We start from the raw sequence: 288358 nt of genomic DNA, 5'->3' as shown, positions 1-288358 counted from the left end.
AATGATGAAGTCAGATGAGGAGATGAATATGGAATTCAATAAAGAAATAGAATGCCTTGAAGAAAACCCAAACTAAAATAAAGCAGAAAATGAAAAACATAGTAAGTCATAGAGAAAGTTCTTTGGAATGGATCAAGTGAAAGATAGAATATAAGGCCTTGAAGACACAGTTGACCAATTGGGTCAATTAGTGAAAACCATTGATAAGTTCAAGAAATGTGAAAAATACATGAAATGAAGGACACCATGAAAAGACCAAATATTTGAATAATGGGCATAGAAGAACTTCAAGTCAATGGCATATAAAATATTTTTAATTAAATTATAGAAGAAAATTTTCCAGTCTAGGGAAAGAGATGCTCATCTAGGTGCAAGAGGATACAGAGCACCCCAAATAGACCAGGAAATAAATCCCCTTGTCCTGTTTTAGTCAAAATATTAAGTATATAAAACAAAGAAAGTAGGGGAAAAAATCTAGCCACATGTACAAGCAGACCCATCAGAATAACAGCTGAATTTGCAATGGAAACTCTGAAAGCAGAAAAGCGTGGAATGATGTATTTCAAATACTGAAAGACCATAACTGTCAAAACTACTATCCCCATCAAAATTATCTCTTGTAATAGAAGGAGAAAGGGCAACTTTCCTTAATAAAAGAAGACTAAAGGAGGGCTAGAGAAATGGCTTAATCACTAAGGTGCTTGCCTGTGATGCCTAAGGACCCAAGTTCAATTCCCCACTACCTACATGAGCCAGATGCACAAGGTGATACATACATCTGGTATTTGTTTGCAGTGGATGGAGGTCTCTCTCTCTCTCTATCTATCTATATATCTGCTCTCTGGTCTCTATCTCTTTCTTCCTCTATCTGCTTCTTTCTCTCTCTGTCTCCTTCTCTCTCAAATAAATAAATAAAATATTTTTAAAAGAAAGCTAAAGGAATTTATGAGCACTAAGTCAGCCATCCAGAGGGTTCTAGATGGAATATGCTGCATCCAACAGAAGGATAAATATGTTCATGAGGCCACAGGAGTCAAAACAATAATCAATACTAGAACACTTGTCAAGTAAATGCAGACCAAGAAAATACAAAACTTCACAATTTCTATTAAGAAAAAAAACAATGAAGGTGGGCATGGTGGAACACGACTTTAATCCCAGTACTTGGAAGGCAGAGGTAGGGGGATCACCCTGAGTTTGAGACCATCCTAAGACTACATAATGAATTCCAGGTCAGCCTACAGTGAAACCCTACCTTGAAAAACAAAAGAACAAACAAACAAAAGAATCAATACAAGAGCTGACACACCTGTAGCCAAATTAACCAAAAGAAAGAGAAAGCCCTTAACCAACAAGATTAAAGATGAAAAAGGAGACATTCAACCAACATCAATGTAGTTTAACATCTCTTTCCTTAAATTGAAAATTTGTCTTCTATAGTTTCATTAAAAATTAAAAATATAAATATTTTTATATTTATTTATATTTAAGAGAGAGACAGAGAGAACAGGTGCACCAGCGCCCCTGGCCACTACAAACCAACTGTAGATGTCTGTGTCACCCTCTGCATCTGGCTTACATGGGTACTGGGGAATCAACTCTGAGTCCTTAGGCTTTGCAGGCAAGTGCCTTAACCACTAAGCAATCTCTCCAGCTTTAAAGGTATTTTCTAAAATATTTATTTCTTTATTTACTTGCAAGGAGAGAGGAAGGGAGGGAGGGAGAGAATGGGCATGCCAGAGCCTCTAGATGCTGCAAATAAACTCCAGATAAATATGCCATTAAAACATACTTCAAAAAACTATAATGCACCAAACTGGAAAATCTAAAAGAAGCAGATAACTTTTTCAGTACCTATAACCTACCAAAGTTAAACCAAGATGAAATAAATAATTTAAACAGACCTATAATAAGCAATGAATTTGAAATAGTAATTTGAAAAAAAATCTCCCAACCAGAAAAGACTCAGGTCTAGCTGGATTCACTGAAGAATCCTAACAGACCTTGAAAGAAGAACTGAAACCAATGGTTCTCAAATTAGTTCACACAATACAAAAGGAGGAAATGCTCCCTAACTCCTTCTACAATGCTATCATTACACTAACAGCAAAAACAGAGACACCATACAACAAAACTGTGCACTATATCCCTGATGAACATAGACGCAAAACTTCTCAACAGAAAACTTAGAAATGGAATCCAAGTATATGTCAAAAAGATGATCCACCTCACTCAAGTAGGCTTCACTCCAGAGATGCAGGGATGCTCCCACCTATGTAAATCAGCAAATGTAATAGATCAGATAAATACTCAAGGACAGCAATCACATTATCATCTCAATAGATGCAGAAAAGGCCTTTGACAAAATCCAGCATTATTTTATGATTAAAAAACCCTGGCAAGAGTATGGATGGAAGGAACGTTTCTCAACATAGCAAATGCTATATATAAGAAGCCTGTAGCCAACATCAAACTAAATGGAGAAAAACTCAAAGCATTATTCCCACTAAGATTCTACTCTCTCCACTGCTATTTAATACTGTATTTAAAGTTTTAGCTAGAGAGATAAGAAAAAGAAAAAAAGAGATAGAAGTTGGAAAGGAAAAAAGTCAAAATATTACTTATGTGCAGATGATATGATTCTATATATGAGACCCTATAAACTACACCAGAAAACTCCTAGAGATTATAAACACTTTCAGAAAACTAGTAGGATTAAAAAAAAAATTACACAGGGGTGGAGAGATGTCTTGGTGGTTAAGGTGTTTGCTTGCAAAGCGTAAAGGCTCAGGTTTGATTTCCCAGCACCCAAGTAAAGCCAGCTGCACAGAGTGGCACATGCATCTGTAGTTTGTTTGCAGTGGCAACAGGCCCTAATGCACCCCTTCCCTCTCTCTTTTCAAATAAATAAAAAGTATGTTTCTAAAGTGAACATAAAAAATTAGTAGCCTTTTAAAATACAATGACAAAGAAATCAGGGAAATGGTCCCTCTCAAAATAGTCACAGAATTAAATAACTTGGAATATTCCTAATCAAGGAAGTGAAAAACCTCTACAATAAAAACTTTAAAAACACCAATGAAAGAAATTGAGGAAAACACCAGAAGTTGGAGAGCTCTCATATGATCATGAATTGGAAGAATTAGTATCATGAAAATGGCCATCCTAACCAAAAGCAACATACACAATCAATATAATCCTGATCAAAATTTCAATACCATTTTTCAAATATAAAAAAATATTTTTAATATTCTCAAAACAGAGGTAGTCATGAGCCCTAGGCGTGTAATATCTGCTGATGTCTGGATAAGTGTATATACTATGCTTATCAAACTGCCCAATAAGTACTTCTCTCTTAATATTCATACCCTTATATTAATGCTACTCTCACTTTGGGTAGAGAATCTTCTCTTTTCAGATGGCAGTGACCTTGGGACAACTCAGAAGGTATCATGGTGCTGGAAAGAAGTGACTAGAGTACTGAGTAACATCTCGATCACACCTTCAAAGGCTCAGGGTCTAATGCGGAAGAGGTGGCAGAAAGAATGTAAGAGCCAAAGGAAGGGTAGGACTCCTTACAATGTGCTCCCTCCAGACAAAAAATGGCTTTGATATCCATGACCTCATAGTGCCTGACACTACCTACACAAGACTATCATAAAAGGAGGGAGGGATCATGGCATGGGAAAAGAGGAGACACTTATTGAGATGGGGAGGGGATGTGATGGAGAATGGAATTTCAAAGGGGAAAGGGGGGGAGGAAGGGTATTACCATGGGATATTTTTTATAATCATGGAAAACGTTTAAAAAATTGAGAAAAAATAAAATTAAATTAAATTTAAAACATCAATAAATAAAAAATGTTAAAGAAAAAAATTTTAATATTCATATGGAAGCACAAAAGACCCCAGAAAGTCATAACTATCATCAGCCAAAAGAATGTTGCTGGAGGTATCACCACACCTGAATTCAAGTTGTACTATAGAGCCATAGTAATGAAAATAGCATGGTACTGGCACAAAAACAAACATTTAGATCAGTGGAATGGAATAGAAGTTCCAGGTATAAGCCCATGTAACTATAGCCACCTGATTTTTGACAGAGAGACTAAAAACCACACATTACAGGCAAAAAAAAAAAAAAAAAAAAAAACAGATTTTTTTTGTTTGTTTGTTTGTTTGAGGTAGGGTCTCACTCTAGCCCAGGCTGACCTAAAATTCACTATGTATTTTCAGGGTGGCTTTGAACTCATGGCAATCCTCCTACCTCTGCCTCCCAAGTGCTGGGATTAAAGGTGTGTACCACCATGCCAGACAAACCCAGCAGTTTTAAATGGTGCTGAGAAAACTGGACAAGCACATGTAGAGGAATTCATATAAACCCTTATCTCTTACCATGTACAAAAATCAACTCCAAATAGATCAAGTACCTCAATGTAAGACCTGACACTCTGAAATGGCTAGAAAAATGGCTAGAGGAAAACGTAGAGGTTCACTCCTTTAATCGCAGCACTCAGGAGGCAGAGATAGGAGAATTTCTGAGTTTGAGGCCATCTTGAGGTTACAAAGTGAATTCCAGGTCAGCCTGGGCTAGAGTGAGACCTTACCTTGAAAACCAAAAAAAGAAAAAGAAAAAACAAGTAGAGAAAAAATAAGAAAGAACTTTCTAAATAAGACTTCAGTTGCCCAGGAAATAAGGTGATTAATCAACAAGTGGAATATCATTAAACTAAAAGGTTATTACTCAGAGAAGGAAACCCTCAACTATGACAGGAGGCCGCCTACAGAATGGAAGAAATTTTTCTCCAGCTAATGTCTAACAGAGGGTTATTATTTAGAATATACAAATAACACAAAAATCTAAACAATAAAAAATTAAACAACCTAATCCAAAAAATATGGTCTATGAAATGCAACAGAGAAGTCTTAAAATGAGAGATAAAAATGGCCAAGAAATATTTTTAAATAATGTTGAACATTTTAAACTACCAGGGAAATGTAAATTAAAGCTACTTTTTGATAATATCTTACCCCTTACCACAATGGGTATAATTTTTTTAAAAAGTCAACAAATGCTGCTGAGGTTGTGGGGAAAGAGGAACCCTTTTTCACTGTTGGTAGGAGTGTAAACTGCTACAGCTATTATGGAAATCAGTGTAGAGGTTTCTCAGAAAACTAAAAATACACTTACCATATGACCCAGCTATACCACTCCTGGGCCAGTACCCTAAGGACTCTGTACTTCACTATAAAGATACTTGCTCATCCATGTTTATTGCTGCTCTGTTTGTAAAAGCTGGGAAATGGAATCAACCCAGATGGCCATCTACTTATGAATGGATAATGAAGATGTGATACAAATACAAGATTAAGAGGAAAATAAAATTTGCAGGAAAATGGAAGAAACTGGAAAGGATCATACTGAGTGAGGTAACTCAGTCTCAGAAAGACAAATGCCACATGTTCACTCTATATATGGATCCTAACTTTGAATTGTTAGCTTTGGATATAAGCTGATATAAGAGTCAAAGGGTCCATGAGGAGGGTGTGTTGTGATTAGCTTCATGTTACGGGGGTGCACTTACAAACAGACATAGTTTATGGTAGGAATGAAATTTATTTCAGGCTTACAGATCCTGGGCAAGTTCCATAATGGTGTAAGAGACTGCCCACGCCCTTTTCACAGATCCAAGCACAGAGAAACCACCACCAGCCAGCACTTACCAAAAGCAAGCACAAAACTAGCAGCAAGACATCATGGAACCACTCAGACTGCTCTGCATACCTTCAGGCTGGAATCAGATCAGCCCCCAAACACACCTTAGGGCTGGACCCCAGGATCTGCCTCCAGCGACACCTCTTCTAGCCAGGCAGCTAGAAATCCAAAGTTTAATAAAACACCTGGGTCTACTGGGGGACATAAATTCAAACTGCCGCAATATGTAAGTAGAGTGGGGAGTACTGTGGGTGTAAAGGCTAAAGTGGGAGCAGAGCAGGGCCAGGAGGAGACGAGAGGTTGAAGGGAAGATTAACCAAAACTAAAGACATTATGAAAAAAGCTATAGCGTAACCACTTCTTTGTTAGCTAATTAAGCAATATAATTAAGATGCACACACACACGGGGTGGGGGGGAGAGAGAAAGGGAGAAGAGAGAGACTGTGCTTGGGCCAGTATTCCCTGGGGAGTGTCAGGCACTGCCAGGCACAAGCTGGAGCCTTCAAGAGGGGGGCCTGAGCTGCCAGGCATGGCTAACGACCCCCGGGCTACAGGAAGCCACTTCCTTTCCAAGCCAGGCACACCTAACCTTAGGCTTTGCCCATAGCTCTGTGACCTTTGGCCAGTTGCCTAGGAAACTCTAGGACCCTCCCCCTGCCCTCAGATGCTTATAAAACCATTGAGCTTCACCTATCTCCCAAAAGTCTTTTGCTTTCACTCACTCACCCACCCTGGTGGCCTGGGCACCTTCGGGAGGACCGTGGCCAGCCCCAAAGCAAGAACCCAGGAACCCACAGGGGATGTGGACAATGCTGTTCTCTGAAGCCAAGTTTGTTGCAGGAAAACCCCAGTACCAGTGGTGAGATACCTTCCAGTGAGTTGTGGTCAGGGAGTTCCCTGAGGTCCCCAAAATAATATGGGCTATTGCTAAGGCTCTTGGTTGACTACAGAAACTGGATGACAAGACCCTATTGCTGAAGACACCGCATGCAGCATTTGCAGGACACTAAAGAATGCATCTGGAACTGAGATGGAGGCCTCCTCCTTGCTGGAGAGCTGTCATGGTGCTGGAAAGTGCTGTGCAGGATGCAGGGGAAGAAAGTCATCAGTGGTCTTACTTAATGACCATGCTTACTACACAACTCCCCAGCTAGGAAGGATGTACCTACTAGTGCAACAGTGCCATGGCTGTTATGGGGTAACTAAGTGCTCCTTTGATTGACTCTGAGATGTCTTCCAAAAGAGGGACTCCACGCCTGGTACTGAAAACCTAATCACAAGCCAAAGGCTGAAAAGGACACACACCCTAGTGGGGAATCTACTACTTGTTTGGCTAAATGGGCATGTTATACTCACCAAGTTGCTCCCTGCATTGTATATAATGTTTATGCCCGAAGATTAGTACTGCTTTCAACATTGGCCAGAAAAGCTTTCTTTTTCAGAAGGTACTGCAGAGCAGTCTCAAAACTTATCCATGTGCTGAGAATAAGTGGCTGTTAAGCATTCAGTTCTAAATGAAGCATCACCACCACATCCCCCAGGACTCAGGGAGCATTGCAGAAGAGAGGTAAAAAGCCGATAGAAGCCATATGGTGGGGAGTTGTCCTCTGGATCACCATCCATGGACATGAAGTGACCACTGCATTCATGACCTCAGAGCAGCTGTCGGCTATCATTACCTGCACAAGGCTTTCACAATATTGAGCCCATCAACAACACGGACGATGGAGACGTCAAAGTACAAAGTACAAGTGAAACTAGTTGATTAAAGGATGGGTTCAGTGGTATGGGGATTGGGGAGAGGGACAGAAGAATGTAATGGGAGGGGATTATGATCAAACCATAGCACATCCAAGTGTGAAAACTCACAATAAGAAGGTTCAAAAAATGATATAAAACCTTTCAACTTTGCTCCAAAGTTCTCCCAAGCTCTGTGTAGCTTATATGGGCAACAATGTTCTGACTGGCATCACAGTTTAAGATTGAGCAAAACATACAATAAATGCTTTTGTGTGTCTGGGCTTTTAAATTCTGAGAGTTGTATATTTTTGTGTGTTCTGGTAATTTATTTTTTCCCATGATTTTACTAGCATACATTATCTATAATACTGGGTTTTATTATGGCAGTTTCATATATTATGTAATATATTTAGATAGCATTCACCACTGCCACTCTCTCTTGTCCCCTTCCCACTCTTACTGACACCTCTTCCTCTTTCCAACTTCCCCCTCATCTCTTGTGTCTTTTAAAAATTGCTTTTAGCACTCCACTGTATGACAGTACCCATCTGTTTCTCTGAGAAAGATGATTATGTTTTGTTTGGTCAAATCTGTTTTGATGTTGCCTTTATTCTTAGGGTGACTCTTGGAACAGAACAGTGTCTAACTTTCCATCTTGATCTGGTTCTGTTGCTATCACTCATTCCCTGAGACCGGGTGATTCACATGGAAAACTCACGCTTCTGGAGTCTGAAAAGTCCCAGTGCCCAGCACCAGCACCAGCACCATCTGCCCGGCTTGGTGAGGGCTTTGTGCCACTTCATCTCATGGTAGGATGCAGAAAGGCCAGTGGGGAAGTGTGAAGGAGAGACAGGGCCGTACTGCTGCAGTGGCTAACCCATCCCATGAGCCAGTCTTCCAATCTTCATTCCTCGGGGCTCTACACCTTCCAGCATGGCTGCATTGAGGAACGAAGGTTCCAGCATGGGGACTGTTGGGGACACACTCAAACCCAAGCAGCAACCAGAACCCAGAAGCTCTTGTGGGCTTTCAATGAAAAGCCCAATCCCTTCAAACCAGACTGGACTCAAAGTCCTTGCTCCGAGGCTTTAGCAGAGACAGCCTGCTGTGCTCCCTGCGTCCTGGGCATCCCTTCTGCACATCCCCTAGAAGACTCCACACACACCCTGCACGCAGGACTCAGCCCTAAGTCAAGGACTTGAGGGATTTCTGGTGGGTTTCAGGACTTGTCCCCTCTGTGACTACTCTGTTAAGCCGCAACTCAGTCTTCTAACACCTTGTGCCAACAAAACTGCAGGATTCTCCTAGGTTCTGGCTCCTTGGCCCTGAGAGGGACTGGGTGCAAAAGAAAAGACAGATAAGCTTTGATACCCCCTCATCCTTACACCCCTCCACACTGCAGCACCCAGTTCAAAGCTGGCTCTACCTGGCTTTGGTTGTAGTACTGTTGGCAGTTTCTCCTGTCCTCAGACACTTGTTTTTGTTTGTTTGTTTTATATATATCCACAGTTTACAGTGATGGAAAGGTAGCCACATCACCATTACTGGAAATGGAATTTTCTAGAAGGTTAATATTTACTGTAGAAAAGAAATATTATATTTTTTAAATGCCAGTAACACTTTACAAAACTATTAATAAAATTACTAAAAACAAAAATAACATAGATGCACAACCCAAATCCTCCTTATGGAAGGGCTTGGTATCCAGCTGTGGAAGTGCCATCAGCACCTGGTCACCAACTGCCTAGTCTTCAGGGCTTGCCTCAGATATAGTCATCCACGGTCATACCATGGTTGTACAGTCCAGAGCCTTTCACCAAATAGGTCAGGGAGGGAAGACTCAGGGGGCAAACACAGCCCTTAGACTGACCTTTGGGCTCCGAATTCCTTGGCAGAGGACTGCATGGATTGTGTGACAGAGGAGGGAGATGGTGTTCCCTTTCCCTCACCCTCAGGGCTCCTGGCCGAGACGATGAAGGTCTGGCAACATTTCCAAGTCCAGCACTTTATCCTTGTCTCATAAAGGGCATTCTGAGAACATGTTAGAGTGGCTAAAAGTCTGAGGACTGTCCAAGGTCTTCATGGTGCGACAAGATTAGCCCTTGGAATAAATCACAGAGAGGTTGTGGAAAGCAAAAGTCAGCCTGTGATGGTTTTGTCCATGGGCCAGCTCAGCTTGAAGGAATCCCCAGTGTGGGTCAAGGTATGAGCAGCCCAGAAGGCCTAGCGGGGTCCAAGCAGTGGCCTGGGTAGATGCGAGAAGAGGGCGAATGAAGGACTGCTCCTGGGAGGCAGAGTAACCAGAAAGGTGGCTACACTGGCTTAGAAGGAGGTACCCAAAGGCCAGCACTTCTCACTCTGCAGGGAGCATCAGAACACTGCAGGGAGGAGAGTGGCAAGCTCGGGAAGCTCAGTAGCCTTAGCGGGGACACAGCAAGGTGTGGAGCCCCTCAGGCTTGAAGACAACACCCTATCGACAGGAACAATTACGCAACACCTTATCGACCTCAGTAGGTCTTTGATGGACCCAGCAATTTCTGTGTGAGTCTCCCGGGTGATGCAAAGGGGGTGGAACGATGGACCACACATGGAGAAATGAAGGTGAACGAGAATGTAGATGCCGTGCATTCTGCAGTAAGGGGTGCATCTTGTGCCCAGGTATCTTACTGTCTTATTTCAAACACTGGATCATGCATCTTTAGGTAGAAATTGGAGCATGATTAAGATACTACAGGAAACACATAGACAAGAAGACTGTGTGTTATACATTTAGTCATAGGCCATAAAGATATAGACAAGCACAGCTTCCACTTGGGGGTAGTTCCCAGAAGCAAGGAAGATAGCCCTAGGAAGCCTGATGGGCTTGAAGGCACAGGGACAGCATGGGGAGGGATGAAATAATGGCTGCCTGCCGATATGAGAATTCTCTATTTGGTAAATCAATAATTACAAACACACCAGGGAAATTAAGCAGAGAAAATTATACCACTTCAGTGTTGCTGCTTGGATCATACATGCCTACAAATAGCAAGTTAGGGATTCCCCCAGTGCTTATAAACAAGCCATATGCATTGCACACTTGCAAAAGGATGTGGACATGCAGAGTGTGATCCTCATCAGCTGTGAAATACATGTAAGCTGAGTGTAAATCAAGACAATGGAAAGAGTAGTGTCTATGTGTGTGTGTGTGTGTGTGTGTGTGTGTGTGTGCCATGTATGTGTGCAAGGCTGTGTGTATGTATGGTTATTAGGAGTTTCCCAGTGAAATCACTATCTCTATCCAGGAAAACATACTGAAATGAAAAAAGAAAAGTTGCAGTGAGCTGTTTTAGAGATCAAAACACCAAGTAGGAGGGTCAGCTCATAGGTGTGTCCAGCTCCCATCCCCCGTCCTCCTTGTGTCCCCTCCCTCCCTCGGGCTCACTCGGCACTCCGTTACTCGTCTGCTGCCCACACACGGCCCTCAGACCCCTCACCTGCACTCGGGCCTTCGCAGTCGCTGTAGAGGTTGTAAGCTCCCCCGGGCTAGCATATTTCATGTGTCTGAAAATACTTGATTTATTACATCTTTGCCAAAATTTATGTATTTTAACCCATCCATATCTTAGCATTAAGGCCCTAATTCTATAAAAAATAAAAGGGGACAGTCTTGGATAGTAGATCAGTTCATTTTCTATTGCTATAATAAAATATATGACACTGGGTACTTCATGAAAAAAATAGAGAAGAAATTTACTTAGCCTACAGTTTAGAGGCTGAAAACTTACTTTTGGGTATCCCCAGGTGTTTGGTTACTAAAGAGGTCTTAGTGGGAATAAGTGTAGAAGAAAGAGATCACATTGCAAGACAGGAAGCCACAGAGCAGAGAGGCCAAATGTACTCTTTTATATAGCCATTAGCTGGGAGGGCAGAGTCCCAAGAAAACTACTTACTTTTTTGACAATGGTGTCCTGAACGATCAAGTTATCTTCCATTAGATCTAGCCTCTTAAATATTCAGTCGCCACTCACGCTGTCATCTTGGAGACTACACATCCCTCACATGGACCTTTGGGGGGTCTTGTACCCGAACCAAAGCAGAGAGGTTAGTGTTGTCCTCGAACATCATGGTGGTGAGAGGACACCACAGTGAATAGTGACGTTTCCCTTTTTGCATGTTCGCATGTGGGCACATGTGTGTGGGTGTGCATACACATGTGTGTGCAGGACACAAGTTGACATTGGCTGTCTTCCTGGATTGTGCTCCACTTCATTTACTGAAGCAGGATCTCTCCCATGAGCCCAGAGCTCACTGATTAAGCTGAGCTAGCTAGCCAGCTTGCCTCACTCTGGGATTCCACGTAAGCCACCAAGCCTGCCTGGCATTTACATGGGTTCTGGGGAACCAAACTCAGTTCCTCAAGCTTGTTCAGCAAGCACTTTACCTCCAGAGTCATCTCCCCAGCACTGCTCCTTCAGTTTTCACTGAGTCATGGCCTTGCTGTTTGGCCTAAGCGGACCTTCAACTCATGATCCACCTGCCTCAGCCTTCACAGTGTGGGAATTAGAGGTGTGAGCTGCCTCACTCACTGACTCCTCTTCTTTGAATGTCAAACACTGCTTCTGCCCCTGTTATGCCTACCTCAAGGCAGACCAGTCTCTCATTCTACCCTTTCCACACTCTGGATATGTCTCCGTGGGGCCTAAGGGCTGTCGCTGTGAGTATGAAGCTTTGACAAGCATTTATCTATGAGTTGCACCTTTGTGTGCACTGTATGCTAACTCTGACATACTTCTGGTTCTGAGAGTGGGACAACATCCATGGCATCTTCCAGAGAATGGGGAGCGTGGAAGGGTTAGGAAAGAAAGATGGGTCACAGGTCATCATGGTCAGCTCATTAGTGATTGTATGAAGAGCTTATTCAACCTCAAGCTTCCTCCTCTCTTCATTGGGTCATTGGTGGGCTTCAAACCACCAGGTAGCAAAGCAAGATAGGATTGGGCCACTCAAATAAATGAACAGATTTCTAATCTAAACAAGACAACATCCATGCTGAGTGGCTAAGATGTCTCTGGAATAACCATGAAAGGAAGAACACAACCTTGGCCAAACTTCCTCAATGATGTGATTGTGTAAAAATCATTGAGAAGCCAGCTAAGTAGTGAAGGACACCCCCAGAGAACAGAGCTTAAAGAACAGTGATCTGGGGCTAGGGAGATGGCTTATCAGTAAAGGCACTTACCTGCAAATCCTAAGGACCCAGGTTCGATTCCCCAACACTCATGTAAGCCAGATGTAACAAGGAGGCATATGCATCTGGAGTTCATTTGCAGTGGCCGGAAGTCCTGGCATGCCAGCTCTCATTCTTTAATTTTGCTGCCTAAAGGAGTTAAGAGATATGTTTCTCCTTAAACCTAACCTAAGGCCCTCTCCCTAGAAAAGAGTTCCTCTTTCCTAGAATTAAGATTTCTGGGGCTGGAGAGATGGCTTAGCAGATAAGCGCTTGCCTGTGAAACCTAAGGACCCCAGTTCGAGGCTCTATTCCCCAGGACCCACGTTAGCCAGATGCACAAGGGGGCGCATGCGTCTGGAGTTCGTTTGCAGTGGCTGGAGGCCCTGGTGCACCCATTCTTTCTCTCTCTCTCTCTGCCTGTTTCTCTCTCTCTCTGTCACTCTCAAATAAATAAATAAAATATAAAAAAATTTTTAAAAAAGATTTCTGAAAGGGTTAAGCCTAAACCTGGCATTAGCTCTGGTTAGCTCAGCACCACTTAGAACCTAGAAAAGGCTCCAGTTTGGGCCTCTAGGTGGTTTGGCTTTATTCTGCTCCCGACTTTTCATGGGCAGGAGCTCTCTGTACTCTCTCCACTTTCCTTCTCTTAATCTAATAAAATCTGTCTAAACTTTAACCTCTGGTCTGCGGATTCCAATTCTTTGAGTTCATAAGACAAGAATCTGGAGACATCCCAAAAGTTTCATATAGTATCAGTGTGTCGGTGTATCATATTGATGCATTGGGAAGGAACCCCAACCCCTGTATCAAAGATTTCGTGTGGTCTTCACTCCTGTCCAGATAGTGCTCTGACTCTCCAGATCTGTGCCAGCCAGTTCTTTAAAGACTTACTTGGGGCAGGGGTGCTCAGTGAATAAAGCACTAGCCACTCAAACGTGAGGACTAGAGTTAGAATCCTTGGCACCCTGTAAATGCTGGAAGAGTGTGGCAGCCACAGGCACCAGTAATCCCAGGACTTAGAAGTGCTCACGAAAACCTCTAGGGCAAGTCAACTACTAGAACCTCTCTCAAAAAAAATCACATTTTTTTAAAAAAGGCTCCCAGTTTAAAAGTGTTGTGATTTCAATACCCCCATCAAATCTGTGACAAGAATTATGAGGACAAATAAGATAGCTCATGCACCCCCGCTTAGACTCTCTCTCTCTCTCTCTCTCTCTCTCTCTATATATATATATATATATATATATACATACATATGACTTCATTTTAGAGACAACAAGACAGAGAGAGACACAGAGAGAGAGAGAATATGAGAGAGAGTGAATTGGTATGCCAGGGCCTTAGCCACTGCAATCAAACTCCAACACCTGTGCTACTTAGTGGGCATGTGAAACCTTACACTTGCCTCACATTTATACATCTGGCTTACATGGATCTGGAGAGTTGAACATGGGTCATTTGGCTTTGCAGGCAAGCACTTTAACCACTAAGCCATCTCTCCAGCCCTTGATTTTATGATTTAATTGAGGATATAAGAGTATTGAACATGAATACATATGGGCAGGAATTACAGGTTGGTGTGTAATTGCATGCTGCCTTGCTTGGAACATAGTAAAGGACTTGAAGAGTTAGAGGGAATGAGAGGAACAGAAAAGAAAGCTGGTACTGCTAGTTCAAGATGGCATGACAAGGTGTGTTAAAATTTTATCAACAAAAGTAGAAGGAGGAGTTTTGGTTACAGGCAAGATGGAATAAGTACTTTCTACCTTATTTTCCTCCCGTTATTCATAACTGAAAACTATAAATGAAATGCATGAAGCAAGTACTGGAAAATTCAAAAGTTGACAAAACAGGGATCCCAGGACTCAAGAAAACCCTCAGGAATAATTCCCAAGGGAGATTGAGCTTCCTGTATATCCTGGTCTGGCTCTTGTGCCAGCCTACGATCCAGAATCACCAATGGGCATAAACAAAAACTAACAGAAGCAAAGTGTCAAGGAAAACGTACTACCTCTAGCCAAAGGCTAGAAACAGCGCAGCTTTACAGGATGCGACCCCAAGCACTCTCCAGTCCTACTCAAGGCACCAAGGAAGAAGCCTCACCCTTCGCCGCCTACCTGGGTCCACGGAGACTCACCACGTTGGGAAGAAGCAAGCAGTGGCAGCATTCCTCCACCTTATATACGTGTGGTGGAGTCGGTGGAAGGAGGCTCCGTGGGCCATCCCACCTTCTTTCCCTTGAGCGAATACCAGCAAACACCTGGCACATGCACGCATGCAGGCAGGCGCGCGCGCACACACACACACACACAATGCACCAGACTTAGAAGAGGACACAGTCCTACCCATTTGCCCCTCTCCTCTCCCACTGGCACACAGCTAGTGCAGCATTGCTAAACACCATGGTCCTGCCCTAGGTGAACAGCAAAAAAGGCCTGAGATGGTGGGACAGGAAGTTACAGAGACATGGGGGTAGGATTTCCCGTGTGTGTGTGTGTGTGTGTGTGTGTGTGTGTGTGTGTGTGTGCAGTCTCTCACTGAACCTAGAGCTGTTGTTCTCAGTCAGTCAGCTGACCAGCCAACCCCAGTGATTTTCCTGTCTCCATTTCTCACTGACTGAGGTGTGCACAGTCACACCAAGGTGTTTGGTTGGCTGCTGGGATTTGAACTCAGGGTGATGAGGTCCTCTCAGGGCCTCATACTTGCATGGCAAGGCTTTTACCCACTGCTATCTCCACAGCCTTCACAACGATTTTGAGTACAAAGAATGTTCAGTATTGTTCTACATTCAACAAAAGTCCTGCAGAAAGGTGCGTTTCCCCAGTACTCACGTAAGCCCGATGCACAAGGTGGCGCAGTTGTGTGGAGTTTGTTTGCAGTGGCTAGAGGCTCTGGTGTGCCTGTTCTCTCTCTTTTTCTCTACCTCTCTCATAAATAAGTAAATAAATTTTTAAAACATAAAATAAACTTTTTAAAAAAGATAAATGAAATTGTAAATAGTACATACTCGGGCTATAATGGAGATGAGCTAGAAATGCAGGACAGAAAGATAATAAGAAAATCTACAAAGTCTGAAATTAAATGACATATTCTAAGTAGTCCACGGCTCAGAGAGAAAATTTCAATATAAACAGAGCAGAGTGAAACACATGAAAAAATAAAAACAGTAAGAGATAACATGAGATGCAGGTGAAACAGACCCTGAAAGTAAATTTCACTAAAAATGAAGAAAGTTATCAAATTAGCCATCAAGAATCCAGGAAAAAGAAGAGGAAAATAAACCCCAACCTAATAAAAGGGAAGGAAATATTTAAAAGCATAAATAAATAAAATTGATGTAATAGAAAACATAAGCCCAAAAGCTAATTCTTTAAAAATACCAACAGAATTGATACACCTCCAGCAAGAATGGCAAAGAAAGCTGGGCGTGGTGGTGCATGCCTTTAATCCCAGCACTCAGGAGGCAGAGGTAGGAGGATCGCTGTGAGTTTGAGGCCACTCTGAGATTACATAGTGAATTCCATCCAGGTCAGCCTGGACTAGAGTGAGACCCTACCTTGAAAAAACAAAACAAAGCAAAACAAAAAAAAAAGGCAGAGCAAGACACAAAAATGAGTAGTGTAAGGAATGATAAGGCTCTAACTCCAGAGTCCACAGGACAGTAAAACAGCAATAAGGGTGAGATGGTTCAGTGGGTACAGCACTTTATGAACCCTGATGACCAGGGTTCGGGTCCTCAGAATTCACATAAAAGCCAAATGCGGTAGTGAGCATCTGTAATTGCGGGCCTCCCGTGGTGAGATGGGAGGGAAGACAGGAGCATTCCAGAAGCTTGTAGCTATCCATCTTTGCATTTGTAGCAGTGAACATGAAAGCGTATCTCAAACAAGGTGAAGACTGACACTCAGGTTTGTCCTCTGACCTACATACCCGCATTCAGCACATAAATACCCACAAGAGGATTTAAAATGAAAGAAGGGTGTGATTAGGGAATGTTATGAACATCAGTGTTTCACTGAGCTCTTCCTACCTCTTTGAACAGCAAGACTTCCCCATATGAACGGTGAAGTGACCGTCAGCATGTCAAGAGCCGTCATACATTTGTGGATGGGACCCAAAGTGTCACCCTGAACCTTCCCTGCCTGGAGCTCTCAGAAGCCTGATATTAGCAGCATGGCTGTTAGGTATGTTGCTCAGATCAGGCACCCTGGAGAGTGGACAGGAGGACTTTTAGTAATGGTTCCACCCGGTGGCATACATAGCCAGACTGTCACTTTCTTTTTCTTAATTAACTAACTCTGGTCTATTACTAAGATGTTCATTTTGAAATCCAGGCATGTCATCTCTAAGTATGTATTTATGTGTTTGTTTACCAGTTCTTATGCATCATGTTCTCAGCTCCCATTTATCGTGTTAGAAATCAAATCGAGAGGACGAAAGCAAGGTGCTGTTTATTTATTTTTGAAAACTGCCCTATCAGCTTGAGCATCGCCAAGCTCAACATCCTTTCATCTTGGCCAGAATCCAGTTGTGGTTCCACATCAAGGGATGAGAGCTAACTTCTCTGTACAGAGGACATGCATGTCTGTGCAGCTGAGTTTCCTAGCACCTGTGGAAGACATTTCCAAATCCTCTCCATTGATCAACAAACAGCAAATGGGATGTGAAAACCAGGAGATGATGGGGCTCAGAGTTTAGATCACAGTGCGATTCACATAGCTGCTGTCCTGGGGCACCTTGTGTGTGGAGACACACCTCTTTCTGCCTACATCACAGCAAGAGCTAACGAGCGTGGGGAATAATTAGCAGATGACACACCACCCCTAAGGCGTGACAGCACAGCAACAAAGCCCAAGAGAATTTCGAAATGTCAGTGGCTTCATAAGCCTCACGCGATACGCAGGCAGTGCCAAAATCCATCCACAGGGCTGGTGCCTAGGTGTATGCCAGCTTTGTGATGCCTGTGCCAGCTGGGTGAGAGCACCAGCTTAGTGAGTGTAGATACATATCTCTCTCCAGGAAGAGCCACACTGCAACCAGAGAAGAGTTAATTAGGGGTAGATAGAAAAATCCACAGGCAACTACAGAACCCTTCTCCTCCTCTGTCCCGCCTCTCCACTAATGAGGCAACCCTTGCCCACAGCCAGGTCATGTGGACACTTCATAGCCTTGCGATCCCAGGTGGATTCATGAGGACCCAGGGGCCCACTTCTCAGAGCTGTTCATTGGTGACAATTCCAAGACCATGATCCCATGGCCATCGGTAGGAAGTGGAAACATACTCAAAACAAAGGGCTGGGGACACCACACAATAGATAAAGCAAGTGTGAGTATCTAAGTTCAGATCCCAGACCCCACATAAAAGCCAGATGCTGTGGCAGGTGCCTGTATTCCCAACACACATGCCTCATCCGAGGTGGGTGAAGACTGCCACCCAAAGCTGTACTGGGACCTGCATACATGCAGCATGGCACCTGTCCTGTGTGTCAGCGTTCATACACACACACACACACACACACACACACACACACACACACACACATACACACACACCCAGTTATCCTTCCATTTCCATGGCTTTCATATTTATGGTATCATCCCATTGTGGGCTGAAAATATTATAAAAATGGTATCTGTAACTAAATGTATGCAGGTTATTTTTTCTTGTTATTATTCCCTAAATAATAAAGCATAGCCATTGTTGGTAGTGCATGTGCATTGAGCTAGATTTTCCAAGTGATGTAGAGGAGACTTACAGTGTGTGAGGAGATGGGTACGGATTCCATGGAGATACTATGTTATACTGTGTTATTTTATAGAAGGGACTTGAGCATCTGTGGAATTGGGCAGCCATGGAGGAGGGAGGCTGGCTTCTGGAAGCACTCCTCTGCAGATATCAGAACTACCGTATATAACTAACCCCTCACATCCAGAAGTTCCCAGAGTGTTGCCCATGGTGAGGCTGAAGTGTGCTGCACTGTTGAGAAGAAAACTTGGGGCGTCCTTGAGAGTGATAGAGCCATTCTCAGCACTTGAGTGAGCAAAAACTCAGTAATTAGGGTGTCAGCCAGTCACCACACAAAACTTCCACTGAATACTGAATTAATGGTCTCCAGGCTCTTGTCCTATGAATTCCAAGAATGACATTCACACACAATACAGCATTAAGTTTAGAAAGTTTATTATAGAGATTATAGAATTTAAGAGAAGCAAAGAATGCAGAGAGCTCCTGCCCAAAGGAAGCAGGACTGGAGTTTCTGGAAATGAGAAAGCCCACTCAGAGACTCAGACTGAAGCCTTTCATGAGACTGGATAGAGGTTGAGCTGGTTTGTCTAATGCCAGATTTCAAGGTAAGGGGACAGGTTTTCTGGAAAAGGGGCAATCTTTCTAGGAACTTAATCTTCCAGAAAAGAGAATTATAACTTCTAATAAAGGATAACTCCTTTTGGGATGAAGAGATCTAGGGAAGGCCTCCGGTTTAAGGAAAAAGAGAATGAGAGAAGAAACTCCTTTAGGTAGAATTAGATAAGGAAAGGCTGGACCCTCTGGCGTTTCTGGCCACTAGCAAAGTGGAGGTTGTAAGGATGCTTTTAGAGGGAAGGACATAAGGATGACCCTAGATTTTTCCCCTAAAGACTCAAGGATATTGCTTGATTTCCCATTCAAGATGAGAGGATCTTTGTGCCTAAACTGCTTCACCATCAGAACCCGGTTGATATAGCCCACGTGTGTTTTGTCATCTATAAAGCACCTGAGAGAAGCATTTTGCAATGAGCACTAGTTAAATCATTCCAATGTGTGTCAGAGTAATGGTTTAGTAGTTAAGTCACTTGCCTAAAAAGCCTAAGGACCCAAGTTTGATTCCCCAAGACCCACATAAGCCAGATGCACAAGGTAGCGCATGCGTCTGGAGTTCATTTGTAGTGTCTAGAAGCCCTGGTGCGCCCATTTCCCCACCCCTCCCCAATCTCTCTCTCCTTGTTCTTCTCTAATCAGTACATTTTTAAAAAAAAATTAAAAATATATTTAAAAAATTGTTCCAAAATTATATTAACAGTTTCTTATGTCGATATTCTATCAAGAAAAGCTGTGGTACTCACAAGTATTATAGCTTTCTATAGTTTTCTGCCATGCCAGCAGCCCATTGCCATTGGCTCTGCAGGAAATAAAGCCCTTGGGCAGTGGGGATATGAGAGAGAACAATTGGGAAGAAGGGAGGTAAGTGTCCAGGAGCACAGGAAACACCACAGCTTTGCAAGGTTGCTGTGCTGCCAGTAGTCCAAAGAGGGCATGGACCACAGCCATGGCCACTTCCACACTAATAACACCTGACTGATGATCTGAGTTTCACAGAGAGCCTTATCCAGATGAAACACTTTTTGTTGATGTTCCAAAAAGCAGGAAGTGCCCCATCAGTCCTTCCAGAAGGAGCAGCTGCCTTTATCATTTCACTGCTGTGAACTCTATTCATATGCACTAGGTGAGGACGGTTTGGCTCCTGTAAGACAAGGCAGGTCTCTCTGTCAACAAACAGAAAGTGGTGTACAACTCTGCCAGAGGTTTTTGTAGTCTTCATTAATGCCTGTGAGCCAAAGCCCCACTTCAGCTGTGAGAGTATGAGCAAAACAGCTTTGCAGGCAACTGTTGTGTGCCTACTGGGATCGGAAAGCAGAAAACAAAGTCTTGGGTACATACTGTGGAATCAGTACAAAACAAATGACCTGATTTCTTATGCCAGCTTGTGGAATAAAACCTGCATAATATCACAGGACAGCTCTACCCTGGTACTTTGTGGTGAAGACTTGGCCAAAAAGCAAAGCATAGCAGAGTGGGTCAGAGAAAGGCACACTGTGAAAAAATTCGCCATACATCTGTTCACCACATTTGAGTTTTTATCCCATAGCACCTCCCTTCAAATTAGCCTTGGAATGCTCAAGACCCCAAAGCTGTTTCTCTGTCTGGGCCACAAAATTCAAATCTACTGATTTCATGCCAATGTTGTGTTCTCTGAGTGGCTCAGAGAAGCAATTGTTCAACCCCAATTTGAACCGTAGAACTTGATGTGGAGCAGCCTTGGAAGCAACCCCATCTGGAAATGATTTATATGCGGCAGACAGAACAAAATTCAACCAGAATTGTGCTGCTAACTACAGTATCAATCACTATTTTTGTCAAAGAGGTTTTTGTTTTGTTTTTGTTTTTTGTATTTTTGTAGGTAGGGTCTCACTCTAGTCCAGGCTGACCTGGAATTCATGATGAAGTCTCAGGGTGGCCTCGATCTCACGGTGATCCTCTTACCTCTGCCTCCTGAGTGCTGGGATTAAAGGCGTGCGCCACCACGCCCGGCTTTGTCAGAGAGCTTTCATGTGTTACAAACAAAGTGACAGGATGATGCTCAAATGTTCTAGCATTACAAACTCCTCAGGGAAATGCTCTCATGCCTCAGTTGGATGGACTACAAGCTACCTCATGTCCCAACTTCTTCACACAGGTGTAAGGCTTCCCTGAGAACGATGATTGTGTATCACATACTGCACATGATATAAAATATAGTGCAATGTTATTATTTAGAGATGTGAATTGTGTGTATTAGCATGTCATGTTGTGTGTTATCTGTTACAGAACTGGGCACACTTTATTTTACAGGGAGAGATAGTAAACAATTTACGCTTGTAAGCCGTACAGCCTAAGTTGAAGCTACTCACTTCTGTAGCAATAGAAAAACAACAGACAAGATATCGATGAGTAGCGGCGGCTGTGTTGCAATAAAGCTTTATTTACAACAAGGGGGGGTGTAAAAAGTTGTCATTATTAGCCAATCCTTGAGTTGTTACACGCTGAGTATCACACTTTGATTAATGCCACATAGATATTATGAATTCTGACCATGTAATGAACACTAGAAGTGTTTCAAAGGTGCGTCTCAGATCAATCTTAGGCTTATTCTATGTGCAGCAGACACTTCCAAGAGGCACTTGACAGGGCACAGATAAAAGCAGCAGTGCCAGCATGCCTCCCAGAATGCTCTCACCTTAACACTGAACTTAAGGCTAGGAATAGTGGCGCACGCCTTTAATCCCAGCACTCAGGAGACAGAAGTAGGAGGATTGTCGTGAGTTCAAGGGCACCTTGAGACAACATAGTGAATTCCAGGCCAGCCTGGGCTAGAGTGAGACCTCACCTCAAAAAATAATAATAAATAATAAATATATATATCAAAACCTAACGGGCATTCTGTCCTGGGACCTCAGGACAGCCTCACTGTGACCTGAGACGGGCTTCGGTGGCAGGAGCCCCTGTTTCAGCTCAAGCTCCAAGCACGCTTCCAGCAGAACTTGTGAGCATGTTGTCACCTTCTCTGTTTGGCGTAGCAATTTCAGTCGTCCCACTGAAGGAGGATGGGAGAAAGCTAGCTTCTTTGGGGCAGTTTCAGTTAGAGATTGAGGCGCTGAGAGAACCAGGAGATGCACCCCACGTGGCCCCTGCTCTGGCACAGGAGTGAAACTCTTGGCCGAAATGAAACTCGCTTCTGATCTACAGCGCCCCCTGCTGTGCGCAGTCCAGCATGTCTCCTAGATAGATGGCTCCAACGGGCTGCTGCATGTAGGGTGGCTGAGGTGGGCTGGCCCAGGTGGACTGGCTCTTGGATCTGCCCTCCAAAGCTACAAACCAACCGAGTCTTCCCCTTGCCTATAAAGGACGCTGTCTTCTTCCTGTCGCTAGCTCCACTCTGCTCTGCCTGCCTTCTTTCTGTAGGCCACAGGGACACATGCGAGTCTGGCTTCCCCCGTGGGTTGAGAGGGGGAGATCGTAAGACTGCTTCTCGGCCTGGAGGAACTCTTCTGCTTGCCTCTGATTCTGCTTTGTAGTTTGGGGCAACTTCTCACTTTGATTACATGCACGCTTTTCTTCTGGCCTCCTAACCTACCAAAGGCATAGTTCCCTTAAAGTCCAGGTCTACCATGTGGGTACTTTCACCAACTTACCACATGGGCACTTTCATTAAGTCTAGGCCTGGTACCTGTGTAATTTCTTCAAACTCTTGGCAACTATGAGTGTAAATTTCTTCATTACTCATTTCTCCTCTGAATTTCTTGGTCTCTGCTTTGATATTTTCCCTTGAGCCTCACCATTCGCCCTCTAACTCCCCTCCACAGGAAAGCACATGGCAGATGCCACGTGTGTCCCTTCTAAGTCTCCCAACACTAAAGTCTAAATGCTGTCTTCCACACGCTTGCAGTCCTACCTCAGTCTTTCCTTGAAAGCCTCAGTTTAGACTCCTCCATGTGCCTGTGGCTCTGCTGCAGTTTTTCCCCCAAAGCCTCAATGTCTCTTAGATGAACCTTGTAAAGTATGCCGGGCTTCCACATGAGCGCGTGCTTCCTGCTTCCCTCATGTTTATGACTGCTCTAGCCTTCCTTCATAGGTCCCAATCTTCCCAAAATAAACCCCACAATTTGTGGTTGCTCCCTAAATAAACTTAATAGTAAATAATTTATCCTTCTTGAGCCCATCTTTATCAAAATTTTGTTTAAAATAGGACCCAAACTTGGAGTTCATAAATTTGGGGGACCCCTCCTGAACTCCAAATTCTCGCATCACCACCACCTCCTTGTGTAATCTCCTTGACATAAGAGAGGAATATTCCTACTGCTACATCTTTTCCATCACAGTTTTGATGGATCAACTTGCAGCAGGCTTCCTTGACCTTGAACTTATTTATTTATTTATCTATTTGTTTGTTTGCACATATGTCTGTGTGCACATGCTCATGCCTATCAGGGTCTCTCGCTGCTGCAAATGAGTGCTTTTCTGGCTTTATGTGGGTGGCTGAAGAACTTAACTCAAGCCAGCAGGCTTTGCAAGCAAGCACCTTTACTCTCTGAGCCATCTTCCTAGCTCCTTGAGTTTCATTTTCCATCATGGTGGATCTCCTATGTGGTTACAGAATCCTTATTTAATAGATAAATTTCCTACTAAGGTTATTCTTTTTTAGTATATTTTTATTTATTTATTTAAGAGAGACAGGCAGAGAGAGAAAGAGACAGATAGATAGATAGAGAATGGGTGCAACAAGGCCTCCAGCCACTACAAACAAACTCCAGATGCATGCGCCACATTGTGCATCTGGCTTACGTGGGTCCTGGAAAATCGATCCTCAAACAGGGGTCCTTAGGCTTCACAGGCAAGCGTTTAACCACTAAGCCACCTCTCCAGACATTTTCTTCTTTTTTATAATAAATATTTATTTATGTATTTATTTAAGAGAGAGAAGATGGGTACACCAGGGCTTCTAGCTGCTGCAAATGAACTCCAGACCTATGTGCAATCTGGCATTGTACATCTGCCTGATGAGAGTGCTGAAGAATAAAACTTGAGTCTTGAGGCTAGAAAGATGACTTAGCAGTTAAGCCTTTGTAGCCTAAGAACCCCAGTTCAAGGCTCGATTCCCCAGGACCCATGTAAGCCAGATGTACAAGGTGGTGTATGCATCTAGAGTTTGTTTACAGTGGCTGGAGGCCCTGGTGCACTCTCTCTCTCTCTCTCTCTCTCTCTCTCTCTCTCTCTCTCTTTCTCTCTCTCTCTCTTACTCTTGCTAATAAATAAATAAAAATTTAAAAAAGTAAAACCTTGAGTCATTAGGTTTCTCAGGCAAGTACCTTAACAGCTAAGCCATCTCTCCACCTCTAAGTTTACTCTTAGATGAACCTTGACCCTCACATCCCCACGTGAAGACGTGTGTGTGTGTGTGTGTGTGTGTGTGTGTGTACATATATGATTGTATGTAAGGCAGTGAAATGTCACCATAGCTATGTTCATTACTTTGTGGTTAAGGAGGGAGAAATGAAGAAAGAGCACAAAAAGTGAAAAAGAGAAAGGATGCTGGAAACACTTTTGAAGCTGAACGAAGTTGAATTGGGTTTGTAGCTACATTGATAGATAGATTGCCTAATATTCATGTAACCCTGAGTGTGATCAGTATGGCATTAACCAGGCATGGGGGTACATGCCTGTGATCTTAGTACTTGAGAGATAGAGCAGAAGGATTGGTAGTTCAACACCATCCTCTGCTACACGGGAAGATAGAGGACAGCCTGGGATACATGAGACCCTGTCTCAGACAAAAAAGGAAAGGAAGGAAGGGAGACATCAAGGTCTCTGGATGCTCTTCAAGGGCCTGACCTGACTTTCACTAGGTCCCACCTCTTAACAGCACCATCACCTCCTACAGCATCACAAGCTAAGGACCAATCCTTTAACACATGGTTCTTCAGGAAACAATTATCCAAAACATGCTACCTCAGAGATAAATGTCTCACTTTTCTGAATCTTGAAGGGAACCCACTAAAAATCTAGGGTCAGGTGAAATGTAAAAGCAGCACATGAACTGCTGTGTGCACATGTGCACACACACACACACACACACACACACACACACACCCTCGGAGGTAGAACCAGGCTGGGTGTCAGAATGGTAAAACATCATCTTGACAGTTGTAAAGTACTGGAAGGATTTAATTACCCTGGTGTGTATCTGTTGGAAGTGTTCCCAGAGATTCACGCACTCCATCAGCACTCTACAGCCAAATTCATCAACAGATTGTTATCAAGACACAAATCTGCTTGCAAAGATATTTTTGTGAAGTTTAATTCCACAAAGAGAAACATTGCTGCTTGTTAATGTAAAAGAAAGACATAAAATACTCAGAAATCATGTGCTTGGCAGTTCCCAGAACCATTGAAAAAGATTAAGAATTTGCACAACACAGGAATTCTGGAATTTAGGGACCAGGGTCTGTGGAGAATGAGTACATTTCAGATGCTTTCTGCTGCTTGCCACACACTAGAAGCTGATGCCATAGACTCGGGTCATCCTTGCTGGCTGTACCATGCTGCTGTAGGAAGCAGTCCTTCTAAGTGCCAGGATTTCACAAAGCATTTTTTTGTTTTATTTTGGGGGGTCTTGGAGGTAAGTAGGGTCTCACTCTAGACCAGGCTGACCTGGAACTCACTTTGTAGTTCCAGGCTAGCTTTGAACTCACAGTTATCCTCCTACCTTTGCCTCCCATGTGCTGGGAATAAAGGTGTGTGTCACCACGCCTGGCACTTACAAAAAGTAGAGACAATAAAGTAGAGGAAAGATTCAGGCAGCCATTGGGTCCTGGGGACATTTTGGGGCCACGAGTATCCTCTGGCTATTTCCTTCTTTTGCTGTCCACATCTCAGGAAGTGATAAAGGCCACTACTGCGGAGGAGAGCAGCTGAGAAGGCAGCTCTCATGAGTGCTCCTTCTAATCCATGCATGCCCTTCAGACATCAAGGACATAGTCACCATGCAGTCACTGGCCACGTCCTTCTTCCTGACCATTTGATCACAAGCTACATAAAAGACAGTCTGTCACTTTGGAAGTATCAGTAAAGTCCCCACATGGTGGTGTCATAACAATCCCAAAGCAGCCAGGCATGGTGGCTCTGGCCTGTAGTCACAGCATTCACGAGGCTGAGGTAGGTGGATTGCCATGAGTTCAATGTCAGCCTGTTCTACATAGTACATCTAGGACAGCCTGAATCTCAGGCTGAGAGAGAACCTTTCTCTCCCTTGGCCCTCCAAAACACACACACACACACACACACACACACACACACACCAAGAAGACAAAGAAAGATGGGTCTGAGCTTAGGTACAGATCCAGCTGTGGCCTGATTTTCTTAATACTTTCTCCTCTTTAGTTCCAGGCTTACCTCTTGTGTTTCTTCAATGCAGCTTTTTCTTTTTAAAATTATTTTAATAGGAGATTGTATGTGTGTATATATGTGTTTATATGCACGTTCATGTGCGTGAGTGCAGGTGTGCATACACTGTAGTGTACATGTGGTGATCAGAGAATAATTTTAGGTGTCAGTCCTGACCTTCCATCTTGTTTTGAGGCAGGCTTTCTCATTGTTTGCCACTATGCTTACCAGGTTAGCTAGCCCATAAGCTTCCAGAGATTCCTGTCCCCACCTTCCTTCCCCATAAGTGCTCTGGGGTTACAGACACTCATACCATTGTGTCTGGTTTTACATAAGTTCTGAAGATTCCAAACTGGGGCACTCAGGCTGGCACAGCAAATACTTTGTCTAATGAGCTCTATCCTCAGCCTCCATTTAGAGATTTCTACCTAACCAAGGCCAGAGAGAGAAACAGGTTGAGGGGGAAGGAGAGAACTGGATGTTATACAGGGCATTATGTATGCACTCCAAATTTCAATATATGCAGTAGAAGCTTAAAAGTGCATCCACATTCAAGGTTCACTTAAACTACTCTCTATATTTTTACTTACACATATAAAGTTTTACTTCACTGTTTTTAAATATGCACACTATTCTAATTAATGTCTCTACTCTATTTTGTATCCAAATATGTATTTTATATTGAATTAATGAGATTAAATGGTCCCAACTTTGGTCCTTCAGAAATGATGCTGTAAGCCAGGAATGGTGGCACACACCTTTAATCCCAGAAATTAGGAGGCTGGGGTAGGAGGATTGCTATGGATTCAAGATGATGCTGGGGTTACAGAATGAGTTCTAGGTCAGCCTGGGCTACAGTGGGACCCAGCCTCAAGAAAGAAGAAAAAAAAGGAAGGAAGCTGTAAACTCACTCATCTGTGTACATTGGTCCTTGCTCCGATAATTTTGTTAGGTAAATTGCTAGAATCTAGATTATTGGATCCAAATATAACAATATTTCCAATTTTATGAATATTATCTATTGTTATTCAAATAGTGACATTACATATGACCCTCCTGAAATGCTTATTTCCATATGCTGTCTGTATGCCAGGTTTTAAATCATTGCCATGAGGTGTTCTATGACTTTTCAACAGCTTTACTTGTATTTCATTGATTATTGCTAACAATCAACTTTCTATATAGTGTTTCCCAGTTTGTTTTTTTTTTCCTCTTTGTTTAGTTCCTTTAACTTTTTAAAAAATCATTTTATTTATTTATTTGAGGGTGAGTGAAAGAGAGAAAGAGGCAGATAGAGAGAAAAAGAGAGTGGGTACTCCAGGGCCTCTAGCCACTGCAGATGAACTCCAGATGCATGAGTCCCCTAATGCATCTGGCTTACGTGGGTGCTGGGGACTCAAACTGGGTCCTTAGGCTTTGCAGGCAAATGCCTTAACTGCTAAGCTATTTCCTTAGTACCCCTCCTTTTTTTTTTTTTTACTATTTTCTTCTGTTCCCTGATACTTGGAACACTTTGTGTACTATTTACTATTGTGTTCCAAATCTAGTCTGCAAATTGATCATGGATGGTGTTGTTTACCCTGTGGGATGCCTTGTCAAACAAAAACATCGTGTCCCAACTATCATTTTGTTCCTTTTCTTTGGGCTTCTAAAATCAGTATTGTGCTCTGAAAGACTCCTCCCACTTACGAGAAAAAAATCTACACTTTCTACCACTGAAAAGTAGTATTTTAGTCTTCATTACCTCTGGAACTAAAGTCTGTGACTTGCCATGAAAGTTTAAATTGTTTTGTCTTGGGCTGACAATTTTCTAATTTAAATAATATATATATTTCTACACTGATGTGCAAAGCCCTATTATTAAATATCTAGTTTACACATTTAATTCCTGAAATTTGAACTGTATTCTTTTCCCATTGATCATTGGTCTCTACTTTCACTGCCCCGTTGTAATTATTGTAATCATATATTATTTTGAATCTTTTAAAAAGTATGATTAGGGATTATGGAGATGATTCTGTGGTTAAGAACACTTGTCACTCAAGCATGAGGGCCTCTCAGGATTGAGACTGCCAAGCTGGGCTCCTCAGAACCCATGTAAAAAGCTGGGCATAGCCGCGCGTGCTCGCAAGCCAAGGCCGTGGGGAAGCCGTGCAGACGGGTGAGTCACTGCAGCTTACGCCAGAAGCCCTGGGCTGAGGCTGAGCTCGTGTGTGAAGGAAATATGTGGGCGAGCGATGAGAGAAGGACACCAGTGCTCCTCTCTGTGTGCACGGGACGGGCACCCACACACTCTACATATCACAACCACATATCACACAGCACACACGTGCATGCAAAAAAAAAAAAAAAAAGGGTATCAGAGATCACAAAATGTTACATAGATCATATAGAGGTCCCTTCCATCTCCCCAGGGTCTTCCAATGGTTGGTTTTGTGCTATACACGAAAATAAGAGATTTGACATCATACCTTGTGTGTACAGTTCTGGGTCACTTTATAATGTGCAAACTTTTATAAACACCATTACAATTCAGAAATAACAGTATTCCATCACCGCAAAGCCACTCACATCATCCTGACTGTCACACCAACCCCCACCTTCTCCCCATCATCCTTCAGCCTTGGCAGCCAGGAATCTCTTTTGCATCTCTGCAATTTGGTTATTTCAAGATTGCTACATAGATGACATCACACAGCATGTGTCCTTTTGGCATTGACTATTTTTGCTCAGCATTATGCTCCAGCACTGGTATCAATAATTCCTGTTTTTATTCCATGTGTGACATGTCACACTTGGCTTAGGCATTCATCCCTTGAGGAACACTGGGACTGTTTCCACTTCCGGGCTGTGAGAGATGGAGCTGCTGTGGACAGTTATTCATAGGTGTCTGCGCAGTGATGCGACTTACCTGACCTAATATAACCCGAGCAAGCGCTGCGCTGCGTGTCAAGTGCCTGTTTGCTTGGCAGTGCTGGGAACCCAACCAGGGCTCTTAGGTGCATTTTAGGTGAGCACTCTACCACTGAGCTGTACCCTGGGCCCTGTGCAGTACGTTTTTTGAGAAACTGCCAAAGGACTTTCCAGAGTGGCTGGATCATTTTACTGTCTCTCCCACAGAGGATAAAGATTCACTTTTTCTCCTCTTGCACCAGCATTTAGGGTTATCAGTAGTTTTTAGTTTGGCTGGTCTGATGGATGCATAGTGACCGCCAACATTTGCTTTTCCTTAATGCATGCTAACCTAGTATACATTGCTTCAAGCTTCATATGCCATCTATATATCCTCTTTGTGCCTTTTGACCATTTTCTAACTTGTTTTCCTAGTGTGTGTGAGTGTATGTGTGTGTTAGATTTGAGTGTGGTGTGAGCTTATGTGAGGTCAGATGAACATGCCCCATGTACATGCATGCAGAGGCCAGAGGAAGACATTGGATGTCCTCCTCTATTTCTCCTCCACCTGTTTCCCTGAGACAGTCTTTCACTGAAGCTGGTGCTTGCTGCAAGTCCCAGTGATCTCCCTGTCACCAGCCCACCCAGTGCTGGAGTTATATGCAAGCACATTGTTTTTTTTTTGTTGTTGTTGTTTGTTTGTTTTGTTTTGTTTTGTTTTTAGAATGAGTACTGGGAGCCTGGTGTGGTGGTGCACACCTTTAATCCCAGCACTCAGGAGGCAGAGGTAGGAGGATCGAGGCCATGAGGCCGAGGTCACGCTGAGACTACATAGTGCATTCCAGGTCAGTCTGAGCTAGAGTGAGACCCTGCCTGAAAAAAAACCCAAATGTTTATTGAGGATCAAACCCACATGCTGAGTCATCTCTCCTGTCCCTAACTTGTGTTCTTTTTAAAAATATTTTTATTTAGCCAGGCATGATGGCACATGCCTTTAATCCCAGCACTTGGGAGGCAGAGGTAGGGGGGTCACTGAAAGCTCAAGGTCACCCTGAAACTACATAATGAATTCCAGATCAGCCTGAACCAAAGTGAGACCCTACCTTGAAAAACCAAAAAAAGTATATAACATATATATAGATTTGCAAACATAGAAAGAGAAACAGAGAGAAAGAATGGGCATGCAAGGGCCTCCAACTGCTGCAAAAGAGCACTAGATGTGTGTGCTACCTTGTGCATCTTCCTTTACATGAGTACTGGGGAAACTGAATGCCAGGTGGTTAGGCTTTGCAGGCAAGTGCCTTAACCACTAAGCCATCTATCTCTCTAGCCTTAACTTTTCTTCTTATTGTTGACTTTTGAGAGCAATTTATCATTCTAGTAATAAGTTCTTGGGCAAATATATGGTTTGCAAACACTTAATCCCAGTCACAGGTCATCCTTTCAGGTTCCATGGGAGAGTCTTTTGGGGAAAAAAAAAGGTTTTATTTTTTATTTTTTAACACACTAATCATTCTTGATGAAGTCTAATTTACTACTTTTTCCCTTTTATGTAACAATTTTGATTTTTTTAAGGAGAGAGATGTTGATGTTTTATCAAGTACTCAATACCAAGGACTTCCTTCTGGGTTCTCTTTAGATATAAGCTTGATGGTTCATCTTAAAATATGTGACCCAGGGATAAGGAGATGGCTAAGCGAGTAAAATGCTTCTTGCAAGTATAAGAATTTAGTTCAATCCTTAGAACTCATGTTCAAAAAGCTATGTCTCACAGCATGCTTTTAATCCCCGTGCTGGGGAGGTGGAGGTGGAGACAAAGGGATCCCTGGGGTTCACTGTCATGCAGTCTCTCTTGGCCAATTCTAGGCCAATGAGAGACTTTGTCTCAAAAAAGTACATTGTGTATGAGGAAAACCACCTGACATTTTTCTGTGGCCTCCCCACATGCACATATGTGCTTGTTAACGTCCCACACATGGACCTGCATGCTATATACACACATATACACATATATACATGCAAAATAAAATAATAAACATTCTGAGTATCTTTTTGCATAAAGTCTCTAGTTTAATTTGAAAAGAAGCCTATCCTCCTTCCATCACATTACTTTTGTGGAGCTGGAGAGATTGCTTAACTTGCTTGTCTTGGGATGGATGTGTTCCCTGGCAACTCTGCCCAGTGGGAGAGATGGAATTGGAAAATCTGAAGACTGTCAGTCTCTGGTTATATTGATCTTGAATTGTAGAAGTTTGATGCTTGTTTGATGGTGGTTGAGTTTGCATTGTCTTCGTCTCTTGCTATGCATTATACCAGTTGAAAATGTTTACTGTGTGCCTTTATATGTTGGAAACATTTAACTTGTTTGATTTTACAAGACTTACTATCTTAAATTGGTCAAGACTTTGGGGACCTTTGAAATTGAACTGAGCACAATTTATAATGTGTGATGGTTATAAATCTGTCGGGGGACAGGGGTGGAATGTGGTAGCTTGAATAGATGGCCCCCAATATATTCACACTCTTTTATTAGGTTTTAGTTTGCATCTGCAGCCACCTGGCTGGAGGTGGTGTCACTGGGTGGATCTTAAGGTGTGGTGGTGGGTTTCAGATTCCAATCTAAAGATATGCAAAGTCTGCCTAGCTGGAGTTCCTGAAGTGTGCTGCGCTGTGTGGCTTTTGCTTATGGCTTCTCTCTCTGCTTGGCCCTTCTTCTGCCATTATGGAACTTCCCCTGGATCTGTAAGCTTCAATAAATATCCCTTCCTCCATAACTGTGTCTATTCTGGAAGTTTATCTCCGCAAACTTGAAACTGTCTGCTACAAGCATACATGCCACATCGATGCTTTCTTAGTTTTTAACTCACTATTCTTAGCAATGCAATAAATGGTTCATTATTTTAATTTTTTGTAAACTATTTATTTATTTATTTGAGAGAGATAAAGAGGGAGAGAGAGAAATAGGGAGAGAGAGAGAGAGAGAGAAAATAGGCACACTAGGGCCTCCAGCTGCTGCAAAGAAATTCCAGATGCATGTGCCACCTTGTGCATTTGGCTTACATGGGACCTGGGGAATCGAACCTGGGCCTTTGGCTTTGTAGGCAAGTGCCTTAACCACTAATACACAGTCCATGGTTCAGTATTTTAAAGTTTCAGTTTCCACATCTTCATTTCTGGAATATAGAAACAAAAACGGCTTTTGTATTTATCTTACATCCTACAGCCTTGCCGAACTCACTGATTCATTTAGTTGCTTGTTTCTGTATCTTCCTTGGTACTTTCCAAATGGTCCCTCATGTCAACTGCAAAATGGAGCAGTTTTATTTCATTCTTAGTGGTCTCCTTTTCTTTTTCCTTAGAATATCCGAAACTTCCAATACCATATTGAATATAGCAGAGAGAGTGGGCAACCTTGACTTGTTCCCAATAATAGAACTGAAGTATTAGACTTTTAGCATTACATATGATTTCAGATATAGGGTTTTCCCCCACATTACTTATTAAATAAAGGAAATTCCTTTTACTCTTAGAGTTTTATAAGAATTATTTTTTTAATTGTAAATGAGTGTTGAATTTCTCAAAACATTCTTCAGTTGATATAATCATGTGGTTTTTCTTCTTTAGCCTACAAATACAGTGGATCATATTAATTGATTTTTTAAATTTTATTTATTTATTTATTTGAGAGCTACAGAGAGAGGAAGAGAGAGGGACAGAATGGGTGTGCCAGGGCCTCCAGCCACTGCAAATGTACTCCAAATGCATGCACTACCTTGTACATGTAGCTTATATGGGTCCTGGGGAACTGAGCCTTGAACCAGGGTCCTTAGGCTTCACCGGCAAGCGCTTAACCACTAGGCCATCTCTCCAGCCCTTAATTGATTTTAATATTGAACCCACCTTGAATACCTGGGATACTATATGTAATTCTTATATACTGATTTTCTGCTCATGAATGTATTGTTAAAAGATTTGCAGGTTGGACTGATGTATTAGCAGTTAAGGTGTTTGCCTGTGAAGCCTAAGGACCCATGTTTGACTCTCCAAATCCCATGTTAGCCAGATGCACAAGGGTGAGGCAAACGCAAGGTCACATATGCCCACTAGGTGGTGCAAGCATCTGGAGTTTGATTTCAGAGGCTGAGGCCCTGGCTTGCCAATTCTCTCTGTCTCTCTAAAGAAAAAAGTGTTTGCATCTTCATAAGATCTTTTTTCTTTCTTTTTATTATTCTACCCATGTCTGGTTTGAGTGCTGTACAGAATGACAGGAAAATATTCATTTTCTATTTTCTGGAAGATTATGTGTATATACATTTGTTCACAGCAGTCCTTATCTATCCTTCTAATGTCTGTAGTCTATGGTGAACTCCTGGTCTATTTTTTATATCAATAATTTACATTTTCCCTCTTTTTATCCTTTGTAGTCATGGAAGAAAATTATGAATTTTATTGACCTTTCAAAAGAACTGGTCTTATTATCTTATTTTTGGCATGTGTAATGATGTATATGTGTGTGTATGTGTGTGTGGCACTACCAGACACAAGAAAAGGACATCCCTAACCCAAAGGGGAAAAGTCACCCCAGCAGGAGTGGGGGCACCTTCCTAGTCTGGTGATGGTGGAAATGGAGGCTGCTCACTCAGCCACCAAAGAGTGGAAGGGCAGAGAGCCATAGCATTTTCTGTTGTGGTTAGTATGAACATAAGAGTGTCTGAAAGTCATGTTGCTTGCTAGGCTTCTGTGTTCCTGGGCTTTTGTCTGAGGAAGGAGGCTTTTAGGGTTTTTGTTCATTTGTTCCCTTGCTTGTTGTTTGAGACAAGGTTTCATGTGTCCTTGGCTAAATTGTATAAAAATGCTTATTTATATATTTCTAGGGTGATTAATTGTACATTTTGGAAGAACAGGGGAATGAGTATTGATGTCTCTATAACATGCTTTGCTTTGGGTAAGGAAAACAATCTCTCCTTCATAAAACTATATTGGCTATTTTGTTTTGTGTTTTCTGGAGAATGTTTGGAATGATATTGCGGGTTGCTCTCTAACTTCATGCTGAGGATACAGTTAATGTAGGGTAATGCCAGTCATTTAGGATATTTAGGAACTATGTTTCAAGTACATACAAGGCAGAGAAATGAAACATCGTAGGGGAGCACATCAATCCTAGAAACTATGTGAACATTTCAAGATTAGAAGCCTTGCAGTGTGCCCCCGATGGGCTAGTCATAATTGGATAGGGAGCTGGGGAGATGGCTGAGTGGGTAAGAGCACTTGCCCTATAAGCATGAGGATCTGGGTTTAATCCTCAGCACCCACATAAAATCTGGGCATGAAGGTAAGGAGAAGAGTAACAGGATTGCTGGGGCTTGCTGATTAACCAGTCAAACCCATATATATACTGTGTGTTTGTGTGTGTGTGTGTGTGTGTGTGTGTGTGTGTGTGTGTGTGTGTGTGTGAGAGAGAGAGAGAGAGAGAGAGAGAGACAGAGAGAGAGAGAGAGAGAGGCTTTCTTTTTCTGCCATACCACTTACTCCATGATGGTAAATCCAGTCTTTCCCAGTTTTCTACCATGTTGGTCAGGCTCTGAATGCCTGCAAATATCAAGCATGCTAATTGGGACATTTGGTGTAATCTTGTCATCCAACTGCTTTGACTAGAAAGTCTTGAAGCCTATCATTGCATGGGGAATGCCTGCTGATAATAAATTTTCAACCTTGACTCTAGCTGGCTTTCCTTTGAAAGGCTGCATCACAGCCTGGGGCATGTCTTAGTGGATAAAGCACACAAGTGTGAGTTTGAATCCCTGGGACCCATGTAAAAGTCAGGTGCTGGACCACTAGCTTGTGGAATCTCAGTGCACCCATGGCAAGAAGGGAAGTAGAGACAGGAGAATTTTCTGGAAGCTTCTGGGCCACTTAGTTTGGCAAACACAGCAGTAAATGACAAGACCTGCCCCAAACAAGGTGGCAGGCAAAGATCACCACCTGAAGTTGTCCTCTGATTTCCACATGCTCACCATGGCCCACATGCATCCACACTCACACAAATGGATAACACACACACACACACACACACACACACACACACACATACACACGTTATACCAAGTTTTCTAGGAGTGAACTAGAGCTTCTTGATGGTAGGACATATCAGTGTTTATTTTCTCTCAGTGACACAAATATAGCAACTCACTCACAGGGAATTACACTGCTTCTCATGTCCTCCCAGGAGGAAGGTTTTCTGTTCAGTTGCTTTTTCTGCAAGAATGTGACAGCGGCAAGAAGGAGGTGGTGGCGTTCCGACAAGCCATCATGACTGTGACTGCAGAAAGAATATTTTTAGACAGATGTCAGAATGGAGCGTTTCTGGTCTGGAGACTCCTTTTTAAGAAAATATGACATAAGCAGCAGCAATATTGGGAAAGGAAGAAGTGTTTAAGGCTTTTAAGTTCACTAAAGGCACTGAAGGCTTTTCAAAAAAAACCAAAAAAACCACCACCACCTCGTCACGAGTACTGCAGTGGTATTATCTGAGCCATACCTTCCTCCCCTCACCCACACATTCCATTTCAGACCCAGTGAGGTCATGCAGAGATCCTGTGCCCAGCTGCGAAGCCATACTTGGCCAAAGACATGGTTATGTCACATGCACCTGTAACATGGCCTGGCATCCAGGCCATTCCTTTCCGCTTAGTGAGAAAATGCAAATATGCCTGAAGAAACAGAAAAGAAGCTGATGGGGTTGGGAAAGGAGGCTTTGCAGTTCAATTACATAGATGCAGTGACAATAGGCTGCTCTCTAGAAGTACACTGTGTGCACAGCACTTATTTATTGATAAATGGATTTAATTAAATTTGACTTAGTAGAGCTCCCAAAGTTTCAAGATAAAAATTTATTTGCTCCCTTGTTTCAAAATTCTTTTGAAGCACATTTTGGCAAAGGCATTTCTTACTTGAGCATAACTCTAGGCTGTATTGCATCCCCCACCTACAATCCTAACCCTGTCCCATTCATTTGTTACATTTGTAACTTCCATTACCTCAGAAGGTGGCTATTAGCAGGTTGAGGCTCTGCTTAGGTAGTTATGTTAAAATGAGGTCCTTTAGGCTGGAGAGATGGAGTAGTGGTTAAGGCACTTGCCTGCAAAGCCAGGACTGAAATTCATTTCCCCAGGACCTTTGTAAGCCAGGTGTACAAGGTGGTGCATGTGTCTGGACTGCAACAATAAAGTGGTCCTGATGAGTTGGATTGCTGCTAGACACCTGACTGTGTGGCTTTGGCCTTTGGGAGCTGATTTTTAAGAGGAATGTAGAAGGTTTTGAAACCTTGACTTAGGAGATGCCTTGCAGTGTTGTAAATACAGATTGATGGGCTATTCTGGTCAGAGTTGAAAGATATGAATACAATAAGAATTATGGTCTGTGAGGTTTGGCTTATGAGGGTGAGAAAGAGCTTTACTTGGACTGGGCTAGCAGTTTGTGTGAGGATTGCCCTTATGCCCATGTCCTGAGAAGTTGTGCAGGGTTGCTAAGCATAAAAATGAACTGGTGTGAGCAGAGGAATATGGCACAGGGAAAGAAATCCTTGGGTGAACTGATGCCCATTCAGCTGCAACTGAGAAATTACAACGTTTGAGATTGGGCCAGCTGACCTGCACTGGAGCAACATGAAGAATGTAGACTCTTTTGAAGGGGCCTGAGTGCTCAAGGAGTGTCCTTTTCTTCAAAGTCTGCTTTATTTCCCCCTAGATTAACAAATTGGCATCCTACTGGTATTGTGGAGTATGAGAAATGTAGGAAAGGGAGGGTCACTGAGTTTGCAACACAGTCTTGTGTTTTGGAAACGGTCATGGGCAGTGCGAAGCAGGATTGCCTGCATGGAGACCCGATGGAGCCATGAGGATGAACCATGGATTGCAGAGGGACCCAGAGGAGATGCCAGGATGATGAAATAGTTGCTAAGGAGAGCTGCCGGAACTGGATGAAGTTTTCCAGGACTGTGAGTAGCTTAGCTGGAGGGGTGGAATTGGAACTCCAGAGACTTGTCAGTGATTAGAAATATCAGACTTGGAGACTTTTAATAGACTAGAGTTGTTGGACTTGGAGATACAGAGTTTGATGTTTGCCCTGTTTAAATCCTGTTTTGGTTGAATATTTCTTTGCTATGCCCAATGCCATCTTTTGCAGTGTGAATGTTTATTCTGTGCCATTATGGGCTTTTTTTTTTTTTTTTGGTATTATGGCTCAGTTAAAAGATCTTGGATTATGGGAATGTTTGAATATCATTGGGATTGATTAAAAAAACTATGGGGACTCTTAAAGTTGGATGAATGCATTGTATTTTATATCATGTATAGTTATCAGTTTATGGAGGCCAGGGGTGGAATGTGGTGGTTTGAATCAGGTGTCCCCCATAAACTTAGGTGTTCTGAATGATAGGTCCTCAGCTGATGATGATTTGGACATTAAAGCTTCCTGAAGGCAGTGTATTGTTGAGGGTGGGATTATTGGTGTTATAACCCGCTTCCTCTTGCCAGTGTTTGGCACACTCTCCTGTTGCTGTTGCCCATCTGATGTTGGCCAGAAGGTGATGTCCACCCTCTGTTCATGCCATCATTTTCCCCTGCCATCATGGAGCTTCCTCTTGAGTCTGTAAGCCAAAATAAATCTTTTTTTTCCTACAAAAATAAATAAATAAAAGAGAGACTGATTGAGAGGGGGAGGGTATATGATGGAGAGTGGATTTCTGAAGGGAAAGTGAGGGGAAGAGAGTTTCATGGTTTATTGTCTGCAATTATGGAAGTTGTTAATAATAATAGTAATAGTAATAATAATAATAATAATAATAATAATAATAATAATAATAAAAGAAAAAGCCCCGGGGTACCAACCCAACCATCATCTGGATCATAGAGGTACCAGGACAAGGAAAGAATACATGCCTGAGATTTTAGCCACCCAGTTGGCGTGATCTTATGTCATAGTTTATCACACTGATACAGTTGCAAAACTACTTTTTAATAAATTTAAGTTGTAGGCAAAGAGCAAAATAGAAGACACGTCATTTGGGCCACCTCAGCTAAGGTGGCATCTTCCCGGGACGTTTCATGCAGACCACGTGCTCTGTAAAGTGCCTGACTCTGCCTGGAGCACTTGTGGCAATGCCACCCCCCTGCTTGGAAGATGTTGATGCTCTTCCGTGGGTTCCTTCATGGCGAGCTTGGTTTAAATATAGACTTCTGGCCTACCTCTGGTTGTTCCTAGCTTCCCAGACTTGATTTTAAAATATTTTCCTTATTTGTTTGCAAGCAGAGAGATACAGAGAAAGAGAGAGAGAATAAGTATAGGTGCCTCAGAGACTCTAGCCACAGCAGATAAACTCCAGACACATGCTCCACCATGTGCATCTGGCTTACATGGCTACCAGAGAATCGAGCCTGGGTCCTTATGCTTCACAGGCAAGTGTTTTAACTGCTAAGCTGTCTCCTCGGCCCCCAAGACTTTTTCTATTAGTAACTTTTACTTTGGGCATGCTTGATTGGCTGTTGCCCTGCTGGGCTGTAAACTCTAATAAATCAAGTCCTGTGTTTGGAGGCTGTCTGAGTCATTAGCAAATTTGTGCTTGTAAAAGATGTGATGCAGGCTGGGAGGATGGCTCAGTGAATAAAGCACTTGCCACACAAGTATCAGTACATGAGTTTGAATCTCCAAAACTTACACAAAGATAGACATTTATGGTAGACCTCGGAAATCCCAACACACCTACAATGAGAAAGGACATGGAGACAGGGGACTCTCCCAGAAGCTTAGCCTGGAAAATGCAGCTATGAGCATCAAGACTTGCCTCAAACAAGGGGAAGGTGACAACCAATGACATGATAGTCCTGTGCCCATCACACATGTACCATGGTACACATGCACCTACATTCACACATGAGCACACATATGTACACCTGGATCATATACACAAATATTTGATGAACAATAAAAGTCTCTGTGTCTCTATATGCTTCTAGAAATGCAAAGAATAACAGGTTGTGAACATTTCTATCTTTGTACTGTCCTAATCTTATTTTAATGCATAGTTAATTTCCTCCCATATTCTAATAGCCCATAGAGTGGGACCAAAATGGAAGAAAAAGGGGTCCATGCTTCCTTCAATATTATCTCATGTTTTAATCCATCAGCATCAGTTAAGTTATTTCTGAAAATGCACTGAACACTGTTAAGTCTTTGCCTTCAAAATACTGAAGGAGTCGATGTGTACCTCCACCATGTGTTACTGAGACAAAACATCTTGATCATATCCATGAGAAAGGAGTACCCAGTAGACTCTGGACAAGCCGTGAGCAGATGTCCATCAGGCAGAATCTATCCTGGGTAAGTCATTTAGCTAAAAAGGGTGTGACAGTATTAACAATACCAAGTAGACTATCCAGTAGTAAGTGATAAATGATCTGTGGTGTCATATGAGAGTAATTACACGTCTTAAGACAGCACAGAATCCTTAGACACTTGACAAAGATTTCATGGTCGGAAGCCATTAATTTCATACCTAATAAGTCAATCATAAAGTTCTGCCTCAATTCATGTTTTCTCAACAAGTAGATGACAACTTGTAACTTTGTTACCACTAAAATTAATGTAATTCAATTTGTAATGTTTGTCTCATTTAATATTTTATGACCTCTGTTTGCTTCTGACAAGCATACAGATTTAATGAAATAGACTGTCTCCTGATAAATTTCTAAATACACTAGAACTGAAAAATTAAGGTCATGTAAGGGTAAAAAGGGGAGTGTCAGCCACTAGCCTCCTGGAAGTTCAAATTTACTAGGTTAGATGATTAGAAAAGGCAGTCTACTTTCTTCTTAGTTCTGGAGGAAGCATCTACTTTGACCTTTCCCCTGCCGGCACCCTTGCCATGGAGCCCTACAGAAACCAATTTAAAAAACCTTCTTATGTTGGGCTGGAGAAATGGCTCAGCAGTTGAGGTGCTTCCCTGCAAAACCTAAGGACACAATTTCAATTCCCCAGGACCCACGTAAAGCCAGATACACTAAGTTGCACATGTATCTGGAGTTCATTTGCAGTGGCAGGGAGCCCTAGTGCACCCAAGCTCACTCTCTGTGTGTTTGCCTGTCTCTCTTCCAAATAAATAAATTCAATTAAAAAAATCTTATGACATCCAATATCATACATCTTGAATTTTGGTGTATCATTTTTAATTGGATGCCATTTCTGTTAGTCAGGTTTCTTGCTGGAACAAAATATCAAAGATGAAACAACTCTAAAGAATAAAAGTTTACGCCGGGAGTGGTGGTGCACACCTTTAATCCCAGCACTCAGGAGGCAGAAGTAGGAGGATCACCGTGAGTTCAAGGCCACCCTGAGACTACATAGTGAATTCCAGGTCAGCTTGGGCTATGGTGAGACCCTACTTTGAAAAAAAAGAAAAGAAATAAATAAAGAAAAAGAAAAGAATAAAATTTTAATAGCTGGGTGTGGTGACACATGCCTTTAATCCCAGCACTCGGGAGGCAGAGGTAGGAAGATTGCTGTTGAGTTCAAGGCCACCCTGAGAATCCAGAGTGAATTCCAGATCAGCCTGTGAGACCCTACCTCAAAAAACAACAACAACAAAATGTTTATTTTGGTGCCCATCCCTAGTGTTTCCGTTCTTGGGGGGGTCAGGTACTTTGGGGCCTACAGTGATGCAGACCAGCCTGGTGGGCCGTGTGTGGTAGAGCGGAGCTACTCCCCTTGCGGTGGCCACAGAGAACAGACCCAACCCAACCATGCTCTACTTTCTCAAGTTTTGAATACCTCCTGACAGTATCATCAAGCCATGACTTCATTGATGAATCCTCATGATCCAAACACCTTTCAAAGATCCCACTGCTGCACTGGAGATCAAGCCTTCAAATCAGGAGCACTGGGAAGACATTTCATATCCAGAGCACGACCCTACTTCACCTAATGTTTTCTAGTGGTGGCTTTTTTAGGATAATGGATGTTATTGACAACAATGGGACACATGGAACACCTTCTCTCACCAACACACACACACACACACACACACACACTCACACTCAGCCAGCATACACTTGCCCTCCTCCAAACACCTGTACACACCCCTGCCAGTATCCACCACTATACTTCCCAGCCCCAACAGGGGAGATCCCAACCATTGGAAGGGCCACCCATGCCCTGGGTCCCTTAGATCACCACATCCAAAACGAGGTGCGAGCACACCTCCATTGCTTTACTTTTCTTTCTTGTGAATAATGGAAATGAAATAAGCATTAACAACAAAGATTCCAAGGAGAGGGCTCTCTGTCCCCTTAGGGCTGAGTAGTGGGGAGGGCAGGGGAACTGGTGGAAGCAGGGATTCACCCAAGAGCTGTTGGAGTCCTCATCTCTCCTTTGAAGTTTTACACTTCGGCCCACTGCTCCTCTGTGTGAGAGGTGTCACAGACCTCCAGCGCAAGGATGGCCAAGTCAGTCCTGTGAAGCCTTAGCACTCCATCAAAGCGAGTCCCCTTCCTTTATACTCTCACCCACCAACAGCAGATGTGTGACCAGCCTTTCAGTTTTTCCTATTTCCCTTCCATTGGTCAAGAGGATTCTAAAATGCTATTAGAAATTAAGCATGTGCAAGCACCTGTCTTCATACTAGTTAATTCATATGAAGACTGGGCCATCTTGCGACCACCCATCTGTATTTATTTACCGAGAGTAAATGCAAACATGCCGAAGAGGAAAACCAGTGGCACGGCCTCTAGCGCCACCTGCAGCCCACATTTGTACTTGCAGGGGCTTGGAGAAGCAGGAAACACCAACCTTGGGTCCTGCTAAGCTGCCAAAACTGCAGTCCCTTTGAAGAGAAAAAAGATCAGTGTAAATATTTATAAATAAATATTTATTATATATATAAATTGTAAATATTTATTATATATAAAAAGTTTCTTAAGAATTTATATATAAAACTTACAGTAGGGCTGGGAGAAGGCTTAGCAGTTAAGGCACTTGCCTGCAAAGCCAAAGGAACTAGGTTGGACTCTCCAGAACCCACCTAAGCCAGATACACAAGGTGGCGCATGCGTCTGGAGTTCATTTGCAGTGGCTAGAGGCACTGATGTATCCATCCTTTCTCTCTCTCTCCTTCTTTCTCTCTCAAATAAGTAAATAAATTTTTTTTAAGTTTAAAGCACAGTAAAATATAGATATTTATATATACATATATGTATATGTACATATGTGCATATCTACTTAGTATGTGCTTAAATGTGTTATGTATATATTTATATCTATATATATATATGAAGGGCTTGCTGCCTATTATGTTTGATGCTGGGCAGGCCCTAACGAACTATGGATTCCTCACTTTTCAGGAGATGGATACCACTTACCTAGGAAAGCTTGCTTTAATCACTTAAGGAAGATAATATTCACAGACAGCTCGCAACAGAGCCTCACATCAGTGTAAAAAATAAATACAAAACCTAATCAACCTGTCACTAGTCAGCAAGCTGAGGCTTCTCGACCTGGATAGAAATGGTGAGTAGACAAGAGCTTTTCAGACCCTGGTCTGTGGCAATTTTGTTTTCCCTTTGTGCCCAACCACAGTAAGTGATAGCGGCAGGCAGGTGAAGCAAAAAAAAAAAAAAAAAAGGCAAAGCAAGGGGCGCCCTGGGGTGTGACAGTTCCTGTGCAGACCTCAGGAATTAGGACCCTTCGCCCTTGGCAGTGGCCAGTGGCCCTGAAGACTTCATGGTGCTCTGAAACACTTCTGGTGACCAGGGAAACAGGTTCTCCTGGCTCCTCAGAGCCTTGCCCTTTCTCGCGGTCTTTCTACTTTTTTTTTCTGTTGTCTTCAGCCCTGGTCACCCTCAGTATGGTCCTCTGCTCTTTAGGTTGTCTGTGGCCACTACCAGCACTCAGGGAACCTTCCACCACTGGGACAGCACACAGCAAGTGGCCAGGCACCTGAGTGCTGCTCAGGGATGGCTCGGGCAGGCAGGCGTTCCCTCTCCCTGCACGTAGGATCCCAGCAGGTTTACGGGATAGCGAGTGGGCTCAGGGGACAATCCACTGAAGATTCAGGCCTGTCCATATTACTGAGGTCTCCACGGGTGGCCGTGTCTTCAGCAGTCACACACCAGTTCCAGGCTCTGGGCTGGCAAGCCCGTCAGCGGCTGGGACATCTGCAATAGTCTTGCCATGGGTGATGCAGGTGACACCTGGGCTGTTGTGTCCCCATCTACTGGATTTTCAGCTGTTAAGGGTAGGCCCGAGGCAGACACGAGACCAGCTGTCCACCTGGTCTACCCCAGCCTGACTCTGTCCTAGTCACTGGCCCACCTTCGTCTCTGCTGCGGCTGTCGTCTTTGTGTGACCAGCTCAGCCATCACTACCAAAAGTAGGCAAAGAAAGATCACGCAAGGAAAGTGGTTAGTGGATCTGATGTTGCTTAAATCAGGTTTATGGAGTGGCAATTTACATGTAATAAGACTTCTCAAATGGGTTCGGATTGATGAGTATTATAGAAATATGCTCAGCGATGTAAACACCATGGCAACAGATCATTTCCACCTCAGAAGATCCCCTTGTGCCCTGCCCCCCATAAAGTCACACCCTCCCCACCCCCCATCCCTACTCATAGCAACTTCTCTGTCCTGGGAAACCTTAGTGTTCTCTTCCAGACTTTCATATATATTCAGTGTGTATACACATGAGAATCCACATGTATGTGTGTGCACGTGTGTTCTGGTGGGTATGCATGCACGTGTGTGTGTGTATGCATATATCCCACAACACACTGCAGTGCTATAAGCTGCTTTGGTTCTTTCTACTTGATGGGCTTGTGCTCACCAACGTTCCCAGGGCAGAGGTCAGCTCTAAAGCCAGTCCAGGTATGAGCATGCAGAGACCACCCCTCAGGAGACCCTTGCCAGTGAAGCCTGCCCACTTGTCCCTGGGAAACCTTGCATATACGCTTCACAGGGTGGCGTTCCTGGCTGCAGTAGGAAAAGAAGGAACTGTTTGGGAAATGACATGGTGTCCATATCTTAAATATTGTGAACAGTGTCACAATCCCTGGGGCTCCAGGTAAGGAGGAAGACACAGGATGTTAATGGCTATACTTTTCTCAGTGTCTTAGAGGACACCCTCCCCCAATCAATTCCAAATTATTATTCCATTGTTGTTTTACTGTTAATATTAATATGACAATATAATCCCAGTGTTGGGAAGGCAGAGCCAGGAGCATCTCTAGGACTTGCCGGCTACATAAGCAAACTGAATTGATGAGCTCTGGGTTTAGCGCAGGACTGTGTCTCACACAATGAGGGGGGTTGGGGAGATGGCTTAGAAGTCAAAGGCACTTGCTTGCAAACAGTAAGGTAGAGAGCAATTGAAGAATACCCCTAAGTCCACTTCTAGCCTCCACATGAATATATGCACACATGTACATGTGCCCTTGCACACACGTGTGCCACCACAACATGATAAACACATATACCACAACACAGACACACACACACAAACACACACACACACACACACACAAAATCAACCATGCTTCCTTCAGTAAAGTTCTGGGCATCCAAGATGAACATGAGTTATGTAACCACTTTTTCCTCCCAGCTGAAAGATTCCTTGATGGAGGAGGGATGGAGGCTCATAGAACTCAGAGAGGAAACAAAACTTCTCTCTCTAGGAAATCTGAAACGTACAAGTTCCCCTCTACACACTCACAAAAACTAACCAATAATTGCTTGTAAAAGAGACTCCAGCAGCAGCCTTCAAGTTGTATAGGACACCTCGAGGACGGAGCTTTCCTGAGTTGTCACCCATGCTGGGGTGGGCTTTCTGGTGATGCGGCGGCCTTTGGGTCAAGCTCACATGCGCAGAATCCTCACTTTGGTCTATTGGTCTATTGTTGATGCTCCATCTGGCTGAATAGATACCTGTCAGCAGTGGAAGGGCCACCCCCCACACACCAGCCTCTGTCCTTGTCACCTGGAAAGCTTCTCAGAATCACATGGCAGGTTGCAACATTCTCCTGGTGGGCTCAGTTTCTCCGCTCAGAGACCCCCAGAATGAAGAGTCTGGCTGGTCCATGTGGGCTGCACCAGCCCGGGCTTGGCTCTGCCTGGAGAACACCACCATGCCTGCACAGCCGAGCCTCAAGCCTGTGAGCAAAACCAGCTCGTTTCCCCACCGTGCACACTGGAACCACTGGCCACCATTCTCTCCCCCACACTGAGACCTCCCCAGCAAGCTGGAGCTTCTGTTTGCAGGGATGTGTTTGTACACAGTGAATGCCTTTGTTGTCTGTTGTTCTCTTCACAAGTGAGCTCTCTGCATTACCACAATCTGCATGTTTGTGTTAACAGTTAAAGGAGGTGAAAAAACCCTCATTAGGCTAAAGAAGGAACTTTAAAGACAGCTTTCTTAATAGTTCTTAGTATTGGGATTTTATCCAGATGCATTTGATGACTAGAAGTAAAGATTTTCCCCAACTGGATTATTTAAACCACCCACTGGGGCCAAGGAATGCCACTGTAGCAGACATTGTCTCCAGGACAACATGTGATGCCCTTCCTAATATGTGCCCACCACTCCCCTGCTACATCCCTGTGCAAGCCTAATGCCAGGCTCCTGCAGGTTGAAAGTGTCCCGTAGTCATCAAAATATCAGATCGAGGACTGAGGGTAGGACTCACCTGGTGACGTGCTTGCCTGGCATGCACAAAGCCCTGAGTTTGAACCCCAGCACCACATAACCTGGACGTGGTGGTGCTCACCTGTAAACCAGGTACTCCAGAGGTACAGGCAGGAGACTCAAGAATTTCAAAGTCATCCTCAGTTATATAGGGTGTTGGAAGATATCCTTGGATACATTAGAGCCTTTATCAAAAATAAATAAATAAGGGCTGGAGAGATGGTTTAGCAGTTAAGCTGCTTACCTGCAAAGCCACAGGACCCAGGTTCAATTCCCCAAGACCCACATAAACCAGATGCACAAGGTGATGCTGTATCTAGAATTCGTTTGCAATGGCTGGATGTCCTGACCCAGCATGTTCATTCTTTTTCTCTCTGTCTCCCTCTCGCTGCCTCTTTATCTCTCTCAAATAAACACAAATAGTAAAATATTTATAAATAAATAGGCTGTGAGTGTGGCTCAGTGGTAGAGTGCTTGTCTAGCATGCATGAGGCCCGGAGTTAAATCCCCAGTACTGGAAAGAAAGAAAGAAAGAAAGAAAGAAAGAAAGAAAGAAAGAAAGAAAGAAAGAAAGAAAGAAAGAAAGAAAGAAAGAAAGAAAGAAAGAAGAGGGAGGGAGGGAGGGAGGGAGGGGGGAGGGAGGGAGGGAGGGAGGGAGGGAGGGAGGGAGGGAGGGAGGGAGGGAGGGAGGGAGGAGGGAAGGGATAGTGGAAGGGAAGGAAGGAAGAAAAAAGGAAGGGATGGAACAAGCTATAAAATACACCTCGTCATGTTCCTTGGGGTGAGGTGGGGAGTGTCCTGTTGTGACTTCTGAGCATGAGCAGGTCTGCAGGCTGGGGCTTGCAATGGGAATAGAGCACGTTTCCCATGGTTCAATTCAAGGGCTGCTCTGAATAACTGCATTAGCTGCAGTACATTAAAAACAGAGTTTTCCCAACAAGCACTCTGGCTTTTCTGCACATATCAGGAAGGGATTGGGTTTTGTATATATGAAGTGGTTTTAGAAATTTCCCCAAGGAATAATCAAGTTAATGAATTTATTAGAAAAGAATTGAACACGCGTAAGGAATATGCATGTTTATAGGACCTGCGCAGTCAGTTGAGCTGTTATCAGATCACTTTCCCCTGTAAAGTAAATGTGGTCAATTGTATTTTGGAGGAAAGAAATGTAATGTTTATGTTATCCTAATGAAATCCATGTGGAAAATGGTTTTATGTAACTAGAAATTTCCCCTTATTGGAAAATAATTAAAACTCAAACATTTACCTGAAAGTACAAAGGGAAACAGGCCGACAAGCATGGTCTGCTCTCTTTCCTGAGGCCCTGGCCTTGCAGGTGGGGTTCTGAAGCTTGAGTCCGCCCCCCCCCCCGCCCCCGCCGTCGATCTACCTGTGTCAGGAGCCTGTGAGACACTGATGATGGCAGATGCTCACATGTGGAGACCGAGTGAAGTTAAATTAATGTGGGCATTTGTTTTAAAAGTGGTTAGAACCTGTTCAGGCCTATTCAGCCCAGGATGCAGCAGCTGCGACCTTCTCCACATGCAGGGTTTCTTGTTCTTCTTTTAAATATTTTATTTGCTTGAGAGAGAGAGAGAGAGAGAATGGGCATTCCAGGGCCACCAGCCACTGCAAACAAACTCAGATGCATGTGCTCCCTTATGCATCTGGCTTACATGGGTCCTGGAGAGTTGAACAGAGATCCTTTGGCTTTTCAGGCAAATGCCTTAACCACTAAGCCATCTCCCCAGCCCCTTGTTGTTTTTCTCTTAAAACGTGATGAGAAATGTAGGCCAGTAGGATTTTCACCAACACCTTGCCTCCACCTCATCTGGACTGGCATGAGAAGCAGTCAGGTGCCGATGGGGAGGATTCAGGCATAATGGGGCAGGGGCAGAGGCAGGTGATGGACAGCCTGGTAGAGATGAGGAGGAACCATGTGTAGATGGGGAGGAGCTGGGTGAAGATGGAGAGGGAACCAGGTACAAGTGGGGAGGAGACAGGTGTAGGGAAGAACCAGGTGCAGGTGGGGAGGATCTGGGTGCAGGTGAGGAAAGGCTGGCATCAGGCTGGTGAAATCATGAGCGAGCACTGCTGGGCACATGTAGGGGTAAGTCTGGGATCAAGAGAGCCAGAGCTGGTAGAAGAGGGGGAAGAGGACAAGACCTAGGCCCTAGGAAGAAGGATCAAGGTTTAGGCCCAGTGGGCCGTGTGGTCTCAGAAGACAAGCACGGCGCTACATCTCTCCAAGGTTCTACGAGGGTTAGTCTTCTCGGCGCCTCTCATGCAACCAGCCTGTTCTTTCTTTCCTTTACCAATCACCATACACTTTGCAGATTTACTGAAAATCAGTAGACGTGTGTTAAAATATGTAGGTTTTACGTAATTTAACTATAGCTTAGTAAATCTGTTAAGAAGTGGTGGCTCAGTCAGTAGATCACAATGAGCTCCAAGATTTCCACCTGATACCATAAGAAACTTCCGTGGGGCCAGAATGTCCTATTCCTTGTTAAAGCAGCTGTTCTGGGTCACAGAAACCTAGATCCGTAATGGCTGTTCCCACTCTGAAATATGACCATAAGTTATTTCAGTGCTCTGGCTGAGGTCCCCTCAAAAGGATCCATTGCCTCTGCACAGAGCCGAGTACCTGGCTGTTCCCATCCTGAAATATGACCACAAGTTACTTCAGAGATCTGGCTGAGGTCCCCCTTGCATTATTTATGGGACACACTTTGTGTAGCCAGTTCAGCATGGAAATCAGGAAGCAAAGGATGGGAATGCTAATAGATGCTCTAAGCAATTTGCATGTTTCTCTCTTCTGTAGTCTAATTTGAATTATTTTGCATATTTGAAATGAGTGATGTCTTTTCTTTAAAAATCCTATGGTTCTACATTCCTAGTAGATTAGACTGGCTTTTCTTCAGAGGTAGCTTTCCTATGGCTTTCTAGTGCAGTTCCTGCCATGGTCAGATCAAAACATAAAATGCAGCAGGGGGAGGCACTGGGGCAGAGGGGGAGAAGACGATTTTCAAAGCCCTCGGAAAGCTAAGATGCTGAGGCAGTAGGGTGGAGGGTTCAAGACCAGCCCAGACGGCATAGTAATGTAAGCACAACCTGACTCAAAGAAAAGCAAAAATAAAGCAACCAATCTTAGGAAACAAAAGCCAAAGGCACAGTCAAACACATCTACGTCTGTGGAGAGGAGGCAAGGAAAGCACTATGGAGTGCCGTTGGAGTGGCGTGCACACCTGCATGCGATGTAGAGAATGAGAGCGGGCGGGCACGTGTGCCCGGCTTCCCCTGCACCCCATTACTTATACAGACACATTTTCCCTTCCACATGTCCAGCTTCCATCTTGACCAGTGAGCTCTCCCTCATGAGGGTGCCCAGTTTATCCGTGTGGACAGCTACAGTAAAAGGATGATTTGGCTGATCCTGGGGGCAGAAATGTTTGTTTCTGCTGACCTTTCCCCTGGGCTCTTGCAAATGTCCCTAGGGCCTTCCAATGTCCAAGGCCTGATTTATATCTGTTTCTCTCCCTTTGGGTAATATTTCTCAGCAAAATCTCAGACTAGGAGAGATAGAACAAGAAGCTGAAATGCTAATTAGGCCTGTCTTACTGGTAACATGCATGAGAGGTGAGCCAAATGTCCCCACGTCCCTTTGTGGGCAGGTGCTTCAGGTGGGGACTTCTCCAAGCACACTCCACACTCACACATGCCGAGACTGCCTGTGGACTGACAGCCCACACCCATCTGCAGCAAGGCCATCAGTGTCCCCACAGCCACACTGGTAGGCTTGCCAGGAGGCAGGTACACAGAACACTGCTATGACAGCCATGGAGGGAAGCCACATGAGTGAGAGATGGATTAAACCAAGAGTGAGCCACCCCTACCCTGGACCATGGGGGACCCAGAGTTCCATCCACAGGGAAGACTCATTGGTCAGTGGGAAGAGCAAGACAGAAAACAGTTACTGGAAAAGTTACCACAAAAAAACAGGAATACATAAGAATGTATCAGTGTATTTCCTTATACCTTAAGAAACTCTAGGGAAGATCCCCAGGAAAAAAATGTCAGTTACTTCAAGTGTGGATGGAAGTCTTCAGGGATGAGAGACACGTTCTAGAATGTCTTTGGATGCCAGCCAAGACCTAGGTAAATGAAGTTAAGCTAAAGAGGAAATATAGTGCCTTGCAGAACCTATTGTCCTAAGTTTTGCCAGGTAACAGTAAGGATTGTGTCTCTTCATAGGCAGTAGAAGTTAGGCCTGAATGCAGAGCTTCTCTCCATAAGCACAGTATTGCTCAGCTTCTGGAGCCACTTGTGGGGACCCGCTCACTAACATGGGGTGTTTACTGTCTCAGTCGCTGTGGGGAATGACGAAGTGAGGATGTGGGATGAGGATAGGGTGGGCCTCAGAAAGTTCATGTGGTCTGGGTGTGGCTGGGAGTTCAGAGATACCTCTAGAAGTAAAGTGGCTTTGACACAACCTCCACTTTAAATGATCACCTCAAAACAGATCTCCTGGCACGTGTGTGTGGTGTGTGCATTAATGTAAGCATGTTTGTGTGGGCACACATGCATGTGTGTGCAAGTACCTGTGGAGGACAGAGGACAACCTTGGTCATTATCCTCAGATATTCTAACCACCATTTTTTTTTTTAAATTTATTTATTTGAGAGCGACAGACACAGAGAGAAAGACAGATAGAGGGAGAGAGAGAGAATGGGCGCGCCAGGGCTTCCAGCCTCTGTAAACGAACTCCAGACGCGTGCGCCCCCTTGTGCATCTGGCTAACGTGGGACCTGGGGAACTGAGCCTCGAACCGGGGTCCTTAGGCTTCACAGGCAAGTGCTTAACCGCTAAGCCATCTCTCCAGCCCTCTAACCACCTTTTTGAGGTAGGGTGTCTCATTGGCTTTTTTTTCACATAGGTTCTGATGATCAACTTGGGTCCTCAGGCTTGCAGGCAAGCACTTTACTGATGGAGCCATCTCCCCAGCTCATTGCTTATTTTTTAAAAATATTTTTACTTATTTGAGACAGAGAAACAGACAGACTGATAGAGTGAAAATGAGCATGCCAGGGCACTCTGCCACTGCACACAAACGACAGGCACGCATGACTCTGCGCATCTGCACTGGGACACTGCACACAAACGACAGGCAAGCGTGACTCTGCGTCTGCACTGGGACACTGCACACAAACGACAGGCATGCGTGACTCTGCGTCTGCACTGGGGACACTGCACACAAACGACAGGCAAGCGTGACTCTGCGTCTGCACTGGGGACGCTGCACACAAACGACAGACACGCGTGACTGTGCGTCTGCACTGGGACACTGCACACACACGACAGACATGCATGACTCTGCGCGTCTGCACTGGGGATGCTGCACACACACGACAGACATGCATGACTCTGCGTGTCTGCACTGGGGACGCTGCACACACGCGACAGACATGCATGACTCTGCGCGTCTGCACTGGGGATGCTGCACACACACGACAGACATGCATGACTCTGCGCGTCTGCACTGGGGACGCTGCACACAAACGACAGACACGCGTGACTCTGCGCGTCTGCACTGGGGAGGCTGCACACAAACGACAGGCACGCGTGACTCTGCGCGTCTGCACTGGGGAGGCTGCACACAAATGACAGGCACGCGTGACTCTGCGCGTCTGCACTGGGAGCTGAACCAGGGCCATCGGGCTTTGCAAGCACCTTTTGCAACCGCGCCATCTTTCCTGCCCCACTGCTCGTGTGCTAAGATGGGGTCTTGCTACCTTACCCAGGCTGGTGGGCACTTGAGAAGTGCCTGGACCTATATGATCCTCTTGTCTCAGGGGCTTAAGCAGCTGGGACTACATGATGCCTGCCACCATTCCTGGTTTCAAAAAAGACTTTAAATGTTCCTGTAAGAAACACTCGCATGGAACTAACGCTCTTTAAGGTCTGTTTCAAACACAGTTGTAAAACCACCCAAAGCTACCAACACTGAGGCATGTGGTGAGCTACGTCCAAAGTGCGCAAGCAGGTTGAAGCAGTGTGCCCTGAGGAATGGGGGGCCAGTTAGTGGGACATGCCAAACAGCACAGAAATTTACCTAGTATCTGACACTGTTTCAAGATCTACCATGTAACAAAAAGTACAAAGGGACTTGATATCCTTGCTTTTAAAGCTGGATCGGTGGCTATGGATATTGTTACTTGCTTTTCTTTTTAGTTTATGTGTCTGTACATGTATGACATGTGTGTATACAGGCATGCATGTTCAATGACATACATGTGGAAGTCAGGGGACAACTTCAAGGAGTTTGTCCTTTCCTTCCACCTTTCTCTGAGACAGGTCTCTCATGTTAGAGCTGTGTGGGTGCCAGACTACTGGCCCTTGAGCTGCAGGATTCTCCTGGCTCCACCTCCCTTCATTGTAGGTGTGTTGGAATTACAGAACTGCGCCATTTTGTGTCCAGCTTTACATGGGAGCTGGGGAGGATCAAACAAGCCAATAGGCTTGCAAGCAAGCACATTTAACTACTGAGTCATCTCCCTAGCCCCTATCTTTTGCTTTCCACATTATTTTATTTTATTTTATGTTATTTTTGCTGGGGGGAGGTTTCAAGGTCAGGCCTCACTCTAGCCCAGGCTGACCTGGAATTCACTATGTAATGTCAGGCTGGCCTCACACTCATGATGATCCTCCTTCCTCTGCCTCCCAAGTGCTGGGAGTAAAGGCATGAGCCACCGTGCCAGGCTAACATTCTTTTAAAAAAAGTTTGCTTTGCTATATGTGTTCATTCACTCTTTGGGTATAGTAACATGCAGCTTTATCATGCTTTAAAAACTGTAATGTAGTTTGTTATCGCTTGTGACATGCAAAGGGTATTAAAATTGTAATGTAGTTTATTACCGCATGTGACATGCAAAGGGTATTAAAATTGTAATGTAGTTTATTAGTGTGTGTGACATGCAAAGTGTATTAAAAGGCATTTTGGAAGGTTCAGTTAAAACTCAGGTCCATGTAAGATACCGCACAGCTGTAAAAGCGTTCTTCCTTTCCTTGTGGTACAAATAAGGACAGACCTATGACTAGCAACATCCACATGAATCAGGAGATATCTCTACAGTTAACAGTCCTGAACATTCTGACTAAGCCACTGTCATTTAACCACAGGAGCTGTCACAGCTGGGTCCTCTTCCTAAAGATGTACCACAGGTTTACAATTAGCATGAGAGCAAAAAATACATATTCAATTCCATCCAACCTCCCTCCTCCCAAACATAATCTGAGCTCTGCCAAAAATAGCCTCCAAAGTTTTATTCGGAATTTCTGCAGCTGGAACTCTGCAGAGCTGTTGGCGACACCATGTTAATGTCTGGGAACCAGCCACAGTAGTCAGAAATGATGGTGGCACTTCCGTGACTCAACCTGTGGAGACGTGGCCAACAGCCATTTCCCGTCCCCAGCGTAGGTCTCCCACAGAACACGTCAACCACCACGTGTGCCAGATCAGATATAAACTTAAGCTTCTCTTTCAGGAGAAGTCACTGCCCTCAACCTCCACTTCCTTAACTGTGCATTCCCAGCTTCTAGGCCACACCAGCTGTGGGAGGTTTGTAGTCCCTCATTCTTTGTCCAAATACAACACTTCCTTCCATGAAGAGAGCATCCACTCCGAGCTTAGGGCACACACAGGACACGGGATCAGGACATGGCACCTCAGCATCTGGGGAGAAGGGCCTCTCAGTTTCCTCCAGGTTTAGTGAGAGACCCTGTTTCAAAAACTAAGGTGGAGAGCGACTAAGGAAGACACTCCACATTGACCTCTGTGTGTGAGTGTGCAAACCACACACATACACACGTAGAAGAAGAATTAGCACATTGAACCCCACTGGTCTGATATGTACAACTAACACAGGCTAATTGAGAACGAGTTAGGACTGGTCATGGTGGCATTTACCTTTAATCCTAGCTCTTGGGAGGCTGAGGTAGGAGGACTGCTATGAGTTTGAAGCCAGTCTGGGCTACAGATTGAGTGTCAGGTCAGCCTGGGCTAGAGTGAGACCCTGCTTCAAAAAACAATACTGAAAAAGAACAACAACAACAAAAAACCCAGAACTAGGAGAGAGGATAGTGACAGTTGGTCTAGCGTGTATGAGGTTCTGGAGGAAGCAGAAATGGTGGGATTGATTTTAAAAAGCGATGGTACTCATTTCCGTCATTTCCCTGTACTCTCACTGCTTCCATATTTTCAAATGTCCTCCAAATGCCCTAAGAGAAGCAGCTCAGATCTCTTGAGAGCTCCTTCATGTGGCAAGCGTCTGTCACAACCAACACCCTCCCATCCTGCAGGAGCACAGAGCAAACGTTCTGTTGTATTTTATTGGGCACACCAGGTGTGGGACTTACAAAGGGAACTGACAACATGTGCAGGATGCAGGCAGCCTGCCTTGGCCTTCATGGAACAAGAGCTCTGAAATGAACGGACCTTACTCACATGAACACAACTGAGCCAATCACAGCCACAATTCGATGGCATCCCAACGGGATAATGTAAACAGTTAAATTACTAAGTCATCATTCAGGATCAAAATACTTCCATGAAAATGGCATACAAAAAACATATAAATTATATCTAAAGTCTGTACATGATTTTAAAAAGACATTAACAATACTGTTTTATGTACAATATTGCTTCCTCTTGGACATTGTAAGTCCAGGGCACACTTCCCTTAAATTCAGAAAAGTGGGCAAAATACACATGCAACATAATTAAAATCACTTCAAAAAAATACAGAATTGTGTCATTTCTGTAAAGGCATATTTTGCTTTAATACAAGGAACAGTTTCAGAAGCGCCCTTCATTCTTTTGTCCCCTTGGTGGCCGCGCCCTGTATGAGATGAGAGAAGCAATGGGAAAGAAGGGGCTCCCTCCATCTTGCAGGCCCCTCCCTGGCATCTCAACCTCAATGGGCCTCCTTGCTGCCTTTTGTGGCCCTGTTTCCCCACATTTCTAAGTATTCAATTCACATAAAGTGAAGATACCACTTGTTTTTGTTTGTTTTTGCACAGCATACTCAACTCACTGCCCCACCTACCACTGGGATAAATGCTGGTACCACTGAGGTCACTTTGTCCTGGTTTTGAGGAGGTCATACTGTCAGGCCCTTCCCAAGTTAGACCACTGCTTTCAATGGTCTCCAGCGAAACTAGGGGCCTCAGTGGCATCTCTGAGTGCAGAAAATATGCAAGACACATGCAGGTTTTCTCAGTGTCTGTGGTTACCAGGTCTGCAAACCAGCTCACCAGTCCCTCGGCACTTGTGATTGCTACTGTTTGTTACTTCTGAAGTGTCTGAAGCCCCTCTGGGGTCACAGCAGGGACTTCTCTCCTGGATCCCCAGGCCAAGGAGACCCCTTAGGCTTCCAGCTGGACGTGGGCCTCATCCATCTGCAAGGTGTCATTGTCTCCCAGAAGTTCAGTCTCCGGGACTGAGCCCTCCTCCTCCTCCTCTGCTTCCTGCACGGGGCTCTGAGCCATGTCTTCTGGGATGTTCTGTGCATCCTCAGTGCCCTCCGAGAGCAGGGCTGCCCTGTCCGTCACAGAAGTGTTAGAGGGCGCTGTGGTAACATAGCCTGTGCTGGTGGAGCCACTGCCGCTGTGGTGTGAGCTAGGCTTGGGGACCATCTGAGGGGGTACCTGCTGTGGGGCCATCTGCATGGGGATCTGGACAGGGTAAAAATTGGGCAGGTATGCCCCGTAGGCTGGCACTGGCTGGTAGCCATTGACAGGGATGTAAAGTGGGGCTGGGGGAACCAGGGGTCTGATCTGGCCCTTCATGGGAATGAACTGGGGCTGGGGGAATGGCTGAGCCTTCTGTTTGGGAGCCATGTAGCGGGCATTGCTCACGTTGCTCACAGGGCTGGTGCTCAGGGAGCTGGTCTGTGTGGTGTTGCTGGCTCCTGAGGTCTGTGCTGAGCTGTTGTAGTTAGACAAGTTGCCCCAGGCCCGGAGGCGACTGTGGATGTCCTTGAAGCGGGGCCTCCGGCTGGGGAACTCGTTCCAGCACTCAATCATGAGGGCGTAGACCCAGGCAGGGCAGTCATCTGGGCAGGGCAACACCTGCCGACTGCGGATCATCTCCACCACATCCTGGTTGGAGTAGCCACAGTAGGGCTGCAGGCCGTAACTGAAGACTTCCCACAGGACCACACCGTAGGACCAGATGTCCGAGTCGATGGAGAACTTGCCATACATGATTGCCTCGGGAGACATCCAGCGGATGGGCAGCATGGAATTGCCCATCAGCTTGTAGTAGTCGGCAGAGTACACCTCGCGGAAGAGGCCCAGGTCTGAGATTCTCACGTTCAGCTTGTCATACACCAGCACGTTGCGTGTGGCCAGGTCTTTGTGGACCACGTGGTGGCTGGACAGATACTCCATTCCTGCGGCGATCTGTGCCACGACGTGCACGAAGTCAGGGGCTTCCAGGGCCGACTTCACCGTGCGCTCGTCGTCGGTGCTGCCCACGTCGGAGTGCGGCGAGCGCATCACCAGGAACTCATGGAGGTCACCGTGCGAGCAGTAGCTGAAGATCATGCTGAGGGGTTGGTCCTTGGTCACAACTCCCAGCAGGCAGACAATGTTAGGGTGCTGCAGCCGGGCCCGCAGCATGGCCTCCTGCCGGAACTCCTCCCGCAGAGGCCCCTCTGCCTTGTCCTTCAGCGTCTTGATGGCCACTGCCTGGGTCTGCTCTCCTGGCGCTGGCCCAAACAGATGGCCTTTGTAGACTTTTCCAAACCGGTCCTCTCCCAGTTCTTCCATGAACCTCACTGTGGACAAGCTGATCTCTTTGAGTTTAGCCTGCCAAGGAGAACACGAGGAAACCTGTGAGCGCAGTACAGAGCAAAGTGGCTGGGGGGGGGTCCCCAGTGTCTGAACCATCGCTGTCCTGCTTGCCTAAGGTCTGGTGTGCTCCACAAGCTGCAGCTCAGCCGTAATTAGGACTATGATGCTATGAGGCTGCCTCCATCCCAAACCTCCCGGAGTCCCAAGCCAGCCCCCTTAGGTCCTTCGCAAATGTGGCCAGACCCCTGATGCAGGCCTTCACATGCAGCCACACGTGTGTATCTGTACCTCCTCTTGCTCATGGACACATCCCACGGCCAGTGCACAAGGTCCACCACTCAGAATCACCCTTGAAGTCCCTGTTTGGTTTGCTCATTTCTAGAGCATAGCCCAGCGTTCTGTGGAGCCTCCCTCCTTGGGCTGGTCCTGGAGAGGGTCCCTCTGCACTAGACTCCCAGGTCAATGCATTTTGGCAGAAGCAACACCTAGTGACAGGGATTCTGCCTCTCTCTAAGCCTGTTCACTCCTTCTGGGAGTTTCTTCAGAGAGTTTCTCTGTTTCTTCAGAGGCCCCTGAGCCTTCACTCCAGCACTGGGGACATGCGTCTTTGACAGTCACACTGGACTCATGGCAAGCAATCAGGACCTGCTACCTGAATGAGGCAGCTTTGTCCCTGACACTTTAATGAGCTCCTTCAAGCTGTCTGAGAACACTGCTTCCCAAAGATGCACAAAGCTCGGTGACCTGCAGCACACTTTCTCATCTACTCTATGTCAGTATTCCCATGAGCCTCCCTGGCATCTAAGGACACTCAGAGTCAGAACAGTCTTTCAGAGGGGCCTGTCCCCCCTGTTCTGAATAAAGGACTGGCATCCTATCCTTTCCTGAAAAAATAAAAACAGAAGCAAAGATCGAGGAAATAACTGTCACTTAGTAAAGTGCTTTTCTTACAAGCATGAGGACTTGATTTCAGTCTTTAGTACCCATAAAACAACAACCAAAAGCTGGGCATGGTGGTGCATGTTTGCATTCCCAGTGCTGAAAAGGCAGACAGACTGAGTCCCTGGGGCTCACTGGTCAGTCACTCTAGTCAACTTGGTGAATTCCACGCCAGTGAGAGACCTCAAAAACAAAAACAACACACACACACACAAAAAATGGAAGGTACCAGAGGAACAACATTCAAGGCTGTCCTCTGGCAGACACACGTACACATGCACACAAACACACAAATCAAAATGAACCCAACTGTGAGGAAGGTCATGAGCCCTAGGGCTGTATTGCCTGCTGGTGAGCATGCTAAACTTCCCAGTAAGCACTTCTCTTAATGTTCATACCCATACATTAATGCTACTCTCACTTTTGGTTAGAAAAGCTTCTCTTTTCAGATGGCAGTGACCTTGGGATGACTCAGAAGGCACCATGGTGCTGGGAAGTGACAGGGGAGTGCTCTACACTGAAACATCTCTATTCCACCTTCCAAGGCTCAGGGTACATTGCAGAAGAGGTGATGGATAGAAAGTAAAAGCCAAAGGAAGGGTAGGGCTCCTTTTAATGCAATCTTCCAGACACAAAATGGCCTGGATATCCATGACCTCACAGTGCCTGACACTACCTACACAAGAGGAGGAAAAGATGATGACATCAAAATAAAAGAGACTGATTGAAAGGAGGAGAGGATATGATGGAGAGTGGATTTGTAAAGGAAAAAGAGGGGGAAGGGAGGGAACTATCATGGTTTATTTTCTGTAATTATAGAACTTGTCAAAAAAAAAAAAAAATGAACCTGACTGAAATCACAGCAGATAACAAGTCCTACATGATCAAAAATACTACGTTAAGCCTGAAATGTGTTCACTGAAGTCTGAACTCTCCGGTCACCCTGAAGGGGAAAGTGGGGCCCCTGAGCAGCAAGGACATCATCTCACTTGGTCTGAGAGGCCCTGGTGCAGGTGGAAAGAGAGATTGGTGGACTCAGGTGGTAAACTGCAAGGACGCTCATGTCCTGCTGTATTTTAGAGGCTCAAGAGCAAAAGCAAGGGCTGAGCAGCAATGACCCAGAACCTGGGGTCAGGGGACCCCATCCCTGCAGCTGGCGGGCATGGCAGCCCCGTAGAACCTGTTTGTGCTGGCTGATGAGGGGCATCTCCATGTCCTGGCTGGGTGAGGCCATCAGCTGCCGGCGCTGCGGAGCGGAGGCCGCGGCCTTCTGCTTGTTGCGGCACACGCACACCAGGAGGAAGAGGCAGGCCACCACCAGCGGGATTGCGATGCTCGGGACCAGGATGTACAGAATCCCCATCTTGCTGCTGTCTCGGGGACCTGCGGACAACGGGGCTCTCATGGTTTTCCAGAAAACATCCCTTGTTCAACTCTGAGCTCTCTGCCCAGCCCACTTCCCATCTCTTGGAGAATAATCTGCAAATTCCACAAAGACAAAATCGCATAGCAAGTCTAAGAGCAAAATGCAATACATCAAGAAAATATGCACCCTGCTGCAGATCAGAGGGACAACGCAGCTCACCGGCCACAAGACCAGCTCCTGTCGCAGCACAAGACACAAGTTCGTGGACGTCTTCTCACCAGCCACCACACCCCACGGGATCCTGGAGCATAGCTGCTCAGCCATTGCACTCTTACTCAGGTCCCCTCAGTTACTGAGGGATGAAATGTGAAGAATATACTGCACGCCATGCTTTTAGTGAGGAGCCAGGTAGCCTTCCTCATTCAACCTTTTTATTTTTTTTTCACATGTTTTTTGTATGTGTATGTGTTTGGTCTGTGTTTGTGTGTGAACGTGTGTGCTGATGTGTGTGCTCAGAAGACGTCAGGGGTCCTCTATCACTCTTCCACCTTACTTCCCTGATCCAGAGTCTCTCTCTCTCTGAACACCATGCTCCCCATTTTTCAGGCACACTGGCTGACCAGCAATTCTCTTGCCTCTGCCTCCCTCTCCTCAGTGCTGGGTTTACAGGCATTTGTGACCATGCCCAGCTTTTTACATGGGCGCTAGAGACCAAACTGAGCCATTGCTACAGCCTCTCCTTTTTCCACATCTAAGATACTATCTTTTAGGATAGCCATTATAAATGCATTTGACTTGGCAGAAATCAGGTGGCCCATGCGTTTGTTCCATATAATATATAAGGACAACAAATTCTATTTGGACCAACAGCCCAAGGCCTTTCTCTTGCTCTTTCCTTCATCTTCCTCCCCACCTCCCACTGAGAAGCAGGAGCTCTGTTCCGCTCTATAGTACTTATGGGAAGTCTCTGAGGGCCACACAAGGACCCAGGCTGGAGGACAATCATAAGCTGGTGGTGGATGGGAGCCACTGAGCATTGAGCAGGGTAAGGCAAAGTGCTGGTTGCCTATGACTATTTAGTGCCTCACCCCCACAAATACACAAACTGGGCCCTTCAAAGCTACTGTACTTTAAGATGAAAAAGTTAGAAGCCTGATCCTTTACTGTATGTGTGTAAGGCAAGTGCTCTACAAGGCCACTGTTCCATGCATAGAAACCATGGGGTTTTCTGTGTTTTCTTGGACCCTATAAAATACTTATACTAGACCCTATGACTCTATGACAAGGGGGGCATTATTTGGAAGCAAACAAGCCATTTCTGATCAATGCAGATTATACCCAAAAATGAATTTAGTACCACCTTGGGAAAAAATACACAATGTCCCAAATTTAGTCCTGTCCTATCCTAGCCTCCCAAAGAAAAGATACAATAAACTAAACCATGGACAAAATTCTCCTGTGTCCTGACCAGAAACTTCCTGAGAGTGAGTACAAGAACAGAAGTTGCAAAGGAACTTATATGTCTGTGTACATACATGTTCATGTGTGTATGTGTACGTGTGTGAGTGTAGTGGGCAGAAGATGAAGTTGGTGCCTTCCTCAATAGTTCTTTACCTTATTTATTTTTTGGAATTGGGTCTTTCACTGAGCCTGGCTACACTAGGTAGCCAGCAGCTTCCGGGGATCTCCCTGCCTCCACTTCTCCAGTGTTGGGATTACAGGCACTCACTGCTGTGCCTAGCATTGATCAGAGGTGTTGGGGATTAGAACTCTGGTCCTCACACTTGCTTGGCAAGTACTTTACTAATTGAGTGGTTTCCTTAGCCTCTTATCATTATCTTTAAAAACTTAACAATGCAGTGCACATTTGTTGGGAAAAATACAGTATTACAGGAATGTGGGGGTATTTGTAATGGCCCGCTGCACTGAAGGCTGGAACACTGCTAATGGGCTGGTACTCAACGTTTTCTGTGGATCTTATGTTGATGTGCATGAAATAAGTGGCATTTATTTTGTTATACAGAAACTACTTTCATATGGCTATTTGCAATACAATGTTAAAGGGATTTCCTTGTAAACAGTGTCACATAATCTGTGTTTTCCTTATGCTGGTTTTGGAAAAGAGAAAGGTATTTTCATATCAGAAGAGACAGGTCTGAGAGGGTCCTTTAAGTTGCATACTGTTCCCTGGCATGGCCATGCTTCCATCCCATAGAACAGTCCTGTTGATACATGAATAGCCGCTGTAGTATTTAGCTCTCACAAGAGATTCTGCAAGACATATTCCTGCATTTCTGCCCCATAAACTATTTCTGTATCATGGGATACAGAAATGCCAGCTTATATATTTTTAATGTTTCAATTGTTTTTAATTAAGAAAATTAATGACTACCTATTAATGCATACTGTCTTAACACTCAAGTGGATCTGGGGAAATGACTGTAAAAATCTGGCTTGGAGTCAGGCATGGTGGTGCACATCTTTAATCCCAGCATTCAGGAGGCAGAGGTAGGAGAATCACCGTGAGTTCAAGGCCACCTTGAGACTACAGTGAATTCAAGCCCAGCCTGGGTTAGAGAGAGCCCCTACACTGAAAAACCAAAAACAGAAACAAAAACAACAACAACAAAAATAGAAAACCTGGCTTTGGGCCTTTACAAAATGTCATCCACAAAAAAACAAATGACTATGTGTATATTTTCGCTCATTTTGTTTCATTTACCAAACGTCAAACAAAATAATTAAAAAAGTGAGCCTAACCCAACTCTTGTCCTACAAGTTTCTTATTCCCCAGCTGGAAGCTGTGGACGCCTTTCATTGCAGGAAAAGCTTTGAAGATAGACTTCATTGCTCTGGGTGGCCAGACTCTGCTTTAATGCCGCACATTTTTGTTCTTGAAGTTCAGTCCTGCAGTGGAAACACATTCCTGGAGAGGTGTACATGAGCTACCCAGCAAAGATGATGCTAAATTTGGAGTCACCCAGTGACACTTCAAGAGGGTGACAAATTTCCTGTCATCTACTGGCTTGTTGCTTCGGAGTCCCTGCAGAGACTCTGTACCCCACAAAATGAACGAGACTGAAACTCAGAAACAGTGACCCCTTTCCCATTCAGGAAGTAACAGCCACTGGAGGCAGAGTCAAAATGAGAAACAGCAAAATGTGCAGAGGCCTGGTGGGGAGAAGCATTTTTAGACAACAGTGTGTAGGCATGTTAATGCAGGAGCCAAGAAGCCAAACTGCTCAGCCCTAGACAATACACAGGACGGTGTGCAGGGAATGCTCTGGAATGCAAAAAGCATCACCACTGGGTGGTGAAACTCAGGGTGACTTACACAGTATCATTCAGACTTGTCTTATTTTAAGCCATCCCATAAAGACCTGACACTACTTTCACCATCAGCGCCTATTTTACTTAAAAACAATTATCATGATGGTGAGATGAGACACAATACTCAACACACATGCACTCAACAGTCAACGTTAAAAAAAAGAGAGAGAATACATACTACATGGGGGTACGTCACACAGTTCCATGCGTACGTTTTTATTCTGCGTAAAGCACCATGGGCCTTCCATCTGGCCTCCAGGGTTCCGGCAGTAGGCATGGCCCCCTGCCAACTCAGGGAAGTCTGCGCTGGAGAGGTGGTGGCTGTGGGGATGCTGCAAGGCCCACGGCTGGCACTGGTGGCCCGATTTGGTGGTGCTGGCCATGCCCCGGTAATCTGAGCCCGAGCCGTTGTAGCACTGGTGATCTGAGAGAAGCAGAGAGTTAAGGACCAGAACATCTGGCGACACAGCTCACCCAAGGTACACATCCCATCCTCCTTCAAGGATTTCAGAAAAGAACAACCAAACCACCCTGACTACACGCACCCAAACTGGAATTTCCAAAAGACCGAAGGGTTTCATGTATCCCTGGAGAGAAGGAGTCTGAGAAAGGCCTCAGTAAGTCCCCAGTCCACAGACGACATGGAGGGTGTAAGGAGGACCAATATGCAGAAGGAAACCTGTCACAAGTTGTTCCAGTTCTGGAACAGCCTTTGGGACACACAAAGTACTGACAGCCCCTGCCCAGGCCTGAACAAAACTGTCAACATTAGCCTCATGATCACTTGCTCTAAAGACAAAATACAAATACACAAGTAGCTAGGGAAAATGCCAGGTTCTTCTTGCCACCACAGACAGTACCTTCACCAACCAATGGCAGTGCAGCCACATGTGAGAATGCATACCATTCCACCTCCATGGAAGAGCTGGGAGCCTTTGATGAGCCTTTATTCAACGTTAACAGGGTGCCTGCTATATGCACTACCTTAAGATGTGTCTCATTTTTAACTCTGTCATCCTCACAACTCCACCAGATTAGAACCATCTCTGTCCTTGTGGAACAGGAGAAGGTGGGAGTGAGGACCGTGAGGTTGCCAGCATCTGGATTCATGCACTTAACCCAGAGACCAGGCCTTGGCTGCCCAGTCAAGGAGCCTGCCCACTCCTAGAAACCCCAAACAAGAGACAGAAGACAGACTTGAAGCTCAAAGAAAAGAGGCCTTGCCCTGGATCTCACCCACATGCAGGGAACCAGTCAATGTTGTGAGCAAACAGTTTTCCTCACTGATAATGGCAGAATTGTCCTGGACCTTCTATTCTTACTGGCTTCTGTGGCCCCTGTGGGGCTCACGGTGTGGGGCTGGCTACACTCACGCTGGGCTGCTGCCAGGGAAGGGTGGGGCGGGGAGCATGCCTCTACTCTTCACAGGCCCAGCCAGGTCTCAGACTCAGAAAAAGAAACCATTTATCACCTTGGAGGTCCCAGGAGGCAGAGGAGTTAGGTAGGAAGGCAGAGGCTCTCCTTTTCTAGGGTGTACACTTAGGGGATTTCTGAGCTAAAACCCCATGTCATCTGTGTGTCTCAAAGTTGTGCATAACTAGGAATCCTTGGGGTTCAGCAGTCTAGGGCAAGGACTTAAGGTACTTGAGGCCCATCCAGTAATCCATTATGCTGACCCGGTCTCCTCAATGCTCCTAAAGCCTTTTGGCAGCAGGAACCAAGATCACTCACACATTAGAGATGTGGGGTCCCAGCTCAAGGAAGTAGAGGGACTGAGCTTAGACCCAGGCATGGAGAGGGTCCTGCTGGGGCATGAGCCATGGACTGTCTGGGCTGTGGGCTCTAGCTGCTAAAGGGGTCCTGCTTAGCAACAGGAGGCCTTAATAAACACAGTGGTGCATTTCAAAGGGCCCAGCTCTGTCCTGAGCCTGCCCAAGGTCCAGATGCTCTGGGACACTTACAGCGGCCCAGCCTTTCAGCTGGGATGCCAATGCGCATGCAGTTGGCTGCATCAGGACTCTCGGGCATGGGTAGAGCCTCACACTTGGGCAGCTGCAGACGCATGAGGATGAGCGGGTTGGAGCGCGCGATGGTATACTCCTGGCGGCACAGGTCACTCTCCAGCACCTCACACTCGTCGCGGCACAGCTCCCGAGGTTTCGGTGCTCGGGAACGTGCGTCACACAGAGGGAAGACGAAGTGGCAGAAGGACGGGATTGCAAACTGGGAGCACTGGTCAGAAAGGTGTGTCGAGGTGCCGATCATGGTGAAAGCCGCTGTGGAGGAAAGATCCCTGTGAGCGGCACCTGGGCTTCCCACCTCCACTTACCCCAGCTCCTGGATCCAAAGTACTCCATCCTCTACCTCACCTCCCACCTCCTTCATCCCTTCCCTGCCCTTCTCAAGACATCATGTCCTCAACAGCTAGCCTGGGTCCCCAGACCATCCCTCCCCTACCTGACACCTGCCCTCCACTCCCTGCCTTGGGAATCTGAACTCCCATCAGGCTTGCCTCCACCCTTGGCAACCCATCATCTGGTCCCAGCCCTCAACTCTGGGCCTCCAATGTCTACCGCAGATGCTCACCTTAGACACCCTGCCCCATGCTCACACAGAAGCCCTGCTCCATGCGCTGTGTCCCAACTCTGAACATGCCATCCAGTAACCCAAATCCCCACTCTAACCTCTCTCACTTTGATGGCCACTTACTGCCACACCCCAACCTCAGTTCCTGCAATGGTCTGCCCTACAGCCCTGATCCCCCACCCCTCGCTCCCGTAGCTACCCGGAGCCCTGGACAGCACGCCCCTCACCCCAGATCTGGAGACTCGCTTCCAACTCTGTGACTGACAACTCCAGAATGCAATTCCTAAGGATCTGGCGTAAGAGTTGGGGGTCTGCAGGACCGGGAATGCATACAGGCTGGAACAGGAGGCTCCAGAAGATGGCACAGGGCAAGAGGCAAGACCAAGTGCCTCATCTTCTGAGTGCCCCATGTTGGCCCTGGGAGGCCCAGGCCAGGGAGCTTACACAGCACAAGAAAGACATATATGTAGAAGGAAGCTAGGAGCTCAGTAAACACCCTCACAGAATGGTAAAATGGATATGCATGGTGGAAGGCTTGGAAAGCCAGGTGGGAACAGGGAAAAGGCCTGGGAGAGCTGAAGAAAACAGTCCTCTTTGCCTACATACCCTGCCGAGACTGTCTTCCATCACCAGGAGAAAACCAGGGGCTGACCTGCACGCCCCTGCGCTCTCTCTTGGCTTTACCACAGGTTGGTTGCAGTACCACTTAAAGCCAACAGGTGGCGGTGCTTCCAGCCATTTATTCCCAGGAATCCTGACCAGGGCCCAGCAGCAGCTGGTGAGAGAACCTGGTTCCAGCCCTCATCTATTGTGTGAAAAGTCCTCTCCTGTGTCCTTTCTAAGCCTATTTCTTATCTGTAAAGTGATTTGTTGAGACCATTGGGAAATGAAAAGTCCACAGAGCACCTAACATGGACCAGCTGAGCGGTCCCAGACGCTGGTTAGCATGGTCTGGTAACAAATCTGGGAGCTGTGTGCCCTGCCCTACCTATGTGCCAGCACCAGACAAGCCGCGGCATATGCTAGATTGGGTGGAAGATCTGAGGTGTGAGCTCCCCCACCCCGTTACAGAATGGGCACTTCCTCCCGGGCAGTCAGTTCATGTCACAGGGCTCCTCCTCCCCACCATGTATCGCATGGAGGCTGATTCCTGAACACCAAGGAGCTCCCACAACCCATGTCCTATCTTCATCCATACTCTGGGTGCCACCCTGCCCCAGTCTCTCTGCCACACTAAGGCATCACACTGATGTTCACACAAGGCAAGCTCATTTCGTGAGGGCAGAGCTGTGACAAAGAGCTTGCCTACCATACCCAAGGACCTGAAAGATCCCAGCACAGGAAAACAAAAAAAACAAAAAAAACAAAAAAAAAACTATGCTCTTCAAAAAGCCACAGCTCTCAATACTCCTCATTCTAGGGCCGGGGGCATGGCTTGGTTGGTAAAGAGCTTACCATGCAAGTGTGAGGACCAGAGTTTGGATCCCCAGAATCCATACAGACGCCAGGCAAGTGGAGCAGCTCTCTTGTAGACTAGACCAACTGGTGAATTCTGGGTTCCAGTTAAGAGACCCTTTCTCAATAAATAAGGTAGAGAACATGACCTAAACTGGCCTGCACACACATGTGATCATGCATACACACAGGCACACCACTCGCACATACATATGCACAAAAGAGAATCCTCGTTCTACATTCTTCCTTCCTTCTCATCTCCCTGCTTCCCTCCCTGAAAAGGTCTTGTTAGGCATCCCAGGCTGGGCTCAAATTTGTGAACCTCTTTCCTCAGCCTCCTGACTGCTGGGATCACAGGCCTGCATGCCATGCCTTGCTCTATGCCTTCCTTTCAAAACTGCTATAAAACCAATCCTGGATATCTGAGCTTTCTGAAAGTTTACACAACTCCTGGAATCACTATGGGCCAATCGTATGTCTAGACTCAGTGTGTGGAAGTCTCCATACAAAATCCATTGTGTTTCATATATATGTCATATGTGGTCTGAAATTAATTTTATGTTATATGTCCAATAATTTTGTATGGAAAACAGCTTGTACATGCTTAATGACTGAGGTCACATGTGAAACTTTCTGCTTTGGTGATACCATGCAAGTGCTTCAAGTTTCCAGTTTCAGGGGCCAGGGGACATGGCTTAGTGGGTAAACTGCTTACTATACAAGCATGATATGGGAGTAAAGATCCTCAGAATCCACACAGAATCCAGACACAGTGGTACATGCCTGTTATCCCATCCCTGGGGCTCACTACAACACTAGTCTAGGCCAGTTAGTGATATCTAAATTCAGCAAGAGACTCTGTCTCAAAAAACAAGAGGGAGGGCTGGAGAGATGGCTCAGCAGTTGAGGTCATTGCCTGCAGAGCTAAAGGACCAGGATTCAATTTCCCGGAACCAATGTCAGCCAGATGCATAAAATACACACACCAGATATGTCTGGAGTTCACTTGCAGTGGCTGGAGGCCCTCGTGTGTCCATTTTCTCTCTCTTAAATAAATAAATAAATAAATAATAAATTAAAAAATAAGATGGAGAGTAACTGCTCAGTATCAGAGATAAACCCTTGGCCTCCACATGCAAGCACACAGACATGCACGTACATCTGCACATGTGTGTGCCCACATGCATATATATATATATATATAGTGTGTGTGTGTGTGTGTGTGTGTAGAGAGAGAGAGAGAGAGAGAGAGTGTCATATATGCACCATACATGTCCTCATGCCAAAAAAAAAAGTTTTCAGTTTTAGGCTATTTGGATTTTGAATTTGCAGATTAGATTAGCTCAACCTATGTAAAGAATCACAAAATATACTTTTTCCCGATCCAAATGGTCTGACTTTTGCTAACCTTGAGATATTTTTCTGCTGAGAGGTGCCAATGCTTTCAGAACTGCCTGTGCTAGCCCAGGAAGGCCACTTCAGGTCTCTGTGTCATTACCTCCCTTCCACTTCTCACCAGCCCCCCAGCCCCATCTTCAGGGGACTCTGCCAACGCAAGCCAGACAGTCCCTTTGGAGACCATGACTTGGGCCATCCCTTTAGAGGTCATGTCACTGGCTCCAGCGTGCCTTAGCACCAGATCTCATCACCCAACTTACAGCCAAGGTCAACAGCTCCCATGGACAGACTCCAATTAAACTCACCATGCCCACAAGGTTCCTTCTGGAGTCTAGAAAATATTGTGCTTGTTGGGAGTGAGGATCAAGACAAGCAGAGAGGGGCTGGAGAGATCACTCAGTGGGTAAACTGGTTGCCAAGCAGGCATGAAGACCTGCGATCAGATCCACAACACCCATCTAAATGCCAGGCGGGTGTGGTAACAAAAATCTGGAATCCTAGTGCTGGGGCGGTGAAGACAGATCCCTAGGGAAAGCAGGCTAGCTAGTGTCGTTGAATTGGTGTGCTCTGGGTTCAGTGAGAGACACTGCTTCAGAAGAGTAAGGTGGTAAGTGATTGAGGAATACATCTTATGTTAACCTCTGGCTTACACACACACACATACACAACTTGGCACACACGTGTGCATCCACACACATACACATGTGTGCACCACACACATGCACGCACACACACACACACACACACACACACACAAAAAAAAAAAAAAACAGGAGAAGGGAGGGGAATTTTCAGGATTTATCTAATTCTTTTTCTTACTTCCTCGTGATTCCTCTATGGAGGTTCCAACCATGGGCCCAAGTTGGAATGCCGAATGCTGACAGACCGCTGGAAAGTCCATTTTCTGACTGACTTGCCCTGTTTCTCAGACTCTGGACCAGGTATTCAAACCCCTGGCTTTGTTCACTGGAAACGGAGGACTGAATGGTCAGCATTCACTCATTACAGGTTCCCTCTACTGATCATTACTAAGGCCTCTTTCAAACAGCTTATGTCAGGCCTGTGTACCATCCGTCCAAACACAGCACAGAGGATACTAGAATCTAGGAATGTGTAGAATGTGACTAACCCAGGACAAGAGGCCTAGCATTGAGGGCAGTGCTTTGGACTCACCCTGCCTGCTGCGTGGCCGAGTTGAGCATGTGTACACAGCTCAAGCAACTTGCACTCACTGAATTGTGTGGGTTGCACAGGGCCTATCCTCCAAAGATTCAAGTGCTGGGCTTGTTCCCACTGTGATGATGATGAACAAGGGGTAATCTTTGGGGGTGACCACAGGGGGCGGTTGTTAGGTCCTGCTCTCAGAATGGGTGAAAATAGTTTTCATGGGACCTGGTTAATTCTCACATGCTATAGAGGAACAGGTCTGGGCCTTCCCATCTCCTCCAGCTTCCCATTGTGTAAAGTGATCTCTAATCCTGGCAAGATGTCACCCACTGTGGTGCAGCAAAGGAGACACTCACCAAGCCAGTGCCATGTGGTTTGGACTTTGAGCCTCAGAAGCTATGAGACAAATAACTTTCTTTTCTTAATAAAGTATCCAGTTTTGGGGATTTCACTATAGTAATGGAAAAACAGAACAACATACTCTGCAGGAAAATTATGTCAGCAAGTGTCACTGCTTCATTGCTATCGGAGATGGAGATGGAAGTGGTGTCTATGTGGCTGACAAGACATGAGAGCAGCAGCCATCTGCACCAACAGCGCCTGCATGAGTGCTTGTCACCCCGGGAGAAAGCTCTGTGCGCCTACCTGTGATGCGGTTCTCAATCTCCCCCTGCATCTGGAGTGAGTCCACGTAAATGGTCCGGTTCCCAATAAAGCGGGCACAGGCGATCCCGCGGTAGGGCTGGCAGAATCCGTCCTCCTGGTAGTCATCCCTGCAACATGCAAACTCTGTGAGTGCCCTGCCCAGAAAACATCCATGAGGGTTTCTTTTTAATCCAGCATCTTACAGCCCAATGATTCAAAGCCTATTCATCTATTTATTTATTTATTTATTTATTCTAGTAGCTGGGCATGAGGCTGCACGCCTTTAATCCTAGCACTTGGGAGGCAGAGATTGGGGACTACAGAGTGAGTTCCAGGTCAGCCAGGGCTACAGTGAGACCCTGCCTAAAAGAAAGCAATTGAAACAATGTCTTGCTCAGACTAGGCCTCAAATTTGCTACACTGCCAAGGATGACCTTGTATTTCTGATCCTCCTGCCTCTACCTCCCAAGTGCTAGGGTTACTGGTGTGTATCACCACACCTGTTTTCATGCAGTGCTGAGATCCAACCCAGGTCTTCATGCATGCTAGGCAAGTACTTTCCATATTGAGCTATATTCCTAGTCCTAATCTATTGATTTTTACTTGCTTTGTTTCTTGCTATTTAGTCCAGGCTGTCTTTGAACTCACAGTAATACTAGTGTCTGAACCTCTTGAGTGTTGGGATTACAAGCATGCATCACCACACCCAGCTACCCAATTTGTTACTCGGTATTTATCCAAATGAGTTCAAAACTATAACCATACAAAACCCTGCACACGGATGCTTACAGTCGCTTTAGTCTTAATTATCAACACTTGGAAGAAACCAGTGAATTTAGGGGAGAACAGATAAGAAGACTGGTACCTCTGGACAATAGAATATTCTCAGTGCTAGCAAGAACTGAGCTACCAATTCACAACAGGGAAAAAAAGAAATGTAAAAGTATGTCGCTAGTGAGAGGAACCAGTGTGGAAGGGCTCCCACTCTGTGACACCTGGAAACGTATGGAGACAGTAAGCGCACGAAGGGCCGACGCTGAGCAGACGCGGGGAGGGGGAGCGGAGGCCGAATCTGAGCAGCGCAGAAGGCTCCGAGGGCGAGGAATGTGCCGTGGATGGTGCTGTCGTGCTGAGTACACCAGCCTAAACCCACCGAAAGTGCAACTTGAGAATGAACCCTGCGGCAGACTGCCGGATTCAGTTCATGATGGACGGTCTGTCAATACGAGCTCATCAATGGTCACACAATAATGGAGGCCATGAGGAAGGCGAATGAAGACAGGAGGGAACTTGTCCAATTCAGGCTTTCTGCAAACCCAAAACTGCTCTATGAAATCACTTTCATAGAACCTGCTCTCGAGCCGGGCGTGGTGGCGCACGCCTTTAATCCCAGCACTCCAGAAGCAGACGTAGGAGTATCACCATGAGTTCGAGGCCACCCTGAGACTACACAGTGAATTCCAGGTCAGCCTGAGCTAGAGTGAGACCTTACCTCAAAAAACCTGGTCTCTTGGGCTAGGGATGTAGTTCAGTTGGTAGAGAGCTTGCCTAGCATGCAAGAGGCTCTGAGTTTGATGATCAGCACTATTTAAATTGGAAATGGTGGCACACCTGTTATAATCCCAGCACTCAGGAGCTCAAGACCAGCCTGGGGTATGTAAGAATGTTTCAGACAACATCTTCAACAAAATCTGGCATTTGAGGGCATGAAACACTAAATAAAAAGACATGCGAGGCTGGAGAGATGCATTAGCGGTTAAGGTGCTTGTTTATGAAGCCTAAGGACTCATGCTCGACTCTCCAAGTCCCACATATGCCAGACACACAATGACACAAGCGCACAAGGTTGCACATGCACACGAGGGGGCACCTGCGTCTGGAGCTCAATTGCAGTGGCTGGAGGCCCTGGCATGCAATTCTTTCCTCTCTCTCTCATAAAAAAAAAAAAAGATACCGCCAAGGAGGGGAGACACAAAGTAGCTAGCACAGGGCGGAAACATGCAATGAGATAGGAGTTAGAGGCTGAGGGGAAACTGAGAAAGTAACTGTCACGTACATAGAAAGTGCTTTTCCTGAGGGCTGAGCCACAGTCTCTCCTAAGGGCCCATGCTGAATGAAACACCATGTCAAGAAAGGAATAAGACCCTATTGCTGAAGAGACCATATGCTGCCAACACACAGCATGGAGAGACCTGGCTGAAACCTGGAAGAAAGCCAATCCCCAGACAGTAAGCCCATCTACTGCTGGTTAAAATGCTGCATGGGCTACTGGGGGAAAGTGGCCAACATCTGTCTGAGCAACTCGAGGTCTAAGCTTCTCAGAAGCAAACAACCTGACGTGATGCTCACACAAGTGCAATAGTGGCACACAGCCATGGTGGGTAAGATTGATTGGCTAAGAGATCTGCTCAGTACAAAGGAACCCATATCTAGAATTGGGAACCAGACCAGAATCCTATGGAGACAAAGATTATGTTCTCTAGTGTCAAGCTCTCACTAGTCTTTGGCTAAAAGAGGTGTTACATACATCAAATTTTCCCTAAGTTAATAATATTTATCCCATTTAAACTATGCTGACTTGACTCTCCACTGGAGACTCTGTTCTTTTTCAGAAGGTAGCAACAGCCGAGGAGATAAACAACCCCTCACACTTCAGCCAAGCCACAGGTGAATCCACAGAGGAATTGGGGAGATGAGCAGGAGTGCTGCATCCATGCTGAACCTCATAATCAGCACCAGGGTGAAGGAGACAGACCCTGAGGATTCGCAATACCTACCAAAGCAGAGATCCAGAAGCTCCTAAGAGCTCATCACTGAAGTAGATTTAAAACTCACCCACCATGGCTCAGGAAATTTTGCGGAAGAGAAGGCAGAAAGATTGTAAGAGCCACTGGTTGAGACATCATGCCCAGAGGCATTCCCTCTCCCCAAATAACTGACTCACTGCTGCCCCTACAATGCATAATCCACAACCCATAGGGAATACCTGCAACCCCACTGAAGACAGTCCCCAGAAGAATGTGGGCAGGGATGAGGGAAAGAGGGTACCAACACATGATGTATTCATGTGGAATACATTGTTGTTAATAATAATAATAAATATATAAATATATATATATAATATTTAAAAATCAAAGAAAAAAGAAAGAGAGAGAAAGGAAGGAAGGAGGGAAGGAAGGAAGGAAGGAAGGAAGGAGGGAAGGAAGGAAGGGAGGGAGGAGGGAGGGAGGGAGGGAGGGAGGGAGGGAGGGAGGGAGGGAGGGAGGGAGGGAGAGACTAGAGCCAGGGTATTTGACCAGAGGCCCACAGACTATGTGCTGCTGTAGATAGCTATGAATGTGGCCCAACACAAAACTGTAATGCCAAAAACATTATGAGAATTTTGTGAACTTTTTTTTGCACCTAGATTGTGTGGTTGAGTGTGAATTCTGTCAGGGACAATATGTCCCAGAGAAGCCAAGAGGTTTTATGGCCCTACCAGAACTGTACAGAGTATCACTTTTAAAATAGTCTGAATCTTGAGGGCTGAATTTAACAAAAAGCATGTAAGACACCCACACCTGAAATGTCAAAACACTGTGCATAGAAATAAAACCTGAATAGATGGAAACATTCACGGATTAGAATGCCCCATGGTCTTCAGGTAGCACTTTTAATTTTCATTTACCTGAGGAAACATGGGTGTGTAATCAGAAACAGCGTCGTTGCTGAGGGGAACAGTGACACCATGCACCTCCATAAGTGACATCCTGAGAAGGTCACAAAAGGTCGAGGGGCTGCTCCGTATCAGAGACTAAGCCAACATGGGCTCCTCTGCAAGGGTTGGGGAATTTAAATCCCACTAAGGAAACAAAGTAACTGGAATATGAATGACAGTATATCCTGAATTTATAGGTGTTATGTAAGACAATGTCTTTGATCTTAGGCAATACACACCACACTGGAGGACTAACGTACATCGTGTGTGTGTGTGTGTACACGTGTGTGTGTATGTGTCACATATGTGCATTGGAGGCCAGAGAAAAACCTTAGGTATTGCTCAGGACTACCTACTTTTTGTCATGGCAGTCTCTTACTGGCTTGGAACATGCCTAATTAGGTTAAGTTGGCCAATGAGCCTGAGGAATCATCCTATCTCCACCTTCCCAGCACTGGGATTACAAGCGCTTGCTACAATACCTAGCCTTTATTACAAGTGTACAGGGGATCCAACTCAGATCCTCCTGCTTGAGAGACAAGCACTTTACCCACTGAGTCACCTAACCTGATCAGAAGCACATCCTTTCTCCACTATGGAATCTGAGGATAGTTATATGTTCTATCATAACAAGGTGGCACTGAGGGGAAAACTGAGCTTGGTGTCCCTCCTCCTTCAAGCTCACCAGGTTCAAGTGAGGCTGGTGAGACCTGTATTGGTCTCTGACCTTAACATCAAATGCTAGATCAGCCTTTTACTGAGCCTGTATACTGACAGTAAAGAGGCTTGGTTTCTTCCAACGTCCTTTTAAAGTACAGACATGTCTCTGGCAATTTCAGTTATTTTTATTTTTCTGTAATTAGGATAAAATTTGAACTAAGCTTAAGACCATTAAAATAGCAACAGAAGAGCTAGAGGTAGAAAATTGTGGAGCTCTCGAAAGACCTGGTGCTCTGCACAGGGAGAAGGCTGAGTTGGTTAGCCTTGGCGGTGCAGAGTCCAAGGATAGAAGCATGCCATTTGAGAACAGGGTGGCAGCCCTGGAACTTCTTGGTGTTTGTGAAGTTAGAAAACAAGAGGGTTTAGGACATGGCCTCACCACACGGTGATTCCAAAAGACCAAGAATTAGTGTGACTTTGCATCGCTCAAAAGAATATCACATGTTCTTGAAGCAACACACTTGCATGTACACACTTGTAAGATCCAAGTTTGGCCAAGGACAGCAGAGAAAAGCCAGAGCTCTGCTGCCTTGGGGATGTAAGGACCTATCAAAAGCGAATGTAAGTCACTTTAAATTTAAAAGAGCAAGAACCAAACCCAACCCACATATGCAATGTTAAATACACAGACTTGAATTAATCTCCTGAGCATTGCCCAGAGGAATAGTAAGACAGAGAAGCAACCCACCCTTGAGCCTACACCACCCTTTCTGAAAGTTTTCTTCTATATACACACCCTTCTCACCACCAAGTGAACACAGATGGAAGGAAAAACAATGCTTTCATGGTGGTAAATCCCTTAGCCTCCCAGGACATCCATCTGTCTCCCCATTACACACAGGCAGAAGCTGCCAAGTACCTGCATGTGCGAACCTGTGAGGGTAGCGGGCAGGGAGAGAGTGTATCCACCCAGCATGCTCCTGGGTGAGAACCAACAGCAGCACCTGACACTGTCACACTGCACAGGGATGAACCAGGCTCCCTAACCAGTCATGGTCACAACCCTCTGTCTACACATACAGGACACACCACGTGACCAAAGACAGCTGGGAACCACTGCATTAGTGAAAGTAACCAGCCATTCTAGTAACACTGAGAACTTCAGATTGTTTCACATCTTAGTCTCACCATTTTCCCTCAATGGCTTTGTTTTGGTCAACTTCCTGAGACCAACACATCTATATGAAGGGGGAGGTCAATCTATCTAAGCAATCATAATCAGCAGGAAAAGACAAAGTCAGGGCCAAAGAAAGAGAACTCCCAGTGGCCCTCAGTCTACAAGGTATGGGATCAAAGGCTGTCCTCTGTGACAAACTCAGCTGCGCGAATGGCGGTTAGTGGAGGCCGGGAGTGGGCAGTAGGAGGGGGTGTGAATCAAAGCACACAGACTTCCATGATGCAGGAGTAAGTGAAGAGATCTACTATACAGCATGGTGAAGATAGTTAGTCATGTTTTATAAAATTGAGAACTGGGCTGGAGAGATGGTTTAGTGGTTAAGCACTCGCCTATGAACTCTGTCACTCTTAAATAAATAAAAAAAAATTGAGAACTGCTTAGAGTGGATTCCCATGTTATCACCACAAAAGGTAATTATGTAAGATTATTTATGTGCTAATTAGCCTGATTAGGTCATTCTGCAATGTACAACTATACCAAGACATTCTGTTGTACACCATGAACATATTAGTTTTGGTGTGGGGATTGATTGTAGGGACTTTTCCATGCTAAGATAAGCTTTGCCACTGAGCTTACCATGTACTTACTTGCAGTAGTGGGGATTAAACCTATGGACTTGCACGTGTTAGGCCAATAATCCAGCACTGAGCTAGATCTCCAGCCTTATTTTTAGCTTTTATTTTGAGGCGACTTCTCTAGCTAGCCTCTCACAAGCTGGCATTACAGGCCTGAACCAACAGACAGCTTTACAGTTCTTATTTGTAAATTAAAACATAATTAACTACTTATAAAGGTCATCTGCCAGTACCAAGTGAGACTAATCCGCCAGGACATTAAAAGAATAATTCAATCTGGCTGGTATGTTTCGGTCTAAAGCAGTGAAGCTAGTTATTCAATAAGAGGAACTCTGTTATAAAACAAAATATTGCCATGCAAAAAGAGAAAAAGTCATGGTTACCTTTGTTTCTGAAAAGGTGATTGCAAACATGCAGGCTTCTTACTATTAGTGACAATAAAATATGCAAGCTATAAATACAAGAACAAAAACATATGGTAGTGGAAGTCCCAGGCAGACAAGAAAATAGGGCTGGGAAAAAGGCTTAGTGGTTAAAGGTCCTGGTGCTTGCTTGCAAAGCCTGCCAGCCTAGGGTACAATTACCAAGCAGCAGCTTACATGAGCCAGACACAAACAGTGGCAAAAGCATCTGGTGTTCATTTGTAGCACGTGTGTGTGTGTGTGTGTGTGTGTGTGTGTGTGTGCACGCACACACACACACACACACACACGCACACATGCACACACGTACTTTTTTAAAAAAACCTATTTACAAAGACAAGAAAAGGAAATAAAAGCTAAGACCTAGACAAAATAAGACATGCCATTTCCAAAACTTTCTCCCACAGTGGGAAGAGGAGCCCAAGAACAGATACAGAAAAACTTAATGAAATGAAAAAGACAATGAAGTTTGCTGGATACAAAATCAATATCTGAAATTCAAGCCTTTCTGGACCACTATCAATATAACCTTGAAAGCACAATTTGTGGATAAAATGTGGAAATAATGATTATATCACAGTAAGCAGCATTAACGAGCCACATGAGAAGATACATAAAACATATATCAGATCTTGATGGAAAAATAACGTGCTTTATTGATAGGGGTATGGAAGATGTAAATAATTATCATATCCAGCTGTTTCACAGTTAATGTACTTCTATTTAAGTACAATAAGAATGCAGACGTACAGTCCAGTGGATGAGTGAGAGGCAAGTAAAAAAGATTAGAGAGCTGTCTTGGTAACAGTAAGGCAGGTGCATTTGTCAGCTCAGGCTGCCTAAGCAATCCCATGTCTTGATATTTCTCCATAAATTTATATTCTCATAGTTATGGATGCTGAAGTTTAAAAGAGAGGACCAGCTAACGTGTTTCCTGATAGGGACTTACTACTAGCCACTTTCTTGTTGAGTTTTCACCTGATGAGGGGAGAGAGAAGAAGAGAGAGCGGATCCTGGATGTCACGTCCACTGTTAATTTGATCAAATAAGGGACCAAAGCTTATGACCCCCTTTAGCCCAAACAACTTCCTTAAAGGCTCAATCTCCAAATACTGGGTTAGAGTTTCAACATTCACATTTGGAGCTGATACAATGTAGCAGTGGGGGAGTGGATCTTTTTCTATCAATGGCCACATGTAAAGCTAAACTATTAGAATACAGGACTATGAGTCCAGGACCAGAAGCTACTGGAATAAGACAGAAGAAGAAGAGGTAAAACCATGTGTTTACAGTTTTACACATGACAGAGGTGATAGTAAATTTAATGACTACAGAAGAGGTCATTCATTAGATGATGCCCAGGCATTAGGCCATGTATGCAAAAAAAAAAAAGAAAGAAAGAAAAAGAAAAATGTATAGTAGAATCCTAGCCTATCTCTGCAATGTGAAAATACAGTTCTAGGTGGAGTAAAAACTACAGAGCATACTAGAAAGCATTCTAAAATATTAGCAGAGCAATAAAAAAGACAAATATCCTAACAGAAAAAATGGAAAAACAATACATTTTGGTTATTTATGATACTTATTTTCTACAAAGTCACAACAAATGTTGAATTACTGGAAATGAAACTCTTGCTTGCTTTTGACTAGGTAAACACGGTTGCTGCAAGCCTGTGGTCTCAACTTCCTTAACCAGTCAGTAGCTACCCTGCACTTCTGTTTAAAATCAGAGTATGTTCACAGCCAACAACACCCTAACTCCTGCCTGAAGGAGGCTTATCTACACAATGTTTTTTCTTTGGTACTTCATCACCCATATCTTTAAAGTCACACACACACACAAAAGCACAACTGTGAAAGATATGACACTAACTAGTCTGAAAAATGAGGCTCATGAGCTGGGACAACAGCTTTGTCAGTGAAGTCCTTGCTTTGCAAGCATGAGGACCTGAGTTGGTTTTTCCAGAACCCACATAAAAATGAGCTAAGTATGGCAGCATGTTTGTAGCACACTAACACTGGGAAGGTTGAGGCAGGAGAATCCTGGGGCTCGCTGACTGGCCAGTTCAGCCTACTTGACAAGATCTAAACCAACATACACCCTGCTTCAAAAACTGTGGATGGTAGCTGGATGTGGTATCATATGCCTTTAATCCCAGCAGTTGGGAGGCAGAGGTTGGAGGATCACTGTGAGGTCAAGGACAGGCTGGGACTACAAAGTGAAATCTAGGTCAGCTACAGTGAGTGAGGCCCTACCTCAAAATTACTAAAAAAAATAAAAATAAAAAAAAAAGTACATTGTACCTAAGGAGCAACAACTGAACAAATGGGGTTGTTCACACTTCCCTGCACACCCACCTCCCCCCACACACATACATTTGAATTTAGGAGCTAAAATAAGAAGACTTAATGCCTTGCTCAACCATTCAGCCTCAGGCGGGAAAGTGTGTGTTGGGTGACCTGAATTTCTACTACTCTGTACATGTCCATGAACATTTCTTATCTAAAATGCATGGGACTAGAAATTTTTCAAGTTTCATAGATTTTCAGATTTGGAGATATTTGCATAGATGTTACAGGTTGAGCATCCCTAATCTGAAAATCTGAATTTAAAACATTTCATATTTTGGGTTTCAGGATTATGAATGTTCACTGTGTATTTGGACATTTGAAAATGGCTAATAAGAGTTGATCTTTCAGGCTTGAGAAATGTCTTAGTGGTTAAAGTACTTGCCTGCAAAGCCTAAGGGCCTAGATTCGATTCCCCAGAACACACTTAAGCCAGATGCACAAGATGGCACATGTATCTGGAGTTCATTTGCAGTGGCAAGAGGCCCTGGAACAACACCCCTATTATTTCCCTTCTTTCTTTCTTCTCTCTTTCTTTCTCTCTCTCTCTCTCTCTCTCTCTCTTTTTCCCCTCCCTCTCTCCCCCTACCTCCCTCTCTCCCCCTACCTCCCTCTCTCTTTCTTTCTCTCCTTGCAAATAAATAAAATAGCTTTAAAAAAAGAAACCTACTTTATTGTTAGCTAATTAAAAGATATACTTCTCTCTTTTTAAGATAGTTAGTTTGGGCATAAGTACCCTGCAAGGCTGGAGAAAGCTTTACTCTAAAACTATACACTGTTGCTGGTAAATCCCAGTGACAAAACTGAATCACCACCCATAGTATGCTATTGGTTAGTGAGGCTCCATGAAGTCCCCAAATAATGCAGGCCATTGCCAAACCACTTACTTATCCTCTAGAAGTAGATGGTAAGGATATCATAGGCTGTGTTTCCGGACATTGAGAAATCAAGCTGGAATTGAGATAGAAGCCATCTTCCTGCTCACTAGCTACCAAACTGCTATGTGAGCTGTTAGGGGATAAAAGTCACCAATAGCTTTAAAAAGCAAGTGGATGCTGCAAGCTACAAAATAAACCAGCCAGGCAAGACGGACTCACTGGTGCAGCAGTGGCATATAGGTTATGGGGGCAATCAACTGGTTTCTGGATTGGATATGAGGCCTGCTCAGTGAAAGGGAATTCATTCCTGGTAGTAACAATCAAGTCAGAAACCTATGGTTTGGGAGACTATAGACCCTAGAGGGAAGCTCCCACTGTGGTTTAGATAAAAAGAGAGGTTATACCCTTCAAAACTCTTTTAAATGTCTATGTTTACCCCCTTTGAGCCATGCTACTCTTACTTGATTAGAGAACCTACTTTTCACAGATGGTGAGGAATACTGGGGAGACCCAGGACCCATCAGAATGACAAGAAGAGAAAGCCGAGGGCCCATCATGAGAAAGGCCATCTCTACTACTTCTTCCAGGGCCCAGAAAACATTACAGAAGAAGTGATGAATTAAAAATGAGTGCTCAGGCTGGAGAGATGGCTTAGTGGTTAAGCACTTGCTTGTGAAGCCTAAGGGCCCCAGTTTGAGGCTCGATTCCCCAGGACCCGTGTTAGCCAGATGCACAAGGGGGAGCACGTATTTGGAGTTTGTTTGCAGAGGCTGGAAGCCCTGGTGCACCCATTCTCTCTCTCTCCCTCTTTCTCTCTGTCGCTCTCAAATAAATAAAAATAAATAAACAAACAAAAAGAATGAAAAAGCTTCCTGTACCCTCTTAAAAAAAAAATGAGTGCTGGTCCCACCGCTGGCCTGAGAACCTCCTCCAGAAAGATGGCAGTAGACACTGAGGAGATTCAACACTCATCAACATAAAAAATGAGGCCCTCTTAGACCTCACCATTCAAGGAGACTTATAACAAGCCCTCCAAGGCTCAGGCAACACTGGTGAGGAGAGGGAAGAAATAATGTAAGAGCTACAGGATGGCAAAGTGTACTGTAAGGTATTGTCCTCTGCACAGGAACTGAATGGGGCATTAATGACCCCACAGTGACTATGGATACTCACTCTAAAGACAGCCCTCAATGGAATGGGGCAGAGGAGAGGGGACATACACCTATAACTTGATAGGAATGTGACAAATTTGCAAATGAGGAAGGCAACCAATGTTGATCTCTGTCCTCCACATGTGTATGCACATGCATATACATGTGCAAGAGCTGGCACACGCACAAATACACATGCGTCCACACACGTATCAACTTGCGTGTACTCACACATGTGAAAAGGGAAACAGAAATAACAGCTATTAGGCTGTACTTAGTGGTAGGAGTATTACACCCACACTGTGGTATTTTGGTGTGAGTGTAAAACCATCCGCAGCACACTGTGAAGTTAGATGAACCAATGCGGGGGATGGAAGGAGAAAAGGGCACAAAAGAGGAGCAATGAGCCCAGCAGAGTAAAACGAATGTTCACTGTGAAATTCCTATATTTTCTTGTTCGAAATCCTTTATGATAAAATTGTAAGGAAAATGGAATATAGTGTGAAGAAAAGTGGTTCTACTATTCAGGATGACATGCAATTTGAAAGGTATAAATTGCTCATTTATGGAACCTTCCATTTCATAATTTCAGACTGTAGTTGACCAAACATGATCTTACAAAGTAAGACTGTAGATTCTCATCAATTTACCTATAACCTTACTATAACTGCAATCTAAACACCATCAGAATGGTTCAAGTAAATTAGGGCTTTTTTTTTTAACAACTCCCAACATGAAAATCCAGAATTCTTCATAAGCAGGAAAAATTCTAATTTCCATATGACCAAGAAATAAGATAAATCATTATTAAAAATCTTTAAGAACAACTTATGGGGAAAATGGGCCAAGAACAAGTAAGAAGAGGACTCAGTGACTAGAGACATGTGTCACTCGGTCAGCTTCTCTGCAGCAAAGAATCAGGGAGCAACGCAGGGAGACACCACCAGAATGTCATCCAGGGGCAAAATTGAGCACACTCGGGAATCCACGTGAGGGAGATAAGGAGCGCATACTCGCTGATATCCATGAGCCTCCACACGTGACACTGATCACAGCACACTCCAACACTGTTAGCAGCTCAGCATCACCCAGGACCACAGGGAACTGGGAACCAGCGACTGACAGCAGTGGACACTACACAGAGTCCTACTACCCCGAGACTGGAAAGGAAAGCAGCACACACTCTCCAACATGGCCATGTGGAAACCGGCGAGGATCCCCAGTCACCACTCAGCACAAGCACACAGCAGAAGGATACTTCTCCACGTAGACAAAGCCAGGTCATCTATAGCTCAAGGGCCTCCCAATGTAGCCTGGGCTGAAGCAGAATGGCATTGAGTTGAGGATTCCCAAGTCCAAAGCCAGTACCCATCACTAATGATCCCCAGGCTCCTCCTCTCTAAGACGGGCATGAGACTTTAGCTGCTGAGGGTGTCTGGAGCCTCAGGGGGCACATGCACATAAACTATAAGTGTGGGAGCTTCAGAGGTGGCTCAGAGGCAGAGCCTGCATCCAGCATGTGCAAGACCTGGGGTTCACTCTCCAACACTGGAAGAAAAAGTTCTAAACTGCAGGTCCAGCGATGCGGGATTGCAGGGTGATGGTCAGATCCTCGTCTGCAAACATGCCGTGAAGCAGGAGCCCTCCTGCTGCCCCAACAATCTGCTTTCTATGTTTGGATAACCCTTCCTGTTGCCCTATAAGCTCAGGGTTTCTGAAAGAAATTATCCTTTGTTCTTATGACATTACTTTTTATATTAAACCTGAAAATGAACATTTTCCCACTTACATATAAAGCACATGGTCATCTATGATCCCAGCAAATTCAGCAAGCACATGAGTCTGCAGGATTTAAAACTGTACTGTAGCCGGGCATGGTAGGTAGCACACGCCTTTAATCCCAGCACTTGGGAGGCAGAGGTAGGAGGATGGTCATGAGTTCGAGGCCACCCTGAAACTACATAGTGAATTCCAGGTCAGCCTGAGCTAGAGTGAGACCCTACTTCGAAAAACCAAAACAAATAAATAAAACTGTATTGTTCGAGCTGAGGAAATGGCTCAGGCAGTAAATCTTTGCAACCACAACAGCCCGAGAGGGCCTTAAATCACTGGAGTTCAAATCCCCAGCATCCATACAAACAGCTAGGTATGACCACACATGCCTATAACACCAGTCCTGCGGGGAGCTGAGACTGGAGAATTTCTGGGAGTCAGGAAAACCACAGCTCTGGCTAAGTTCAGAGAGACTCTGTCTCAAGGAAGGATGCTAATGAGCAGTAGAGGGGGACACCCGACATTTTCCTTAGGCCTCCACATATGTGCTCGTGGGAAGGAGATCTATGTATATGTAAGTGTGTTACACACAAACACACATTGTGTTTTTATATAAGAGAAACCTGAGGAATGCCAGAAAGTTGTTTGAGGAAAAGAGATACTTACTGAAAGTTATGGTTTGGGCTATGTGTTGGACCTATAGAGATAAAACAAAGACAAGTCATTAATACTCCATGATTTGCTATATTAATAAATGGATGGTTAAGCACATGGGGAGCCCAGCAGACTCACCTGTAGTCAGCAGTCCTTGAGCCTTGGACCTTGGATTTTGTTTCTGATCATGAGGACATACTCGTGACCCCGGGACCTCCCCGCCCCCAAATGAGCACTTTCTATGTATGAGGATGCTTCTGGTAGCTTTCCTATCTCTTCTCATCTCTGTCTAAAGTTTCTACACAAAATCTGTTTTACTAACTACAGCTAGCGTAGTATGAAAGGAATGACAGACCTGAGGCGTTCCTTGTAGGCAGCTTCCCAAAACTTTCACCATTTATGCCTTCACACCACGAGACAAGCACAGTTCTGCCTTGTCATGGAACTCTGTCCTCCTGCCCTCACTGGGCCAGGTGTGCATGGGATGGGTGGGTGCACTCAGTATAAAATGATGGCACAAAACCATGGCAGAGGGCCCGGCAAGAGAGCCCAGGCCAGCACAGCAGAGCTACAGGCCATGATAGGCTCTGGTGCCCTCCTGTCTTCACTGGGGCCACCCTCTGTGTGGACCTGACACAGCCTTTCTGCGTGTGTCCCAGTTCATCTTGCATGCCCAGGATTCTTGTTCTGTGCCCTAAATTTGCAAAGCACTCTGTGTCTATTTTCCTTTTTTACTAATAAATGGGGAGAGGTCATGTGGAGATTTTATCTGCAACAGGAAGGTCTCAGGGGATGGTTTTGTTGGCAGCTCCCTTGCTGACGTGGGCGTGCTGTTTGAGACATTAAAGGTGGCAGGCTGTTACCATCGAGCCTCTACTTCCCTACTCACCAAGCCGCACGTATAGGACTCCCGTGGCAGTAATAGTCTTCACCCCATTGGTGGCCACACACTGGTAGTAGCCGGTGTCTGTGGTGTCCAGGTCCTGGATTCTCAGTCGGGAGCCATATTCTGTTTTCCGGATGATTATCCGCCTCGGCTCCTGCACAACTGGGGCATCGTTTTTTAGCCACCGCACGTTGGGGGGTGGGTTTCCTGCCACCCTGCAGTGGAGAATTGCTGTCTGGCCTTGGACAATGGTGATATTGTTGACAGGCTCCAGAAAAGTCAGAAAGTAACCTGCCAAGGGGAGGGAGTCAGAAAGAGCAAACATCAGTGAGAGCTGGAAGGAAGGGCCCCGGGGCGCATGCATGAACCAGACACTATCCATGTTCACTCACAAACAGTCCATATCAGTTGTTGGTGGTAAGTATAACACTTTCAAGATTTAGGAGCTTCTAGTCACATTTTTCTCAGCATATTAATACATAACTGCTTTACTTGCTTGTTTTCATGTGTGCATAATGTGTGTGTTCTTGTGTGTAAGCACAGGTGTGTGCGTGCTGCGGTGTGTGTGGGGGTCACAGGATCACCTCAGGTGCTGCTCCCTGACTTCCCCTTGTTTGAGGCAGTATCTTGTTCTTGCTGTAGACACACTGGGATTACAAATACCCATCACATTATCTGGCATTTACACGGGTTCTGGGGATCTTAACTCACACTTGCAGGTCAAATCGTTTCTCCATTGAGCCATCTCCCCCTGCCCCTGTTTTAGTTTTTGTTGTTGGTCTTGGTTCTTTTGTTTTGCTGGGGTTTGGTTTGTAGAGACAGTGTTCTATTTTGTAAGTTCAGGCTGACCTTCAATTCACAAGAGTCCTCCTAGCTCCCAGGTGCTGAGATTACAGGCATGAGTCACTAACCCTGGCAAGTATTTTTGTCTTAAAACACCTGATTGAGGACATGTGCTGTCTCAGTCACATTAATCTCCTGGCCCACAACCATGGAGTCCATGCCTGAATGAAGCTTCTATGACACACGTCTCCTCTGTGGAAGGCACACAGCCTTCCTGCACCTTTGCACACTGGGCAGCCCTTTCCACACTACATCTGGGTGTCCTTTAGGTTTTGCTAGTTTTTTTTTTTTTTTTTTTTTGAGATGGGGTCTCATGTAGCCTGGTTGGCTCCAAACTCATTATGTAGGCCAGGGTGGCCTTAAACGTCTCATCTTCCTGTCTCCCTCCATCTCCTGGTGCTGAGGTTATAGGTGTGTGCCATCACAACTGGTAGAAGGCACCTTTTTTGGCAGGGGAGGGGTGCGGTTCAAGGTAGGGCCTCACTCTAGCCCAGGCTGACTTGAAATTCACTGTGGAGTCTCAGGGTGGAACTCACAGTGATCCTCCTACCTCTGCCTCCTGAGTGCTGAGATTAAAGGCATGGGCCACCATGCCCAGCTGGTTTAGGGCACTTTTAAGGAGAAAAATCTCCAACAAAAACCACAAAACTGCAAAATCACATGATACTAAATAGGCTAAGTGAAGGGTGCTCACTCAGAGTGTGAGAGCAGAGACCAGGAAGCAGAGTGCACCCTGTTCAATATGGTTTTGGAACCGCAGTACAATTCTGAAAATGTGAATGTTAACTTAGGGTGAACTTGTGAATGCGCAGTTAACAAAAATGATGTTCAACTGTACTGTTCTCCAAACACTAAGACTAACCCACAGGGGTCATACCTGATTCCATACCTGATTCCCACAAAGCCACAATAAGTAAAATGTTTAGGACTAGACATGTGGCAGAGCAGACAACCTAAATGAGGTCATCACTATCCTGTAAATGAAACAGAAGCAATGATGCTGAGGGTGGCAGAGGCTGAGCCCTGCAGCATGCAAGTCAGGAACATGCAGGAGCAATTCCTCAGGAGGAGCGAGAAATGCTGCTCTGGGTATGGAGGCTCCAGCCAAATCAAAGCAGGGTCCTGGGCTAGCAACAGAAAGCCAGAGGGAGCAAGAGAAAGAAAACAGGGCACAGGTGGGAGGTGTGAATATGCATGGACATGCAAGATCACATGAGTGTCTGTGTATGCATACATTTCTGTGATTTCTGTGCATGCATACATGCACGGACACTCACATGTGTCTGTATGCACATGGGTTTATACATATCTGTACACGTGCACACATACCTGAATGTGTGATTAGCACTGGCCAGAGTACTTTCTCTCATAGCACGTAAGGAAAACTGGCACTAGGCAGGTGATCACGAGGAGATGAATATATGTCAGACAAGGTTAACGGAACACAGCCATGTGCAAATGACTTTAAAATAGTCATCCAAGTTCCACCCCCTTTCTATTGGTCTGCTGCTACATCCACATCACACTGGTGAAATCCTGATGAGTCAAATACACACTGACATCAACACTACCAAGTTTTTGGGAGGGTTTTTTTTTCCTCAATGTCATAGTTATTTTTCTCTTCTAGATTTAATTTTGAATCATCTCAATGGATTCATTTTGAGCAATGGGCTTTGATGGAGAAATGCCCAAGTGTGGAGGCATGTGTACAGTGCCGCACTCTGGGCAGCTCTGAAGGCCCTGCAGTTCAGATGTGTGCTGCAGACCAAATTTACCAAGAAGAGATTTGCCAGGCTCTTCACACAGATCTTTAGGTAGGTCCCAGTCTATAATTTCCATTATTATTGTGAATTGGTGTTATTTTAATTTTTGTTTAAATGGCTTATGGCTCATATGAAAACTACATGATAGCATATGTATGGTTGAAATGTGCTCATCCCAAATTACAATTGTTTCTTGGGTAACAGGCAAAGGTTGTGAATACTCTCAGTCTTAGTGCTGTGGTTTGAATGTGGCAGGTCCTAACAGGCTCATGGGATTAACCACTTGGTCCCCAGCTGGTGCTGTTTAGGAAGGTTGTCAACTCTTGGGAGGTGGAGCCTTGCTCGAGGAAATGGATTCCTGGGGTTGTGCCTTGAGGTTTTAAAGGCAGGCTGCACTGCCTGTCGCCCTCTGCTTCTTGGCTCTGGCTCAGTCCTATGCTTCTGCCAGCATGCTTTCCCTGCCTTGTTGGAATGTATCCCATTAAATTATAAGAAAAAATAAACCCTTTTCTTCCTTAAGTTTCTTCTGGTCAAGTATTTGGTCACATCAACAAATATAGCAACTGACACACTTAGTCTTAAACTACCTGTTATTTTCAACCTTAGCTGGGTATAGAAATCTAAATTAGCTGGGGTTTTATTGTCTTCTGGCTTGTCTGGAAACTTGAAAATTCTGTCAGTTATTGTTGTTCTTTGGCAGGTAATCCAAACATCTGCCTGTAGGCAACTTTGAATACCACTCTTGTGTCTTTGTCATTCTAAAGCCTCTTTAGGTCTTTTAATTCTGAACAGCCACGCTTTCTGTTATTGCAGTAAAATTATCTGTCAATATCATAAAATTCTGCTTCTCTCTCCCAAATTCTACTTCTCTCCCCAAGATCTTCTAAGTACATGCTGCTCGGCTTCAAATGATTACCCTATGTTGTTATTTACGTTTTATTATTTATTTTTAATCTTTAACCTGTTTTGTAACCTGCCTATCCAGTTTCTCAATTCCTGGGAAATACTTTTTGTTTTTATTTTTAGGAAGTATGTTTGGTTTTGTCTCAAATTCACTATATTTCTCTTTCTGGTTTTTAATCATTCCTTTTTCTTCTGTCTTCCGCATCATTGCTTATTGGTTTAACAACCAACTTTTTCTCTGAGTAAGCCAGTCAGTTTTCATTGCAGGGTTAAGGTTAGGGTGTTTTTTTGTTGTTTTTGTTTTTGTTTTGTTTTGTTTTGCTTTGCTTTGTTGGTAGGGAATTCCTTGATGCCTGAATTTCTCAAAAAGACAGTAAATTTTATTTTAACTTTCTGACTCCAGACTTCCTGTAACATCCTAGCCATATACATCTGATTTTTAGAGATGTGGGCTCAAGCTTGCTATCTGGTGGGGAAACTTTCTTGGATACTCCCCATCCTTAGCAACATCAAGGGAGGTTCTCTTTGCACCTCCTTGAACTGGGAATGAAAATGGTCCTCAACTTCTTCTCTGGCATGGAAGCCGTTAGCTTTGTATGGGAGGCTTGTCCACAATGCCTCAGTTCTATGGATCCTATTAGCTCACTTCTGGCTCACTGTCAAAACCCAAGGCCTAAATGTAAGTTGTCAGAACTCTAGATGAAATCAGGAGAGTATAACAGATTCTGCAGCAGGCCATAGACACAATATTTTTTTCTTTGTATTTTTTTGACAGAGAGAGAGAGAGAATAGGCATGCCAGGGCCTCTAGCCATTGCAAATAAACTCCAGATGCATGCACCACCATGTGCATCTGGCTTACATTGGTACTGAGGAATTGAACCTGGATCCTTAGGCTTTGCAGGAAAATACCTTAACTACTAAGCCATCTCTCCAGCTCTTACTGTCTTAAAAATAAATAAGAACTTGATTTTTAAACTAACCTATGACTTCTCCTTACGCCTACTATACAGCTGAAGAGATGGCTCAATTGGTAAAGTGTTTATCACAGAAGCATGAGGACCTGAGTTTGGATCCCAGCACTAATGTAAGAGCTGGCTCTTGTGCTGTGCACCTGTCGTCCCAGTGCTGCAGCAATGGAGACAGAACACTTCCTTGTCTAGCTGGACAGTAAGCTAGGTTCATTGCAAAATCCTGACTCAAAAATAAGGTGGAGAATGATGGAGGAAGCCACCCAATGTTGACCTCTGGCCTTCAAATGCATGTCTGCACACACACATGCATACCACACACATATACATGTAAAAAAGAAACTTACTATATCCAATTTCAAGTGTGTAAGTAGCTTTTCACCACTTGTTTATTTCATCTCACTCAGCACTTTCTCATTCTTGCATGCTCTCTACGTGTGGCACCTGTGTCCCACAGCTATTCCCACATCACAGACATGTATTGGATGTTTAAACTGCTTAATGCCCAGGGTGCCTATGTCTTATAGGAATCCACTACTGTGTACCTGTCTGCACTATGGCCACATGGTCACCCCACTCTTCACTGTTGGTCTGCCTGTGTCCAACTGCATGACAGCTTCAGAATGTAACCCTCTACCACATTTCAACTTTTCTTAAGGACCCAGAACCATCAGGCTGTTCTCCATGGCAAAAGCGCAACTTTGAGTGAGCTTGTACATGGCTGTTCCTTACTATAATATTTTCTTGTTCTGAATCCTGGGCATTATTTCATCTCTCTTGCATGTTATCTTTTCCTAGTATTTTCACCAAGCATGCGTACAGCATCCACCTGAGAGGGCTGCCACTTAGCTTGGCCCACTGTTCACGTCATCACCAACTCTCCCGAGACCAGAAAAGAGAAGTAGGAAACAAATTTCCTGGCGCTTGTGCACTTTCTTCCTTGGAGTTTAATTTACAGCCAGCAGTTTAACCTCTCTTGGCTTAATTTCCCCTATGTGCAAAGTGCAAGGCTTGAACTAATCATTTCCCAAATTCTACTTCAGGTCACAAAAATTCCATCAAATCTCTCCAGACAACTGATCAGGTTATAATGAGCCACGGAGGACTGACAAAAATCTCACTAATGTAGACTTTGCCACACTCAACGACACAAAGTTAGGCTCAGAACTATTCCCTTTTCATTCATCTAAATGAGTTCCCATTCTGAAAAGTAATGTAACTTAAACAGCTGGTGATACAAGGCCCTTCTCCCCAGTGGCCTGGCCACTCTGTGCCCTGCTTGAGTACAAGCATGAAAAGACCCCAGAGGCAAAGGTGACAAGATCGCATCACCAGGCAACAGCACCCATCTGTGCAATCATGGATCAATGATTAATCACTTTTATAACCCTACCAATTGCCCAAATATCCACCCATGTGGCCAAACTGCCTAGGTGCTGATTTACCAGGCCTAGCTAGACAGTGTAGGCAAGAGATAAAGAGAGCCTTATGTGCTGGGGGTCATGAGGTCACAGGGCTTTGATTGGTGGGAAACAAAACAGACAAATTTCCTGGAAGGGCAAGTGAAAAGGAGACCCTGAGAGCTGCAGAAAGGATATAAAGCTGCCATCGCTAGTAGAAAATATTTACAGGTCATAAACTGGCCAGAGGCAGAAGGGGCCTCTGCTCAGGCTCTCCCTGCTGAGCTGTCCAGTGGTCCACACAGACCCTACTGTAGTAAATGGAAGGGGGCTGAGACACTGAGAAAATGGGCAAGCAAAAGGCAAAAGGACACGAAAAATGAAGAGTAGCCCAGAAAGCCAATTTCACTTTTGTGGAGCAACCTGTGGTCCCCAACCCCTAACATTTTTATGTCAATCCTGACTCCAGAAATAGATCCACTGAAAGTAATACCAAGTTGTGGTGAGCCATCCTTGATTAAAGTGGGACCTAAAGAAATGACCAGAGTCTTTCTAAGCAGAGGGAGCTTTGGATACAGATATACCTGGACAATGGCTATATGAAGAAGGGAGCAGAGGCTAAATGGCTATATTATGCTTACCAAACTGCTCTCTAAATACTTATAGTCATGTCCATATATTAATGCTACTCTCACTTTTGGTTATAGAAGCTTCTCTTTGCAGATAGCAGTGACCACTCTGGAGACTCAAAACTCACCAAAGTGCTGAGAAGGAAGGACAGGAGAGTGTTTAGTACTAAGTAAGCCATCTCTATCACAACCTCCAAGGCTCAGGCTCCATTATAGAGGAGGCGGCACAAAGAAACTATTGCAAAGCACTTCTCACCTTCCTTTGGCTCACACAGTCTTCCAGACACAAAGTGGTCAAGGTATTCGTGACCTCATAGTGGCTGACACCTACACCATAGGAAGGGGGAAGTGATGACATCAAAACAGAAGAGAGACTAGTTGGAAATGAGAAGGGGTTCAGTGGCCAGGGCACCCTATTATAAGAAGATAGCCAGTCCATGACAGCGTCATGGAATAATCGTCATTGTGCCCATTTTGGATGCTGAGAAACTGGAGCTTGGAAGGATTTGGCAACCAGCCAGGGAAGGCTCAGTAGGTATAAGGGCCCACATTCCCATTGTACAGCCAAATCCCAAGTACAAGTTCTTTAATACACATATATGCCTCTGCTTGCAATCAGGATCTGTTTTCTTTTTCCACCTGACTAGTGTTGGAGACCTTTGCTCTATGCAAACCTGAGAAGCTATCATGAACAGACACACACACACCACACACCAACTGTTCCTGAAGGAACCAAGCATAAGCCCTATGTATTTGCTCATTAGTCCACACAACCTACAAGAGTCTGAAAATTGACAGTAAACAGATAGCAACAGGCATCATCTCCTCAACAACACAGCTTATCTCAAGCAGCGGACAGTCTGGTAAGCACAAGGCAGAAGGAACTGGTTTCCCTCCTGTTTTTTTAGAATCCACCTGAGATCACATATAATTGCAACATGTCCTCAAATGAGGAACATTAAGTTGCAACTCCCCTTCTGGTCTCAGTGTGGAAGACACAGTGCCCTGTGACTCTGGCTGAGCTGAACACAGGGGGGCACCAAACAGGCAAGACTAGCTCCACTCCACCCCAGTGTGTAGGACTTATGCACTCCCCACAAGCATTCCAATGTACTGATGCACACAGCACAAGCTGCATGACACTTAAAGTACCGTCTTCAAACAAGGAGCAAATGGTGTGTAGGATTTTGTAAGTAACAACAAATTTAGTGCATCTGAGCATGCATACTGCATGCCTCATGTAACAGAGAATGCAAATTCCTGCGAAACATTTATTTATGTGTTAACTTAGTCTAAAGTCTTGATGGTGCTTGTCATCTGGAAACTTACAGTCAGCCTTTCATCTGTAAGCTACAACACCCTTAATGGTCATTTTCTCTGCTCTGCCCTATTCCCATCTCTCCTGTCTTTCCTAATCCTTCCCCCTATGCTAACAACCAACTTCAGTTTTCCTTCAGTTGCCAAACCCTGTTTCAGATACAAAATCTGGGCATGCTCAAGTCCCTTATTTAAAAGACACCATATTTGCATATAACAAGTACTGACTGTATGTGTCATGTGATAAATATTAGCACAGCGACTCTGAACAAAATGCTTTCTGCAATCCATCTCTGGATGCCCTAGAAAAAGCCCAGACAAACTTCCAGACTCTGACTAATAGTCTTGCAGGCCCTTAAAAGGCCCTGAAGCATACATGGTTTTTAACCCAATCACTTGTAGGTCAACACCAACCCGAAGGGCAGGCTGCAGTCAAGCCCCAGTGACAAGAAGAATTCACTGGGAAGCACTCTCTTTGAAGCCTGAGCAGTTGCTGAAATACCAAAACTGAGTCCAAGAATTCCAGCCCAGGGCTCTACATTTGTCTTACAAAATGCTGATGGCTTGCTACTGGAAAGGATAAAACTCACTGAAGGATAAAACTCACCTCCTCACAGAAGCAAAAACTCCTTCCATAGGTGACTCTTGGTTTATTTATGATCTTTCCATTTAAATAACAGTCTCCCACCTACCACATGCTTTCCTGGACCCACAAAGGAAGTCTATCCTCTATCTGGGAGAGGAGAGCAAACCCTACCCCTAAACACAGGACTGCAACCCATTTTCCCAAGAAAGCATCACAGCCTCACACAACTGTGCCAGGGAATTTACACCACTACTGTGGTTGTGGCCCTACCTCCCTCCTAACTTCCAACCCTCTTCCTTCCCCCAAGTTATCCTTCCCCACAGGCAAGAAACAGTCACCAGATGGGCACCTCAATTGCTCACAAATGGAACATCCCTGGGCCAGAGCATTCAACAGCTGTTAACCAGGCAAGCTAAATTTCCATTGACCACAGCAAATCAACAGTCCCCTCTTCTGGAAACACCAGAAGGACAGCCACCTATCCACTTTACCTTTCAGAGTGGGAACAGGGCCATCTGGTTCATCGAGATGTCCCAAAGGGTCACGTGGATCTGGGTCCTCCACTTCACCTAGAAAGAAGAACACATACATATATGACACACCTTTCCACTCAAGGACAAAGACAGAAGTGTGCAAGCGAACATGCCCAGTGTCCAGAAAATACAAAGAAATAAGATTATAGCAATTTCTAATAGCAGACTTGGTGCTATTATGAATGGTTTTCAATCTTATCCCAAGAACACTCTTAGCATGTACATGTACCAGTCAGACAAACAGTACTTGTGAGTCAAGCCCTGAGGATCACCCAGGAAGCAGGGGGGGGGGGGGACAGGAAAAAGGGAAGAAAAGGGCTGGATGTACAAATGAAGGACGTGAGCCCAGAGTGGAAGGGCCGCTCTCCAGACAACTGGAGATTTTTTTTACTCTTTTCTCTTTTCTCTTTTTTCTCCTTTCCTTTCCTTTCCTTTCCTTTCCTTTCCTTTCCTTTCCTTTCCTTTCCTTTCCTTTCCTTTCCTTTCCTTTCCTTTCCTTTCCTTTCCTTTCCTTTCCTTTCCGAGATAAGGTCTCATGTAGCCCAAGGCTGGCCTTGTATTTGCTAAGTAGTAAAGGCTGGTAGTGAGTCCCAAACTAAAAGTAAACAGAAGACCACCCGAATAAAAATTAAGAAGGAGAGTCTGTATTAAGCCAGCCAGCATCTGTCCCCTCACAGAAGGACAGCAGCACCGCCCTGCTTTTACAGAGAGTTTTTAAAGGCAAAAACCACATTCCTTTACCATAATGTGAAAAACCCCTAGCCACCCACTCCACACATAATTGTCTTTAGCAAGAGAAAGCAGGCTAGCCTGATTACAAAAGCAGAATTTTTGCAGTTAGCACCAGGTATAAAGAAGATACCAAATATCAGGACACCTTGACATCAGGGTGAGAGCAAACACCAAATGCCAATAAGGGACCTATCCTCATTCTTGTGATTAATGCTCTGTGCTAATCTTTAATCTCTTATGGCTCCTTGAGAATGTCCAGATGGCTGGGGGCCTAAGATGGCTTCCCTTAGGTCTGTTCACCAGAGGCTGTTTCATTCCCCACTGGTTTTAGTAACTGAATCAAATCTTAGACTCATCAGTTACCATAGCCTCATACTGGGTCCCGAGAACTATTAATTTTACTGAGGAAATTCTCTGTTATATAAACTTGATTAGCGCATTTAAAATGCAGGGGCCTACAATCAATCCTAAAAGCAACAGAATTATGGGTCTGAAGATGGCAGGAATTGGAGTGGTGAACCAAGGTGACCAAAAAACCAAATTTTTCATAGAAACAAATGAGCAGCTGGCTTACAGAAGCAGGACATGACAGTTAGTTTGTGCAGTCTATATGATTCAAAACAATTTTTCAAAACATACCTATGAATCAACATTCACATGAATTATGTAGTTGGATTGTCCTAACCATGAGCTCTGTTTTACTCTATTTTAGTCTAAACTATCCTTCCCTCTTATCATCCCTCTGGGTTCCCCCATACAGTTCTCTCTTTGGGATTCCTTCAGCTGCTGACAGAGATAAGCTCAGCTCCTCAGCGGTTAACTCTTACAGTGACTTAGCGCATCAGTCCAGCTTTCAGCTTTTCCACATGTCCCTCCTCTTCCCAGTCATAATCCTTATGTTCTGACATGTAACTTTCCCAACCAGGCACAGTGTACATCATGTCCATCTTTTTTTCTTTCTTTCTGGTATTTCACACTGAATTCCCTAAGCCTCTGCTGTGCGTAGACTAGTCAGCTCTGGAGTGACTACATCAGGGCTGTAGTCTCCTTGTCAGGGGCAGGTATCCTCTGGACCTTAACTTGGAGGGGACCCTCTGTGTCCCTGGTGACCTGTTAGCTGCTACAACTGGCTGAGGACACTGTCCTCTGGACTCAGGTGTGAGGAATTTATACCCCTTGGTTGATGGGTATGGGCCCAATTCCCTGAGGTTACGTGGGTCCCCTTGTGTTACAAATTTTCAGAGAGCACCAGCAATGGCAGGAGAATCTGGCTTGCTTCAGTAAATCTGAGCAGACATACACATTCGAACAAACAGCACCACCCATATCAGCAAGTGCAAACACTTAGAACTCTAAGTTGCTTTTACATGTCAGGATGGGGGTCTGAGATCTGTTCTTAGTGATACTTCTCCTTTAGTAAGACTTATCAAGGAGAGATTGGCCCACTACAAATCAATAACTATCAGGTAAATATAACCAGTGAGGACAATTTTTGTTTGTTTGTTTGTTTTTTCATTTAAAGGCAGCAGTGGCTGACTAACCAGGGACAGGCAGAGACAGAAGTCATGAGTTAATGTTACAGTTTAGTATTGTAGGCCAGCCTCAGACAGAGGAACCTATTAGTCTGAATCTTTGTTTATACTGTAGTTATTATTTTCTTACTGGGTGATTAAGATCATGCAGGCTGCCAAAATTGACTGTATTTTGGAAGTCAATAATGGCTCTGTTGGAGAGACTTTTCAGGGCCTGCGAGGAGTTCTATGACTCTCAGCATTTTCATCTGCTAGGATAAGTCAAGGTCGTACTGACCAAGTGGCCCTCCCTCTTTTAGAAAGCCTGGAATACTGATTTCCCTTCAATGTGACTCTCCTGTTACAGATGCACTGACTTGGAATTCATCTCAGGGTCTCTGTATCCACCATGATCAAGAAGACAGGTAAGTGACCAGAAACAGGCAGTTTACAAATGTCCCATTATCTCCTGTAGCCTTCTGACCTAACTGTAATGTTTCCAATTGACTTTGGCTTCTACATATTGTTATTAATCACTCAGAGAGACTGTACATATCTGACCAGCAAAACAGATCTGGTCAGAGAATGATACAATAGCTTAAAATCATTCTAATTAGTATTTAAGTTTAATTGTCAGGTGACAGTGTAAGCTGTATCTGGAACAGAAAACATGCACATTCTATCTTTTAAGTATCTGTCAGTTTTAAATACAGGCAGAACATTTTAGTAGCCCTGAAAACAATATTTTACCAATTATGTTATTAATAATTTTAGGCCAATTGATTTAAACTAGAAATTACATGTCAGGAAAAAGACAAGACAGTATTAAAACCTGGCATCTGTGTTTGAAAACAACTTTGGCTAGTCTGTATACCTATGCAGATACCAATTAACCCATAAACTATAAGCAGAACAGCAAATTTTAAGATTAGTTTTCTAGAGCAGGAAACATGAGTTAAGTATCAATATATCTATAAGTAATGAACTTGAGATACTAGAAAGGAGACAATTACTTAAGTAAAACCTTGACTGATTATACATAGTTTAAGAATAAAGTCAAACCTGGTCATTGTTAAGATTAACTGGCCTGATTTTAACATACATTAGAGACATTTTGACAGACACAGCATAATTTCTTAAACATGTATCTTTAACCATTGAACAATTTTAGCTTAACATAAAGAAATTTTAGCTTAACATAACAATAGCTTAACATAAAGAAATATTTATGACTGTTAGAATATAAATGCTTAGACAAACTGTATTAACATTGTTTGCACACAGTGGATCTCCCTAAGACATGGGGTGCTTCCTCAGCTTTCTTAGGAACAAAGTCACAATGACTGTTGCAGACAGCTTCAGGGTCTCTGAGATGAACTTCCAGACCAGGCACAGTTATGGAGGAAGGGATTTATTGAAGCTTACGTATCCAGGGGATGTTCCATAATGGCAGAAGAAGCTGGCCTGCCTTCACAGGTCCAGGCAGAGAGAGAATCACAAGCCAAAAAGCCAAAAGCCAAAAGCCAAAAGCCCCAAAGCACAACACACTCCAGGAACTCCAGCTAGGCACACTTTGCATATCTTTACATTGGAATCTTAAACCCACCACCACACCATAAGATCTGCCCAGTGGTACTGCCTCCAGCCAGGTGGCTGCAAATGCAAACTACAAGCTAAACAAAATACTGAATATATTGGGGCCATCGATTCAAACTACCACAGTGACTAAGTCACTTTTTATAAGAATTAGCTTATAACCTCAGTGGTCACTCCCAGCAAAACCAGCATGAACAAGACAGGAATCATCTTAAAATTACAGGGTTTTGGCTAGGTGGTGGTACATGCCTTTAATGCCAGCACTTGGGAAGCAGAGGTAGGATCACTCTGAATTGGAGGCCAGCCTGGGACTACAGAGTTCGTTTCAGGTCAGCCTGGGCTACAGTGAGATCCCCTACCTCAAGGAAAGTAAATAAATAAAAATTATCCCAGTCTTTTTTTAATGAGAAAAAAACACATTAAGAAAAACTTTAGATAATTAAGGATTTTCAGTGACCTGACTGGCCAAAAATAATGTTAAGCAAATGAAATGTAAGATCTATAAGTTTTCATTTACTTTTATATTCTATTACTACTGCTTGGTTGAGCTTAATAGTTTTGCTTATTGATGGCCAAACATCATGGACTTTGGATAAACTAAATAAAAATATTCTGATATCTGGAAAATTCTGATATTAACAAAAAGTGGAGTTCACATATTTAAGACACATGTGGCTACAGAGAGTAAACTATGAAAAAAGAACTGCTAACAGAATTCAGAATAAACAAGAAATATTTATTATGTAGAACTATAATTTCTAAAGCTCATCAGAATTGTGATACCTTTATATGATATTTTCTTATATTCTTTTTTCTTTATCGGGAGATTTAGCACTTTTCAAAGCTAAGTATGATGTCCACCCAATCTATAAGTCAGTTTCGGAAATTAATTCAGCTATATCTAACATACCCAAAGAATAGAGAAACTGGACTAAACTGCCATGATCTAATGAAAGAGGAGACTAGTCTCATGGAAGAGAGAGGGAATGGGCATGCCAGGGCCACATGCCACCTCAAACAATCTCCAAATGCATGCTCCATTATGTGCTCTAGCTTTATATGGGTACTGGGGAATTGAACCAGGCCATCTGGCTTTGCAAACAAGCAACTTTAACCGCTTAGCTAGAAAGAAATATTTTCAATCTCCTCCAAATCAATTTTATAGAACCATAGTGAATCCAAACATACACAAAATTTCATGACACAATCTATAAGTACTCAAACTTTAACCAACTCTATAATTCTGCCTGTGGTACTTTGGTAAACTTTCTCAGTAATAACGTAAGTTAAATGTAAAGTATTAAGACTGATTGTTGGAGGAATTGAGGAATTACATCTTAAATCACAACTTTGTTCAGAATTTTCTTTTACTGCTCACCATGAAGTAAATAGTTTGCAAGTGTATGACAGATAAATGCTGTTCAGTGTCTCCAAATGTGGTCTATTTGCCTTATAAACTAGGAAAACAGAGTAAATAATTCTTCTCTCAGAGTTTTTGAGGCAGTTTTAGATATAATAACCTTATGAGAGAATTAAATACTAATCAGCCAATTTCCACCTTAAGATTTAGTAAAAAGGTTGACAAACAGAGGAACATAGCTAACTTGGTTGTGTACTCTAAAGTCAGTCTTTCACAACCATTATTATGGCCAGAGTCACATCAATGAGTTTAAATTTATGAACTGACTACCATAGCAACCTGCTACTAGCCAGGGCCATACTTTGTTAGTGTGATGTAAGCCTTAGGCTAATAGTCATTTTATATCTCAAGATGTCTGTAATCTGAACAAGTACTTTAAGACTTAGCTAATCAGCTTTGTCTTTAACCTGTTTAGGCTTACTCATACCTTCATCCACATACTTTACTTACTTTTTATATACTTTTATATACTTTTATGTTACAATCTATGTAGCCATTTTGTAACAATCTTTTTCATCGAACATTTACCAACACTTAAGGTTTTCTCTCCACTTTATCTTCCTTAGTCAATTTGTCTCCTAATTACCAAAATAACCTTCATTGTCCTTATTACAAGACTTTTGATATGGCCATTTGAGTGTTTTTTCCCCCTCAAAAGGTTTTTTGAAATACCTTTAGACATAAATCTTGAGGCCTTTTTCTGATAGTAGTTCCATAGGAGCACAGAAAGATAAAGTAAACTTAAAAACAGTTACAAATTTCTTATAAGAAGTTGCCATCTGTTCACAGCAACTTGGACTCCCCCATCCCTCCTCCACCCCCCCCCACCGACTCTGCAAGGCAGAGACCATAAGAAAGAAGCGCCATTGGGGATTCTCCTGGGGCAGCATAAACCCCGGAGAGCCCTGTGTCCTGCTCCCTGTCCAACAATGGGACTTGTGTTAGGCTCCCCTCTTACTCCCAGGGCCACCTGGCCATCTGCCGATTAAGCCCTTCGGGGGAAAGCACTAAATGACACACTGCAGGTGCATCTGCCTGGGACTGGTCCAGCACTTAACTGTTCCTGTTCTATTTTTGCCCATGGGGAACACAGCAGGACAGCATACAACCCCCTCTTTATCTTCCTAAATTCCAGGGAGAGTCATGGTTACAAGGCAGCTTTCGGGATACTGCCATTTTACAACTTTTCAAGAATAGGAGAATCCTGCATTTTTCCCTGTCTACGATCTTAATTACTTTCAGTGTTCCATTACTTTCAGTGTTCCTTCTGGGGGACACTCAACAATAAGAATTGGCAATACCCTCCAGTACAGTGGGCTTGATGGAGAATATCGCCACAATGAAATGGCACTGCTCAGAACAGAAATCACTCTGCAGTCTCAGGGATGTGAGCCATATACATACTCATACACACACATTTATTTCAAGTGCACTTTTCATATAGACTCCAGACAACCATCTCCCCCTCACACATTCATTCATATTCATTCATTCAGATGCTTTAAATTCCTATTCTATTTACAACTCCAGAGACCAAAACCAAACCTCAAAATTACTTCAAGTATAATTTCAGACCTCACATTGAGTATTTTTCCAAACCCAAATTTTGACTAGTCTCAATTCTAATTTTAAATTTCCACTTTCCCCCATGGTGGTCAGGGTGTCCAGGTTGCCCAAGGACAAGCTGTTCAACAGTTGGGAGGTCAACTTCCCTCTGATGGCTGTCCCACATCAAAAGATGGCCAGCATAATTCATAGAAATTCCTCAGAGAAAAGGCATCTCACATGGCACCTAAGTCAGATGCCCATTGTTGGAAGAAGTAAAAGTTCGTAAAGACACGTTGCAATGGGCTAGATGTTCTAGATGTGGAGATTGTCTGTCTCATGGTGGAGTTTTCAGATTCTGCAGCTGGTTTCCTACGAGGGTCCAGAAATGTTAAGTACAAAAGGACAAAACAAACACTAAACAGAGAGACAGAAGATACGTGACCACACAAAACGGAAACAGACAGACCAGGGGTTGGGGTGATGTCTTGACACCACCCGGGATTTGTGAGGTAGTGCTGCATCCAGCATTCCACTGAATCCCTCTTCCCTCTGGAGGTTTTCAGACGAAATGATTCTCGGCTTATGGTGATGATGTCCTCTGACTGCCACTCCTTCCCGCCGGGGCCTGGAGAATGTCCCTGGGGCTTAGGAATGTCTATCAGTGGCCTCCCCCTAGGGGCTCCAACCCGCAGTAAGAGTATAGTCCCAAGAAATCAAGCCTCTGTGAGACCAGATTTGGGTATCAGTTTAGCGAGAAGAATGGAATATCCTGCTGGGACCTCCAAATGTAGCAAGTCCCAGACCAAAAATGAACAGATGACCACCTGAATAAAAACTAAAAAGTAGAGTCTTTACTAAGTCAGCTGGCATCTGTCCCCTCACAGCAAGGAGGAGAGCAGTCCCATCCTATTTTAAAGTGAGTTTTTAGAGGCAAAATCCACATTCCTTTACCATGATCTGAAATCCCATCCCCAGCCACTCCCACTACACACAACTGTCTTTAGCAAGAGCAAGCAAGCTAGCATGATTACAAAAGCAGAATTTTTGCATTCAGCACCAGGTATGAAGCAGATACTAAATATCAGGACACCTTGACCTTGCGGAAAGAGAACAGACATCAGATGCCTTACTGGGACCCATCCTCATTTTCGTGATTAATGCTCTGTGCTAATCTTTATTCTCCTATGGCTCCTTGTGAATGTCAAGATGGCTGAGCGGCCTAAGTTGGCTTCCCTTAGGTCTTTTCATCAGAAGTTGTTGCAGACTTGCTCTGAACTTTTTGGTTTTATTTCAAGATAGTATCTCTAGCCCAGGCTGACCTGGAATTCACTATGTAGTCTCACAGTGGCCTCAAACTCACAGCAATCCTTCTACCTCTGCCTCCCAAGTGCTGGGATTAAGGGTGTGTGCACCATGCCTGGTTGGCTCTGAACTTTTGCCTCCACCTGCTAAGTTATGCACCACCACATCAGACTCTATGAATTGGAGAGTTTCTTAAGCAACTCATTCTGTTCCAGACCCACTGAGAGTAGCCCAGCATGGATAGGTCCCACAGCTTTAATGACACAATTGTACTCATCTCTACAATGACAAGTAAATCCTTCCTTAACTCATTCCACACTGACCCAGAAAGTGTGTGGGCAGGAGTAACCACCCAACATACCTGAACATGAAGGGCAAACATGGATTGGATCTTTCTTGATGGAATACTTATCTTCAAATATGTAGAGTGAGGTGTTCACATTTCCCTAGGCTGAGACATAGGATAGGTGTAACACTGAGCCAAGGAGACCATAGAAGGTGTCACCCATTCTCCATTTCCCAGCCAGCCCCATATTCAGCCGTGTTTCCTTCCATCTTAACCTAGGACCTAGGCCTCAACAAGGTCCTGCTAGCTGGGGATGGACAGGGTTAGAAATGGTAAAGCCAGGCTTGGTGGCATACACCTTTAATCCTAGCACTCGGGAGGCTAACGTAGGAGGATCACTGTGAGTTCAAGGCTTTTTTGGGACTACAAAGTGAGTTCCAGGTCAGCCTGGGCTAGCATGAGATCCTACCTGGAAAAAAAAACAAAAATGGTAACACTCAGGTAACTTGCATCTGCTACATGGATCTGAGTTTAGGACATCAAAGCCACCCCCAGAGTGAGCCACATGCTAGTCTAAAAAGGGAGAAGAGGGCTGGGGAGAGAACTCAGTGGGTAAAGTGCTTGCTTTAAATGCATGAGGAAAGCCCTGGATTTGATCTCTAGCACCCACATAAATAAGCAGTACATTGTGGCAAATGATTGTAATACCCATGCAGGGAAGGTGAAGACAGCAGGACCCCCATAACTCACTTGTCAGCTCCAGGTTTAGCTCAAGAGCCTGTTTCAAAAAAGGTGGATGGTGTTTCTGAGGGTGATACTCAAGTCTGTCTTCTGGCCTCTACAAGCACACATTCACATGTGTCCATACACAAAAATATTCAAATGTGCAAACCATACACACACATGCAAATACATGAATGAGTGAAAATTAAAAGGGAAGAAATTTTTGACATATGCTACAACATAGGTAACTCTCAATGACCCTGGGATAAGTGAAACAGGCAAGAAAGATACAAGAGGTCAAATACAATATACGTACATTTATTTGAGGGTCCCTGTAGTCATTGAACATGGACATAAGATATAGGGGCTGGTGCAGGGCTAGGGGAGAGGAATGGGGAATTGGTTCATAATGGGGTCAGAATTTTAGTTAAAGAAGAAGAAAGCATTTGGGATATGGATAGTGGTGATAGTCACAACAAAAGTTCACAGGTTATATGGTGTTACATACCTAACAATATAGTGGGTGACTCCATTTGGCTAATAAATGAGAGCCCAAAATTAGACTGACACTTTAGACACCTCCTGTGGAGAGTCTCTGCTGGAAAAGAAAGGCCTAACTATGAAGGGAGGTGATTTGCAGACAGAGCCAGACAAGCACGATTCTCCAGCCTGTCTGGTGAGGTAAACACTGGCTGTTCACCCCAGACAGCATCAGCGTCTCCGAAGCTGGATATCTCATCTCTCCATTTGGACACTGGCCCCTATGCCACAGGACTATGAGGGGCTGGCTCATCCTGTGCACAGCACCAGAGTCTCTAAACTGGCCATCTCATCTCTTCATGTGGCCCCTGTAGCACAGGGCTGTGAGGTCTACATTGGCCTTCTATGTCCTTGACCACATCTCTTCCCCCACAACGAGTCAGACTTGTGTCTGAACCAGGAAATTTTTTCTTCTTCCATCACTCCAGGACTAAACTCACCCATGCCATCTTTCATAAAATATTACGAATAAGTCCCTAAATCATACACATCATCTAGGGCACCCACACCATTCGCCAAGGGCCAATAGTTAGACAGTATAATCCTACAACAGCTGGTGGCCAGCAGGTGCTGCATTAGGGAGGAAAAGCCAGTGGTTCAGCTATTAAAACCACAATGCAGGTATCTGGAGAGATGGCTCAGGGTTACACAAGCAGGAGGGCCTGAGTTCGGATCCCCAGTACCCACATATGAGCCAGGTGTGGTGGTATGTGCTTGTAATCCTGGGACTGGGCATTACTGGGCAGGAGAGACAGGAGAATACCTGGGGCTTTTTGCGTAGCTAGGCTACCTGAATAGGTGATCTCATGGTTCGATGTAAGATCCTGTCTCAAAAAATAAGGTGGACATGAGTTCAAGGCCACCCTGAGACTACATAGTGAATTCCAGGTCAGCCTGAGGTAGAGTGAAACACTACTTCAAATAATAATAATAATAATAATAATAATAAATAAAAAATAAGGTGGAGAGTGATTGAGGAGGGTACCTCATGTTAACCTCTGGCCTCCACACTTGAATACATGCACTCATACCACATACACATACCCATGCCAAAAAAATAAAAAAAGGATACAAGCTGAAGCTATTCAAGGCAGCGAACGAATTTCTAATAAAGAATCAAAGCCTTCAGTTTGGATTTGAAGCTCTAAAATGGCCCATTACATAAGCTGTCACTCAGCACTGTTTAAATGTAGAAAGACCACACGACATCAAACACACTTGCACTGTGTACACACACTGTGAAGAGGCATAACATTATTAACTGCACAGAAATTGACAAATGGTGTGAAACAGTCAAATAAATATACACCACAAAGAAAAATAAGCTCCAGCACCCCATTTCCATTGGGAGAAAAATGTAATGTTCCTCCCAGTCAACTTTCACTGGGAGGCAGATGGTGCCTGCAGACGAGAAACGGGGGCTGCGCCTCTTCTGGTCCCTGCACACGTGTGCCAGGTCATGCTGACGCGCCGTGCCTGGAATCCCCATGCAGTTTGCCTCTTAGCAGACAGACTTTATTTGATTTTTTTTTTCTTTCAGCTACATGTGCTACGCTAAGTTTAAAAAAACAAAAGGAAAAAAGCTGGGCATAGTGGCACATGCCTTTAGTCCCAGCACTCGGAAGGCAGAGGTAGGAGGATCGCCATGAGTTTGAGGCCACCCTGAGACTACATTGTTAATTCTAGGTCAGCCTGAGTTAGAGTGAGACCCTACCTCGAAAAACAAAAACAAACAAACAAACAAAAGCAAACACAAAAACAAAACAAAACAAAAAAACGAGGGACTGAGGAGATAGCTCAGGTGGCAAGGTGCTTACCTTGAAAGCATAAAGAGCCGAGTTCAACTCCCAGAAGCCACATAAAATAAGCCAGACGCTGCAGCTGGGGAGTGCTGGCGAGGTGGACACAGACAAATTTCTAGGACTTAGTAGCAAGCCAATCTAGCCTACTTGGTGAGTTTGCAGCCAGTAAGAGATCCCGTCCCCAGAAAAGTGAGACAATGCCTGAGGAACAATGCCTGAGGTTGATCTCTAGCCTCCACATGTGTGCACGTGCGTACACACACACACACACAGACAACCGCAACCCCAACCCCAATCACATACATACACATAAAAGATAAAAGATTGGGGGCATCTGAGAAGCCAAGTGTGTGATCCATGTATTTGAACAAATGGAGAAAGCAATCCATTAGGCTCATACCAGAACACACTAGCTTTGGGACTCAGATGTGAGGCCTGGAGGCTAGGTGCTTTCCTCTGTAAGTCAGACATAGCTAGTACTGCACAATATCCAGGCACCAAGGGCCTTCCACCTCTGTGATTATTCACTGAGAAATGAAGACATCATTTGGCATTGAAATTTGAAAGCCACATCAAGGTTAGGCCAAGCAGAGTGGTTTTTCTTACTCGGGAATACTGTGGCCTCCGGAAGAGGATAAGCAAAAGGGGACAGGGAAGTACGTGAGGCTGGAGGATGGGGACCCGTGAGAACAGGGCCCAGAGAGTCTCTCCTGGCCCCAGAAAGAGGTAAGAGTAACATAAAGAAAACAAAGAATATATAAAAACCAACACCAATAAAAACCACTCCCCACGTAGACACATAGAAACACACATACTCACACACTCATATGCAAAAACAGAGCTACTGGTTATCTGGTATTGTTGCTAATTTAAGCATATCCTTCTGTTTCATTTTAAATGTCTACAATGAATAAGCACCATGTTTGTTCAACTGAGATATAAATTACATGCCATAAAATATACAGTATTTTACACTGCAAAGTGTATACTTTTATAGTGTTCAGTATATTCTTAAGTTGTGCCACCATTGTCACTATCAAATTCCAGGGCATTTTATCACCCCCCCCCAAAAAAGAATTGTTCACATTATCAGTCATCCCCTAGCTCACCTCCTGCAGACTCCTGGTAATACTTACACCCTCCACACACACACACACACACACACACACACACACACACACACACACACACACACTGACCTATTCTGGCCACATTACACAAAAGCTATCACAGACTCCATGACATAAACTTCACACATAGATCTACATGTAAAAGGAAACAACGACTGAGTAGAGGCTTGCTGCCCTCCATGGTTAAGACAAAGGACACACCGGCTTCAGTCAGGGGATCTCAAAATTCTGACCACACCAGCTCCGTGAGAGGACTGGGACACAGGGGAGAGACTCAAGGTGGGTCCGGGATGGAAAGGGTGCTGCACCACAGCGCTGAGTGACAGGCTTACGGACACAAAAATGAGTCAGCTGGGGAGCTAATAGGCCCGTGTAGTGTACAGACCCAAGTGTAGAGGGACCTGAGGAAACAGGCTGTGACAAGGATGGTGAAGGAAGGATTTTTTGTCACAACAACACAGGGGACTGTCTAGTAGATGTAGTTTCAGCAACAAAGGACACGTGAGGCTTCACTGACCACATAACAGGCAGTCTCTACTACTGGCCAGATGCCTTCTTAACACCATAACTTTCTGAGCATCAACTGTTGACGCAGTTTAGCTGGCAGTTTGTCATGGTCCTTGTGGCCAAACACAGGACATCTGCCACCCCTTTCGGTCCTGCTTTCCGCAGTCTTGTATAGCGATTTCCTCTGAGGAAGGCTTGCCGAGACAAAACTCACACATCTCAGGAAAGTCTTACAATTTACAAGATTCACAAGACCTCTCCCTAGGAAGTCATACAACAATAATCAACTGAGGCACAGAAATGTTTCACGGGACATTGCCCAAACAAGCAGTTCATAAGTTTTAAACTGTACAAAGCGGTGAGTTGTCTTGTGCCACCCTACAAGGACACCCCTTTGTCCACGAACGCCCCCTCCTGTCAGCCAGTTAAGATGGGCTTGTGTTCAAGGAGCCCCGAAGAAGCAGCATGATGCCACATCCCGGCTTCCTCATCTGCCTCTCTCCGCTCACCTCACACACTGTTTCCTCCCTCATCTCCATCAGAAGAATATGACAGTATGAGAGAGAGAAAAGATACTATTCACACAGCTTCTATCACAGTACAGTAAAAGCTGTCCATTTCATTATTAGTTGTTATTAATTTATAATTGTGACATGTCAATTGAGCTTCATCATAGCTATGTGTGCACAGCAGCAAACAGTATATAAAGATCCCCGAGTTCTTGGAACATAGCCTCCGGAGGTAAGAAGAGCAGTAGCCTTCTGCCATGGTCTAGGAAGGCAATCTGAGAACAGACTCCCCTTAAACTCCTCAGCGCTTTCTCCTCTGAAAAGGAGTACACTATTCTTGATAAGTTGTATGCTTTTCACCTTAGTGAATGAATCTAAAATGACCCTCATAGGTTCATATTCTGGGCACTTGTCTCCAGGCTCATAGTGTTGTCTTAGGAGTCAGAGGAAACTTTGGGGGTGTCAACGGTACATCACTAGGGGTGGCCCTGGTTCTGGTCCTGCTCTCTCGACTTTTTGGTCCTCTACAATGCAAACTGCCATAACTCTGCCGTGCCTGCCCCAACATCATGGACTGCAATCCTCTGATGCCATAAGCCAAAAGAACTTCTTCCTCTCTTAAGTTGTGTCTTGCACTATTTTGGCCACAGTGATGTGAAGGTAACTAATACAGACAGGTATACTGCAAACAATAACAAGACTGGCAGCTGTAGGATCCACAGTCTTCCCATGTTTTCTCCACTGAACACATGTAGCAACTTTCACTGAAAAACATAAAGTTTCACATACTAAGGCTGCTGAGGAACTCAATAATTTGGGAGCCGTGGTACAATGCTGGTGATTTATAAATGCCTTACAAGATTTCGATTTAATGTCTAAAGAAAGGAAAACATTTAATATGAAAATATTCTGTGTGGCTGGTTATAATGAAGGACTGATTGGACATACAATTTTACCCATGTCAAAAGTATATATCACAACCCAGAAGCAAAGACAAATGTAGCATTGTAAATGAGCTCCTAGGATAAGAAAAAGGATACTGAATCAAAGGGACAAAAATATGAGACTTGCAACACACAAAATCAACCACCCAGGCGAGAAGTACACACCTGTGCAATAGCAGCACTCAGCCTGCATGTGTAAACAACTGTAGGATTGGCCATGAGAACCCCTCCGTGGGTGAAAACTCATACCTGGCACTAGGAACCAAGATAGAGGCCCACGGACAGGAAACTCAGAATCCAGAGAGAACCTCCACGGCTCTTTGGCTAAGAAAAGTGGGTATACGCATCAAAAAGTCTCTCAAATATCTATGCTTGTCCCCTTTAAACCAAGCTGCCCTCACTTTTGGTCACAGAATCTCTTTTACTTTACAGATAGCAGAGAATACTGGGGAGATCCATAATCCATCAATATGACAAGTGAGGACAGCAAGATGGGTCCCCAGTACCACACCCAGGGGCTCCGGAAGCACTGCCGAGAAGCACTGAGAGCAGCAGTAGAACTGCTCCCACTGCTAGAATGACAACCAACTCCAGGGATATGGCTACAGACACCGTGGGCCCCAAAACTCATCAGAGCAGAACTCCAAAGGCTGTGGAGAACTCAGCACAGCTTCTCTGCCAAGGTTCAGGGAAAACAGTGGAAAAACTGCAGAAAGACTGTAAGAGCCACAGGGTGGGCAGGGTTAGCCAGAAGCACAGCTCCCACAACAGAGACTGGCAGAGGCCCTCAGGTGCTCCACAGTGAGTACAAAAAAACCCACTGAGGCGGGCTCTCAGTGGAATGTGGGCAGAGGAGAGGGGATATGCATAAAACATTTTATAAAAAGTAAAATTTGGGCTGGAGGGATGGCTTAGCAGTTAAGGTGTTTGCCTGCAAAGCCAAATACCCAGGTTCGATTCCCCAGGACCCACTTTAGCCAGATACACAAGGGGCACACACATCTGGAGTTTGTTTGCAGTGGCTGGAGGCCCTTGGTATACCCATTCTCCTCTCTCTCTCTCTCTCTCTCTCTGCCAAATAAATAAAAAAATTTAAAAGGAGACTTTTTTAAAAAAGTAAAATTTAATTACAAAAAGTACTCATGAATAAATCTAATAAAATATATACAAATCTTCACGCAGAAAACTACTATATTTTGGTGAAAGTAACCACAAGGATCTAAATAAAGAGAATGACAACCCTCACCACAAAAAAAAAAAAGAAAAAAAATTGTCCGATGGGTTTTGGTCAATGCATCAGCCAGACATTGTGACTCAATGAGTCACGTCAGCGGTTTGGAGGCTGGGCAGGAGAACTGGTGGGAGTTCCCGGCCTGAGCTGCATAGTAAGACTCTATCTATCTCAAAATAAACAAAAAGAATAACACACCAATATGGTGTGGCCAACTACTACCCTAATGTACAATACCAACAAATGGGTAACCAGGAGAGAGAAGGTACATGGGAACTCCATGTGGCAACTTCATAACTGAATCACAAATTTCATCGTTGTTCTACCCTTGCCCAAAGCTCACAGGTTCACAAAGAGCTGCATGAAGCCTCCCAACTCTGAGCACATTTCATTCTCAATGACTCGATGGCCAGAAATGGCTCCAAGCACAGACCAAATAAAGTTTCTTTGGCTTGAATGCGTAACTCACACTATACACTAGCACATACTTAAAAAGAAAACGCTCTGGGGAGCATTGGAGGCTTTAGCTGAAGACTACTCTCATTGTCACCGGCCTGGTGGCATCAGGTCTTAGGAACTTGTGTCATACACTGGAAACCATGTACTCCAGATTAGACCAATTAGTGTCTGAAGGACCAAAGTGAGTGGGTTTATTGTCACACTGGCTAGCAGTGCTGCTCAAATATGTGCTCAGAATAAATGAGCAATGCCCACACCAAGCAGAGCTCGGCACACCTTCCTTCAATGTGGCCTCTCCTGGGGCAGTAGGACCCACAGCCTCCCTTCTAAGAGAGCATCACATCTGTGCAGCAGCAAGGAGGGGTGTCCAGATTCCCAGGCTCTTTTCTTTAATAGCACAGTAACCTCTAATTAGCAGTGGAGACACCATTAAGCAAGAGTTCACTAATGAACGGCGCCCTTGGACCCAAGTCCATGCTGCTATTCTGGGTAGGATTTCTGTTTCTTTTTTTGTAGTATGTTTTGTTCCAACGTTTCATCAGCGAATCTCTTCACCTGGTGGTGTGAATCAGCACACTCCGATTTAATTAAATGTGGTCTTCAGAGGAACATCCACAGGACTTCAAAGCAGACTCCTGCTAATTAGTGAAGGATTTTATTTTCCCCAGCTTGGCATTCTTGGATCTGATCCTCATGAAAGTGTAATTTTCAGGATGTGAGAAAGAAACTGGTATAAAGGAGACCAGAGTGCAGGAGGATCCCGCCTCACACCAGCAGCTCTGGCAGAACAAGCACAGATTTCGCCACAAACTACGCTGTGAAACAATCTCGGGCAGCTCACCTACCTGCCCACCAGTGACGGGAAATACCAGTCATGTGTTTCAACACAAGTGACCTCCACAGAAAGCCACACCAATGCACGACAACATATCCACAATGCTGAAAATACAGCAGTTAAGGGGGGAAGGGGGAGAATAAGAACTAAAATGGAGCAATGCATAAAGTCCTAAGAAAGGTAGGTCCATGAGTTAGGGAACGATGTCCCCAGGAATGCCTCTTAAAATGTGATACTGGTGCTGGAAATGGAGCAGCGGTTGTTATAGTGCTTGCTTGCAAACCCTGATGGCCCAGGTCCCATTCCCCAGTAACCATGTAAAGCCAGATGCCCAAAGTGGTGCATGCATCTGGAGAATGTTTATAGTGGCAGGAGGTCCTAGTGCGCCCATACTCACTCACTTTCTCTGCCTCTTTCTCTCGACCTCAAATAAATAAATTAAAAATCTTAAAATGTGATGCCATGTGCTTTCCCTGCTAGCTGGAAGCCCACCCAGCACCAGAGGTAAGCTGCCAATACCTAACTGGTAGTAGTCTTAAGAGTTTATAATTTTTATTTTCATTATGTCTAACTTTGAGTAAATATTAACCTCTGGTTCTATATTCCAAAGGCTAGTTTAACTGTACTTTGGAAATATAAAAATAAAACTGAGGAACATGAAGGTGGAATAACCAGTATTTTTTGCCAGTTCAACCTTGGCTTGGATTCCACTTGTACAGCCAACAGGCTAAACCCTCAATGAGACCACGCATCAGCTCACCTCCCTCTAATACTGCTTTCCTAAAGCTTTTCCTACCTTGTGCCTCTGACAGCCCCAGAGCACCCAACAAAAGCCTACTGTCAGGGGCCAAGGGAGTATTTGGCTCAAGAGGAAGAGGCCCATAGGGCTGCTGAATCGGGGTCTTTCATGAACTTTCTCTCTTTCCCAACTTCTACAGCCCCTGGCAGCTCACAGAGGACTGCTGGGCCACGTCTCACTGCGGCAGCAGGCTGCGGGCTTGCTTTCTCTCGTAGGCTGCTTGTTTCTGCACTAAAACCAGTATAAAAAGAGCAAACAAATGCCAAGAAAATACACCAAGTTTAACGTCACTTCTCATCTGGTTTCACAAAAGACTTAAACACCAGTCATTCTCATTACCTGCCCACGTTGAATCTCTGGAAGGTTTTAAGTAAAGATGAAGAAAAATGTTTTTTCAAGTAACTAAATAGGAAATAATAAAATCACAGTGTTCCATGGCAAGGAAGGACGGTTCCTTCAGTTGCTTATAGTCCTAAGGCTCAGGTGACAAAGGACAAGGGTCTGCTGAGGGCACCTGTACGCCACCAGGAATCTGACCTGCCTTGCAACAGAGAGATTTCTTCTCCCCAGAGGTTATCAGGTTCAAAAGTATTTGGCATGCCTTTATTGCAGCATTTGGGAGGCAAAGGTAGGAGGACTGACATGAGTTTGAGGCCAGCCTGGGACTACAGAATGAGTTCCCAATTACCCTGGACTACAGGGAAACCCTGCCTTGGAATAAAGCAACAGTCTTTTGCAGTAAGTACCTTAGCATCCCAGAAACAGTTACTGAGCAAATGTCTGATGTCATCCAAGGTGCAAATGTGATTTTGTGCATGCATGTTCATGTGTATAAGTGTGGGAGTTGGCTCTCATCTTATTTGAAGCAAGGTCTTATGTTTACCACTATGTTCCCCAGGGTAACGAGCTAGTGAGCTTACAGTGCACTCTCCCGTCTCTGCCTCCCTTCTTGCTTGCTGGGATCACAGGTGTTAGCACTACAGCATGCAGCTTTATGTGGACAGTGGGATCCAAGCTCACGCTCTAATGCTTGCAAGGCAAGTGCTTTGGCTGCTAAATCATCATCCCAACTGCACCAGTGATTTATTTATTTTATTTTATTATTTATTTATTTGAGGGAGGAAAAGAGGGAGAGAGGGAGAGAGAATGGGCATGCCTGAGCCTCCAGCTGTTACAAATGAATTCTAGATGCATGTGCACCATGTGCATCTGGCTGACGTGGGTACTGGGGAATCAAATCTGGATCCTTAGGCTTCACAGGCAAGTACCATTAACTGCTAAGCCATCTCTCCAGCCCACAACAGTGATTTTTTTTTAATGTTTTTTATTTATTTGAGAGCGACAGACACAGAGAGAAAGACAGATAGAGGGAGAGAGAGGGAATGGGCGCGCCGGGGCTTCCAGCCACTGCAAACAAACTCCAGACCGTGCGCCCCCTTGTGCATCTGGCTAACGTGGGACCTGGGGAACCGAGCCTCGAACCGGGGTCCTTAGGCTTCACAGGCAAGCGCTTAACCGCTAAGCCATCTCTCCAGCCCCACAACAGTGATTTTTAAAGTGACTTCTGCATTAGTTTCCTAAGGAGCCATAACAAGTACTAAGCCTTGGTGACTCATTTTAAATGCTCCTTTGTTCCTTCTGTCTACTCCCTCTCTAGCAGAATCTCACAATGTAGCTCAAGTTGGCCTCGAGCTAGTAAACCTCCATTCTCTGCCTCCCAAATGCACCAAAGGCATGCACCACCGGCCTGGCTGTGCTTGATGATATAAAGCATGAGGGCTGGAGAGATGGCTTAGCGGTTAAGCGCTTGCCTGTGAAGCCTAAGGACCCCGGTTCGAGGCTCGGTTCCCCAGGTCCCACGTTAGCCAGATGCACAAGGGGGCGCACGTGTCTGGAATTCGTTTGCAGAGGCTGGAAGCCCTGGCGTGCCCATTCTCTCTCTCTCTCCCTCTGTCTTTCTCTCTGTGTCTGTCGCTCTCAAATAAATAAATAAAATTTAAAAAAAAAAAAAAAGCATGAAATCTTTATTTCTCACAATTCTAAGGGGTCTAAGTCTTAAGGTGTGGGCAGGGTTGCTTCTGCTAAGCCTGTACAGGAGAATGTTTCATCCACTCTCCTTTGCTTAGATACTTCTTGCAGTCTTTCCTCTATATTTCTCCCCACAGTTCTTAAAGTGTAGCCAACATTTCTCCTTCTTAAAGACACTGGGCACAGGGGATTAGGGCTCATCCTAATGACCTCACTGTGAAAGACTTCATCTCCAAATAAGGTCATGTTCAGAAACCTGAGGGTTTGGTTATTTTAACCTACCTGTTTTGGGTGGACACAATTCAGCCTGTAACAAGTATTGCAGCTTACCTTTATAGGATTACCGGAGCTGGGTTCTGGGCCCAGAAAGGGTAAGATGAGACCTAACCCAAAAGTACAGTCAAGGACATCTGTTCAAGCTACAAGGGAGATGCAGTTGAAACCAGGAACAAGGCACCTCGCGGGAAAAACTGGCTCCAACACAGCCACTTAGGGTTTTCTCATGCAAATAAGGGGTTCTGACTTGTAACGTGCCCAGCCCTTACTGCTCAGGGTCTGAGCTCAGCAGGGGTGCTGCTCCGCTTGAACTCTGGGGGTCTACAGATTCTCTCAGTTGACAGCCTGGCATCCTCATGAGAAGGGCTACTGGGTTTTGCAGGGTTTCAAAACTCTAGGCTGAGGGTGAGCCCTGGTTTTCCACTAATCAGAGTTTGGATTTCCGTGAGAAATCAAAACAGGTACAATTCCAGCAAGACCCCATCTTATTTATTTATTTATTTATTTTAATTTTTGAAGTAGGGTCTCACTCTAGCTCAGGCTGACCTGGAATTCACTATGTAGTCTCAGGATGGCCTCAAACTCAACAGCGATCCTCCTACCTCTACCTCCCAAATGCTGGGATTAAAGGAGTGCACCACCACACCCAGTCCAAATATCTTTTAAAAATATTTTTATCTCTTTGTGTGTGGGGGAGACAGAGACAAAGGGACTATAGGTGTGCCAGGGCCTCCTCCTACTGCAAATAAATTCCAAATGCATGTACCACTTTGTGCATCTGGTTTTATGTGGATACTAGGGAATCAGACCCAGGCCATCGGGCTTTGCAAGCAAGTGCCTTTAAGTACCGAACTATCTCTCCAGCCCCTCAACTATCTTCGAAAGTCTTCCTAATACTAATGTCATCTTGAAAGTGACTTACATGACAGACAAGCTCAGGTAAAACAGAGAATAATACCCTGAAAAGAAAAAACAGGTCGGCGGAGATACAGGAGTACATGGGGCTAACCATCCCACTCCTGGGGAACACCCAACTCCTGCTTGTGACTCTATCTTCCTATGCCAATGTCTGACTTACAGGAAGATGTCCCCACCTGGGGCCTGAGCCTTTCATAGCCACGGGGTGGGAAATGGCTGTTGCACAAGCTCCAAGCCCCCTCCCTCCTGGGTTTTCCAGCAGCAGCTGCTCCACCTCCTCTTGCCTCAGTTTTGTGCCCAAATTAATTCCTCCATTCCTCTCTGTTTGGCTGACGCTCCTTTGTCATAATATTTATAAGACTGCCACTCCACTCTGATGAACAGCACGTAAGGCCTATGGGCATACTTGTGGGGCCCAGTCTTACACAGCTTGCCTGGCCATTTTTGGTAATGGCCACACTGAACACTCACTCACACAGTTAATGCTTTCCCATTTATACATATCACACACTTTCTTCACTGGTCTGCCTCAATTTCCCTAACCAACTCCTCCTTTTTTCCAGTCCTCTACAAGGGAAATTTTCCTTTTCCAGCCCTAACTCCTAGGTGATCCACTTCAAATGACATCAAGATTCTCACAACTTCCCAGCTATCATTCCAGAGCAGACTGCTTCCCAAAAGGCAGATGCTCCCTTCTGTACTTGCATGCCAGAGAGATAAGACACACTTGGCATGTTCTCACATGAACTCCTCCACAAACCTGTGCCCAGCAAGTCTACCAGCTTTCTAGACTTACTCTATCCAACTCCTAGCTAAGACCACAGACACTGTAGTATCTTTGACTTCTACCTCAAATCTTACAACAAATGCATCATGAAACATTCTTTCTCCATCTTCCAATTCCTTCCAGAATATGTCCCATGTCCCTTCTGATACTAAGTTCCAGCTACTCCTAACTCTGTGAGATTTACTGAAACTGCCTTGGAAAAGACCTCCAGGCCAACCCTGCACCCTATCCATTCTACTGTCCCCCCAAAAGGCAAAGCATCAAACACCATGTGTGGAAACTGAAGGAGCCAGATACATAGCACAGGAGGAGGTCACTCGTGAAGGGGGTCTGAGGGCGTACTGCCCTGGGGTCATGTGGTGGGAACATGAGGGAAGCCTTCTCCCTTTCTGTGATGCTGGTATGGTTGCTGATCAGGTGAGCATACACACTACGCTAAGAGGTATCACACTACAAGATGGGAGCTATAGTGTACCCAGATAGCACTTATACACAAAGTGTGCCACAGTTTTTAAAAAGCTTACTCACAATGCTACTTTCCTAAGCAAGGCCTTCCCTGGCTGCATTCATAAAGCCCAGCACTTCCATCCTCACGTGTGCATACTGCCCTGTAAACTCATAAGCTGCCTCCCTATTTCATTCTTTGACCCTTGTAGGAAACTATTCATTTACCAGTTCACTTTCCTGACGTTCCTTTGAGGCAACTGGAGCTTCTGCCTGCACACTGTCCAGAACCCCGAGCATCTTCAGATGCTCCATGGAAAGATACTGAGTGAATAAACGTTCACGTGTTCCATGTCTTCCACATCTTCTCACCTACACAACAGTAGAACCCACAGCGCATGGCCTTTCATACACACGCACACACTCTGATCACTGCTGGCCTGGCCTCCGCCCCTCATCCATCACTCTCTCAGCTCCAGCTTGGCCCTGCCCCTCTGGGCTTGACAGTCACTTTCTCTTTTTTTCTTTTCTCATGTGTGTGTGTGTGTGTGTGCGCGCGCACGCGCGCGCGCTCGTGTGCGCATGTATATGTGTGTGCGTGCGTCCATCCGTCATGTGTAGTGTGATGTACGCATGTGTGTATGTCAAAGAACAAGCCTGTGTACAGGCCAGAGAAAAACCATCAGGTCAGCAAACCCCAGAGATCCTCTGACCTTCTCTTTCCCAGAACTGGGGTTACAGGCATGTGTGGCCATGCCCAGAAGTTTACATAAGTGCTGGGAATTAAACTCAGGGAAAACTAGGCTCTCTCAGGCTCTGATGCTTACACAGCAGGAGTTTTACCTCTTGAGCCATCTCCCTGGCTCTAGTCACTCCTTCCTCGTCCTGAGAAGAGGCTCTGCAGGCAGACAGTAGGACACTAAGGCATCCACTGGGCTCAAGTCTTAGCACAAAGAAAGACCTCCCCTGTCACCTTCACATGGCTCAGCCACTTGCAGCCTTCTTCACTGAATTCTGTCCTGGGCACCCGATATTGCCTCATGTGGGGAGGTTGTCTGTGTGGTGTTGGAATGTGCACTCTCTGTCTTGCATCAGATGAACCTAAGCTCTCAGAGGTCAGGGTTTTCTCACTGCATAGCACCCATACCTGGAACTGAGACTAGCAGATCCCAAGCACTGGAGAAACAGCTAATGGAAGCAAGTGCTGGAGGGCATGGGTACCGTAGTGGTTAGAATGCAATGTCCACACAACCCCCGGTATTGGTATTTTTGATAAGCTTCCTATTTAGTGTCCAGCAGGCGGATCCCTCCTGGAGAAGGTGTGTCACTGGGGGCAGATCTTATCAAGTCTTAATTTAAGTTCAGAGCCAATTTGAGCTCTGGTTGTGTTCTCTCTCTGCTGTGGCTGTATGATGAAATGAGCCAGCTTTCTCTGCTTTGATGAAGGTTCCCTGGAATCTGTAAGCCTGAAATAAATCCTTTCCTCCCATAAGCTGCTTTCAATCAGGTGTTTATCCCAGCAACGAAACAGTAACTACAACAAGTACCATCACATCATATTTTACAAGTCTTTGAGAATGTGCCCACAGTTTTCACCAGTACTCACCCATATACCAAGTGTGGGTTGGCATTCACAGCACAAGTACCAATTCACTTGCACCATGTGGCCTTCTCATCCCAGAGGTGTACAACGGTGTCACGACCATGCAGCCCTTCCTCCTTAACTTTAAGCACTAGTGCTTGCTTGCACTGCCTCTGACATAAAGTTCTCTCTAGTTCCCCAGCAGCCAAAAGCCCACAACCTCTCTGATAATGTCCAAGAACATCCACACCTCCCACTGAATACACCTCAAAATGACTAAGAAGAAATCTTTACAGTTTTATAAACTCTACCACATACTCTCAGTCACGGAAAGTGCGCACAACTGACACACGGTGAGGAAGTGCCTCCAGCGCCTCCGCTGAAGGCTGGATGCAGTGGCAGCATGCTGGAAAATCACTTCCAGAAAGGTACAGTCAGGCTGGAAGATCTTCAACAACAAAAATACCAGAGAGACAACTAAAATAAATAATTTCACTCCTGTATTAGCCATCTTCCTTGTTGCTGTGGCAACATGCCTGATACAAAGGGCTTATTTCAGTTTACAGTTTAAGAGGAGGGTTCAGTCCAACATGGCTTAGGAGCTAGAGGAAGCTGGCCATATTCAATCCACAGTGAGGAGGCAGAGCGCGATGAACGCTGCTGCTCAGCTCACTTCCTCTTTATTCGGTCTCAGATCCCCCAATCCATGGAATGGTGTCATTTGCAGTGAATGGAGGGCCTTCCCACCTCAGCTAGCCTAATACAAAAACTCCTTCACAGACATGCCCAGAGATATATCACCCAAGTGATTCTATATCCTGTCAAGTTGACAATTGAGATAAACCACAATACCTGTCAGAACTGATTGGGACCACAGAATAAGCAGAATGTCACTCATCCAAGAGAATCTTTTACATTTCAAGAAGATGGCAAGTATGTGCAATTAGACCTTGGTCAGTCCTATCCTCTACTAGCTGAGCATTCAGTTGGCCAAAGGCCACCAGACACACATGGCCACAGGAACTAAGGCTCTTAGAGCTCTGTTAAAAGTACCCCTACAAAAATAAACAGAGAGACATCTGGATTAAATGATGTCATAGAACAAATGGACCTAACAGATCTCTAAAGAACATTCCATCCAAATGCTACAGAATACACATTCATTTTAGCAGCACATGGAACATTCTCTAAAATAGACTGTATAGTAGGACACAAAGCAAATCTTAACAAATACAGAAAAACTGGCATAATTTCTTGTGTTTTATCTGACCACAATGGAATTAAACTACAAATCAATAGCAAGAAAAACTATAGGCATACACAAAATCATGGAAACTAAATAATACACTACTGAATTATGAATGGGTCATTGAAGAAATCAAAAGGGAAATGAAAAAATTCATAGACTCAAATGATAACGATAACACAACACCTAAACATGTAGGACACATTAAAGGCAGTCCTAAGAGGGAAATTTATAGTCTAAGTTATATTAATAAATCAGAAAGGTTGTAAGTAAACAACCTTCAGGCCTTGGAAAAAGACAGGAAGATATAATAAAGATTAGTGCAGAAATTAAGGAAATACAAACAAAAAAAAATAAAAAGAATCAAGGAAACAAAGAATTGGTTCTTTGAAAGGTATTTATATATGTAAGTAGATAAATAGATTACTGGGGGTGGAATGGCCTAAGTGAGATCAGGGGAAGAGACTGAGTAAACGAAGAGTGGGGGAGGGTTAATCAAAATTCAAAATGTTATGAATAAGCAAGATGGAAACCTACGTTTTTGGAAAATGGTGCACATATAGATTGTTACTAGAAAGCCATAGATTGTTACTAGGAAAGCCATAAATTGTTCCTGGCAAATTTTCAGGGCCAGGGATGGGATACCTTCCAGTGAATTGTTGGTCAGGGAAGTCCCTGATGCTCCCAAACATTACAGGTCATTGCCAAAGCTCTTGGTTTCCTACCAGAAGTAGATAGTAAGACCCTACTGCTGAAGACTCTATATACTTGGGTTGCAAGGACCCTGAGATATCAAGTTGGAGTTGAGCTGAAAACCTCCTCCATGTAGACCAGCTGACATAAAGCTGGAAAAAGCTATGCTCCATGCAGCCCTGCGGGAGAGAGAAATCATCAGCTATGATAAATAACAGTGGACACTGCAAGCCCTTAAGTTTGGCCAGCCAGGTCAAATGAGTCAATGATTGCAATAGTGGCATGTCTGTTATGGAGGAAAACTGCCTTCTAATTAGACTGGAGGCCGGCTCCACAGGAGGAAATACATGCCCGATACTGAAAACCTACTCAAAAGCCTATGGCAGGGGAGGTCATGAGCCCTAGGAGTATAACACCTGCCATTGCCGAACTAAATACATATATTAAGATCACCAAACTGCCCTTTAGTAAGCACATTTATTAACATTCCTACTCATATATTAATGCTACTCTCACTTTTGTTTAGAAAGAAGCTTTTATTTTCAGGTGGTGGTGACCTCTGGAATGACTCAAAAGGCATCATAATGTTGTAAAGAAGTTACAGGGGAGTGCTCAGCACTGAGACATCTCTATCACACCTTCCAAAGCTCAGGGTCCATTGAGGAGGAAGAGGAAAGAATGTAGGAGCTAAAGCAAGGGTAGGGCTGCTTACAATGCACTCTTCCACACACAAATGCCCAGACCATGATCTCAATGCCTGATACAACCTACATAAGACGCTCCTAAGAGGAAAAGATGTTGACATCAAAATAAAAGTCTGATTGGGAAGGGGAGGGCATATGATGGAAAGTGGATTCGTGAAGGGGAAGATGGGGAGGGGAGGAAATTTTCATGGTTTATTATCTATAATTATGGAAATTATCAAGAAAAATTTTTAAAAAATTAAGAATATCCCTACAGCACAGTTAATATTTTCTTTAGACTACAGCATTCGGGGAAATTTCTCGATCTAACCCCAAGCTCAAGGGCTGATAAATTCAGGAATTCCAAAGCTTTGGCATCCATGTGGATGGAGAGGCGGTGATTGTGCAGAAAACTATTTGGATGTCTGGGAAAGATGAAAGCACCTCCTCACCTATGGGTGATCTGCAAGAACAGAAAAGGAGAGCTGCGACTTTCTGGTAAACTGCTGGAGCTTCACCCAGATCCCCTTAGGGGAAAGACATGTGAGGAAATCGAATCAGTGATTGGCTAACCAGATAATTACATTGGCTCCAATGTGGCCCCAAGGAATCCAGGCTTAAATTTTTTAAAAAAAAATTAAACCCAGTGGTCATACATTACAGTAAATCCAGAAACCACAGAACTAGGAAGGAAAGTTGTAAAACAAATTGGAAGTAACAAGAAAAACACCACCAACAAACAAAATGAAAAAAAAAAAAAAAAGAAAAAAGGAAAAACACAGCACCAACAACAAACTTTAAAGGGCACAGGGACTTCCTACTACTATGTCCTATTACTTATTCCTATTGTTGCTGTTACTCCTAAAAATGCCTCCAAGATATTGAAGGAACAGGAAAGTATACTATGTCATAAGAAACAAAGGAAGGAGAGGAAGTGAGTTACCAGAAAATCTCCCTGAGTAAAACCAAGGTTCTGGACCTAACAAAGACATTAAATAAACTGTTATAGTAGGTTCTGCATGAAGAAAAGGGTATCTAAGAAATTACAATAACTTTATTTTCTAAGATAAAGAATATAAATAAAGTGAGAGAAAGAATCAAAAGGAAATTTTGAGTTGAAAAGATAATGTCCAAAATTCACCAGACAGGCTCAACAACAGATTTGAGTGAATAGGAGAAAGAGTCGGTGAAGAAGAAAACAGGTTAGTGAAGATTACTCGGCGTGAAAAGAAGTGTGCAGCCCGTAAAACATGTAAGGTACTATCAGAAACACCCACACACAGGTCCCGAGGTCAGTAAGAGGAGAAAGAGGGGGGATCATGCATGGTGGAAAGGAATACTCCTATAATCTCAGCACTTGAGAGTCTGAGGCAAGAGGATGGACATGAGTTTAAGGTTAGCTTGGGCCAAAACATAAACATCAGGACAGCCAGGGCTATGTAGTAAAACCCTACTTTAAAAACAACAAGAACAAAAAGTTTCTAAATTTGGTATGTATTGATTTTATACATTTAAGAAACTCAAAGAATTCCATGAACAAACTCTAAGATGTCATAACTAAAGTGATCATAAACAAACTATTTAAAGACCAAGAAAAAAACAAAACAAAACCACTTGGGAGCAGTAAGAGAAGTGACTTATCTTGCACAAGGGACCCGCATAAGACTAATAGGTGGGGGGAGGTGGGCTGGAGAGATGGCTTAGTGGTCAAGGCTCTTGCCTGCAAAGCCAAAGAACCCAGGTTGGACTCCCTAGGAACATATAAGTCAGATGCACAAGGTGACACACACGTCTGGAGTTTGCAGGGCTAAAGCCTCTGGCAAATCCATTCTCTCTCTACATATATACATTTATATAGACATATGTGTGTGTGTGTGTGTGTGTGTGTGTGTACAAATATATATACACATATATATGCTTCTTTCTCTCTCAGATAACTAAATAAAATAAAATACATTTTAAAAAGATTAATAGTTGACTTTTGTTTAATCCCAGAACTCACAAAGAGGAAATACTTGAAATGTTGAAAGACAAGGATTATCAACCTAGAATTCCATATCAAGCTAAATTCTTTATAAAATGAGGAAGTTAAGACATTTCCTGATACAAAAAAGTTAGTAGGATCTGTCATTAGCAAACTGCCCTACAAAAAAAAAAAAGGCAGAAAAGACTCATTTATGATGAAAGGATATTGCGTAAGTATTCTTACATAAAGGGGGGAAAACAGCATCATTAATAATAATTATGTGGGCTGCAGAGATGGTTTAGCAGTTAAGGCACTTGCCTGTGGAGCCTAAAGACCCATGTTCAAACCTCCAGATCCCACATAAGCCAGACACACAAAGGTGAGGCAAGTGCAAGGTCGCACCTGCCCACTAGGTGGCACAACCATCTGGAGTTCAATTATAGTGGCTAAGGTCCTGGTGTGCCAATTCCCTCTCTCTCTTTCTCCCCCTCCTCCTTCCCTCCCTCCCCCCCCCCCTCTCAAGAAAATTTAAGGGCAGGAAGGATGGCTTAGCAGTTACAGTGTTTGCCTGCAAAGCCAAAGGACCCATGTTCAATTTTCCAGAACCCATGTTAGCCAGATGCACAAGGTGGCACATGAGTCTGGAGTTCATCTGCAATAACTGGAGGCTCTGGCAATCTCTTGCTCACTCGCTTGCTCTCTCTCTCAAATAAATAAATATTTAAAAAGAAAAGAAAATTTAAAAAATATAACTATGTATAAAGGGTTGTCCACTACCATGTAAAGTAAAGGGAAGCCAATGAGTGAAGCTCAGTGCTGTGACCCTATGGTTTTAACTGGCATCATTTTGGCCTAGGGCCACAATTTGGGACATTATTCAGGCAAACTTCAGGTGTTATCAAGTTGTTGTGCGTGTACAGGATTAAATGCTGGGAAGCCAGTGATACAGGCCTGTAGTACATGTTATATTTGCCTCACTACATCCCTGAGTTTATTTTCCTGCTTGTCTGTAGCAGGGGCATGGACAAATTATACAGAAGCATTAAGTTTTTAAGTGACACACTGACTTTGAAGACATATAAGTTATACAAGTAAGAAAAACTGAAAAAAAAAATAACTATGTTGGCACTATGAAAAACAATACAAAAATCTTCTTTTAGTTTTGTTTTGTTTTTCAAGGTAGGGTCCCACTTTAGCCCAGGTTGACCAGGAATTCACTATGTAATCTCAGGGTGGCCTCCAATTCATGGTGATCCTACTACCTCTGCCTCCTGAGTGCTAGGATTAAAGGTGTGCGCCACTGCAACCAGCTCCAAAACTCTCTTTCATAACTCTATTTTTGACATTTACTTTTAGATCTGGAATGATGGCTTAGTGGTTAAGGCACTTTCCTACAAAGCCAAAAGACCCAGGTTCAATTCCCAGGACCTATGTAAGCCAAGCCAGATGCACAAGGTGGTGCATGCATCTGGAGTTCATTTGCAGTGGCTGGAGGTCCTGGTGTACCCGTTCGCCCTTTCTGTCTCTCAAATCAATAAAAAGTTAAAATTTAGCTTTCACTGGCACACAGAGATTCAGTTATCATTCATCTTGGTTTTTACAACTTGTTTTTGTTGATTACTGCCCTTCTCTTGTCCTCCCCTCCATCTTCCCCTGACTTCCCAATTTGTCTTCTTCTCATAACCCTTTTATTTGCCTTTTTTAAAAGACTATTACCTTATAGTTTATACAATTGTTGCCGAATCCTACCACATAAAGATGTAATATGTAGGCCATGAAGGGCTCCAAGGAAGGAATGAAGACATGTGAGAGCAAATTTTTGGAATAGTAGTAAAATTAACTAAATATCAATTCACAATAGATTAGCCAAATTTAAAATTAAGGTGCAAAAATAACTACACGTACACAAATAGCATGAGACCTTTTAAAGTATGACTAGGAACTTTATGAAACAGGTTGGGACTCCACAGTGAGGCAGCTTGTGCCCCTGCCTCTTCCCAGCTCGTGGTCTCCGAAAAAAATACATTTTATTGCTGTATATATGTGTACACACACACAGCAAAGTAGTAGGAGTAAAAGCAAAAGTAAAATCTACTAAACTAAACTAAATGCAAGTAATTAAAATATTTTTAAAAAGGATTCACAGAATAGATTTTCAAGAACAATACCCAACACACAAAAGACACAAATCAAAACAATCACCATGAGAATGGTAAGGGTGGCTACACAACATCACACCAAAAAAAAACTCCAAGTCAAAAATAGTTACTAGAACGAACAACTATTCTACAATAAGAGGGCCAACACATCAATCCATTATAAAAGTCTATGAACTTAACCACAGAGCCCCACCACACGTGAACAAAAGCTTACAAAACTAAAAGGAAAACTTATCATTAGAACAGCAGTACCTGTTGACCTGAATGTTAATATCCCACTTTCCCTAACATAAGGCAGTGTTCTGCACGGGACAAACAGCAATTGACTCCGCACATAGTGCTAAGGGAGTACTGAGTCCTCAGAGCCAGTATTCTTCTGCAGCCCATATGCAACACGCTTTAGGATGCTGTAAAAAAGTCACAATAAATATTAATGTACTAAAAACCATAAAGTTCCCTAACCACAGGAAGAAAAATCCACAACAAAAGAAAAATTGGAAATTCACCAACATGAAGAAATAAATCATCTCCACATAGCCAGAGAGAGTCACAGAAAAATAGCAGGAGAAATTAGTAAATACCTGGGGTGAACGGAAATGAAGCAGACAGCAGACAAGGGGAGAGTCAAAGCCACGCTTGGAGACTAACAAGATTTGTCAACATTTGGAAAGAAGATCTCAAACTGATAGCCAAACTTTGTATCTTAAGGAAGGAGGAAATGAAGAAGATACAGGATAGCAGACAGAAATAATGAAGATTAGAAAAGAGAGTAATAACATGAAGAATAAAGAAATACACAAAACCAAAAGTTCGTTCTCATACAAAATTGACAAATCTTTATGCAGACTAAGAATGAAAAAGAGAAAGGTTCAGATGGTTCAGTGGATAACACACCTGTCATGCAAGTGTGAGGCCCTGAATTCAATGACCAGAACCCACATAACAAAAGTGTGCCTCTAATCCCAGTGCTGGGAGGTTGAAACAAGAAGATCCCCCTAGGGCATGCTGGCCAGTCAGTCTAGCCTACTAGCCTACTTGAGTGAGTTTCAGGCCAGTGGGAGAGTGTCTCAGAGAAGGCCTACAATAACACCTGTGGTTGTCCTCTGGCCTCCATATGCACACCCACACCTGTACACATACACACACATACCCCACAGTAAAACAAAATAATTCATCGTGGCCTCTGTCAAGTCATAACTCCTTAGCAGCTGGGGAAGGTTTAAGAGATGAGATTAAATTTGAAAGAAGGGTCTTGAAGTAGCAGCAAGGGTGGTCATACCTTTGGCCCAGACTCTGCCCTCCTTTGCCATTATGTGATATGCGTGGTACCCTTCATCATATACATCCAAGCAACGGTGGGGAGGGTCACATGGAAGGTTATGTAACATGCTAAGTTCTAGCTCCCCCAGAAGTTCAGTCCTGGAAGTCCACTGGGCAACCAGGTGGCCAGCGTGTTTACATACGTTTAGACCTGCCCAGATCTGAACTGACATCCATTTATTTTGTGTGTGTGTGTGTGTGTGTGTGTGTGTGTGTGTGTGTGTGTTTGGTTTTGGCTTTTTGAGGTAGGTTCTTGCCCTAGCCCAGCTGACCTGGAATGTGGTCTCAGGATGGCCTCGAACTCATGGCAATCATCCTACATCTGCCTCCCGAGTGCTGGGATTAAAGGTGTGCGCCACCACGCCTGGCATGACGTCCACTTTCTGATGTATTAGACACTAGTTTTTTTGGGCATTTTAAAATATGAAGTAGGTAACTCAAAATGTCTATTGCACAAAAGGAGATGCAATGTTCCCAGAGCTGCTGTCCCTCGGTGTGCAGTGAGTCCTCTGGAGGGTAGTCTGTGTCCAGGTTCCTGAGCCGCTTCCATCCACCATCTCTAGGCACTGGGAATTGTTGGATGATACCTGATACCTGCATCAAGAATCATCAGATGGTGTCTGGTTTCTGCAACAGGAAGAGCAAGGCCTTTTCAGTTACAACATACACACTTGTATTTTATGGTGGAGGTGTTTTAGCATTGAGGTTGAAGATATTACAAGAATTTAAACCACTGTTAGTGGTTATCACAGAAATGCATGCAGTTGCCAAGTATAGATGCTTTCATCTGAACAAATGTCTGTCACTTCTAAATTTCTCCAGTTAAGGGAAAAAAAAATTCACTTAACTGAGTTAACAATCATATCACCAGACACTCCTTATTTCTAAAAAAGAAGGGGACCTTTTCAATGCATTGTTTTACCAAATTGGGGCTCATAAACCCATAAATCATGTCATTTCCAAGCTTTTCTGTGAGGTTGTTTTATTTTCACAGCCAGAAGCCCTAAACTAATCCATCATGCCTCTTTCCACCACCCCACCCCCCCCCATCACTGGCTCTGCAGGTGAGATCAAACTCACTGGGTAAGGCACTTTTGCCTTTACAACCAAATGGCACCCAGAAATTTGTTATTATCTCAAAAACACATGTGGACATCTGCACAAGGGGGACATCCCAAGAAAGACAGGCAAACCCCAACCCTGCAGTTTTGGATTTGCAGGCAAAGGAGCCCGGAGGACTTATGCTGAGCCAGGATTCACCCAGCAGGAAGCCCCAGCCAAACCCACCATTCCAAGGACTTGGCCAACAGCATCTTGTGACTGAACATAGTTTTTTAAAATGTAACTTTAGTTCTCCCTGTAATTTTTAGAACAAATTTCAACTTTTCTACATTTTCTGTGGCCCCTAGAACTATTTTCAGAAGAGACTGTCTCTAATAAGCAATCTTTTTAAGACTCTGGGTTTAAGACTGTAGTATAAATTAAAAGGAGGTTGACACCAGGGCACATGCGTCTCCCCATTCCCCACTCAGTGGCTGTCACCCATGGCAACAGAGAATAGATACCGCCTCTGTGGTGGTTTGATTCAGATGTCCCCCATAAACTTACGTGTTCTGAGCACTAGGTCCCCAGTTGGTGCCAACTTGGGAACTGGAACCTCCTGAAGATGCTGGGGAAGGGTTAAGGGTGTTACAGCCAGCTTCCTCTTTCCAGTGTTTGACACACTCTGCTGCTACTGTTGTCCACCTGATGTTGGCCAGGAGGCGATATCCACTCTCTGCATATGCCATCCTTTTACCCTGCCATCACGGAGTTTCCCATTGAGTCTGTAAGCCAAAATAAACCCTTTCCTCCCACAAGCTGCTCTTAGTCGGGAGTTTTCGGGCAGCAATGTGAAGCTAACAGCAACAACCTCTCAGTCCCCTGGAACCGAACTCTACTTCCTTGGCGCTGTCCTCTGACACTCTGCACCTGAGGGCCGCAGCATCAGGACAGCAGAAGCAAAACCTTCGCATGGAAAGATAATAATGAGGCCTTTCCAGACACACAAGCTGAGTGGACAGTTGCTTCTCCCTGTTGTTTCTCATCTCTCTATGCATGTCTGTCTCTAATACTAACATCCTCTCTCTCTGTGTTTCTCTCTCTCTCTCTCATCCCTCCCTCCCTCCCTCTTCTCTTCCCCTCTCTTTCTCTCTCTTCTTGCATTCTGCATGCTTGTTTCTTTATCTTGCTCCCTGTTCATTTGTAATATGGAGGAAGTTACATTAGAAACCTTTCTGTTTCTTGCTTCAATTCTCTTTCTGTCCTGGAAAGGGCTTTTCCTCTCTCTGGGGATTCTCCCTGGGATTCTGCCCCCAGAGACATGTGTTACTGCCCAGAGATGTCTTGGCATGTAGAGGGGCGGGGAGCCAGGAATGCTGCTTACCATCTACCACACAGAGAACAAAGACTGGGATGGTCTTCTTTTAGTCTAGCCTTCCTAAGCTAGAGTGGAGATGCCATCTAGATACAACCTCCTTTAGCCAGCAATTGTGACTATTCCCCCCCCCACACACACACACACAGAGGCCAAGCCTGTGTCCTGGTGTGTAGGGAAAACCAGCCTTTGTCCTCAGTCAAAATCCTGTCCTGCCACCTGCCCCCACCCAGTGCCTTCATGAACTTTGAAATAAGTTTTTTGGTTTTTTATTAAGGGCTTCTTAGCGGTTCAGACTCAGGATAGCTGCAATAAAAACCCTCTTGAACTAGGCATCACATTCCTTAGAAGTCCATACAGATTTATTGTCTTCCATCTGTCTTTTCTAATTTTTCCTCCTCTTACCAACTCATTTGCAAGATAGTCTAGACTCTAGCAAAGCTGCTCCCCAGCTTGAATTCCTTCCCGGCAGGGGCCAGGACTCTACCCTCAGGGTATCACAGGCACCCTACACCTTGAAGGAAGCCCAGAGGGACTGGGCACATGACCTGAGCTACAACAGGGGGACCGCCTCTAAGAAGGGATGAGGTATTATGGTAAGACAAATGATTAGAACCTATCATCCTCTGGAAAGCTCTCTGGATCTTTCCTTCCTCCTTCTTCTCTCCCTCCCTTTATCTCTCCCTTCACTATTCTTTCCCCTCTCTCCCTCCCTCCCTGTGCAGAGGAAGGAACCCAAAGCCAGGCTAGGCCAAGTGCTCTAACCACTGAGCTACACCCCAGCCTTGTATTTGCTTTTACTTTGCTTGAGTTTGGGACTTTTTTTTCTTTGTTTGAGACAAGGTCTCACTATGTATTACAGTGGGTATAAAACTCACTATGTAATAACCCAGACTGGTTTGGAACTTGTGGTGATCCTCCTGCCTCAGTCTTGTGGATACTGGAACTACAGGCATGCACCATTACACCAGGCCTTTGAGCCTGTTTCTTCATGATGCACCTTCCGTTTCATGATGGCATCAAGGCAATCTGAACGTGGTAGAAACTGCACTTCTAACTTTGAATTCAGATCTTTTTCTGCAAGACAACATGAAGTCCTGTCCTCTGCTATGCTGGCTATAGCAACAAACCCTGGCTCCCCATAGCTCCGCAGTCACAGGGAGAACAGCTGACGTTCCAGTGTGCAGTGCGGCAAGGCCAGCATGTGCTATAGGCTAGCTTTTCTTGATGCTTGGTGTTTTTCTTCTTTTTTATTTTTTTTTTGTCTGTTTGTTTTTTGGTTTTGTTTTTCGAGGTAGGGTTTCATTCTATTTTTAACCTATGGTATTTTCACTTTCCAACAGGCTTACCATGCCCTAACCCCTCCATAGGTTGAGGAACATCTGATTCATAAAGCCCCTGCAGCCAGCCCTTCCCAGTAGACGTGGAAGCAGTGGTCCCTGGCTGGAGAGGTGCTCCAACAGGAGATGATGCCAAGAAGCAATGAATCAGCTTGGTCTATACACCAGAGGGGGTGGTTTCTCTGTGGTGTCCCCTTTGAGAAGCACTGAGCTCGAGAGTAACAAAGACGCAAACACAGGGCTGGGAGATGGTTTGGTGAGTTTAGTGCTTGACGCACAAAACATGAAGACTTGAGTTTGGGCCTCAGCATCCCCCCCAAAAGCCACATGTGGCGGAACATGCCTGTAAATCTCTCTGCTGAGGAGGTAGAAACAGGTGATCCCTGAGGTCACTGGCTAGCCAGTGGTGCCAAATCTGGGTTCAAGGAGAGATCCTCTCTCAGAAAACCAGGCAATGGCTGGCAGGACGGCTCAGTGAACGAATTGCTTGCTGCACAAGCATGAGGACCACAGTTCAGATCGGCAGCACCCCGATAAGTGTCAGGTGGGAATGGTGACCCACCAGTAACCCCAGCACTCAGGATTCAGACAGAGCATCCTTAAGCAAGCTGGCTGGCTAGACTACCTGAGTCCACCAGCTCTGGGCTCAAGTGAGAGACTTGCCTATGCAAATAAGATGGAGAGTGATCAAGGAAGACAGCTGCTTTAGCCTCCACACCCACCACAAACATGTGCAAATATCCTACACACACACACACACACACACACACACACATACACGCTGCTAGAATAAATGCAGAAGAGAAGGACCACTGGGTAGAAATAGGTCCTCGGTCTGGAAGGTATCAGAGGCACAGGTACGTGGGAGCAGGGGCACATGGCCCTCTTCTGGCTGCTTTAACAGTTCCCACACCACAGTAAAGTTCACAGCTGTGTTTCCAAAGAGACTTGGTATTTTTGCAAACAAGAGCTCCTCCAAATGCACTGGCTGGAAGACAGCAAGGAGCCCTTAACAGTCTATAGCCCTATTTAAAATATTTACTAGAGCAGATGCCAAGTCTGGCACCATGTGAAAGTGAACCGGAGAGGAGGCCTGGAACATTTACTTTCATCAGAGGGTGAGATCATGCAGAGATGAGGGCGTCCAGCCGGGGCTGCCGACAGTGGGCCTTCCCGCAACCCTCGACGGTGCCCACACAACTGCCTCTGAAGGTTACTCTCTCCCCTTGCCCAGGTTCCTGTCCTGGCCACTGTCCTAGCTTGAAGTTTTCATCAGACATAATTTTTATTTGCATGTAAAAAAAACTCTAAGCCTGGAAGACCTCACTGGTTGTTTTTTGTTGTTGTTGTTTGGTTGGTTGGTTGAGTTTAGGGTCTTGCTCTAGCTCAGGCTGACCTGAAATTCAGGGTGGCCTCAAGCACATAGCCATCCTCCTACATCAGCCTCCAGAGTTCTGAGATTAAAGGCATGTACCACCAAGCATGCCTTTTATATTTTGTTCCTTTGTTTTGGTTCTTTCAAGTTTGAGTCTAACTCTAGCCAAGGCTGACCTGGAACTCACTTTGTAGTCCCAGGCTGACTTTGAACTCACAGCAATCCTCCTACTTTGCCTCCTGAGTGCTGGGATTAAAGGCGTGTGCCACAACGCCCAGATATATCTCTTTTTTGTTGTTGTTTTTGTTCTGCAGTGCCATGAATAGCATCAAGCAGTGCTCTATCACTGCTACATGCCCTGCAAGCGTTTAATTGGCCACTTCTCCATAAACTCCCTGCCCAGGCCCAGATCCATGTCCTGTATGTTTCTGAAGTCTGTTCCTCTTTCTCCAGCCTGGTATATAAACCTTTGGCTGGAATTGCTTCGGTTCTCCTTTTTCTTGTAAAGGTTCCTGTGCCTGTGTAAAGCAGAGGCCCTAAATAAAGCATGCCTGCCTGTTCCCTCTGCACTTGCCTGAGGCCCTTTTGATTCTGAGACCCTGACAGAGAGACAGAGGAGAACCAGTGCCCCACATCATGTGCTTCAGTCTAAGACAAGTTTACTAACACAGGCAAGTCCCACACAAGGAGACAGAGCTGGCACGGGATTTGTGTGCAGTGTGACTCTCCTGGAACATGCCACCTGAGTGGATGCTTTGAGCAGGAGCCTGCCAAATGTAGGGCTGGCAAAGTAGGGTAACCAGTTAGCTGGAAGTCTCCTGTTTTCCACTTTTATATTTACCTTGGGCCCTAAGGAGCTCTAACTCCAATTCCTCAAAAGGGGGAGAGAACCCCAGAGAGTCTCGAGGGTGGTTTATCAAGTGGCCAAGGAGATGGCTCAGTGGATAAAGTGCTTTAAAGTACAAACACCTTAGTTCTGATCCCAGAACCCATGGTGGGCACCTGCAATCCCAGCACACCTGCACAAGACAGGAGTCACAGACGGAAATCCCCAGGAACTGGCAGGCAAAACAATAGAAGTGAACAACGAGCGAACTGTCTTGAATAAGGTGGAAGACAAGGACTGACATCTGCAGTTGCCCTCTGGCCTACATTCTGCCACATTTATACACATGAGCACGTGCACCAAAAAAGTAATGTGAGGCGGGGTGACAGAGGGACAATGTGCAAGGGACTGCATTCTCTCCTCTGTGGACACCGATACAGGGTGCCTGACAAGGCACTGCACCCCCCTCCTGAGGTGAGAAAGTGGTGTCCCCTCAGGAGAGCAGGATTTGGCTCTAAAGAACAGACGGGCACAGGGGAAGTCCAAGAAGTTTGCCAAAGGCCCCACGAGGGGCCAAAGGGAGCTGAGTATAGAAAGCTGCAGGAGGATGGTTTCTACAAAGAGAAAGAGCAGCATGCTACAGAGGTCTGTGCACACTCCCCGGGGCAATCTTATCTATTGTCAGCATTGCTGATGTCAGGGAAATAAGAGAGGCCTTGGAGCTGTTTGCACACAATTCAGAACGACAAGTGCTCTTGATTATGGATCAAAAGCTACCTCCACCAGTCCTCTGGAAGGAGGCTGATTTCTCTGGGTCACCGAAGCTGCAGCTTGTAAACTTTGACTAAGGTCAAAGATGGCAGTTATTGTGTGTCTCTAGCCTGTGAACCCACCTTCAACCAAAGATTTCCTGACATTAAGATAATGACTGGGGTGGGAGAGATGGCTCAGTGAGTAAAGTGCTTGCCTCCGAGTAGACACCCAGAACCCATATAAGAAAAGCCAGATGTACCGACAGACTTCTGTAATCCCAGCACCAGGGAGGTGGAGACAGGTGGATCCCTGGGGCTCCCTGCTAGCTAGTCTAGCCTAATTGGTGGGCTCCAGACCAATGAGAGGGCCTATCTAAACAGAGGTGGCTAGTGTTTGTGGTAGTCTGAACGGATGGCCCCTAATATAGTCAGGATTTTAATAAAAATTTGTAATATAGATCTGCAGCCCACTGGAAGAGGTGTCACTGGGTGGAACTTAGGGTATAGCCCTAAGGTGTGGTGGTGGACTTGGACTTCCAGTCTAAAGACAGGCAAAGTGCCTGTGTTCCTACTAGAGTTTCTGCAGTGCACTTGCTTGCTCTTTGTTGTGGCTTGGGACTTTCTTTCTTATCTTCCTTCCTTCCTTCCTTCCTTCCTTCCTTCCTTCCTTCCTTCCTTCCTTCCTTTCTTCCTGTCTTTCTCTCCCTCCCTCTCTCTACTTGGTCCTGTGAAAGAAGACCAACTTTTTTTTGCCATTAAGGAACTTCCCTTCTGTCTGCAATAAATCCCTTCCTCCATAACTGTGTCTGGTCTGGAAGTTTATCTCAGTGACCTGAAGCTGCCTGCTACAGTGTCCCTGAGGTTATATCTGAGGTTGTCTTATGGTCTCCACGTGCACCTGCACACTTGTGTGCATGCACTTCCTGACGCACATACCCATAGCTGGTTCCCCCAACCACACAGTGAGAAGAAACCACTTGGCCAAGTCACAGGTCGAGTGGCCCCTCTGGGGGCTGCTGGGGACACATTTGTCCAGACACAGTGGTGAACGTGTTACCAGCTCCACAGAAGACAGGAACCGATGCCTCGGACTTGAAATGCATATATCCCCAGGACCCAACAACTCCACTTCTGGGAAATCTATCCTAAACCTAGGTCACTGCTATTTTAATACAAAAGATCTACATAGGAAAGGAAAATTATCTCTGTGTTGGCAGCCATCACAGCAAATACTGCATGTGCTGGAATTCTTGCTTCTCAGATTCAATCAGGCCCTTGGTGAGGGGCCCCTTTCCCTTTCCATGTTTCCATAATCTTCCTGTCCTGTCTCAGCCCCGTGGTCCCTCTGTGAACCACACAAATGAGCATTTGTGATGACAATGTGCAACTCTGCACAGGAGAACACCAGATCTATTCTTTCCAGGGGGCAAGATTATTTGACTGTGTTGAGTTTTGCTTCATGGTAGACTAGAATCCTCGTGTCCACACGCTTCCACAACATAGCATGTTTTCTGGGGTGTTCTCTTCTCAGGTGAAAACACTTGAGGTTTGTTTTGTAACATATTTGACCCCACAATCACCGGACACACTCACTCAGATAACAGGACAACTCCCTGGGGCTCAGTCTACTCAGCTGAAGACGGGAACAACACTTTGGGTGGGGCCCATGTGAAAAGGATTCTCTGGTTCTCCAATCAGTCAACTTCTCTTAAAATATTCATAAATGGCCGGGCATGGTGGCACATGCCTTTAGTCCTAGCACTTGGGAGGCAGACGTAAGAGGATCTCCATGGGTTTGAGGCCACCCTGAGAATACAGAGTGAATTCCAGGTCAGCCTGGGCTACAGTGAGACCCTACCTCGAAAAGCCAAAAAATCATAAACTAATGTGTATATTGTAGGTTAAAACAAAAGGTGTCAAGCACTAAACTGATAGCCATTTCTCAATGTAAATAAAGTACTTCTGCAATGCACAACACTTCCTAAATCACATTCAAGGGCTTCTCTTCCACTGCTAGCAACCATCAAGAAGCTCCTTTGCTGGAAGTTCATATCCACAGTGAACTGGCTAAGAATTTTACACCGTTATCTTTTTTATTCCTTCCACTGAGCTTAAGGAATACCCACTGGTATACCCACCCTGCAAACAGTAAACAGAGGCACAGCAGAAGGAAGCAACTGAACCAAGCCCACCCAGACCCAGCCCCAAATCCAGACAGCAGCCATAGGATTCAGCAGGTTCATATGACTGGAAGCTGGTGCAGACGTGCCAGGCAGGGCTGCAGGCTTCAGTGCCTTGGGACTGCACAAAGACATGACTGGTTTCCATTTCTGGCTGCTGCTGTTCACATGGTTCAAAACTGCTAACAGAAGAAACACCCAGGAAATGCACATCAGGCTACAGTCATATTTTAGAAATAATTCTCCACAGAAACCGCTGAGATTTCCAATTTTCATGGCTATCTTCTTGTTTTTCATCCGTGGCACACAGCTAACTGCCTGGTTACAGAAGGGGCTTTTTATTCCTTATTCTTTTAGCTGTATAGAATGTTGTAGCGTGTGTGCACATGCATCTTGCATGTGTGTTGTGTATGCAGATATGTGCATCCACACATCATGGAACAGGCATGGAGGCCAAGGGAGAACATTAAGTTCCTCTCTTCTATAGCTCGTTCACTTTATTTCCTTGAGATGTGGCCTCTCACTAAGCCTAGAGCTCGTGCCATTTTTTTTGGTTAGACTGGATAATCAGAAAGCCTCAGGGATCCTGGATGCATTTGACTACATTTCTTACTTCTGCTATGCCTCAGTTTCCTTTCTGTCTAGATTATAGGCATGTGCAAACCATGTCTAGCTTTTCACTTGGCTGCTAAGGATTAAACTCAGGTCCTTGTGCTTAGCCTCGGGAGCAGCTTTTTAAAAAGCCAAAAGCAAAGACAACTATTGCAGCTACCTTCTTGTTGCCTGGACAAACCCCCAACCAAAAGTAGCTTATGGGAGGTAAGGGTTTATTTCAGGCTTATAGTTTCTAGGAAATGTTTCATTATGGTGGAGGAAGCCAGTCACTTCACCATACATCCATGGCAAAGAGAACAGGAGATTAGCTAGCAAGCAAAAGCTGACTCTGAACACACATAGTAAGTCTGGACTCAAGGTATGTCCCTAGTGACACACCTCCTCCAACAGGGCTCTGCCTACTAAAGACTTAAGCTTTATCAGAAATAACTGAGGCTATGGGGAGATTTACATTTAAAACCACCACATTCTGCTCTTTGCCCCATAGACTTATGATCATCTCACAATGCAAAATGCACTCAGTCCAACTTCAAAAATCCTCATTTTTACCAACTTTAACACTGTTCAAAAGTCCAAAGTCTCATCTGAGATTCCAGACAGTCTCTTAAATTGTGAGCCCCATAAAATTAAAACACAATGCATACTTATAACCTATAAAGGCACAGGGTAAACATTCCCCTTGCAAAAAGAAGGCATAATAAGGACAGACTGACCAATGCAAGATCAAAAACTAGCATGTAAATATAAAGTATCTACAGTTACAAGTTCATCTATGACCAGTGATAAAGTCTCTGGGGTTCCAATTCTGCACCTCTAGCTGGGCTGCTCACAGCCTAAGAAAAACTCTATCCCAAGCTAGCCGATCTCCTTGGCAAGTGTCCCATAGTCCTGGCATCTCTATATTCCTTGGGTCTCCACTGCAACTCAAGGTTCATCTTCAGAGTTTCATACAGTGGCCTTCTGAATCTCAACACAGGGATTTCAGCCCTGCTTCAAACTGTTGCATCTCAATTGCTCCTGTGTCACAACCTTCTTTACTTCATTTTTCATGCTTCCAAAACCAGCGCCAGGTGGGCAGCACAGTCAAATTTGTAAATCTAGGGAGAATAAAGCTTGACTTTGAAAAGGACACGTCTTCACTAGTCTTCCTTCAAGCCACCTCCTTTAAAAAATTTGCATTCTTACCAGCTTGAGCCTTCCATGGGTTAGGTTTCACCCTTGGGACATCTCTTCCATTGTCTCAATGCAAAACAGTTGGCACACCTTTAATGGTGGCAATTTTCTTAACAATTGCCAACTTAAGTAGCTTCAAACCAGTCTCAGTGTCCGGAACGTTAAACTTACTGGCATTTCTTCCTGTGGCACATTTTACATTTTTCATATCTTTATGTTTTATACTTCCTGCCAAGCATACTAGTCCTTTACTTACATATTCAACTTTGTTCAAATTTTCAATTCATGGGCAGAACAAGCCAGCCTTTCATTCATTTTCCCTTAGAAACTTCACAAGCCAAGTCTTCACAGTCTACAACTCTCTCTGCATTTAGCATTTTCAGACTCTCACTAGAATAGCCCATCAAGCTCTGCTGACTACATTTCAGGCCTTCTCCAGTCCAAAATACCAAATCCTTCCACATTCCTCCCTCAAACAAGTTCCCAAAGAAACATGGTCAGATTCATCCCAGCAATGACCCCACTTATAGCACCAATTTTTCTATTATAATTCTCTTCTCATTGCTGGGACAAACATCCAACCAGAACCAGCTTATAGGACAAAAGGGTAATTTCAGGCTTACAGTTTCCAGAGGAAGTTTCATATTGTCAGAAGAAGCTGACTCCATTCATCATAGACACACAGCAGAGAAAACCAAGTACAAGCAGACTCGGAACATACAAAGAGCTGGGGTCAACCCCATGGTCTGTCCCTGGTGACACTTCCTTTATCAGGGCTCCACCTCTCCAACACTCTGCAAGGTAGGAAACTCAATCATAAACACCTGAGGCTATGAGGACATTACATTCAAATCACCACATATATTGACAAATAAGAGGAGTGTCAGGGCTGGAGAGATGGTTTAGTGGTTAAGCGCTTGCCTGTAAAGCCTAAGGACCCCGGTTCAAGGCTCGATTCCCCAGGACCCACGTTAGCCAGATGCACAAGGGGGCACACGCATCTGGAGTTTGTTTGCAGTGGCTGGAAGCTCTGGCGCGCCCATTCTCTGTCTCTCTCTACCTGCCTCTTTCTCTCTCTGTCACTCTCAAATAAATAAATAAAAATAAACAAAAAAAATTTTTTAAAGAGGAGTGTCAAAGAAATCAAACAGTAAATGAGGAAACAGCCTTTGCCCTAAGGAGCACAGCTGAGTTGTTGGGTCTATGAGGAGAGGCAGATGGAGAATTCTATTACTCATTGACATGGAGTCCATCCCACAGGATAGAATATGCTACTGTCTGAGGGAGAAAGGGCATGGACAACAGCTGTCCTCCTCACATAGACTCAACAACACCCAAACCAAAATAAATAAATAAGTAAATTCACAGCTAGCACAGTGAAGAGAAGCTGGGAGGACACACTTCAAGGGTTTAGAAGATGCAGTTGTACCTCAGTATCCACAGGAGGTGACTTCTAGCCTGCACACCACTACCCAGAGGAGCCACACACATCATGCCCTGTACTATAAAATTGGCTCTAGCTTATTCCTAATATCAAATGCAATGTAATGCTATGGAAATAGATATCATCCTGTAGCATACAGAGAACAATGACAAGAAAATACGTACAGGTGTATGTTTTCTCCCAGTAATGTTTCTGTTATGTTAATGTGTTTATGTGTGTGAGTGAGGGAGTATATGTGCCACAGCATCCATGTGGAGGACGACTTCAGGGACTGTTCCTCACGTCCAACTCATTTGAAGCAGGGTGTCTTGCTCACTGCTAAATTGACCAGGCCAGTAATCCTGGGAATTCTGCTGTCTCTGCCTCCCTTCTTGCCATAGGGTCTCTGTGATTACAGGTGCCAGTGCTACAGCATCCAGCTTAATGTGGGTGCTGGAGAGCAGAACTCAGCTACTTACACTTAAATAGCCTGCACTTCATCCCTTCTTTCCAGCCTTGCTCCAAATATTTTTGGCCCATGGTTGGTTGAATCAACCAGTGGATAAGGAAAGCTAACTGTACTAAATAAGATGCCTAGCACTGGGTCTTTGGATATGCACAGTTTCTTGAGACAGCTAAAGGCCTACCTGCAGGACGGGATGGTGCAATGAGTCACTTGAATATGCCCAGGTTATAATGGAAAAGCAGGGCTGCCCACCAATCAGAGCATGGCATTGACGATGCCAACATCAATAATAACATACAAACAGAACTCCTTGGCCATCACAGGGGATTTTCCTGTGCTGTGCTTGGGCTACTGCAGACCTGTTAACTAAGTCAGGCTCTTGGGAAGTATTGACGTGGACTCGAAACCTGCCAGTCCCCCAGGACCAGGAGGTCCAATGAGTCGCCAGAGCAAAGACTTCAGGCCTTCCAAGGGCTACATGTCCCTACAAACTGCCCTGTGCTTAGAGCAGTCCCATGGAACATGATGAAATGGATTCACAGCAGTGGCTCCTGTCCAGGAGCTTAGGGTGTGCCTTGTCAAAGAGCAGAGGATGCTCCGGCTGCTAGTCCAGGGACCACATGTGAGGCACAACTGCAGAACACTGTGCCCAGAAACATCTAGCATCTGACACTCAAAGACAGCATCAGGAGCTTTAGAGAATTCACATGAACATAAAAGAATTCGTAGGCTTAACCCATGTCCTCCCTTAGACATCTCTGATACTAGAGTGGGCATATGTCCTAAAGGGAAGCCAGATTGCCTCATCTCTAACAATCCCCAGTGCCTCTTGCCACCATTATAGAGGCCTCTCATCCCACTTCCCCAGGCTCCCTGCTAACATCTCCCAAAATAAAACCACACAGATAATTTGCTCAATGACGAAGTTACTAAGGCCTATCATTTTACTTACGAACAAGTCAATAATTTAGAGTCCTTCTAGGCTGCTCTCACACAAAGTGACTACAACCCAATATGGAGAAGCCCACCAAGAACAATGTATCACCCACATACAGGACTTTTGCTCTCCTCTGTTATTTTTCCTTCTTCATGTGTAGAGGGGCTCCACAACCCTGGACTCTAGTAATGGGGATCAGAACCACCCTTGAAGCTGAGCATGGTGATACATATAATCATGTTTCTTGGGAGGCAGAAGGATCATGAATTTGAAGCCAGTTGGGACAACACAGTGAGACTCTGATTCAAACAACACACTTCTGCTGATATGAACTACCTAGTTATGCCTTCAATTACTATGCCTGTGTTCAATCTGTACCTTTTTCCTAGGTGTTAATCGCTAAACAATACAACATTAAACTATTTACATTGCATATATATTGTATTAAATATTGTCAGTGATTCAGAAATGACTGAAAGTCAATGGGAAGGTATACATATATTTTACATAAATTCTGAGCCATTTTTTATAAGGGATTTGGGCATCAGTGGGGTTTTGGTGTCCTTGGGGTGTCCTGACAGCCATCTCTGGTGGACAAAAAGGGGATAACGGTGACCACATTCTTTTTTACAGCCACCTATGTGTTCAAACAATTTTGCTTCTGCACTCCCCTTGATAAGCCATTGACTTCTGTCCTTGCTTCCCCTGGAGAGCAGGTGGGGAGGGGCTGTCAGCATAAGGAGGCAGCAGCCTGTATGGCAGCTGCATGCAGGGTAGATATACTGGGCCCGAAGCAACTGTTCCTCAGGGTGGCCAACCAGCACTTAGCCGTGATTCATTTGTTCCAACTTACAGACATGTTACAACATCTCCCTATGGGTTTACAAAAACAGGTGGACATCAGGAGGGAACAAAGGTCCTTACTGACCCATGTGCAAAGAGGCAGAGCTCTCAGCCTCAGGCCCAAGTGAGAGTTCCAGCTCCACTACAGGCCTGGAGGGGTTTGTGTCAACCCTTACTAGAACATCTTTCCCAAGATATCACAAGGAACTATGGGGCAGTACTCATTCCCAGCCACAGGCAGTGGACAAGAGGCAGGAAGGACAGTTCTTGACCTCAACCTCGTAGACATATAGTCTGTAGCACTCAGGTAAACTTGATTGTGTGAATTCCACAAGGAGAAACATGATGTCCGGTAACAGAGGCCAACAAAGCTGTGCTTCTTCCCCACCCAAAAGACAGTCACCAGTAAGACAGCCGAGTCCTACCCTTTCACAATGTTACATGGGGATCTCTCGCCATGCTCCCTCCAATCCCCTCCATGTGGGTCCAGCTAGCACCCGTCATTCAGAACTAAGACACTTCCCGCCAGCCTGAGGTTGGGGTGGCAACAGAATGCAGAGCAGGGTTCAGTTTCCTAAAGCTCAGCAGGCTTTTGGCACCATTTCTAGGAAGAGTTTCCACAGCTAAGCTATTTGTTTCATGGTGAAAGCCAGGCCTGGCCTACAGCAATCCTGAGAGAGAATTTACAAGGCAAAACATAAGAGGTCGTCAGCAAACGCCTTCTGAGAAGCGAGTTTCAAGCCCGAAGCACCAGCGGGATTGACAGGTGTGGTTTTACCTTCTACTCTCGTGGATGTTTTCCTGGGCATTAGCTCCTGTGATACACAATCATTTTGTTCCACGTGCAGGGGCCCAAACACACCATTAAGCTGTTCCCTCCAGCTCTGCGTTTCTGACAGCTGCAAGCAGGAACCTGTATGGACCTCCCAAACCCTAGTGGGTGCACGAGGCCCAGGGTGTGGTGCATCAGCTCAGATGGCATGTAGATTCAACCTGGAGCAGTGGAATCACACAGAGCACCTGTCACATGGCTCCAGTCAGAAGTACACACTCCGAAATAAAGGCAGCACCAGGATGGCTCAACACAGCATGGGGAGCTGTGTCATCAGATGTGGCCATGGCAGAAATTACCACACTGACCAGAGTCCCATCTCCGAGATATGCAGGGAGGTCCAGCAGTTCCCGTGCTATCATTAGCCAGGCTATCTCCCAATATCCCCCCCCCCCCCCATGATGTGGCCCTGAGGACGATTACCATGGAAATGACTTCATTGGAGAAGGAAATCCAAGAAGGATACATGGCTTGTTCAAACTCCTCAGAGCTGGCAGAAATGGATATAGGTCAAAACCTAAACCCCCATTCCTGCCAAGTGGTACAAGGAAGAGGGAAGTCACCATCCTGTCCACAACCCTCTGAGAAGTGCTAGGGATGGGGACAGCAAGAGGCAAACAAAAGAGGCTCAACTTTATTTCCTACCAGTGTCCTGAATCTACCTTTCCACATGGTCTGCCTGCTTTCTTGGATTGGTATCTATAGTGGGCTGACTAATGCCATCAAATTGATATGCTAAAGTCCCAACTCCCAGAACCTCAGAATGGGACTGTATTTGTGACAGGACTTTAAAAAGGTAGTTAATACTTAAATATATAAAGTTTAAAATAGGTCTACTTGATGCCAAGGTTTTAACTAGTAAAAATAAATCATCAAATAGCTCATTAATGTTAATTTGTTCATGGTTTAAGGGATATAAAAACTAGCTTTAAGATACTCAGCCAAATTAACTATGTTCCTCTATTTGTCAATTGGGGAAACTAAGCCTTTAGGTAAAGGTTCACTTATTAGTGTTCAATTTCCCAAAATAAAGTTCTCATACCTAAAAACATTGTGACTGTGAAGATAGCTCTTATTTTGTTTATGCTAATGTTATCAAATGGTCATCATTAGGTTCAATCATTTAAGTTAAAGTGATTGAATTTCAGTCATTGTAACTTTTATCCTCCTGTAGCAGAGGCCACTAAACTAGAAGAGAGATATAAAGGGAATAGAAAGGGAGAGGGGTACTTAATAGGATGGTATTGTATATATGTAAGTAGAAGAATAGATTAATGGGGGTGAAAAGGGCTAAGTGAGGTCAAAGAAGAGATTGAGTAAAGGCAAGGTGGAGGGAGGACTAATCAATTCTAAGAGAGTATAAATAAGTCATATGGAAACCTACTTTTTTGGACAATAGAACATACAGGAGCCATAGATTGTTACTAGAAAATTTTCAGTGACAGGAATGAGATACCTTCCAGTGAGTTGTTGGCAGGGAGGTCCCTCATGCCCCCCAAACATTACAGGTCATTGCCGAGGCCCTTAGTTTCCCACCAGGAATAGATGATAAGACCCTATTGCTGAAGACTCCACATACTTAGGCTGCAAGGACACTGAGAAATCCTGCTGGAGCTGAGCTAAAAACCTCCTCCATGTAGACCAGCTGACAGAACACTGAAAAAGCCATGCTGCATGCAGTTCAATGGGAGAAACAGAAATCACCAGTGAAGATACTCAACAGTGGACATTGCAAGCCTTATATTTGGCCAGCCACACCAAATGAGCCAATGGTACAATAGTGGCACATCTGTTATGGGGGAACCAACAGCCCTATAATTGGTCTGGAGGCCAGCTCCATGGGAGGGAATACATCCCTGATATTGAACACTTACAACAGAGGTAGTCATGAGCCATAGGAGTGTAACGTCTGCTGCTGTCTGGCTAAATGTATATACTGTGCTCACCAAACTGCCAAGTAAGCAGTTCTCTTAATGTTCACACCCATATATTAATGCTACTCTCACTTTTGGTTAGAGAACCTTCTCTTTTCAGATAGCAGTGATCTTGGGATGACTCAGAAAGCACCATGGTGCTGAGAAGAAGTGACAAAGGAGTGCTCAGCATTGAAATATCTCAACCATACATTCCAAGGCTCAAGGTCCATTATGGAAGAGGCAGAGGAAAGAATGTAAGAGCCAAAGGAAGGGTAGGACTCCTTACAATGTGCTCCTCCAGACACAAAATGGCCTGGATATCCATGACCTCATAGTGCCTGACACTACCTACACAAGACCATCATAATAGGAGGAAAAGATCATGACATCAGGCCTGTCTTCCTGCACTCTATCAATACACTTTTGGGGTCCCACAGATAGTCCCCCCTCCTGGAGAGACTCTAACTACAATTATTTTATGACCTCATTCAACCGGAAGTAGTTTAAGACTGACCGGTCATCATCGTCTTTCCTATAAGAGCAGTTAGAGTGTCTTCTCAAGAGACGGGGGGATGAGAGGGAGTCAGGTAGCTTTGTTAGGCAGTTAGGGTGACTGGGCCCCTGAAAGTAAAAAACAAGAATGTCTTTGGGCTTCTACCTACAGTCTGCTCCTTATTAGAGATCAGAGAAGAATCTGGCTTCTCCTTATCTCTTTCCTAAAGGAGTTCCCTAGATCTGTTTTTCCACACCTAAGCCCTTCCCTGGGAGGGAGAACTTCTTTCCTAGAATTCAAATCTAATCCTGATCTTGTGCTTGATCAAGCTTAAACCCTAGAACTTGGCATCATGGCTAGCCTTTTCCTAAGCCTGCCTCTGGCCCAGCCCAGTCAGCTGTCTTTGGCTGACCTGAGCCAGAAGGTGAAACCCGCCACAATAATGTTATAAATAAATGAGAAGGGACAAGCCTCTTTCTTGGCGGTCTTTCAAAACTCCAGGATCTATTGAGTCTTCCCTCCTCTTAGCCAACTGGGCCAAGAAGAGGGAGAACTCCCTTGACCCCTTCCTGCCCTCCACATGGCAGGAAATCTCTGCACTTTCTTGTCTTTTCTCTCTAAATCTCTTTTCACGTTGCTTCCAGACCTGCCAGCTGAGCTCTCAGACCACGTGGGTGCATCAAGTGTCCTTCCCTTGGGTTTGTACTTCCCTAAATAAATATAATAATTTAATAATTTTTAGATGTAGTTAAGGCTGAGGAGATAACAACTAGTAAAGTACTTACCTTGCAAGCATGAAAACTCAAGTTTGGTACTCAAAACATATGTACCAAAAGCCTGACATGGAGATGCACACTTGTAATCCCAGTGCTAGGGAGGCAGAGACTGGAGGATTCCTGAGCTCACTCCCCTCACTAGCCGGTCCAACCTAAACCTGCAAGTTAAGTGTCAATGGAAGAACGACACCCGAGGTTGCACTCTGGCCTCCACATGCAAGTGTACATACATGAACATGTGCACACGTACACACACATACACACACACACACACACACAAAGTAGGTAAGGTCAAATTGGTCATTTAGGTTGACTCTAACCCTGCAGGCCTAGAATCATGAGAAAAGGCCCCAGGGCAATGCAATCTGAAAGCCACAGGTAGAAGGACTGTGAAGGATCCAACCTACAAGATGATGACTCCATCTCCCATCTGGAGACCACGGAGCTCCACTGCTGAGGCAGCACTTGCTCACAGGAGGGTGGAGACGCAGCTCGACCAGCTGCGCAGCTATCCAGGGTCCTTGGAGTCCATTTCGGCAGCCACCGCTCACTATTATCACATAGCACCCTGGTGCCCTTCACACGGCAGTGGAGATTGTAAGGATTTGTCATTTGCTCTTTGGCACTACTCAGGACCTAAAGGACAATAACTAACACAGAAGAAGAGTACTGGCCTGGTACCCTAATTCTTAACACAGAGTGCTGGCCTGGTACCCTACTTCCTAACACAGAGGAAGAGCTCCAGCCTGGTATCCTACTTCCTAAACAAAGTAGGACCTGCAGCCTGGTACCCTGCTTCCTAACACAGAGTAGGTAAGTAGGTAGGACCTCCAGCCTGGTACCCTACTTCCAATTGCTCTGGAGCCAGTGCAGCTGTGTTACACAGGCCTCTGGTAGCAGGTACAACGATCATGATGTGACTCTCGTCCCAAGGAGTCACCCAAATCTTCTAGTGCAGGAACATGAGTGTTGCATTTACTCAGCAAGTCCTAAGAGCCAAGGATATCCAGTGCCCATTGCAGCAGACAACTTCTTGGGTGTCCTTTAATATACACACCCCCCCCTTCATTGCATTTACCTGGGCACTGTTCCCTGCCCTAGTCACATAAGGCTCTGGCAGTAGACAACTAGGGTGTCTCCTAAACTTGGAACCCACTGGAATCATCTTAGGAACCCAGTCCTGAATCAGCTTCACCTATTTGGGTTACTTTGCCTATTCTTTCCCTGGAAAACCACAATAAACACATCCTCCCAGCTTCCTGTCTTGCTCCCTTTTCATCCAATCTGGTGCTTCCGCCAAACAACCCTGCACAACACCTTTCTGCCTACAGTGTCTATGAACATGGAAAAACCTCTTCTTTCATGGCAGCAGCATCATGCCTGCTTAAAACAAACCCCAGTCAGGCACGGTGGTCCATGCTCTAATTCCAGCATTGAGCAACAGAAGCAGGAAGATGGGTAGTTCAATGACAGCTTGGGCAACTTAATCAGACCGTGTATCAAAATAAAACTAAATAAAAGCTGGGGTAGAACACTTGACTACAATTAAAAGCTCTTGGTTTAACCTCTAGTACTGGAAACACATAATCAAAACAATAACAAAAATTTCAAAAGCAAAAAAAAAAATCCAAGACATATTTTAAAACTGGGTTCCACTGGCTGGAGGATTCACCAGGTGGTTCAAACCCTCTGCCTCCCGCTTATATTGCTTTGCCTGCTGCTGTTCAGATCAGAAAACATAATTCCTTCAGCTCTGTGTATGTGTGCTGAGTCACCTAGAAGTGAAAACATAGAAGAAAATGAACAGACTAAGCAAATAGCTGTCTGCCATCACCCAGTCTTCTTATTGCCCACAGAGGTAATTACTAAACAAAAATATCCTTAAGCCCCTGGGCCATGCAGGAAACCTGGGGAGTCCAGAACTCAAGAGACAATCTTGGATTCCAAGAGGGTGTGAAAACCTACACTGGCTGTGATTTCCAAACATAAGGCAGGATCAACAGCTCTGGAGGCGGGCACACTTGTGTGGCCTATCCCACCACACGTGTGGCCTAGCTGGCATAGTGGGGCCTCAAACAGCTCTTGGATTAGAGTTGTTGTTGGTCAAGAGAAACTCAGTAACTCTTTTTGTCTGTGGCTCTCCACCTTGCTCTTTTCTCCTTGTAAAGAAAAATGCTTCCTTTACAAGTCTTCAGATAGTTCCCACCTGGCAAAAATAAAAATAAAAGTAAAAAAGTAAGGAGAGAGCCTTCATGCTGCCCCTGCACCAGCAAAAGCCAGCTAGCAGCTCCGCTGACATCCACAGCTCAGCTTCCTGCACTCGGACAGCAGAGGCACCTAGGACCCCATTCCTGCAGCTTGTCTATAGGTCTTTCCTCTCCAGCTGCTGACCTCCCACTGAATTCACCTGACAGACCTGTGTGGCTCCCAGTGACTTCTCAGTGACAGAAGAGCAGCTAGCCAACTGAAGTCCACAATACAGTTAAACCACATTGTCCAAATTGGGCTCTCCTGGGCACCCATACATTTACTCTCAGCAAACAAAAACTGAAAAGCAAAAACATTTTTATGGCAGGTGTTTCCCCCTCAAGATTAATTCAGAGTGCAAGAAATAGAACAAACATAGCCTCCTGGCATGATGACAAAATATACATCAATGAAGCACTGGCTTTTAAAGTTTACATCACTCACACCCTTTGGACTACAAGGCCCTACAAATTCCAGCTGTTGATGTTGTCCCATAACCTAAACTTTCCCTCCACAAAACTCTTGCTTGTCTAAATGTATCTATGCTCTTGGTCATGGAGGGCTCCTTATGTACACCGGTTGTTTAAACAGTGACATGATCGTTTGGGGCTGTCATGTCTGGGATGGGAAGGGCTTGCTGTATGCAGAGCACCACTCAGAACCCGCAGGGGGGAAAGGAGCCTAACAAGTCAGAGGAAAAGCCACAACTCAAGAAAGGGTCTTTGTGAACTGGAAACAGGCTCACACTGTGGAGCTTGCATTCTGGATCTATGAGGACCCATACAACAGTGGGATGTCAAAGGAAACCAAGCTCTGCAGCGCAGTTGCCTCTGCTCCTGAGCCCGGAGTAACCTTGTAGAAGATTTCATCAGCACCGCTCAGTATGCAGCCAGAACCCACTCTAAAAGCATGCCAGGGACTTTCTAACTCCCTCTTGTCCATATGATCTACAGAGCCACAGAGTTCTGTGGAAAGGGCATTTATGGCCCAGAAAAGTAGGGTTTCCCCAAGCAAGAGCAGAGAAGCCTACATGTACCAAAAAGAAACAAGGCCATGCAGGAAACTTACACAGTGACAGAAAAGACAACCTGAATTTCAGAGTATTTTCTCTCCATAAGGGGAAATTTCAAAATAAGATATTTTATCAAGAAGAAAAATATTGGAAGGGGGAATAAAAAGAAAAGAAAAACTGGTTTGGTTCTAATTTTGGAAGGCATCTTGTATCTGTATAAGGGAACAGCTGAGTTCTGTCACCTCCCGGGAGAGAGCTCTGGCCTCCATCTTTACCCTGTGTCCACACTCATGAGACTAGTGGAAGCCCTGAGTGCACCCTAAGCTTCAGGGAAGACCAGAGCAGAACAATAGTGTCTTCACACCATGATGGCTACTGCCCAGAAACAAAACTCCACTATAATATAGTATACACTGGGAAGAATCTTCAATTCCCAGGAGTTGACAGACTCCCAAGTATAAGAAGGACCACCTTGTGCTCCTGAGTATGAGTGTAAGAAAAAATGGCAAGCTTTTTCCCTTGCAAGAATTTGATGATGATCTAACAACAACAGAACATTGGAAAAATGAATGTGGTGAGGCTGCGAGCTGATGCCGTCAGGCCTGGCTGTCCTGGTATTCAACCAACTGTAGCTTCAAGTCGGGGAGGGCGTTAAAGTGCTGCTGGTGAGTACGTGAGGTCGGGTCTATGATAGTGATTGCAGCTGTACTAAATGTGTACAGCACATGTATTTTTTTATTATTCCCTAAGCAATACAGTCTAACTACTTAGTTAGATTCTGAGTATGAAGCTGAATTCTTGGTTTAAAGCTGCCGTCTTATGTACTTTAAGTTTGGAAAGGATTTTCTATACCTGGTGAATTGCAATTTAACTTGATATGTAAACAGACTGCAACCTACTATCTTAAGTCCCAACCAACCACAAGCAGCCAACTAGGCCATACTCAAGTAAGACAGACAGGAGCTCTAACCAATTGACTATCTCTCCACCTCCCTTCCCTTTTTTTCCTGCATGTCATTTCCTCTTCCCTGCCTAAAAATATAGCCTGCCCATGTAGTGGGTGGGACATATGCACACAGCTTTGGTCTGGGCTGTTGTTGGACTCTAGAATGGAAATAAAGCCTATTTGGATCTGCAAATAGAGATGGAAAGATGGCTTGCTGTACAAGTGTGATGACATGAGTTTGGACCTCCAGATCCCATGTAAAAGCTGGACACAAAAGCAAACATCTATAATTCCAGTGGTTCTACAGGGAGATGGGAAACGGAGACAGGAGGAAGCCCTGGAAGGTAGGGCCAGCTAGCATCATGAATTCAGTGGGGAACAAGACCCAGAATCAAATAAAATAGGGACAAAGTGGGGGTGGAGATATGGCTTAGCGGTTAAGGCACTTGCCTGCCAAGTGTAAAGAACCCATGTTCAAATCTCCAGGTCCCATGTAGCTTGATGCACAGTGATGCAAGCACACAACGTTGCACATGCACCACAAGGGGACTTATGCATCTGGAATTCACTTACAGTGGCTGAAGGCCCTGGTGTCTCTATTAATTCTCTCTCTGCCTTCCTCTCTCCCCCTCTCTCTCTCTCCCCCCCCCTCTCTCTCTCTCTCTATCAAAAGAAAGAGACAGAAAGAGAGAGGAAGGAAGGAAGGGAGGGAGGGAGGGAGGGAGGGAGGGAGGGAGGGAGGGAGGGAGGGAGGGAGGAAAAAGAAAGGGAGAGAGAGGAAGGAAGGAAGGAGAGGGAGGGAGAGAGATAGAGAGAAAGAGAAAGAAAGAAAAAGAAAAGAAAGAAGAGAGGGAGGGAAGGAAGGAAGGAAGGAAGGAAGGAAGGAAGGAAGGAAGGAAGGAAGGAAGGAAGGAAGGAAGGAGAAAAGAGAGGGAGGGAGGGAGGGAGGGAGGGAGAGAGAGAGAGAGAAAGAGAGAAAGAGAGAAAGAAAGAAAGAAAGAAAGAAAGAAAGAAAGAAAGAAAGAAAGAAAGAAAGAAAGAAGAGAAGAGAAGAGAAGAGAAGAGAAGAGAAGAGAAGAGAAGAGAAGAGAAGAGAAGAAGGAAGGAAGGAAGGAAGGAAGGAAGGAAGGAAGGAAGGAAGGAAGGAAAGAAGGAAGGACGGAGGGAGGGAGGGAGGAAGGGAGACAGCCAAGGCTGTCTTCTGGTCTCTATATATGGGCTGTGGTGCATTTGTACATAGACATTATGCATATACACACATAGAATTAAAAAAAAAAAATCCACGTAGTGAGGCTGGGGTTAGCTCAGTGGTGCAGCACTTGCCTAGCATGCACAAGGCCTGAATTGGGACCCCCCGCAAACTCTGAAAAACAAAGGGCAAAAGTAGATTTGTTATAATTTTTTCTTTTGGTATAAATAATGTAGAGATGGTTTAAAGTAATGTGATAGTTTATACTGATTGTCAACTTGCCAGGGCCTAGAATCACCTTTGAGAGATTATCTAGATTAGATTACTTAAGGATAGAAGACCCACCTTAACGGTGGGCAGCACCCATTCTACAGGCTAGAGTCCAGCACTGCACAGAAAGAGCTGGCCGCCCGAGCACTCGTCAGTCCGTGCTTCCTCACCGCGGACTGAGCGTAACCAGCGGCCTCACGCTGCTGCTTCTATACCTTCTCTGCCATGCTGGACTGTGAACACCTTTGGTCGCTGAGAGAGACAATGCATATAGAATAGCTATAACAGAAGAATATGAGTTATACAATTTAAAGCCAAAAAAAGAAAAAGAAAAAAAAACAGAACCAAGTTGAAACTCAGGCTCTGCTTGCCTTCACTAGGTTACCTAAGCTCTCCAGGGAATGAAGCCCTTTTCTCATCAATGCCCTTCCTGACACTACAAGAGCTCACAACATGCCTCTTGAGCTGGCTCAGAAAACAGGACATAGGACAATGATAATGGTATTAGAGGCAGGACCAGAAAACACGGCAATTTAATTCTTCTACAGAATTATAGAGGTCTACTTTACACAGTGGATTTAAGAAAAACTCATGATTTTATAGTTGTTTCAAGAAAGAATTCCAGTAATATCCTCTACTCTTTCTATAATAGACGATCTGCATTCCATTTTTAAGTGATGTATGATATACATAAAATGATGTTTCTCCAATTAGCAGTTAGTACAGAGCCAAACAGTTTCCTCACAGTAGCAAAGAAACCGCAATTTAAACCACACTTTAATGACAATTAAAACACATGGGTCAAACACACACACACACACACACACACACACACACACACACGAGTCAAAAAAGTGCTGAAGAGAGAACATTAAATATTTGCAGGTAAAATGGGTGCAGCCAGACGGGGCATGAACTTGAACTTGAACTCCTATTGCTTTTGAAAGGCTCACAGACAATTATAGGATTTTCACTAATCCTCAGATAAATAGTGTAAACGCTGCTCTTACCTCAGAAATCACCTGCTGGATGTCAAGAGTATTCTCAATGAAGAATTAGCAGCACTCATCAATCAGCTTTGAGAAACAGACAGGCTGTCAGACAAGTTGCCAATGAACCAAAACTGTGTGATGACATGGAGAAGATTCCAGAAGGACCACTTAATAGCACCGAATAGCACCGAAACCTCTTCACTCATTGCATTATCTGATCACTTGGCAACAGGCAGATGGGGATGCCCTAAGAACCAAGAACTGCACAGAAGATACCTAGCACACACATGGAAAGAGAGCCCCTGGGGCCTGCCTGAGCCCTATCCTTCGGACCACAATAAGTATGCTTGTGGTCACTGTTCCCAAAGTCTGCCCACCCCCACCTCAGCACCCTCTTCAGTGACACCTTCCGTGTGGATACTCCTCACAGACACCAAGGACTCCCTTGTTCCCACCTTCTTGTTCCTCATGGCATCTGCAAGCCAGTTCTCTCCACACACAGGTCCCAAATCCAATCTTTTCTCTCCTTTGTGCCCCCATCCTAAGAGACCACCACTATCCTTGCTGATTCACTTCTGACCTCCACCTCCACACACAACCTCACGACATAGGTGAGATGGATTATGTTGCTCCCTTTCTGAAATCCCCTCAAATCACCACCCAACCACTCCAGCCAAAGCACTTTATTCCCACCACTGCCAAGGGGCCATCTCCAAATGTGGGGAGGCCTTATTCCTCTCAGATAGCTGCCCTGACCCACCCGATGGTCTCGGGCTTCCTGGGGATGTATACGAGTATTTCGTGACCTACATAGTTTCATCTCAAAGTCAGCCCCCCTGCATAAGCCACATCGTCAGACAGACCTTCAGGGTCACCTTCCTTAGGTCCCACACATACCACCATGCCCCAACAATCCCTTCCTGTCATTGTCTAAAAGGCATCTTGCAATCATGTGTGTGTGTGTGTGTGTGTGTGTGATTCCTGTGTGTATACATGTGTGTATGTATGGGCACACATGTGTGCTATGCAGATGTATGAATGTGCCTGTGGAGGCCAGAAGTATATTTCTCAGTCATTTTCCACATTAGCTTTTAGTACAAGGTCTCTCGCTGAAACTGGAATCCCCCCTCCGCTAGACCAGCCAGCCAGCAAGCCCAGGATCCTCCCGCTTCTGCCTCCCCGGTGCTGCCGTCACAGGTGCATGCTGTCAGTCCAGGCTGACTTTCAAATGGGTGCATGCGTCTTTGTGCCTATGTGGCAGGTGCTTGATCCACGGGAGTTGTTGCTTCTTAATTGTCCTCTCAACTAACTGATCCCCTCATTTCCAAGGAAATGGCACAGCAGTCTCCTGAGGCTTGGACGTACTTTATCCTCTCCAAACTCATACTGAGACCTGGTCTCCAGGGCTGAGATGTGGGGAGCCTTTAAGAGGCAATTAAGTCATTAATACAGATTAATGTCTTTCTCCCGGGGAGGGGATTAGCCATCTTCAGAGGGGGCTCTTATAAAGCTAGTCTACCCCTGAGGTGTTTCTCTTCTGTACATACTCACTCTCACCTTTCTGTGGGAAGTTGATAGCCCAAGGCCATCACCAGAAGCCAGGCAGATAGCGGCACTATGCTCTTGGGCTCCCACAACCTCATACTTTTCTTTACAAATAAGTAGTCCTTGGTGTGTCGTGACAGCAATAAGAAACAGGCCATGACACTAACCTCTAGGAATATAGAAATAAGCAGAAGAGCATGGGTGTAGAGAGTGGAGCAAGAGCCATCAAGGGCCATTTAATTTTGGTTTTGAGCAAAACTTCATAAAACAGGATCAGGGGAAAATTACATTCACAAATTATACAACCTTGAGTTCACATTATCCAAAAATTTCCTAAAGAAGTGACAAAGCCTTTGAAAGGGCACATCTTCTACCACTAATGCTGTCAACTTTCCCCGAAGACACTGAGTGTTTTGTAAGGAAAAGTGAGAACTTGCAGGAAGGCACTGGGAATGGGGCTCCGGCAGAACGCTTGTCCAGAAGGAAGAAAGCCCTGGGCTCTGTCACCAGCACTGAACACACCAGGAGAGCCGGTGCGTCCTGTGATCCAAGCACTGCCGAGGTAGAGGCAGGACAATCAGCAGTTCAAGGTCATCTTTAGCTATACACTAAGTTCACGGCCAGACTGGGCTATATGAGATCCTGTCTCAAAAAAATATAATCCAGGCTGGGGAGATGGCTTAGCGGTTAAGGCACTTGCCTGCAAATCCTAAAAACAATGCTGGAATCTCCAGATCCCGCGTAGACAGACATACGACAATGCAAACACGCCATGTCACACATGCACACAAGGGGCTACACGCGTCTAGAGTTTGCTTGCAACAGCTGAAGGCCCTGGTGTGCCTATTCTCTCTCTCTTTCTCTGCCTGTTTCTTTCTCAAAAAATAATAAAAATAAATATTAAAAAGGTAAATAAGTAAAATCCTAGGAAGAAGGCCAGTGGGCTGGGGTTCTAGCTGCCTCTTGGCACTCCCTCCCCGCCCCCACCATGGGGCTCTGAAACAGACATCTGCCATTACAAACATGCCACACTATACCAGGGGCTTGGAGTTGAGAAGGTGCTTAAGCTCATCTTCAATTACAGCGGTGCGGGGAGACTGGATCACACCGTGAAGGGCACGCCAACCTGGAGAACAGTGACAGCCCTCCACCACACAGAGTGGGTGATTTTCTGTGAGAAAACTGACCCTAATGGGGCTGTACCAGCACCATAGGCTGATACAGATGAGCCAAGCAAATCAGGACAAGCACAACCTCAGATGGCCTGGAGCTTGATATCCCATATCCCCATCTGGCCCTTCAAGTGGCCCCATGTGGTTACACTTTCTAGGCAGTGGTGCCTAGTGTGTCCTAACAAAGTAACCCGCACCGGCACAGCTCACACCGTGGTCTACCAGTTATAAGAGGGTCCCAGCTGGCTCAGCAGTCCCAAGGTTAATACGCTGAGATGAGGCCCCATCTGGTACCAATGGCAACAGAAACAAAGTCAAGGTTAAAGTTAAAAATCGTGATTACGATTTACTTAGGGAGTAAAAGCAAAAACAAAATCCAAAAACCAAAACAAAATTTAAAAAAAACAACAACAACAGCAACAATGGCCCAACTAGCTGTTAAGGAGAAGGGAGGGGCCATGAGTAACTCCAGGTTATGTTTATAGCTATTCCAGACAGACGATCTTAAAATTGTCAGGTGGGGGAGGAGACACACCACACTCCAGCCGAGATGCAGTTGATGAAGCATTTCCTTTTCTCCTACACCAGAGCAGTGATCATGTGTTCCTTTGCTTTTCTAAACTCATGTTTGTTTTTGTAGTTTTGGCCAAGTTAAATCAATCCCGCTTGTGGCAGTGTTCAAGAATCACTGACTCTGAAACAGCCTCAGCCTTTGACTTCTTTCCAAGAACGTGGAGCAACGTTTGCATAGATTCCACATGCCTGGCAAGCAAATCCTGTAATTACTCAAATCTGTGTCACAGAACTGCACATTAGTGACTTCCAAGATGACAGATAACTATTATTTGATATACATGGCTAAATTGCTTGCTTTCATTCAAGTGGGGTAGAAGCAATAAGTTTCGCTTGCAAGACCACAGCCTGTGCATCCATTATCTCTTACATCTTTAACTGGAATAGAATGCCACCTCCACCCAAGCCATTGTCCTCGCCTCCACACACGACCACAAGGGGCACCAACAAGGCTCTCCTACGAAGCCCCTGTTATCTCCAGAACCCAGGTGCTGGCTGAAACCCTTAGGGTCCAAGGACAAAAATTATGAGTGCATGGTTCCTAACAGAGCCTTCTGGAGTGGGAAGACAATACTTGCGTTACAAAGGAGCTCCCAAGGTCCTCTGTGAAAGGAATGGGCACTACTCAGTGCAGTAGGCTCAGGGAAGCACCCAGAAGGAAACAGGAAGACTCTGGGTAGCTCAAGGGCTCAGGCACTGGACCTCTTTGGCCTCTAAACACCTGCCCCCAGGGATACTGCCGTGGCCTCCTTGCTGTAGACCAGCAAGCCACTGTCACTGCGGTGACCCCTTGCCAAGAACACAGAGCCCTAGCCAGGGTCCACTGCTGAGCAGCTCGAAAACCAGGGTACCCATGGCCTCAAGAATCCTTCCTCCTCCTCCTTTCTGCTCTCCTCTGGGGTTATGCCAGTGCCCCTAACTCTGAAGAGTAAACCCCAACCCATGCAACTGGACTGGAGATGTAGGACTTGCCCAGCATGCAGAAGGACCTAGGATTGGTTCTCAATCCACAAAACCAACAATCAAATTACAAGGAATGCTTACTGTTTCCCTTCCCTCCTTGATTGGATCCTAGGGGGAAAGGCATTAGGGAAGTACCCGGGGCTGGACCTATTAGCTGTGACCCTAAGAAGATAGTGGGCCTAAGGGAGCACCAGCAGTATGGGGGTTATGATATGTGACCTCTGAGGAGGAAAAAACTTCTACCAAATAAGACCCAAACAATGGTTGTTTCTACTTTTGCACTGACCTATGGACCTAGCTTTTGTAGAACTGTCCCCGCATGAGATGCTATGTCTCAGACCCCTCTCAGGGTTTCCCAGGCACGGCAGAAGTACGTGAGAGTGGACCTGTGAATATGTGTGTGGATGTGTGTGTCTTTCTGGATGTCCGTACATGTGTCTGTCTCCACACCTGGGTCTGTGTGCCTCTGTGCGTCTGCATACGTGTGTGCACATTGTGTGTGCGAGGGCAGGAAGGGTAGGTAAGGTCACTGACCTCTGCAATTGTTTTCACTTACAAATTTACCTAAACGTTGCATTATTCTTTGCAAATCCATATTTGTTTTGGTATTACAATGTACTCTTCACCAAGTCTGGGGTTAAAAACATTCCAGTGTGTGGGAAGATAGACATGGTTTTCCTGTGGCTCTGCACCACATCTTCACCAGGAGGCAAAGCCCCACCAGAATGGGTGGGACACAGCAAGCATTCCCAGTTGAAAACAGTTAAAGAGGGAGGAGGAGGACTGTGCGGTGCACAGAGGAGGGGAGGCAACAAGATTCCGAAGGCCAGGAGCAGCCCGACTCCGGCAGCCCAGTGTGGGAGAGTTGCCAGCAGCAGGTAGTGCTCAGCACTACCATCCCCTCCAAGGCTGAGTGAACAGTGCAGAAGAGGGTGCAGAAAGAATGGCGGAGCCAAAGAGTGGGAGGAGTGCTTAGAAAAGCTGCCTTCTGGACATGAAGTGGCCAGTGCATTCACAACCTCACAGCAGTTGTCATTACCTGTGCAATCCTGGGCCCATCAATACTCTGTCATGGATGATGGAGGAGGGCAAAAACAAAAAATGACATCAAAATATTTATAGGTCAGTTTGATGGGCATACCACATCCACTTAGCCAAACCACGGCAGTAGCTTTCCCCTTAAAACCTATTTCCAAGACATAGGCTTTTGGCTAGGTTTCAGTACCAGGCATAAATTCCCATTTGCGGCTCACGCCTCCAATCCAATCAGAGAGCAGCTGGTTACTCCCATAACGGTAATGCTACTATTGCGCCAGAGTGCACAAGTTGCCTGGCTTGCCAGTTGTGTAGCTAGCAGGGACCACTGCTGGTTAAGACTGCTAATGACTTTTCTCCAGCAGCCTGCGTAGCACTTTGCAGCACTGTGATAGCTAGCCAGAGGGAGGAGACTTCCAGCTCAGTTTCAGCTTGATTTCCTAGTGTCCCGCAACTGAAGCACATAGTGTTTTCAGTAATAGGATCTTACCATCTAGTTCTTGTGGGCAACTAAGAGCACTAGCAATAGCCTATAATTGCTGTGGGAGGGTCTCAAGAGCTCCCTGACCAATAACTCACAAGGAAGTATCCCACCACTGCCTAGCACTGAGATTCTTCTGGAACAACCTACTGCTTGTGGGAGCAACATTACCCACCCACACAGGGTACTTCTCAAACTCTTTTTTTTTTTTAATGCATTTTTTCCTAATTATCTAACAAAGCAGCTTTCTACCTGACTTTTTCATATCATCTTTAGTTTTTGTTAATCCTCTCCCTTACCACCTTCTCTCCTCTTGACACTGGCTTTCAACTTTCCAGACACAAGGACCAGAGAACCGGCACAAGGTCAGTGCAGGGAGCAGTCATGCAAACTCCAAATGTAGAGCTCCCACAAGACCTGAGTCTCCAGGAATAGCCCTTAAGGATTTGGAACCCAGCACCACAAGCTGTTTGCTCCCTGCTTTCCGAGTGAGGGTGTGGCTTATGGCTTCCTGCTCTTGCCATGCCTTCCCCACCATCAAGGTCTCTACCCTGTGAAACTGCAAGCCACGATATAAACTCTTTCCTTCCTCTGGCTTCTGGTCAGGTATTTTGTTCCAGCACCGAGAAAGTAAATGATACCGGGGATATGGGCAAAGTATGATGATAAATGTGTGAAGATGTCATAATAAAGCACATTATTTTGTACATGCATTTAAAATAAATAAATAAATAAATTTGGGGGGAAAAAACAACAACACTGCTTCCTCCTCAATCCAAGTGTCTCCAGTGGCAGCCTGAGGCCCCCTGACACACAGTACTGAGCATGGCTTTGGGAGTGTAGCATCAGTCTCCTTTTGGCGTCAAAGGCTCAAGGAGTTAAGGTCCTGACCAGCTTATGAGGAAAAATGAACTTCCTTCAAGAGTAGGAAGAAACATGCATGTGCAGCTTGAAGGGCCGCTCTCATCAGGATACAGCATGTTCATTAAGTCTAATAGCAAACACATTAACAGGAAGAGAAAGGGAATGGAGAAAGAGTTCCAAGCCCTTCACCATAAATATAGCATGAAACGGAAGAGGACAAACTGTAAGCCATCCCCAATGTCCCACCAAAGGCAGTTGCCCTCTGACCCTAGTCATGACACCCCAGTTTCCTTGATGAGAACCAGCCCAGCGGTGGCACACGCATGGCTCTCCCAGGCAGAAAGTAGAAACGTCCTCACTCCTAGTAACCCATGTGTTTGCAATTAGGGGGTGGCAGGCAGCAGGAGGGAGCTGTGGCATCTCGCCAGGAGTCATTTCTCCCCTGCAAAACAAGGCTCCCTTCACCCTGTGACCAGCAGCCCTCTGGCCTCAAGGAAACAGAGGGAAAAGGGTGCTGGGGTACAATCATGTTCCCAAGTCAGGCCACACAGCTGGGACCTTCAGTGCTTCTTTGAAGCTTCAGTCAGACACAGGGGCTGAGATGACAAACACATCTGTTTCCACACAGAAATCCTAAACAGGCTCTCCTCCCTGAATGCAGAGAAAGCCCTTGGGAATAGAGGAAGGCTAGCAATGAGCAATAAGTAAAACTTCCCCATCTGTGCGCAAATGCACTAAGGTACCCAGAACACTTTGTTAATGAAAGACCCTTTCTGGAAAGAGGCAAGTATAGGGCTATTCTCCCACCTGCACACTGGGATGCTGGCGTTGGATGGATGTCAGACTTGCTGAGTGACATCTCCTGCTCCCCATGGTGAAAACTCACAACAGCAAGCTACAAACCAATGAGCCCATTCTTGAGACCTGGATGTCTGTCCTGCTCACAGGAGTTACAAAGGCTTCTCCTACAGGACCACACAGCCTGACCCACTGAGAGAAGAGAAGGCAGCTGGGAGGAAAATCCCAACTCTTGAGGGAACAGAGCACCACTAAGGACTGGGGCATGAAGCCAATGACATGGCCCCCAAATCACAGGACCTATAAATCAGCTCCGCACCGAGTTCCCTACAAATGAGGATCACTGATCGATGGAGAAGCGATGGCCACGAGGAGAAATGTCAGTTTAACAAGCCACTGAGAAACCTGAGACAATCTTCATTTCCACAGAACGCTGACTTGGCTAAAGCTCTGTCACAAGGTAGGAATTTGATAGGCCTATCGGTGGGAAATAAGTCAACATAGAGAATTCTGGATGATTCAAAAGAGCCCCAGTCCACCAGGGCTTTCCAGTCACCTCCCTAGTCACTCTCTGAAGTTAGCTGGACCATGACCAGAGAGAACACACAGTCTCTGATTCCTGGCAGCTGGTCGGTCAGCTGCTTTGGGATTAGGCTGTGTCCGTGTCTTGTCTTGTCTTGTCCTGTCCTGTCTTTTCCTGTCCTGTCCTGTCCTGTCTTGTCCTGTCTTGTCTTGTCTTGTGTTGTATATGTCCCACAGTCTTGGCACTAATGGTACAGACACCCTGAGTTTAAATCCAAGCTCATACCCAGTGGCAAGGACACTTCATGAAGCATGATGCTCCAGGCCTCAGCATTATTATCTGCAAAATGAGGGGAGGGAGACCTTCCTATTGAGAGGGCTAAATACAGAGCAGAGGTGAGTGCGGTCCTGTGTCCACACCATTATTCCATGTTTACACCTTCATATGTCCTCACCCTTGCTCCTCACCTCCATTTTTTTTTTTATTTTTAGTATGTATTGATTTACTTGTAAACATAGGAGAAAGATAGAGGGAGAGGATGGGCACACCAGGGCCTCTTGCTGCTGCAAACGAACTCCAGATGCATGTGCCACTTAGTGCATCTGGCATTATGTGGATACTGGAGAATCAAACCAGGGATGTCAGGCATTGTAAGCAAGTGCCTTGGCCACTGAGCCATCCCTCCAGTGCCTATTTCTTATTTTATACTATTTTTTATTATTGTCATACATCTTCCTTTGAATTATAACCAAAATGTTCCTTGAGAAAAAACATACCAGGGCTGGGGAAATGGCTCAGTCAGTAAAGGGATTGCTGGACAAGCATGAACAACTGAGTTTGAATTCCAGATGTAAAATCAGCTAGGTGGGGTGGCATGCCTGTAACTCCAGCACTGAGAAAGTGGAGTGGGGAGGGTATTGAGACTTACCATCCTACTTGGTGGGCTCCAGGCCAAGGAGAGACCCGGACTCAAAAAGAGGTGGACAGCGCTCAAGGACAGCATCCAATGTTGTCTACTGGCCTCCACATGCATGAGCCCCACACAAAAACACATGTACACACAGTGTAAAATTATTTTAAAAACAGAGGGGCTGAGGAAATTACTAAGTGGGTAAGAGTGCAAGCATGAGGACCCTAATTTCGATCTCTAGCACCCTTATAAAAAGCGGGATGTGGCCATGCATGTTAATCCTAGTCAAAAGGGTTAGAGACAGGGTCTCCCTGCTCAGGCAGCCATAAACAGCAGCTCCAGGTTCAGTAGGAAACCCCATCTCAAGCAAAAGCAGAAGCGTCCCAGATAAGGCCACCTCTGCTGTGCACACATACTTGCACATGCGTGCAGAATATACATGTCATACAAAATCACACACACACACACTACACATACAAAGCCAGAATATGGTATAGTTGGTGGTTAAATTACATTTTTCTGCAGCTACACTAAGGTTTTGTGCTATACAGAAATTGGTGGCTAAATGATGGGTTAAATAAATGATCTTTTGTATATATGATTAATGACTCCTGTGACTTAACATGTTGAGGAGAGAAGACTATTGTGGTATTTAAATACCAGATCATCCACCGCTGGCAGGGACATTTCAAAGAAACAGAGAAGTATCAGGGCTCAGTGTTCTCATCTGTACAATGGGGAAATTATGCCTTCCCAATTGACAGTGTAAAAGATACTCAGCATTAAAAAAAGGAAAGTAGTAGCAGCAGTAGTAGAAAGCACAATGAAGAAACAAAAACTGGCATACTTCTAACCAGACAAAATCACCACTGAAAATTTGGTGCATTTATTTCTGACTTCCCAATTACAGACACACTCTATATATTGACACAAACACTGTTTTTAGGATCATTTTGCAAGGTAAGCTTTTCCTACTGATAAAAGTATTTTCATATTAATAATGTACCACATCCCCTGGGCCCACAGATCTAAGTCCTGGAAATTCTTGCACGTACTCAAATATACCCCATGTGTTTGTACACTTCCTGGTAGGTAATAAGCACTCCATTTATATTACTGGTAAAGATAACATTGTAAAAATGCTCTCATATCATTTATGTAAGATTATTGTACTAGGAAGGTTTTTGCTATATCATTTTTTTGAAAATATGAAGTTTTACATGTCTACAAAATATGTCTTTATGGGTAGGGTTGATGGCTCAGTAGTGAAAATCACTTGTTCTGTAATCTTGATGACTGGAGTTCAGATTCCCAACACCCACATAAAAAGCCAGACTTTAAAGTGCCGCACCTGTCTAGAACTCAACGCTCCTGTAGCAAGAGGAGACAGAGTCAAGAATCCCAAAGTGTAATTCCTCTGTTTTCACAGGACGGTTTATAGAAGTGCAATAACTGGGCAAAAGATGTAGGAGCAGGGTTGTATATGTTGCCTGTAATGTTTTCTAGATAAATGAACCCAATTTACACATTACTATCAATATATAAGAATATAAATTCTCTCAGTTTCGTAATTGTGTTAGTTGACTTTCCATTACTATGACAAAGCACCCGTAAGAAACAACTTAAAAAAAGAAAAGGTTGATCTTGGTTCCTAGGTTTAGACGTATTCATTCATAATGGCTTGACTGCGTTGTTTAGGGCCCACGGTGGTACAGTACACTGTGGGGACAGCATGCACACTGCAAAGGAGGTTGCCAATGCATGGCAGCCAGAATATGAAAACACAGGAGATGCTAGTATTCCCTTCACAAGCATGTCCCCAAAGACTTCGCTTCCTCTGACTAGGCCCCACCTGTCAAGGGTTCTATCTTCTAATAGTCCTGTCTGTAGGGACCACACCTTCAATACATGACCACCTGGGTGACATTTAAGATCCAAGCCAGCCAGGTGCAGTGGCATAGGCCTACAATCCCAACACTACACAGACTGAGGTAGAGGAACATGAGTTTAAGGCCAGCCTGGGTTACAGTAGCAAGACCCAAACCAAAAAGTGGCTGAACTTAATATACATGTCTAGAATGTGAATAGCTGTGAAAACTTTAAATTCCAGTTCCACCTACAGGTACATTTCTTCTAGAAATTAGTTCCTTCCACTTTTATTAGTATTTATGGTTTGGGGAAGGATCTTATATTTTGGTGTTTGGAGAGAGAATATGGATATGGATCACCAGGGCCTCCTGCAAGCACAAGTGAACCTCAGAGTCATACACCACTGTGCATCCGGCCTTATGTGGATGCCGAGGTATCAAATCTGGACCAGCCGTCTTTGCAAACAACCTGAGCCATTTCTCCAACCCCTGTTTACATATTTTAAACTGTAATAAAAATCTTCTTTCACCCTGTTTCATACTCAAAATTTTCTTTGTCAGTTACCATGTCACTGTGTTTCCAGACAGGCTGTAGCGTCACTTCATCCAACAGCCAGCAGAAGCACCACTGGGATACAGCTGAGGCATGTTACAAGTTGGCAAAGTTGGGAAGAACTGGCATCTTTCAAACATTATAGGCTTTTCACTGTATCCTAACATACCTTCATACTGACGGGGAAAGTTTCTGGGTTACTTTGACAGAATTGACACGTTTTGATAACATGGTAATGGCTTATGGGTTTTTCCCTCTTTGGAAGTAAATTTCTCAACTACACATCTTATTAGTAGTAGCAATGCACAAAAAGGCTTCTATAATACATTTTATCTAAATTGGCTAATGGACAAATTTAATCTGAATTAAGTAACACAAAAGAATTTTAGTTCATTGACTTGTGTTTTAAGTATGGCCTTATAAAAATAATAACTATGTCTTGTGTAATCCATTAGCCACCTGTGTGTGTGTGTGTGTGTGTGTGTGTGTGTGTGTGTGTGTGTGTGTTTCTGTTAGATCTTAATACATGGCGAGACTTCCAGAGCAATCCCACATCAAGCTTTTTTGTATGCGTGTGGTATAAGTGCATATGAATATGCATGTTCATATGTGTATGGGCATGTGGAAGACAAAGTTAGTATCAACTGTCTTCCTCAAGCACTTTCCACCTTCTTTTTCAAAGGTCTTTCATTAGCTTGTACCGATCTGTTTCAGCTAGTCTAGCTGATCAGCAAGCCAGGGGTCCTCCCCAGCACTGGGATTATAGGCATGTACCAAACACCATGTTTTAACATGGGCTCTGGGGATTCAGCCTCAGGTCCTCCTACTTGTAAGGCAAGCATCTTACCCACTATTCCATCTCACCAGTCCTATATCAGTTTTTAACTGGATTTGACATTAACAAGAATATTTAGGTTATATGGCTAACATTTATTTTGAGTTCTGCATACATAAAATTCCCTTTGTTTCCTCAGATATTTGGGGTCATAAATGGATGACAAATGTCTCAAAAGCCCTGTGGATGACTCACTATCTCCCTGCTTTAAGACTTTGGATGGTCACAGGTACCAGAAGGCCAACACGAGGGGAATTCCACTTTCTTTTTTTAAAAATATTTTAGTTATTTATTTGCAAGTAAAGAAAGATAGAAGAGAGACAGACAGACAGAATGGGCGCCCCAGGGCTCCTAGCCACTGCAAAGGAACTCCAGAGCACATGCTACCTTGTGCATATGGCTTACATGAGTACTGGGGAATCAAACCTGTGTCTTTAGGCTTCACAGGCAAGTACCTTAACTGCTAAGCCATCTCTTTAGCCCAGGAATTCCACTTTCAAATGACATTAGTAAAACATTGTGCTTGTCCACTTGTGAACAAATCAAACTACAGGCTGGTCACTCCATGAATGCAGCCCACGCATGGAACAAATGAAACTATCCTGTGATTTTACAGCTCTCTGGGCACGTGAGCCTGTGAGCAACACAGGTGCCCCACAAGTAGAAAGGGGCTCAGGTGTGAGGAGAGGAATGGATATTGCCACATTACCTTCAAGGTTTTAAACCACTAGATGGGGTGAGGAAATGGGCACAGGGCCATGGACAGGAGTATTCAGTGCTTCTTACCAGGATTTGCAGGTGGTGGATCATGACTGGAGAAAAACCAGAGTTGGAACCTAAAATGTGATGCACACCCACCATAAATATTTTAAAGTATCTGGACTACATCAGTGAACCATAATTAATCAACTGATGAAGAGTCCAGGTCCTTTCTTTTAAATAAAAAACTGCACTGATTGCTGTTTGCATTACATTCTTCATAAATCACCTATATTAGATCATCAGTTCCCTGGCTTTGGTTTTCCTAACAGAGAAGTAGTTAAATACAACTATAGTCTGAATACAAAACCCTGATCAATTCACATTAGAACTCAAACCTAAGTCAACAGAAATTGTTTAAACAAGTTCCCTTGGTCTGTATTTTCAAAGTATTCACTTGAGATTTTCCTTTCTTCTGGTCCACTGGACCTATGGCTTAATGTAATTAAGTTACATCTGTACAACATAAGCAAGTTTGGGAATCATGCTAACAGCACCAGTATGTGGACACAAGCTAGGAAGAAGCCACAGTCTCCACCAGCAGGGCAGTGGGTGACTTGGTTTATTCACAAAGAGAATGGAAGTTTTGTTCACTGTGTACCAAGAAAAATGTGACGGGCTTGGGGATGTAACTCAGGGATAAAGCCCTGTCCGGAAATATAGCCCTGGGTTCCAGTATATCCAGTCACTGACAGATTCATGTTGCAATGTGAAGTGGAAAAACGAGCTTCCAAAAAGCAGTTTGAACACTTTATGAAAAAAGGTATGTGCCTGTATGTGTGTGAGTGTGTATTTGTAGAAAAATAAAGGTAGAAACACAGGCACTGTCACCAATATTTGGCCTTGGAGAAATGGGAAAAATTAGCACGCTTTTTTATGGCTATGTATGTATGCATGGAATGTGTGGTAGGTGTGTATGACACATGCACATATGTGTGTAGATGTATGGATCCCATATGTATGCAAGCAGAGACTAGAGTCGGATGTTCAGTTTCCTCCTCTATTGCTCTTCCACCTTATTTCCCTGGACAGTCTCTCACTGAACCCAGAACATACCATCTCTCAGCCAGTGTGGCCACTGAGTCGCAACAGTATCTTTGCCCCATCCCCCTCTCAATGCTGGCATCACCGGCATGTGTGGCCATACCTGGCATTTTACATGGGTGTTGGGACAGTGAACTCAGGTCCTCATGCTTGCATAACAAGCTCTCTCACTCACTGAGCCACTGCCCCAGCCCATCAAGACAGCTTTCTATGATTTAAATTGTTTAAACGTTTTGCATTAGTAGTTAGGAAGCATAAATTTGCCATAGTTTTTAATACGAATGAAAACAGGAAAGTGTTTGGGAGAAGGATGGATCTAAAGATTTCCTGAAAGGGACCAGAGGAAATTTTTAGGAGTGAAGCCAGGATTTCACACTAGTGCATATGTGTGGTATGTGCTAATGAGGCACCCTGCGCTTTCTCTCCCCTGTAGTGGCTGGAGAAGAATACTGGATACCCCTTCCATCACTCACCTTCCTTGCAGTGGAGTCTCCCCACCTTATAGGACTAGGGTTACAGATGTGTGTGGCCATGGCTGGTGTTTACATGGGTTCTGGAGATTTGAACTCAGAGACCTCTCAGGCCCTTTATCCTCTGACCACCTCTCCAGCCTCTGAAATGCTTTGTCTTAAATGCATCTATGATTGCTTGCTCCTTTTTGAGACAGCATCTCTTGAAGTTCAGGTTTGTCTCAAATGGGATACACAACAGAGGCTGGCCTTGAATTCCTAGTCCTTCTGCCTCTGCCTCCCAAGTGCTGAAATTCAAGGTATATATCACCATACCTGGCTTTGAGATGTACCTGTGAATCTGAATATAAAATCAATTTCCATTAGTACTCATATTTAAGTGAACAGAAACTGTTTCAACAAAATAAAAGGCTGTTGCATGCTCCTTTCCACATGCATGCTTAGGTATGTGTGGGCACATGTATGAGTGTGTACACATGTGTTTGTGTGCATGTGTGTTTCTGTGTATAGGCCAGAGGTTGACATTGGTATCTTCCTCAATGACTCTTCACCTTGTCTCTATTTTTTGAGATAGCATCTCTCAAATCTGGAGTTCACTCATTCAGCTAGAATAGCCAGAAAGCCCTCAGGATCCTCCTTCCTCTACTCTCCAGTGCCGGGATTACAGGCATGCGCCATCACACCCAGCTTTTGTGTGGGTGCTGGGGATCTGAACACAGGCGCTCATGCTTGTACAGCAAGGGCTTTCCCCACTGAGCATCTCCCCAGCACCTCCTGCACATCTAAGCAAAGAGCAGCCATATCCCTCAAATCTCTCCATGTTGAATCAGTTTCCAGAGCTCCTTTATATGAACGTGGCTCACCCATGCACCTCCAGCACACAGCAACCCCTCTCCCTTGGAAAAACATCCCAAGTCCCATGACATACTCGCACCTGAGCCAGCTGGCCTCTGGCGTCCACCTGCTCTCCTGCCAGTCTTACCTTGGGTGCTCACTCAACATCCTCTCTTCTCTACCCAACAAGGCCAAAGCCCAGAGCCAGATCCTTCAGTCCTACTGGGAAGGTCAACGTGATCAGGGATGTCCCCTCACTGTGAATTTACGAACAGTTTTTTGACTAGGGAGATGGTTCTGTAGGTAAAGAGCTTGCCAAGCAGGGATGAGGTCTGAGTTCAAATCCCCCACCACAACCCATGTAAACCAAACTTCCATAGCATACTTGTAATGCCAGAGACAGGAGAAGCCCTGGAAGCTCAGAGGCCAGCTAGCCTGGTGTACAGTGTAGTGAACAAGAGACCCTGACTCAAACAAGGTGGAAGGTGGGGACTGAAAGTTGTGGCTGTCCTCTGATCTCTACAAATGCTGTGAAAGGCTTACACATGAGCGAGGAACAGCTTTTGCTTGGCATAGGGGAGCAATGCAACTGGTCCCTGTGGTCCTGCCCCCAGCCTTAGCACCCACTGCCAGACGTCAGAGGCAGTTCCAGAGAGGGCACACTCACACTGTAGAGATGGGCAGACCAGCCCAGCAGATGAGGGATGACGGGTTCCAAAGCACACTGACCTGGCGAAGGCTAGTACATCTGTGACCAAAGGAGCTATGGGCTACAGGAGTCCAAACAGTATGAGTATCTCTTTGGGACACATTTCTTAGACTCTGTTTCGGGGATTATCTGCTTGGAGCCCCAGCAGTGTTTCATCCACTGTCACCACCAAGGCCAGTCTCCCACCACTCACACATATACCTACATGTCATTTAAGGGCTGGAGTTCTTAAAGCCAGGCTAACTTGAAAGACAATTGTCGGGGGCTGGGGTAATGGCTTAGCAGTTAAAGCGTTTGCCTGCAAAGCCTAAGGACCCTGGTTCAATTCCCCAGGACCCGCGTAAGCCAGATGCACAGGGGCACATGTGTCTGGAGTTCATTTGCAGTGGCTGGAGGCCTTGGCGCACCCATTCTCTCTTTCTTTCTGCCTCTGCCGCTTCCTCTTCCTCTCCCTCTCCCTCTCTCTCTCAAATAAATAAAGAAATAGAATAAAAATAAAAAGAAAGACAGCTGAGTTTCCCGATTCACTCTTTTTAACACAGCCACAGAGCAATGCCAATGCTGAATTCAGTCTGGCAGGAATCCATCTGATGCCACCTGGAGCAGAAGGTGCAGTCCCAAGGCCTGATATTCAGAACAGCAGAGCTGCAGTCAAAAGCCACAAGAAGCAAACGTTGGGAACATCCATGTTCTACCCAAACCAAAGTGTAACCCCGAGTAAGGGGCTTGTCTTCCACTATAGTTAAGAGTCCTACAGGAAAAACAAACATCATGGGAATCAAATTTCAAAGATCTCAAAGGGTGCGGGGGGGGGGGGTGTCCAATGGAAGTACTTGAGATTTTAAAACTGAGCAAAACATTCATAGGCTCTGAAAACAAGGAAGATGTGGTCTGCCTGTGCAGATTCACTGAAAAATTCCATTTGTATTAGCTCTGGACTCCCGCAGGGCTCACGATAAACACAGCACCAATAAAACTCGATAGCACTGGCTCTGTTCAGTGGAGACCACTTTATAACTTGACCATGCTCTCTGCCAGGAACAATTGCTTTTCCACTCTGGGCCAGAAAAGTGTCCTGCCTTCTGTCCCTAGGCACACATGTCATGGAGAGTGGGTGGGCTGGGAAAGATGGTCCTGAAGCCAGTAGGGTCTGACAACACAATGCAGCAAGAGAACTGAGGGTTCCCAATGAGGACCCTGTGGGTACCCAGCCCCTGGGCAATTCACATGCCGCCTTCTCACCGGAAGCAGCAAGAACCAAGGGCTTGCTTTACAACGCACCAAGCACCTTCCTCCTCACTCAGCGCAGCAACACAAGGGATCCGGAGCAGGGTCACTTGCAAATGCAACTAAACATCTGCCCTGTTCTCTACACATCCCCAAAGCAGCCTCATCTCATCCAGGTCGAAGCACGTGTAGCTTTTTAGGAAGATAGCTCGGTAAGGTGTTTGCTGCACAAGCATGAAAACCCAAAGCCAGTCCCCAGGTAAAAGTGGCAGGTGTGACTGTGAGAATTTATAATCCCAGTGCCGGGGTAGGGGAGGGGCAGACAAGCAGATTCCCTGCCCGCCAGTCGAGACTACTTGGCAAGCTCCAGGCCAATGAGAGACTCTATCTTAAACCGGTGGATGGCCCTGAGGAATGATACCCAAGGTTGTCCTCTGCCTTCCACATACAAGCACAAATATGTACACATGAGTGCGCGCACACACACACATACAGAGACGCAGTCTCACCAGGATGGTTGCACTGGTAGAAGGCTCCACTGACAGCTCATCTCCATGGTGCCCTCACCCTACCCACCGAATGCCCAGGAACACCAGCAGTTAGAGCTGGAGAAGGTGCATCTATCTTAGAACAGTCCTGCCATTCCTCCCTCCTAAGGGCAGATGCTCTCTGTGAGCCCCAGCCCTCCTCAGTGCATTCAGGAGCCCTTGGCATCAACAGTGGGCATTGTAGATACAGACCCGCAATCCAAATTGGCGCCTCCCTCATACACCAGCAGAGGTGGAGAGTTCAGCTTCACAGCCCACCTCTGCTGGCAGATGAGGGAGGTGCCACCCAACAAGCAGAGGAGTAGGGTCATTTAGTCTTGGGAGGGGTATCTCAGAACACTAACAAACACACACATGTGCTACCTCCTTTGCATGTCCCCCCTCCCCTCCCTGATTGTCCAATTCTTTTTTATTTATTTATTTATCTATTTTTCTTCATTTGAGAGATAGAAATAGGCAGGGGGTGGGGGGCAGGGATGGGCACACCAGGGCCTCCAGCCACTGAAAATGAACTCCAGATGCATGCGCCCCCTTGTGCATCTATCTGGCTTATGTGGGTCCTGGGGAATCAAATTGGGTCCTTTGGTTTTGTAGGCAAGCACCTTAACCACTAAGCCATTTCTCCAGCCCCAGGTTACCCAATTCTTAAAAAGCCATGACAATGCACTTCTGGTCACTAAGGGGGCATGCTTGCAGGTTTTATGAGCCAGCCCTGCCTCCTGTCCTCTCTCCTTCATGGTCCACCAAGCTGTGAGAAAGCACCCTCAGGCTCCTGCTGCCACCTCTTCTCCCCTGTCTCAACGGACTGCACCTTCAACCCTGCTCCGTTTTGTCACACCAATAAGAAAAGTCACTAATGTAGGTGCCAATTCATGGGTCCAGTCTTCTACAGGTGGTGAGATCTTACTAGTAACACTGCTAAGAATCTCTTGGATTATGTCTCCCCTGTCCAATCTGAGGATAAATGCTGCCTGTCCCTCGTGCCCTAGGCCAGCCGGCGTTTGAGGGCTCACACAGGCTGTCATGAAGCTGGAGGATGGGAAGAGCTACCACGTACAGGCTACTGATACCAGACTTGAGACTTCTTAAGCTTTGGTCCTTTCCATGTACACAACTGTAACAGCTTCCTCCTCCAACAGGTGTAACAGGGAATAAGCCAAGTGACTTGCATGGTTATTTGTGTGATGGTACCATACTCTGGACCAATGTCCATGTTGTAGTTTGGATCTGGAATGTTCCTGAACAGTCTGTGTGTTGAAGGCTTGGTCTCTAGCATGCCATGATGCTGTAAGGTAGTGGAACCTTTCTTTAAAAAAATATTACTTATTTATTTATTGCAAGCAGATGAAGAGGAAGGGGAAAAAGGAAAAAGAAAGAGAGAATGAGAATAGGCACATCAGGACCACTTGCTACTACAAATGAACTTCAGTTGCATATGCCACTTAGTGCATCTGGCTTTATGTGGGTACTGGGGAATACCATCAGGCTTTGCAAGCAAGCACCTTCAACCGCTGAGCAATCTCTCCAGCCTAAGGAACTGGAACCTTTAGGAGGTGGGACTCTGTGGAAGGAAGTTACTGGGGACAGGCCCTTGAAGAGGATATTGGATATCAAGTCCCCTCTTACCTTTGCTTCCCAGCCACCATAAGAAATAGCTTGCTCTACCACATGGTGCTATCATCATGCACTGGGCCATCACAGGCCCCAAGTGACAGGGCCACCTGAATTGGATGGAGACCTCTGAATCTGGAAGCCAAAATTAGCCCGTCCTTATAAATTGACTACCTCAAGTATTTTGTCACAGTAAAGCTGACTATACAGTCTCTCTACAGGCCATGGGTATAGTGAGACTTGGTGGTCTAAAGGCCATCTCTGTACCCACCTGTGCCCTGCCCAAGCAGACTGAGCAAAAGCCACAGTACTGTATATTAACTGAGGGTCTACTCTCTGTGCAAACACAGCTCATAAATACCTACTTCTACTCAAATGTCATCGTACTTCTTAACATAGGCCGTTCTTTAGAACTGCCTCAAGCCATTAAGAACACATATTCCTGGGCTATGTGCTATACCAAGGAACAAAGAGACTTTGGGCACATGGACCTGGACATCATCATTTGTGAAAGTGACTGAACAGATGACATGAGCATCCTGGGTAGGGAGTGTAGGTTCTGACAAGGATCTGCTTCTTAGGTTCTCCCTTGCCTCTCCAGCAGTTGGCATAGCTGCTCTGACCAGCATGCCAGTCCCTAGATTTGGTGTCCTGAGCCAGCAGGCTCCACATCCTTACAATGCTCTATGAGGACTTGAAGATTCACCCCTAGCCAGCCACAAGGTCTTAGCCTATGTCCTAAGCACCAATCAAGGACGTCTTAGAGCGAAATTTGAGGAAAAATGGTCGAACCTGGAACAGGTCATTCTCAGTGAACTTACCCAATCACAGAAAAAAAAGTCGCCACATAGTCTCACTCAGCTACAGCACATAACCTGAAACTACCCACGATGCCTTACATACCCAGCAAACATCTTGTGGACTAGACAATAGGATAGGAGGGGAGGAGGGGAGGGCAAGGGAGGTTGTGGGAAACACAAACGTAGACCCAAACGGCAATGGTACCATAAAATTCTACATCCTAAAAGGCAGAACAAATGACTGAACCTTCACCAGGCCCTTAGAGGGATCACCTGAGCCACAAGACACTGGATAGGGTATGATGAAGATGGACCTCAATCTTCTACAGCTTCCCTCCCTCCCTCCCTCTCTCTCTCTCTCTCCCTCCCTCTCTCTCTCTCTCTCTCTTCTCACACACACACACACACACACACCACACACTCTTATATATTAGTTATCTTTTTCTTCCTTTTCTTAGTGGGCACTGACCTATGACTCCCAGTACCAGTATGTGGCTATCATCCACAATGAGCTTTAGATCAGAGAGACCTTCAAGGTTTCCTAAAAGAAAGACAGATTTCTGTCAGAGTACTTGATGACCCACCAAAGGTTAGTGGTAAGTCTCTACTGCTGAAGACACCTTATGTGGTTGACACGTAAAATGGAATGGCATGGCTGGAAGCTGGAAGACAGTCAGTCCCCAGACAGTCAGTGCGTCTAGTGCCAGAAGGTGCTACATGGGCGACTGGGGGAAACTGACCAATATCTGTCCAAGCAACTCATGGTCTAACCTACTTAGCAGCAAATAACTTGTCGTGATGCTCACACAAGTGCAATAGTGGCACACAGCCATGGTGGGAAACCAACTGTTCTCAATATGGCTAACTGATCCCCTCAGTGGTAAAGGACCCATAGCTGGAGCTGGGAAACAAGTCAGAACCATACCCAAACATAAGCCCGCTCTCCATTATCAAGCTACCATCAATCGTGGGCTACAAGAGGGCCTACACCTATTAAATTCTCTATTAAAAAAAGTAAGGGTTATCTCATTTGTCTGGTGCTAACTTACCCTCCATTGGAGAATCTGCTTCTCTTTTTATCTCTTTTTAAGATAAATGTAGATCCTAAGGAGAGAGCCACCCCATCCTGCCTCAAAAGGGTCCCTGCTGAAACTAAGAACAATTGGCGAAATAAGCAAGGGTGCTCTTTTCTTGGTGCACCAGGTACCAGGACAAGGGTGAAGGAGATCAATACAGAGAAAAATCAACTCCTACCAAGTGGGAGAGCCAGAGACCCAGAGGCCCCCAACACCTCATCACTGAAGCAGACCAAAAATGAACCCAACATGGCTCAGGGAAATTTTGCGGAAGAGGGGGTAGAAAGAATGTCAGAGCCACACGTTGGGTCATAATATGCAGAGACATTTATCGTACCAATAACTGTGGGCTAACTCCACAATGCATGGCCCATATATCTCAACAAGGAGGGGCCAAGGGGAGGGGGCAGGTCACAGATGAGCCTAACAAGGGCACCAAACTGACTGTATTCGCTGAGTACAAAACTAATTAATAAAGAAATTGTTTTTAAAAAAGGACCTTTTAGAGGGCAGCACCGCCCCTAAGCCTGTGTGCACTACTGCATTGTGATGTCAGCAGTCCTTTCAATGTTGGGTTCTGTCTGCAACTTCGGCCAATGGTATACAGTATGCTTGTTGCCAGAGAACAGAAGCTGCCATAACTTAAGGTTATTAGATTTGTGGAACACAAGAAGAGTCAACAAAATTTCTCTCTCTCTCTCTTTCCCTCCCTCTCTCTCTCTCTCCCTCCCTTTCTCTTTTAAGAAAAACTAGGCAAAATTTCAACCTAGTCTTGGGATTACAGGTTCATGTTGTCACTCTTGGCTTTTGGGTACAGGGGATCTGAACCCAGGGTCCTCATGCCTGCACCTTAGTGAGTCATCTCCCCAGTCCTGACTTCTAAGATTCTTTTTTATTTATTTATTTTTTGACAGCAAAAGAGGTGATTTATTGTACACTGGTTACACTTGGCCACAAATGAGAACAGACCTGGTCCAAAATGTCAGAGGTCCAGGTCAAAGCATCAACCGGGACTGTGTTGATAGTAAGCAAGGCAGATTCCCAATGGTGGGCTTGACAATCGCATGGTGGAAGTTCCAGGTGCAAGGGCACAAATTTGTCATTGTCATCGGCATACAGTCCCAGCACACGCCATATCCAGCCCCTGCACTCCTCGTTCCTGCTCCCGTGGGTGCACGCGCTGCTTACATGGACCTCTGCCTCATCTTTCTTCATCCGTGCTTCAGTCTGCACATCTGCTTGTCTCCACTTCGTTTTCCTGGTGCAGAAGTTTCTAAAGAAGGAGCTAGGGCCAAGAGCCTAAGATTCTTTTTCAAAAGTGTGTGTGTGTGTGTGTGTGTGTGTGTGTGTGTGTGTGCATGTAAAATATACACATTAAATCTTCCCTTGAGAGTTTCTGTTCTGCTCTGTTTCCTGGTAACCCATGTAGTAAGAGTACATCACATTCACTATAAGGAAACAAAAACTTGTAACAATAAATGAAAATCACCAAATATAAAAAGCTGAACCTTAAGTGCTAAAGAGGGAACGGGGAGAGGAACCTTCCTACAGTACAGCAGTCCTCCACATTTTATGAACATGGTCCAGGGGTAAAAGTTCTTAAGGGGTTTGGGGCAAGAGACCAATCAATTAAGGGGTCAGTCATTATTCTCAAAACTATCTTATAAATTTTTCATTTCCCAGTCGTCTCATTTTCAAGATGTTTAAACTGTCTTAAAAAGAGCAGAAAAATTCCAATTGTGCAGCCAAAAAAAAAAAAAATAGTTTAAGGTCTGGGGTTCTTAAGATCAATTTACACACATTTAGCAAGTAGGGAAAAATATTTTTTTAATTAGTTGTAGCTCCAATTTACTTTCCCCATACCTTACATTTAAGCTACAAAGTAGAAGTAAAAGAATGAGACGGTAATTAGAATGCCACTTGCTCACACATACTACCTTCAACACATGAAAGGAAAATTCCCCAAATTACAGTTTTCATCGGCAAACTACTGCCACTTTAAGTACATATTTTAGGTGGAAAAAAAACCAGAAATTACCCATACTCCCTCTACCCTCACAAAACTGGTTTCATTTTTGCATGTTGACATCTAGGTTTTACTGGCTTGTCCAAGAGTTTATTTTGGGATTTATAGTTTATTAGGCAGTTAAAATCACTGCTGTGAGCATTAACCAGAGCATACCTATGCGTACAAATCTCCCTTTGGACTGAAAATACATCCACCGCAACTTACAGAAGAGGCAAAAAGGGTCCCTCTGAAAGGCTCCACTTTGCCTGACAATATGTAAAAGCAAATTAAACAGGTAACACGAGGCCATCTTGGGACAGAGCAAGCCACCCCAAATACCACGTCTGCAGCTGTGGGTGGACCTGAGGCCCTACAGGCTAAACTACTGCTGAGCCTAGCTGGCCACCCTCAGTCTCAGTTCTGCAAACCAACCCTGTGTGCCTTAGCCCAGCATGAGCAGATCAGAGCTGGGAAGTCGTCTGTTTTGTGGACCTGCTGGGAAAACTCCTCTGTGCTTTAGGTCCAGTGCCAAACAATCTTGGAACAAAACAAGGACCCCAAGATCAAATCCCAAATGCTTATGAAAAAACCCTCACTTTATTTTCTTTTATATTTATTTTTATTATGCTCATGCATATGTCTGGGTGTCCATCTGTCTGCATGAGTGCCAGTGTGCACGTGCCATAGCACCAGTATGGAGGTCAGAGGACGACCACGGATATTAGCGCTCACCCTTTACCTTCTCTGAAACAGGGGCTCTTATTCAATCGCTGTGTAACCACGATCTCTGCCCTGTGAGCCTCTGGGGATTCTCCTGCCTCCGCCTCCCACCTCACCACAGGAAGGCTATGATTACAAACGTCAGCCAGTATCCGGCTTTATGTGGATTCTAGGGATCTTAAGTCAAGTTGAAATGCCTGCACAACAAACATTTTTTGTCCACCTAACCACCTCCTAGCACCCATTTATTGTATTTTTAAATGTTATTTTATTTTACTTTATACAGTGCTCGGATGAACCCAGGTCCTCAGACATGCTCGGCTAACTCCTACTCCTAAACCACAACCCCAGTCCTTCATTTCCCTTGGGTCTGATCTGCTCAAGGCAGGGGGGCAGGTGAGGTCCCCAGTGGTGTCCGTCCTCCCCAGAGTGTATGGCGGGGTGCTCTACCACAGCAATGCTAGTAGGGACTTTAGAAGGGGAGAGGCAGACATCGTTGTGTAAGTCTTTAACCTGACAGATGTTAGGACTCTCTGTGAGACCTGCCATTCATGGCAGCAAGGGCTCCAGTGCAAGATTTAATAAAGACCACAGAAAACAAGAACATCCTTTTTCAGTAGGTAGAGGCAGCATACTTCAGCACAAACTAAAGAGGCTTCTTTGTGGATGCTAAAGGAAGGCTGGAAAAATTTCAGTTTGTTGGAAAGGAAGCCCCAGGGAATGAATTCTGGGCCGAGTCAAAAAACCACCCTTCCGACCAGGTCCCTGGGGCACGTGTCTCACAGGGTGCACATCCCTGGGCTGCTTTCCACCTCAGGGCAACAGTGACAAGGCCAAGCAATGTCAGGGGACTTGGCCACCTGTCAGGCAGGGAAAGAACCATGAACAGTCAGGGGAAGGTGGCAGGTGTGTTACATTAACCTGTGGGGATGAGCGGCATGATCTGTTAAGACTCCTGAACGGATCAAGTTTACCTAGGAAGGTGAGATGGCCAGCCGCTGGGCGAAGGATGAGTAATGCTGGATTTATTAATTTTCCTTTCCAAAATAACTCCCAAGCATGTGGGCACACCCACTCTTAGTGTGACTGGTCTAGAGGGCGGGGAAAGAAGTATGTGGGTGTGATGTGGTATGAGAGGTATGTGTGTGACGTCTATATGTAATAATATACTCATACTCATGTATGGTATGTGTGTGGCATGAATGTGTGGTATACTGTATAAATGTGTATGTGTTGTGCTTCTGTGTATTGAGTTATATGTGATGTGCAGCATGTGTGTACAGTATGAGTGTTGTATCTGTATATCTGCATTTGTATCAATGTAGTAAGGTCTGCGCATGTGACTAAGGTGTCTGTGAGGGTGAGTGTGGTGAGTATGGCATTGTGTCAGCACAAGTGTGCTGTGCATAGCATGTCTCTGTTTGTGAACACGGCGATTGTGGCAGGAGCGTGGCAGTGTGTGAGTGTGGAGCGTGTGGTACATCGGTGGATGTGAATGTACCAGTATGCAGTTGCATATGGTGCTATCTGGAGGACAGTTGTGAGTGCAGAGGGGCATCAAGACAAGCCAGTTTTCTCAGCTGATGCAACAAAGCCACGTGGAAAGCAAGGTCTGTTTGCTATGGCTTCCTTCTCACCCCCCTCTCATTCAGGAGCCAACAGTGACATGTAATTTCTCTTTATTCTCAATTATTCACAGAAACACCTGGTGATTAGGCAACTCCCATATGTGGATGCCCAAAGCACCCACAGGCATCCTACATTGGGGTTGGTGGCCTTGCCTCCCTGGTGGTTCAGCAGTTCTCCTTGTAGACTGGTCCCCCATTGAAGATACCAGGTTTTCAAGGCTCTGGACGTCTGCCTCACAACATTCCTGGGTGGGTCAGCTGTCTCAGGAGGCAGGAGTGGAGAGGGAGGCCTGGGTGGCTGCTGAACATGAGAAGGGAAGTGAATAATTATAGTGAAACGCACCAGCTGCACAGGGCTATCCATGTGTGACCTCATTAAAACACCACAACGACCCAAGGTACCATTATCACATTCCCCCTCCTTTTCCAGCCCGCTCCTTTTATGGAATGAAGAAAGCCAGAGTTCTGTGGCCCACTGAAAACCCCTGACTTCCGAGTTGGCAGGCCCACGACAAACACAAACGCTTGTAATACACGCCTCACTCATCTGCCACACCAAATGGCTTCCAGGGATGCCCTCTCCACTAAACAGCACTTGTGCACACACAAAGGAAAGGTCTGGCGGGCCTTCCTGCCTTTAGGCCAGTCTGCTCCCTCCTTCCTTCCGGGTGGGGATCTCACAGAATCCTGCATCCCAGATGGGAGCCAGCTTGTGCCTGAGGGGTGAGCCTGTTCCCTGGCCCTCCAGCAGCACCTGCCCTCTGCTCTTGACTGTCAAAACTGAACATATTCACAGTGAGTAAGAAGAGAAAGGTAAACATACCAACAACCGTGGCTGTGCAGGGGTTATGACCAGCACCCGTGCCAGCGCAGACCTGTCTCAACTCTCTCCCGCAGCTCCACACACTCCTTAGATGCCACGTGCCCCATTCCTAAACCTGAGAGACACTGCCTGAATGTGGCTCCTCCTCTGATTGATTGATTGATTGATTGATTGATTGATTGATTGATTGACTAACTTGCAAATCATCCAGCTGCCTACATTCTGTTGGATTTCACATTCATGAAAAGCAATGTGGGGCAACAGACACCATTTGGAAGGCTTTGTGTCCAAGTACTAAAGATAAAATAGAAAAAAAAAAAATATTGCCAGGTATGGTGGTGCATGCCTTTAATCCCAGCATGTGGGAGGCAGAGGTATGATTGTCATGAGTTTGCGGCTAGCTTGAAACTACACAGTGAATTCCAGGTCGATCTGGGATAGAGTGAGACCCTATGTCAACACCTGCCCCCCCCCAACACACACAAAGTATAAATATATGGAAAAAGAAGTGTTCCCACAGGCAGGTCAGGGACCGAGGCAAGAGTCCTCTGGTCCAATCTTATCTGTCCACCACTGCCTGCCATCATCGGAAACCCTCAAGATTCACATGCACTGCCTTTGTCATGGATTTGTAGATCAGGCGGACCTACACACGTGACCTGGGACCCCATAGGTTTTTATGCCTGGAGCCACAGCTTCTTACAGCATTTAGTCTCTCCCCCATGGTTGACGGAAAACACTTTTCTGGAATTTGACAAACTTTTTACTTACAATAGTCCTTTTTTAAAAATTTCAACCCCCCAACCTCATACACACCCACACCCACCCACTTCTCTCAGCACATCTACGCTTTCACTGCTTTTCCACCAAAGAGACGTGAATGACATCTCAGGTCTGAGAATACAGCTTTGTCTGAATGTTCACAGGGACAGCTTCAGTCCTTACCACAGGCTAGAAGCCTGAAGCTTATCAAGACACTATTTTTAACTACTAAGGTCTTGTGTTAGTCTATGTGTGTGTGTGTGTGTGTGTGTGTGTGTGTGTGTGTGTGTGTGTGGTGATGTGTGTACTCATACTGTGGTATGCCAATGGAAGTCAAAGAACAACCCCGTGGCGTTGGTCATCTCCTTGTACCTTATTTGAGACAGTGTTTCTCTTATTACTGATTTTGCTACTGGGAAGGGCAGACGAGCTGAACCCACCAGCTTTAGGATTCTCCCACCTCTACCTACCATTTTCATACGTACACTGTTATTACAGACATATATGCCATTTGTGTATCTGGCTTTACATGGGTGCTCGGGATCAGAACTCCAATGGGCAGTCTTGTGGAGCAAGTAGCTTTAACCCCTGAGCAATTTCCCTAGCCCTAAGGTTTTATTTCCCCCCTAGTAGTTTATCTTCAGTGATAATATTTCCAATCTAACCACCAGGTGATTTGTGAATACGTTCTACACCTAAGCCTGTAAGTATGAATTTCCATGAACTGTTGGGGCTCAGCCACTCTGTCCATGGTATTATGAAACAATGCTATCAAGACGAGGAATGACCATTCACATAGCTCAGATGCTGCAGCCATAGTTTGTTCCTTAAGATGACCCCCCTCCTTTATTATCCCACTTAAATGCTGAGGACACCGAGGCACTAAGGGGCCAAACCAATAGCCCAGGCCTCAGTTCTACACAACAGTCCTTGGGTGGTTGGTCCTCACCTTCCCTCATTGGCTTCTTGAGCCAGAAAGAAGCTGATAGGATGCCAGCCAGCTGGCCATCTTTACCCACAGTCATCTATGGATCAGCACAACCAGCCAGTCCCACCTCCAACTATTCACAGTATTCCTGAACCACACACAATGAGAGCTAGCTGGTCAATCGGTTCTGAGTCTCTTTTTCTTAATCCTGATAAGGGGGGGCTTCTCCAAGGCTACCAGGGATCTGCTGGAATTGAAACAGGGAGAACCCTAGAGACTGGGAGAGGCATGGGCTTCTGCTACCCCAAGGCCTCCTCATTCCCAATGCCACAGAGGTGTGTGTATAAGAGCTCCAAGCTGTACTATGCCCTGCTGCAGAGAAAAGCCAGACTCCACCTCATGCTCTGCTTTTTGGCAGGCATCAAGGGGAGTAGCCCCTCCATGGTGTAGGCCTCCCCTGATCTAACCAAGGTGAAAACACAGTGTCTTTGATTGACCGGTATCAGAACACACTGGTAGTACCTACTATAGAGCACCTTGGTGAAGGGGTGTTCTATTTTGTTATATTTATACTCATATCCACCCTGTTTTAGAAGGGTGTGGATTCAAAGGAGACAACTCAGCATCCATGTATCTATGAACACAGTCCAAAGTCAAGGAAGCTGCTTTATCTAGATAATGTCAGAAAAGAGGGGGCTCAGGGCCTGCGAAGGATCAAGCTACAATGGGTTCTGGGACAAGGAGCTTCCCAGGAACCTTGCGTGGCTACTAGAATAATGTCTCCAAACTTAGGCAGGCCTGTCTGGGAAGGTCAAGGTCAGAAGGCAGGGCCAGTGCCCTCGACACTCCTGGCTGGGACAGGTCAAAAGTACTAGTCAAGACTAACCATTTCATGCCAGACTTATTATCCCACGTACATTTTTCTTGCCCACCTAACACACCCTTCCTGGGAGCAGAACCCAGATACACAGTTCCTGTCTAGATTACAGGCTGGTATGGGTAGAAAACAGTGGCCTCCATTCCCACAAGCTTGCTCCTGCTTAGCAACAACTGTCTGTCAAATGCATTGAGGTTCACAGATAATCTCACCATGGGGACTTTGGGAAGCTGGAGGTGCAAGTGGCAGCTGTTGCCACAAGTCTGTATCCATCACTGCCTCCCAGGTGCATACAACGTTCTGACTCCTGTTCCTCCGACCACTATGACAGATCTGTGAGCCTCAGGTCCACGAGAGACCCTGTTGCAAGAGAGGTGGATGACTGACGTTCCTGAAGACGTAAGGTTGTCTTCTGTGACAGTTAAGTTCTATTGTCAGCTTGATTAAATTACAAGTCAAGTAAAACATGCCTTCTGGGTGGGTCTGTGAGGGTGTTCCAGGAAGGATTAGCTGAGGGAGAAAATCTTTCCCCTAGAGTGGATGGCACTCGTGGTGGTGTACTGTATACACACACATATAGAAGCCAAAACACACAGTCCCCTTTTATCTGGCTGCCCTTGCTACCCACTCATGCGTGCATCTATCCTGTTTCAGCTACACTGTTTCTGGAGTTTCATCAGCTTCCCTACATGGACTGAAGGCCAACAGTTCTCCAAGGATCCTCCAGGCTACCAGTGCCAGACTGGGACTGTTTAAGCATCCAGCCTCATAGACCGAGTATCTACCAGGTTGTCTGATTCTCTAGTTTGAAGACAGCTGTTGTGGGTCTTCTCAGCCCATATCCTATAAGGTAATCTAATAAATCCCCTTTATAATATATTATTCACTCAGTTCTGTTCCTCTGAACTCTGACTAGTACCGCCCCTGACCTACACACACACCCTCCACACACACAGCACACTTGAATGTGCACTGGTGGGGGGCGGGGGTGAGCAACAGCCCACAACCCGGGGCTCTTGCCCACATTTACTGTCGCGAGCACTCTCAAAGATGATTGGTTGAGAGGATTCCGCCCACGAAGGTCAATAATACTCAGACACTGGTGTACTCGCAAAGGAGTTTACTGGGATGAAAGTCACACACAAGCAAGTCCAAACTATCACAACTAATATTATAGCTAATATAATATATAACCAAATTATACTCATCACTACTAACACAAGAATATTTCTAACGAGTCTAACATGTATACAACCTGATATCGCGAGACTTGGGACGCAGTATCACAAGACTCAGTCTCAACGCGAGACTCGGTCTGCAAGATTTCTGACGTTTTACAACCTGGTGGCGCGGGTCCGTGCTCCAACTTTTCTCTCGGTTCGCGGTGTTTCAAGGCGAGTCTCGGTCATCTCGGTCGTTCGGACAGCGTGTCGGGCAGATGAATTCGGATCGGTGATGCGTCTCGCGGAGGTCTCAGTCCGGACTGCTGAGCAGCCGTTCAGTCAGTCATAGTGTCGGGAGGACTGGGACAACGGCTGCTGAGCAGCTGGGGTTTTTGTATTTTCCACTACTTATCTAGGGTTCCACACACACCTTCTGCTAATCTCTTACTATGTCATTGTACTCAGCTTACTCTTAGTTTTTTGCTTACAAAGTTTGATTTTGCATTTTTACTCTCACACACAAAGAAAAACAAACTTATTTATCTAAACTGTCCCTGGACCATATGCTGGTCCTTACATGCTCATAACAATTTACCCTGTGTGTTATCTCTCTGAGGAAGTGTCTCCAAAACTGTACTCAAGCTGATTTGGCTACTTAGAGGACTGGAGTTCAGTTTTTCCTCAAAATCTCAATTCAAAACTCAACCAGTCCAGGGTTGGTTCTAGCTGCTTCAAAGCCAAGCTGTGGGGCCGGGCTGTCTGCACATCTCAGCCCCATCACCACTTCCCTGCAGACTGGGGGCCTTTCAGCAGCCACTCTCAGGCACTGGAGGCCTTCCACATACTCTCCTTCTTAAGCCTTTTTCATCCCTGCATCGGGCAGGCGGGTGGGTGGAGGGGAGGGGCTGTTTTAACTCTGAGCTGCCCCAGCCCACAGCATAAATCAGAATTTGTTTCAGTATTTCAGGCTAGAGGAAATGGTTCTCTAGCTAGATTCCCTGCCGGTTCTTAAAGTGATTATTTTGATTTAAACCACTGCCTGGTGGCAGGTCTGCTAGCTACCAGCTCCAGTTCGTTTGTCCTGGGAGCTCAAAGAACAAAGAAACTCTGTTTGCTGGTTCCCTGGGGGAGGGGGGGCTCCTCCAGGCCATGTGAGGTGGGCTCTGAGTACTCACTCCCCCAAACAGGAGAGCTTGTTCCTCACCAGGTGAGCTGCCAGTCCCCAAAATTTCCTGCCAACCACTGTCATCCAACCCTATTACGCTGGAGATTTTTGGACTGTCTGTAGAATGTCAGGACCACCTCCCATGTCTAGAAAAGAGTAGATAAATTGGTAGGGAGAGACCACAACTCAATCCACATAACATCTGCTGTGGATTGGCCTAAAATGAAGAGACAAGATAGCTCTGTCAGTAAAGTGCTTGACTTGGGTAGCATGAGGACCTGAGTTCGATCCCCAGAACCCATGTAAAAACGCCAGATGTGATGGATAATGCTTGTAATCTCAGATCCGGAGAAGCTGAGACAGGAGGACCCCTAGGGCTCACTAGCTAGCTAGAATGGCCTCACAGGTGGGCGCCAGACCAATGAAGACCCCATTTCAAAAGAACGTACTTGGCATTCCTAAAGAACAACACCTAAAGTTGCTCTGGCTCCCACACACACGTGTACACAAAGTACACACACATACTAGAAATGAAAAATAGAACATGAAAAATAGAATAATACAGATAAAATGAGGAGACAGGCTTAACTTGCTCATCCATCCACACTGATACAACAGGTCCTGGCTGTTTCCACCATATGAGATACTGCTGTCTGCTGTGGACAGATTTGCTAAGGTTGAAAAGAAAACCAGAACTCAGGGGAAGCCACTTGGCAAAAGGCTGCATGTTGTGTTATGCGCAGAGCAGGGCAACTGCCTGGGTCCTGGGCTATTTCTCTGAACCAGGGCTGGAAGGGGAAGAAGTTTTTCGTGCATGTTCCTCACATCTGTCCTAATTTAAAACGAGTATTGATTTCATGGTTTGCAAAATATTGCTAAATAAAACAAAATGCTTTCATGACACAGCTCAAAATTATGAGTCTAATAAAAAAGCAGGGAACTACAGGGTTATGCTAGTGTCCAGGCAGTCTCGAGGTGCTGAACACAATATAAGGAGACGTTTCAAGAAGGACACTCTACCCCGGGATATAAGGATCCAGAGGAGCCTGTAGAACCGCCAAGACACCTCCACCCCCAGTGTGAGGCCCAGGTATCCTAAGGCCAGAACCCATCCTGGGAAAGCTAGATCCTGACTTGCTCGGGGTGTATCCCCTATGGCTGACCAGCCAGGGCTACAAGGCCATGCCTTCCCCCAAACTCCAGTCTTCCCGACTGCCTCATTGGATGAACCCCCGGCCACAGGATGTTCATGGAGGAGTCTATCTTGACAAACAATTAGCATGAAAATCTTACTCAAAACCCACCTGCTCCAATAACACACAGGAACAAAGAAGGGCAGCTCAAAGATTCCCAACTGGTGTCCTTCCAGCATTAATCCCCCATTCTCACACCTACCACACCATATAGATCACACCAATAAATGATTTTCAGTATGTGTATAGGTATGTGTGTATGCATTTTGGGATGCAGGTATGTACACACATATGCACATGTATGTGGAAGCCAGAGGTCAACATTGGATATTCCTCAATTCCTCCCCCAACTTGTTTATTGAAAAAGGGTATCTCACTGAACCCAAAGAGAGCTAATCTAGCTAGCCTGCCTGCCTGGAGACACACCTGCCTCTGCATCCTGCGAGCTGGGGTTATAGGTACACTATACCATACCTAGCAGTTTATGTGGGCACTAGGAATTTGAATTCAAGTCCTCAAGCTCTCCCCAGCCCCTGTAAATGATTTTACATCAATTCTGCTGAGATGTAATTTGCATACTTAGGGGTGCTCACTTTTGGGGCACATTATGGTTTCTGATACCATTGCAACAATGCAACCATAATCTCAATCACCAAGAAGCAAAGGACAGAAGTGATCACAGAGCACTGCTGTGGCCGGGGTGGCAAGTGCCGGGGAAACTGCTTGTGAGATGTCATCTGGGTGGGCTAGCACATGACAACCACCAGTGTGGTGGGAACAGGACTCGGGGAGGCCTATTCTCCACCTGGAGAAATTAGCTTTTACTTTTCTCATCGTACAGCTAAGAGCTACCTGCAAAAGACTGGGCAAATCAACACTCCATCATGGATGATGCAGGGACTCCTCAGGCCCACCTCTCCCTGAGAAGCTATGGGCAGTTCGTGGTTACTGAAGGAGGGGTAAGCTTTCTTTTCAGTGGTGTAGGTACTGGTAAGCTGTCCATGCTCTGGTAAATAATGTCCCTGCATCCATTTTCATGAAGCAACACTAACCAAATTCAGTGGATAACAAAAATAAGACCTAAAAGTAGAAGTGGGGCCACATGGGAAAAACAGAGGTTTAGCATGAGGCAGAAGGGAAAAACAGAGATAATGGGGTGAATATGATGAAAATATAAGACATACCTGTATGAAACTGTCAAAAAAATAAAATAAATTTAAAAGAAAACCCTAGGAAAGCTAAGCTGCAGTGTGGCTCAGTGCTAGAGCACATGCATGATAAGACTTCTAGGGTTCAGCCTCTAACCCAGAATAAGTCTTCAGTTGTGTCCCCCCTAAACTCCATCATGGATTTACTTGAAGACTGAGCAGAGGCAGTACAGGTTAACTAAGACCACTTGGTGGAGAAGTCTAATCCTATATATAGTGCTGATACCTTCATAAGGAGGGGAGGAGACACCAAGTCCCTGCTGCATGTTAGGTCATAGATCCTGTTCCTTTAAGAGGACAGATATTAGTCTATGGAGACAAAAGGGCCTCTTTTCTTCTCCCCCCACCCTCCTCCATAGCTTCTTTTGACCCCAAGTGAGAAAGAAAGCTGACAGCCTGGGGAGGACCAGATTTATGACTTTGTAACCCTATCTCAGCCCCTAACACATGTACCCAGAGTCACATTCACTCTGCAGCAAGGCCTTATCTGTAGAGATTCCTTCCTCTGAGAGCTTCTGCCATTGTCCATCTGTTAGATTCTATCGTCAACGTAATCAGATCAGGAATCAAGTAAAAGACAAGCCTCTTGTGGGTCTGTAGGATCGTTTCCCAGAAAGATTGATGGATCAAGGAAAACCTTCCCCAGTGTGGACAGCATGCATATATGGAGAAATATATATATATATATATATATATATATATATATATATATATATATATATATTTATTCTCCAAGAAAGCTCAGGGCCTTCTGCCTGCTGCCCATGCTGCTCATGCATACATCTACCTGTTGCCACCATCCTTCACAGACACTGGAACTCTGCTTTACCAGCCTTCCAACATGGAGTGATGACCAGTGGCCCTCTAGGAATCCTCCAGGCCTTCAGTAACAGATTGGGACTGCTGAGGCATCCAGTCTCATGGATTGAGCAGCTATCTGACTCTCCAGCTATTACGGGGGACTGCCCAGCCTGTATCATCCTGTAAACTAATCTAATAAGTCCCCATTATAATTCATATAATCATTCTATTGGTTCTATTTCTCTAGAGAACCTTAATAGTCCATCTGAGAATTTCCCACCAGAGTGGCCAATGTTAATGAAGGTATCCTATCTAAAAATCAGTTTCAGCTCCACTCCACTCAAACAGAGTCAGAATCTTTATCACTCTGTCTACCCAGTGAGGACATAGCAAGAAAGCTGTGATCCACAAACCAGGAAGAACTGAATTGAATCAATCTTGGACTGGTCCAAGAACTCCAGAATTGTGAGCAATAAATACACATATATGTTTTAGCTGCCCAGTCTGCTTCTCTGTTACAGCTGCCCCAGACTGACTGACTCATCAGGAACCAATAGGTACCATAAGAAATCTCAAGTAAAACCTGACCACCTAAGGCATGATGAAACCTGCTGCTCCAGTAGGTGGGGCTCAGTCTCGCCTGTCCCTGAAATCCCTCCCATAAGCACCCACTGCTTTGGTCACAATCCCCCTCCAAACTTAGGAGATCAGGAGAAGACCTTCTGGAACGTCAGTGGGCTGAAGTAGGCATCTCTTCATTTACTGTGCCAGTGCCTGGGGGAATGGTTAGTATCAGTTGTCAACTTGACAAGATTTGACTTAGAATCACCATGGAAACAAATCTCTGGGATTTTCTAGACATAATTAATGGAAGTGGGAAAACTTGCCCTAACTATGGACAAGCACTACACCATGAGCTGGAGTCCTAGACTGCATAAAAAGGAGAGAGCTGGCTGAGCACCAGCATTCATCTGACTCTGCTTCCTTAATATACATGCGATGTAAGAGCCACCTCATGCTCCTGCTGCCCTGACTGCCCCTACCATGATGGACTACATCCCCTCAAGGTGTAAGCTAAAATGACCCTTTCCTCCCAAGTTGCTTCTAGTCAGGCATTTGTCTCAGAAGCAAGAAAAGCAACCAGGGCTGGAGAGATGGCTTGGCGGTTAAGCGCTTGCCTGTGAAGCCTAAGGACCCTGGTTCGAGGCTCGGTTCCCCAGGTCCCACGTTAGCCAGATGCACAAGGGGGCGCACGCGTCTGGAGTTCGTTTGCAGAGGCTGGAAGCCCTGGCGCGCCCATGCTCTCTCTCTCCCTCTATCTGTCTTTCTCTCTGTGTCTGTCACTCTCAAATAAATAAATAAAAAATTAAAAAAAAAAAAAGAAAAGCAACCAGAACACCCCCTAAAGAGGACAGCACCCAGGGAGAATCAACATGTCCCCACAGGGTGGGCAGAGTGGTGACTTATGGCATCAGGAAGACAGTAGCACTGAAAGCATGCTGAATAACATGCACCTGGAGAGACCGGGAAACCACAGGGTGCAGCGTGACAAGCCACGGAGCTGAGGCGGTGAGGATACTGAAAGCTGTGGAACGAGCACCTCCAAGGCCCAGAGCCACAAGCGGCATGGGGGAGAGTGGGGCGACAGGGAGTGCTTGAAGCAGGCACAGCTTCTTCTCAATGACTAACTTTACGAAGGGCTGACACAAGAGGTTGCAAGTGTCAGTATGGACTAGCTCTGAAACAGCTTCAGGGTACAAGAGGTGACTGCTCAGAAGCTAGCTATACCTCAGCAGACCACCTTAACCTCTCATTAGGTCCAGAGGGTGCTGTGGTCTGAACTAAAGGCTGTAGGTCTGGCCAAGGTCTTCTGACCTCCAGAGAGTCCTTAAATGTAAAATATATCCCCAAACCGGAGACAGTTTCCACCTGCCAGCCTCAAAGCATCAAAGCCCTCCCCTGGAAAGGACTCCCATACCAACCCCCCTCCCACAAAGGAGGCCAAGGCAAGACAGTGTTAAGTCAGCTTCCACTGCAACTATCTCTGTCCCTCAAAGCTAGGCGAACAGGCCTTCAACTACCCGCACCAAGGCAGCTCGCCCCTGGGCTGTTTTCCTCATTTCCGGATGCAACAAGCCAGGGCCAGGGAGGGAGGATGGGGCTGAGGACGCCCACACGGCTCAGGCAGGAGCCCGCTCTTCCCAGCCAGGGTGCTTGGCAGGCAGGAAGACATCCTTCACGTCTCCATTACCACCCAACATGACACTCCCTGCCTCTCAAGTTTCTTAGTCTTGCTGGGCTCAGTCTGTCTTTGATCTTGAAAGAAATACCCAGTGGACTCATAGTCCAGGGCAGAAGGGTGCAGGAGCCAGCTCTGCAGAGCTCCACGGCCTGCGCTCATCCCCCCACAGCCTCAACCGCCTCCAAATTGAAAACAGATGAGCCTGTTCAAAAAAAAAATTACTTATATTATAGAAGATTTCAGAGCAAGCAGAGACTAGAAGAAGATTATCACCTGGGGCGTAAGACTCAAGTCTTCTCATACTGAAGGGACAGGATATGTTTTATGGAAGATGAAGAGGAGGAAATGCGTTGGTTTGATGTGATTTCTTGATTTCTATTTCTAATAACACATGCGTGCCAAGTCCAATCCATCAGAGACAGATGCCACTCAATGAGCCAGCAAAGAGCTCTTTTCCTGAGAACGCCCTGAAGGTCAAGACTAAGAGTGAAGTGTGTAAATGAATTAAACCTGGACCTAAACTGCTTATTTTCCAGAGACAAGGGATGAGACCGCAGACATGGCTAGGACAGGCTCTACTATAGGACATTCACTTTCCAACCACACTGGCGGAGCCAAATTTTCTTAGCAGAGCCACACACAAGGCTGAATCAGTCAGGTATTTTGTGCTGTGCAGCGGGAACATTTGTATAATATCCAGACAGCACATGAAAGAAATAAGCACTCTGCAATACTTTTCAGTTCAAAGATTTAAAGCAATTATTGCTATGAGAATGTATTCCTCCCACCACCACCAAAATAAAATCAGAATTATTTTCTTCATATGAAAATTGATCTGCATCACTAGTCATCAGAAAAATGCAAATTAAAACTACACTGAGGGCTGGGGAGATGGCTCATACAGTAAAGTGCTTGCCATAAAAGTTCAGATACGTGCACCCATGTAAAAGCTGAGCATGGTGGTGCGTGCCTATAATTCCAGCATCCAGGATGCCAAGACAGGAGAATCCCCAGACAAGCAGCTAGCTAGAGCTTCCATTTCAGTAAGAGACCCTGTCTCAAAAAATAAGGTGGAGGCCAGGCCTGGTGGCACACTCCTTTAATCCCAGCATTTGGGAGGCAGAGGTAAGAGGACTGCTATGAGTTCAAGGCCACCCTGAGACTACATAGTGAGTTCCAGCTCAGCCTGGGCTAGAGTGAGACCCTATCTCAAAAAACAAAAACAAACAAAAAACACAAGGTGGAGAGTGATTAAAGAAAACACTGACATATGGTCTCCAGACACATACGTGCACATACACTAACACATGAACCAACACACATATGAACACACGCATAAACATAAAAAAAGAAAAAAAACCTACATTGAGATTACATACACCTCAAGCTAGGAAGAGTGTCAGTCATTACGATAACAAATAACAACAAAGGCTAGCAAGGATGTAGAGATAAAGAAACCCTTATATACTGCTGGTAGGAATATAAATTAGTCCAACCAGTATGGAAATCAGTATGAAGGCTGCTCAAAAAACTTTTTAAAAATCAACATTCTTGTCGGGCATGGTAGTGCACACCTTTAATCCCAGCACTAGGGAGGCAGAGGTAGGAGGATCGCCGTGAGTTTGAGGCCACCCTGAGACTCCATAGTGAATTCCAGGTTAGCCTGGGCTAGAGTGAGACCCTACCTCGAAAAACCAAAAAGTAAAAAAATCAACATTCTTAATACCAGACTGTGTGGGGACATTCTCCATGTGACCTTGCACAAGCTCTCAGACCACAGGCCTTGCCCTTCAATGGGCCCACATTCTAACATGTCATTCTGAAGGTGAGGGAACGACCTGCTACTGGCTGGACCTCACCTAACCAGCCTTCCTGGGACGAGAAGGCCTTCACAGGGTACTCCTGTAATTCTGGGAGGATCACAGGCACTGTCCCCATAAACTCCTCTTTACCTCGGGCTCTGGTGAGATGCTGTCATCAAAGGTTCCTGCTCAAAGATGGTAGGACCTGGAAAAGGCATTGCTCCTTGTCTCCTGGTTTTCCCACCACACATTCCTGTCTTGATGTGCGGCCCTTATGATGAGTCTAAAACTAGACCCCACTTCATTTGGATTAGAACCTCCGGAACAATGAGACAAAATAATCCTTTTGGCCACATAAGTTAATCACCTCTGGTTTTCATTATAGTAACACAAAGTGAACTGATAAGAGACACACAGAACTCTCATGTTTCTTTTGATTTGAACATAGAAACCCCAAGGGAGATCAAGGAGAGCCAAAGACAAGACAAGGACTTTTCCCATTACTTGTTCTCATAATTTATTGAGGTATTTAAAATGTCACTTGAGCTGGGCCTGGTGGCACACATCTTTAATCCCAGCACTCTGGCCCAGAGCAAGATCTTCCCTTAAAAAAAACAAATCAAACAAACAAAAAAAGTAAAGAAATAAATACAATAAAATGTCACTTGAATTGCTAAGAAGGTGCTGAATCCAGGCCACTCATCAACTCCCCACACTGTTCTAAGTTTTCAGTGCACTCCTCAGGATTTTCTGTATAAAGACAAATGAGACAGTTTTTACCATTGAAAAAACACGTACATGGGCTAGAGAGATAGCTTAATGGTTAAGGCACTTGCATGCAAAGTCTAAGGAGTCATGTTTGACTCTCCGGGTCCCAAGTAAGCCAGACGCACAGAGAGATTCAAGCACGCAAGGTCATACCTGTGCACAAAGGGGTGCATGTGTATGGAGTTTGACTGCACAGGTTGGAGGCCCTGGTGGGCCAATTCTTTCTCTCTCTCTTGCCCTCACTAAACACACACACATATCAAGGACTAGGGTTACAGCTCAGTGGTAGAGTGAGTGCTGGGTATGTGCAACTGGCACCAAAAGTGATAATAAAATAGAACTTAAAAATGAAATAAATAATAGAAACGTATCATTTGTTTCAGTTAACTTCACTTTAGAGACATTCTGTCCTATGATATCAGCTTGGTGCCTTGCGACTTCCTGGAGTCTCTGAGGTTAATTCCATGTCTCATAAAGCAGCTGAGACTACTGTAAACTATGAGCCTCTCCCAAGCGGCATACGCAGGGAGCACAGGACATAAGCCATGGAGCTAAGGTGCGGCTCAGCAGTCAAGCACTTGCCTAGCATATGAACCCTTGGGTTTCACCTGCAGCACCAGAAGAAAAAAAACAGGACAACACTGAAGAAAGGTGTGGGGTGCAAAAAGTTCCCCCAAATGCAGAAAAACTGAACACTCTGTAGCTCAGAAGGACTCTGCAGAGGGCAGAGTTGGAAACAAATAACATAAATCCAAGATTTAAGTCTGTAAGAAGCTAGAAAGAATAAGGTTCACAAAGTAAGTTGAGAAAACGCTCCAAAAATGGAATCTTTCAGCCTGACCTGGTGGCACATGTGTGTAATTCCCAACAGGACATGATGACATGTAAGACATGGCGGCATGCATCTGTAATCCCAGCAAGATATGATGACACACATGACATGGTGGTGCATGTGTGTATTCCCCGCAGGACATGGGACACACGACATGGTGGCATCCATCTGTAGTCCCAGCAGGACATGGGACACACGACACGGTGGCATCCATCTGTAGTCCAAGCAGGACATGGGACACATGACACGGTGGCATCCATCTGTAGTCCCAGCAGGACATGGGACACACGACACGGTGGCATCCATCTGTAATCCCAGCAGGACATGGGACATACGACACGGTGGCATCCATTTGTAGTCCCGGCAGGACATGGGACACACGACACGGTGGCATCCATCTGTAGTCCCAGCAGGTAGGAGGCAGACGCAGGAGAACTCACACAATTTAGAGGCCAGTCTGAGTTACACAGTGAGATACTGTCTCAACAAACAAGCAAGGAGGGAAATGGAAAGATGGTTCGGATCCTTCTAGGAAAGGGAAAGGACAAGGTTGTGGAAAGTGATGTGAGCTCAGAACCTGAGAGGCTTCCATTCTGGCGACCAGAACAAAGAGAAAGTGGAATTCATGGGGCTGGAGAGATGGCTCGGTGGTTAAAGTATTAACCTGCAAAACCTGATGGTCCAGGGTTCAATTACCCATGCAAGGTCAGATGCAAAAAGTGGTATAGCATTTGGAACTCTCTTGCAGTGGCAGAAGGCAGTGTACCCCATTCTCACACTCTGTCTGCCTCTTCCTGCCATAAATAAATAAATAAATATTAGAAATTCCCCATTTCCCAATGGCCCATGCCTCAGCCACCCACATCAACATCCCACCTTATCTACATCCTGGAACTAACCCCCAAAACACACACACACACACACACACACACACACACACACACACACACATATGCATGCCCAGTTGCTCACTGCCTTTCCCTATCACTCTACTGAACAGTAGAGAAATACTGTCTGTGAGAACCCCCATGCAATGACAACCTATTGGTATGGCACAGACCCTTGGCACCAAGACCAAGGAGCAGTGATCCTCCAAGGTGGATCTCACTGAGTCATACCAGGAGAAAAAGTGAGGCTAAGGGACCCTGCCAGAAATTATTCAGAAAGGTAATAGCACTGTGATCTAGAGCCTGGTGTGTCTTGCTAGGTGGAAGGGGAGGATGTGCCAAAGGGCAGGTTCATGAAGGAAGCCAGTGTTATAGCTGAATCTGGCAAAACTGCCTAGTGGGTGAGGGGTGAGGTAGTGGGAACCTCACCCTCCTAACCATCCTGGAACACTGGGTTCCAAAATAGCAGGTGTAAACAGGTTCACATGTCACTCAAGTAATGCAAGGAGTGACATGGAGGGAACTTCCCATCAAAGACCAAAGACAGAATGTTAAGAGGAAAGGGACTGGCCATTGCTAGTTTGGATCTTGTATGTGCCCCAGCAGCCCATGTGCAGAAGGCTTGGTCCCCAGACTGTGCTACTGGAAGGTGGTGGAGCCTTCAGGAGGTAGGGACTAGTAAGAGGACGTTTAGTCATTAGGGCATATCATTTGAAGAGAACATTGAATCCTCAGTCTCTCCCATCTCTTTCTCTCTTTGCTTTCATGAGAAGAGCAGCTTTGCTCTACTCTACACTACCACCATGAAGCTTTGCTTTGCCACAGGAATAAAAGCAATGAGCCAACAGATTATGGACTCCTCTGAAACCAAGAGCCAAAGATACCTTCTCTCCCCATCACTTGATTGTATCAGTTATTCTGTCACCGTAAAGAAAAACTGGCTAACAGATCTTCATTCAGCAAACATACAAATGACAGAGCTAAAACATTACAAATGAAAACCATGTATCTACGTTGGACTAAACTGTGTGCCCTCAAAATTTCTAAACCCCAGTGCCCCAGAATTAGACTATATTCAGAACAGAAGGCCTTTTAAAGAGGTGACTAAGGTAAAATGAAGTCGCGTAGGCAGGCCCCAATCCAATCCAACCAGCAACCTCATAAGAGATTAAGACACATTCAGAGGGATAATCATGAGAAGACATAGGGTGTAGTAGTTTGAATAGATGACTCCCAATATATTCAGTATTTTATTAGTTTGTACTTTGGATCTGCAGCCACCTGGCTGGAGGAGGTGTCACTGGGTGATCCAGCCCTACTGTGTGGTGGTGGGTATAAGATTCCAACCTAAAGTTATTCAAAGTGCCTAGCTAGAGGTCCTGAAGTGTGCTGTGTGACTTTGGGCTTGAAGCCTCTCTCTGTGTGTTTGGTTCTGTGGAAGCCGCTCAGCCTCTTCTGCCATTATGGAACTTCCCCTGGACCTGTAAGCTTCACTAAATCCCTTCCTCCAAAATTATGCCTGGTCTGGAAGTTCATCTCGGCGAACCTGAAGCTGTCTGCTACACAGGGAATCTACCAGAAAGGCAAGAGGATTGACAAGAAACCAGTGTTATGGACGTAAGAGACTTAGAGCTTGTGAAGCTGTGAGAAGATTCTGATGTTTAAGCCATCCTGCCTGGGGTGCTTTGTTATAGCAGTTGTAGAACACTACTACCAAGCCTGGATCTACCGTCTTCAACAGACACCCATGACAGTAATGGCCATTCCTGGCGGCTGGTGGATTCTACCCCATTCCCAGTGTCCTGCAGTCATCACCTATGCCATGTGCCCAGCCTCACTCCACTGGTATGCGGGAAGGACCCTGGCCTGGAGGCTCAGGGATGTATACTCATTTGCATCCCGGAAACAGGGACCCAGTGCACTCTGGCAGTGTGGCCAAAAGAGAACTAGCATGGAACTCCTAAACCCATGATTTGTTTTCCCTGGAGACTTTTCCCCTCTTTCTGTGGTTGGTTCCTCTCCTTCTATCCGACTCTAGAGTTATGAACAGTCTCAAACTCCCACATTACACAAGCCATTTCAGAATCAACAAGCTCCTCTTCCCTTTTACACAAAGACTACCACCCCCCACTGACCTTGGCCAAAGGTTTCTGACCTCAAGGGCAAGCACAGCACTTTCACACATCCCCGGCTTTGTGAGCCAAACACACCTCTAGAAAACCTTCCAGAGGCCATGCTTTGCATAGGAGACTCTAGGAGGAAAGGCCTTGTTTACAGAGGCCTGCAGTCATTCTCCAGGTGCCTTCAGAAGCAGATGGTGGTGACACAGGCCAGGCCCCAGGAGAATGCATGCCAAGGGGTGACATGCCCAGGCAATGTCATGGCCTCCTCTGGGCAGGTGGGCTGGGCAGTGACTTCCTCCTGGAGAGCTTAAGTTGCTTCCCTCCCCTGGCGCCCAGGGGATGAGAGTCCTGGGGCAGGGCGGGGAGCAACAGGGCAGCCCTTGTTCCTCTGCAGGTTCAGCAGTCTGGTTTTCATTGGGCACAGTCCTCAATGCTCTCCCACCACATTTTTCTTTAATTATAATAAAAGAGAGTAACTTAATCAGGCATAAATCCTGCTGAAATGAACAGGAGAAAATAAGAGGGTTAATGCGGAGAAGGGGGAGGGTGGAAACCACCTTTAGGTCCTCGGGATTTAGGAGAGAGCCTGTGTGAGGCCACCAAAGCCATCAAATAAAAAACCCAAAGGCTGATTCCCACCTAGAATGCAGCCCTAATCCTGCCTCAGGAAGAAACAAAGGCCAGGCACAGCTACTGCCTAGACTGAGGCACCTGGGAACAAAGACCGCAGTCTTTGCAATTCCTGCAGCCACCAACCTGGGCTCCTTGTCTCACACTGAGGGCGCAGCAGGATAAGGAGGTGACTCTTAATAACTCATATGACTCAATAAAAAAACCATGACTGCATGTTCATATGCTGGCAAACATATGTGCACACATATAGCCATGTGCATGCATACACACACACTCTCTCACACCCACATACCCTGGTTCTCAGAGTCAACCAGCCATCAGCCTCAGCGGCTGCAGCTCCTAAAAGGTCACTCCAGAACTGAAAAAAATCCACGTTCGGAGGCAGGGAGTGGGGCTGGGCTGGAAATCTGCACAGAAGACACACGACTACGCTGAGGACCTGCTGCTATTTGGAGTGTATGTTCTCCACACACGCAGGCAGTGCTGACTTAAAACACAGGAGCACAATCACACCCATTCGTAAAGAATCACATAAGCTGGGGAGATGGCTCGGTGGATAAAGCACTAGCTGTACCTGACTTTGGATGCCCAAAACACATGTAGAAAGCCAATCACTGTAGTGGGTATCTAATCCTAGCACACTACAGCAAGATGGAAATCAGATAAGAACCTCTTGAACAGCTAGCTTGATGAACGCAGCAGAGAACAAGAGACCTGCCTCAAACAAGGTGGAGGTGAGGACTGACAATGATGTTGTCCTCTGATCTCTCTCACATGGGCATGTGCGCACACACACACACATAGTCATGTTCTGTGCTCAGTACCAGGGGTGCTTAGCATTCAAGGCTTCCACATGCCACAGGAAAGCCTAAGTCCAACTCACCATTTCCTAACAAACCTCTGTCTCCAGCTTCCCAGATGATGAAGAAACACAGGAAGGTTAAACCCAGCGGGAAGCAGAACTGGGAATCAGAGCTGGATGTCTGCTCTGTGCCCCCTCATGGGCACACATAATGCCAGGCATCACGCTGGACTCCAGGTGAGCAGGACAGTCCTTCCTTCCAGAGAATACTCACTGAGGAGCGACGAAGACTTGGCATGGGAATCTCAGAAGCCCGGCAGCCTGGGTCCAGCCTAGCACAAGGCCTACTTGGTCATCCATGAGGAGTCAGGGGGTCCCTGATGGCAGCACAAGGCAAATGCTCTAGGTGGGGTATGGCTCAGACCTTCCAGGAAGGAGCATTTGAAAGTCTTTCTCCTGAATAGACTCAGAAGGCCCATGTGTTTTTGAAGTCTTCCTCTCTGAAGGTCCTGAGAACAGTCTTTCATTTAGATAGGAACGGACAGGTGTTAGAGCCACAATGAGTTCATACCTGTCTACCTGGCAAGGTTATGACCAGGAAAATTACTCCAAGAAGACCTAGTCTTCCCCCAAGCCCACCCTGACTCCTAGTCCAACACCACTCTCTATCTCAGCCCTGGGTTATAGGTATGTGCGGCCATGCTCAGCTTTTTATGTAGGTATCTAGGGATTGAACCCAGGTCCTTTAAGTTGTGCAGCAAGAGCTCTTACCCACTGAGCCACCTCCTCATCCCCCAGTGCTGTATATTTTAAATGGTAAATTGCACAGCATACTATGTATTATCTTGAAGTGATTAGAGCTGAACATGATTACACATACCTACGATCCCAGTACAGGAGAGGCAGAGAGGTACAGAAGGAGAACCATGAGGACAGGGAGCAAAGAAGAGAGGAGAGGACAGAAAGGAAAAGGAGGGGAGATAGAAATGGAAAAGCAATGAAGAAAAAGTAAAGAAAGGGAAAAAGAAAAGGAAAAGAGGGGGGAAAAAACAGTCTGAGGAGGGCTGGCCTTGGAAGCATGAAGACCTGAGTTCAATCCTCAGAACTCACATTTTTAAAAAAAAGCCAGGGGCTGGAGAGATGGCTTAGTGGTTAAGCGCTTGCCTGTGAAGCCTAAGGACCCCGGTTCGAGGCTCGGTTCCCCAGGTCCCACATTAGCCAGATGCACAAGGGGGCGCATGCGTCTGGAGTTCGTTTGCAGAGGCTGGAAGCCCTGGCACGCCCATTCTCTCTCTCTCCCTCTATCTGTCTTTCTCTCTGTGTCTGTCGCTCTCAAATAAATAAATAAATAAATAAATAAAAATTTAAAAAATTTTTTAAAAAAGCCAGGTGTGGTGGCATGCACTTATAACCCCACTTCCGGAGAGGCAGACACCGAGGGATCCATAGTGGTTGCCGTCCAGGCAATCTAGTACAATTGACAAGTTCTAGGCCAGTGAGAAACCCTGTCACAAAAGAGGATGACACTTCAGGTTGTCCTCTGGCCTCCATAACACATGTTGTAGATGCTGGAAACAACACGTATCTCAAGCAAATGTGCAGAAAAGCACATTAAAAAGTAAAGAAGCAGAAACAAAGTAGAAAACAAGGCAGATGAGGAACCTGCATAGATGAACTTCGTCTCTGTGACAAGATCCACAGATCCCTAAAAAGCAGGAAAGGCTTATTTTGGCTCCTGGTTTTGGAAGCCTCAGTCTGCTGTGGTTTAGCAGAGTGCCTCGGCTTGGGGCAGCACCATTCAGTGTTGGAGAGCACACGGCGCAGGTGTTTGCCAAGAACAGAATGGGGTGACAGGAAGGCACTGGGATTCTAATATCCCCAACACAGACATACACTCGCTTCTCTCTTTTCCACTCAATCCCACCACCTCCTACATACAGTACCACAGGCTGGGGACCAGGCCTCTAACACACAGACCTTTGGGGACATTCTAGTCCCAAACCACAGCAGTGCGTTTGAGAGATGATCTCCAAAGCCGACTCCCACCTTGTTACTTACAGACTAATGTCATTTCCCATCACATATGTCTTTGTTCGCTGGATTTCTAATTCTTTAGAAAAGGCCTCAGATCACTCGATCATCTAAGTCAATGGGTCACTGTCCTGGGAAAAGATCTTTCCTTCTGCTTCTGACTGACTTTTAGCCAGACAGGTCTGGTTCTTGCAATGGAGTGAGTGCATTCTAAGTTCAGCTCCCAGCCCATGGGCCCATTTAATACCCCAATCTGCCCATTCTAGGATGGTAGGGACACAAGCCATGAACATCAGGCCGCTAGAGACAGACAACAACTATATGAGCACTCTCGACGAATGCGGGACAGGAGGGTGAGGTCCAGTCCTGAAACCTAAAGTACAAGGCCAAGTGTGATTCCAATACATGTTAAGCACTGAGGCAATGGCTTAGTGGATAAAGTAGTCGCTATGCAAGCATGAGAACCTGAGTTTTAATTCTCAAAACCCATGAAAAGCCAGACATGGTAACATGTCTGTAATCCTAGTGTGCCTATGGCCAGAAAATAAAAAAGGGAGTAAGACAGGAGAATCTCCTAGAAACTTGTGGTCCAGCTAGCTTGGCAAATGCAGCAGTTAACAAGAGACCCTGCCTCAAACAAGGTGGAAGGTGAAAACCGACACCAAAATTGTCTTCTGATCTCCATACACATGACCTGGTATACACACATCCACAATAACATACATGAACATGTAGGCATACACATACACACCACACACAAATAGACACATTATAAATTATCATGCCAAAGTTTGCAGAGAAATGTTGCCATAGATCAAAGTGTTTGAAGGGGCCCTGGCCTTGTATGAAAATCCCTGGACTCAGATGTCTGCAGGGGTGGGCCACCTGGCCAGGTCGGTCTCACAGCCTGACTGCCAAGCAGACTTCTGAGAATCCACCCCTCCCCATGGCCCTGAGGGCTTGCCAAAGCATTGGCTGAGATGGGATGTTTTCAAGCCATGCCTATTTTAGATGACTTACTTAAAAGACACATTTCGCTGCAACTGAACAAAGGAAGAAAGGAACAGATAAATCACTGTCTTGGTGAATCCCGAGGGACCATATGTTGTATTCGTGCTGCTATTACACAACCCCTCTGCCTTCCTTCTGTCTGCTCGGCAGGGGAAGAGGGAGGGTCACAGAGATAAAATTTTTTAAGAATGACTTAACAACCCCACAGGCTTCTTAAAATGGGAAGTTTAAGGCCACAGGCCCTCCTCAAGAGGGGATGCATGTATGCAGCTTGCAAAATCCTGGCCCCAGCTACCAAGTCTTTTCATAGAGCTCTCTGTAATCAACAACAATACACATGCTAAGGCTAAAAGATTTTTTAATATATTTTATTTTTATTTATTTATTTGAAAGACAGAATGGGTGTGCCAGGGCCTCCAGCTCTTGCAAAAAAAACTCCAAATGCATGCACCACCTTGTACATCTGGTTTACATGGGTCCTGGGGCATAAAGCCTGGGTCCTTTGGCTTTGCAGGCAAACACCTTAACAGCTAAGCCATCTCTCCAGCCCAAAACATTTTTCAACATAGGTTTGAAATACAGAAATTCTGGAGCTGGGGAAATGGTTCAGTGATTAAAGGCTTTTGCTTGCAAAGCCCGACGACCCATTTTCAATTCCCAACCACCCAGGAAAAGCTGGATAGGCTTTTGTAGCAGCAAGAAACCCTAGTTCTCACTCTAATATCCCCCCCCCACATACACACACACACACATAAAACAATGAAGAAAAAAAAAAAGAAAAGGCTAAAAGCACTCACTGTTGTTTGTCCCATCCACTGGCAGTGTGCACACTGCTACCTGCAAAGATACTTCAAGAGTCCCCAGATTAAGGATCCTAAGAATCGAATGACTCAACTGTGAGGGGGTGTTTTTAGATTTTTCCTTAATTGAGAAATGATGTAATTGTACTATGTCATTGTGTTTGTACTATGATTAGCATAAGTGTCCCATATGCTCTGGACTTGGTTCCCAACCTAAGACATTATTGGGAGATGGTGGGACTTTTAAGAGGCATTTTTAGTGGAAGAAGTATGTATCACTGGGGGCATACTCTCAAAGGGAATATTATGATCCTGGCTTCCTCTTTAGTAATTACAGTATTGAGACACTGAGCTGGTGATTTCATATAAACAAGGGTAGCAAGGTAGCTGCCAGAAGCTGGGGCTGAGGTGAAAAAGGTAAGGGAAAGAAAGGTGATGACCAAAGGGGTAAAAGTCACAGACAGAGGATATGTTGTAGTGATCTGCTGCACTGTACGATGACCACAGTCCGAAGGGTATTGCATACTTCAAAAGTGCTAGTGGATTTTTAATGTGCTCGGCACACACACACATACCCCTAGTAAGGTGATAGAGCCTCGTGGTTGATGGGCTGTGCTCCAGTGTATGCATAAATTAAAGCATACATTGTGGACCATAAACGTGTGCAGTATTTGTCAGAAAATGCCTGTAAAGCAAGTTAGAAAGGGAGAGGAGTATTTTCATTTCCTCCAAGAGGAGAGTGTGCCACAGTGTGGTCCACATGGACCTCAAATCATCCAGCTTCAACCTCCTGAGTGCAGGGACCACAGGTGTGTGCCACCATACCTGGCTCAACACTTTATTTCTAAAACACATCATGTGATATTATACCCCAAGCAAGAAAGAATCTTACTGTAGTACCCTTGCTTTAAGGCAAGAGTTTCAAACTTATTGCTGAAATAAACCCATATATTCACAAAAAAAAAGAATCTTTCTGCAGATTAATTCATCATTCCTAAAGCAATGAGATGAGAAGCAGGGTGTGTAATCCCAGCACTAGGGAAGCTGCAACAGGAGGATGGCCATGAATTGGAGGCCAGCCTGCACTACATAGTGAGGCCAGCCTGAGCTATATGAGACTTGTTTTAATTTTTTTTGTTCATTCTTATTTATTTGAGAGTGACAGAGAGAGAAAGAGGCAGAGAGAGGGTGGGGGAGAGAGAATGGACATGCCAGGGCTTTCAGCCACTGCAAACGAACTCCAGATGCATGCGCCCCCTTGTGCATCTGGCTAACATGGGTCCTGGAGAATCGAGCCTCGAATCGGGGTCCTTAGGCTTCATAGGCAAGCACTTAACCACTAAGCCATCTGTCCAGCCCTATATGAGACTCCTGATGAAAAAAAATGGAGAAGGGTAAGACAGCATTTTATTTTCAAAATGTCAGCATATGGCACAAGCAGTTACAAGATTACGGACAAGATACTCCTTTGATTTCTGGCTGGACACATTGACGGTGAGGTGTTGTGAAAGACATTACCTCCTCGGGGTCTCTGGCAACCTGCAAAAGGTGACCTCTAAAAAGAAGGAAACAGCTAAACCCAAGGTGGTCATTGAGGTCCTACCTCCAAAATGTGATCCAGATAATTCCTAACTGGTACACAGAAGGTGCTTCTCAATGGGGTGCCACACACACACTTGCAAAAGAAATTGCATCTTCCAAGATTATCTAAGTCACAACATATGCACCTAGTTACAACAGTGGTGCCACCATGAAAATGTGCTACAGGGAACTGGTGGGGGAAAACAGAGTTGTTCTCCCCTCCACCCAAATCCAAGCTTGACTGCTGTGCATTTAAAGAGTAGCTTTCTCCCCAGACAGTCAGCGTGTTTAGTGCCAGAAGGCGCTACATAGGCGACTGGGGGAAATGACCAAGATCTGTCCAAGCAACACATTGTTTAACCTAATTAGCAACAAATAACCGGATGTGATGCCCACACAAGTGCAATAGTGGTACACAGCCATGGTGAAGAATCAATTGCTCTTGATTTGGCTAACTGATCCACTCAGTGGTACTAGACCCTTAGCTGGAGCTGGGAAACAAGTCAGAACCATACCCAAACACAAGCCCACTCTACAATATCAAGCTACCATCAATCACGGGGTATAAGAGGGCCTACACCTATCAAACTGTCTATCAAAAAAGTAAGTGTTATCTCAATTTTCCGGGTGCTAACTTACTCTCCGTTGGAGAATCTGCTTCTCTTTTCCAGATAGATGCAGATCCTAACAAGAGAGCTGCCCCAACATACCTCAAAAGGGGCCCAACTGAAACTAAAGACAACTGGTGAAATAAGCAAGGGTGATGTTTTCCTGTGAACTGGATACCAGCACAAAGGGGAAGGAGATCAACGCAGAGAAAAATCAACTCCTACCAAATCAGAGAGCCAAAGCCTCAGAGGTCCCCAACACCTCAGCACTGAAGCAGACCAAAAATGAACCCAACATGGCTCAGGGAAATCTTGCGGAAGAGGGGGCGGAAAGAATGTCAGAGTTACATGTTGGGTCATGATTTGCAGAGACATTTATCATACTAATAACTGGGGGCTATCTCCACAATGCACGACCCATTTTCATTAACAAGGAGGGTCTAATGGGAGGGGGTAGATCACAGATGAGCCTAAATAATGGTACCAAACTGCCTGTATTCACTGAAATGAAAACTAATAAATTAAATTTTAAAAAAATAAAAAATAAAAAAATAAAGAGTAGCTTTCTGAGCTAGAGAGAGAACTCAGCAGGTAATAAGGCTTGTCCCATATGCTTGGGGCCTGAGAGGGCCCCAGCACCTATGTGAAAAACCAAGAGTGGCCACATGCACCTGTAACCCCAGTTCTGTGAGGAACAAAGACTAGAGAACCACTGCAGTGCAATGGTCATCCAGTCTGACCAAAATTGGTAGCTCCAGGTTCAGTGAGAGATTCCAGCTCAAGGAAGTACATGGATGACCAATAGAAGAGGACGTGTGATTTTTTTTTCCTCTCTTCTGCACACACAGGCATGGGATTTGCACATCTGCATACACCCATGTGCATAGCACACAACATAATGCATACTATATAAAAAGTAAATAAATAAAATAAAGTAGCTTTTTGGACTGGGAAGCTGGCTTAGTAGGTAAAGTATTAGCTGCACAATGAAGGCCTGAGTTTGAATCTCCAGTACCCAGGTAAAATGCCAGACATGGTGGCAAGCATATGTGACAGGAAAATCTGTAGAGTTCACTGGCTAGCTTGTTTAGCCTAGTTGGTTAGCTCCAAGTTCAATGACAGACCCTGTCTCAAAGAATATGATGGAGAGTCAATGAAGGAGATAACCTAATGTCAACTTCTAGCTTCCACATGCACACACACATGCCTATACACAAAAACACATATATACACACATGCACATCACATCGCATCATACATCACACAACACACACACAAACACAACACACACACACACACACACACACAGTAGCTTTCCAAAGCAGAACAACCCTGTGCTGTACAGTTTGGAACCACTGTCCACATGGGGCTACTAAAACTTTAATGGAGACTTAACCTTCTTTTTAAAATAAACATTTGTGCTGCTGTGACAGAATACATGACTGGGTTATTTATAAATAACAGGAACTCAGTTCCTACCTTTCTGGAAGCTGGCAAGTCCAAGGTCAGGGGCACGACATCTGGCAAGGACCTTCCTAGCATACCCTTCCATAACAGAAGGCAGAAGGCCAAGAGGAGAGAGGAGGGACCAAGGTCTCCCTGAGTAGAACTCAAGGTCTCCTCTAAGTACAACTTCCCCACTAAAGAAAGACAGAGAACAGCCTAGAGTTTGAGGTTTGGTTTGGTTTTTTAATTTCCATTTAAAAAAAAAAAATCTTTCTCTTCTCCCTCCCTCTGCTCTCCAGCCATGACATGGTGCCATAGAGATGATGGTGGAGGAAGAAACAGAGCTTAACACCCTAAGGAGAACCTGCCTGCAGAAGATTGCATAAGTCTCCTCCTCATGGGGCACAATAAAGGTGGGCAGGCTAGCTGAAGCCCTAGACTTAAAGCTGGAGAGAAGTGTGTGCAGGAAGAAGACCAGAGGGGTCCCATGGGTTGTTTATAAACTCAAGAGACCACCCATGAGCTATGCATGTGTGGCTCTGCCCCCAAACAGATGTTGAGAATAGAACTGCAAGACAGAGAAGCACCACCCAGGTCCCAGACTAGCCATGACATGACGTGCAAGCGCACACGGGACACATTAGTGCAGTCCTGCAAAGGCTTTGAAAACACAAGTGACACCAGAATCAAAAACACAGACCGCTGCTGGGAACTGGCAGCCTGTACCCAAATATATGCCGTGCCTCTTAGAAGAGTATCAGAACTCTTCATAGGAATCAACAGCACCTAGCATCACATAGCCAAACAATCAGCAAGCCGAGAAGTAAAGGCAAAAGGAGAGGCAAAACCTTAAAAGTCAACAAATACACACACACACACACACACACACACACACACACACACACACACACACACGGGCTGGCAAGATGGCTCGGTGGGTAAAGTGCTTGCTATGCAAGCATGAGAACCTGAGTTTGAATCCCCAGAACCTACATAAAAGCCAGGCTAAGCCAGGCGTGGTGGCACACGCCTTTAATCTCAGCACTTGGAAGGCAGAGGTAGGTGGACTGCCTTGAGTTCAAAGCCACCCTGAGACTACATAGTGAATTCCAGGTCAGTCTCAGCTAGAGTGAGACCCTACCTCAAAAAACAAAATAAAAAAAGAAAGAAAGAAAGCCACCCAGGCTTGATGATATGCACCTGTAATCCCTGTGCTCAGGAAGAGGAAGCAGGAGACTCCCTGGGGCTTGCTGACTAATCAGTGTAGCCAAACTGATGAGCTCTAGGTACGGTCTCCAAAGAGCAGATCACAAGGGTGACTGATGAAGACATATTCTATCCACCTCTGGCCACCACATGCATGCACACATGCACATACACAAAGAAGCAAATAAAAATTAAAAATGACAAATCTTTATGCAAAACAATAAGTGCTAATAGAGGAGGACTCGCTCAGTGTCCACGGACTTCTCGGTGGACATAAGGCAAACCGACATGGGACAGAAGACCTGAAAGGCTCATGGAAGCAATAAGGCCACATGCGCTGCAACTGGGAAAGCAGTCTAGAAAGAAGTTTGGTGGGGTTGTATTGTAGTGTATTGCCTATTTATTTGAGAGAAGGGGGCAGATAGAGAGAGAATGGCATGCCAGGGTATTCAGCCATTGCAAATGAATTCCATACACCTGTGCCACCTTGTGCATCTGGCTTACATGGGTCCTGGGAAATCAAACCTGGATCTTAGGGCTTTACAGGCAAGTGCCTTACCTGCTAAGCCATCTCTCCAGCCCTGGTGTGTGTGTGTGTGTGTGTGTTTTTTTTTTAATTAAGTGAAACATACACTTAAATTATCAGGAATTTCTTAGGTATTTTCCATCGAGAAATGACAGCCTATGTTCTCACAAAAACTTACATATGCACACTAAACAATGACCCCAAACTAGAAATAACTCAAATGCCCTCAACAGATCAATGAGTTACTCTTCTGTTGCTGTGACAAAAGCAACTGAAGGAAAGAGGAGTCTATTTTGGCTCACAGTTGGAGAGAATAGAGTCCATCATGACAGGAAGGCATGGTGGCAGGGCTATGAGGGAGCTGGTCATGCTGTGTCTGTAGTCAGGAATCAGAAAGCGATGAATGCTGGTGCTCAGCCAGTTTTCTCCTTTTTATTCAGTCTGGACCCACATCACATGGGATGCTGCTGTCCACAAGAAAGATTTAACCATCACAACAAGTGAACTGACAAGCAAACTGGGAGATGGCCACTCAATGGGAGACTGACCGGCAACAAAAAGAATGAATCAGGGGATTATGATCAGGGTGCTATGTGTACGTATGGAGATTTCAATAAAAAGTTTTTGTTAAAAAAATAATGTATCACTAACATGTGATGACTGGGGCAAATGGAAAAAGGAAGTACACTGAGTGAAACTACTTTGAAGCTGGCGTACTATGTGACACATTCCATGACACTCTTCAGAAGGCAAAACCCGAGGGGCAGAGACGGCTTAGTCGTGGTCAAAGCCCATGGCCGGGGTAAAGGGACACTGTGCAGCAGTGCTGGGGGAAATGGAACCACTGCTTCCTAATTTGGATGTGGCTTACACAAATCCATCTACATTTGTGTTAAATCTCACAATCATTTACTCCTTCCCCCCAAAGGCCATGTTGTCTATGTGTTACTCTAAAAACTAAAGAAAAAAGAAAGCTTAGTATTTCTCAGTAAATTTTAGGAAGAAAATAAACATTCCCACAAGTGACCTAAATCATGTACCCGCTTATGTGCATCTATTGCTACAAGACAGTGGGAGTAGCTGGCTATCAACGGCCTGGGGGAAAATGTGGCCACTGCCTGCTCAGATGCCCAAGGACAGTCTTCACACTTTTAAGTAGGAGGAAACCATATCAAAAGAGTATTTGGGATGAGAGGGCTGGGAGATGGCTCTGTGGTTAGGCTTGCCACATAAGAGCCTGGCATGGCCTGAGCCCACCCAAATTCAGCTCCCTAGAACTCATGTAAAAAGCTGGTGTGGCCATGGACATCTGTAGCCCCAGTCCACAGGAGGGATGTGGGGGGAGATGGGAGACTCTCTGAGAGTGGATGAGCAATGCAGAAGTGTACCAAATATTCTCCTCTGGGCTGTGTACACACATGAACAATGTGCATGCACCTGCACACACACATACCCATACCACATGTGTAACACACACAGAGAGAGAGAGAGAGAGAGATTTTGTAGCTTGGGAAGATATTGGAATAAGCAATGATCCCTTCTTAGTATCTCTGGCTGCTTTCACACGATAGGGTTGAGCTGAATGGTGTGGTAGAGACAGTATGTCCCACAAAGCCTGAACTATGTACTGCCTGGTCCTTTCTGGCAAAGGTTTCAATCCCGGATATAAATCATAACTTCAATAACTTAGTCATTAAAGCTGGAACGTTGTGACTTTCTTGATTGATATCAACTGCCCAAACAGTGAACACTATAATTGGTCCTGAGGCCCCTGTTTTAAAACCAAGGAAATTTGTTTAGACCAGAGCAGAAGGAATAGGGTATGCAGGCTGCCTGAGGTCAGGGTCCAGCCCGCCTGGGGACGTGGGTAACCAGAGCTAGTCTTGACAGTGACTACCCTGGACAGCTAGCTTAACAAAGTGTCTTTCATCTCTAACTTATTTCCTTGGCTTTGTTATAAAAAGTTCCAGCCTCCTGATTTTCAAGCACATGCATCCCATGTCACATTTTAAAGAGTGAAGCATTCCTATGATGTTGAAAAGAACTCATGGTCAGGGCTGCAGAGATGGCTTAGCAGTTAAGGCACTTGTCTATGAAGCCTAAAGGCCCATGTTTGACTCTCCTGATCCCACATAAGCCAGACACACAAGGTGACACAAGTGAGCGAGGTCGCACATGCACACAAGATGGCGCATGCGACTAGAGCTCGACTGCAATGGCTGGAGGCCTTGGCACACCAATTCTCTGCTCTCTCCTCTCTCTCTCTCCCTCTCTCCTATAAAATTACCAAAAAATACTCAAAGTCAAAAGCAACTTTTAAATATTGAATAAAATACTAAATGCTGAAAATGTGAGTGATAAAACAAAGAAGTGTTCCCCTATACCAGCAAAATCCAACTACACCGCTTCAAGGAGCCTGCAGCACTGATGTCAGGGAGGGCCCAAGCTAGGCTATTTATATAAGTATTAGACATCTGGGGACAATATTTCCTCTAGAGACACTCACAGAGTCAAGAAAACTCCGGATGAAAGTGTTCTGTTTCTGTAATGCTATAAGCAGAGCACATTCAGCCAAAGCACCATGACAAGGACTCTTTAACACCAATCCTGAAGACAGGATTGTTCTACAGATCTTTACAGCACCTTCCAGAGAAGCACACACATAGACTTAAAGACTGTCCTGGAAAAAGTCACCCTTGGCTATTTTAACAAGGCCTTTGGGTGAGTGTCTCCCACCTTCTCAGTGGCCAAGAAAGAAAATTATGAGGTGGGCAGTACCAAATATCTCTCACAGGGAGCTCTGCTCTGCTATCTCCCCTCCAGAAAGAATCATTTCCTCTGCTTGCCATATGCACAGCAGATATTTATATACATATTATATATGTATTATATCTTATATATACATATAATTTCCAGTGTCTTTCTCCATTAAACTGCTATCCATCTTGTTCTCTCTCTTTCAATCCATCTACTTCACTTTATCATTCATTGTGCACAAGGTCACACACACTATGCACTAGATAAAAGTTGGCTGAGGTGCTGGGGAGATGGATCAGTTGGTAAAGTGCTTGCCACACAAGCATGAGAACCTAAGTCTGGATCCCCAGGACCCATGTGAGAATTCTAAAATACTTGTTTATTTTCATTTATTTATTTGAAAATGACAGAGAGAGAGAAAAAGAGGCAGATAGAGAGAATGGACATGCCAGGGCCTCCAGACACTGCAAACGAACTCCAGATGCGTGGGCCCCCTTGTGCATCTGGCTAACGTGGGACGTGGGGAATTGAGTCTTGAACCGGGGTTCTTAGGCTTCACAGGCAAGCACTTAACCGCTAAGCCATCTCTCCAGCCCCATGTGAGAATTCTAGGTGCAGTGCACCTAAAATCTCAGCACTGAGGAGATGGAGACAGGAGAAACCCTAGGGCTTGCTGGTCAGCTAGTCCAGCTGAATCAGTGAACTCCAGGTTAAGTGCAAGAAGCCATCTCAAAAAGAAAGAGAGCAGCTGAGGAAAACACCCAATGCTGACCTCTGGCTTACACATGCACACATATACACACATATTAACATGTGTACCCATATGCACACCATATACACACACAATAGCAACAACAGAAAAAGTTAGCTGAATGAATGAACCAACCTGGAAACTAAAAGACCGTGTTATATTTTATGTGTGTAAGAACAAAAATGAGCGTTAGGAAGATGGCTCAGTGGATAAAGGTGCTTTCTGGCACAGCCCATCGGTAAAGGCTCAATCTCCAGTACCCACATAAAGCCAGACGCACACAGTAGCACATGCATCTGGAATTTATTTATAACACCAAGAGGCCCTTGCACATCTATTCATATGCTTTCTCTCTCTCTCTCTCTCTCTCTCTCTCTCTCTCTCTCTCTCTCTCTCTCTCTCTCTCTCTCTCTCTTTTCCCTACCTCCTCATCTCTCACAAATAAATTTAAAAATTCATTACTTTTTTTTAAAAAATGAACAAAATAAAAACTAGGAAAATAGTCCCATTGGTAAAATGCTTGCTGCACAAAACCTGAGTTCAGATCTCCAGAAACCAAAGACTGTAACCCCAGCAGGTCTACAGAAGAATCCCCAGAAGCTCAAGGGCCCGCTGGTCTGGTAAACACAGTAGCAGAAAACTAAAGACCCTGCCACCCACAGGGTGGAAAATGAAGACCGACACCATGATTATGTCCGGCCTCCACGTGTGCACCATGGCATACATATACCCATGTTCCTACATACAAACATGCACATACACACGCATACACACATATACATGGTTAAACCAAAACTGTGCCTGTGTCATGTGAAAAGCTGTGGCAATAGCTCTCAAATACATTTGGAGTTGGGTCAGGTTAACACTACCTATTATGGGAGACATTTTGTCACTTTGTGATGGGTGACACCTCACCCTAGGCAACCTGCTATCCTAAGTATGTCCAACACACCCAGCTCCTCCGCTCACGGGAAGGGCTTGAGGGCATATCAAGCAGTATTTATAGACTCGCCTCTGTGTTTGTCAGCTCTGGAGGTTATGACTAAGTCATCTCTCTGGAGCTTGCCCGCACAAATGCCTTCTGGCCATGTGGTCTGGTCCAGTCCTCTGGATACAACAGCTCCTATCATTCTGCACCCGGGCAGAGCCACACACCACTCACTGTCCGCACAGCACTGTCAATAACCAAGAGCACTCACGGGCAAGAGCATTCAAAAGCCACAAAGGGAGCATGGGTTCAACTAGGCCAGTTCTGTTATGATCGCAGGGACGGGGGAGAGCATGTGCCTCACATACCACCTCCACAGGAGCACACTGTGCCCAGCCTGGTGATACACAGGGCTGTGCTGATAGACCTGGTGTGATAGACTTGGAGCTGAGCAGCTACTTCCGGCATCCACATTCTTCCACACAGAGATGCCTTCAGGGAGTATGCTTCCTCCTCTGAAAATTCAGGCTATAAATTACCTATGACAAATTAACTCTCACGTCTCTTGAGAGAAAAAAAATGGAAAAGAGAGTCTCTACAAGAACGTGCCTGGTGGTCTTGTCAAAGCTGAAGGAGAAGCGTCTTTGATTTGACATAGACTTTTGGTCTGTAACTTGTCTTTGCCTATGAAAAATCAAGTCAGGGCATGGTAAAGTGATGTCAGCCACCTGGAAGGGGGCTGACAAAGCTTCTTTCTGCCCAGGGCAGGCCTGAAGGCTCATGATAGTTGGGATCATACACAGGAAGACAGAAGACCCCTCATTTCCACTCTGAGGTCATGAAACTTGACCTGCTTCAGAGTAGGAATATTCTAACAAAAGGATCTAGCCAGTGTGTGAGTTTTCCATCACTGTGACAGAACCTGACATCCATCAACTTAAAAGCAGGAAAGGTTTGTTTAGGGTCATGGATTCAGGCTTTAGTGCATGGTCACGTGGCCTTGTTGCTTCAGGCTTGTGATATGGCATTACATCACAGCAGAGCAAAACTGCTCACTTTATGGCATTTAAGAACCAATCAAAGAGAGAGCAAACACCCCAATGACTCAACTCCTTTCACTGGACTCCATCATCTCCTTATATCTCCACAGTTAAAGGTGACCAAACCTTTAACACATGAGTGTTTGCAGAACATTCCAGATAAACAGCATAACAGGGCTGGAGAGATGGCTTAGAGGTTAAGACGCTTGCCTGTAAAGCCTAGAGACCCATATTCGATCTCTCTCCAGATCCCACATAAGCCAGATGCACAAAGGTGACACAAGTACATGGTCACACATATGTACTAGGTGGTAGAAGCATCTGGGGTTCGATTTCAGTGGCTGAGGCCCTACCGTGCCAATTCTGTCTCCCTCTTCCTCCCTCCCTCCCTCCCTCTCTCTCTCTCTCTGTTTCTAAAATACTTAATTTTTTCAAAAAAAAAAAGATAACTGCCAGTTCCACTCCACTACTAATATGCTTATGGGAGGCTCCTCACAGCCTTAGTAAGATACACTCCTCACTTCTAGAGTGAAACTAAGGCCCATGTTTGCCAGGACAGAAACTCATCTTTTTACAACCCTGCTTATGCCAGCAGCACTTACTGTAGTACTGAATGACATAACTAAATATTATTGAAATACAGTTACACCCTTATCCAAACTCTATTTATCCAGTAATTGAAACAACTGCAGATCAAAAATATTCAAACAAAAGCAAATCATGTATGCTGAACATGTAGGTTTTTTCCTTATAATTTGGATCAATATAGCAAAGCATTTACACTGTATTAGAAATTATAATCAGGCTGGGAAGGTTGCTCAGTGGTTAAGGCATTTGCCTGCGAAGCTGAGGACCCAGGTTCAATTCCCCAGGACCCACATTAGCCAGATGCACAAGGGGGCGCATGTGTCTGGAGTTCGTTTGCAGTGGCTGGAGACCCTGGCACACCCATTCTCTCTATCTGTCTCTTTCTCTCTCTGTCCACTGCTCTCAAATACACACACACACACACACATATATATACACATACATATATATATATATATATATATATATATATATATGAAATTATAATCAACCTAGAGATGCTTAACATGTACAAAAGGTTGTGTATAGCTCACATACAAATACCTCACAGCTTCAGATAAAGGACATGAGTGCCTCAGGATTTTGGTGTCCTTACAAGGTTGAGGAAATCCCCTTCAGACACTGATCAAAGACTATATAAATGTTTATGAGGAAATATGAGCATGAAAAAAATTGTATCCGGTATCACAAAGTTAAGTTGGCTCTGAAAAAAATTCAACATAAAGAAAAGAGGGAGCTGGAGTGATGCCTAAGTGGTTAAGGTACTTGCTTGCAAAGCCAAAGGACCCAGGTTCAATTCCCCAGGACCCACATAAGCCAGATGCATGAGGTTTCACGTGTATATGGAGTTTGTTTGCAGTAGCTAGAAGCCATTGGCATGCCCATATTCTCTCTCTCTCAAATAGATAAATAGAATATAAAAAGACCTTAAAAAGAAAAGGGAAAATGGGGAGATGTTCAGTGGGTAATGGGTTTGCCATGCTAGCTTGATGACCAGGATTCAATCCCCAGTACCTACATAAAATGCTAGGTATGGTGGCAGGCACCTGTAATGCCAGTGCTGGTAGAATGAAGACAGGGCATCCCTGGAGCTTGCTGGCTACTCAGTCTAGCCAAATTGGTGAGTTCTACCATGGAAAGCAATTGAGAAAAACATCCAACATCAACTGCTGACCTCAGCACACACATGTACATCATAATATATATCACACATGTAATCAATCATAATATATATGATTGCATACTACACAAAAGAAAAGAAAACCTGTGTTAGAATAGAGTGTGGAAGATCAATCTGTACATGTCCAGGAAAATATTATCATTTGATCTTGCCTGCTACAAATTTCTCCAGTTTTTACTCTATTTCTAAAGAAATCAAAACCAAAAACCTTGAATGTATACTAAGCAGGTAAGATAATTAGAAACTTCTATCAGCTAACTGCCAACAAAAGACCATGGTCTACATCAAGTAATTGACATTCACATGATTGAAGTGAACAAAGTGTTTAACAGATGGATACAATCTTTTCTTTTCCAGGCAGGGTCTCTCGAGCTCAAGCTGACATGGAACTCCCTCTGGAGTCCCAGACTGCCTCAAACTCACAGTGATCCTTTTACCTCAGCCTCCCAAGTGCTGGAATTAAAGGTATGAGCTACCATGCTCGGCTGGATGAAATCTTTTATTACATTTTTCCAACTTTAAAAAACATTTCTAGGCCTGGAGAGATGGCTTAGCTGTTAAGTGCTTGCCTGTGAAGCCTAAGGACCCCGGTTCGAGGCTCGATTCCCCAGGACCCACATTAGCCAGATGCACAAGGGGGCACATGCATCTGGAGTTCGTTTGCAGTGGCTGGAGGCCCTGGCGTGCCCATTCTCTCTCTCTCTCTCTCTCTGCCTCTTTCCCTCTCTCACTCTCTCAAATAAATAAATAAAAATTAAAAAAAAAAAAACATTTCTAGTGACCAAGCCAAAGCAAAGAGAGATTTTTATTCTGAGTTTAACAGGCAATGCTGTAAATGAAATGCCTAAAAAATTTAATCAGATGAAGCCTGGGCATGAAGATAATTGAGTACAGTGTTTGTCTAGGACTCAGAATACCCAGCCTTCAGGTACCATTTGCTAGAATGTTCCTATCTCCTCTTCCATCCTTCCCCTCACAGTTGCTTCCACCTTACTCACCAGCCAACACCCAAGGCTTTTCCCACACCTCCTAAAAGAAGAGGATCAGAAAGTTCCAGGGAGGAAAGACCCTAGGTTGCACCACAAAAGACCTTCCTCCACAAAAGGGTATTATCAAATCAGTTTCTAGCTGGAATTTACCACAAATTTTGTCTTTATTGAAACTCAGTTTGTACTTGGCAGAAATTATGATTCTTTTTACAAATTGAAGGCTTTGGCAACCTGCCTGGGACAAGTCTGTTGGTGCAATTTTTCCAACTGCATATAAATAAGTTCTTCGTGACTCTGTGTCTCATTTATATGAGTCTCACATTATCTTATACTTCTTCATTATTTTTGTGTCTGTTATGGTGATCTGGGACCAGTGATCTCTGATGTCGCTTTAGTAATTATTGGGAAGGCACCAAAACTGATACCCATATAAGATGATGAACTTGATTGATGAGCTATGTGTGGGGCTGTGACAAAGCGCTTGCTATGCAAGTGTGAGGACCTGAGTTCAGATCACCAGGACCCACAAAAAGCCAGGTGTGGTGGCACACACCTATAATCCCCAGCCCTGGGAAAATAGTCAGGAAGATCATGGGGCTGACTGTCTCACATAAAAAGTCTAGCGGAATCAGTGAGCTCTAGGTACAACAAGAGACACCCCTGTCTCACAGAATAAAGTGGACAACCATTGAGGAAAACACTCGATGATGACCTCTGGCATACACACACATACACACACACACCACACACACACACCTGTGCCCACACATATATAAACACACACACAAGTTATATGTGTTCTAACTGCTCCATTGAGCAGCCATTGGCATGTCCCCACCCTCAAGTCCAAGTCCTCAAGACAGAACCCTTTGAAAGTAAGCCAATTAACCTCCCCACCAGTGGTCCCAAAGAGTTCAAATGAAAGGAATAACCCCTTATCTCCCACATTAAATGAGGACCTAGGAATTGCTGAGCTTAGTGAGGAAGTACATGGAAAGCCAATAAGGCTGAGAGTGAGGCCTCTTGTGCCAAACCTTAGCCCAAGTGTAACTGCAAAGAAAACGTTCGCGGAGACATGAGAAAGTGCTACTCCAGGGAACATACTAACAATCAGAGATCCAAACACCCTGACTACTGAGCTGGAGAAAGTTCTAGTGGCCTGGATAGAAAAGCAAACCAGGCACAACTTTTCCTGAAGACAAGGGAATCCAAAGCAAGGCCTTAACACTCTTCAATGCTACAAGGGCGTAACAAGGTAAGGAAGCTGTGGCTGACATGTTCAGAGCCGGCAGGGATTGGTCTGTGAGTTTTAAGGACACCAGGCCATCCCCTAACATCACAGCACAAGGCAACACAGCAGATGTCCATGCCAAAACTACAGCAAGTTATCCTGAGTATCAGGCTAGGATCATTGACACAGGTCACTACACGCATCCACAGATGTGCACTGTGGATGAGACAAGCATATTGGTAGAGGCCATCCAGGAGTTTCACAGCTGGAGAGAAGTTAGTGCTTGGCTCTGAGACTTCAAAGTTCAGGCTGCCAAGTCTTGTGTCTGGCTGGTGCAGCAGCGATTAAGTAGCCCAATGCTCACTGTCCATTCTGAAGATCCTGGGGCCCTTAAGAATCCAAAGGCACCACTTCAGCATAAATGAAACAAGGCCTGAATGACAACACATTTGCTCACACTATGAGTACACTGAGGATTCAGGCCCACTATTAAGATGTACTGCTCAGATAAAAAGAGATCTTTCCAAAATATGACTGCTCAGCAACAGTGTATCTAGACGCCCAAGAGTGCTGGCGGAAATGTACAAGAGATGACTGTTTTCGTGCTTGCTACCATCACATCATTTAGCAGACCAGGAATTAAATCACTCAGACTTTCAGGACGTGTCAATCAAGGAATACCTTCTCAAGGATATAGCTGCTATGAGCAGTGATCCTTGTGACAGACCCGAGCAAAATAAGTTGAAAACTTTCAGGAAAGAATTCATCATTCTAGAAGAATCACTAAGAGTGATATGATTCACAGAAGGAAGTCAAAATGCCAACACTAATCAATTCCTTTGGAAGAACACTGGAAGTTCATTTCAGTCTTCAAGGGAGACTTAGAGTGGTCAAGACCTCAGTGGAGAAAGTAAATGCGGACATGGAAGAGATAGCAAGACAGACAAAATCAGGATGAAGCCTGAAGGTTGTATGATAAAACTCACTAGTGGGCTGGAGAGGTGGATTAACGGTTAAGGTGCTTGCCTGCGAAACCTAAGGACCCATGTTCTACTCCCTAGTAAGCCGGATGCACAAGGTCACACATGTGCACAAGGTGGCACACGTGTCTAGAATTCAATTACAGTGCTAGGAGGTCCTAGTGCACCACTTCACACTCTGTCTCACATAAAAAGGCCATCTTTTGGGCTTGCCATGGGAAAAAAAAAAATCCTGACTGGTGAGGAGTTGACTCCCATGGGTTGGCACAGAAAGTAGCTGCCTGGGAGGGAATCCATTCCTGGCAAAGATGTGGTATTGTAGGCTGCCAGAGTAGACAGTTAGTTTAATTAGGCAGGACCAGGACATCCCTTAAAGGGAGGGATCTTAGGACATCACACCTTCACCCTGTGTGGTGGTTTGATTCAGGTGTCCCCCATAAACTTAGGTGTTCTGGGTTCCCAGCTGATGGAGATTTGGGAATTAACGTCTCCTGGAGGCAGTGTATTGTTGGGGCAGGCTTATGGGTATTATAGCCAGTTTCTCCTTGCCAGTGTTTAGCACACTCTCCTGTTTCTATTGTCCACCTTATGTTGGCCAAGGGGTGATGTCCACCCCCTGCTCATGCCATAGTTTTCCCTGCCATTGTGGAGCTTCCCCTTGAGCCTGTTAGCCAAAATAAACCTCTTTATCCCACAAGCTGCTCTTGGTTGGGTGATTTCTACCAGCAATGCGAACCTGACTGCAACACCCTGCCTGTGTCAGACGTGGGATTTAGTACTTGCCCATCCCATCCAGTTAGAGTTTTCAAGCGCGGACCAGGATGCTTGGCTAGGACATCTGGTGTAGGTGTGTCCAGATAGTGATACAAATTAAAAAGTATATCTCCCCTGGATCCATGGAGAGAGTCAGGCATATTCTCATTCTCATTCATTCTCTCTCTCTCTCTCTCTCTCTCTCTCTCTCTCTCTCTCTCTCTCCTCTCTCTCTCTCCAGAACTGGATAGGTAAGGTTTCTCTCCCACCCTGGCAGCCATGCTAGGGAGAAAGAGATACTTTTCTCTTTTATCACTGTCTTCATCATTAGTCTTCTTGGAAGCGCATGTTTTTATAATCCCTGTTTTTTTTCTAAGATCCATGTTCATTTATGGGCTATACGTGGCCTGCATGGGCTCTGGGCTCCACATGGTGTACCTCTCTTCTCCCCTTTTTTCTTCCCTTAACTCCAGTTTTCTCTCTTTCTCATTCCTTTGTAAGATCTGAATAAAATGTAATAAGATCTGGAAAAAAAAATGTGTCATTTTAAAAATCATTTTCTTGAATGTAGAATTGCCAACTTTGTGGTTAGTTTGCAGATATGAGCTCAGGGCTTGGAGTTCCAGAAAGCACCCCAGAACCAATTCCCCCCATTCCAGTAACACTGCTGAAGTGGCAACAAGTGCTGGGCATGGTGGTGCACACATTTAAATGCCAGCACCTGGGGAAGGAGAGGTAAGAGGATCACCGTGAGTTCAAGGCCAGCCTGACACTACACAGTGAATTCCAGGTCAACCTGGGCTAGAGCAAGACCAGCTTACCTCATAAAAATCAATAAAATGAAATAAAGTGGCAACAAGGAACGACAGGCAGGGTAGTACAAGGGTATGAGAAGACCGGCTCCTACTTAGAAAGCCATTCCACTGGGGGTAAAATGGCCTCAAACAGTAGCATATACTAGAGAAGTCTTCCATGAAGAGGTGAGGTGTTCACTGATGGCCCCACTGTCTTATTGTGAGGCATGCTGTCTTATTTTAAGAAACTTCCATAACCACCCTAGCCTTCAGCAACCACCACCCTGCCGAGTCAGCATCCAGGAGCACGGAGGCAAGATGCGCCGCCAGCAGAAAGATTTATGACTCGCTCTTCTTGGCTCAGATGATCTGTAGCGTTTTTTTTTAGTAATAAAGTATATAATTATGGGACATTCATTTTTTAGACATGATGCTATTGTATGTTTAATGGAGTCCAGTACGTTGTGAACATACCTTTTACAGTACACTGGGAAAGCAAAAAGAAATGCATATGACTCACTTTATTGAAATATTCACTTTACTACAGTGGTCTGGAACCAAACCCACAGTACCTCCAAAGTCGGCCTGTGTGCTGATTATTCCTGTTATGCCTACTCAGTCTTCAGGTGTGGGCTAGGCTAGCAGCAGGAAGGGCCACAGGGTAGGGATACCTGCCCCCACCTGAGGCAGTGCAGGACTGTAATTAGATTGCATCTGCAAATGCTACAGGACTTACAGAGCAAAGGCTAACATACCATCAGGCACTATGATCCCCAAAGATAATCAATTATTTTCTCATCAAAAGAAGGCCAACAAAGACATGCTCAGAGTTTGGGGAACCCATAATTTGCTTAAACCTCCAGATTTAACAAGATTTCCAGAGTATTTAGAATCAACACCACAGGACTCCAGTACTAACTCTGCCTTTCTCTAACAGTACCTGAGAAATGCTTTTACAGCTAGAAAAAGTAACAGAGTTACACTTTAATGATCATGTTCACTAAATTTATTCTACACACTGTCTTGAGCAGAGGAAATGGGGAAGGAAAGAGAATGAATAAATCTTGCCTCAATCAACCATAATGGTCACATCCCTTATGGGCTCCAATGTTCCATGCCCACTCTCACCTATGTGGCCCTCCTTGTTATTGTTCACCTGTGATGTCCTCTTCCAGCTAAGTCCTCTGGCCTCTCCTCCCCAGCTCCTCACAAAACTTCCCCAGAACCCACCTCACCATACCTCCCAAATGAACAAATGCCCATATGTTGGGCTCCTATAAAACGTGAGTCCCTGAGGATAACATCTGGGTTTGCCCACTGTCTAGGATTCCAGAAACAAACCCCCAGAACTGAAGCCACACTGGACCCTAATTCTTTATGTGGCACATGCAGAACCCTCCAGGAAAGAACTCGCCATGAGAAAGCTGAACTTTTCTTTATAAGACAAATCCAAGAGGAAGCTGTCCCAAAGTCAGCACAGGGGAAGGAGCAGATGGTGACATCACTAACAAATAAGACCATGGGCAACACTGCAGCACACAGGCCTCTTCACCACACAGGGGGCCTAGCCCACAGGGGAGGTGACAGCACCCTTCTAATGCTAGAGGGCAAAGGACAAGCAATGAGAAGCAGCATTCCTCTGTTCTCTACTTCCCTTCTTCAAAGTTAAGTTATATTTACTTTCTGAATAGAGGAGGAGGGGAGAGAGGGAGCAGGTGAGGGAAGTTGAGAAAAGGTGTTAAGTAAGGCCCTCTTCCACCCATGTCCCTGACCACTCATATCCTGCCTTCCCAGAAGCAGTAATGACTTCAGCTTTATTTAATCCACAAGCCCTGGACAGTTTCAACACAGAGTCAAACAGTTATGCAGGCTATCAGGGCAAGAGGTTACCTTGTAAGAATCCACTCTATCCCTCCCAAAATGCAAGTTATCCACCACTACACACATTGCAAAGCACATCCCAGAATTGGGATCCAGGTCACTCAATGAAGACCTCCGCATTCCAGAAGAGTGCTACAAACTTAGCTGGAAACTAGAGTCTGATCCACCCCTCGCAGGCCCTGCCTCTTAAAGGCCAAAGCTTCTTTGCTTCTGTTTGCCCTCAGCCTTTTCCTGAGCGGATGCTTTTTCTCCAAATGGAACACACAACCCACCACAGCCACCCGCAACCCCTCTGGAGTTGTCCCTGCTACCAAAGTTACTGCATCATTCCCGACAGAGCCCTTGTTGGAGCCAAAACCACCTCAAAACCTCTTCTTCTCAAGAGGCCCCATATCAACCCATCCTTCACCTCTCTACCTACGTCCCCAGTGGGAGGGGGTGGGGAGGATTTACACACCAATGTAGTTCTTACCAAGGCATGCACTCCTCTTCTGTGAATGCTATAAAGAAAGCCACACAAATGAACACAAACCAAAGAGAAAGAAAGCTGTTGCTCAGCAGAGAGGGTGCTGAGGGCCCAGTGGGGAATTTACAAATCAAACACTCAAGGAATCCCTCTCTATGCTCTTCCCTTCCCCCACCCCCCCCACCCCCCCACCCCCGCCAAACCTTCATTCCTAGTCCTCATTCAATACCGTCTAATCTAACTCACCTCACCTGTCATGCCAGCTTCTGGGAGACACATCCAAACATCATGGGACATGCCAGCCAAGGCCATTCCAACCAGCATGTGGAACTGTGCCCAGTGCTGTGACCTTCTGGCCCAGCTGACCCCAGGAATGGCTGGCTGGGGAAGGTGCCACAGGGTTTGTCTACTGGCCTGCAAGAAGGATTACTAACTGTCCAATTACCTTTGTCTACCTTTTCTGTTTTAATTGTGTGCATGTGTGCGTGTACCTGTCCAAGTGTGGGGTGCACGAGAGCGCAGGCGCAGCCAAAGCTCCATAATAGATGGTGTCTTCCTCGAAGCCATTCAACTTTATTTTTTTTTTTTTGAGACAGGGTCTATTAATGAACCAGGGTCTCACCAGTTTGGCTAGACAAGCTAACCAACAAGCCCCAGGGATCCTCCAGTTGGCACATCCTGGAGCTGGAATTACAGGTATGTACCACCACACCCAGCTTTTTTTTTAAGTGAGTGCTGAGGATCTCAACACCGGTCCTCGCTCATGCAGCGAGAGCTCTTTACCCAAGGCCATCTCCCCAGGCCGTAATTCAGAAATTCTTTCTTTTTTAATTTTTATTTATTTTCAAGCAGAAAGAGAGAATGAATGAATGAATATGAATGGGCACACCAGGGCCTCCAGCTGCTGCAAATTAACTCCAGACACATGAGCCACTGTGCATCTGGCTTTATATGGGTCCTGGGGACTTGAACTTGGGTTACAGACTTTGAAGGCAAGTACCTTATGCTGAGCCATCACTCCAGCCCCAAGAATTTTTTTTAACATCCTCCATTTTCCATGCCTGTTTTTCTAGGGTAGTGTTTAGATTTTGTTACTATGCAGTGCTGGAGAGGAAATCTAGGACATCTCACATGCTAAGCAAGTGTTCTACCACTGAGCTGCACCCCATCCCCCAAGACACATTTTTAGTAACACTGGAAGATTTTTTTGAATGTTTTTCTTAAGTTTTTTTATTATTATTATTTATTGGAGGAAGAGGGAGAGAGAGAATGGCCACATCAGAGCCTCTAGCCACTACAAATGAACTACAGACGTATGTGCCCCCTTGTACATCTGGCTTACATGGGTCCTGGAGAATCAAACCAAGGTCCTTTGGCTTTGCAGGCATGCACTTTAACCACTACGCCATCTCTCCAGCCAAACACTGGATGACGTTTTTATCAAACATTCCCTCCTGACAGCATTTGAGGAGCTGGAGTTCCCCTCCGGGCTTTTCTGCAAGAACCAGCAATGGCAATCTCTTGGACCGCTGGAACCAGTCAAGACCACCAGAGTCACCAAATAACCACTTCCACTTCCAGCCTAGTGAAATTTGAGCCTGTTTTGTTTTTAAGTGAATGCTAGGTCACAATCTGGGAGGAAATTAACACACATGGAATTAAGTTTATAGAAACTTTGGCCCACCTTTTCAAAATCATATTTTCTAAATCAAGACACAGCTCCATGGGTAGAGAGGTGATTCATTGGTTGAGGAGTTGTTTCCAGGTTGAAGCTAAGTCTAAGTGGAAAAGAACTCAAGCCTTGGCGCCCAGGAGCTGGGGCCTGGGGTCCTCAGAGACCAGCGTGAGAAGGGTTAACAGTCAGTCTGCTCCTGCCCTTCTCCAAGTGTTGGGTCAGCAGGAGAAGGCAGCCCAGCTTGCAGCTGGACCAGAACAAAGGGAAGATGTGAACAAAGGGCAGAGGGCAGCAGAAAGACTCCTGGTCTGTTGTTTTTTTAAGGTGCCCTGACAGAGGTTTTGGGAAGAGGAGGAAGACAAGGAAATGGAATGTGGTGAGCCACCTCATCCAGGATCTCTTAGCAGGATATCATCCTTCCAGCACTCTGCCTTCAACAAAACCTGATTTCACAGCACTTCACGAGTCACTCCCACGGATGAGGTGGCAAAAACAAGGTCAGACAAGGCGGACTCACTGAGCAAGGTCCCCAAGACCAGCTGCCTGGGCCATGGCACTAGAGTGTCACACAGGACATGACTCAAAGGAGAGGACCAAATGCCTGGGTGACAGGAGGCCTAAAAGGATCTAAATCCTCACCAAAATGTGGAGTGCGGACAGTTGGCGTCAGAGAGAGTCCTCGGTACCACGCTACATCTGGGGTGTAAACGGTCCTTAAAAGGGAAGAGTCACAGCCATCTCCCTCTCTGCCCCTGGACACACGCCTGTGGACTCTGGTGTCTCTCTATATCACACACCTTCTACATCAAAAGCTGTCTCCACTGTGACATGTCTACCTCTCAGTGCCTGCTCTCTCACTCCCAGCTCTATCTACACCCACTCTCATTCTCCCTACACAGAGGTCTACACCTCCAGCTGTCTACAGTGCGGTCTCTGTGCCGCCTCTCGCCTTCTCCACGCTGAGTGGCAGCCTCCCTCCAGGCCCATCCTGTGACATCCCTCCTCTGGGCTAAGTCGGTAGGTCAGGAAGTATCTCAGAGCCAGCTGCGACTCGAAATACAAACCTAACTCTGTTCTGGGATGAAGTTTCTTTTCTTTCCCAGCTGGGGTGGGAAGGGTGTAATTGCAGGGTTCTGAGTGGGCTGCCACAGCAGGAAGATTCGCAGATGAAAGGGAAAGATAGCATTACCTGCCAGGTCATGAACTCATTACTTACCATTGAAAAGCCCCAGGAGGAGCTTGAGGAATACATAAATACAGACCCAGAGCAGCGCCCAGGCAGGAGAGGCGGCAGGCCTTCCTTTTATCCAAGATGGTCACAAAACTCAAACTCAACAATCCTAAGAAAGCTTTTAATGTCCCAGGCTCCCACAGCAGACCCACAAAGGCAAGGGTCCTAGATTGAGCTCAGCCCACCACCCCCCCAGAACCTTGCTTCAGGTGACAAACTCAACAGGGCAAGGGGGAGGGGCGGAGTGAGGAGAGAAAATGTCTTACATCTTTTAACAGCCTATTCCTATCTGACATCTAATTATCTAATTGCTCCCAAATTTGAGGATCTACTTGTTACTCAGCAATGACTACAATAGCCAGTGAAAGCCCTTTTCCTTGCTGTCTCCTCCTGAAGCGCCTGCCCATGATGTGCATGTTAATAGGACTCCCCTCACATCACTAGCCAAGCGTCTTCTCATGAAGGAGTCACTACGAGTCCAGGGTGTCCCACAAGCTGAGCATCCCCTCAGCGCGGAGAAAGCCTGGCTGCAGTCAAGAAGTAAACCAAGGCTTTCCCATCATACTGTCAAGAGATCTTTGGGTTGTTTGCAGTTTTTTTTTGTTTTTTTTGTTTTTTGTTGTCAAATTCCAACAAATCTAAGAGCATTCCTAGACAGTGTTCTCGTGTCCTGGAGTGGGAGTTTCTGATTAAAAACCTGGACTGTGCAGTCACTCTTGCTCTTTCTACACCACGGATTGTCCACTCCTCCTGCTCCCGCTCAGTCTACCCTGAGATCTCTGAGCATTCGCTCAGCGCCCCCCATGAACTCCTCCCCACCCCTGAAATCCTGGGTCAAAGTCTCCTTCCTGACCCACATAGAAGAAACAAAGTTGCGCTCTTCCAGGTGTGGCTAAACTGCTCTGAAGCCCTGGGCGACCAGAGCACACCCCAAATTCCTCCCACCAGTTTCTTCTCTCCTAGACAAGTTTTTAATTTTTTTTTTGTTTATTTTTATTTATTTATTTGAGAGTGACAGACAGAAAGAGAAAGAGACAGAGAGAGAGAGAATGGACACGCCAGGGCCTCCAGCCACCGCAAACGAACTCCAGACGCGTGCGCCCCCTTGTGCATCTGGCTAACGTGGGTCCTGGGGAATCGAGCCTCAAACCGGAGTCCTTGGAATTCACAGGCAAGCGCTTAACTGCTAAGCCATCTCTCCATCCCATAGACTTATTTTTTTTTTTACAACACTTGGTATTGTCAGGCATTTTTGTGCAAACTGATTGATCCTCGAGATTTTATTTCCAGGCTCAGGAATCACCCCAAGGTTTCCTCCATGCAAACTGCTTGCTGGTATTTTGCAGATCCACTTGTAAGCATGTGAGTAATTGTGGGCTGAAGGATGCACACTTGTTAGTGTGTGGTGATTGTGGGCTTAAGGGTGCAGATTTAAAGGCGCAAACCAGTGACCCATAGGAAGGAAATTGTCCATTCCCCGGAATAGCCCTTCCTGCTGCTAGCCTCCTGGAAGCAGTCCTGGGCTCCTTTAAGTCTCAGTCCAGGCAGGTGAAAGTGAGAGGGAAGGTGGGCAGAGATGGGAAGGAAGCAATGCTCCTCACCCCCCCCAACTCCTGCGTCTACCCCACACAACACTGTAAGAAATGACCTAATGTGTGTCCCTGTGTGCCACAGTAGATAAGGTAACCCAGCCCCCCACTCGCCAAAAAAAAAAAAAACAAGGGCCTGTACACTAGGATTTGGGGCTGGCTATATTCCTCATAAGAAGCAGACTCCTGCTTTCACCAAAGAAAATGCTCTGGCAGGGAACTAGGGAAATGGCTCAATGCTTGCCACACAAGTATGAGGATCCGAGTTTGAATGCTAAGGTCACTTGAGTTCAGATGACCAGCACCCACGTGCAATGTGGTGGCACACACCTATAATCCCAGCACTGGGGAGGGAGTCAGAGACAGGAAATCCCTGGAGCTCCCCAGCCACCTAGTCCAGCAGAATGGGTTAGTCCTAGTGAAGGAGAACAGGAGCAAGAGAGGTTTTTATAGGCAGTCAACCCAGGACAGAGGTCCATGGAGAACATGGGTGTCTCCTTGCCTGTCCTCGGTCTCATCCAGTCTCACCCAAAAGGGCTGCAAGCCACACTCCCCAGCAGCTGCTTCCTGCTTCTTCCTCAGCTGGGCACACCTGGGTGGACTGGCAGGGAGCTCCTGAGACAGCGTCTTGGGTCTTCCAACCAACCAATCAGGTCTCACCCCTACACACTTGACTGATGACAAGGCTCATCCTAACTGGATGCTTAGTCCATAACTGGGCCTGGCACATGTGTGTAAATCCCTCTTTGTTCTTCCAGTCTTTGCTTCCTGGCCCCCTTGGTAAACTTCCCCTTTCCAGGCAGATGTTTCTTTTCCCTGGGCATTTTCCTCCTTGTTTTCACCAAGCCTTGTTCTGGGTGCCCTCTAGTCTAACTACATGCATATGTTTCTCTTCTCGCCCCGCCCCACGTGGCGGTGTCCTCTGGATCCTTTGGGACTCCGAGTGGAAGTCTCAGATTTGTTCTTGTCTAGGCACTTTACTGCCCTATTTTTGGGGTGCTGTCATGCTTGTTCCATGAATGGTCTCTCTTTAAGCTCTGAGCCCTTTATTATCTCTTAATCCTCTCTGATCTCTTATGTGAGGGGGGTCTTTTGGCTTGGGGGGGGGTCTTTTGGCTTGGGAGGGTCTTTTGGCTTGGGCCCCATGCTTTTGCCTTCCACATGTGTGTGTCTTCTGTACTGACTTCTTCCCTGGAGAGTTCTCTAAGAAGGAGATTTTTCTCTATCATCCTCCCCCTTTCCAGCTGGGCAAGGAGGAGAATTTCTTTATGGCTTGGGCTTCCTCTGGATCTTAACTCTCCCTAAAAACAAACCTCAAAATTTCTAATTTAACATTCATGGAGTACGTTTTCAATTCTTTGCTAACTCAAATGTGAATCCAAAAGTTGGGAGTTCACAAGACCTGTGATCTCCTGCATCTTTATGGAATTTAATCACCCCCATATTCCTGCATCACTAGCTTCAAGCAAGAGACCCTGTCTCAAAGAATAACACAGAAAGTGACTGAGAAAGAGACCTGACATTGACCTCTGGCCTACCTATGTGCGTACACACACGCACACACACACACCATATACACATTTTCAAACAAAAAAGGGGGGGGGGAACAAGAGAGAGAGAAATGCTCAAGCTTCCAGACAAGAGGGTGGGCTGGGTTGAGACTTCCACTTTTTCATGTTTATGGCACTGTCCAGTTTTCTTTGCTTTCTAACTGACTCTCAACAGTTATCACAAGGTGACTTTGGCTGGAAGACAGACTAATGAGCCAGAGCTGGTGCTGGGTCCCCCAGGCCTCAATAGTAAATGTGAGACTGGCAGATGGCTCAGAAGCCCTAAGAGTGGTGATGCGTGGTCCTCAGCAAGTTGCCAAGCATGGGCCCTACTACCAATCCTAAGTAAGAAAGACAGAAGATTTAGAGCTGAGGGTCCCTAGGGCCCCAGACACCCAGCTTCTACACACGTTAGACCTACTTGCAGATATACTGCGAAGGTCTCTGTATTGACTCTATGCCATGGAGGTCACCACAGGTATTGAGAAGAAATATCCTCATCCACCGACGGCCACTTGACACTGAGTAGACAGCAGTGAAGAGAGGGCTCAGCATTCGCCTTGTCAGGAGACCGGACCCAGGACGGGCAGCTCTTCCCACGGAGGACAAGAAGAGAAACACCATCCCCCACCCCATCTACTGGGGTAGGCCAGAAGACACCAGCAAAAGCATCCCTCCAGCTTATGAAAACCACCCCAGCCAACATCAAACAAGAACAGCACCGAGCATGCGGACTGCTTGCAACTAGGTGCCAAGAAAGCTAACTAGGGAATTTCATACAATCTGAAAACAATCAGCCCCTAGCTTTACAATCTACCTTTGTGTACTCATCTTTAAAAACAAATTTATGTGTAAATGGGTGTGGTGTACACATATGCATGCCCATTATGAGTGTGTGTTCTAGTGTGCATGTATGTAGAGGCCAGAGTAATTCTTCCACCTTATGCTTTGAGACAGTAATTCTCACTAAACCCAGGGCTCACTGATTGGGCTAGATGAACTAGCAAGTAAACCCCAAGGATTGTTTGTCTCTGCCTTCCTAGGACTATAATTACAGACATGCACCACCACACCGGGCATTTTACATGGGTTCTGGGGAGGAACTAAGGTCCTCATGCTTCCACAGCAAGCCTTTTCTCCATTAAGCCATCTCCCAAGCCTGCACCTGCCTCTTTAATGGGCCTTCAGAGTAAGAAACAAAGTTGTTTATGACTAACCCACACGAGAAGCCCCCACCACCACCACACACACACACAGACACTCTGGAAGAGTTTGGACCCACACACTGGGTGAACACCGAGGGATGAGAGTGTCACTGGCCCTACAGCCACCCTAAGCAGGCCTAGAGCAGTAGGCCGATCCCCTGCCTCAGTCCTTACCCTGCTGGGTCCCTCTGCAGCGTAAGGACAGGGGCAAGAAGAGGACTCCAGCCATGCCAGATGCCAGCAGAGAAGAATTCTTCTGACAGACTTTTTTGCTCAGAAAATGGAAACTTGGGCTGGACAGATGCCCTAGTGATTAAAGCATTTGCCTGCAAAGCCTAAGGACCCAGGTTCGATTCCCCAATGTAAGCCAGATGCACAGGGTGGTGCATGCATCTGGAGTTAATTTGCTGTGGCTAAAGGCCCTGGTGTGCCCATCCCCTCTCTCAAATAAATAATATAGCAAAATATTTAACAAAAAATAGAAAGCTCAGGCTGGGGAAAAATGGCTTAGTTGATATAGTGTTTGCCTGGCAAGCACAAGGACCTGAATTCAATCCACAAAACTCACATAAAAATTCCAAGCCTGTGCTCACTTCGGCAGCATGTATATGAGAAGTGAAACAACGCAGAGAACATTATCGTGACCCTGTACAAGGGTTGAGAGGAGCCGGGTAGCTTTGTTAGATAGTTGGGGTGAGTGGGCCCATGCAAAGCCAGAAATCTCTGCCCTCTGCAATCTGCCCTGGCTACAGATCAAAGGATGATCTGACTCCTTATCTCTTGCCTAAAGGAAATCTGTTTTTTCCACAAACAACCTGGGCCCCTCCTGGGAGGCAGGTCCCCTTCCCTCATGCTGACATTGTGGCTGGTCAAGTTTAACCCCCAGAACTTGGCATTATGGCTGGCCTCTTCTGGAGACAGCCCCTAGCCCAGACCAATCAGCTGTCTCTCTGGCTCATGTGAGCCAGGAGATAAACCCACACAATAAGGTTATAAATAGATGCATGCAAGGGGATAAGCCTCTGCTCTGGGTTACCTGACCACTTGTGAGCCTCCTGTTTCTGGTGAGTTTCTTCTCTGGGCTGAGATGAGGGGAGAAGCCCCTGACCCCCACTTCCCACATGGGCTCTTTACCTCCTCCTGCCCTCCACATGGCAGGAGCTTTGAGCTTCTGTCTTTTCCTCTCTAACTCTCTTTTAACCTTTCTTCCAGGCCCACCACATGGGCTGTCCGACCACATGGGTATATTCATTTACTTCCCTCAATAAATATAATAATTTAATAATTATCCTTTTCAGTTTGATTTGCCCAATTCATTGGTAAATGCAAACACAAACCCAGGATTTGGGGTTCAAGGACCTTTCTGAGCTCCTAACACCCCATTTCAGGATGATGCACAAATTCATTAGTCATATTTTTTAAAAAATTCTAGGTGTTGAATGGAATAGTGGCTGAGTTAAGGTTTGCCTGTGAAGCCTCGGGACCCCAGTTCAATTTTGGGCCCTGGTTCAGCTCCCCAGGACACACCTAAGCCAGACACACAAGGGGACACATGCATCTAGAGTAAGTTTGCAGTGGCTGGAGGCCCAGCATGACCATTCTCTCTTTCTATCTGCCTCTTCCTTTCTCTCTCTCAAATAAATAAAATTAAATTAAATTTTAAAAATTCCAGGGGTGATGGTGCCTACTTGTAATCTCAGTGCTAGGGAGATGAAGACAGAAAGATCCCTGGGGCTTGCTGGGCAGCCAGTCTAATTGGTGAGCTCCAGGCCAATGTGAGACTCTGTCTCAAAAAAAGGTGGATGCGCCAGGCGTGGTGGTGCACTCGGGAGGCAGAGGCAGGAGGATCACTGTGAGTTAAAGACCACCCTGAGGCTACATAGTGAATTCCAGGTCAGCCTGAGCTAGAATGAGACCCTACCTCAAAAAAAGAGGGGGGATGGCATTCTGACACTCAAAGTTGTCCTCTGGTCTTACACACATGTATTTACACATGAATACATGCACCCACATATATCAGAACATGCCACACACAGTGACAGAGGGAGGAGAGAAGAGGAGAGGAAGGGAGGAGAGGGGAGGGGAGGGGAGGGGAGGGGAGGGGAGGGGAGGGGAGGGGAGGGGAGGGGAGGGGAGGGGAGGGGAGGGGAGGGGAGGGGAGGGGAGAGGCAAGAGAAGCTAAACCTCTTTCCTCTGTTTCTGAAAAATTTCATAAACTCAGAAATAAGAACAGACCTGAAAGACCACTTTTGGGTTACCACACAGGATGGCAGGACCCACCTGTGAGCCAGGACCTATGAACAGTCCCCAAGGAGCCACAGTGTGAGCCTCAGCCTTGGATGTGTTAATCCCAGCTTCTTGTAACCTCTGCCATTTCCATTAGGTCCAAGCAGGAAACCCACCAGCCAGTCCTCCAAGCAGAATGTCCCGTGCCCTCCCAGACTTCTTGTGTGACAAGCTGGGCTAGAACCAGCCCCATTTCCACCCGCAAGGGGGCTCCTTGTGGACCTCTGATAAGCACAGGCAGATGACGTGCTCACCCCAAATCTCAAGGGATGCCACCTCGGACTGACTGTAATTACAATTCAGGGAACGCAGCTAGACTTTAAAGTGAAGAAACCAGTGAATGAGTATCATTTAAAGCCCACGGCTCACATGCTGACTCCATTAGAGCAATTCCACTGCTTTTGCAACTGAAAAAGGATCCCCTTTATCTAAAGAGCCATTTTCTTTGCCTGTTTTGTGGTGAACATCACAATTTTATGCCTGACACAGATCATTTGAAATGATTTTCTCAAAGGAACACCGGCCATGGCTGTCCTGAAAATGCGCTGGGTTTAGTGGTCCAGAAACCCGCCCTCGCCCCTCACGCTTGCAGCACCCGCCCCACAGAATGTGCCCAAGCTTTCCGGGCTCCCTTCAAGCAGGACTCCTTCCTGTGGGAGACTACTTAGCGGCATTTCAAAGAGAGAAATCTTCTCTGAAAAAATAAGGGAAAAAACTTTCCTTGAAGATATCTCCACTGTGGATTAAGAATAATTCAGATAGAGAACACAGTAAGCTTCCCCATCTTCCTTTTTTTTTTCTTCATTTTTTTATTCTTTGCACAAGTATGAATGAATGTTGTGTACAGAGATATGAGTGTTTATATGTGTGTGCTAGTATGCAACCATGTGTGCATGCATGTAGAGGCCAGAGGACATCAGGTGTCATCCTCAAGAATATATCCATCTCATATTCAAACAGGGTCTCTCACTGGCCTGGAGCACACTGGTTAAGGAAGATTGGCTGGCCAGCAAGCTCCAGGGATCCTGGTGTGTCTGTGGTAGTTTGAAGGTATGTCCCCCATTGACTCAAGTGTTAAAATCAAACTTGTAACTTGGATCTCCAGCTGCCAGGCAAGAGGTGGTTCACTGGGGGCAGATTCTGAAGCCCAGCCCTAAGGTGTCACTGGGGTTGGATCTGAATTCCAGATGAAAGGTGTAAGAGAACAGATTGAGCTATGGGGGTCTGGCTTGCTGCCAGATTTGTGCTTGTTGCTGTTTGCTGGGTGGTGGTGGCCTCTCCCCACCCCCCTCTCTCCTTGGATCTATGAATGGGAGCCAGATTCTTCCACCATTGATGGATCTTCCCCTGGATCTGTAAGCTTGAAATAGATGCCTTCCTTCCATAATCGGTGTCTGATTTAGATGTTCATCCCAGTAACATGAAGCTGTCTACTAGACCAGGGTCGTATATACATGTGTAGCATCACACCCAGCATTTGTGTGGACACTGGGAATCAAACTCGGGTTTTCGTGTTGGTGAGGCAAGCACTTTAACAAATGAGTAACCTCCTAAGCCCTTTATTTGTTTATTTTTTCTAATGCTCACTGAGAAGATTTCACACGCAAAGACCACAAACTTAGCATCTTATGTGCGCTATAATTGTCTGGTCAATAGTATACCTGAAACTGACTTGTAAATGGTAAGGCCAGAGTTTCTTTCCCAGCAAACAGAATGGTCCTGGCATCTGAACTCATTAAATGCTCAGCTCTGCACTCTTATTCTTACCCAGTCTTGAAAACTGGAAGTCTGGGATTTGGGAGTTGAGAGGATTCCTTTCTGCTGGGGTCTCTTTCTCCTTGGCTTGAGGCTATCACATTCCCCCTGTGTCATCATATGGTAGTCCCTCTGTGACTGCCTGTGTCCTAACCTCTTCTTATAAGAGCACCAGTCAAATATGAGCCTACCTTAAGAACATCATTCTACCTTACCCTCTCTCCAAATAGGATCATATTCTTATGTTCTGGGTTTGGGTACAAACATATGAATGTGAGGATGGGACACAACACAGATAATTGTCTGTTCTTGTAGCAACCACACATGATTCCAATTTCTGAATCCTCCTCTGGCTCCAACAAATCTCCGGTGAAGCTGGGTGTGGTGGCTCATACCTTTAATCCCAGCACTCAGTAAACTGAGGTAGGATGATCACCATGAGTTTGAGGCCAGCCTGGGCTACTGAAATACTGACAAAATTAAAAATATATATATATAAATGAGAGCCCAGCATGGTGGTGCATGCCTTTAATCCCATCACTTGAAAGGCAGAGAAAGAAGGATAGCCATGAGTTCAAGGTCACCCTGACACTACACAGTGAATTCCAGGTCAGCCTGGATTAGAGCAAGACCCTATCTCGGAGGAAAAAAAAAAAAAGGTCTGGCCAGATGGCTTAGCAGTTAAGGCACTTGCCAGCAAAGCACCCAAGTTCAATACCCTAGGACCCACATAAGTCAGATCACATGATGGTGCATTTTTCTGGAGCTCACTTGCAGAACCTAGAGGCCCTGATACACCCATTCCTTTTATCAGCCTCTTTCTATTTCTCTCAAATAAATAAATAAATAATTTTAAAATATTTTTATAAAATGAAAAAGAAGGGCTGGAGAGATGGCTTAGTGGTTAAGTGCTTGCCTGTGAAGCCTAAGGACCCCGGTTCAAGGCTTGATTCCCTAGAATCCATGTTAGCCAGATGCACAAGGGGGTGTACATGGCTGGAGTTCGTTTGCAGTGGCTGGAGGCCCTGGTGTGCCCATTCTCTCTATCTGCCTTTCTCTGTCTGCCTGTCACTTTCAAATAAATAAATAAAAATAAACAAAATGAAAAGAAAATATGTAAAATTTAAATCCCATCAAGAGGTTTCAAGAAGGTAGAAACTTAAACCATAGTGTCTGGTGGTAAGACCTTTGAGAGATAATTGTGATTAGCTCAGACCAATGAAACAATGGTTTTACAGAAGAGGTAGAGTAGCCTAAGCTGTATCAGTGTTCTGTCTCTCCAGATACGTGTTTTTCTATGCTTTGCCTATAATCTACAGAGTTCCCACCAGCAAGGACTTCACCAGACATGGCTGCCAGATCTCCAACTTCCCAGCCTTCAAAATGACAAGCCCAGTCAACAGTTAGAAACTACCTAGGCTGTAGCATTCAGTTATGGCAAAAGAAACATGGCTAAAGCAACTATGCTTTTATACCCAGTGAGTGTCCTCCCTCATAATGCTATTTATATGCAACAGTGCCTTGAGGTTTTTTGGCTTTCTGCTTCTTGATGAATTCTAGAATCAGCCTGTGTAGTTTCGTGGGAAAACCTTCGGGATTTGAACTGAAAATGAACTAGTTTATAGATTACTTGGCAAGAAATGACATTTTTTTTTTAAATTTATTTATTTATTTATTTATTTATTTGAGAGTGACAGACACAGAGAGAAAGACAGAGAGAGAGTGGGCGCACCAGGGCTTCCAGCCTCTGCAAACGAACTCCAGACGCGTGCGCCCCCTTGTGCATCTGGCTAACGTGGGACCTGGGGAACCGAGCCTCGAACCGGGGTCCTTAGGCTTCACAGGCAAGCGCTTAACCACTAAGCCATCTCTCCAGCCCAAGAAATGACATTTTAAACAACCTGAATCTTCCTAAATAATAGCATGGCTTCTCCTTTCCTAACCCTGACAGGGTTTTTTCTCCTAAAAGGTCACACATTTCTTAACTGACTCACTACTTAGGTGCTTTATGGTTTTTGCTTTTCCAATGGATCTCTCCTGATACATCAGGATGCTGACAGGTTTTGTGTGTTCATATTCAGTCACCTTGCCAAGAGCTCTCCTTATGTTACAATAGTTATCTCCTTTAAATTTTCCAAAGTAATATTCAACATGTTCCTTCAGTCATTTCATTTCACTGGCTGGGGCTTCCAGAACAGCACTACATAATAATATCTATACCTTGTTCCTTGAATGCTCTACTCTGAAATGTAATATTCACTGTAGGCTTCTAGAAGATTCTCTTCATCAAGTTTACTATACCTCTTGTGCTATCTTTTAGCAGCAAAGAATTTATGATTTTTAGCACACATATTTATAGCATCCACTCAGTTTATTTTTCCTACATACATGGATTTTTAAAATGCTGAACCATCTCAAGATGTCTGGATGAACCTTTCTACTATTGTTTTAACTTATCACCACGTCTTCTTGCTAACCTCTACACAGGATGTTCACATCTGCATTTTAAGGGGCTCCAGATGCATTTGTGTACAGCCTTTTAGTTTTCTACTATTGCATAGGGAATGGCTTCAAACAGCATGAAACACCAACTATTGGTTAATGGAGAATACTTCATGTCAGAAGTTCAAGACAAGTCTCAATTTGGTTTTTTCAGCTTGCAGGACTAACATTCCTGTTTTCTTGGCTGCTTGTCAGCTCGTGCTCTCCTAGAAGGTACCTCTATCTTTTGTCATGTAGGTCCCTGTACAGATCCCTCAAATCCTCCCTGTTTGTGTCCTAAAAGCCCAGACTCACTATGATAACACTAGCTAGTTACATACATACCTACCGAACCCAGTATGAGGGGGAAGGCAGCCTTGTCACACTCTAGAGGAGGAAAGGATTTGGACAACAGGACTTGGGAAACATGTTAAAATCTGTCTGCATTTGCAGAAACATCACAGCCTAAAGTTTTCTTGCCGGTGCTTCAGTTTCCCCACATGTTCAGTGGGATAACTCAAGTGTGAAAGGGATGAAATACAATGCATTGCTACACACAACACGGTCAGAGTGGAGCCCCAGGAAGCTACCTACACACTGGATGCTGTGACTTTTAAGTAAGGTACAAGGTTCTCGTGTCTGTAACCTGGAGTGGAGAGATACATTTACTAGCAATTGGTTTTAAACATTTGCTTGACATGACATCAAAGACTAACTGAAAAAATGACTTTTAATGTGAGAACAGCATGTAACAGTATAAAAATCAGAGCTGCTGAGTCAGCATCCTGAGCCTGCCTCCCACTGGTGAGGAGCACATCTCTCGCACAGACGGGGACACTGCAGCACATCTGGAACCAGGAGACACGAGACTCCCTTCCTTTTTTCTTCCCTTCCTTCTTCCTTACTTGCTTTGTCTTTTCCTTCCTTTTTGACAGAAGCTAGTATATCACAGGCTGGCCTCAAACCCACTATGTAGATGAGGATGACCTTGAACTCCTGATCCTCCTGTTTCTATCTACCCCCCAGGTGCTGGGATTACAGGCATGGACCACCATATGCAGTTTATGAAGCACGGGGGACCGCACGCTATGCTGGTACTCTACACCCATTGAGCCACACCTACCCCTAGCCCAGGAAGGTTCTTCCCTCATACAACCTCATGGTTGGTTCCCTGTCTCATTCCTTCTCTTGGACAAGCCCCAGTCGCATCTGAGATCCTGACACATCCTGGCAGGTGAGTTTGCTTACTGATTAACATTGATTTTAGAGTCTATTACCTTTGAGAGGAAAAGGTTACGACTGCAGTTTTCTCACAAATAACTTGTACATCCCCCCACAAGCAGGCTAACAATCTCTATTTTAAAGATGGATGACCAGGATCTGTGGAGGTGGTATGGCAGTGAAAGGCACTTGCTTATAAAGCATGCTGGCCTCGGCTCAATTCCCCAGCACCAAAGTAGAGCAGGGTGCAAAGCGGTACCTGTGTCTGTGATCCCAAAATGCCTGTGATGATGGGAGGCATGCCCAAAATAATGCGCAGCTCAGGAGCCAGTTACCCTGACTTTCGTGTGCAGTGACAAGAGATGTGTCTAAAAGAAGGTGGGGCACAGACACCTCAAAGTTGTCCTCTGACCTCCACACATGTCCCCAAATACACACAAATTAAATAAATGTTTTAAAAAACACAAACCATGGGGCCAGGCATGGTAACCTTTAATTCCAGAGCTTAGGAGGCAAAGGTAGGAAGATCAATGTGAGTTTGAAGCCAGCCTGGGACTACAGAGTGAGTTCCAGATCTGCCTGGGCTACAGTGAGACCCTACCTTAAAAAGCCCAAATAGTAATAATAATAATAATAAAAACCATGAATGTAGAAATGTCTCCCTCTTGTTCTTATGGAGGAAGGAGGATTTTGTGCTTAAGAGTGCTCAACTATTTCTTTACTTAAAATGCTTCCTGCCAGGACCCACCCAATGCCACAGCTCCCTTCATCCTGATGAGAATGCAACATGGCGCAGACCCTGAGTCAATTAGCTGAGGGGGAATCCAAAACTAGGCAGACTCTTAGACTCTCGTGGTTCAGCAAATACATTTCTTAGTATCTACTAACAGAAGAATGTCCACAAAGAAACCCACACATGGATGTTTCTAATGGTTTTATTCATAACTGCCAAAACTCAGAAGCAGCCAGGATGAATAGATGAATGGACGACACCCAGCAGATGGAATGATATTCAGTGATATAAAACAGCGAGCTACCGAGCCATGAAAAGAGATAGACGAAATTTAAATGTAGATGACTATGAGAAAGAATCCAGCTAACAGTACTGTGTGCTGCACGATTCCAGCTCCATGGCTGTTAAGCAGCTTTCTACCACTGACAAACTGCCTGAGAACATTAACTCAAAGGAGAAAGGGATTATTCTGACCCCCAGTTTCAGACCTTTCACTCCATTCCATCGGGTCCCACTGTTTGTTGCTGCAATGAACCAACACAGCATGAGGAAGAGTATGTCAGGGTCAATGGTGAATACCTTAAGGTGGTGAACAGAAAAAGCAAGAGGGAAGAATGTCTGAAGACAAAAGATACCTTTCCAGAACACTCCACCAGTGACCTACTTCCTCCAATTAGGCCCTATCTTCTTAAGTTTCCACCACCTCCCAATAATACCACCAAAATCTGTGAATCTATCAATGGACTAACTCATTGCTGAGGTCAAATCCTTTAGGATTCAAAAACATCCAAGCCTTCAACATATGAATCTTTTCAAAGCATTCCAGATCAACAATATAATAGTAACATTCTGGAAAAAGCAAATCAGTGAGTACCAGGGGTCAAGGGAGGGAGAGATGAACAGATAGAATTCAAGAGACCACGTGAGACACCAGACTGGCAGACACGTGCTACTGCACATTTGCGGAAATTCACAGCATAGACAAAATCAAAAGGGAATCCTAATGTGAACCATGGCCATGGGAAATAAGTATGCTTCTATGTTGGGTCACGGATTATAGCAAAAGCCATCACCTTGGTAGATGATGCTGGAGGTGGGCAGTGCAATGGTGTGTGGGAACTCTATACCTGCCTCTCAGTTTGCTACAAACTTCCAACTACTCTAAGAAAAAGAAAAAGAGAAGATGTTCTCCTCCTCTTAGTGGATGGCTCAAGTATTTCACAATGAGAGGGCCTGCATCCCTTCCTGTCATCCCCCATGCCAGTAATTCCCAACAAACACAGGTAAGAACTGGAATTGCTTAAACATGAGTAAAACATTCACCCATCAAAAATCTCAAGATCACTTAAGAATATCGAAGCAGCTTCCACTTTTGACAAATGTTGATGTTCAATGTTGAATGATACAATCCACAGGACCCAAGAGAAGACAGGGCCTATTAGAGGAGTCTTCCAAGCTGTCTCTGTGCAGATTTTTTTGTAGCCAAAAGAAGTGCCCACCTGGTCCATGCCTGCTCATGCCAGCATGTTTCTCACTCACTTTTTTTTCCTTCTGGTTCCCATTAGAGAAATGGACTCATCCAAGACAAGGAATAGACCTATCTTCCCCCTTTCTCTTAAAAGTTAAACTCATAAACTGGATGGGAGAAATGTTCAGATGTATATCATAATCCCCATAAAAGATACTTCTAAGGACACCTCACTTTTTTTCTTTTGGGCTTAGAACTGATTAAACAAAACAATGTCTGTCCAAACCTGCATTTTTCTTATTACTTTCTAATCATTTTACCACCAGCATAAAGGCCTGTTCTTTTTCAACACTGGGCCCTTTAATCATCCCTGACAGGCCTCAGCTTTCCACTTGGCCAGCGCCCAGCAAACGCCGTTGGGCTCCAGAGCCCTGGGCTGTCTCCTAACAGCCTTTCCTCTGGGTAACACAGCTCATTGAAACAGTAAGTGGGAGAGATGGGAAGAGGAAAGCCTCTGTGCCTTGTGAAGGCTGTTTTTCTGTGTTAGGATGAATGCAGCACCTGGGAACTGGGGGCATTGGGACAACCGAAGGAGCACTGGGAGCTTCCTATATCCAGCAGACTTTGTAGCCAGAACAAGCGCCAGCAGATTGCTAGAAGCTCATGAGTGTGTGTACATACAGTTTGTGTGTATGTGTTCCACGCATTCGTAGATGGAGACCAGACGTATGCCGGGTTTCCTCCTGTAACTGTCTTCTGCCATATTTCCTTGAAACAGGGTCTCTCACTGTACCGGGAGTGTGCACTGCTTTTTCAGTTAGACTGGCCGATCACTGAGCTCCAGCAATCCTCCTGTCTCTGACCCTTCAGAGCTGGGGCTACAGGTATAGTCACTTACTCACTGAGCCATCTCTCCAGTGCCATCCCACCCCTGGAGTTTTCAAATCACATTCAGTTTGCCAGTCAAGCTACTTAGTAAAAATACTTAAAACTCTACTACTTCATTTTCTATCCGCTTCCAACTATAGCATTTTGATTGTGGCCACAATCGTCTCTTTTGGGAAGCAGGGCAGACATTCAATCCCACATGTGCAAAAGGAGGAAGGTCTCCTGGCATGTTCTGCTCTAAGGCACCACCAAGGGTTATAAGGCTAATGAAAGGTGTAAGTAATCCCAGGGGAGGGAGTGGTAAAGTTAGCATAAACTTCTATCCCATAAGGATGATTTCTTTAGGGTTGCAGTGACATCAGACAGTGTCCTAAGCAAGCAGGGCATGGAAGGTAGGGGTTGAGGGCACTCGCTCAAATGGCTTTGCCCATTTCTGAAGTATCCTGTATCCATCCACATAATGGAGCAAATGCACAAGAATTCATCAGGCAAATAAGTGGTAGAGCATGCTTACTGCATCACAAAGGGGGGCTGTGGACACAAGTGCTACAAAGAAAGCTTGGGCTGGACGGTTCTGTAAATATTTGAGGAGCAGAAGTGAGAGCAGGGCCTTGGGATCCCTGGCATATGCAGAATTGGGGAAGAGTGCCCCCACCACGGCTTCCTTCCTCCTCTGCCACAGGGGCTGGGAAATCCTTGACTACCACATGCCACACTAGCTGATTCCACTGGTCACTCAGGTGGAAAATAGGGCTGTTGTAGAGCGGAGAAGCCAGGATACCCACAGGACTAAAGGATGGCACGACAGATCCTCCTCTGTGCCATGGAGAAAGGGGCAGGCGAGGCATCTGCCCAATACTGCCTTTTATTACCCAACACACGGAACCAAAGACACACACCAGGAAACTACTCACAAACACATAAACAAACTACATAACATGTGCACACACTAATACAGACACATGCCAGAAAACCATGCTCAAACACACATGCATGTAAACATTACACAAACATATGTATAAACACACACATATAGAAACATACACACATACTACACACCATGTACTCTCACACTACGGGAAACCATTCATAAACACACATCACTTATACAAATAAATGTGTGCATGCACATGTCTACAGACAGCAAATACAGATACCACATGCAGGAACACACATACACACATAAAGAAACAAACTTCATGCACACACACACACACAAATGTGTGTACACATATGCAGTGCACATGCATCCACAAACACCAGGAAACTGAACAGAACAAGCTTTCAGAAGTATAAAATCTATACACCTGTGAATATAGCCTTGATAATTTGGTAAAACATTAATCTGTAAGTAACCTAGAGACCCAAATATCCCACTGTCATTATTCCCAAACTGGACAGGCCTGAGATAAGGTCCGGCAGGCTGCACAGGTCCCACAGAGCACTCTGCTCCATGCTCACTTTAAACAGCAAAACCTGAAGCCAACAACAGGCATGTGACTCCAAGATGATCAAGTGGCAAAGCCAAGTGGTTCAGTCACTTGGGCACAGGCCTCACAACGAAACTCATCTTGTGCTGTCTGCACACTATGCCCTCAAGCAAGGAGGGAGCTAGGGTTGGCTGTCCCTGGGGCAGGAAAGTCATGACCATGCCTAGCAATCTGGATCCTTCCATCCTGTAATTAAAACACAGGCTGCCTTGAGGACTGGTGGAAGGAGGTTGGGGGGGGGGGTTCTGACAACTACTAGAAAACGCAGCAATCTGGCACTGCAAATGAGAAGCAACAAACCTGTTACAGATGGTAGGGAACACAACCGTGTGTGCTTTCTATAAAATCACGGCACTCACAAGCAACCAGGAGTCAAGAGTGAATCAGGTGGAAAGCAAGAGTGAGGGTCACATCTACAATCCCAGAACCTGACTGAGGCAGGAGAACTGTCAAGTGCAGTGTGGGCTACATTTCCAGACCAGTTTGGGAAATGCATGATCCTGAAAAGAGCCCACTCAAAAGTCATTCTGGAAGGATCCCATGAGTGGTGGAAAGGATGGAGCTAGGGTCTGCTGAGACTACAGCTGTGGCTGTGAACCAAGCCCACAATGGCCTCTCAGCATGTCCTTTGGCTGCAAAGCCAAAGTCAGTGCATGTGACAAGGCAGGTTTAATGTCCTCCAAACTCTCAGAACAATTAGACCCACTTCGCACCTGTAAAAACAGGAACACACGTCCTGGGAAGGGGAAAATCAAGTCAAGGGCCCACATTTGTTTCTAAGAAGGCAATCCGTTATTAAAAACAACGTAGCAGTTACCTTCTCATTGCTGAGACAACATATGGAAGAAAAGGGTTGATTTCAGACTTGCAATTTTAGGAAGAAACATCGTAGAGGAGAAAACATGGTAGGAGCAGGTAGCAGAACATCACATCAACATAGCAACAGAGTGAGGGATGACTACCCAATGGAACTGGACTAATAAACCTCAAGACCAGCCTCCAAAACCTCCCAAAGGTTCCACCAGCTGGAGACTAAAGATGAGGCTCAGTCACAGATACTTGAGGCTCTAGAGGGCATTGTGTGAAGGACCACCACAAACAAGAAACAAAGCTCTTGGGGGCTAGAGAGATGACTCAGCAGTTATAGGTACCTGCTTGAAAGCCTGACACCCTGGGTTTAATTTCTCAGTACCCATGTATAGCCAGCTGCACAAAGTGGTGGATGCATCTAGAGTTCAACTGAAGGACACTCCCTCTCCTTCTCTCTCCCTTCCTTCCTCCCTCTCTCTCTCTCTCCCCTTGAAAATTAATAAAATATTTTTTCACTTTTTTTTTTTTGTTTTTCAAGGTAAGGTCTTGCTCTAGCCCAAGCTGACCTGGAACTCACTATGTAGTCTAAGGGTGGCCTCAAACTCACAACAATCCTCCTACTTCTGCCTCCCAAGTGCTGGAATTAAAGGCATGTGCCACCACATCCAGAAATAAAATATTTTTTAAAAATAAGCAAAGCAGGGCTGAAGAGATGGCTTAGCGGTTAAGCGCTTGCCTGTGAAGCCTAAGGACCCCAGTTCAAGGCTCGATTCCCCAGGACCCACGTTAGCCAGGTGCACAAGGGGTGCATGCATCTGGAGTTTGTTTGCAGTGGCTGGAAGCCCTGATGCGCCCATTCTCTCTCTCTCTCTCTCTCTCTCTCTCTCTCTCTCTCTCTCTGTCCTTCTCTCTGTGTCTGTGGCTCTCAAATAAATAAATAAAAATAAACAAAAATTTTAAAATAAACAAAGCACTTGGGATTAATATATATTATAATATATACATATTGCTTAATTAGCTAATCAGTTAAAAATCCTTTAAGCAGATTTTAGAATGCTGAAGGACTAGGGCTGTGGAGATGGTTCAATAGATAAAGCACTTATCACATAAGCTTGAGGACCCGTGTTCATATCCCCCAGACCCCATGTGAAAGCTAGAAGTTGTGGGTAACTTCCATAATCCAGCATGCCAAGAGCAAGATGAATGTGCAGACAGAAGAATTTCCTAGAAGCTCTCAGACCTGGTCATCTGGCAACTGCAGCAGTGAACAAAGAGTGATCCTGCCTCAAACAAGGTATAAGGCATGGACCAAGCCTGGGAAGTTGTTCTCTGATACGCTGACGGGTTTTCAACAGCTACAGCTGAAGAGCCTGCTGACCACCACATTGAGTCTGCAAAGAATGGACACTGGCTCCACTCTCTACCTCACGGACTCCCCTAATGCTCTTCAGAGTCCTGCTATCATTCCTCTTAAGGACCTGTCCTATTTGAACTTGGCTCCCCACCTATGTACATCTGCAGTGCAAACTATAGACTATAAATAAGTACAGCATAAATTACATGGTATGCATCACATACACGTAATATAGTATAGCCGTCCCTTGGTACCATAAGAATTAAGTTCCAGGACCTCACAAAGGACACTAAAATTCAAGGCTGCTCAAGTTGCTCATATAAAATGGTGCAGTGTTTACAGACGACCTCTGCATAGTTTCCATGTGCCTTTTCATTACAGATGACTTGTAGAACTTGATACAGTATAAATACCATGTAAGCAGCTGTTATTCTGTACTGGAATGGAATGGTGACCAGACAAAAAATCAGCACATGCTTAGTACAGATGCAAATTCTTTTGTAAATTTCTATCTGCTTTTGTTGAGACCATGACTGTTATCAATTACAAATTACAGCTTATAAAGCCCCACCCATGAGAAATGCAAACCCATGCGTGAGTAGTTTGCTCCTGTGTTTCAGACACCTGTACAAAGCATACCACACCAACACGAGGACACAGTGACTGACCACCCATACGTAACCAAAGCTACAATGCTCTTTGGAGCTTACTACTCCCCCCCTCCCCAGTGTCTACCCCAATTTAGAACTAACCTCTTTGTTCCCCAAGTAGAGAAAAAGCTTAGTGTTAGTTTCCACTATTAGCTCAGTGCATTATCTGTGTTTTACAAGAAGCTTAAAAAGTGCCCTGATGTTTATAAACCTGAGGCCTGAGAGAGACTTATTTATTATTTCATGCTTTTGTACCACTAAGGAGGTTCCTGTAGGAAGGGGTCTTAGCCTCTTTCTAGAGCAACAGGTCAGAGAGATCCAAGGGCACTAGACATAAAAATAAAAACAACATTTGTAGCTAAGGAGACAGTTCAACTGGTAAAGGGCTTGCTTTGGAAACATGAGTTTGATCCCCAGAATCTACATTTAAATGTCAGGCTGTGGTGGCTTGATTCAGGTGTCCCCCATAAACTTAGGTGTTCTGAATGCTAGGTTCCCAGCTCATAGAGATTTGGGAATTAACACTTCCAGGGGGGAGTGTATTGTTGGGGGCGGGCTTATGGGTGCTATAGTCCTTTTCCCCAAGACAATGTAGGGCACACACTCCTATTCCTATTGGCCACCTTATGTGGGTCGGGGGTGATGTCCACCATTTGTTCATGCCATTGTTTTCCCCTGCCATCATGGAGCTTCCCTCAAGCATGTGAGCCAAAATAAACCTTTTTCCCACAAGCTGCTCTTGGTCAGGTAATTTCTACCAGCAATGTGAACCTGATTGCAACACAGGCATAGTGATGGATGCCTGTAATTTCAGAGCTGGGAGGTAGAAACAGGGGGATCCCTGATGCTCAGTGGCCAGTCAGACTCTACTAACTGGGGAGCTCTAGGACAGTGAGAGAACCCATCTCAAAAGGGCGGGGGTGACTGGAGAGATGGCTTATCTGTTAGATGAACTTGTTTGCAAAGCCTGATGGCTTGGGGTTCTATTCCCCAGTGCTCACATAAAGCCAGAAGCACAAAATGACAAACATCTGGAATTTTTTGCAGTGGCAGTGGCAGTGGCAGGAAGCCCTAGCATGCCCATGCCCCCTCAAGTATATAAATAAACAAATATTTTTTAAGGTGGACAGCATTCCAGGGAATTACGCCTAAGGTAGATCTGTGGCCTCCATATGTACACACACACACACACAACATTTGCACAAACACATGCATACATTCACACAAGTACACTTAAAAACTTGCACAGAATAACGCCATTAATCCTTAAATTCATTTAACAAATACTGAACGCTTTTGTTTTCATTCTTCAGATACCTAAACAAAGTGACTTGTGAGGGCTCTACCCATTGAGAATGCCCAAAGACCTGAGCCAGACCAGAACCACTCAGCTTCACATCCTCCAAAGCATGACTCAACCTCCCTGGGATTGTGGAGATGTAAGTCTGGGCAGCTGGTTGAGATTTCTAAGTATGCCACAAATAGTTAAGACACACAGAGTCCCAGCACACAGAAAAGAAAGGAGTGAGTAGTTTGCCTCATGTTTTCCTACCCTGAACTCAACATGGAAGAGCACACCTCACTTACCTCACTGCCAAGCCACAGGACAGCGCTCAACCTTTCATGCCCAGGCTGCACCAGACGAAGGACATACACGCCACCCAGGCAGGGTCTTTCCATCCCAGAAACCCAAATCTCAGATCCTAAGAGAACTCGCCCCCCATGCCTCACACCCCCACTGGAATCAGAGTCCCATAAGCAGTGCCAGCTGGGGCTGGGACCCCTACTGATGTGTAGTCCCGGGACTGCTGAGCTGTGTGAATTAGGTTCTGAGCTCCCACAGGGCCACTCTAGCTCATACCAGACGCCGTGGTCTTCATAGATCACCATTTGGTAACCCATTGATGTCCTTAAGTCTCAACTGAGATAACAAAAACAGGACCTGGAGTGAGGCTATAGCTCAATGGCAGAGTGCTTGCCTAGCACGAATGAGATTGTGGGTTCGATTCTCAACACAGGAAAAAAAAGATGACAGCCTTCCCCAAAAGACCACTAACAGTTAAAATAAATAACAAAGGTGATTCTGAAGGTTAACCTTGTGAACATAATGAGATTTGAAACCATGAAAATGAATCTCAAGCTATGTCCATAAGGAAGTTTCTTGATTAGGTTAAAAGAAGAGGGAAGACCCACCCTAACTGTGGGTGGCATCATGCCATGGGTGGAGGTCCCTGACTAAATAAAAAGAAGGCGAGCCTCAAAAGCCATCATCTCTCTGTAGCTGCAATGTGATCAGTTGCCTCACACTCCCACCATCCTGCCTTCCCTGCCCTGAAACTGTGAGCCAAAATAAACCCTTCCTTCCTTAAACTGCTTTTGTCAGGTATTTTGTTGCAACGAGGAGACAAATAACTAATACAGTATTTTAAGCAACAGAAGAGCCCTGCTAAACCCACTTGAATATGAACCTGTCACCAGGCTGAGTTAGAGTATGTGCACCTTATCTGCATGGGCAAAACAAATGACCATTTAAGTATACTCACAACTAAGGTCAAGCTCAGTGATCGAGCTCTCACTTAGTACTCTCAAGGCTCTGGGTTCCATTCTTAGCACTGAAGAACGACTAAAACCATATACTCAGCAAAGAAATTCTGGGACATGCACAGATGAACCCAGGGACATCATGACTAGATGACATAAACCAAGCAAGGACAAGATGGCAGTATTTCTCCACTTCCATGAAGTCCTTGGATGGTCAAATTCATAGATATAAAATGGTGTCTAATGGGTACAGAGTTTCTGCTTGGACATGATGACTAGAGATGAATAGTGACACACAGTGATAAGAATGCATCTAAAAGGAGATATAAAGGGAAGAGAAAGGAAGGGAGGAGGGTACTTAATAGGTTGGTATTGTATATATGTAAGTACAATGATTGAGATGGGGAGGTAATATGATGGAGAATGGAATTTCAAAGGGGAAAGTGCGGGGGGTAGGGAGGGTATTACCATGGGATATTTTTTATAATCATGGAAAATGTTAATAAAAACTGTGAAAAGAAAAAAAAAACTTTATGAAAATTAAAAAAAAAAAAAGAGAATGCATGTATTGCTGAAGACTCCACATGCTTTTGCTGCAAGGTCACTGAGAAATCAAGATAGAGCTGAATTGAAAAACCTCCTCCCTGTAGACCAGCTGACAGAAAGCTATTAAAAACTACACTACCTGCAGCCCTGTGAGAGAAAGAAGTCATCAGGGGTGGTAAACAACAGTGAGCACTGTAAAACTTAAGTTTGGCCAGCCAGGCCAAATGACTCAGTGGGTGCAATAGTGGCAAGTCTGTTATGGGGAAACCAACTGCCCTCTAATTGAAGTGGAGACCTGCTCCACAGGAGATAATACATGCCTGGCACTAAAAACCTAGTCAAAAGGTTATGGCAGAGGAGGTCACAAGCTCTAGGGGAGTAACACCTGCTGTTGTCTGGCTAAATGCATTTATTTATTATGCTCACCAAACTGCCCTGTAAGCTCTTATATTAATGTTCATACTCATATATTAATGCTATTGTCACTTTTGGCCAGAGAAACTTCTCTTTTCAGGTAGTGGTGACCACTGGGATGACTCAAAGGGACGGTAGTGGTGAGAAGTAACAGGGAGTGCTCAGCACTGAAACTTCTCTATAATACCCTCCAAGGCTCATGGTCCATTGCAGAAAAGGTGGCAGAAAGGATGTAAGGGCCAAAGGAAGGGTAGGACTGCTTACAATGCCATCTCCCAGACACAATTTGGCCTCAACACCCATGACCTCACAGTGCCTAGTACCACCTACACAAGACCATCATACTAGGAGGAAAAGATGATGACACCAAAATAAAAGAGAGTCTAATTGAGAGGGAGAGGGGATATGATGAAAAATAGATTTGTGAGCCAGCGTGGTGGTGCATGCTTTTAATCCCAGCACTCGGGAAGCAAGAGGTAAATGGGCTGCTGTGTGTTCAAGGACACCCTGAGACTACATGGTGAACTGCAGGTCAGAGTGGGCTAGAAAGCAAGACCTACCATGAAAAATAAGAATAAAAAGAATAAGAGTGGATTTGTGAAGGGGAAAGTGAGGGAGAGAAGGGAATCATCGTGGTTTACTGTCTATTACGAGAGTTGTCAATAAAAAGTTTATAAAAATGAATGCATCTACAGCCACTGGACACATCATAAGAAGTTAAAATGATAAATTCTATGTGGTATGTATTTTACAATAAGAAGATAAGGGAGGGAAGTGCCCATATCTACAAAATAACAAAAAGAGAATTCTCTATTGTATAAATGCACAGAAAATTAAGTTAAAACTGGTGGGCAGGAGAGAGGAGAAAGAGAAAAGGGGAAGAGATGAGGGAGAGGAGAAAGAGGAAGGAGGAGACGAAAGGAAGAGAGAACAAAGAGTGGGGAGAAGGGAAGGGGAAGAAGAAAGAGAGAGAAGTGTCAGACACCCACTGCCTTGGGCAGCCCTCTGCCGAAGTACCCTTCCCCCAATACGCCCAGACCCTGTAGGTTCTAGAATCCCTACAGCATGCCTTCACCCACTCACTTCTACTTCACCCCCACTCCACCTCCACTAGAGGCAATCTACTCCCTGGTTTGTGCCCCCGAGGGATCTGTTCCTGGTGGTTTGGCTTTGTTTTTGTTTTTGTTTTCCTCTTCTGAAATGAAGACTAATTCCTAGGCATCCAAATTCTTCCCTGAGTATTTTAAGGGCAGATACTTGTTAAATAACCTCAACCTACATAATTTCTGTAAAAGTGGGGGGAAAAAAAAAACTTTTCTACAAACCCAGCAAGTGACTCATTCCACAATTTTGCCCACATTTGATTATGAACCTGATCTCCGTCCCAAGACTGGCACTTCCGGAGAACATTCAGGCAACTTGCTGACAAAGAGGAATTTTTAAAGCAGGCACAACGAGGCTTTGCTTCAAGAACAGGTTTACTAGGAGCTCATAAAAATACCTCAGCCTGAGGTCTCCTCCAAGCACACAGCAATAAAAGGCCAGACTGGTTCATGTGCTTATGGGTCAATGCGGCATTCTCCGGAGCAACGCCCAATTCACTTCCAAACTGTCAGCAGACATGTGGGGTACTGTGAAAACAGGTCTCAGATACTGAAGAAGCACCACCCAGGGGGCCATTCCGAGAGGGGAGGGAATCGATACCCTGACGTGCCCTGGGGTGTGCTTTTCATACCTGGCACCAGGGATGAAGAAGAATGTGGGGGTGAGCAGATTCCTCAAATCGAGTCCTCAGGGCTCCATTAACCCAGTGCTGTACGCCACCAAGGATGCCCATGAGTCCCCAAGAATAGAGCATCACTCTCAGAGCCAGAAGCTCAGGTCACAAAGGAAGACCAAGCCTACAATGTTAGTGGCTTTCTCTGGACCTCCCTTAAGTGCGGGACAGGCCCCAGGTCAAAAGCAAAAGGTGCCACAACCCTGGAGAAAAGCCACCTAGTCACCAGCCCACAAGGGAGACTAAGGTAGAAGAAAGTGGCCCAGCCTGGGACTTAAGGACTTCTAGAGCTAAGGCTCCTGCTCACAGTGAAATATCTCCACAGAGGATACTTGGACCAGAACAGCACCGTCCACCACAGGTCACATAACCACACACCTCACACTGAACAAACAATACACTACACAGAGAATGCACAAACCCCACGTGTATCACACAACGCACTCACATAGCATACTGCACATACCTACCCACATTGCACACACCACACACTAAGCACATGCACACCACACACCATCCCACCTCAAAATCACAACAAACACACACAGAGCACATCACACACATGAAATATATGGCATATAAACACCACACATAGACTCCAAAGTCTTTTTATCTAAATTACTGACTTTTTCATAAAAAGGTTGCACATATAGACCCCCCCCTTTCTCCCACCCCAATTCTCCAGAGGGTCTTTGGTGGGGTTACTGGTATTCACTGTGGGTCCAAGAGGCCTCAGTCTCTGCAGGGATGGGAGACACGGTGTCTCAGGCTATTCCCACCTACCCTGATGCTCTTAAAATCTTTCCACCCCTTAGGAGTGTCCAGCACTGAAACATCTCACACCCTCCGAGGCTCAGGGTCCATTGCAGAAGAGGTGGCGGAAGAATGTAAGAGCCAAAGGAAGGGTACCACTCCTTACATACAACTGTCCGGACAGAAATTGGCCTCGATATCCAAGACCTCACAGTGCCTAGCAATACCCACACAAGACCCTCCTAATAGGAGAAAAAGATGACGACATCAAATTGAAAGAGAGACTAATGGAGAGAGGGAGGGGATATGATGGACAGCAGAGTTATGAAGGGGAAAGTGGGGGAGGGGGAAAATACCATGGTTTGTTGTCTTTAAGTATAGAAGGTGTCGAAATATATATATGTATATATAAATCTTTCTGCCCCTTCTTCTGTGATGTTCCCTGACTTTTGGTGGGCAAGATAGAGATCTGATTTAGTGTTGCTTTCTCTGTAGACTCTTGATCTCTGTTTGTTTGTTTGTTTTTGTTTGTTTGTTTTATTTTTACTTATTTGATAGTGACAGAGAAAGAGGCAGATAGGGAGAGAAGAGAGAGAGAATGGGCGCACCAGGGCCTCCAGCCACTGCAAACGAACTCCAGACGCTTGCGCCCTCATGTGCATCTGGCTAACGTGGGACCTGGGGAATCGAGCCTCGAACCGGGATCCTTAGGCTTCACAGGCAAGCGCTTAACCGCTAAGCCATCTCTCCAGCCCTTGATCTCTGTTTTCATGAAGCTTGAGTGACCACAGTGTCTTCCGTCACTTCCCTGGAGCTGGTTTTCAGGCTCGCCGTGAGAGCAGTACTCATGTCACTACTTGCCCTGTTATGACTTCTGGGCCTAGGCGGATGAGGTGGAGGTGACCCATCTCCTGGCAGATAATCAGCTCTGTCTTCTTGACATATCTATTCTCTTCCATGTGACACATGTGCAGGGTCCCCGCTGCCCCACCAGCAGCAAGGGAGCCAGGAGCCAGAGAGGTGGAAGTCCAAGCCTACTCATGCCACATGTGTACAGGGTTCCAGCTACCCCACACCAGCTGCCAGGGAACTGGGAGCCAGGTACTGGGAGACCAGGCCTTCTTACACCACAGGCTTGCAGGGTCCCAGCCATCCCCCAAAGTCTTTTGTTTTTGAAAGACCACAAACTCTCACTCCACATGGTGATGAATGGTAGAAATGAAGGGAATGTAAAACCTCATAGGTTTGAGCCATCTCCTCAGCCCTGCTTTTATTTTTAAGCTGGGCGGTATCTTTCCTGGGACATCCAGACCCCCAAAAGAGATTGGGTATTAAAGGAAATGTAGAAAAGCACAAAACAAAGTTCTGTGCAATCTGAGCTGCCGGTTGTAAGAAGCGATTATGAATGAAGAGGAAATACACTGTTTATTTGAAGAGAATTCTTTGGGGAAAAAGAAGCAATACAAAGTATAGTAATAATTACTGAGTAGGAACAGCAAGGTTGAATACACATCAGAGAGTTCTTGAGCCGCACCAAGCAGCAAGAGGCACCAGCCGCCAAAGCTCAAGCTGCGACCACAGCTCTCCAACCAGTGACACGAGATCAGAGGGACTGACCTCGAATCTCAGCAGTGACCTCACCCTCCCTCACGAAGTGGCAGGGCATAGGGGGCAAAGTGCACCCCTAGGTAGTGAGGCAGCTCCAGGCTACAGTGCAAGCTCGTGGGTGCCCAGAACTAGACATTTCTCTAGCTTTCCTGTTCTCCCCCGAGTGGAGTTGGAGAGTCCACCGAGCCGGTGCTTAGGGAAAATTCTCCCCTGACCCACAGAACCTTTGAGAGCAGTTGTAAGCCAGTCAGTATTTTGGGAGAAAGAAGCCCTAAGGACTGGTTCCTCTTGGGGACAGTACAGTCTCAGCCCCACCAATGGGTCTTATACCTGGGCCCCAGGAGGCCCAGAAGATCTGCCACGCAAACAGCAGTCTTCCAGAACAACGCACCTCCTCTCTTTCATTCACAGAACTTACTGAGATGTCTCCAATTTGCTCATTTTCTTGGGGTTTTTATAGTCAATAGTCTTGGATTTTAAGTGGATTTATCTCTTTTCCATCTTTATTTTTCTATGAATCCTTTAAATTTTATTCTAAGAGTGTTGTTTTGCAAGGATGAGGACCATTGACAACTTGAAAAGCACGAGGCATTATCAGATGGCAGCTCCAGTGTGGAAAGCCTCTAACCCAGGGCTGGGACAGAACTCTGCAGGGGAGCACTCATCAATCATGTCTGAGGTGAGGGTGCCACCTCCAGCAGGACAAAAGTAAGTAATAAAAACTGAGCTGGAGAGATAGCTCGGCAGTTAAGGTGCTTGCTTGCAAAGCCTAAGAACCCAAGTTCTATTCCCCTGGACCCATGTAAAGACAGATGCACAAGGTAGCCCATATGTATGGAGTTCGTTTGTAGTAGCTAGAGGCCCTGGAGTGCCCATTCTCTCTTCTCTCTCTCTCTACATATGTGTATGTGTATAGAGAAGGGGTCACCGGGCATGGTGGTGCACACCTTTAATCCCAGCACTTGGAAGGCAGAGATAGGAGAATCACTGTGCATTTAAAGGCACCCTGAGACTACATAGGGAATTCCAGATCAGCCTGAGCTAGAGTGAGACCCTACCTCGAAAAAACAAAAGACAGAGAGAAGGGGGCCCACATGGAGTGGCTGGTGGCTTTCTAGAAAAGGCATGCTGGGAAAGTTACACCAAGGCCACCTCTACCAAGGCACCACCTCTTGCTTCCCACTCACTGTAACACCTCAAAGTCAGGCCAAGCCACCTTCCCAAACTCGAGATCTACTCTCCATAATTCATTCACTAAAGAGAAGACACCTTCTCCACACACGGCAAGGAGGCATTCCTGATCCAAAGAGCCCTGAAAACAGGATGAAATGAGCCATGAGCCTCCTGCCTGTACTGGTTCCTCGGGGTACGTTGGGTTGGGGATAGGACCTGAACCACTCCAAGGTTCAGGGTGTATACAGTATACCTGGACACCCACACATGCCATTTCTAAGGAAGTCTAGAAAAGGACCAGACCACAAGGAAAGTGACTGATCTTCAGGGAACCATGGGGCCATAGGGGAGGGGAGAGAGGCAGATAGAACTAGCTATAGAAGGAAGGAAGTTCCTTATAGGCTGCAAATGCCACAGTGAAAAAAAAATAAAAAATAAAAAGGAGCTAAGATGGACAGCAGAGCCCAAAATGAGTATGGAAGTATAAGAAACACTGCCCAAATCAGCCAAGAAAGGTGAAGAGGGGATTAGAAGAATCTGCCGGTTTTGGTTTTGAGTCACATGGTAAATGTAATCTGTTTTCTGTTGCTATCATTAAATACAACAGACTGAGTAGTTAATAAGAAAAAGGGAATATGGAATTCAATCCATAGTTCTGAAGACCAGAAAGTTCCAAGTTACATCTGGTGAGTTCCTTCTGGCTGATGAGGACTCTGCAGAGTGGCAAGGTGGTGCCAGAAATGACATGCCAAGACAGCCCAGCTTGAGTCTCCTCTCTCCTCGCGCAGTCACAGCTCCATCCGTTCTGGTGACCTAACTTAACCCTAATTATTTCGCAAAGGGCTCATCTCCAACTATCATAAATTAAGTCTCTACCGTCTTAAGACTTCACAATGGGAATTAAATTTCAATGACCTTTGATAGGGAGAAATGGGCACTTTCATTTGTGGTGATACAGTCCCTGAAGGTACCCACAAGCTCTTCAGTAGTAATGGATACACAAAAACCATCACTCAAAACATCTCCTAGGACTGAGGGTATAGCTCAGTGCTAAAACATTTGCCACACATGTGAGGCTCTGGGTTCAATCTCCAGCTCTAGAAAAAAATGTCTAGCTATGTTAAAACTCAGATGGCCTTTTAAAATGTAATAGGACAAATGTAACTTTTTGATGACTTTACAAAAAACACAGGTAGGCTTCACAGAAGTTATCTTTTTATTTCTTTTGGTATGTGCATGTTCATGTGTGTAAGCACAGATGCATGTATGACAGAGCACACATGTGGAGGTCCAAGAACAACTTTCAGATGTCGGTCCTTACCTTCCATTGTTTTCACCTCTATTTTCCTGGCTAGCTGGACGGTGAGCTTCTGTGAGACGCTACCCTCAGTGCCTTTCTTTTGTCCATAGGCATGCTGGGATTCAGATGCCTGTGGCTTTATGTGGGTGCTGGGGATCCAAACTCAGGTACTCAGGCTTGTATACCAGAAGTTACCTTAATGTAGACCAATCGCACACTTTCTGTAGCAGGCACTGGCCCTAAGTGCTTTATAATAATTAACTTATTAAACGTCTCAATGACCACCCCAGGAGGTAAGCAGGCACCAGTGCTCACTCTATGGAGGAGAAGTTTATACAGGATGCTTACAAGGGGCTCAACATCACCATGGACATAATACAATCTCAAAAAAATGAATATCCAAAATATATCTAGCATCTTACCTCTGTAACTTCAAAACTGGTATTTATGACAAATAAAATTAATGGCATATTTAAGAGATTACCCAAAATGAGCTCCACTGAGATTTTTAAACATTTGCCAGAGCCAAAAGAAACAGCACTGAGACTTCCAGTAGAGGGTGCCAATTAAGAAAAGTGACTCCAATTCCTTGAAATGTAAACACCTTATAACTTCATTATGAAAACCCATAAAGCTATACATTAGACACTTGAAAAGTCTGCACTAAGTTTCCCTTCCACATCACCCCAAATTAGTACATCATGGAAGATCCAGATATTGTCAACATCAGGCCAACAAGAAGAATGTAAGAAACCACAATGACCCCAAGCTCTTTCATTTATGGAACACCAGAGCCCACTGGGCCCAAAGACACTGCTTTGCCAAAAATAACCTATAGAATTTCTTTCTGATGAGAAAATTAAAATTGCTTGCTAATTGCCTTTCCTCCTCTTCTTCCAAGGAGGTGATCTGATCTGGCATCTCATTGTCCGTGTACACTTCTGGAAGCTAGGACAATGAGTCAAACGTGTTCACCCTGGGGTGTTACACAGCTGCACCCTCAAGAAGCTTCTCGGAAGTTGGGGCCACATGCATGATGAATGGTGCAAACACATCAGACACAATGAACGGTACCCATGCCTGAAAACCATCCAGTTTCCACTTTCAAAAGCCCAACACCTCCTTTGCTTATTAGAAAGAGACCCAACCTCAGTGACTGGAAGGCCAGGAGCCAACGACAGCCCTGCCTTTCCTCAAAGACTCCCACATAAAGATCTGGCTTTGCTTCATTCCATCTGTATGGAGTTTAATCCTTTGGGAAACTTGATTTCCTTCGAAAGAAAGGCAATGCTATGCTTTTCTTCCAAATCATCTGGTCTGCTTTTGGGTGTTGTCATGCATATTATTTCTAAACTGTTGATTTAGCAGAAAAGAAACTTAAAGTGACAATGTCCAGTGCTGGATCAATGAGTGTGCTCTGAGCAGCATCCTGTCAGTTCTGTCAAATGATTCCGAAATTCCTGACTAATTACTAATATCTGTACCTCAACATCTCTAAGGAATGTATTAATTTTAGGTACAGAACATAGACTACAGTAACACATTTGAGACTGGCATTAAAAGAATAAGCAACAGGAAGAAAGAATGAGATCACACTATGCAGAAAAGTTTCTAGCCAGCAAACAAACAGATGGAAAGATAGACATAAAATAGGAGAAAATGTTTATAGATCATATCTAAGTTTTTAATATAGAGGGGTCCTACAACAACTAAAATAACTCCACTAAAATAGCAAAACAAAAAATGGACTTCAGGACTAAGAAAATGCTCAATGGATAAAGTACTTACCACACAAGTATGAGGACCTGAGTTCAGATCCCCGTACTCATTTAAAAGCTGGACATGGTGGCGTGCTCCTGTAATCCTGTGGAGATAGAATACTCCTAAGGCTTTTTGGCTACTAGTATAGTCGAATTGGTGAGTTTCAAAAATCAAGGTGGAGAGCAATTGAGGAAGATTTCCCACATGAACCTCTGACCTCCATTCACATGTACACACATGTATGTGCACCCACATGTATGTCCACACATACAAACATCATACACACATGCTATAGGGCAGGAGAATCAAGTGCAAGGTCATCCTCATATGTACAGCAAATGAGGGCAGTCTGGGTTTTTATGAGACCCTGTCTCATAAAACAACCACACACATGCCAAAAGAAAAAGTACTCCACACTCAAGATAATGGCTTTAACCTGTCTAGCGTCTTTTTTTTAACTCCAAACTGAGTATTCTTTTATTTTATTAATTAGCAGTTGTTAATTGTACAAGGTAATAAGTTTCATTGTGACATTTTGATGTGTGAACATAATGTACTTTGCTCATATTCACTCCCCATTGCCTTTTCTTGTCTCCTTTCCCCCTCCTGCTGGTCCCTTCCTCTCCCTTAATTAATAGTCTTCCTTCCACTTCCATGTGGTGTTTCTTTTATCTAGGTTCCCCATATGAAAGGACACATGATATCTGCCTTCTTCAGTCGGGCATATTTCACTTAGCAGTAATCTACTTACCTGCCTTTTAAAGGTCTATCGATCCACACTGTTGCATTGGGGATTAACACATAAATGTAGAGGACACATTTTAACCACTTTAAGGCCTGCTGACAGTTGGTCCACGGTGTCACTGAGGATCTTGCAAAGACCCTCATCTCCTCCCAGCATGGCTAGCAAGGAACCTTCCATTCTCATGCTCGTCACCACAAGGACAAAGACGCACAGCACCAACAATCACACCAGCTATCTGCTCTAGCAAGAGAGGGAGTAAAGTCTTCCCTAAACACTCCAATTCCTGGACAGGAGGCCCTTCCTTTCCTCACATCTCATTGGTCAGAGCTAGGATGGGTACTCACCTAGCCCAATCTCAGAAAAAAAAAAAAAACTGATTACCATACTCAAAGAAAATCATCACAGATCACAACGGATCCTCACTGACCTGACTGGCTCCTGCGCAGCTCAGCACCCTCAGGAGACAGGTGAGGCAGAAGAAGCACAGTCTGCCCAGCGTCACCAATAATGAGAATTACCAGCTTCCATGCTCACTGATGGCCCCACCACCCACATCGAACCATCTCCATTCCCTTTAGGAAGGCCAGTTGTTCTTGCCCTGAGCATAAAGTCACAACTTAGCTACAAGTGACTGCGCTCAGAGCAGCGAGAACAGGGGAGACAAGTGCTGCTAGCCGCTCCGGCTGACTGGATCTAATCATGGAAATAGGCTTCTTTAGACACTAATCATTTTTGGTATCAAATCTCTTACATGTTCTTACCAGGAGTCAAAAACCCTGCAACTGGGGGAGGGATGTGGCTCAGTGGTTGAACTCTTCTTGAGCATTCACAAGGCCCTATTCAGCTACCCAGCACTACACACATAAAACAAAAAACAAAAAAACTCTGTGAGGAAAAGGAGAGATATAGGCACCTGTAATCCCAATACTGGGGAAGCAGAGACAGGAGGATCCCTGAGGCAAGCTGGCTAGCCTGTCTAGCTGGATCAGTGAGAAACATTATCAAAAAATAAGGTGGAGGGCTGGAGAGATGGCTTAGTGTTTAAGCGCTTGCCTGTGAAGCCTAAGGACCCCGGTTCAAGGCTCAACTCCCCAGGACCCACGTTAACCAGATGCACAAGGGGGGCGCACACGTCTGCAGTTGGTTTGCAGGGGCTGGAGGCCCTGGAGTGCCCATTCTCTCTCTCTCGCTCTCTCTCTCTCTCTCTCTCTCTCTCCCTCTCTCTCTCTCTCTCTCTCTCTCTCTCTCTCTCTCTCTCCCTCCCTCCCTCCCTCCCTCCCTCCCTCCCTCCCTCCCTCTTTCTCTCTGTCTGTTATACTCAAATAAATAAATAAAAATAAACAAAATATTTTTAAAAAATAAGGTGGAGAGTGACTGAAGAAGACACTCCTCATCAACCCATCAACCTCTGGCTCCGGGGTTAAATACACTTCCTCAGCAAGCCTGAGGGCTTGAGTGGGTCTGAGACTGCCTAAGTTCAAATCCCCAGATTCCACGTAAAACAGCTGGGAATGGCCATGCATGCCTGTAACTTCAGCCCAGCAGGGAAGCAAAAACCCAAGAATCATCTGAGCCAAGCTCCAGAATTAGTAAAAGTAACAAGACCAGCTGGAAGAGCGACTGAAGAGTCCACTCCAGTCTCCACAGGTGAGCCACCCCACTGCAAATGAGTATATGAGGCTCTGTTGGGCGCATACACGTACAACACACACACACACACACACACACACACACAGAGACAAAAGCAATTTGCAATGTACAATGAAAAAGAAATATCTCATGATTTGTCTCTCTCATAAATATGGTATGAATATATAATATTATATAGCATATTATATATATATATACATATATATATATATATATATGTATATGACATGAATGCAGAGGGGATCTATTGGGGACAAGGAAGGGACTAGCATAAGAGGAAGAGGGTCAAGAGAGAGTAAGAGGGTGGTGAATATGAGCAAAGTACATAATATACGTGTATGGAAATGTCATTTTATACAACGAACATATGCTAAAAAAAAAAAAAACCTGCAATGAAATAAGACCCTCGACCTCTGGGCACCACCCCAAGGCCGCATTGAAGCCCCTCCCTCTTTGTGGTGCTTTGCATATAATGCCCCTCCAATAAGCTCATGTGTTTGAATCCTTAATCCCCAGCTGATGGCACTGCTAGGGAAGGTTGTAGAACCTTTGGGAGGTAGAGTCTTGTTGGTGGCAACATTTTACTGGGGTTAACCCTTGAGGTATCATTATAGGCTGGCCTGTGTGCTATTCTTACTCTCTACTTCCTCTCTGTTGAAGTGACAATGTGACACCAGCCTCCTATTCCTGTCACGATGGACTCTACCCTTTGGAATTGTGAGATGGACAACTGTAAACTGGTTAAATCCTTTTCCCTCCATAAACTGCTTCTGCTTAGGTGGAAAAGTAACTGATATTCCCATGTAGTGGCATCGAGTAAGGTCCTGGGCTCCATCACCCGCCTCCATCAGGCTTCTTCCACTGCCCCAACTGCCGAGGTCTACTGAACTTCAAATCTAAGGATCCCTCCTTCAGAATGGAAGATTCCCACATGGAAGAAACTTAAACACCAGCCTGCATATTCCCATCTGTTACAATGATGGCCATTTTTTCCCATTACGGTCACTCAGACATCAAGCAAAGCATCCAAACACGTAACAAAGCTTGGATCTCTTTTCCATGTCCAACACCAGGATCTCTTAAAGGTGCTTCCGTTTTGTAACTAAGAAACATGGTAAGAAAAGACACTGGGCCAGGACTCCTCCAGGATGGGCAGCCTTACTTTCTAAGCTATAGTAAACTACTGCTGTTTCCCCACCACCTTAAAAAAAAAAAAAGGATGATAATTCAACTTGGGTACCAGTATGGTAAGCAAGATCCTTTTCAAAATCGTTTCCTAAACATTTATCATCTGTTTCCTCCTCTGTCGGGAGAAAATGCCCTGCCTCCAAGTCTATAGCAGTAAGTAGTGAGCCAGGAAGCTCTGTGCTTTTCCTTCCTAATTCTCCAGCTTTATTCCTTCATAATGGCTTCCAAATTAGTTTCCTGAGTTTATTCATGTAGTGCTTATCTGTTTCCCATCAACATTCATTCTTTGAAGGTCATTAATTTCTTTTTGAGCCTCTGCATTCTTCCCACTCCCTTCAACACTTTGGGAGCAATACCACAGTTCGCCCTGTCTTCAAAAGGAATCTCTGTTCTGTCTCTCTTGCTGTCATTTCCTTTTCACACTACTACTAACATTCCATAGTTCTAAACTGCTTGGCCAACATCATCTGTAAATCAACTTAGGGAAAATAAACCACAGGCAGACATGTGCAGAAGGAAGCTATTTGTGGAGAAACAATGCCAAAAAGAAAAAGAGGTTGGAATCTACAGGGGAAGCATAACTAATGTCACAGCCTGAGGCTGGAGACAGGGATGCACTATGCAGAGGGCAGGGAGGACCAGGTGTGCTCACCAGCCACAGATGTAAGGGAGGACAATGAGTGCCCACTAGGAAAGCACCAGAGCCATAGCCCTGTCCACCGAAATAGAATTCTCTATGCAGAAAGAGAAATGAATGTTGTGGACCTTCAATGACCCTCCAAAATCCACTGAAGGCTTGGTCACCAATCTTCAGAAATCAGAGCTCAGTGGAAAGAAGTTGGGTCATTGGGCAACAGCTGTCATTACCAGCACAAGACTTGCATAAGACACTGGACCTGTCAACATTCCCTCATGAATGAATGGTGGAGGAGCTCAAGAAGCCCCGACCCCTTCCTGAGGAGATATTGGCCTTTAATGGTTGCTGAGGGAAAGTCTCATCCATAAGCCCCACTCAAGCTCATACAAACAACCCTAACTAAATTCAATGGGTCACACACACAAAAAACAGACATGAGGGCTAGGGAGATGACTTAGCAATAAAGGTGTTTGCTTGCAAAGCTTGTCAACCCAGGTTCAATTTCTCAGTAACCACATAAAGCCAGATATGCAAAGTGGCTAATGTATCTGGAATTAATTTGCAGCAGCCAAGAGGCCCTGGCATGTCCATTCTCGTAGCCATTCATATGCTCTCTCTGTCTCTCTCTCTGTCTATCTATCTATCTATCTCTCTCTCCTATCTCTCTCTCTCTCCTATCTCTGCTTGCAAATAAATTTTTTAAAAAAACATACATGAAAGAATAGAGGATTAGTTGAGAAGAAGAGGGATTTTGTCACAGCAACAGGAAGCTGATATAAATTATATATACATACATGTGCATATGTGTGTGTGTGTGAGAGAGAGAGAAACCCTGACAAGGCTGCCCCAGAGACCCAAGCACACAGCACCTGTAACTCCTTAGCTCTCACTGCTGCTTACAGGTGGGGAAGACAGCCAGTCCAGCTGAACCTCCACAGCATGGTGGCAGCAGCCCAGGGCTCGTGACACACGGCAAGTGCAGGTGTGGCTATGGAGAAAGTGGAGCCCCACACAGGGTCAGTGGGAACATCACAGTGTGACCTGTGGGAAACATGGCGTCCTCACAGAGCACCTCAAGCCCATTTCTAATCATGCACGCAAGTAACAGCAAACACAGCCACACAAAATCGTCAGTCCAGTGTTCATAACTCGGTCATTCATAGGAGTCAAGCAGAAACAAATGAGTGTACACCAACAGATGAGCAAATAAAATGAGGTATAGCCACAAAGCAGAATGTTATTCTGTCATAAAAAGGAATGAACAGGGCTGCGGAGATGGCTTGGTAGTTAAAAGCACATGCTGTGCAAGCCTGACCACCAGAGTTTGGGTCCCCAAAACTCACATAAAGCTGGCCACAGTGATTCGTGTGTCTGTGATATCAATGCACCTATGGCAGTGGAAGGCAGAGTGGGAAGAATCCTGAGGGTCACAAGGCAGCTAGTCTGGCTCCCAGATGTTTGAGACCCTGTCTCAAACAAGGCGGAAGGCAAAGACTTCTATCCCAAGGCTGTCCTCTGACTTCCACACATTCACCATGGCATTACAGCGAATTGTCTGTAGAATATGCAATTCTCCTCGGAGGTAGAATGGCCAGAACTGAGAGTATGTGTGGATGATGTGTTGGTGGTCTGTTCACACCTCCATGCATCAAATGGGCCCAGTCCAAGGTCCACACTAACCATCATTCTCCTAGGATCACATTTTTAATGTGTTATTGACAACCTCCATACACATACCTAACGTACCCTGATATTAATCTGTAGGGAGCTAATGCAGACGCCATTACAAGATGGCGCTGGCTTCCTGCCAGTCTTGAGGTAAACAATTCCTTATTTAGGCAGCGCCTTGGCGCCAACCTCGCTTGAGGTTGCGCATGCGCTTGATGCACCTTGTCCCGAGCCTATCCCGTGGCTCCTGTGGGCGGGTGAGCCTATGGCAGCCAATCAGCAGGCGCCCCATAGTATTCTGCCCTATAAAAGCAGCTACACTCCTGCGCCCCTCGCCATCAGCTTTCCTGTTAACCAAGAGGCTCTCCAATAAAGTGTGATCAAGAAGGATCTTCGTCTGGTGGTCGTTCTTCTCCTGCAGGACAGGGGGCTCGCCCCATTAATCCCCTCCCACCCCCTTGGTTTGCATGCTATCCTGTATTTTCCCTCCACTGAATCCCTTCTTCTTTCCAATTAGTCCCTCTTCTGTTTTGATGTCATCATTTTTTTGCCCTCATGTTATTCAGGTCTTGAGTAGGTAGTGGCAGCCTCCATGAGGTCTTGACTACCACATCACTCTACCACATCCCAAAGCACTCTGGCCAGTTGTTTGGCTCTTACAATGTTTCCACCACCTCTTCCACAATGGTCCCTGGGCCTTGCAGGGTGTTATAAAGATGTGAAGCATGGATTTTTAAAACCACTGGATGAAAATCTTCTCTAAAACCTGTCCACTCCCTCTTAAATCACTTAAAAATAGAAAATGAGATGACAGACTATTTGGAAAAGCAATACTAAATACATTATTATGCAACATGTGACCCTCTAAATGCACGGAAAATGTACTGCCTTGAGAACTTGCCGTGTCCATAACAAAATGATTCTAAGGTTCACCAAGAAAAATAATCAATTCTAGATTAAATTCTGAGGAGAAAGGATGAAGGACTAACCAACCAAAAGATTAAAATCTATCAAGTTATGCTGTATTTTCAAATATTTATTTATTTATCTGGGGGGGTTGTATATGGGCACACCAGAGCCTCTTGCTGCTGCAAACAAATGCCTGTCTAGCTTTGTGTGTGGTTAGGGAATTGTGCCCAGACCAACAGACTTTGCAAGCAAGTGTCTTTAATCATGGAGCCATCTCCCCAGCCCAAGTTATGTTAATTAAAAGTGGAATAGTGGGCTATAGAGATGGCTGAACGGTTAAAGCATTTGCCTGCAAAGCCAGAGGATCCCAGTTCAACTCTCCAGGACCCACATAAGCCAGATGCACAAGGCAGCACATGCATCTGGAGTTTGTTTGCAGTGGCTGGAGGCCCTGGTGTGCCCATTCTCTCCCTCCCTCCCTCTCTCTCTCTCTCTCTCTCTCTCCTTCTTTATACCTCTCAAATAAATAAATAAATAAATAAATAAAAACTGGAATAGATACTGAATCTTTAGTATGATATATTTAGAACCCTTCCCAAACTGTTTTCAAATTATTGAAAAGGAATAAATTAAATAATAAGGGATTTAAGGAAAATCATTTATCTGATATAAAATTAAGTTGAATCTCAATTCTATATAATTTTTTGTGATACAGTGTAGCTCAGAGGTAGAGCAAGTCCTTAAGATCAAGACCTTGGGTTAAATCTCTAGTACAACAAAATGGTAAATAAATAAATAGAGATAGAATAAATAGAAAAATAAATACAATAAATAAATAAGCTTACACTCCATTTGAATCAGTTTTAATTTTATTTTGTTTGTTTTTAAAGGAAGAATCCTTTTACCTCTGCCTCCCGAGTGCTGTGATTTAAAGACATGCAGCACCATACCCTGCTATTTTTTTAATTTTTATTTACTTATTTATTTGACAGAGAAAGAAGGAGAGAGACAGAATGGGCGCGCCAGGGCCTCCAGCCACTGCAAACAAACTCCAGACACATGCGCCCCCTTGTGCATCTGGCTAACATGGGTTGTGGGTAATCACACCTGGGTCCTTTGGCTTTGTAGGCAAGCGCCTTAACAGTTAAGCCATGCCTTCAGCCTTTGAATCAATTTTAATTATAAAATATAAAAGCACAGTAACACACTACCCCAAAAAAGATAATTTTAAAAATAGACTAGAGGGCTAGAGATATGGCTTAGCTGTTAAGGCACTTACATGCGAAGACTAAGGACCGAGGTTTGGCTCCCTAGAACCCACATAAGCCAGACATACAGGGTGACCCATGTGCACAAGGCTGCACAAGCAACAAGATGACACAAGTGTCTGGAGTTGGACTGCAGTGGCTAGAGGCCTCGCATGCTAACTCTCTCTCTCTCTCTCTGATTAATAAAATAAAATAAAATGAAACAAATACATGACCACTAAGCCAGCTCTACAGAAAACACGTGAAAGGATCCTCCATGCTGAAAACAAAGGAAAGCACACACATGAGGAAACAGGAGAAAACAAACCATAATCAAACAAAAAAAAAATTTAATCAACAGTTAATACAAGTGAGTAAAGGAAAAACAGGAAGCACTACAAAACAAGAAGAATGGCAAGAATAAATACACACCTTTCAATCACTCTTAATGTCAAAGACATCAATGCCCCAACCAAAAGACACAGACTTGCAAACTGGATTAAAAGGCAGGAGGATCCTTCTGTTTATTGCCTCCAAGAAACTTACCTCTCAATAAAATACAGACACTCTTAGGGTAAAAGGATGAAAAATGTTATTTCAAGCAAATGGGCCTAGAAAACAAGAAGGTGTTGCTATCCTAATACCTGACAGGGTAGACTTTAAACCAACATTAGTTAGGAAAGATAAAGAGGTCACTTTATATTGACTGAAGGAAAAATTCAACAGGAAGACATTACAGTTCTAAACATAAATACACCAAATGTGGGGGCTCCCAATTTCATCAAACAAACACTATTAGACTTAAGGTCACAGATAACACCAAGCACAATTGTAGCTGGTGACATCAACACCCCACTCTCATCAATTAACAGGTCAGCCCAGCAAAAAATAAAGCAACATCTGGATTAAATGACATCATAGAACAAATGGACCTAACAGATACCTACAAAACAACCCATACAAATGCTGCAGAATCAACATTTTTTGCAGCAGCACATGCAACATTCTCTAAAATAGACCACATATGAGTACACAAAACAAACCTTAACAAATATAAGAAAATTAAAATAATTACTTTTACTATATATGATTACAATGGGATTAAACTACAAATCATGAACAAAAAAACTACAGAGTATACAAAATCATGGAAACTAAACAGAACAGTACTGAATGATTAATGGGTTACTGAAGAAACCAAAAAGGAAATCAACAAGTTCATAGAATCAAATGATAATGATAACATAACTAACCAAAACCTCTGGGACAAAGTGAAAGTAGCCCAAAAAGGGAAATTTACAGCTTTAAGTGGCTATATTGAGAAATTAGAAGGGTCACAAGTAGTCAACTTAATGCTTCACCTTAACGTCTTAGAAAAAGAAGAACAAAGCAAAAGAAACATCAATAGATGGGAAGAAATACTAAAGATTAGGGCACAAATTAACAAAATAGAAACCAAACAAAGCAATGCAACTAATCAACGAAACAAAGAGTTGGCTACTTGAAAAAATAAACAAGATTAATAAACCCTTAGCAAATCTGACCAAAAGAAAGCAAGAACATACACAATAAAATTAGAGACAAAAAAGGCACCATTACAACAGAAAACAAAGATTCAGAAAATTATAAAGACATACTTTAGTAATATGTACTCCACTAAGTTTGAAAATATGAAAGAAATGGATGATTTCCTTGATTTATATGCCCTACCAAAATTAAATCAAAAGGAGATAAATCATTTCAATAGACCTATAACAAGTACGGAGATTCAAACAGTTATGAAAAGTCTCCCAACTTAAAAAAGAAAAAATCCAGGCATAGATGGATTCAGAGTTGAATTTTACCAGACCTTCACAGAAGAACTAACACCAGTGCTTCTCAAACTTTTCCATAAAACAGAAAAAAGAAGGAATCCTGCCAAACTCCTTCTATGAGGCCAGCACCACCCTGGTACCAAAACCAGACAAAGACAGAACAAAAAAAAAAAAGAAAGAAAGAAAGAAAATTACAGACCACTCTCTCTCATGAACATAGATGCAAACATTTCCAACTAAATACTGGCAAACAAAATGCAAGAATATATCAAAAAGGTCATTCACCCTGACCAAGTAGGCTATATCCCAGAGATGCAGGGATGGTGCAACATACGCAAATTGATAAATGTAATACACTATATAAACGGATTGAAGGACAAAAATCACATGATCATCTCAATAGATGCAGTAAAGGCATTTGACAAAACCCAACAACCCTTCATGAGAAAAGTCCTAACAAAACCACGAATAGAAGTAATATATCTCACTCAACACAATAAAGGCTATTTATGACAAACTTAGAGCCAACATAACACTAAACTGGGAAAAACTTGAAGCATTTCCATTAAAATCAGGAAAAAGACAAAGATGTCCACTGTCCTTACTTTTATTTAATGTAGTACTATAGCAATAAGGCAAGAGACACACATAAACGGGATACAACTTGGAAAGGAAGAGATCAAACTGTCATTATTTGCAGCTGACAATAAATGATGGCAAGTATATGGATACAGAGGAACCCTTCTACAGTGCTGGTGGGAATGTAAACTGGCCAGCCATTGTGGAAATCAGTGTGGAGATTCCTGCAAAAGCTGAAAATAGAGTTAAACTATGACCCAGCTATACCACTCCTAGGCATATATCCTAAGGACTCTTCTCATTACCTTAGAGATACTTGCTCAACTACATTTATTGCCGCTCTATTCACAATAGCTAGGAAATGGAACCAGCCTAGATGTCCTTCAACGGATGAATGGATAATGAAGCTGTGATAGATTTGTACAATGGAGTTTATTCAGTAGTAAAGAAAAATGAAATTTGCAGGAAAATGGATGGATCTGGAAAGGATTATACTAAGTGAGGTAGCCCAGGCCCAGAAAGCCAAACGTCACACGTTCTCTCTCATATGTGGATCCTAGCTACAAATGTTCAGACTTACACATGTATTGGTTTAAAAACTGATGATAGCAGAGGCCGGTAAGCTAGAAAGGTGCTATAAGGGAGGGAAGAGAGGGGAGGACTTCATGAGTTGGTATTGTATATATGTACATAGATTAACAGATTACTGGGGATGCAATGGCCTAAGTGAGGTCACAGGAAGAGAATAAGTAAAAGAAGGGTGGGGAAAAGGTTAATCAAAATTCAAGATGTTATGAATAAGACATATGGAAACCTATTTTTTTGGATAATGGCACACCCATAATCCATAGGCTGTTACTAGAAGATTTTCAGTGCCAGGGATGGGATACTTTCCAATGAGTTGTTGTCAGAGAGGTTCCTGATGCCCCCAAAACATTACAAGCCATTGCCGAGGCTCTCAGTTTCCCACCAGGAATAAATGGTGATTCCCTATTGCTTAAGACTCTGCAAACTTGTGATGCAAGGTCATTGAGAAATCAAGCTGGAGCCGAAGCTGAAAACCTCCTCTCTGTGGACCAACTGACAGAAAGCTGGAAAAAGCTAAGCCACATGCAGCCCTATGGGAGACAGAAGTCATCAGTGGTGATAAACAATACTGGACACAGCAAGGCTTAAGTTTGGCCAGCCAGACCAAATGACCAAACGGGTGCAAAAGTGGCATGTTTCTTATGGGGGAAACCAACCTCTCTCTAACTGGACTGGAGGCACACTCCATGGGAGGGAATACATGCCTGGTACTGAAAACCTAATAAAAAGCCTATGGCAGGGAGGTCATGAGCCCTAGGAGTGCAATGCCTACTGTTGTCTGGCTAAATGCATATATTAAGCTCACCAAACTGCCCTGTAAGTACTTTTACTAATATTCATACCCATATATTAATGCTACTCTCACTTTTGGTTAGAGAAGCTTCTCTTTTCACATGGTAGTGACCACTGGGATGACCCCGAAGGCATCATGGTGCTGAGGAGAGGACAGCGGAGTGGTCAACACTGACACATCTCTATCACACCTTACAAGACACAGGGTCCATTACAGAAGTGGAAAGAATATAAGATCCAAAGGAAGGGTGGGACTGCTTACAATGCAATCATTCAGACACAAATTGGCCTTGGTATGTATGACCTCATAATGCCTAGCACTACCTTCACAAGACCCTCATAATAGGAAGAAAAGATGATGACATCAAAATAAAACAGAGACTAATTCAGAGAGGAAGGGGCTATGAGGACAGTAAATTTGTAAAGGGGAAGATTATCATATTGTCTATAATTATATTAGTTGTCAATAAAAAAAGTTTTTTAAAAAGCTTATCATTGATTGGTTCTTGTGCTGAGCCCCCAAATGATCACCTCTAGCTCCCAAAAGTTCCCTGCATCAGCACTTCTCTCGGAGGCACGGGCCAATCACCCTTGCTCCCTTCCCTAAGACTCTCCTAACGTCCTGGCAGCATGCACACCCACCTTGCCTCCTCCTGAGGGCTGCTTCAGGACCTGCTCCTTTGCTGAGAAGACAAGACATAACTGAGCATCAGAAAGGACAATGGGTGCTTTCCAGGAGTCCTTCCCCTCCTGTTTGGAGCCCCGGGGCTTCTCTAGGAGTCCAGGCCTTCCCATGAGTCCAACTCCTTAGAGGCCAATCCATCTGCTTCTTACTTCAAAGGTTCCCATAAATCACAAAAGCTGACAGCGCCACATCCCAGAGGCACCGAGGATGTTTGCTTTGATTGGCTTTTGTTTTTGCTTTACCCACTCCCCTGAAAGGGAAACAAAGGCCACAGGACAGGCTGAGAGTGTGGCCTCAGGAGCCTCCATGGATGATCACGCATCAATCTTCAGTCCCTGAGAAGCCACCTGGTCCACTCTGACACCTGGGAGATCCCCTGTAAGGAATCAAAGCTCAGAGTCTAACCAGGGCCCTTCTCTCCCTGAAGACAGACAGGAGGAGACAGGAACAGATGGACACATGACCACTGACCTCTACACAACAGACCTGGGCTGCAGCTGGGCTGCAGAGTGCTCCACACACCCTGGCTTGCAAGGCACGGAGATGGCAAAGCTCTCCAACAGGACAGGGGTGCCCTGAATGCCAAGTGACTAGCCTGAGTCAGATAGAAACACAAAGGCACTTGTCTGCAACCAAAGCTGGTACACTCTGAGTGGTCTTCCCGCCCTCTAGAATGAAGAGTCAAATATGTACTTATTTAGTAATCAGTCAGTCACTCACTGACTTAGTTACTAAGTAGCTACTAGGAACTGAATACAGGGTATAGGCAGGTGAAGCTCACACTCTTCTACTGCACTAGATCCCACCCCAAGTCCTATTCATTATAAAGCCCAGGGCTCAGTTGGCCTGTCTGAATTGCCAAAACAAAGCCCAGGTGACTGGGTGCCTCACACAGCGGTAGCCAGTCTCATAGCTCTGAAGGATGGAAGTGGAGGGAGGGAGAGTCATAGGTTGGCTTCACTGACAGAGATGTTCTAGGCCTCCTCTGGTTAGTCATGTCTCCTCAGCTTGTAAACCTAGCTGCTGTTTCCTGCTCTTCTCTGAGTGTATCTGTGTCCAAATTCTCTTTTTTGAGTGAGTGAATGAGTGAGTGTGTGTGTATGTTATATGCATGCGTGTGCATATTCACGTGCATGTATGTGCAGGTAGACTTGTATGCACATAGATGCAGCAGCCAGAGGTTGGGTTGGATGTCTTCCCCAGCCAGTCTTCCCCTTATTTTTTGAGAGAGGACTGCTCGTTCAACCTGGAGCTCTCCAGTTCACTAGAATTGCCAGCCCCAGAGACTGTCCAGTCTCCACCTCCACTGCACAGGGATTGCAAGTGTGCACTGCTACACCTGGCTTTTATGTAGGTGCTGGGGTTCCGAGCTCAGGTCCTCAGGGTTGGGTGGCAAGTACTTCTCCCACTGAGCCACATTCCCAGTCCCAAATTCACCCTTTTATAAGGAGCTAGGTACACTGAAATAAGACCCACCCTAATGACCTCTATAAAACCCCTTCTTCAAGGAAGGTCACAATCTGTGGGACCAACATATTTCTGCTGGAGCAGGGCACACTGCAACCCTAACTATATAATACTCATTTGTGAAAAAAGTTGAAATAAGCCTCTATTTTAATAGCCACATAAAGTATAAACTGTAAGATCAAAAAGCTAGCTTTAATTATATTTCTACCTCTTTTTTTTGAGGTAGGGTTTTACTTTAGTCAAGGCTGACCTGGAATTCACTATGTAGTCTCAGGGTGGCCTCGAACTCATGGGAATCCTCCTACCTCTGCCTCCTGAGTGCCGGGATTAAAGGCGTGCGCCACCACACCTAGCTCATACTTCTACCTCTTTATCTGTCCATATTCCCAGTATATTGCTTTCATATCCGAATATCAAGAAAAGCCTGAGAGATTGTGGTGTGGGGGGACTGCGTTACACACCTAGCCCTTTAGGAAACTCACACAAGGAAAAAGAATTTCCACAGTTCATGGCAAATGTCCAGGTTTCAAATTAAACAGCTTCAGTCTGTCCCTAAACAAGCTAACTGGGAGATGCCCAAAGACACTGTAGGTCTGTATAAAAATGCAAACTGAACACAGAGCTTTTCATATTATTAAACATGTCTAAAATAGAATGTGCAAGTGTGCATCAAATGTTTTGTTCAGGCTACAGGGACTATCTCCCACCCCATCCACCCTCCCCTACCCATGAGCTATCTGAAAACCCAAGGGTTTGGTCAAGCTGAGTTTCCTGCAACCTTAAGCTCCCACTTGCCTTCACAAGGCACCCACAAGGCCCAGGGGCACCCTTGGCAATCTTATGAGTGACAAGGTCTTACTCACTAAGTGCACTCCCACCTGCTTCTTCTCACAGACACCTCTATTTTCACAAAGCACAGCAGAGGGCAATGGAGAGGTGGGCGATCACCATGCCCGCAGTCCTCTACTCAGTCTTTCCAGGGATGCACAGGGAGGCGTCTCCAGCGCCCTCGGGATAGCAAGTTCAACAGTGTAAGCGTCCCAGCACTCTCTCCCCCACCCCCACTTCCTCCCACCCTGCAGTGCTCAAGCTAGGTCAATTCTGGTGACTGAGGACAGCCATGAGCCGAGAAAAGGGAAATGGCGCCTTCCCAAGCCCCTACCCATCACCTCATGTAAGGCAGTTTCCCTCTCCTCACTCCATAGCCCTTCAGCCCTCTTTTTATCCTCCTCCTCCCTTCCCTGTCTCCCTCTCCTCTCTATCTCCTCCCTTTCTTGCCACCCCACATTGTGGAAGTTCTTGCCTCACCTGCCCTTTCTCTCTCTATGGCTTCAGATATCACCAGTCTCTCTTGATGTTGATGTAAAATTCTTGGGCCCTCCCCCCAAAAAAACAGTTTGTCTCGGTTACTCTCTAACCCAAACCCTAACAGATAGATATCCAAGCCTCTTACAAAGCCTATAATCTACACATTTCCCTCCCATGTGAGGTAAATCACCTCTAGGTTACCTACACATCACTTTATCCATGTGTATTCCACATAAAACCCAGTGTATGCTAAATTCAGACTTTGCTTTTGGACTTCTAGAATTCTTCAAATATTTTCAATCTGAACTTAGTTGAATACACAAATGCTAACCATATTCTATCTGTAAAGATGAACACCTTCCCTGGGGACATACAAGAAGGATACAGGAACCCAAGCCCCAGCAGGAGATCTTCAATCTTTAATCACACTGGAAGGCAGCCTCTTTACTAGAATAAATAAGTAAATAAACCCAGTTAAGATAGGAACAGACCACCTCTTCCTACAGTCATATTCCAGAAATGGCTATCAAAGCAGAAACAAAGAGCACAGGAAGGAGGAAGATGGACCGCTGGGAGACTTAGGTGGACCATATGCAATGTACATCTCTCCTACTATAATCTGATCTTATCCCATCCAGAGAAGATTCTCTTAGGCTGGGGAGGTAGCATAACTGGTAGAGTGCTTGCCTAGCATGCACAAAGCCCTGGGTTTGATTCCCGGCACTGCATAGCCCAGGTGAGTCGCTGCATACCTGCCATCCCAGCACTCAGGAGGTGAAAGCAGGAGGGTCAGAAATGTAGGATCAAAGCAAGGCTTAGTGACTCATGCCATTAATCCCAGCATTCAAGAGGTTGAAGTAGGAGGATCACCCTGAGTTTGAGGTCAGCCTAAACTACAGAGTGAGTTCCAGGTCAGCCTGGGTTAGATTGAGACCCTATCTCAGAGAAAGAAATCAATTCTCTCTGAAATCTCCCTCATTAGCGCCATAAATCCTCCTGCTTAGCTATAAAGTTACTGTATTGGATGCATAACTCACACTTGAGACACAGCACTGTTTATTTAGCTTGAAAGACACAGGCATTTCCAAGGTTTTAGGATTACAAAAGCTTAGCAATGAACAGGATGGCATACCCATTGTTTAGCAGACCACAGTGTGTGTGCAATTCAAACGTTAGCAGGCGGAGCCAACCAGCCCTGAAAGTGGCAAATTACCCACAATGCCACACTCCCCACAGTACTATTTATACAATCTGTATTGCTCAGATTATCAGACAACTGAAGAAAATGAAAGAGCATAGCATGAGATTCAGGAGAAAGCTAGCCTCTCTTAGGCAGTTAGGGACAGAAGCCCAAAGAGAGAACCAATACCACCCTGCCTTGGCAGGAATGGAAATCTACAACAGCTACAGTACCCCTGCTGCCCACAACCTAGGACCCTAGCTAGAAGGGTGGTATTCACTACCAACGTGAACAGACCCTGGAGGCTGCCTTTCAAAGCTACAAACGAATTGGTTCTTCCCTTTACATACATGAATCTGACAAAAGAATCCTCTGTGTCCACTTTCAACTGACTATAAAGGCCTGTCCATGTTGTTCCTTCCATCCCCCTCTCTCTGCCTCTCCTCCCTCTGGTCACAGGGACACATGTGAGTCTGGCTTCCCCTCCCCACCTCACCCCACCTCCCAGTCTCCCACCTTCACCCAGCATGGCTCGGTGGGAAAGAACAGAATACTGCTTCTTGTTCCGGGTAATTTTCTGCTTACCTCTGCTTTATATTTTGTAGTAAATTCTCGCTTTATAATTTATTTTTAGTTATTTATTTATTTGACAGAGAAAGGGGGGAGAGAAAGAATGGGCATAACAGGGCCTCCAGCCACTGCAAACGAACTCCAGATACATGCGCCCCTTTGTGCATCTGGCTAACATGGGTCCTGAGGAATCGAACCTGGGTTCTTTGGCTTTGCAGGCAAATGCCTTAACCACTAAGCCATCCCTCCAGCCTGTAAATTCTCACTTTAATTACATGTACGCTTTTCCTCTCGTCAGTCTCTGAATCTACCACGTGTGTGTTGCCCTTACACTCAAGATCTGCCACGTTGGGCGCTTTTTCTAAACTCTGGGCCTGCTACCTGTGTAATTTCTTCAAACCCAGGGTAACCAGGGGTGTAACTCTCTTTACTACTCATTTCTCATCTGACCTTCTAGATCTCTGCTTTGATATTTTTCTCTCTGCTATTCTCCCTTAGGCCACCACTATTTGCCCTCCTAACTTTCTTCCATGGGGAAACTCAGGGCAAATGCTGCATGTCTCTGCTAAACCTCCTTACATAAGCACCAAGGTTCTAGCTTCCATGTGTCTGCGACTCTGCTCCAACCGTTTCTCTTACATGAATCTCATAGACTACGCAGTGCCTTCCACAGGAGCGCAGGTTTTCTACTTTCCACCTGCTTATGACTCTGCTCTAGCCTTCTACCTAGATCCCAATTCCCCTTAAGTAAACCTCACAATCTGTGATTCCTCCCTAAATAAACTTAATAATTCATAATTTATCCTTCTTGAGACTGACGTTAGCAATTCTTTCTTAAAAATAGAACAGGATCCACCTTGAACCCCAAAATCCTGCATCAATGGGACTTAAGTTTGTGTCATCTTGATGAGAAAGCTAAACTCATCTTTACGTCAGTGGCACTTTGCATTGGTGCTCTTGCAGACTACCTAGCTATTGCTAGAGATCAAACTCGGGTCTTCACACAGGCCAGGTAAAAATGCTCTTCCACCAAACCATAAGCTAGCCTCCCTTCTCCTTTTTCTTTTTTTTAAAAAAAATTCCAGAGAATGAAAGAGGCAGAGAGAGAATGAGCATGCCAGGGCTTCCAGCCAGTGCGAACAAACTCCAGATAAATGTGCCACCTTGTGCATCTGGCTTACGTGGGGTTCCTAGGGAATCGAACCGAGGTCCTTTGGCTTTGCAGACAAGCACCTTAATTGCTAAGCCATCTCTCCAGCCCTTGTTTTTGGTTTTGTTTTTTCAAGCTAGGGTCTCGCTCTAGTCCAGGCGAATCTGGAACATACTATGTAGTACCAGGCTGGCCTCAAACTCACAGTGCTCGTCCTACCTCTGCCTCCTGAGTGCTGGGATTAAAGGCGTGTTCCACCATGCCAGGCCCAGCCTCCCTTCTCAACTGGAGCCACCCCTCTAAGGATGAAGCCTGGCTCTACCACCGACTCATTCCCCAGCCTCTCTTAAGAGCTCTTGATGAATTCTGCAAGCAAATCCCTTCTACTGTGCTCACTGCTATAATAAACACTTTCTCTCTGCTCACAGTGGAAATTTTCAAGTGAGATGCCAAAGGCTTCACACTCAGAGACACAAAACAAGCCAAAGACACAAGGAGCCACAAGGGACTGGAAAAGGCAAAAAAAAAAAAAAAAAAAAAACTTCCCCAGCATCTTTAGGCAGTGTGGACTTTACAACAACTCCTTAATTTTTCCCTCAAAACTGTGGGAATATAAAATTCTGTGAAGTCACCCAGTTTGTAGTACTTTGTACTTTGTTATATAGTCCTACAAAAATTCATTCACAGATTTTTTTATTTACTTATTGCCATTATAAATCACACATTTCTGCTTTGTTCCATGACAATCATGCTTATCTTTACTGACTGTGATGGCTTCATTGTGGATGTAACCATTGTAGGGTCTTTAGGCTGACCCCTGCATACTCTTGACACAAATACCACTTTTGGAACATGGACCCACTTTCTACCACAAGAGTATGCCCCAGGCTTATCTTGCAGCTCTCCTGGTTCTGGAATTGTCACCGTCATCTCTCCAAAGCATTCCAGCTCTTTTAATATTCAGAAATTTAGAAACAAGGATTTTGGAACTGAGAACACACGGTGTTGATGAGGTGCAGAAACAACTATCATGTAAAGAATTCAATGCATTACACAGTATGTAATTTTATCGTATGTGTATATGAAGTTATAAATCACACCTGTGCCACCAACCCCAACCTGGTCCCCACACAGCACATGTGAACCCTCTCCGTCCACAGTGAGAAGTCTGATGCCAACAACATCAATGTACTTCTCATTATAAATCCCACAATTCCCACCCAATACCCAGCCACTGAGGAACCTAGACCTTCCAAGAAGAATCTGTTTTCAGGTGATGTTTTGTTTTCCCTGTCAGCTGAGGTCACACCATCACAGCACTAGTGTAACATTACATGAATCAAGTTTCTTTCCCCACAACCCTTTAGGGTAAGCATTCGTCCATGTGCAACAGAAGTGCCTTGTTGTACCTGCTGCATTTGCTGTACTTCCCCAGCTTGTCGCCTTTAGTGACTTCATTCTGCAAGTTTGACCATGTAGAATTTTAACATGTTCCCAGTCAAAATATATATTTTTTAAAGGAGAATAAGCCGGGCATAGTGGCACACGTCTTTAATCCCAGCACTCAGGAGGCAGAGGTAGGAGGATCACTGTGAGTTCAAGGCCACCCTGAGACTATATAGTGAATTCCAGGACAGCCTGAGCTAGAGTGAGACCCTGCCTCAAAAAAACAAAAAATAAATAAGTGAGAATAAACTAATAAATGGAAGGAAACTGATGTCACATAGTATAGGGCATACACCAAAAGCTCACTGTAAATGTCATGCTCAATGGTGAAAAACTGAAAGGTTTCCTTCCAAGGTCAGAAGCAAACCAGAAGGACCAACATTCAATGCTTCTATTCAACATACTAGTCAAAGTAGTAGAATTGAGCAGTGGGGTAAGAAAAAGATAACAACAAAAGGCATCCAATTTAGAAAGGACGAAGTAAAATTAGCTTTTTGCAGATAACATGTTCTTATACATATATTTAAGCTAATAAGTTCAGCAAACTCACAAGACCAAAAAAAAACACAACAAATCATAAGCTAATGATGAGCAATTCATAGAGTAAATTAAGAAGATAATTTCAATTGTAATAAAAATGGAACACTTAGAAATTGTCTAAACTATGGAAACAAAATTCTTACACTGAAAAACTACAAAGCACTCATGGAAGAAACTAGATTGAAATAAATGGAAAACCACTCGTGAATGGGCTGAAGACTGCAATGACATTACTATTACTGAAAGCAATCTATAGATTCCATGCAATCCCTCTCCAAATCCCAACGACCCATGTGTGTCTAAGGACACCTGAACTGAGACCAATGAGGCAAGTGGAAGTGAATTTAATGTTCTTTTTAAATAATTTTAACATAAAGAGCTGCACGTGTTTGGCAGCTACCTATATTCCGCAGTATAAGTTACAGTGGGTTCAGGCCAAAATGTTTCTGTAATTTAACTACACATCATGTTAATGTTAACTGGTCTTTCAGGAAGGTGTGGAAACCATTGAGTCCAGGGAAAGGCAGGAACCCTCCCCCACGCCAGGATGGGACAGCAGCCACATTCTCCCTGATAACATCTCAGAAGTGATAGAGTGCTGACTGAGGCTCCTTCCAACACAATTGAAGAAACACACACTTCCCATTGGAGCTTAAGACCTTCTTAGAGGCCAAGGTACTTAGTCGAATTAGGCTAAATTTTTCTGTAATTATTTCCTTCCCTTTGGCCTTTGGGGATGGGGGGAAACAGAATTAGAACTGGAAAGAAAACACCCCCAGGAATCTCATCAATGGAGCAAACCACACCAACACAATCGCTTAGTTTTGAAAAGCTAAATACCTAAAATTGTCCAACCATTCCTTAATCACTCTGTAGCTATGATTTCAAACAGATTACCCCCCCCTTTTTATGACCCCTGCACACTCAAGCAGAGCTGTCCCGCCCTCCTTTCCAACGTGGCAAGCTTCTGAACAGAACAAAATAAGTACATGCACGAAAAGGAGGCAGCCCGGAGCCCCAGCTACTTGCCACCATAATTCAGGGGCTGCAGCTACTCTTATTACTTCAGTCTTTATTCCAAAACTCAAGAAGCCCCGTTGTTTATGAGATCCTAACTGGTGCCGGTGGTACAGTGGACCATGCAAAACTAAGCACCTAAAATAAAGTTGGCCAAATCTGTCCATTTCAACCAATGCTACCTTAAGGGATCCTCAGAAACCTTGGCGGGGGGTGGGGGGGGGGAGGTGGCAGGTACTTTCTTATCCCTGAAATACCACCTAGAATTATATAATCAGAACTTTCCAAGGAAAGACACAATGGGTGGGCACATTTGCAGCACATGGTGGGAGACACGGAAAGTCCCACCCATTAGGAACCTGGCCTCGTACACAGCACATTTTAAGTGTCAGTTCTCGGCTGAAATAATTGTAAAGGGGATTAATCTTCCCTCCTAGTCCTCCACTTATAACCCCAGTGTATCTGTTGCTCAGATCTTCAGAAAGATTCCCAAAAAAGAGGTCACATAAACTGCAGACTCCACCAGGCTTGAAGAATCCCTGAGGCTACATGTTTAAAAGTGACTCACTGCAAGTCACTCCATAATAGAGAGGGACACACGAACACCAGTTACAGCTGCCCTCAGTAAACAATAAGTTTAACAATGAAAACAGAAATGTGATTTTACATATTGCTCCAAACATCTGCAGACAACGTCATCAAAAAGTGCCCCAGAAATGCAAGTCTGTAAGCCAGTGTTAACTTTTTTTGCATGCAAATTATTAAGCAGAATTCTCATCAGTTTTCTAAGTATGATTTGTTTGCTAACTCAAGTGTACAGCCTCAGGGCTGGGGTTGTAATGCAGCTAGTGAAAGAGCACTTGTCTAGCATGCAAGAGACCTTGGAAAGATGATAGTTTTTGTTTTTGTTTTAACTTCAGCCTCAGTTACCCCTTCAGACACAATGAGAGTCCCATGGGGCTCTTGGCATTCAGATTCTCAGGGTAGCTGTCTTCTCAACTTGAACTCATTAAATACCAAAATGTTTCAAATATGTAGTACCTTACTTGGAGCACAGCCATAATAAGAAAAACATGTTGCCTTATGACACACGTAAAGTTTCTTTTGACACAGTCACCTTCTATGAGATGTTTTCTTTTCTATTATTGCATACTATGGCCATCACTCTAGGTCTGGGCCAGAATCAAACTATACTACCCAAATGAGAGGAGGAGGGACCCTAAAACTCCTATCCACATACCCAGGAGGAATGCATAGACCCAAATCAGGTATTTGTGTCCTTAAAAATCATCCTACAAAAAAAAGGACTTACAAATCCATTTAAACAATCTTTTCCAGTTTCTTGTTTGTTTTCTCGAGGTAGGGTCTCACTCTAGCCTAGGCTGACCTGGCACTTTGTAGTTTCAGCCTGGCCTCAAACTCACAGCAATTCTCCTACCTATGCCTCCCAGAAGTACTAGGATTAAAGGCATGTGCCACCATGCCCGGCTCCCTTTTGCAGTTTTTATGCAGTAATTTCTTTCACGTATAAAACATTCAAATTACAGGGATTCACTCCTATTGCCAGCAGAAAAGATCCCGAACAGCCAAGTCTCCTGAAATGATATAATTTTATCCATATTCTGAATGGTCATTATCATGTTCTTTGCATTTAAGTTAACCAGGCTGACAATACCAAAAGAGAACCGTGCCTTACTCCTTCCCCTATAAATCACAAAAAGTGGGGGGAGAAGGGGGAAAATTACCTCCACATAGGGATCAAAAAATTAACAACGACCCTGGATGGCTTTGTTTGCCAGACATTTCCTCCTTTCCACTGAGGCGATAGGTGATGGCAGTTCTCACTGCTACACCCGAATGCAAGCAGCTTTCCTGAACTGGTTACAACCTTGATTTTCGGCGATGAACCACCCACCCGGAACACTTCACAGCAGCAAACCCCAATCGCCACCCCAGTTGCTTCCAAGATGCCCCAAAACCACAGGTTTTAAGTTGCAGGCTGAGGTATAACGGGACAGTTAAGCATCGTGTAGTCGCCAGCAAAAGCTGTAACCAACCACCCTTGGAGGCGACTTTTGTAAGGCCTTCTAGGAATTTAAAAAAAAAAAAAAAAAAAAAGTCCTGACATAGGGAAGAACATAAGGAGGATTCTAGCTCGGAGACAGGCGACAGAATTGTAATGTTTCACCCTGCACTCAACAGTTTATGCTTTCGTGAAGAGTCATAAATGTAAAGCAGGTAATCAGGAACGCTTGACAAAATCAGCATCTGCTTAAACCCCAACGGCCCCCAGAGTTCTGAGCACTTCAGCTTCTCCCTGGGGCCAGCTGGGCAGCAGGGCCGGATACCGGAGCGCATGGAGCGCAGCAGGATGCGGGAAGAGCCAGCCAACCCCCCCCCCCCCACCGCCTGCAACAACTCCCTAATTCTCACCTGCCTGCAGGAATGCGAGGGGGTGTAGGGTACTGAAGCCCCTTTACCAGTATGGAGTGTCTTACAAGTGTGGAAAACTTAGGCAAACCTGAGTCTCAAATCCTCCTCCCCCAAGCAGGCTGATTCCAGAATCTGGCCCGGAACACTCGGGTCTGTAGGTGTTCCCGAGTCTGTACCGTAAAAGAGCCTTCGCCACATTCTCGGGGAACCACAGTCAGTCCCTTCCAGTCCTCTAGAAACCCACGCAGCCCCCCTCCAGCCCCGGTCAAAGCGATATGCTTCAGGAAATGCCACCCTCCCTCTCCGTGCGGGCGCGCGCCTCCAGGTCCCGGAATCCCGGGATGCGGCCGGGCCTCACCACCCAGGGTCCCTCACCCTAGTCCCGAGAAACGTCGCTATCGCCACCTTGACCAACAAAAGGAAAGACGAGAGCCTCCATCAAGCGGCTAGGTTAGAAAGGGTCGGGAGCCCTGAGCTACCGCCGCCTAGAAAGCAGCTCCTCCAGGACAGACGGGGGGGAGAGGGGTCCGTGTGCCCTGAATAGGTGACCTGGAGGACAGAGTGCGGGTCCAGGGATGCACCGGGGCACGTCTGTGATCGCTCGTCCCGGCCGAGGAGCACACTCGCTTGCTCACGACCCTCAGAAAGTTCTGGTTTAGGGGCTCCCCGCCACCGCCCATCCCAGCCTCTGGAAACACTTATCCGTCCCCAGAGCGCGGCTTATTGGAACCAGCCCCAGGCGGCCAGGGGAGCGGGCCCAAGCTGGCGCCGCGCGCGGAGGACGGCCCTGGCCCGCGCCCCTCGTTCGGGAAGCCGGGCGCCGGCGAGGCGGGGACCGAGCGGCGGGGAGCAGGGCGATGCGGAGCGCGCTCGCAGTCCTACCTGAGGTCCAGGGTGCGGAGAGCAGGAGTGCCGCGGCCGCCCAGACGGCAGGGGCGCACAGCGGCGGCCGCGCGGAGCCCCGGGCCATGCTGCTGGCCCTGGGTGCCGGGTCGCCCTCGGCTCGGGCGCTTCGAGCTTCGGGCCGGGGCGCCTCCTCACCCCCTCCCGCCACGCGTTAGATCCTCCGACTCCCGGCTCGTCTCAGGATGGTCTCCTTCGAGGACCACGTCGTTGGCCCGACTTTATCGGCCGGGATGTGCCGCGCGGCTCCGGCTCCGGCAGAAGGCTGGCTGGGGAGCCTCCGGGGCGCAGGCTAGGGCGTCCCGCCGGCCGCCGGGTGGAGAGCGGGAGGCGGACCGCGGGCGGGCGGGCGGGCGCGCAGGAGGCAGGGTCCCCCATCACCCGCCCCATGGACAGCGGGGCCCGAGGCAGCGCCCCCTGCCGGAGCGAGACGCGTGCGACGGCCAGGGCGAGCGGGAAGAAAGAGCGGTGCGGCCGGGTGCCCAGGAACTGAACACTTCTTGCGGTGACCCTCCACCAGAAAAAGCCAGAGAGCTGTCCCGTGCCTGAGTGAAACCCTGGGTGCGGAGTAGGAGGTGAGGTGTGGGCTTGGCAAAAACGCATCCCCACACACACACCTGCAACCTGCCAAAGCCAGCGGGGACCATCGAGGCCCAGTGGGGGCCCTCCAAAACGCTCAAAAACTGTTGGGAATGGCGGCAGCCCGCCCGAGAGCCACGCGCTCTGAAGCCGTCGCTGCTTTTGGTGGACTGTTGAAAGCAAATTGTGTCACTTTACGCATTGAAGGCAGAACACTTATTTGTTCTCTGCAGAGCCCCGGACACGCAGAAGTAGTTTGCTTCACTTAGTAAGTCATTATGGACGCAATTCAAAATAACACTTACTTTTTTTGCTTATTCCTGGCTTTGCTTAGCACATGCAAAGGTCTGGATTTGGAAGCCCTGATCCTCTTGTTTGTAGCTGAGGAATTTTCTTTGTTTTTTTTTTTGTTTTTTGTTTTTTTTTTTCGGTTTTGGAGAATGGCTTTGGATTCTCCAGGCCTCTCGGTTGTTTGTTTTATGTGATTTAACTGATTAACAACTGATTGCTGATTAGTGTTCTTGCTTGAGCAGTACTCCCCCCGCCCCCACACACACACTGGACTGAAGGAGGGAGGCCTCTAAGCCTGCTCCCCTGAAAATGGCCCCCAGCCTCAGACAGGGCAGGAAATAGAAGTCTCTATCTGAACCAGCCCTGGCCCCACCTTCTCTGCCCAGTGTGTCTGGGGAACATCTCACACAGTTCCAGTTTTCATTCCTAACACGCACTGGAGGGTCTGACTGAAACCTGCAAGGGGCTGCTGGGAGAAGCCTTCTTACCTGTATAAACAGTTCCCCCAAGGAACTGCTATCCAGGGCCTGCAGTCTGTCTGTTCCATTTTCATTAAGTCAGACCAACCATTGGGGGTTTGGAACTTAGAGCTTCAAGAACAACTCTTAGAACTAATGTACTCAGACTAAAAGGGATGCTTAAGGGCCCTAAAGGGAAGGTAAGAGAAGCCAAACCCCAAACACCTGACAGCCCTTAAAGCAGGCCCTGGATAGGAGAATATAAAAAGAATAAAACATCAAAACAGAAGAAGGCTACCTCTTTGTCTCTCTCTCATAAATAAATAAAAAAACATTTTTTAAAACAGGCTCGAGAGATTGCTTAGTGGTTAAGGCATTTGCCTGCAATGCCAAAAGACCCAGGTTCGATTCCCTAGGAACCACATAAGCCAGATGCACAAGGTTGTGCATGCATCTGGAGTTCATTTGAAGTGGCTGGAGGCCCTAGCACCCATTCTTTTTTGTTTCTTTCTTCCCCTCACCTGACAAATAAATAAAATATTGAAAATAATAACAGGACTACCTAGAAAAAGGAGTAGGTTCAACAGAGTGGGGGAGGGGAACAAAAAAGTAATAGGAAGGGATTACAGTAGGTTCATGTATGAAACTCCACGATAAATGCTTTAAAAATTATCATTTCCCCTCATGTCTGTGGGTCAAGAACTCAGGAGATAGGAGAAGATACTACTGCTGTTTGGCTAAGTGGATATGTTGTGTCTACCAAATTGTCCTCTAAATATTTATGTTTATGCCCGTAGAATAGTGCTGCTCTCATCTTTGGATAAAGAAGCATTTTCTTTGCAGTTGGTAGTAACTACTGGGGAGACTCAAAGCAAGTCAAAGTGTTGAGAATAAGTGACTGTTGAAGACTCAGTGCCAAATGAATCATCTCTGTCACCCTGTCCAAGGCATTGTAGAAGAGGAATAGAAAGAATTTAAGAGCCAGAAGATGGGGAGGTGTGTGTTAAAATGATGTCTTCCAGACATGAAGTGGCTGTTGCAGCTATGACTTCATAAACACTGTAGTTATCTGCACTAGAGCTACACAATAATTGGGCCCAAAATCATCATGGATGATGAAGTGGTGGGAAGACATCAAAGTAGAAGAGGGATGAGTTAGGAAGAAGGGATTCAGTAGAAGGAGAATGGGGGAGAGGAGACTAGAGAAGGTAACATGAGGAGATTATGATCAAAATACATTACATGTATGGCCAGGCGTGGTGGACCATGCCTTTAATCCCAGCATTTGGGAGGCAGAGGTAAGAGGATCACTGTGAGTTCAATGCTACCCTGAGATGACACTGAATTCCAGGTCAGCCTGAGCTAGAGTAAGACCCTATAGAAAAAAAAAAAAAAAATACATACATATATATATATATATATATGTAATCATGTATGAAAATTGCTAATTTTAAAAGTTAAAAAAAGAATGTACACACATATCTCCTTTCAGCAAGTGTGACATAATCTAGGCACAGAGAGGTAAACAGGCAAACTTGTCCAAAAAGCTGCTCATTTCTCCCCACAAACACCTTGGCATAGTCAAAGGAATCCCATATTGCTAAACCTATGAGTATTTTTGTTCTCTTGTTTGTTATCTGGGCAGCATTCCCTCCATGGGACACATGTTTCCCCTCAGCTTTTAAGACACCAGGCACTCTGGTTTGCTTCCATCTTTAGCCACACTTTCATGCCCTTTGCAATTCAGCTTCTTCCATACAGGCACCATGCCAGCTCTGTCCTCCACCATGCTTGCGGCCACCACATGGGCTCAGTCCAGCATGCTCACAGACACCATGCAGACTCTGTCCATCACCGTGCTCATGGCTGGTGCCGACTCTGTCCCCCATTATGCTCTTGGCTAAGTGCACTCTTGTACAGATCTCTCCCAAGTGCAAGACTTCAAATACCATGATCTCTGAGGCTGCCACTCTGTGTCTCCAACCTGGGCCATTTCTCTGACATCTAGGCCTATATTCTCTTTCTTTCTTCCTTTCATTTTTTTAGTTTTCTTTCTTTCTTTCTTTCTTTCTTTCTTTCTTTCTTTCTTTCTTTCTTTCTTTCTTTCCTTTCTTACTTCCTTCCTTCCTTTTTGGCATGTGTGTAGTATGTATGTGTGTATGCATGTTGACATGCATATATTCATGTTTGTATGTGTGGATGCATGCATGCGTGCACACATGTGGAGGCCAGAGGTCAACATTGGATGTCTTCCTCAACTATGGCCGTATTAATTCATATAGGGTCTCTCACTGAACCTAGAACTCATTGATTTGACCAAACTAGCACAGCAAACAGTTACTCACTGTGCTATCTCCCCAGCCATAGGCCTGTATTTTCAACCATATTTTTGGTGTTTCCAGATGGCTGTCCCAGTAGTACCTCAAATTCAAGTTACCCAAATCATGAAAAAAGTACCTACATCCTTGCCCCAAACTAAGTCTTTTTCCTGTGTCCTTACCCTCACCCAACCACACCATCATCCTTGTAAAACTTTTAGCCTGTCCTTTGATATCCACTTTCTCCTATATCTAGCCCATCATCACCTTCTGGTGGCTCCTGCCTATGTCCTCTATCCCCTGCCTCACCCTAGCCCAACAAAATCTCATGTTTTCCTTAGATAAAAAGCCTCCATCTATAGGCTTTCCTTCTATACTTTCAACCATGTATGGGAAGATCTTTTCAAGCAAATCTACTTAGATCAATGCCCAGTGGCTCTCCAGGGTTCCAAAGAAAAGATCTTCATAATCCTAGGGATCTGATTTTAGCCAGCTCATCCAGGACAGTAGGATCTCCTTTGCTATGATTTTATGGTGCACAGTTTTGGTCCTCTGTGGCCAGTAATAACTCAAAGATATTAAGTACAGGAGCTGGGGAGATGTATCAGTGGGTAAAGCTGTTGCCATGCACACATGTTGACCTGAGTTTGGAGCTCTAGAAGGCATATAAAGTTGGACATGAAAGTTCAAATCTCTGTAATCCCAGCACACCTACAACAAGATGGAAGACACAAACAAGAAAATCCTCAAACATATAAGCACCTAAAAAAATGTTCTACGGCACTAGTCATCAGGGAAATGCAGATTAAAACTACATTGAGATTCCATCTCACTCCTGTCAGATTGGCCACCATCATGAAAACAAATGATCATAAATGTTGGCGGGGATGTGGAAAAAAAGGAACCCTTCTGCACTGCTGGTGGGAATGCAATCTGGTCCAGCCATTGTGGAAAACAGTGTGGAGGTTCCTAAAGCAGCTAGAGATTGATCTACCATATGACCCAGCTATAGCACTCCTAGGCATATATCCAAAGGACTCATCTCATTTCCTTAGAAGTGCATGCTCAACCATGTTTATTGCTGCTCAATTTATAATAGCTGGGAAATGGAACCAGCCTAGATGTCCCTCAACAGATGAGTGGATAATGAAGATGTGGTACATTTATACAATGGAGTTCTACTCAGCGGTAAAGAAAAATGAAGTTATGAAATTTGCAGAAAAATGGATGGACCTGGAAAGTATTATACTAAGTCAGGTAACCCAGGCCCAAAAAGCCAAGCGCCACATGTTCTCTCTCATATGGGGATCCTAGCTACAGATGACTGGGCTTCTGTGTGAGAATGAAAATACTTAGTAGCAGAGGCCAGTAAGTTGAAAAGGAGACATAAAGGGTGGAGAAAGGAAGGGAGGAGGATACTTAATAGGTTGATATTGTATACATGTAATTACAATGATTGTAATGGGGAGGTAATATGATTGAGAATGGAATTTCAAACGGGAAAGTGTGGAGGTGGGGAGGGAGGGAATTACCATGGGATATATTTTATAATCATGGAAAATGTTAATAAAAATTAAATAAATAAATAAAACCAAGGGGCTAGAGGTGGCTTAGTGGTTAAGGCACTATCCTGTGAAGCCTAAGAATCCAGGTTCAATTCCCCGGTACACACATAAGCTAGATGCACAAAGTGGTTCATTTGCAGTGGCTAGAGGCCCTGGTGTGCTCATTCCCCCTCTCTCAAATAAATAAATAATAAAATAAAACAAAGAAAAAAAAAAAAGAAAAGAAAATCCTCAAAGCTTGCAGAAGCCAGCCTGGCATATGCAGCTGCAAACAGAAAAAAAAAAAAAAAAAAAACCCTGTTTCAAACAAGGAAGAAGGTGAGAATGGACACCAAGACTGTCCTCTGACCTCCACATGCGCACCATGACGTGCATGCACCCACACTCATACACATGTACACATACACACAAAGAGTTTTGTTTTCCAGGTAGGGTCTCACTCTGGCCCAGGCTGACCTGGAATGCACTCTGTAGTCCCAGGTTGGCCTTGAACTCATGGTGATTGTCCTACCTTGGCCTCCCAAGTGCTGGGATTAAAGGTGTACACCACCATGTCTGGCAACTAACTTCCATTCATTCATTTGAGTATCATCCCTCGGGTTGCCTATTCCATCATCATGAGCCCATCCCAGCTCAGGGCTCCAGGTAAAGAATGCCTGGAACACACCTACAGACAATACCTCAGTTGTCACTTTGCCTATTGCTATGGTTTGGGTGGATGTCCCCCTGCTTTGTGTGACTTTTTCCTGGGGACATGAGAACAAACATTTGTTCACCTCATAAAGAACACTGATAATAGAAGAAAGAAATATTTCCACTAGTCTAGTTTAGTTAACCAGTGAGTACTGTGATTACTTATAAGAGCATAGGTGACCCAAAGGCAGCTATTGAAAAATCCACCATAGCATGGGTGAAAACATAAAAGCTACATCCTTGCAATTACCTGCACAACTTGCAGGCAGCTCCACTGAAGAGTCTCCTTTCTACCCACCCATTGTTTAGTGCTTTTATAACTTTGGATAGGTACCTTGTGAGGTTTGTAAGTTTCATGAGTTCCTGAGTCTTGTGAACCTCCCCCTTCCTGGGGAAATTTGGAGGTTTGGTGACTAGCTTATGGTGCTATTGAGAGATGGTGGACTATTTAGGAGGTGGCCTAGTGGAAGGAAGTTAGATCACTGAGGGCATATCTTTAGATGGATATTTGTGATGCCCAAAGCAACAAAACCAGCTAACCACAGATGAACTTAAAGTTCTGAAACTATAAGCCTAAATAAACTGCTCTTCCTTTTAAGCTGCCATTATCAAGTATTTGGTCACAGATGGAAACCTGACTAACACACCTGCAGGCTTTCTTGATTTGGGTCCATTCCCCCACCCCCATCTGAAATGCCATAAGAAAGGGCTAATATAACCTCAATAGTAGATTTCATATAGATGATAGATAGGTAGGTAGGTAGGTAGGTAGGTAGATAGATAGATAGATAGATAGATAGATAGATAGATAGACAGACAGATAGATTTCTCCAAAGAGAGAGAGGAATGGACAGCAAGGCAAAAAAATAAAAGGTGTTTTAGAACAAATGCAATAATTTATTTCAGTTGCCAGTCTGCTGCCATTCTCTCTAATGTACAAGAAATCTTTTTTTATTTATTTTTATTTATTTGAGAGCAACAGATAGAGAAAGAGTCAGAGAGAGACAGAGAATGGGCATGCCAGAGCCTCCAGCAACTGCAAACGAACTCCAGATGCATGTGCCACCTTGTACATCTGGCTTAAGTGGGTCCTGTGGAATCAAGCCTCGAACCAGGGTCCTTAGGCTCCACAGGCAAGATTAACTGCTAAGTCATCTTTCCAGCCCCAGTAAATCTTTATTAAATAACACTAATGGCTTCTGTAAGTACATGATTGTATGAACCTTCTCACCAGATGCATCCTAAAATTACAATCTATCCAAAATCATGGGGTGTTTGTAAATTATATTTTGTCTCAAACCATTTATTTCTAGGTAAAACTGATTAATGTATTTGAACTTTTTGTCTGCACAAATGCAAATTTGGGAATAAGATTCAGTTCTCACCAGTAGTGAAAAACATCAGAAGTTCACAAAGCTTGAGGGTCATAGTGAGTGATACTCAAGAACCATCACCTCAAGCTCCTATGATTATTGTGATCAGTGGGTATGTGTGCAGGCTCCTGTGTGAGTGTAGGCACTCATATTTCATGGTGTTTGTGTGGAAGACAATTTTCAGGTTGGTGCTGGCCTGTCCTCTTCACTTGAAGCAGGGTTTCTCTCTCTCTATTCTCATTCTGCTATTCTTCCTTAGGTGCACCTTGAGCTTTGGGGAAATGTTCCTCTCTCTGCCTCCCTCTTTACCATCAGCATCAGCATGGTGAGATTACAGCCCACCACAACTTCTAGCTTTTTACATGGGGCGTGAGCACCAAACTGGGGTACTCCAGCGTGAGCAGCAAGTGCTCTTTATCCACTAAGTCAGCTGTCCAGCTCTCCAGATCCTAACCTTTTGTCAGAAAGCAGGAGTCAATCACAGCATGAGGGTGAAGATATATTTCCTGTTAAGCTCATTATTTGTGCAGAGATAAGTTCCACCTGGTAGGTGGTGACCTGAGGGTAGCCCCCTGCTAGTACAAGTTCTTATCTTCAACACCTAGGCATCCTGGGAGGATTTATCCTCCCATTTCCCCACAGTAGCTGTCTGATTCCAAAACCACCTTCAATAGCTTCATTCTATTCTGACACTTACTACACTACAGTTAGCATCTCTATAGGGTTTAGATACCACAAGGCTGTCCCCACTTCGGATACCAGCCACATGTACTGATGTCCAAGAAGTTTGTACTCCTTTTTATTTAATGTGCATGAATGGGTCTGTGTGCTGTGTAGGTGTGTATATGTTTGTGTGGGTGAGTACATAGCTTCATGTGTGTTGTGGAGGCCATGTGTGTGTAGAGGTGAGAGGACAATGTTGGGTATAATCCTCAAGAATGCCATCTACTTTTTCACTTTTGTTTTTTGAGGTAGGGTCTTGCTTTAGTCCAAGCTGACTTGGAACCATCTGCCCCCCCCTTTTTTCCCAAGGTAGGGTCTCACTCTAGCTCAGGCTGACCTGGAATTAGTCTCAAGGTGGTCTCGAACTCATAGTGATCCTCTTACCTCTGCCTCCAGCGTGCTGGGATTAAAGGCATGCACCACCATGCCTAGTTTCCATCTGCCTTTTTTTTTGAGACAGGGACTTTCATTGGTCTGGAGCTCACCAGTTGGGCTAGACTAGCTGGCCAGTGCACCCCAAGGATCCTCTTGTCTCCACCTCTCAAACCTTGGTGTTGCAGGCATATACTACTATGTCTGTCATATATATGGATTCTGAGACTGGAACTCTGGTTCTCAGGCTTATTTGCTAACTGAGCTGTCTCCCAGCCACCAGTAGCTTGCAGTTCTATCCTACTTGCTACAAATTGAGAGTTCCTGTCACCTCCTTCTCACATTTGAGAACTTGCTAGAATAACTCACTAAATTGCAGGGCATACTTTTGCTTTATCCAAAAGGATACAACACAGGAATAGTGAATAAAGAGGTGCACGGAACAGGGTGCAGAGTTCAGGGGCTGAGGAACATGGAGCTTCCACATCTCTGCCTACTGGTTTATCCTAAAGGACCCAGTGCAGGAACAGTGAATGAAAGAGGTGCATAGAGTGGAAGCTAGAGTTCAGGGACTAAAGGGCATGGTCCACATCTCTCTGGGGACATTCTACCTTGGCACCTGGATGGATACTCATGTCTGGGAGGTCTCTGCACTCTATCACTTAGCGAGTACATATAGAAGTTTAACTGAAGAGTCATGATTGATTTTATTACTGGACACTGGTGATCAATTCAGCCCTCGGTCCCTGTCCTTTCACAGGAGAACAGTTTGGTCATGCCAATGACAAGACTATTAACCTAAAGCCATCTAAAGGCGTCAGTCTAATTAATGAATGTAAACCCAGATAAGTAAATGGACTTGGTACATGAATGACAACACGCTCTGGGCTACTAGGATTTTCTGAGAGTTTTAAGAGTTCTGTGCCAAGAACGGAGGACATGATCATGTTTATATCCCCATTATTATACCCACACGTATAATCCGAATGTTTTTATTGATGAGGCAGTTAAAAGTAAAAGTTTATTCTTTTGTGAAAATAGTCAATAATGGCACTGGACAGATGGCTTAGTGGTTAAGGTGCTTGTTTGTGAAGCTTAAGGGCCCAGGTTTGATTCCCTAGAACTCACATGAGCCAGATGCATATAGTGGAACATGGATCTAGAGTTTGTTTGCAATGGCTAGTGGCCCTGGTGTGTCTACTTTCTCTCTTTCTCTCTCTCTCTCTCTCTCTCTCTCTCTCTCTCTCTCTCACACACACACACACACACACACACACACACACACTTTCTCATTCTCCGTCTCACTTTCTTTAATAAATAAATAAAAATATTTTTAAAAAGTCAATAAGGGCAACATTTTCCCATGGAATATGTACAGGATAGTTTAGTCATCACCCTGCTGCCCCTCAGGTCCACACTGGGGCTTCTAGCTGGGGCACATGGGCTATTTGGGGCAATTGTTCCTGTTCTGGATTCTCCCCTCCAGCAGCCCTCTGAAGACCACTCTAGGGGTTGAGTTGATCTTGGCTAGGTCTGTCATTTTCAGCTCTAGTCATAGCACTTTCTCAGAGTACCCTAGGCACTGTTACAGTCCAGCTGGAGCATCTGTATCCCTGGCTGGTCTTTAGACAGCATCCTTAACAAAACCCTTTGGAACTGTTGTGATTTCCTATTTTTCCCGTTTACTCCCTCACTCCTCTCTCTCCTAATTATTCACAAGTATTTTTTTTTTTTGGCCTTTTACCTATTTTTCTAATACTGCTTTGGTACTAGCCAGTGTGCAGAAAAGGTTCAATATGTTGGAGAGATGGTATGTTATTTCTTGGGCAATTTTCTATTCATGTTTCTTATTTGGCCAGTTGTTTTATTTATACCCTTGTGACCTAGGTACTTGGGAAGTACTTCTGGCCTTTCAGAGTCCTCGAAGGAGGCTAGGCAGTAGATGAACACTGAGGAGGGTATTGGCATGATTCCAGAGACTTGGCAGAGACCAAGCTTTTATTTATCAGGACGGGTGAAAAACCCAGACATCTGTGGGTGGTGGTGTAAATATTTTGTATAGTAAATAAACGTGCAAAAGAAAAAAAAAAGTCAATAAGGGCAAAGAGATGGTTAGTCAGCAGAATAATTGCTTCACAAGCATAAGGACCTGAGTTTGGATCCCCACCACCCATGTAGAAGCCAGGCAGGTATAAAAGTCTGAGAAAAGAGATCCTAGAGACATGCTGGCTAGCTAGACTATCCAAATTAGCAAGCTCTGGGTTCACGTGAGACATCCTGCTTTAATAAATAAGGTGGAAAGTGAAAGAAGACACATGGCGTCAACTTCTGGCCTCCACATACAAGTACACACACACATATATGAACACTCATATATACACATACCACATACACATGCCAAAAGTCATCAATGAAACAAAGATTATTTATATTACTATGGTTACTTATTAGATTAAAATACTAATGTCCTGAAGATTTTTGTTTAATTGCATTTCATGCCTATCATATCTTCCAAACTTCCCTATAAAAATAATGTATGGGCTATGAAAAAAAGTAATATTGTATGGGCTAGGGAGATGAAGTAGTCAATAAAGGGCTTACTGTAAAAGTATGAGGATCTAAGTTTGGATCCCAGCACCCAAGTGAAAATGCCAAGCTTGCCTGCCTGGAATTCCAGAACTGGGGATGTGGAGGCAGCTAAATCAGTGAGCTTTAGGTTCAATGAGAGATGCTCTCAGAATGTGGTGGAGAGTGAATGAGAAAGATTCTGGATGTCAACCTTTGGCCTCCACATTTATGTACACACACTTGCATGAACATCTGCATGTAATTGTGTACCCACATCATATAAACATGCATATACACATGAGAGAGAGAAAGAAAAAAAAAACATGGAGTTCTAGTTTCATATGGATCAGTGTTAAGAGTTTAGATCTGGAATATCTCTCAAGATCTATGTGTTATGACTTGGTCCTCACGCTGGTTTTATTGGAAGGTGGTAGAACCATTGTGAGGTGAGGCCTTATGGGAGGTTGTCAGAGTTTAAATGTGAAATGCCCCCTACAGGCTCATGTGTTTGAACCCTTGATCCCCAGATAGTGAGGCTATTTTTGGAAGGTT

The 288358-nt window shown here is 45.0% G+C and overlaps 1 protein-coding gene and 1 long non-coding RNA gene across 2 annotated transcripts; both read right to left on the bottom strand.

Annotated features, from left to right (window-relative positions):
• Window positions 1–54390: 54390 nt before the first annotated feature.
• Ror2 (receptor tyrosine kinase like orphan receptor 2) lies at window positions 54391–276933 on the bottom strand. The gene is made up of 9 exons (XM_045131217.1): window positions 276846–276933; window positions 92945–93022; window positions 84046–84333; window positions 83169–83199; window positions 69761–69888; window positions 64471–64785; window positions 62688–62933; window positions 58994–59196; window positions 54391–56889 (listed from the first exon to the last, which is right to left on the bottom strand). Exons 1-9 carry the CDS (start codon window positions 276931–276933, stop codon window positions 55444–55446), a joined length of 2823 nt encoding a protein of 940 aa, XP_044987152.1. The 3' UTR covers window positions 54391–55443.
• Window positions 175570–180225, bottom strand: LOC123453661. The gene is made up of 3 exons (XR_006632918.1): window positions 180181–180225; window positions 179138–179285; window positions 175570–175836 (listed from the first exon to the last, which is right to left on the bottom strand). It is a non-coding gene; the product is annotated as an uncharacterized LOC123453661 (long non-coding RNA).
• Window positions 276934–288358: the final 11425 nt, after the last annotated feature.

This window comes from Jaculus jaculus, chromosome 12 (genome assembly GCF_020740685.1).
Source record: "Jaculus jaculus isolate mJacJac1 chromosome 12, mJacJac1.mat.Y.cur, whole genome shotgun sequence".
NCBI classification, from domain to species: Eukaryota; Metazoa; Chordata; class Mammalia; order Rodentia; family Dipodidae; genus Jaculus; species Jaculus jaculus.
This window is presented reverse-complemented; position numbering and strand designations above follow the sequence as displayed.

What these genes read in the sequence shown, in the direction of transcription:
- Ror2 (XM_045131217.1), bottom strand. Translation starts at nt 276,933, where the DNA reads ATGGCCCGGGGCTCCGCGCGGCCGCCGCTGTGCGCCCCTGCCGTCTGG. An exon ending in AGTCCTATACGTGCGGCTTG is followed by an intron (nt 83,200 to 84,045) that starts GTGAGTAGGGAA and finishes TTATCTCTATAG; the next exon opens with GTCCAACACATAGCCCAAAC. An exon ending in GTGTGACGTACCCCCATGTA is followed by an intron (nt 59,197 to 62,687) that starts GTATGTATTCTC and finishes CGTTGTCCGCAG; the next exon opens with GTCCCCGAGACAGCAGCAAG.